Source organism: Macrosteles quadrilineatus, unplaced genomic scaffold (assembly GCF_028750875.1).
Source record: "Macrosteles quadrilineatus isolate MER2022 unplaced genomic scaffold, UCM_ALF_1.0 Scaffold_8__2_contigs__length_117827958, whole genome shotgun sequence".
NCBI lineage: Eukaryota > Metazoa > Arthropoda > Insecta > Hemiptera > Cicadellidae > Macrosteles > Macrosteles quadrilineatus.
This window is the reverse complement of record NW_026542601.1, coordinates 54,889,818-55,178,175: the sequence shown is the minus strand read 5'-3', so window position 1 is coordinate 55,178,175 and position 288,358 is coordinate 54,889,818. Positions and strand designations below refer to the sequence as shown.

The following is a 288,358-nucleotide window of genomic DNA, read 5'->3' as shown; positions in this document are numbered from 1 at the left end:
TTACATTTGTATACAAATAATGAACAAAAGATAACAGCTACAACGAAAGTTAACTGAACATGATTGTAGGAAATTTTATAACAAAGACAATAAAACTAATTGCAATTCAATATGTCGTTTAACAATCGAGAAAAACGTGATTTACGAAACCCTTACACTTAATATGTTTAGGGGGGCACAGGGGGGGAAGCAAGAGGGGTAGGGGCGGGGACTTTTGGCTGAACACTTGTCTAGATGGTAATAGTCGATGGGCCAAAAATCAGCCTTTCACTAATTACTTCCGACACAATCCCTTTATTGACTGGGCTAATACATTTTATCTGTATTCTAATCCATATCATTCCACTTCACATTTAGCTGCCCAGCTCAGTTTTTCCTAGACCACCTGGTAGCCTAGGGCGTAGAGTATTTTTATGGGGATAGTTTCACGGGTACAAATCCCATTTCCCCAGGAGCATGTCGGGCCGTGTGGGTGGGCCGGGCTGGAATCGGAACAAACGATCGACACGACCTTCAACTTCAAGGTCACCCGCATGGAATCCTGGAATATCCACTAAAACCCTTTTAGGGAAACAAGTGTTCACCAGTTCAATAATTATAGAGATAAAATCCGCTTTTTAAAGACATAAAAAAGTTAAGAAAGGGAGGATGTTGGTAAAATGACTTTATTTCAAATAGTCTTTACTTGCTTTTGTCAGCTGATTATTTATTTAAATGATTTAAATTAATCTTCTGCCAATGTTTTGGTTTAGTTTCTATATACACAATTCTTGTTCAGCTCATGAAATAAAATTAAGTTAGAAGTGTTTGTTAATCTGTGAGTTTATCTTAAATTAAGCATCTAACATAGCTTATTTGGGGTAGGACATGAATTATTTTGTAAGTGTTACATAAAGCAATTCTATTAAGTAAAAATTATGTTTCGGAATAATTTTCATCCATTAGTATGAATGAATTTCTAAGTCATAGAAGATACATATTTCCGTAAATAATAATTTATGGTTGTTTGGATTGAAATCAAGAGGAATCGGTTAGAACCTTTAACCTGAGAAAAGTCAGTAGTTTATGTCAGTATTATATCTTAAGATGATTATGTTGAATTACCCTACGGTAAAATCTTCTATACAAATTTGTAATACAAATTCAAAACTGCAAAATCTTAATTAATGTAAACATGAAAATTAATTTACAACCCAAGAAGAGATGTATTGGATAAGTAAAGCAAAAAAGGTAAAATAATTTAAATTATAAAAGTTAAAAAGGTTGTAAGAAATAAGTAATTTTGAAGAGTTGTTTTGGAATGAACGGTTCGGGACTCTTGAGAAGAAAAAGTTCAAGGACTTTTCCAGGAGTGATCGTTTCTACCTCTCGAAAAACTTTCAATTTTGATTAAATAGAGATTCGTCGAAAAGGTTAACAAGTGTCTTAAGGCTACAACGTTGATGGCGAAACCTTTTCACAAAATTTAACTCATAAATCAAAACTGTACCATTCTGAAACACATTTCTATATTACTCTATTTGTTGATAAATAGTTTTAATAGGATTCGATTATTACTGCCACACTTCAAAATAATATGTAATTTTCAAAAACGTTTTTAATTTTATAAAATTCCCCCAGGAAAATACAGTTATTGTCAAGAATTCATTTCAATTTAAATACAATTTTCACCAAAGCTAAATAAGTGATAAGATGAAAAAAACATCAAAAGGGAAGTGTCTTTCGACAAAATTATAGTTTTAAACTACTAGTCAAAAAGTCAAGCAAAAGTCTCAAGGCTAAGTTGATAGCGAAACCTTTTTTACATAAATTTAACTCATAAATGTAGAGATGAAACTATTCCTCGGAGACATTTCTAAGGATGAGATTATTTTAAGCTAACCAATTTAGCAGAATCATTGTAAATACAGGTTTTAATCATAAGTCTTATTCCTTACATTTCTGATTAGTAATTGGCGAATAATTCTAAAAAAATATACAGGAAAATGTATTTACGAACTAATTCTAGTAAAGATACATTTTCCCTAGAGCCTAACAAGTAGTACAATAAAAACTCATTATATGACTATTGTGCATGCAAAAGTAATAATAAACTGAAGACTGCATATAAATGTCGAGCTTGTGTAAAGGGAAGATTTAGAGAGATGAAGTTGCACTAAAAGATATTTACTGGAGGTTATAAATAGTGAATGTTGTAGTAGAGGATAATTAATGAAAGTAGCACCTCCGGGGAACTGGTAGCTACTAAGTGAATATTAGAGACGGGCTATTGTGTTGTAAATCTGCAGTAGGTCTTGCAGATAAAATGTACATAATGGTAAACCATTTTATACAGTGCTTGAATGTCAATGGGATTTTTTACGTTATGGGAACGGTCCCAACCATAAAGTGATAATGATTGGATAGTGGTTTCAGGTACAAAGTTTCTACAGAAAATTTGAATTTTTCTGTTAATGGTTTTGTACAGTAGTTTTGTATATACGTATCATATCACAAAATAAAATCCAATATAGACATAAGCGTTCACTTTGAATAGTGCAAGTAGACGTTTCATCTTCATACAAAATCAAAAGCCTGTTTAGTTGCATTGTTTAGTTGTTGTTCGTTGGATGAAAGGAAGAACCTCTTGTTGGTCAATGTTTAGCGTGCATATAGGATCATATTGCATTTCGAGAAAATGAGCAAATATTTACTATTATTTTGTATTTCACGTTGGCAACGTGCAAATACTTAAACATTTTTAGATAACAAATACCTGAAATCAATTGAAGATGGATTCAATTAAATCCAAAAGTTAGAAATAGTACATTTCATTACTTACTTTGATGACACGAAATAAATTTATGTGCCAACGTGAAGAAATGCCAATATCAATGAATCAAACAATAAAGAAACCCTAGTAGACACGATCTATTATTAAACTTAGGTAATAGGAGACTGCATATTCAATAAACCCGTGGCTTGGTGATGAGCACAACCCATTAGTTATGTAGAGGAAACTGATTCCAAACTGGCGGGAATGCGGGTTATCAGACGACAGAAAGCGCGGGAAGCATTCCTATGTCACATCACTTACTACTGTCGTTCCTTACTTGTCGCCTCTAGACTTGAAAACAGTTTATTTATCTTGGGGTGTTTGTAACAGTTCAATAAATAGGAGTGATTTTATTTTTAAACAAGTCTTTACTGTATTTTACAACCTATTGCTATTATGTATCCGCTTCTGAATTTCTCATTTTTGAAATGGAAGGATGTACGGAGTTACTGTTGCCAACGATAGAATTACGCAATTTAAGAGTAATAGTTATTTATAGTATGAAACTTAGTGTATAGATTAATACCAATTTTTTTGTTTCAACCGCTTGATTTCAAAAAGGTTGGAATACGGTAATAATTTTGATTTGAAATAAAATTGGTGTAAAATTATTAAAATTACTTACATAACGTCGTGCAAAAGATACAGTTTTTGTCAAAAGAACGATTTTAATCGAATAAATTCAGATTTCAGTATTTGCCATTCTTTCAGTACAAGAGTATCCAATAGTACTAGTTTGAACTGAAATAATGTTGTTAAATTTAAAACTATTAAGGATACCAAAACTTGTACGAAACTGATTTTTGCTTTGTCTAACTAGCTTAATGCGAAATTTATTATCAGCAATTTGTTTATACCACACAATTATTTCTATAATTTTACATTTATTTCAAAATAATAAACAATTAGCAACAATAACATGTCACTGTTATTTTAAAATCCCGGCTTGTACAAAAATTTGCAAACTTTCGCCAATTCACCTTTGCAATTACATGTAATAAACGGCCTACCTAATAATAAATCCCTGATAATAGTCCCGTAGATGGCACGGCCGCGGCGCTGTTGGAAATTAAAAGCTACAATCACTGTAAGTAGTGGACAGAACTGTCATTGTGGAGAATTAACCTAACTGTTCCCTCATCTGAGGAATGACAATCGGCGCTTCTCCGGGCTCTGGGCAGTAACGTAGTGCCCGGCTAGAGTTGGTGGCCATCAAAAACGGAATAAAGACCGAGTACTTCCTCAGCACGTTAACTTATACCCTGTTACTGAAAGAGTAGGAATATAACTTTTCGTATACCATATAAAAACGGTGAAAGGAAGAACCTCGTGGGTAGTCAATGTTTTTACGTCCATATAGGACCGTGTTGCATTTTGAGAAAATTAGCAAATATTTACTAGTTCAACCTTTGTGCAGTTTACTCTATTGTTTTTTCTCTATGTTTTTAGTGTGTGAGAATGTATTTTCTCTTTTTACCATTTCAGGACTTCCTGCCGTTTGTATTGCATCTGGCTTGCATGTATACGAATGAGACAATGGTTGACGTATCCTATTGCAAATTGATTATCTTAATGGAATAACAAAATTTTGACTTTTTGATTGCAATTCCATAATACATTTTTTAGGAAGTCAGTTGGTATTGGGCATTTCAAATTTATGAACTCAGGTAAATTATTTCTTTATGGTATGTTTTTACCTTATTATCCAGGTTTTTAAAGATTTTAAGGGTGTACGAACTTAAGTAGCCAAAAGGAAAATCATAACAGATTTCTTACTTGGGAATAAAGTTCATAGATGTGAAAATTTGGTAGTCTATAAGGACTTTTGTAGAAACCAGTAGGCCTAGTTAGGACTACTTTTAGTAGACTAATGAATTATTAAGGTATGCATTATTGTTCTTTTAAATTTTAACATAAAATGCTTAGTTTGCATGGACAAATAGATTTCAAAGCAATAAAATAATAACTTTATGCAAAAATTGGCACAATGCAACACAGTTGAACAATACTATACAAATGCTGCGAAACAAGATTTTTCATTTTCTTGCAAAAGTAAATCTTTTCACGCAATTCAGAATAAATTACTTTTGCTTTAAATGTAGATTTTAGGAATAAAGCTGGAAACTTAACCACCCTTCCAAAGTATTTTGTTCAGCGAGCCATTGTCATCCGAAATGTCTGTGAGTGACATCCAAGAAGCTTCTAAACCATTGTTGACTACCTTTGTGGACAGTGGCTAAATTGTGTATATTTTGTTAATAAAATAAGATTTATAATATTTAAGTTTGAACGGTGTATAATATGTTATCGTATGTCCATTTCCTGATAAAACTGTTATGATAAACCGTACAACATCAATCATGCACGGCATTAATTATGCAGTTAAGCATGGCATGGTTTTGGATTTTACATATTTTATATATAGTCCAGGCACGAGATTGCGTATTTAAGAAGAAGGTGAGTAAGAAATTAATGAAGTAATAGATTGTTTACTCAAATCGGTGGTTTCTTAACCCATAACCATTTATTCAAAGCCCAATGATCAAGAATAGCTAAGAACAGCTTCGAACTATCAGAAACCTACCGACCTTTTGTTTCGCAGCATTTGTATAGTAGCATAGATAAAAGGAGTGCCTATACTCCTTTTATCTATGATAGTAGGCCTACTGTCTAGATCGACCTGGCAATCCCAGATATTTGGAGAACGATTTAAACGATTTACATCCAACAATACAACTTAGCTACGTTAGACTTCTGGCAAAGAGCACAAGGAGATAAGGCGAAGGGCTTGAGAGGGGAGATTTGAGTTAAGACTTCGATATAAAATTACAGGTTCTTCTGATCCTTACTTAGATCTGCCAAAATCAAACACACCGCTCCACCTATCTGTCAGGACCTCAGGCCAAACCTTTGTGTTATTATATCAAACCACCGAAACCACCATTTAGTTGAGTCTTCAGTGATGAATTTGACAGATATTGGCTCCAGGTTATTCCCAGTCTTGTCAAGATTGTTTTCTTTCAGTGAAATCAATTATGATATAGATTTTTTACAATGGTTGATCATATACTCCTGGTTATTTGTTGTATCGTGTTGTTTAGCTATGAATTGATTTAGTTAATGTATGTTACTATCTGTTTCATTGAGACAATGACACTACGATATGTATTGTGAGGTCGTGTAGCTTTGTTACCAACTAAGATATGACGTTAAATAGCCAAAACTATTTATCAAAAGCCGTTTATTAAGGGCGACCAGATCCACTTTAAAATCATGACAATTTAAAAAAAACCATTCTAACATCGTTCAAGATTTGCCCGGCCTCAGTGAGTACTAAATCCGCTCTACATTTTAGAGGAACGTTCGGATTTTGTTCCTTCAAAAATGCAAAACTGACGCTGAAGTTGTATTTGTATTTCACGTACAGCGTACACGATTCGAACAAATGATTTTCTAAAGTTTTCTAAGTCCTTACATTCATAAATTTCCCAGTCAGTTTGGAACTAATCATTTACACGTCCTATTTCGTTCGTGGGATGAAATATAACGTTTATTTTTTTTACCAAAAGCTGTCCATATGTATATTGGATCAGCGCTTTGTATGCATGTCTTTTCTATAGTCGTTTTGGCAAGACCCCTAAGGTTGAAATACGTATAAAAGATAATCCCAATATAATATCAAAAGATTTTACAAATGATTTTTTTGAAACTAACAAAATTTTCTACATTTAAAGAAAGAAATCACAAACCAACCAAAACCCACCTGACAGTTCAAGTAGAGTAGGAGGAGTAGGCCATCAAGTTCCCCATATAAGTAATGTTACGTAAGTTGTTTGACCTTGAATACGGCCAAGGTCATCGTGCACCGGTCATACTTGTAGAGATAGATGCGTTATACAGCTTGTAAACAAGATCTTGGAGTGAGATAAAGTAACATAAATAAAATTAAACTGTTACTACAACCCTCTGAAGAGTTTTTATACACAGGATTGGTGGAGACGATTTACGAGGAATTTAACTTAAATGTAAATGTAAGATCAATATTGAGATGTAAATAGCTAGGCGTGTAAGGTATGTAAGTGTATCAGGTATGTAATGTGAGAATGTAATCATAAAGCTACTAACTGTTCTCAGGACTTCGAGAAACTGCAAATCTTTAGATAATTAGATTAGAACTATAACCACTTAGCTACCCAGGTAATAATATCCAATAATAGTATAGCTATGGTAATAATTTTGTAATGGCGATAATGGGTTACGGAGCTAATACAGTGAGTATCAGTGTACTTTAGTATTCACGAGCTGTACCTCACAGATGTGTTCCCCCATTAGAAATAAGTTTTCGAAAATTCTATTTTCCCAAACAATTGCTTTAGCCGAATATTAATATCTCCTTAATGCATTTTAAAAGTGATATGGTACATCAGCTAATACTATTCTTTCATTTAATGGTTTAAGTATATAAAGTATTTGTGAAACAAAACAACCTTTTATTAAATCATGGTTTAGATAGAGAAATTGATGTTTACCTCACTTTTTAAAGAGATAATATCTAACCAGGTATTATCTCTTTAAAAAGTGAGGTAAACATCAATTGCCTCTTTTATATCATACCATTTCCTGAAATATTAAGAAAAAATCCTCAAACGAAGGATAAGAATTTAATTTTACAACCATACATACAATTCTGTAGGCATCTTTGCACTTATACAGGGTGACAAAAAAGTCTGGAAACGGAAACTGCTTGATATCTTTTAAACTAAATTTGTTAGAAAATTCTAACCTTTTTACATCAACTTATATGAATGAAAACTACTTTTTGCAAGCATTACCATTTTTTTCACTTCATTAGGGGACGGCCCACGAGGAGTAGGTACATAATCTTTAATGTAAGCATAGGTTGATATGCACATCATTTTAAAGGTCTGGCCGAGTGGAGTTCATTGCCGTAATTCGCGTCAAAAAAGGTTCATTCGTTACAAAATGGCAGCAGTCCAAAGTTCTTGCGGAAAATAACTGCACAGGTAAAATACTCATAGTCAACATTAGCCGGGAAATCTGAAAACCGGTTAAATTAGTTTTGAAGATTGAATAAACTTAGTCTGTGAGCTAGTTGACTTTAAAATACAATTTCAGCTCTCAAGGTAATGTTTAGTACGAGTATTTACCAATACTAAGGCCTGTGAAGGTATTTTCCGCAAGAACTTTGGACTGCCGCCATTTTCTAACGGATGGACCTTTTTTGACGCGGTTTACGGCAATGAACTCCACTTGACCAGACCTTTAAAATGATGTGCATATCAACCTATGCTTACATTAAAGATTATGTACCTACTCCTCGTGGGCCGTCCCCTGGTGAAGGTAAAAATATGGTAATGCTTGCAAACAGTAGTTTTCATATAGGTATGTAAGTTTATGTAAAAGTTTTGAAATTTCTAACGGATTTAGTTAAAACGATATAAAGCCATTTCCAGACTTTTTTGTCATCCTGTATAAAGAGCTGAACAAAGTACCTAAGAGCTGACCAGGCAGTCAATAAAACATACAAATTGCTTCATTTACACAACACTCTAGGCGTTCCTCTCTTATTATCCGTTTAAACAGACAACGCTGAAACGCCGGGACAAACGGTGTTTAGAACCACTTAACTGGTAAGTCAGTCCTTTTGTTTTGCCCTGACCCGTGTACATTGTGTAGATTAGGTGTAGACAGGGCAGGATAAGGTGGAGTAGGTCGTCGGTCACGACCAAGCATGTGTGTTTGTGTGCGTGCGTGTGTGTGTTACAGTTAACAAGGTGTTCACTTGTCTGTCAACAGGTCCTTGCCCTCGAGGACTAATGCCTCACTTTACATAGATTACCGTAACTTTACAAACTAGGCAGGACTCTACTTCTCCATCTCTTCACATCTCAGGTTTTGAAGTAAGGAATTCCAAGCACATTCCATTTTTTAAGCTAATTACAACCTCAAACACAATTTAAAACTACCTTCAAACAATTGACTCTTTTATTGGGATGTAAGATATGCACAGTAAATACTTTGCATCGATCGACAATGCTTTATTTGAAGTGTTTGTGTGCTTTTACGATATTATTTTCACTTTGGTACGAGTTGGATACATAGGAGATAGGGATGAAGCTTACAAGTCTACAGTAATATTTTTGGGTAGGGTCAATTTTCAAGTACAACTAGTGTACATGTTGCTCGAATTCGAGCAATTGCAAAGTATTACAGGAGTTATTTAAAACGAATAACAGTCATATTTACAATGAGTTTAAAAGAGTCAACTCAAGATTACCGGTGTGTAGCTCAGACCATTTTTCTCTTCGTTATTGATAAACCTAAAGCATTCCTGCCGGTTTTCTCCTTCTCAAAATGCCTCACTGTACAGGCAACACAGGTCATTGATAAAGGGCCAATAATTGAGAACGTAAAGTCGTTTTGGGGTAGTGTTAGGGCGCAGTTGTAACCTAATAGTTGAGGTGCTGACTGTGATCAAGCCTATTACGCGCCACTGTTCTGTAGCTGCGGTTGTTATCACGATTACGCCTCCTGTCTATGTTTCGTTGTCGTCACGTCGGAGGCATTTAAAAGAAGAAAAAAACAACAAATAAACAAATTATAGCTACACAAAACAACGATAAATGCACAAATTTAAGTTACAATCATACTAACACGATCCTTCATAGCGATACAAAACAACGATAAATACCGGTACACAACTTTAAGATACAACCATACTAACACGATCCGTCTTGGTGGTTATGTTTACACAAACTCAAATAGTAAATAAATGTACTCAATGCGTTTCATTGAATTGAAAAATAACAGCAATTAAATTATACAGCTGATCAAAATGTAAACAATTATGTTCTCCATAAGGATTACATGGGAACTTTCAAAGCCACTAGGGCAGAGCCCAAGGGACTTTTTCAAAAATGTAAGGCCAATTTGCAAATCTACGCGACACGCTCTTTCCAATGAGACGTCAATGGATAAAATCTGTTAAGAAATGGCGGAGGAGTTCAACCGACAAAGTTTCATGTAGCGTATTAATTATATAGATTTCCATTACGGCGAATGCCTCTGAATTAAGAATCAGATAAAAAGTCCTACTGTTTATATGACTCCTAGATCTTTAATATTAACAAATTTGCATACATAAAAAAAAATCAATATATTACTTTCAATCTTTCCAAATATTGAAGGGAAGGTCAGTCTTCTGCAATTCTGACGTGACCTAGTTCAAAATCTTTACATAGCTTCTTAGATAAAAAAAAGGCCTTAGGTTAATAATTTTCAAATCTAACACAAAATATTGCAATGTGTAAACAAAATACAGCAACAAAGTAACAACAACCTCACCATAATCCGTGAGGTGGGTTCTGACATATCATACGTTGTCTGCAGTTGTCTGTTTGTTTGACCTTGGCTGCGCTGAGAGTTTGACCTCTGGGCCGATAGACAAGGTCATGCAGAACGACTGATTGTTGGTCCAACAGTCGTCCATTGTTGTAGACTGAATCCGTTTCCTTGTTTACGTCACGAGTATGATTTATTAAAGTGATACGATTCAGGATAGAGATTATTGAAACGACTGATATAGGGTCTAGAGCCCAACGTTTAGGATAAATTGCCATCCTCACGGCAAGAAATAATTCAACTAAAGTCGAAGGTGAGTCCAACCTGTTAAATCACAATACTGGTAGACGCATTGTAAAATTGTAAATTTGTAAAGAGATTCAATTATATATTACTCACTGAACTTGAGTACCTAAATCACTAGCCTTAATAAACCCGTATTCATTACAGATTTATGGAATAAGCCCGAAAAAGCAAATAAAACCCTTTATTGACACCTAATACTCCATACAAAAGTTCTTTGTAAAAAACTACCAGTACCAGTAAAAAAGATGCAGTTGGATTAAATCAAGTCGGTAGTTTTGTTGGTCTTCGACTTTTGTGACTGTTTTAAGTAAACGTTAAGTAAGTTACGATTGCTGATTAGGAAGTTATTTAACATGTTGTGAATAGTGATTGCTCTCAATTGTAATGAGAAATAAAAACGGCAATATTTACATTCACAATACTGCAGATTAACAAATTTTGTTTACATTTCGATCAATTAACTAGGTTAGGTTATCCTGGCACTTAGCAGGATAAATTAAATTGAAAAGAATGCTGTCTTTAACTTGTTACAGTTGAGTTTTCTCAGTAATGGTGGGTTTGTGTTTGTACCAATTTTACAAAATATTGAAAGAACTACAAAAAACTTAAACTGCAAGTAGCCATTATGATAGTGATTGTGATTAAAATACAAGGAAGTGCGGCAATTTGATAAAATCCACATAGATGATCCAGGCTAGGGTTTAATGCTGTAACAAAATGTTAGAGATAGGCGGTCTCGAATCTTTGGTTTTCTGTGCCAAAAGGCAGTACCTTTTGAGTGATAATTGGTAGCACATCTCTATAACTTTGAAGTAATACATATGATAACGATTTTACTTCGATTATGAACGTTTTTAATCGATACCAAATCATCAATAATTTGTGATTGCACGAGACATAGTGATCGTTCTTTAAAACCTAACTGGCAGTGTTCCACTTGTGCAAACTCAAGGCTACTTTGGCAGACTAATGTGCAAAACACATGGCCGTGACGTCACTATTATACAGAAACCAGCTGTGGTGTCGAGTCAAGTGGCATGTGATCAAGCGTAATAGCATGTTTGTCTTCTGTGAAACTAAGAATAGCTGCTGATTGAATACGAACGCGTAGGAGATGAAGCTGATGGTAGATGATCACCATAGATTAAACATCGTCCCTGTCTAGAATTATAAACTAATTGGTTTACAATTTCATATAGCTGATACTCGAAATCTAGTATAAATAGGCATACTTTTCTCACACCTATAGTGCACTATGAAGACAATCTTTTTGTTGACATTTAATGGCAATGATGCAAAAATATTATCATAGTAATCACAAGCTATATATATATATATCTAGTATATTGAATGCCAGTACTTATCAGAATCTAAAACTACCAACAATCAAAATTGAGATATCATAGAGGAAAATATTCTTGGTACCCGTGCATTAGTTTCGTAACAAACAATTAAATTCAGCCACTAATAATAAATGATCTGTGAACAGTGAGCGAGCTAAAGCTACAAATATGATTTAGTGTTGCTTTGCGAAAATGTGACGTCTTCAAAGCACTGAGGATTTTAACATTTTCTATGCAAAACCTCTCTCTTTGGGACCTACCAAAAGACGAAGTGATCAGCAAGATGGGATTGCTCCGATGTCAGGGTAGTCAGCAGACATCATTAACTCGGCCTTATAATAGTCAAGGAATGATCAAAAGAATAAACAGGTGACTTAACTTTTACTGCAGAGCTCAGATTTTGATTGCTGTCTGTTCTTTGTGAAAATGACGTCTCTTTCGACAAGTTCACACTGATTGAAATTTTACCCCTGGGAAATTACTATGTACGATTGGACGAGTTTATTTCTTAGAAATTAAATCATTTGAATTAGACATGGCTTAAGCTATGCATTTTATTTTTCACTTCAAACACTTTTGGCACTTAGGCTAATAAAGCGTATTAATTTAAGGGATTTAAGTAATCTGATCTCCATACTTCGAATAACTAACAAAATTATTTATAATTATAGAAACAAACGATTATGTTGTCTTTAAGTTTTCTTGCATTATTTTAATATATATATAACACCATTAAATGGGAAAAACACCAATCAGAGCTTGTATTCATACTAAATTTAAAATAACAACCTAGGCGAAGTTCCCATAGCAATTCTTCTCAAAATTTGAAAGTTTCTGTGATGCGGATAGTCGTAAGTCATTCTAACTTTATATAGATTGGAAAAGTTACATTCAGAAATACGTCGTGTATCCTTAAACTTATATCAAACTCTTAAGCATGATTATATTCGGAGCTCACTCATGGGAGAAGTTATTGTTGAGACGTTAAGCACAATACGATGCAATCTTGCCGATTCGGATACATCGTTGATCCGCTTCCAAAAATTACCTCAGGTTAACTTCTTGTATAGCTTCGAAATTTCTGTGATATTACAAAAACCATCCACCAGTGTAAAATATTTTACCTGAATGCTACCATTCAACAATAAGCCTAGACATGTATTTTATTTTTTGATTCTCAAAAACAATACAATTTCTAAATACAAATACTCACACAACATGAAGCCAAAGGTACCTGAAACAAATTGTATTTGTTATTACACCAATTAGTGTTTTTTGATAAAACAAGTACATCTAAGGTCTGTAAAAATATTCTAGTAAGAATCAACATATCCCGAACATATTTTTAATTTGGATACCTAGATAAGGATAATTTGAAGCAAACAACGTTTAAGTAAATAATAAGAAAGGATCTATGAGAATATATTTGAATTATTAATTTGATTATTTCAACAATCTAGATCCGTCGGTAATTTGCCTTAAAACTGTCGCATTTCAAACAAATTTTGAGCAGGTGCAAAACATTATCAAACTCTACGTTAGTCTCTTTATATTCTACAACCATAACGTATGGACACATTTAATCTTTCCAAATACCCCTATAAATAGTTTCCCTTTTTTCACAACATTTAGTATTTAATTTAACTGTGGTAGCTGTTTCAAGTTCAATAACATGCATAACCGAGAACAAAATTACGCCTAATTAAGTCACTAATGCAGTTTAGCCGGGATTGTTATAATCGAACAATAAAATAGAGTGACCGGTCAATGAGGACATGACTGCAGCAAAACCGGGATGAGACATCAATTATTCAGTTTGCTCTCATATCAATATTGCGATCTCTCGGGTCAATAAGTGTTTTAGCGAAAACATTTGGCTCAGGTTATGGAAATGTTAGTTTCTTTATTAGCTGTACACCAAGAAGATTTGACGAAAAAGTAAAAGGTAGCTTCCATTTCTTTTCACATACAACACACGTAGTTCCCCCATTGCAAGAATGGACAACACTATGGATTCAACATTTTAAAATCTTTCTTTATTGACTAGTGATATATTTTTTTAAGGAAACTATTAGATAAAGACATCTATCAGTTTATCTAACTACAGCTTAGAGTACATCTATAAAAGATACACCAACTTTAGTTTCGCCCATCTCCTTGACCTCCTGTATAAACGGATGTTTTGCACATGTGTAGACACACCCTATATGTTTCTTTGAGCACAAAGAGGTATATTTATTTGGCAGTATAAATACGTTATTATAAGAACCCGAGGCTAAACGGCGTGTGCTTTGCATCGTGTTGCAATACCTTGGAACTTGATGGCTGTTTACACTCCATTTGACGAAGACAAGATCCAGAACTCTTTGACTCAACATGGCCAGATGTCTCTAAGCTACATCGGGAGAGTTGGCTTGCTTCTATGTCTAGTTTTATGTTAAAACTATAAAATAAATTTAGATATAACCAATTCATTGCAATACAACTTCTAATACAAAAACTACATCTTTTTAACCGTTTAATAATACAATATAATCTTTGATGGTCTGTTAATGTTGTTATTTTATTTATGTTATGAGTTTTTGAAAAAGAACAAAACCAGTCCAGTCTAAAAGAATGTTACTACAATAAACCCGGAATAGGACATTAATAATTTAGTTTGTTGATTATATAAATATTGTTATTTACTATATTGACGTTCTATAAAAGTTCAGACTTAGATCATCAAAAGTTCGTTTGGTTAATGTTTAGATGTGAACCAAATTTTAAAACTGCTTGATTTATTAAAAAAATTGATTGCTCTTAGAATCTCCATGGTTCGTGTTGTTGATATAGTTTAAACGAAGGCATTACGAACAAATAAGTTTCTAATAAAAATATACCTACCATATTATACTTGGTATGATGAAACGTGTTCTTATCCTTTTGCCTAAGTTATTTTGTATGAATATTTTATATTAACTGGAACACAATGTATCCATACATTATTTAGTAAAGTTGGAGGAGATCTGATTATAAGTTTGCTACAAATACTCACTATTACCAATACTCACTACTAATACCAAGTATTTTGCCAACAAATCGTATTTTCCACAATCCGACTGAAGCCTAAAATAATAGTGAAACATGAAGTTCTCATAAACAAGGCTCGTTAGAAACATGACTGTGTTCAGATTAATCTTTTTTTACTTTAATCCAATGAAAACAGAGCTGATATAGAGTCCGGCTATAATTAATTGCATTAATCGAACCATTAAGTTTAGCATGGTTTGTTTTCTTATCTTTTGTTATGCAATTTCGGTGAAAAAAGGAGATTTGATCTATCTAAGTTGTTGGTAGTAGTAAATTTACTTTCTGGCCCTATTTAATTTTATCCAGGGAATTATATTGATTTATTTAACGCCTATTTACCTTTGTATCTATGCTAGAACGGCATTTCGAATCTCCTAGTGGTCTAGATACCTTTTTGTCAGATGGTAATCGATAGTACTTTATCACATTTTACACGCATTTACCAACTTGTAAATGCTTCCAGCATAAGTGTAAATATATCGGGTGTTGTTTTATGACATATTTTATGATTCCCGTACAAAATAGAGTTCTCAGTTTATTTCAATAACCTCAGAAGTCAACGGACGCTCCAAACATCTGATCAGCAATTTCATCCTGATCGTTAAACCCAACTTGACGAATAGCTGGATGGCTGCGCCGGATGCTGACGACATCATCGAGAAAACATCTGTTTGGTCGGTCAATGTCCGAGTATTCAATCAGTTCGATGTTTGTTATTCATACGATGTAATGAGGTGTAATTCAATTTACAACCTAATAATACAGAGGTGGTGTTTGTATGTCTGAATGTTTGTTGAAGGTGAACAGAAAAACGACTAAACCGACTGGTCTAAAACTGTACACGCATGTTTTGATCGTGAAACCGGCCAATACATGCATTCACATGAGTTTATATCCTCTACATCCACGCCCCATACATTATAAACTTCGAGGTGGTTCTATTTGTATACGAATAGTTGAATTATAAAGAAGAATTTGGTTAAACTGAGAGGTACAGTTAAGTTTTGATTTTATGATTAAAGGTGGATGTATAACTCTTAACTACAATGGGTTTAGATAATCAAGCATTGTGATATGATTCCTAAGAGAAAAGAGGAAAGAAACAAAACAATTACAGAATAAATTAAATATATACCTACACCTTATTCTTTTCATATCCTGTCCATTTTTATGTCTCTAGACCAAATCTATTCTTATTTTGAAATATTATATCATCCGTTTAAAAGTGCATGGTTTATCCAAAACAATGGAGTTTTTTTTTATTCCATAAAAATATGATTGGTAATTTAACAGTAGTACAAACAATGTTTTTGAATTTGTTAACAGTTGTGCCGATAGTCTATTTAATTAGAGACTAAAATTTAGTGAAGTATAATATTCAGACTCGTTAATTGACAGAAGTGGTCAGATATCACAACCTCTAAGAAACCCATAATTGTTGACCTAGTGTATTTTATATTTCCTCTTATTATAAATTCATCAAATTTCGCTCCATTGTTAAAAGAATAATGTGCCAATTTGTAGGCTGAAATAGACACACAAACAGAGAATGGATGTCTGAAAGGCATCAAATGTCGGCATAATTGAAACATTTAGATTGTATACAACAATCTGTACAATATAATGAGCTAAAGCATAAATAAAGTATTTGGAATTTGTCGGTTCTTTTATTATACTGAACAGAACCCCAGAAGTATTAAATGAAAGTAGTGAACGTAGTATACAAATACTTGATATTGCATTACGTTTATACACTTTTCTTACTGAAATGAATTACAACTAAATACAATACTGTATTTTATTAGGTCAAAAATAATACTTGGTATGTTAATTATTTGAGTCTAAGGTTAAAGACTACGAAACTTTCATGTTATTTTGGCTCTTCTTCATTTAATTAAATCCGTTATTTTTTTAAACCCTGAAATAATGTTACAATAACTACATATGTATTGATCTTTTTGTAGTCATATAAATTAAAACATAAATCGTTACTATTTTTATCTCTCTATAAACCGAAATTCAGGTAAATCCATCATAAAACCTTTAAAAATACTACGAAGGTTCCCTTGTATTTGGTTCACCGCTAACGTAAACATTTTAAGATGTTTTCCAACTAGTGTTGACAAACTTACATGTTTGGAAAGGTCTTAACCAAGATGAGTTTTTCTGCGACCCTCGTTCGATGAAGTCGGTAACTCCTTGGCATACAAAGGATTTAGTCAGCCCAAAAAGTTTCCTCCTCCCTTTTTCTGAAAATTCAGTAAAAACCACCACTAATTTAAATCCCAAACAAAATATGTGGCCAATAAATTGACAAAAAGTTTTATTAAAATATTCTTTATATTATAAAATGAAATTTTTTCATACATGAACAAAGGTAGCTTTTTGGTAAACCTACTGAAAATATTTTATGAATAGTAAAATTGCATTTAAAATGTTCACGAGATACTCTTTAAAAGAATGTTTAATAATCACTTATTGCCATAAAGACAAATCGCTCACTTGGGGTCATATTTATCATTGGATACAAAATCATAGTGACTATACAATGTTATTGAGACAACCAGTGTAGCATTGTTACTACGATCAGCTGTTTCTCTAACCAGAGTAGTTTGTTAAAACCCCAATGATAAAAGGTAGCTGAGCCCAGTATCGGATTCCAAAAAGCTACTAAACTGGCCTTTCTCAGAATCGAAACAGGGACTTTTTGGTTTCCAGGCGAGTTCTGTCCACTACGCTACATAGCCAAACTACTAATTTATAGATTCAGTTATTACTTGTTACTTTATTGGCTTATTAATTACCGGTGATATAAAATATAATAATGTAAGTAGGAATAAAATACTACGAAACAAAAGTTGCACTACGTCAATATGTAGAAGATTGTAACTAAATTCATAATGTCAAACTATATGTATATTTTATAAAAGTTAAAGTTTACGTATTATTTTACCATTAAGAGTTTTTGAAATGAAAACCAAATTTGTGAAATTATGAAATAATATTTAATTTGTGTTGGCGTATTAATTATATAGATATGGATAAATAATACCATCAGCGACTAGCATTCTCAAGAAAAGGCGAAAGAGTTTGGACTGAAGCCAGGCAGTTGGTTTTTAAACCATTGATTTTCGTATCCGTTGCCTTTATTACCCATTTATATTGCTGAGTAAGAACAAATTCCGAATATTCCTTATCTCCTAGGAAACTATTATAACAAATTCACGATCACGTGTATGAGTATTTGTTGACAAGCTTACTTTATCTAACATTGTTTATGGTTCGAAATTAAACCAAAATTAAACAGTAATACTGTCAGAATTCATCCAGTTTACACATAGTCAATCATTGTTTTAAAATATGTTTTTTTCCTTCTGACTTGAATGTTTGGCAAAAGTGTACGCATACGCTTGGATAGGATTATGATTGTAAAGAATATTCAGCTGAATTTAAACGTAAATTCTAAATCGCCTTTAGAATGTTTATATCTAAACTAGCTGTGTACCCGTTCTACGCACGGGGATCTTATAATATTCAGTTGAAACCTTCTTATATAAAGAACAGCAGTTGGTTTGCATATTTTAAGATATGCTGGCCAAACTATTATACATAGCTTCATTTTATGTTGTTTTTTGTTGTTCCGGATCGGTATGACAATCAATAAAAGGTTAAATTACCTCTGTGTCTGCCGGTCGATCCTATAACGGTAGGCTTACTTTTATTTTTACTATCTGATCTCGTTTGCATGGCTCAATCACGTCCTGGTTGAAGTTCGTTCGCTACGCTCACTCACCTGTATGTTGGAGCTCGTTCGCTGCGCTCACTTTCCTTCAGGTTAGCTCGTTCGCTACGCTCACTTGCCTTCAGGTTAGCTCGTTCGCTACGCTCACTCGCCTCCAGGTTGCAAATTAGCTGTTGTCATAAATGTAAAAGAAATAATAGTGCTAGTGCTGCACCCTGTTGGTAATCCTTGTAACTTTAATGCTATTGAACATCACAGAACAGAACCAACTTGTTTAATTGAAACAGCTGTTAAGATTCAATAATTTCATTTCTCATAAGGTTAACATGGGCTTCCAGAAATTCCACGTCAAAAATCGACAAAAACTTGATTTTCAAGGGTTTACTGTTAAATATCTAACTGTCTCATATTCGATGAAATACGTCTAAAACCATCTCATATATGTATAGTATTTGGAAAATAAGTTTCAGGCGGGACAGTGCTATAGTTATTGAGGAGTAGTTGTAATAAAGTGCGTATTTTAGCGTTACCAAGAGAATGACAGATAGACAGACAGACAGATAGACAGACAGACAGACAGAAATTGAGATAAGGTTTGATTCGGTTTCTCTGACCTATGAAATGTAAAAATAACCAAAAAGTTCATTATTCTAAGCAATGTACAGACAAAACTCTAATTTTATTTATATAGATGTTGAATATAGTTTTAAGTCTCTTGATTAGGTACAAGTTATTCAAAAAATATTGAGATTTAATTTAAGAGTCAGAATTTATTGCGATGAAAAAAGTTGGAATTTATGGCATTTTTACAATTTTGATTTGAGAAACGTTACACAAGTATATACCAAATGTGTTCTTGGATTAGTAGCTACAAATTCAGTAGGATAATGATACAGCTCAAAGAAGCTCACTTTACCTGTGTACTGTATGTTGAGCGTGTTTTGCAATATAGAGCTGAGTTGGACAACGGATGAGAAAATGTGAGCAAATGTGAAAAAAAGAACTCTAAAAGAACAAAGACACAGAGAACAAGTCTGGCACATATCTGATGTATTGTTTTATTGTTGTGCTGTGGCGCCGGTGTTTTGTTTGGATGTTATTTGAACAAATAGAAACGGTTTTCTGCCTTTAAAATTAATCATTTGCAATAAATGCGTATGAATTCATTGTAATTAGCTGAATAATAAAAAAAGGTATTTGAATATGCATTTAAAAGCTTTAATTGATATAATATAAATTTGTTAAATTTATCGTAACATAAATAAAATGCTCGAGTTATCCTGTCTTTAATTGATTGTTTACAGAAGAGTAAAATTGACAATATTTAAAGGTTAAGAGTCTTAGAGTAAAGGCAGTGATGCTTGAAAACTTACTCCCTGGCAATTAATATTAGTGTAAACTAAAATTTCAAATATTTCTAAACCAGAAACAAACCCACTCCAATGAGGAAATGGGTGGATTGCATGGAGCAGCTTGGACAGACGAATTATAATTTCGTTAATTATTACAAAATCAAGATAAAAACTGATAGCCATCAATTCTGGTCTTATGAATACGGTACCAACATATGCAAATTCATTATTTTAAATGTATTTTTGGTTAGTGTTGTTGTACAGTATTTAAAAGAATGATACAATGAACATTTTAGAAGATGGTTTGAATTGGTTGATAAATTGAGATCAGTGTCATTTTCATCGGTGTCTGACAGTTATAAGCCTAACGATAGCACTGACAATAGTTGAGGTTTCATGGAATAATTTGATTCAATGTTTCTTCAAGAATCACGTCGTTGGTCACCAGTGTGGTTATTGAGGTTGTACAGTGATTAAAAGAACAATATAATGAACATTTTAGAAGATTTATTACATTTATAAAAGTACAACACCATTAGAAAAAAGGTAAACAATAATTGCTAACATATGTTTTAAAATAAAATTCAATTGAATAGTGACAGGTGGTTAGCACACACACCTTGCAATCCTAAAGAGGTCCAATGCCAATGTTGTTTTCATGCCGCACTAATGCCATGAATATATTTATACAAATTTAAACCATATACGTTATCATTTATTTGCGAATCTTCCTAATTACTCTTACAAAATTTTCTCCCTTCTCCATAATATTTCATATTTTAACTGCACTGTACCCAATATTATCCTAACTGACTATAGAAGTTTGGTACCATGTTTATGGGAACAATTATTTCGGATTACCTATACTTATTTATATATTTTGCTGGTTTACTATAAACATTAGTTCAAAATAAATAGTAATGTATAAAATAATTAATAAATGTCCTTATTACACAAATAAAAGTTAAATTGATAAAAACAAATTAAATAATATATAATAATCACTCAGTATATTTATAATAATTTAGTGATCCGATTAGCCTCGACAGCTAACGTTTCCTAGCAATCCCACACGTTGAATATGCTATGTCTGAGCTAGGTTTTTGCGTTTAGTTTTTTCATCTTAGCGTGTGGCAGTGTTTGGCAGCATCCGTTGCACTTGCCAATACTATTCTTGAAATTTATATCAGACAAACAATGATTTTTAAAATATAAAATAGTTTCGGACTGGGATCACATTTAAATTAGATAAATATAAACATATTTCGAAAAGTCTATCCATTATTACTTATCTTTGAAACATTAAATCTTAATACAAATAAGTTGGTTACATGTTTGCCTTACCTTATTCAGAGCAATAAATTGTACTTTTGTTTGTCATTGACACTTTAAAGAACCAACAAAATATTGCTACAATATAATTGAGAAAACACATCAAGCTATAGCCTCAAAAAAAAACATACACTTTACAAACATTATTTGTGTTACAAATCGGTTTTGTTGAGTACTGTACAAAAGCTTTTCCGACAAATACGTTACACAAATTCAATCACCCCCTCCCACGCAGTACGTAGCGTTCAGCGTAACGCGCCAACGTCACGTACGCTGGTAGCTAACCCTGTAACTACGCTATTGTTTCAACAGCACCAGCTGAGCACACGTACACATGTTTGTTTTTATTTGCGTAGATCTCCAAACAGCGGAACCGCACAAACCCTACCTACCACTTGTGTTTGAGCTCAAGAGATGTACAATTTGCTTCACGATGCGAACGCTACAAGAATTGACACGTCTTTCTTGGAGTTGATGTTTAAAATGGGAATAAAGATGTGACGTATTACTACGCGGATCCTTTAGTTGTAATCTAAATCGTTGCTGGAAAAATCTTTGATTCCAGTCTTTAAACTAAAATTTGTTTGATAAAAAAAATCTTTGGTGAGATGTTTAAACGTTTTCGAGAAGTTTCTTAGTTTTAGTTTATCCATAGGTATAAAAGTGGATGTTGGTTTGTATATTTGTATATATATTTGGCAGTGATAAACTCAGACACTGCTGATTTGGTACATACATGTAGCATTTCATGGAGTAGATTTAGGCTATACACCACCAATTTCGTGATATTACCTAGCAGCATTATTTAGCTAATCCTAGCATAATCCTATCACAGTCACCAGCCATCTAATATTTCCTATCACAGGGGAACTGTTTGGGAGGATTTTTAAGACGATTAAGAAGCTTTCCAATATTTTCTGGCGGACGGTGGTATTTAGCTGTCCTATTTTCTATTCTATATCTCATGGCTGCCCCAATATTTCCTTTTACAGATCCTAGCTATCCAATATATGGTCGCCATTTCATTGAACAGTAACAGTAACAGTAGGCCTAATATATATCCTTACACCCTACAACTAACACTTCCTCGCACCTTGTTCTCGTCCAATACCCCGAGACGCTCCTGATGGTGTCAGGTACTACGGATATCCTGCGGTTTGATTGAACTGCGACCTCAAGTCTCGGGTGTCAAAGGGGTGAACGTCTTTGAGGCGTCGAGAGATTGTTTAAGATCAAACTTCTATTAAGCTGTTGTCAAGTTAGAAGTGAAATAAACTTATTCCAGATGAAGTCAAATTTAGTTTACCAAGTATTCAACTATAGCTGATTATGGTTATAATATGTTTTGGACACGACGTAATTCAGATAATTGTGTATTGATTGAAGATGTAGGATTATCTCCTTGCTCTTCGACAAAAAGTCTTATGTTTTAATCAGTCACTCACAGTATGTTTTTTTCAAAATGCAAGAACAATCAATGCGCCAAGTATTTATGTCCCAATTTTACCTAGGAAATACGTACAATTGTTATACACAGACATATTATCTGTAGTTGATTTATACTACAGTATAATATAATTCGTATTTTGAATTAGATCAAGAATCGTCGAGTTCAAATATTAATCTACCATTTTAGCCTCTGGATTGCATTGTGCAGTGCACCATAGCTTTTTGTTGCTGCTTAGTTCACAACCATTAGCTGTCATAAATTCAAACAAAATATTAGTAGTGCTGCACTCTGTCAGTAAACCTTGTAAATCTATATCTACTAGTATGACTGGCTTTTGTTTTTTAATAAATTAAACGTGTTGAATATGAGATCAATTTTTGAAACAAACAAACGTTTTCGACCTACTTTCACTCCACGGCTGACAACGACGAGTGGACATTCTATTTCGTTGCCAGCAATCCATCTGAGTTCAGGTCGAGCTGTTTATCTTGCTATTGTTCCCATGTTTCAATGCTACACCGTCCATCAATGTCGGAGGTTAAGCTTAAAAATAAATCCTCCTACTTTAGACAGCCGTGGTTTTGAAAGTGTTGTGTTCCGCTACAACAAAACCCGTGTTTCTGTTCCATCACGTTGGTGGAAATCGTTTAGGTTTTAGATTGCTGAGTGTTTAAATTTTGTAGAGTTTTGGGTCTAAAAGTAGTATTTATGAGGGTAAATCATGCGTATTTCGGCCTGTATGTTATTTATAGTATACCAAACCATTCTTCTGATTGCAACCAATGTTTTAGAATTCTCCATTTTATGCCTGCGAGTACTGTAGCATTATCGTCTTCTACACATTTCGACATCATTCTAAAACTCGGTAGGATACGCTTAATAGTCTGATGAGAATGATTTTACTTGTTGATTTCAATGGAAATTGCAAGGAAAAGGTGTATGGTTTTGGTTTGTATGATAGCAGTTGTAAAGGAATTTCTTTAGAATTTTATGCTCTGAACGTTACAAAGCACGAGTACAGTTACTAATTTGTTATCTCAACGGAATGCCTAATTTCTAAGTTACATTGACAAACAAACGAGGAACGCTCAGTAAATTTATATAATAGACGCTTTCAGTTGATCACGAATGTCTAAAGGATAGCCTTAATTGAAACGAGCAGTAATTAACAACGTGATAATGTGCCAGGTTTAACTGTAGGGAATTAATCAAATTATCTGAAGTGGAAAAGACTTAACTGAAAACCTTAACTAAGACTACATTATACCTGTGAGTTGTAAAAAATTAACAGTAGTTTTCTTTGTACCGCAGCAAAATGACTGTCTTTAATACATGTGATGGAGTGTTACCCTAAGTTTATCTCTTAGTTTAGGATACAGAAGGATCAGATTGTAGTCTATGTATTGTATATGTATTGCATATGTATATGTATTGAGTCTAATGTATGATGATGGAGCTGTATGTTTCTCCAGATTTTACTTCGTTCGTTGATTTTCACGCAGAACATCATAATTAATTGGTAAATAGCATTAGTCAAACTTGAATAAAATCATGAAAATTACCCTCAAATAGTTTTTTTATCATCTTACAGTTCATCAACTTTATATTTGTGAGTTAGTATGTAAACATACTTATTTCACCTCTGATGTATTAACAATTTACACAGGTCTATTTAAATACGATAGTGGTATGTTAACCTGATCTATTTTTTTATACAGTATTAGCCAAAATAAACAGTACTGAAATGGTAACAGCTGATTCAGTTTCAGTACTGTTTATTTTGGCTAATACTGTATTTACCTTGTCGAAAAATTTATTTTTGTTTAAGTAGGCTAATTTTACTTCAGTTACGAACTCATAGTAACAATTCAATTGATGTCTTTATAATTTATATAAAGATAATATTGTCTCCTTTTTATATTGTTTCCAACAATATCCTTGAATAATATTGCTGATGCTTGATTGTGTTACATCATTGAACATTGAATACTGAAGTATACATCACATCTATGATCAGCTGTTGCCAACTCTTTATTACGAAAGAATACAGTTGTCTGAACCAGTCACAGAATGCGACTTTTTTGTTACTGACATGGGCCGTAACAGTTGCTATAACTCATAATAAGTCATTCCATTAGTTTAACTAGGTATAACAGTTGGTGTATTCGACATAAATGAGTAATTTAGATCAGCGCAATCTGTCGGTGGCTCACATCAACTACATAAATTTGTATTAAAAAAAAACCAGGTGACAACTCTAACATAAGGTTAATTTTGGATATGGAATGTCTAGTCATTTCAATAGTCAAAGGTTATTTTTATGTAATAAAAAAATTACGTTGAACAGTTGGATGTAAGCATGGTGAAATTTAGGGTTAGGTTTAAGTTATGTATGGAAAACCTAATTCATCCAGAAACAGACATTTTTGTTGTCTTAATAACTGTCACAATATAATATAGTTCTAACAAATGTATTAATTGTTTTTGTTTGCTTATATTGACCTTTTTTGAAAGCATGAACTACAGTATCATCTTCTTACAAGAAGTGTTATTTAATTAGTAATTTAATACAATAACGGAACATAAAAACTGCCAAAGAAAACTGTTGTGATGTCAAACTGCTACAGATTTGTACTAATAATTCAAATAATAATTAAACTAGAAACATAAGTTACAGTATAAATAATCAATTTATAAATACATATATATTATAAGATGTGATTTTAACAACGTTTCGCCTTGTATGAAATACACTTCCTTATTATTTGTCAACATTATAGATAATCGTCAGTTTCATGATAACAGAAATAACTATATTGTTATTCTTATAGCTATTTCAATTCCTATCTGTTTTCAACTAAGCCGCCACCGGGTTCAGGGTTACCATCAAAGATGCAGGTAAAAGGGGTCGCTGGGAATAATTAAACGAAAGTCGGTTTAAGAGCTTCATTCTTGTTTCCCACTTGGTTCTAAACTTCTAAACTTTCATGTACTCTTTTGTCTATAAAATTAAGCTGTTGTAAGCGCTAAGCAAACTTAACCAGAGTTTTACAAGTTTTAAGTCGATTCACGAGAGTTTTAGAAGCTTTATCCCTTATGTATATACTCACTTATTTATTCATCATCTTTATAGATTAGCTAAAAATATTTATGTATAGTTTTATCAGTTATATTTAGAGGTAGCTTTGTAATTTAGGATTAGATTATTTTATTTTTAAACGTTTAACGACCTGTTAGTAATCAAATGCGTGTAATCTAGTATTACAATTATAGAGTAAAAAAAAAAACATAAAATCGATAGAGCTTATAGATATTAAATCTAAGAAATTATCATTTTATTTTAATTATTGGACTATACAAATTTATTTCTAAATATGAACATTAACTATCAAAGAATATAAGTAAGGTTATGTTATTCTTATACACAGATTATTCAACTTATAGAGGCCACCCTATTATTTGATACATTTCATTAGTAAGTTATTATTAACTTACTAAATCATTGTAATAATCAATTGTATTGTAATATACCTGATTGATGAATTCCCCGTTAAGAAATCCTAAAATGTAAAACTTCAAAGATAAAATGTATTTTCTGTAACGTAAAGCGAACCTAACGAAATCTTCTGAATCTACAGGAACCTATTAAAGTAACAAATGGTTTTGTTTGTCGCGCTGATAAAGGGAATAAATCAAAGGAGTTGTCACTTAAATCGCTTAGAGGAATGCCCATGTATCTACATCAAAATCTTTGGAGCCGGTAAGTAAATATTTCAAGGGAGCGTTTTGTTAGTGATACCATCTAGAGGCACAACAATGACTTCTGGATAAAATATTCACCTTCTTAAGCCGGCAGAGAAAAATAGTTTAAAACAGGGATGGGATATAGAAATTATAATCGAAAAGTGTTTGAATAACACTACATGATATTTATGGGGAATTTTATATCTGTCTCTGCCATGACATACCAAAAGCTGATCGATGAAGAAATAATGTATAAGGATGAGATGATATCTACTAGCAATGACTTAAAAATATTTAGTAGAAGTAGACATCCCATCGATAGTAAAGGAATTGTATTGTCAAGAAGAACATAATTAAATGATAATCTCATAGAGCGTGTTACTACTTGAGTTTTTTCAGTTTCTAATACTAAAAGAATTGATCGAAGATTTGCATATAAAAGATACCTAGTTTACAATATTACCCTCCTAGTTTTGCTTGGTAGAAAGTATGTTTAAGAGAGAAAACGTCAATTTTTGTCAGCTCGTTCTATTAGTGGCTCAATTATATTAAATTCATTTTATTCAGAAAATAGTTATTATTTAAATGAGGAAAATCCTACTTTACCACACTTTTACTATAGTACCAAACTATATGAATCTAAAGTTTTGTATTTTCTATACATCTTTTGAACTGAAATCAACCTCAAATCTACTACCTATATCAGTAAAACAAACTATTTTAAAAACTTAACTAAAATTATAAATATTTAAATATAAACTATCATCGTCAGATATTAGATTGAGAATAAAGACGTTTAATTCTGGGTTTGAATTAATGAATTCAACTACAGCTCCAACCAGGCGCCTTATACATATTCAACACCTTCCCAACGTAAATAAATAACAGCTTATAATAAAGAACGATGCCAAGATTTGAGTTCTCAAGTTAACAGTGAAATTGTTAATTAAAACAAAGCCACTACTACTTTGTTAATTCTGATGAGTATTATTATATATCATGCTAATATTTTGTTCTAATTTTACATTTTTTTAGTCCTTTTTTGTGTTTAGAGTTCAGTCCTGAGACAAATGAATTTTGAGTGGATAAATTGTCCACGTCTATACAATATAAAGTAAACTAAACAACAGAAGTATTACCAAAGTTTGTATATGTTTAAGGGGGTTTTAGTGACCTTAGGCATTACCCCTAACCCTCCCCTCTAGTGAGAGATTAGGAGGATGAAAATTGTCCTTTTGAGATGTGATTTTCGTAAGATTTTAAATACTTTGGAAACAATGTCACTTAGATTTAAGATGCATGAGGTGTGTAGACAGTCAATCCTTTAAAAAATGTTTAACCCTACTCTGAATACATTATCTGAGCCTAACACTCAATGGCCTAACCAAAGTAATACTTCTTTACTTAACCATAATGGAAACAAAATTACGAAAAATCATCATACTTTAGTACCGTAATAATGCGCGTAAAAAGAGTTATCAACCTTAATTACCTAAGGGCAGGAATACAAAAGGGGGCTTAAATCTCTACAAAACCATGGTAAAATAATAATCAACAAACACACATTGCTGTAAAAAACAAATCATACTTAATACCGTAAACAGATAACAGTTTAAACAAAAACTATTAAGCACCTAATTTCCTAAAGGGTGGGTGCAGAAGGCCCAGATATGACGTCATGAAGGTCACGTGGTATCGACTAGTGGGTGGGTCAGCTGGGCCGGGGTATGGGTGGGGGGTGACAGGGAATAGGTGTATTCTACCAGCTATCATAGGTAATGCATAGGTAAATGCTTCTTTGGTGTAGCATAGATAAACTTCAATTCCTAAAGCTTTTAGAAAATATCACTATTAGAATTACCAGATCGGGACGCAGCGCAACTGACGAATTGCAACCCAAATATCAATATAGAGTGATGTATAATAGAGTGGATGATCTGTTCAGGTCTGTTCCTGACTGAGACCAAATGTTACATTAGTCAGGCCTATTTATCCAAAGCCCAGAAGTTAAGGAGTGCTGGGTTCAATTTCGAACTATCGAAAGAAAACTGCTGTCTTCTTATTTAGTTTGAAATGTGCTTACAATACCAATGAATATAGTCGTGTATTGTATAAGGTAATTGAATGAATAGGTAAGGCATTGCTGTAATTTGCAAGTACTGTACATTAATAATTAATACCATCAGTAAGACAGGTACGTTCTTTGTGAACTTATTTGATACTGAATATGAACGCAGGGTGGGTGTATCATGGAGAGGATGAACAGCTTTGTTATGGTTATAGACTAACAACAGTTTGTTTAGCCAATTTTTTTTTGTATTCAGCTAAGACCATTGACTTGTCTCAGGATTGGACCCGCGACCTTCTGATTGGCAGGCGAGCAGTGAAACCATCAGCTACGCAGCTAAGAACGAGTATTTTTACATTACAGATTTATATCTAATTGTAAATAATATACTTTATATATAACGATCTGGAAATATATTAGCTCGTACTAATGATTCAAATAATGGCGAGATACCACGAATGTGGAATTCAAACTAATTATTGTATGTAGCCTTCACGTTTTTTTCGGAAAGTGCATCATGTACAATGATTACTAGTTACAAAATGTATGTAATACTGTAGATTAAAGGAGTAGACCAAAGATTCAAGAGTAGGAGTAGTTTCAACTATGTAATGAAATTTATGCAACAATAGACAATAATAATTGTTTAAATTTAACCAAAATTATTAAGAAATTTGTTTGAGCTTAACGGACCACAGACTCGTTATTCACTACTTATAGATCGATTATACATGTGCATAACTCTGACATATTTCAATTTCAGTAGTGTTAAATGTTCACTACTGAAATTCGGCGGAAAGAGATTTAAATAAGGGTAATTTACTTACATTGTACACTATACTCGGAAGTCATACCTGTAACAAAAATTTCCATTAGTTATGGGTTGTGTAGTACCATTTTCAATGTACGCTATCAATACCTACAAGGGGGTAGTTGTATCAATTCAATAAATTGAATTTTTAAGGCAGGGTGTTTCAAAACGATTAACATTCTAAGTATGACTCCTGGGTTGTATTCAAGTACAAATTTATTATTAATGTTTTTTAGAAACATTCAAGGTCTTCCTAGAATTCATTTGGCATTCTACCCATACATTAATTTATCTCCTATTAATTTTTCAATAGTTTTAAAATATAGCATAATTAATTGCATAACCAGAATTATTTTAAGGGAAATATTAGACGAGTTCTAATTTAATAGTAGAAAATTGATATTTTAGTGTTTTTAATACCAGAAATAACTATTTTGAGTAAAATCGTTACAAATTTATCACAATAAATTAAATAACTTTTAGTGTTAGATTGCTTATATTAAATATAATACTCGTTTACAGGTCTTAATAAGCTAAGCTTGACATCTTACCCAGAATGAATGCTGAAGTTGAAATTGATTATCGTTGAAGATGAAGTTTTCACTTGATATAGTACTAGGAAATTTTTGTCAATTTCAGATTGCGAAGGTGAGAAAAATACTATTATTATGTAAAAAGTATGATCCCATTATTTTAAATCCACCCACAAAAAAACGAAACCACCACAGTGATCAAAGAAAAGGCCAATCAGGTAAGAAACCTCATTTACTCAAAAATAATAATGAATGTGAAATAAATTTTCTTACAAACAACACAAGCACATTCCTTGTGTTCGGTAGCGTGAGGGATCTTATAATGGAAGGATTATCACCAGCAGCGAAGGAAGGTCTGAAGATTAAAAACACGCAGAAAAACAGAGTGATTCGTTAAAGGCGAGAAGCCTTCAGGTGTAAAAACCATAATCCTCTGACAAGCCGTGGGAGCGTTATGGATACGAGGATGATGAGTCGTTGGTTCGCGTCAGAGATTATAAATACACATTAATAACTTGTTCGCTTTGTTTAGAATAAAACTGCATTTTATTAACACAAATTATTTATAGTTACAATTTCACAAATTTATAATCTAAGAAAAACACTAGTATTTTCTCATTCAAAACATTAACCGTGGTGACAGACAAGGAGGTACATCGAATTACAAGAAAATAATAGTTCAATTTAATTTACAATCTATGAAAGATACAGGGATAGTCGTACTAAGTGACGAGGAAGTTAAATCTTAATTCATGATTGAATCGCAATAGTATATTACGTTACTAGTCCTGAAAATAAGTGTTTACCGGACGAGTGTGGTCGTTCCCGTGCGAGACGAAGTCGAGTACGGGATTACCATACGAGTCCGGTACACACATTTTGGACGAGCTACGTACGATAGTTTACGCCATACTACTTAATTCGTACGAATCCTTATATATTTCAACCAACTAAAGGACTAAACATCACCAGTCATAACCTCTAAGAGAGGTTATATTTTTGTTTATAACCAATCATTGCCACGCAAATACAATATAATCAGCTGATTGGTGTCCGGTAAAACTCATTGCAGAACAGTATTACGCAATGAAACCCCATTTGAATAAGCTGGCGGCAAACAGCTGTTTTCTGGACTAAATCCTTGCGTGGGAAGTTCGTCAAAATAATGTAGTGTGGCGTAAAAATATTTGTGTAGGAATAACTGTTTAAAACCAACCACATGGAATAATGTACAAGAATCTCCATAAAATAGTTTTGTCATAATAATTCTCGTACAACACCTTTGTAACTCAACTAACGAGGAATATAATAATTGAAATCATTGGTATCATTTGGCTTTACAAAGGTTTTTTAACAATGTAGGAAATAGCTTCGTCTTAAGTCGTTGCTATCTCACGTCGTACGAACTTTTGTGTTTGAAGTAACAAATAACACAATTTAAATCTTGGGAACTCATTTTCTACGTTTTAAACTATCTCTATTAATGCAGAAGAGTGCCTCTTGTATTTTTCTTGTATGGCGTAATTTAAGATCAGAAACCCATATTTTATACAGAGTACTCAATTTGATCCCTTAGCAAAGCACCTTATTAAGTTCTGAATCAGTTTGTGCCGAAAGAGGGTCAATTGTGAGTTTACTCATATGAAGTCCTGACCAAGTATACCATCTCATTTCATTTTTGTGGTTAGTCCTAGAGCTGATTGCTTGAATCACTGATTTATATGAAATGCGAGAGAACATTCTGTTATTTTTCCAAACGACTTCTTGAAACTATCTACCTTACGTGAATATACTCTTCCCCTACTTCTAACTGTAATTGTTCATCAACTTCCCTCTTTCCCTCTGCCTCTACCTTAAACTTTCCTTATGTCTCTGCCTTCATCTTTCTTTCTGCCTGTACCTTCATTTTTCCTTCTGCATCTACCTTTATCTTACCTTCTGCCTCTACCTAGACCATTCCTTCTGCCTCTATCTTCATCTTTTCTTCTGTCTCTACCTTCACCATTCCTTCTGCCTCTACCTTAATCTTTTCTTAAGTATCTGCCTTCATCTTTCCTTCTGCCTCTACCTTCACCATTCATTCTGCCTCTACCTTCATCTTTCCTTCTGCCTCTACCTTCATCTTTCCTTCTGCCTCTACCTTCACCATTCATTCTGCCTCTACCTTTATCTTACCTTCTGCCTCTACCTAGACCATTCCTTCTGCCTATATCTTCATCTTTTTTATGTATCTGCCTTCATCTATTCTTCTTTCTCTACATTCACCTTTCCTTCTGATTCTACCTTCGCCATTCCTTCTGCCTCTACCTTCACCATTCCTTCTGCCTCTACCTTCATCTTTCTTTCTGCCTTTACCTTCATCTTTTCTTCTGCCACTACCTTCACCTTTCCTTCTGCCTCTACCTTCGCCATTCCTTCTGCCTCTACCTTCACCATTCCTTCTGCCTCTACCTTCATCTTTTCTTATGTCTCTGCCTTCATCTTTCCTTCTGCCTCTACCTTCACCATTCCTTCTGCCTCTACCTTCATCTTTTCTTATGTCTCTGCCTTCATCTTTCCTTCTGCCTCTACCTTCGCCATTCCTTCTGCCTCTACCTTCACCATTCCTTCTGCCTCTACCTTCATCTTTTCTTATGTCTCTGCCTTCATCTTTCCTTCTGCCTCTACCTTCACCTTCCCTTCTGCCTCTACCTTCATCTTACCTTCTGCCTCTACCTTCATATTTCCTCCTGCCACTACCTTCACCTTTCCTTCTGCCTCTACCTTCGCCATTCCTTCTGCCTCTACCTTCACCATTCCTTCTGCCTCTACCTTCACCATTCCTTCTGCCACTACCTTCATCTTTCCTTCTGCCTCTACCTTCACCATTCCTTCTGCCTCTACCTTCATCTTTTCTTAAGTCTGTGCCTTTATCTTTCCTTCTGCCTCTACCTTCACCATTCCTTCTGCCTCTACCTTAATCTTTTCTTATGTCTCTACCTTCATCTTTCCTTCTGCCTCTACCTTCAACATTCCTTCTGCCTCTACCTTCATCTTTTCTTCTGCCTCTACCTTCATCTTACCTTCTGCCTCTACCTTCATATTTCCTCCTGCCACTACCTCCATCTTTCCTCCTACCTCTACCTCCATCTTTCGTTCTACCTCAACCTCCATCTTGACCCTCACCTCTACCTCTACCTAACTAGGTCATCAACCTTCACCTCTACCTCTTCACCATGTGTCTACCCTAGACTCTAGCACGGTCCACCCACTATTACCAGATTCCTCAAACCGGAAGTGAGTTTCGACCGTGTCCTTGCCTCGTGTAGGGTGCGCGACGCCTGTATCACAATGATTAGCCGCATCACATAGTGACATCTGTCCGCCTCGCACAGTCTACTGCGCAGGTAAAATGCAGCCTATTACAGCTCCACACTCCAGTGCGCACACGCACTACCGCCGCCGCTGTCTTCGGCGCTTTGAATCATTCATGGTGCGACCCTCGGATGAAATATGTCCTGTGGGCGGATGTACTGGGAGGTATTCCTCCGTGGCGACTCAAATGTTCTGAACATGTCCTCGTGAACAATTTTTATCTTAGATTGTGATACGGTAGCTTTGTTATAGACGAAATCATTCAAATCCAATGTCTTATTTATTTACGGAGTGTATGTTTATAGCATTATTATTCAATTATTATTATCGATTATCAAGGGGACTAGTTCGTACTACACACTTTTTCCCCTACCTTCATTTTTGTAAATACAGGGTGAGTTTCTACTGACCGTGTTAACTTCGCCAGTGGGTTCTAATCACTAAAAGGAACAAAAAAGTTCCTTTAAACCCATGTCCGATTTTCGACCGTTTGGCTGTTTTGGGGGATTTTGTGTTTTTCTTATTTTATTAGACTTTGCTCCACAATTTATGTAATAAAAACATAACCAATTACTTTAGAGAGTTATAGTTAAAATCATTGAAAAGAACATTAAATTTGCTATAAATCAAAGGTTTCATTCAACAATTATACCATTACATAGTCCACGATATAACCAAAATAAAGTAAAAATGTCATTAAATTAATTAATTACGATAATTTTCATGGGCCTCCTTTGATACATAAACCTGCATTTATGCAATGTTGAAATGCATAAAAAACTTGGCATTTTAATAATCTTTCAAATGATATGCTATTCAATACTATTATTGATATAAACCAGTGAGAAATTACTAATAAACTACAATAAAACACGGTTTACAGATTTTGTTTTTGCACAGTTTTACTGTTAATTATAATTACTGAATACTCCATGATGTATTTAATTGAACTATCTGATAAAATTTGTACATTATTTTAACTTTTAAATAGGCCTATTTATTAAAATTATCTGAATTAATAAAATGTATAAACTCAAGGTTTTTCACATTTTCAAAGATGTAGTGTGTTTGATTCTTAAATGCTGTGTAATTAGTTTTACCTTGTGCTTGATTAAGTCAGCTTTTATTGATTTGTCATCTATAGCTAGATAACTCAGCTGCTTGAACATACCTTGTTGAGTAATTTGCTGTTTTAACTTTATATTTCCAAGTCAATTAAGAGTTTTTCAACATTTATTAAAATATGGAGCCTTTTACCAATCAAGATTATGCCAACATGATGAATACAGTAATTATTATTAACAGTAAAACTGTGCAAAAACAAAATCTGTAAACCGTGTTTTATTGTAGTTTATTAGTAATTTCTCACTGGTTTATATCAATAATAGTATTGAATAGCATATCATTTGAAAGATTATTAAAATGCCAAGTTTTTTATGCATTTCAACATTGCATAAATGCAGGTTTATGTATCAAAGGAGGCCCATGAAAATTATCGTAATTAATTAATTTAATGACATTTTTACTTTATTTTGGTTATATCGTGGACTATGTAATGGTATAATTGTTGAATGAAACCTTTGATTTATAGCAAATTTAATGTTCTTTTCAATGATTTTAACTATAACTCTCTAAAGTAATTGGTTATGTTTTTATTACATAAATTGTGGAGCAAAGTCTAATAAAATAAGAAAAACACAAAATCCCCCAAAACAGCCAAACGGTCGAAAATCGGACATGGGTTTATAGGAACTTTTTTGTTCCTTTTAGTGAGTAGAACCCACTGGCGAAGTTAACACGGTCAGTAGAAACTCACCCTGTATATTCAAGGCAAACCTTGACCCTAGCACCCTTACTTACTTTGACTCTTGAAATTATACGAATAGTTTCAGGATAAGTTATTAGAAAAGTTAGTTTATTTACACATGTATTTTGGAAAGGATAATCAACACTCGAACGTAAAAATAATGAAAATTATCCTTACACGACCCTACTTAAGCTTGTTCGAGTTTGGGAGCAGCTAACTAAAATATCAAATCCTTTCGCATTTAGTACACATTAAGTACGCAAAAATGTACGATTTCTGTGAAAAATTTTCCAAAAACTTGATGTAAAATGAATTAACTCTCCATATGTCTGAGAGGGGGAGAGTCGTACGGACAAAGATCAAAGTATGCTTTTAGGAACCATTGCACAGACCTATGTGCTAATTGAGTACTAAGTGTAGCCTATTAGAAAGGTATATATTGACCTGTGAAAGGGAAATCATAGTATGCATCTGATTCATTAATCGGAAAAGATAAGTAAAATTAAAGGAAAAATTAATCCCTAATTCCTTATTTTTCTTCACCATATAATTAAGAAATAAAAAAATAAATAACAATTTAATTAATTGACACAATACTGTATAAATAAATAAACAAAAATTAATAAATTATATCTGTAAATTATCCTCTCAAAACAAGGTTTGTCATAAAATGTCGACTAAAAAAACGTAAAAGTAGACTACGTTGAATGGTTTAATATTATATTACATTCCTCAGTGTAATATTCTTTAGATGGAATATCTCAAATTTAAAATAAAAATGTTAAGTAAGAAGTGAACAACTTCATTTTTAGCGTTTAATCTCTAAAACATTTGTAAGGACAATCAGATATTCTGAGATTGGTTCTTTGAATTCCAATCTTTATGGTATCAAGAGAAATCTCCAAAACAAACTCTCTTGTCTTTGCTATTCCCTACGCTTTAGATAAGAACATTGTCAGAGAATTCTTTTTCTTAAGGCGTTGTTTGTTTAATATACAGTTTACATTGTAAAAATTATAGTTACTTATAATTCTACATATCACAAAAGGATTAATCGAGTCATAGTGAAACCTCAATATGAAGACCCTACGATATAAAATGGCCCTTGAAAACAAGTGTCATTTAGAAATACCATTGAATTTATATTTACAATTAACTACATATCATTGCGTACCTCGATAAGGTGTTAACATTAGTTTAAAATCATATTTTATCGTCTCCATAAGAGACTTGTTATCAAGGGACTACAATGAAAAAGCTAGTTGTAAATCAAAAAGAGCGTCTTCTTAATATTAAATCCGGCATATCCGGAGCAATATTGAAAATCCAAACTTTCCTTTACTCTTTGCTACAACATTGGGAGAGTTTATTATTCATAAAGTCTAAGCTATTGGTTTAGGAAAAGCAATATAGCTTTATAAAATGGATGCCATTTTTCAGCATCCGTTAAATGATTTAATCTTTTAGCATTACTAGTTAAATAACCGCCTGAGTGACCAAGTGGTTATGGTGTTCGATATTTATTTGAGAACCCACTATGTTCGAGGATTGCATTATTTATACTGTCTTAGAGCTATCGATCTTACCTAACAAAATTTGACGATAGTGTAACAACAACTAGCTGTAACCCGCGGGCTTTGCCCCGTTTAACTTCTTAATTTTCAAGATTATCTCGTTCGCATGGCTCAATCACGTCCTGGTTGAAGTTTGTTCGCTACGCTCACTCACCTTTAGGTTGGAGCTCGTTCGCTACGCTCACTCACCTTTGGGTTGGAGCTTGTTCGCTACGCTAACTCGCCTCCAGGTTGAAGTTCGTTCGCTACGCTCACCCACCTTTTGGTTGCAAATTAGCTGTTGTCATAAATGTAAAAGAAATAATAGTGCTGCACCCTGTTGGTAATTTTTGTAACTTTAATGCTATTGAACATCACAGAACAGAACCAACTTGTTTAATTGAAACAGCTGTTAAGATTCAATAATTTCATTTCTCATAAGGTTAACATGGGAAACTCCAGAGCCACTGGGGCGGAGCCCGAAAGGATTTTTGAAATAAGAATATGCCTATATGTTAATCGGGAATGTGAGCTATCATCATGCCAAATTTCAGCCCAATCCGACCAGTATTTTTCGCGTTCACTTGTCACAAACATACATCCATACATCCATACATCCAAACTTTCTCATTTATAATATTAGTAGGACAATTCTTAAAGAATCGTAAAAGTATCAAAGGAGTAGAAAACACTAATAAGTTATTTTTAACCTTTCAGCAATCCCTATTTTATTTGTATTTCCATTTGGTTTATCCCAAACTTCTGATCAATATTAAAAATTGTTTTTGGTAGAAAATGAATCTTCGCCAAAATGTGGCTCAGATGTAAAACAGGGTAACATTATAACTAAGTTATGCCGATAAAAATAATAATAATGGAAATAATCACATTGCCACACCTGTAAACAGTATGCAAAATAGCTCATTTCCGCTCTAAATCACTAAATCAGCTGATTTCATTGTGTGTGTTTCTATAAAACACTAAAAGTCCGTAAGCAATTAACATAAACATGAACTAAATTACATTTGATTTACAATAAAAAAGGTGTCCGTGTGTCATATATTAAAATCGTTTGTACTTCTTGCTTTTATGAAAAAACCTTGTTTAAATCTTTTTCAAATCTTTGGTCTAATTCAATTGGCTGTGTTATACAGCAAAATTACTAATTGCATTGAACTGTAGCAGAGTAAATGTAAACATAACTATCAGATATGTGTTACCACGGTGGCCATCAAAATCATCAACAAACTGCCAAACTCTTCAGTGGCTAAGAGGAGAAGACTGGTCACACATTTTAGGAATAGAACATTTTTATATCTAGCTGTACTTTTTATTTATTTCTTTTGGATCAAACGGTTTTTTTTACATACACAGTCAAGTTTTTAAATGTATGTTATTTAACTTTATGTGATTCTTACAAATTGTTTTTTACACTATCAATCCCGAATTGGGAGGATGGATAACTGCTTAGAAATTAATCGCTAAGGTAAAATCGTGTGTTGTAAGTTTGTTCTCATGAAGACCAATCAATATGTTCTTTTTAAAATATCTTGAATCTTTGGACATACACAAGGCGTAACCGATGATATTGCAGAGACATATATGACCTATGTATTTACCAAATTCCTTCACCTTCGTAAAGGATTTCAGCCCTGTCAGTTCAGTAGCTTTGGCGTTCATCCAGAACAAACAAAAAGACCAACATACAAAAACCACCTCTTCTAGACACCTAAAGCACTACTCGAATCATAAACTAGGCCAGTTAATCCAATGATAACATTCAGCCTACTCCAAGTCAGTGTTACACCATATGTGTAATCGCGAACTCCAGCTGTTAGCACGTTTCGCACATTCCACATCAAGTAACAGCTGACTCAAAAGTGTTAAGTGCGAGTGTGTTAACACGACATGAACGTTTATCTACGTTGACACTGTCGACACGGCGTCTGTCTCGTGCTTAACCGTGGCTGCGAGTCTGCGAATTAACATAGGTTGTTGTACATTCACACGTGGCTTGTTGAATATAGTTTTTAGAATATCTTGCCATTGAACAGCTAGGTTTTATAAAAAGAATAAAATGGAATAATATTATTCCATTATATTTTTGTCAGGAAATAGCAAAGTTAAGTGCCAATTAGGGATGAATTAATTGAAGAATATTAAGCCCCATTTTTGTAACCACTTTTTTTATGTTAGCGCAATAAACTCCATACTAAATTCCATCAAACGTCAATCGATTGGAAACGAGTTAAGTTAGAAACTTCCAAACGGGTTTAATTACAGAAAGTCGCTTTGTTACAAAACAGAATTACAATTCATGAAAAAAAATATTTAAATCTAGAAAGAAAATCATTTGAACACGGTCGATAAAAATAAAGCGGAATTTACGTTGATTTCTATGTGTTATAAATATTTGGTCATTAAAACTACAAAACCTTTCCAGGTTCGATGAGATTTGTACTCAATACTCGAATTCTAACTGTAACATTGTTTTGAAAAGAAAAATAAAAAAAAACTTAATTTATTTTTAAAACATACAATTTTTAATTTTAAAACCTTTCGTCTGAATGAGACGGTGGCTGATGCAGTCCATAACCTATGACGGACGTGTAACTTTCACCTCATTGTTTAAGCGGCTGTCTCAGTTTGATGGACCATTTGTCAGTGATGGATTGATGTGACTAGTCAATGAATACAAGCGACAAAGAACAAAGGCCATGGACCTACGGAGAGTTGCGTCCAGTGGCGGCGGAAAGCTAGAGAAATGGAGGGAACAGAAGTCAGCTGTAGATGTTTATCCATCGATGACGTCATAAGGATAATAGGGAGTGGTTTAATAATAGCAAAGAATAAAGATGTGTTTATTCTGTGATCCCATTCTTATGTTGATGCTCTAGCAAATGTCATAATTAAAAATAACGTACATAGTTGAAATATTGTTTTTAACCGCGTACGCAAACTTTGTTACCGAGCCAAATTGTAGGTATCAGTGATTGTAAAGATCAGCATTTTCATGTCACACAAAACATTACAGTACCAAAATTTATAGAGAAAATCAAATTGTAATATGTGTGCGTTTTGTGGGGGATTATATTTAAATCTATTTTAATTTGTTTAATAGTCTACAACTAGTCCCTGTTGGTGTAATGTCTTTAAAATCTAAAAGTTAATAATACAATGTTTAGGTTGACTTTTGCATAGATTCTCTTTTCTTGAGGTTTTTGATAATGAAGATAGAATTCAGCTAGGTTGACCGAATTAGATCTTGAGTTATCTGTACATTGTATGCAAATCTTGTTTACAATAGCCAAAGATATTATTTTGCTGTGTTATTATTTTTTTTCCAACTTTTTTCGAACTCTATTTTTCGAAGTTAATTCCAAATATTTTACCAGGCAAAGCTAAACAGTCTACAAGGAGAATCTTTGATAAATGGCAATGGGAAAATAGTACAATTGGTTTTTAATTATTTTATGGGTTTTAAAATATAAAAACATTTAAATCTCTCGTTTTTGTAACTACGTACAAAACGTTTCTCAATAAATATACAAAAATAACATTGTGACCAACTTTTTATAAGTAAGTATTTAAGTATTTTTTCGTTTGAAGATAGTTAAAAAGTGCATAAGGTTCGTGTTACATCTTTAAATTTAAGGGTTTAAAACATTTACATTGGTTACCTTCAACTTGGTTGATACTCTTTCGCTATAATGAGAAAATAAAATCTGATAAACTAATTAAATGCTAAACCAAATCTCATCAATTTATTTTCAAACAGAATAACAACATTTAAAATGTCAATTCTTACAAAAGACACCCCTTAAATCGGGCAAGAAAACTTTAATCTACCAGTCTTTGTGTTTACTGGTTTGTAAACGGGGGAAACCTAGCGTGTGAAGAGTAAAAACCTCCCCTTGGCTTTTAACCCTCTTTTTTCTGCCTCTTTTAATTCTTTCTTTTCCAGCCTTCTAATCCATCTGTCGTAATCCACGAGGTTGGTTCTTTCAACACGTAGTGTCATGTGGTGTCGAGGATCATAATACAGTAGTGTTTAAATCTAGACATCCAGTCAAGCCTTTTTTTAGCGGGGTGTAAAGGTATGGTTAATGATTTAAATTATAAAACTTTAATGGTTTTATACTATACTAGCTGTACCCGCGGGCTTTACTCATCACGCATCTCACCAAAATACTGTAATATGTTGAAACGCCGAATTACTTTAAAACAAAAGAGTCTGTGGAATAACTCATTGCTATGTAAAAGCCAACAAGGCCCCGAACACCACTAACACGGAAAATCTATTAACACAAGATAAATTCCAAATAAACATGTCTACATTCTACGCTGCTAATAGAGGATGTACCAATGATAGATCAACCTCTGAATACTGATGACTCGGAGAAAGCTGCCAAGATGAAAACCACTGAATAACGTAAACTATCAGAACACGCGGACATTCCAGGATACGGCGTCTAGGAGTGCGTGGAATATCAACACGGTAAACTGGGATATCTTACTGCCTAGAGATGACGTTGTAGCAAACATTGTGTCTTGGACAAGGAGACGGTGGCTACTGCAATCACAATCCTTGGAGAACATGTTTCGCTGTTAGAACATTTAACATTTTAGAAACAGTAAACATCCCTTTCCTATGTTTAAGTAGGCTAGTTGCCAATTGTAGAAAAAATTATGTAGATGAAATGAGCTACCGACAGAGTGTTCTGGTGGCAATGACCAATTTATGCAGTTTACGCCAACTTTTTGTCCAACCAAAGCCAACTTGCTGTAAACGTAATATCTTCCATGTCACATCAACTAGGTAGCTGATTAGTGCTCACCTAAAAATCAAAAGGTTGCTAGATGGCTGGATCAATCCTGAGAAAAGTCAGAAGCTTTTTGATAGTTCGAAACTGGACCCAGCTGTCTCGGGTCGGGCTTTAAATAAATGATCCTGACTAATGAAACAGCTGGTCCTTTAGTCAGTAAGAAAGTTCCACAAATCATCTCACTCCATTCTACACTCTTCCTTCACTCATTTGTGGATTAAAATACGCACCTAGGTGTACACATCTCAATTGATAAGCATAGTGATAACATCTACTAGAGTAAAAAAAACATCTTATATTGTACCCGTTTTTCACTCCATCTGTAGCTTATTCTACTATCTGATTTGTTTATTAACTGTTTGCTACAGCTGGTCTATTAAAATGGACCAGAGGTCGTCCAGTGGTCGAAAACTCGACCAAAAATATCCAATGTACAGACTTCTCTATCTTCACCCCACGCTGTAAATAAAACATGTGATTGGAATTTCTTCCATTTATTTTTACTTTCTGTTTATATTTTGTTGTTATTTCGTCACCATATGTTTGTTGTTTGTTGCTATTTCGGCAACCCATATGTCTCATGTAATTTTTTTTATTTTAAATTCTTTTTTTGTGCTTATTTTTGAGCCTATTTTAATTTATAAAGGGATTCTGCTAAAGAAGAGGTTATTTCTGTGCGTTCACTCCTGGAGAATGTGAAACTACTTAACTGACTGGACTAATATGTGCCAAAAAGGTGGATTAGGAACCGATCATCACGTATCGATGTTCTTAAAATCCCCTCAGACTCCACCCCGTTGACAACGAAAGTACCACGGTGGTAAGTATTTCGGTAATAAATATTGAATAATCTCCATCACAATAAAAATTGACCATTAGATAAAATATATCTCTTTAGAATAATTTTATATTTGCAACAATTACTGGTTTAAAAGTAAAGCGAGAGAGACTTGTGCAGGAATAATTGGTTTAGCCAGATCCAGGCATATATGATGGCTAATACGATACTGACATTTGAAAATATGACATTAACACATAATTCTAAAACACGATTTAAAGATACTGAAACAACCGTCTCCCAAATTAAATATTTCACGTCTCAACAAATGTGCAAAGAATAATCTCATCGTCCAGGACAAACGAAAACGTCACTACATTTTTTATCAGTGAACGTCCACAAAGCGAGAAACAAAAGCTGTCAAACTTGTTCTTCGGAATACTTCATCACCATTGTCTCGAAACGTCATTTATTTTTCCTACCTTTGTTACTTTGTATCTTTATTAATGCAGGTCTTGTAAAGTTTCAACAAAAGGTAAATCGAAATCTACATCATAGTTGGGAACTATTGATGTAGAAAGTTGAGTTACAAGCGTACCCAACTACGGTGGCCTGGAGGCGAGCTATATACAGTGTTATAGTAACTTTACATTCTCGTTAGTGGACAACTCGGCCATTATACGGTCAAAATTTACATAGAAACTATGTTTAAATGAGTCGTAGGAGTGGGCATTGTTGGAGATAACGGCACATATGTTACACAAGATGAAAGAACAAGTCTCAAGACAAAACGATTACTCATTTGAAATTCGGAATGTTTTCTTAGAGCATAATACTGTTATATTTTTCCAAAAAATTGCAGATATCACCGTGATATGGAAATTTTCTTTGTACTATAGAGTGCCATTGAGAAATTTACATGTATTCCACATACGATGTTTCTTTATGTTTATTTTGTTCAATACAATTCACTAAAACTATTTTATGTTACTTTGGAAGATTTTGCGAATTTTTATCTCAATAGTTTGATTTTATGGCAAAAATGGGCATAAACGTGAATACAATTCTGTACACTGCCAAGTACGATACGTATTCGTCAAACTTGAATATAATGATTGGCATCGGCATGCGTAAAAAATCAACCTAGACCATAGTAAACAATAATGAAAACGTAAGATTTCTCGAAAATACGTGTATTTGTTGTCAAAATTGTATTGTTGAGGTTTTTTTATGAAATCCACTTCCTTAAGGAGAATTGGCAATCTTGTGGCTTATCCAACTGTGAAACCAATGCAGATATGTCATAAATGCACGTTCCTGTGCAGCAATCTTTTTTGTATTAGAATTTATTTTACAATCTGTTCAGAAGGATATAAGAAAAATAAGTAAAATATTTCACACAAAAAATTGCAGGAATCAAGCACTTCATCAACGAGTTTTGCTAAAACCGTGCAGCAAATAAAATATATTTCTTAGTGCCGTCCATTATTATCATAGTACAGAATCATTTCTTGGTCCGTTTTATACGTTTCACACACAGACCTATGAGGCCAAGTTGGACGGCCAAACTTGAAACAGAAACAATAATTCTCCTATCCGTGCTTAAGGTTAAGGAGGCCAAATTAAACAGTTGTAAGAGCCAAATTTTTAATCCCAAACATTTTCCTGGATTGTGGAGTGAGTAATATGACTATCAATAGACAGTTCCATGCAATCTCAATTGCGCATTTTACATCCAGAATTATACACACTCTTTTTCTAATTTGAATCGTGAAACCCGACATAAATGCAATTGCACGGTAGGCTTGGCTTCAATGGATCGTCGGATGGCTGACGTACGGTTGGCTGAAGGAATGTCCGAGGTAGACGGTAGACAATGACTTGTTGAAGTATCTCAGATCGTGACTTGGTGACATTCTCAATACAGACAGAGAGTCATCAGCAAAGATGTGAGAATACTGGCTACAGGTAATCTAGAAATATGATGTAATGACCAATTGTAAAATCAACTATAACCATTTGTTAGAAAATGTACACGATTGAAAAGGTCAGTGCAGAATGACGAAATACTATGTTCATTTGTGTTAAAATTGTCATGAGTTAAAATTGTCTCTTCCGATCATGATCATTTTAAAATTGAGTTCGTGTCGAGAAGTGCCACTTGGGCAAGTACAAAAAATATATAAGTGATAGCTCATTTTTGTAAAGTAACTGAGCAATGCATATCTTATCAGCTCGCAAGAATCTTATGTATGTGATAGTACTACTATAGCTAATAGTGTAACATCTTGTTTAAATTATTTCGCAGTTGGTTTATCAGTAGAGCCCTTACAAGTGCTTGTTGTTAAATTCAGAATATTTATATAAACTAACTTAAAGCTCCCAACAAAAAAAAAATATGTTCATCCAAAAAAACGTTTAGTATATCAGTAAAAATTTTGTCAAAGCATATAATCTTGACAATGCTGATGAGATCCAAACTTCCAAAACAGCTCCATTGTGATCTACCTCAAAAATATACATTTCACACGTAAAATATTCAAGTTAAAGTCCTAAAAATCCATTGACTGTGTTTCAGAACACGCGGCACCTGACTAAGGTCCAAAATCATCCAATTTTGTAAAGGATACCCTAGAACTCTGTGGACACATCCATCACCCACGGAAACGTCATGATCACGTAGCATAACATTATAAAACTTTAAACTTTACACGATTCATCATACTTCCTTTCGCCTGTCAATGTTCTTCTTCTATCGAAGGCTGAAGAAGACTAAATTTGACTTTGACAGCCCCAATCAACTTCAAGCGTATATCCTGAACAAAGCTGGAGAGGACCAAAACTATAGAATAGCCTCTCTCGACTTATCATATACTAAAATTTCACAATCACTTAACGAAAAAAAAGCAAAACATAACATTCTTTTTCAAAAATTCTTCAAAGTCCATTGCCTGTGTCTTGCTTCCAGACCCGCCAGCAACTCAAGGTCACGGTCTCCGGGACAAGACACGACTGGCTTGTTTAATATAGGTAATTAAAGAGTAATTAGAGACCGATCGTAGTTACAAACCGAGCACGACCTGGCGGGACGTACAGAAACTGCGGACAGGAACACGACAACTGGAGAGGGAATGCGGGAAATGGACCATGGGGAAACAGTGGAAATGCGAAACACAAATTTGTAAAGTTGGAAATATTAAAGTGCCTGCTCACTTTTCTACAAGTAATTAAAAAAATTTTATTTTATGTTGTCTTAAAATTACTGAAAACACGTCAATGGCAGAGAGGTAACGTAAAATCGAATAGGAAATGGAAATAGACCGTGGAGAAACACAGATAATACGTCACATATTTGAAATTAAACCCTCAGTCATTGAAAAACATTATCTGCTCATACAAAACACATTTGAATTCCCATTTGTTATCACAAGAAGTTTAGTTTTTATTTTATATTGAAAATATTAATAAAGCGAGATGCTTAATAAAACTGTTCTTTCTTTGTCCTACTTACAAGTAGAATTTCAAATTCACAAACATTTAACATCCATCACTGTAAATAAACCAAACATCCTGTATTTGTTTATCCTATGATTTCAAACGATATCTATCTATAGGTATACCATAGGCCTATTTTCTATTTTTTAATTTATATGTTACAGTTACATATTCTGATTAATTTATTATTCAACCATACTATTGTTAGTCACCAGGCTAAAAAATCTCAATCAGGCTAAACTCCTCGAATAAATGTTTGATGAATTGATCTCCAGCGGATTCGCGTTTTACGTAAACTGGCAATCCAACTACATTGTCGGGATATTATTTATGACTTCACAGATGTGTTTTATTTGGGTTGGCAATATTCGCTTGTCGTGTTTAACTGTCAGAAATCATTGAAATATAAAGTTTTCCGTTAAAAAATATTTTAACTCCAACTCAAAATTAACATACTAATGCTCACATTACCATTATCAAATATTTAAATAACATTTAAACCCTAAATGTTGAACACGGACAAAAGAATCCATAAAACAAAGATGTAGGATTTAATTTACATGTAGATTTACATAAATCTATGTACATTTATAGATTTATATATTACTGGTTTGTATAATAAAGTTCTCATATATATTTGTTGTTAGTTAATTCTTGTTTGTATAGCGAATGGAGTTCGTCTTATTTGGGGGTATAACTAGCTAGACACTGTGTAGTAACAAATGTAGAACAATGAATAAAGCAATTACCGCCAATAGATGGTAATGTTAAATGTTGTGTTTTTAGAATATGAGAAAACATTTATCCTCTCGTAACTCTCTTATGAAATGCCACTGGCGTAGAAAAAAAATCATTAGAATAAAAAAAACAAATAAATGTCATTGCGGTTAGATTAGCCTACTATATGAAAACATAAATTTTCGACGTACAAGATTTCCCTATATGAGAACAAAATTTCCATGGAAAATTTCAATAGTAAATATACGCATAAATATTTTTTGGGGCATAAATAATTGTAATTTGGTAAAACAAAAATTTATGCTGACAAAGATGAATATAATCAATTTAACTATTATTTTATCACTAGCTGGGTGCTTGTAACAATAAAAACTTTAATTATGCTTAAAAACTTTCATTTTCATGGAAAACTGATTTTCAATTCTAATTGTTTAGGAGGAAATTTTTATCCAGGATTTTTTGTACGCCGATATTGATAACTTATATCTATACTACATACATAACATATTATCAATATTTTGTATCAGATTCCGACATCAATAAAACGTAACTAACTCCTGTAAATGTTTTGAATAAAAATATACTGAAACAACACAATTGTCAACAATATATTAATTCATATACCGTAAATGTTATGAATAAAATATACTGAAGCAACATAATAATTGTGAACAATATATTAATTCGTAAACCGTAAATGTTATGAATAAAAATATAATGAAGCAACACAATTGTCAACAATATATTAAATCGTATGCCTTAAATGTTATGAATAAAAATATACTGAAGCAACACAATTGTCAACAATATATTAATTCGTATAACCTAAATGTTATGAATAAAAATATACTGAAGCAACACAATTGTCAACAATATATTAATTCGTATACCGTAAATGTTATGAATAAAAATTTACTGAAGCAACACAATTGCCAAATATATTTTAGTTCGTATATCTACTTAGAACAAATTTCGCCGCTACATTTTGCAATCCGTCATCCGAAATGTAGGCATATACAAAAGCTGTTAAAATGCAATAAAGGAAAATGCTTCATACTTACAAAATCTAGAGGAAAATAATACCTGAAACAAATTAAGTTGAAATTAGATTCTTTGTCGTAAGAATATTGGATTTGGTCCAAGGAAAGATATTTAGAATGGATTTAATAACAAGCTTCTGTTGGGACTCAAATGAAAAAATGGGCGGAATTATGAATCGCTTTATAAGATTTTAAAGTCTCAGCCAAAGTGTTAATATCATAATGTTTAGATAATAGTATTCTTTTCTCTTTTTGATCATGCGTGCAAAAAAATATGATATTGGCGGAAAAGCAATATTTTTATATTTTGAGCTAATCTCGGGTCAAAAATAAACTTCTTTTGTAAGGTGAACTATAATTCTCGTCATACAGCATTATTTTCAAATTTAAATAATTTACAGAACAAAGATTTAATGTAATATATAGTTTATAATTAATTGTAAGTTAGCTCCTAAAACTGTTTCTACCTGGTTTCACTAAATGAACAAACAAACATTTGTAAACAGATAATATAACTACTGTATTTGGATAACCAGAGATTTACTCAATTAGCCTTATAAAAACCCAAGTTACTGAATTATTGTTTTATTTCAATATGACCACATATCACATTGCTAAGGGAGTTTGTATCGTTGTAAAGTATATACAAACCTAAGAAGACGATACATAAAAATAAAATCGAATAGTGATGGGCCTATGATGATAAATATTTTATGGACCTATTTTCTTCCACACAAAGTGTATTCTTTTTTCACCCTTAATACAAAAATGACTACCCTCACAGTTAATCTATTTAAAACATCGGTTTATCCTGCATTATAACGAAAGTTTGGTGAGATATCTTAATTTATTATGACTAGAGGTCGTTCATTGGTCAAAAACTCAACCAAAAATATGTAATCTACAGACTTCTCTATTTTCACCCCACACTGTAAATAAAACTGGAATTTATTTCATTTGTTTTGATTTTATATTTATATTTCATTGTTATTTTGTCAGGAAACCCATAAAGCCCATGTATTCTTAAAAAATGTAATTCATTTAATGTGCTTTTTTAACCCATTTTAATTTATAATGGTATTCTGCACATCTACAGGAAAATATCTTTCTAATAGTATGTGCATATTTCCCCTGCGATGCACACGAGCTGAGTAAAAAAGAAACATGCTTGCCTATTAATATATAGATGCAATGAATATAAAAAAATAATTTCATAGTAATATCATTGATTAAACTTAGTTTAATTACTAACCAATCAGCAATTATATTCGAAGCTACACAACTCGTTTACTACCAAGTTTGGAAAGCTTTGATGTTAACAATAAAGCCACAACTTCAACTTCACATTTCACAACAATCAGAACATCAGACTTTGGATCAAAACTATCAATAGTTAGCCTCCCTTGCAGTCAAACAGCTGTGGTACAGTCTAATTGTTAAGTATAAAACAAGATTACGTTCAATGAAAAGACCCAAATAAAACCATTGAGATAAGTTGTCAAGTACGGTATAATAACTTACTATGGCATCGTAAAGCAACACAAGTTAAACTAGGTATTTCAAAGTATTGTTTTCTTTTTTTTCTACGCCAGTGGCATTTCAAAACAATGTGTGTTTAGTAACATTTAAAAAATAATGTTTTGTGGATGTTCCGGGAATTGAACCCTTCCTTTCCGCATCGAAGTCCAAGATGTTAGCTACTATAAAAAAAATAGGCTGGCACACACCCAATACTGTAGTATTCACTGATAACATGTTTATAGCAGCACAAGTAGGAGGCGGCAACGGCAGCCTAAAACAAAGCAATAAGTAAGGCAATTGCCACCAATAGATGGACTGGTGCTATGTTCTGCTGTGATGGAGCAAACTACCGGCCTAGTAGAGTGGAGTTCGTCTTATTTGGGGGTATAACTAGCTAGACACTGTTTAGTAACAAGTGTAGAACAATGAATAAAGCTATTACCACCAATAGATGGACTAGTGCTATGTTCTGCTGTCATGGAGCAAGCTACTGGCCCTACAGTGAAGTTATTCTTACATGGGGGTCTAACTAGCTAGACACTGTGTAGTAACAAATGTAGAACAATGAATAAAGCAATTACCGCCAATAGAATATGGACTAGTGCTATGTTCTGCTGTCATGGAGCAAGCTACTGACCATACAGTGAAGTTATTCTTGCATGGGGGTCTAACTAGCTAGACACTGTGTAGTAACAAATGTAGAACAATGAATAAAGCAATTACCGCCAATAGATGGACTAGTGCTATATTCTGCTGTGATGGAGCAAACTACCGGCCTAGTAGAGTGGAGTTCGTCTTATTTGGGGGTCTAACTAGCTAGACACTGTGTAGTAACAAATGTAGAACAATGAATAAAGCAATTACCACCAATAGATGGACTGGTGCTATGTTCTGCTGTGATGGAGCAAACTACCGGCCTAGTAGAGTGGAGTTCGTCTTATTTGGGGGTCTAACTAGCTAGACACTGTGTAGTAACAAATGTAGAACAATGAATAAAGCAATTACCGCCAATAGATGGACTGGTGCTATGTTCTGCTGTGATGGAGCAAACTACCGGCCTAGTAGAGTGGAGTTCGTCTTATTTGGGGGTCTAACTAGCTAGACACTGTGTAGTAACAAATGTAGAACAATGAATAAAGCAATTACCGCCAATAGATGGACTAGTGCTATATTCTGCTGTGATGGAGCAAACTACCGGCCTAGTAGAGTGGAGTTCGTCTTATTTGGGGGTCTAACTAGCTAGACACTGTGTAGTAACAAATGTAGAACAATGAATAAAGCAATTACCACCAATAGATGGACTGGTGCTATGTTCTGCTGTGATGGAGAAAACTACCGGCCTAGTAGAGTGGAGTTCGTCTTATTTGGGGGTCTAACTAGCTAGACACTGTGTAGTAACAAATGTAGAACAATGAATAAAGCAATTACCACCAATAGATGGACTGGTGCTATGTTCTGCTGTGATGGAGCAAACTACCGGCCTAGTAGAGTGGAGTTCGTCTTATTTGGGGGTCTAACTAGCTAGACACTGTGTAGTAACAAATGTAGAACAATGAATAAAGCAATTACCGCCAATAGATGGACTAGTGCTATATTCTGCTGTGATGGAGCAAACTACCGGCCTAGTAGAGTGGAGTTCGTCTTATTTGGGGGTCTAACTAGCTAGACACTGTGTAGTAACAAATGTAGAACAATGAATAAAGCAATTACCGCCAATAGATGGACTAGTGCTTTGTTCTGCTGTGATGGAGCAATCTACCGGCCTAGTAGAGTGGAGTTCGTCTTATTGGGGGTATAACTAGCTAGACACTGTGTAGTAACAAATGCAGAACAATGAATAAAGCAATTACCGCCAATAGAAGGACTAGTGCTATGTTCTGCTGTCATGGAGCAAGCTACTAGCCCTACAGTGAAGTTATTCTTACATGGGGGTCTAACTAGCTAGAAACTGTGAGGTGACAAATGTAGAACAATGAGTAAGGCAATTACACCCAATAGCTGTACTGGAATTATAATCCGCAGTGATGTAGCAAGCTACTGACCCTACAGTGAAGTTATTCTTACATGGGGGTCTAACTAGCTAGAAACTGTGAGGTGACAAATGTAGAACAATGAGTAAGGCAATTACCACCAATAGCTGTACTGGAATTATATTCCGCCGTGATGTAGCAAGCTACTGGACTTGGGGATATAACTAGCTCGACATTGTAAAGAAACAAATGTAGAACAATAAGTGAGGCAATTACTAACAAAAGATGGACTATTACGATCTGCTGTGATGGAACAAACTACCGGTCCTACAGTGGGATTGGTCTTACCTGGGGATATGTCTATAAGATTTGAATATTGGCAAACATTTGTTTAAGCAGTATTTAACAAAGTTTAATCCGCTAAGGTATGCATTTTGTGTAGGTAAAATATTAAAACTTAAACTGAAAGAATTTCTATGACAATTTATAATAATTGACATTTTTACGATTGTTTGCAAGCAACCTAGAAATAGGAGTAAACTATACAATATAAGTCTGATCTTTCTCCAACAGTAAAAGTAGGACGTGTTACTTATTTTCAATTCTAATAAGAACATTTGAATTAAGTATCTATACATTAAAGTCTAAAACTAACTGCAAATAGATAAGACTGTTAACTCTTTGTTTGAACAAAAAATATAAAGTTGGAACAAACACTGAAATGTTCTTTCGTCCGATTCACAGCAAGTCTCATGGCAGCTTTGTTGAATCCCTGTTTACTGCCAGCTGTTTGGGAACAAAAAACACAACCGTTACTCAGGATTATTTTGTCAACAGTGATTCTGCTTCCATTGTTACTTTCAACGTGTTATTGAAAATCACAGTTCATTGTTGTCCTGAATAAATACGAGAGTTGGAATTACCGTATTCAAGTGAGATTTAAGTCCATTATAATAGAAGACAGTATTTATTCGTTTCGTTCAGACAGAAATTGTATTCTTTCAGTGTGTTAAATTTATAGCAATGTTTTCAAATTAGTATATAAGAGTTTTAATTAACATAAACACATATTAGTCTGCGGTTACACATCTAACTTAGGTTGTAAATAATTGTGTATTACTAAAATAGTGTTTTAGAAAACGGTGACATTTTCATTAGAATCGGAATTCACTTCATGTTTGTTTTATTTTTTGGGGAGGTATAGTTAAAAAAAACAGCTTAGCGACAAACAGAAAAAATAAATGTCTTAATAAAGTGCACTATGTTTGTAAATGCTTTATTATTTTTTCTGTAATATAATTCAGTGAATTGAGACATTTTTGCATTGCTGGTTCAGAATTGCCTGAAAATTGAGATTATGAATATATATTTATTTTATTCACCCTAAATGGACTATAAGCCTGGACTATAAATTGATTATACGCCAATGATCATGGATTCAAAACAGAATAAAGAAATATTTACGTTAATGCATGTTTTTGTATCGAATAATTACGATGCATTTTCTATAATAGTGTGATAATAAAATATATTTGATTAGTGGACATATTATAATAATACACATTTTTATTCTTTACTGTTTATGTTGGTGAAATGAACATTATAGTATTTAAAATATTTATAAAATAGTGACTATTGGCTATACTCTATACATCGAATTTTGCCTGAACATATATTTAAATCTATGTCAGATGCAGAATTAAACTGTATAAACTAAATTACAGTACTAATTAGGCAATATTATTACAGTTTGAGACACTGACGAAACACACTTAACATTTTACTACTAAACAAAATTTTAATGAGCAAGCTTTTATGTTGATGGACGTCTGCAGAGGTTTTGTTTAATTATGTCGCATGAAGACCTACAAAACAAAAAGCTTTTACTGTCAACAACACACGATGCGGGTATATTATCTCTTAAATATATTTAATGACGTGTAATTTACTAAACGATAAACAATAATGGTGTCACAATTCGGCTGACAGAGTCAATATAGATCAAAATGTGCATGAGAAAACATTCAAAATGATGTTTTCCTTTAAACCCTATGTATAAATCTTTTTTCAGATGTCTATCCCGGTTAGCCTTCTTAAGGAAAATTAAAAGACCGTTTAAAAAATATTTGTATTTTATTCCTATTATTGTTTTATTCTAGAATAGCGCATAAAAAAAGGTTTCGACAAATTAAACTCAACTTGTACTTAGGTCAGCTTGTTTATCAATTATACATGTTGTTAAAAACCATAAAAGAAAACTCTGAAGTGATGGTACTTTCGTATAAGTTGATAATAGTAAGTAATTTCAGATGGACTGTTCAAAAATATCAGAATAAATAACTTATACACCATAATACTACGTATAAATGTATATACGGAAGGTAAACAAAATATTTATATTTACACACCGAATTAGAATAACAAGTAGTTACCTTCTTGTAGGACGGTTTAGGTGATTTTGTATCACTTTCTCCTCTTCATGAATGGCTAACATATTTCGTATTCAATCTAATTTAATTTTTGTATATGATACAGCTGTTGACATACTGTATAATCTTCTGTATTATGCACGTTTGATGCATCGCAGGTATTACATTATCAATTTTCGTATTTTTATTTAAAAAGTCTACAAGTGAGTTGTTGATGTATAAACGTCAGCAGATTTCTAGAAAGTGTAATTAATATATTACTTGAAATCGTATGGATATCTTTGGATGCGATAGAGAGCGTTAAATCTACTCGTCTACCTTGATAATCTACACATTCTTAAAAAAAAAAATTCCAAAATAAAACAATCCAGCATAAGTATGTTCTAAGATCAAACCCGGGGTATTAACTTCCTACCAAGGTTGAATTGCATGACTATTCTAATCAGACGGTAAATGACGCAACATTGAATGAACGCGTTTCGTTTAAGAAGTGTCATAGATTGAGTGATGCGTTTAAGCCGCGCCTCAATGCGGTCGGGCGACTCACTAGCGCTTTAATATTTAAATGCCCGAGCACACCTAATCATATTCATCATACGCGCTCGTATTAAACGAATATTTAACGAAGATGAGTCTTCATAGATTAATCTCTTGGTTTAAATCTTTATCACAATATTTTGAATAACCCATCTGTCCAACGGTCCTATAATACGTAGACGATTAAATGACTTTAACTAATTGAACCCGTGTGTGTCTACAACGAAATGAATAATCTCTGAAATAAAACTAATAATCATTTCGTTGTAGACACACACGTGTAATAGGATTTTATTTTGAAACATCTTTCTCGAGGACTGTGAAGGATATATTTTTAATGTTTTCCTGAACATGCCATTATCAGGGTTGTTGTCTGGAAAACAAGTGGGAAAACAACTTTGACTTTGACAGTAATAAAGTCATTCGAACTTTTTATGAACGTGAAGGTAAACTTAAAATAACAATATTGTTAATTGTCAGTGACTAATAACAGAAGCATTTTGATTAACTAAAATTCGTATAAAATGTGATATTAATTTTTTAAGGCCTACTAAAAAATGTTCAACGACTATAATTTATAATCATCGCTATAAAAAAATGGGGGGAAATGTTTGCGTTATCCTAAGTATTAACATCAATATACCTACTTACTTTGTGTGAAATTTGTTGACAAATTATAAAATTTCTTTTATGTTTTGTTTGTCATTGTTTGAGTAATTGTGTATACTGAGCTGTTTCCAACTAAGCTTCAAACATGTTTAGGGTTACCATACAAAATGCATGGCAAAGGGATCACTGGGAATAATTAAACGAAATTCGGCTTCAAAGCTTCACTTTTGTTTCCTGCTCGGCATCAAACTTCTAAACTTTCATGTACTCTTTTGTCTACCGTATTAAGCTGCTGTAAGCGTCATTCAAACTTAACTAGAGTTTTATAAGTTTTAAGTCGATTCTCAAGAGCTTAGTTAGATTTATCCCTTCTGTTCAAGGTATACATCGTTTAACATGTACAGAGGGGAATATATTTATGAAAGCATTTTTATATATAACTATGATATCCATTACACTAGTGTATTATTAACCATTATACTGTATCATTATTACATAATAATACTGAGACGGCGAAACAATGCTGCTTATTCTGTTTTGTGGACCACAACTTTGTTTGATAAACACAAACAATATTCTATTTGTGTATTATGTTTTATTGAATAGATATTTTCTCAGCGAAAGCTAATACAGATCGTGGTCGTTGGGTAAAATTAAATAAATTGCCACGTAAGCAATTCCTTTAAAATATGGGCTATCAAAGAAATATTGAAATCCTTAAAATAGCTAGAAAAGATCAAAAAGCAATGTAAAAAACTATCGGGTTGAAAAATATTCCAGTCCAATTCAGAGCAGTGAGAGACGTTTTAACTTCAACAGTGAAAAACGCTCCAACGACAAGAATTGAGTTTTTATGAAAATTCCGACTCTACTGTAAAAGTTAATTGGTCCTAGAGTAAAAACGAAGATTGCTAAGATCCACGGTAGAACTACATTCTTTACAAAAACCTCAGGAAGAAGTAAACATAACGGTAACATTTAACTACCGGTATGTCACGATTTCTCTAACTGCACATCAGTATTGTATTTTCTTATTTGATAGCTTAGTTTCCTCATTAATAATAAAAATATTCATTGTAAATAATTACTGCAAGGGAATTTTAAGGATTAATGGGATCTGCCTTGTTTCAGTTGGTTCTTAACATTATACACAACGGTAGTAGACGTTCATAGTGCACAGTTGGTCATAAACCCTGCCAAAACAAAGATTTGATAATATCAGTCATTAGTAGGTCCTAAAGTGATTTTTTTCCAAAAAAACTAGTTGAAAAAAAAGAAAGTGCCAAAATGTTTAGTCATACAGCTTTTTTTTTTTTTTTTTTTTTTTTTTTTTTTTTTTTTTTTTTTTAGAAAAACAGTTCATTACGTAAGTTTTAGGGGGGTTCCCTTTATAGATTAGTTCTTGAAAAAGTTTCCATCTAGTTATGGTAAAACGAGAATGATTAACAATTTTTTGTACTTTTACGTATTATGTACATTATCGCCAAAACAAAAATACTTTCAATTCCCAAAAACTGGATTTTTATTCATTTTAATCGAAAAGTAAATAACGGAGTATGTTGTGATAAATTACAGAGTGTGACATTTTAAACAATACGAAATTAATTATTAAACTTGTTTAATCATACTTAAATTGATCTGGAACATTTCATTTGCAAAAACGGCGAAAAACCAAAAAAAAACGTACAGCTGTGGTCATCAACTTCACTTCAGTATGTTATTATTTTTGCCTTAAGAATAAAAAGTCCTTAGCATTACAACGTACCATTGACTACTAAAAACAGTATGACGAACACTTTTGTTTATTATTTCGTAATATACGAATTTAACAGTTACACTATCTAACAGCACGAGCAACAAGCCAGTGTTTAAATGCTGTTATCAGTTATCAACAGAGTAAATACACTTCCATATCGCAGGTAAATACAATATCAACAGTGTTGTGTACATTCACCCACTCGCAACCGAGGTTTCAAATGTTTGCTCATTTCATTGCCTTCGCATTTCTACTACATTTTATTGGTTTTACAAAGTAAAATAATTGTGTTTTACCAAGGATACACGCTTAGGGAGCTAGTGTTTAGTGTGTTGTGTGTTTAGTGTTTAGAAACTATTTTGAAATTTTGAGTACGAGTACATACATAGGGGTGCAAAAGTAGTTTATACGGTCGTAGTTGATTGGTCAATACATTTACGTTTTAATGCAGAAAATATTCTGCTGAAGTCATCACTGTAAATTTTTATCTCTTTGAAATAACCAGTGGTTTTGCAGGAGAAAATAGGCTGGTGAATAGTTTTGTTAATTTCATAGCATGGTAATTGTTTTCTAAATTGTGTTTATCTTTATGTTATACTGTATATTCCGCCTTATATTACAGTTTTTTTTTATAATTGTAATAACACACAAGGGCCTAAATGGTCTATTCGACATTGCTTCTCCATCCAATTTATTTTTAATTTCGTATTCATTTTTTTATTCTTTTCTACATTGGATTCGCTGCATTCGATACGTGTATTCAAACTGAGCGAATAGCCTAATAAACTTTAAAGATATTTTTTACAAATAAGAAAACGTAAAGTTGAGAACCAATTTTACTATGCCCTAACATAGAAAACCAAATAATCAAAGGTTACTAAAAGCCAAAATTAAATTAAGTTTTTAAACATTCTTAGTCTTTTAAAAATTGCTTACACAATTGTAGAACCAATATAAATTTTAAAATAATACAATTTAAAGACTATAATCTCCAAAATTTATTTAGATTCACATTTTCCCGTAGCAATTATCCCAATACATCTCCTAATTGATAACAGAGAAGTCATCAAGCCACGAGATACGTATTAGGATTATTACAGAGGACAGCATGCTAAGCCCAGGGCGGTGAGTGGTACATTAAACTGGGAGAGAAAGATAGAGAACCAGTTAGAACCAGACGTGAGCCCGTTTTTTGACCGGTCTTCTTCTAATTGTTTTACATTCCCCTAGTAGAGCACTGTGTCTTTTGTCCGATACTTCATTCACCCAAACTAGATAGAATTGCGGATGGGGCAAAATTCCACCTTTCATCAAAGTTCTTTTTTAATTGTCTGCATTGATTAAACTAGTAGAACGTAGAATGCTTTAGTGAGAGACAATAAATTGCTAAGGACTTAAAACCGGGAGTTTTAAAACAGCTTTGATGACTACATTTTGCCAAAATCATATTAAAATGGTACTGCTGTACTAGTATGTGGCGTTAAACATCATAAAATAAGTAGCCTACTTGTTGAGTGGGTGGTTCAGTCGGTAACAGTCGTAAACACGGTCAGGGAAGTCTTGGGTTCGAACCCTGGTCCCTGCCACTACTTTTTATCATTACATTATATTTACATTGCACCCTTGTACTGCACCGGCTCGCCCCTTACTTTGCTGGATACGTTCCACGCAATGCAAGGTGACAAGAACCCACCATCCTATTAAAAACAAAGTAGTTGACAAACATTTTCAATGCCGTTTTCTTTAGTATATAGTCATTGTTGCCTTGCAATAGACAAAGGTCCTGATACCTTACAGGTCTGATGAGAAACTAAACTAGAGAAGTAGGCAATTTAAATTACTATTCAATATTCAATGCGATCAGAAAGATGGCAAAAAGAGTGGGATGACTTGAATAATGTATTCTAAGAGATTACGTAATTTTACCTTATTATAATACTCTACAACGAGCGTGCGGAAGGGCATTAGCATGCAGGAAAATTATGAATTATATTTCCATGCCCAATCATTTATGAAGAAACTGTATCTAAAATTTATTAAATTACCAACATACTAAGACTAGTATAGTGCATAGCTCGATTGAAAATCATTCAATACACAAACTTCCACAACTCGTCAATCTTCATAGCTTGATAAAGGATAAATAGATTGAAATAAGGGTCCAAAAGCATACAGGAAACGGGAAACAATACAATAACAGGATGCATGCATGAACATAAGAAATCATAATTCCTAGCAAAGAATTAACTGCAACTATATCATCTAGTTTATAAAAGAAATAAGATAATTAATGCGTGAAAACTAATTTAATTTCTAATAATAAGAAAAAAAATGTAACTCAATACAAACAATTCCAAAACTTTTGAACATTCGTAAATTATAATTAGAAATAAATCTAAAATTCGGGATGGGAAAACAGAAAAAAATACTTTGTATTCCAAATTAACACAAAAATATTTAAGTATCGCTACCTTAGGGGAGACGGGTGGTTCAACGTTGCCAGAAGGAAGATCTCCCTAAAATACAAAATCTAGTTAGCTTAGTTAGATATGTGTGTCAAATCTACATACAAGAAGAAGAAACATTTCACAACATTATTCATTTAGCTGCACGACGTCGTTGACAAAACTGACCAGTCAGTAGGAGCAGCAAAGAGGTCAAGAGGACTTTAATATTAATGGCTGTCAACTGAAGAACCGAGGACCTGCGCAATCGTACTCTCGACGACGAAAAAGGATGAATGAGTCTGGTTTTTCAAGTGTTTGGTTCACACGAAGGACTGTCTTCTGTGTGTGTTAGTGAGTGTATGTGTGTGTGTGAGTGCGAATGAATGAGCGAACCGAGTTCACACGACACCGGCTTATCCGGATTGTTCAAGGTCAGATTATCGAGTGATAGTATAACCAGTTTTCCAACACGATCACCAAGATGTGCAGCATATAGCTGGTACCTATATGGGGCTCAAATACAGTATTAACTTGTTTCAAGTATTGCTGCAGAGTAACTTCAGTGTAGTAAAGTCAGTGTTTGCAATGTTGACAGAGCAGATTTATCTCAAGTGCGAGTGCCTGAAGATTGGGAAATGGGTGTGTTACGGTGTGTAGCTTTTTTACTAACTACAACATAAAGTCAATGCTACTACTGCTTCAGCAGCCATTAATCCAACATGCTATGTCAGATGAACATAGTACCTCCTCTGCTTATACTAAAAAACCATCAGCCGTTTCTTTAGCTAAGCTAATTGATTATTAAAAGTCCTATGATCAAGGGCAGCTGCCGACCGATCATACCGAACCATACCCGCGTTAAGACACGCGTATCGGGACCCTCTGAAGTTCCACAAAGACGGCAACTCCTTGACATCCGGAGTCTTGGATGGATCACGCGACCAGACGGTTCCTGGAACACTGCAGTGATCGGACAATGGTCAGAGAGCGTTATTTGTAGCCAGACCAACAATGGAACAGCGGGAGGCTATATCAGCATCGACGCATCTGCGACTCTCGTTTGGTTAAGGATCTCAGATCGTATCTGACGAAGATAAGTTTGGCCGGATTTGATGTAGAAACCGCTTCAAGATCGTTGTGCATTGTGGGAACTAAGGATTTTCGAATGGCGGATTTGATCTTTCATAATTGTGAAATATTCGTTTGGATAGGATACGGAACCTATGGTGGGAAAAGTACTTGGCTAGTTTGACAGCTTGGTTTATGTTGGGGTTTTTATCTGATTTTGTAAGTTTAAGGCGATGAGGGGATTGTAAATAGGTATTTTGTAGGTAATAAATTTAATTTTTGTAAAGTCATTTTCAAATCGAAGTACTAATTTTACTGGGAGATTATACAGATTCAATAGTAAATATTAACAAGAAAAGATAATACCATCTTGCCTTTATGACAATACATTCCAGGTTTTAATTTATTCTTAAGCTCGTTTGGACATGAGAGGAAATAGCTCTTTACCGTTACAGGAGTATATTTTGAATATGAGAACGTTCTAGTTGTATTACGTATAGTGTGATTTTAGCTAAATGTTAAGTGTAAATTAAAAAGTGGGAAAATAAGAATTAAATTTCATGTCACCTAATGGCCTTGGATCTTATCAGAGATGAGTTTGGTTAGATTTGTAATCTTATTTGAGAAAAGAAAACTCATTGTACAAACAGTTTTGCTAGTCTAAACTGTCTCACCACTTATTTATGTTGTTTGCATTCAATATCGAGTAAATATTGGTTTGGTTGGCTAATAGTGAAAATATTAGAACTAAAAACGTTAGGCCTATCTAATAGATTTTGTTTTAACTAGTATAAGATTAGACTGTAGCAAAATTTACACTTCCTCCATTTGTTTAATTACGATTCAAAATTAGTATTACACCCTCTAATCTTTCCGATACAATCCATCATCACCAACCTATGGGAGGGAAGTCCCATAGGACCACCATAAATCTGGGGGAGAAAGAGGTGTGTAATAAACCTGTTAACTATGCATAGTAACGAGGGACCGGCCTTTGCCTCAGTTATTAAGTGGCGTTTAAAGAAAATTAAGCGAATGAAAGATACTTTATGGCTGAAGACCGCCTTCCATTTGTAGGCTGAATTATAGTCGGGAGGATCACCCGGGCCGTTTCAGAGGAATTCCGAATGCATAGGAAATGTAATATTCTGGACGAAGCTCCTCTACAACTTCACATGGAATTAAAGTGTCTAGATTTTGTTTACAGTGATGCTTATAATGGGGCATATAAGCTTATATGCGTTTACACGAGCTTATATTTGACTCTTTAAACATTAGCAAACAGAGCACTGACATGAAAGATAATGACATAAAATACATTATACGCATACCTAATCTTGTTTGGAAGACGTTGAAAATACTTAGGACCAGAAGAATGCACACAGAATTGTCCGTATAATACCTAATCACCTGTTAAGCATTTTTGTAAGATAATTTTTTTTTTTAAACATCATTTAATGCCCAATTGACAATATCTTACATTATTACAGAAAAGGAAATTGTAGTCCTAATTAACAAAATAAAAGTTAGGGGTTTTACTACTATATTCGGTTGCATGTAGGGTTAAAAAGTAAAATTTTGTGTTTTCATAAAACTTAAAAAAATAAGTTTGATAATTTGTAAGGATAAATTCTATTCATTTACAGTAGGGTGAAAATCCACATACAAATGTTGAAAAGAGTATTAAATGCAACAGACTCCGACCAAAGATGTTTAATTTGTGCCTACTAAACCAACTTAAACTAAAACTATTTCATTTAATTGAGTTCTGAACCTTAAATTACTAAGGTACAATCGAAAGGCTGACTGATATAAATATAGGCAAAAAACCCGGGACAATGTCGGTGTAAAATAGCGGGTAACTAGAGAGAAGATGTGGTTTCACTTCTTTTGTCCCGCCGCGCCGCTGTCGCTGTCGCTCTCTCTACTGATGTTATTTGTAAGTCTATCGTGTGGTTTGTCACAATTTCTAACTGGCTTGACCTATTAACCGGGAAATGGTAATCATTAACTGAAGGCAAGTTAAACTAGTGACAACCTTATGAGTAAATTTTACTGATTGAACACTGTAACTACCTATTGAATCGGCGTCTTTGTGTTTAACTCTGGTAAATATTAATGAATGATTTTGTTATGGTTACAAATGTAGTAGCTAGTTGGAAATGAACTGAAGTAACATTTTAACAGCCTATTAAAACATCATATTGACCTGTTGAAACGATAAATTATAATCATAGCCTGCGAGTTCTCAACTAGATAGAGATCTGCAAGTGATGTGCAGAAAGCAACAAATAGATAGTTCTGTTCTGTGCTCTTTGTCAATGTGTCATCTTTGAACACTTAGACAAAACTATAACAAATTGTTCCATGTAAAAAATGTGTTTTAGTAAAATGTGTTTTAATTATGGCTGTTTAAAAAAGAAATGTTCTAACAATAAACTCCTGTTCAGACAATCATTACGTAATAACAAATTTTGAAAACCATACTATAAAAAATAAACCAGTCAAAAATATCTGTTAAAAATTTTTCCAGAAGAGGTTTTATACAATGTACAAAATATAAAGATTTATCTGCACGCACTCTTGAGGCATCAGTAAAAAGAAATAGATCAAACACTTTAAGGGCAGAAAACGAACAGTTTTGTACCAAATACGAAACATTTCAACTTACCTAAAACACAAACAATTACCTCTACATTCACAACACCACAGAGGCCATCGCCCGTAAAATACAATGTGAACACGTTCACGTGTCGAGAACACAAACAATTGTACATTTTATGGGTCAGAGCTACCAAAACATTGTACAATATTCCTATAAATAAGCCACGGAACCGGTTCATTACTGATTTCATCTCGGGATCTCCAGCCTAATATTATACGACGGACTGGTTCCTTGCCTAGTTTTAACGCCTACCCATCGAATAAACATAGGCATTTTGGTAGCTTGCCTAAATCGTTAAACGCAGTCCGGAAAGATTTGAAAGCGCGAAAAGAAACACCAGAGATATTTGGGTTTACACCAAGGTGTTTTTGAAACGTTTTCAGAATAACTTGTCAATATTATGTTAGTTTACTTACGGCAACGGGTTGTAGACATTGTCGTGACCCTCTGTGGTGCACGCGTATTTGATAAGTTGATAATTGACAGAGGTTGATACATTTGAAAAGATTTTTTTACAAGATATAATTTATTAATATAAAGGTGAGTAACTGTTGTTGATACTGAATTGAAGACTGATTGTTAACAATTAACATATGGCAGATGTTTGGATTTAACTTATTGCCAACATAGAAAATTTAAATTATGAATATAAAACATATGGTTGAGGTACTATAGACGTGATAAAGGCTATGTTTATTTTACTAATCCTTCTAATCCTAAATAATATTTTTATAGACATTTTCCTTCTACTGATTTTCCGTTGGCTTATCACCACCAATACTTATACTGTACTAAGGATAAGTAAATTTTATAGTTGTTAAGATAATCAAAAGTCTGTGGTATAATTTGATTAAAAGTCGAATGGCTTAGCAAGATTTACCTTTTTAAGAAAGTGATGAGGATAAACTTTAAACAATAACTAAAGAATTCTTTGATACCTACAAACGCAGAACTAACGCTACAGGACTATGCAGGATAGTCACATAGTGAATATGTAAAAGAAGGTAAAGGTAATATAGTAGAGTTTGTTGTAGTAATATAGGAGCAGACAAAGCTGAAGCATTGACCATGGAACAAAGTGTAGTTGGTTTTCACCGGAAATTGAAATAGAAACAGGGATTTGGGTGGTAACCCACAAAACTAGCATTGTATTTTTTATTAGTTACTGTGACAAAAACAAAGAATGTAATGGACTTTCTCATAGTTAACTTTTGTCTTTCCCGGACATAGTAGTCATGTTATTTGAACCTATTTAGTTTTTTGAGCAGCCTACCTACAAATTTGTTTAAACAATATGTTGGTTCAGTAAAATATATCAATAAAATTATTAGTAACCATCATTCGGCACTATCATTGACCAACATTGCCAGAATAGTCGAATGAATACTCTCCATTTTGGACTCGACTTAAATGTCATACAATTCCTTGAACGAACTCTGTTTTGTAGAGTATATCCATAGAATCGTTAGATTAAATTTAACTATGTACTGTTTGTACAATATGATCTTAATTATTCTTGGTATCATGTTCATAGGATAATTTGATTCTATAAATATTTCTTACTTTAGCAATGCACACACACACTCAATCATTTATTTTATGGAGCATCATACAATAACTGCACCCATTTGATTTTACTATTGCTTGAATATACCTAATTTATCCTAGTTATATACTATCGATACCACTCAGCAAAACTATTTTCATTGAAGTACACAGTAGTTTCATAACTTCTTCTCAACAGGTAAACAGATTTGATTTTATTCAAGCGGAACACACTAGAAGCAAGCAGTTCTGGATTCTTTATGTATGAAATTAAACACTACGTAATACCTTCAAACGATGAAACCATGTTTTATAACTCTTTCTCTCTAAATTTAGCTACGGTTTCTATTAAATGTCAGGTATAAGTGGCTAATCGTCAATTTTTAAACCGATTATGCAATAAATAGTTAGTTATAAGTTACAATAAGATTAAAATATAAAAGTTTCTGCAATTTTCCAAACCCGCTTCAAACTTTGATATTATAAATCTACTTAAGATAGCTGAGAGGCTTAAGTCTATAAAAACTAAATTAAAACTAGGCCTATTCTACATACGCAGGTACAGTTTTCCAATGGCTGCAGATAATATAAATCCTTTTTTCAAATCACCTCCGAGGTTTCCCTAATCTTATCTGCAAACAACACGCATATATTTCACGGAACTCTTTTGCATAGCCATCAAAGCATTATGAGTCCCATGATCTTTTATCACATGATTTGCATACGATTCAGCAATAATATTCGAGTGTTATGTTAGCCAAACCGCAAAGTCAATATGTATGTAAATGTGTGAGATAGGGAGTATGTACAAAACAAACCTTTTCCATACTTCTATTATTCCCAATCTATATAACGTTGAAAGGTTCGTGAAAATTAAAATAAAGCATTACGTGAACCTTCATATGAATTATTATAATTAGCTGTGGACAAATTGTTGGCTTAGCCTATTATTCTGTACAGAGAAAAGCGTTAAAAAATAAAAGAAACAATATTATAACAATATTATTGCCAGAATAACAGTGGAATCTTGATAACAAGTCCTCCTTGATAACGAATCCTCCTTGACAACAAATCCTCCTTGATAACAAGCCCTCCTTGATAACAAATCCTCCTTGATAACAAATCCTCCTTGATAACAAGCCCTCCTTGATAACAAATCCTCCTTGATAACAAGTCCTCCTTGATAACAAATCCTCCTTGATAACAAGCCCTCCTTGATAACAAGCCCTCCTTGATAACAAGCCCTCCTTGATAACAAGCCCTCCTTGATAGCAAGCTCTCCTTGATGACAAGCCCTCCTTGATAACAAGCCCTCCTTGATAGCAAGCCCTCCTTGATAACAAGCCCTCCTTGATAACAAATCCTCCTTGATAACAAGCCCTCCTTGATAGCAAGCCCTCCTTGATGACAAGCCCTCCTTGATAACAAGTCCTCCTTGATAACAAGCCCTCCTTGATAACAAGCCCTCCTTGATAAAAAGCCCTCCTTGATAGCAAGCCCTCCTTGATGACAAGCCCTCCTTGATGACAAGCCCTCCTTGATGACAAGCCCTCCTTGATGACAAGCCCTCCTTGATAACAAGCCCTCCTTGATAACAAACCCTCCTTGATAACAAGCCCTCCTTGATAACAAGCCCTCCTTGATAACAAGTTCACCTGGATAACAAGCCCTCCTTGATAACAACTGTCATCTTAAAAATCCCCATGAATTTATTTAACACTCAACCACATGTTATTGCAAAACTATAAGAACTAACCTATATAGTAGTCTTATTTAATAATCTTCACGAGAGTCTCATTAGCCAGGTTCTACTATATGTACCTACCTGTTTATCACCATGTGTAAATTCTAAAAAGAATCGTGGTAGAAAAAGTATACCTCTATTGGAACAAAATCTAAAATGATTTCCTCACCGGTACCACATTTTATATCCCTAAAAGGTTTTACACTAACTCACACAAATAGTACGGAGCACAAAGATAATTGAATTTAATTGGTCAAAAAGTTAAGTGTATAAAATCAAATGACTGTTGTAGCAGAGTAGAAGTACAATGGTAATTTTAATAAAAGGTAAAAGGAGTATTCATAAAAGGTATTTTCTAATAATTCGTAACCCTATAAAATATTCACGCATAACGTATGTAACACAATAATCACCATTTCCATAATAGTGACAGTATAAATGGAAGTGTAAAGAGTTTTAAAGGATTATAACTATCATCTTTTGGCTTCATAAAAACCTTCTTGACGCATCTCCACATAATAATCCCGAAATCCTCTATCATACTAATCCATTTAAACACTAAATTCATCCAATCAATTAAAGGTACCGTAATGAAAATTGTGGCGGGAAGGCTGGCGGGGCGGAAGCGATCTTTCAATCAAGGGTATAAATATTGACCGAAGCTAATGGACGGAGCGGGGGTCGTGGGCACGAGCGCACTTTTTCAAAAAAGATACGTTTTGTCTGGGACAAACAAACGGTGGGACCACCCAGGGAAGCCATTCAAGCAGTCGTGGGTGAGTTTTACCCGTCATGCGGCGGCTATTCATCATTTGCAGACTGTAGACGTAGTGGCCTTCCTCAACGTTCTTTATGCAAAGATCGCAACAGTTCCCAAGCCGAGGGTCAATGTTTGAAGCGGACTCCTAGAGAAAGGGTTAGGACACCTGTATTGTCAGGGAAGATCCGTAAGGTTTGCTGATCCTTTGCAGACAAGGAATTTGCCAATCAAAGTTCATAGCAGATTACTCGAGAAAATACTACAGTACTGTAATAAGAACGAACTGGTCAGCATCCAACTGTAATGTTTAGGAAGTTCGGAGTCGCAGAAGTTTACCATGTATCCGAAAGATAAAGTTCTACATTAATTTACAGACTAAGTGTCCTTCGTCTTCTGCATTATTAGCGCAAATATGGGAGTAGCCCGATTACACCGATGGTCAGGCATCCCATCCCACAGTATATGATTGCAACGACAGCCCTTTTTGGGGATCACCCGATTGCAACGATGGTCAGTTATATATTTTCCCCTAATATGTTTAGTGAATAATCTGAGGCCCTTGTAAACAAAGTAGGGAAGAGTCCGGGTGTGAGTCGACTGAATGAATAGATTTCAAATTGACTAGCAAGTGAAAAGTGTTAAGGTTCTCAGAACACAATATGACTACATTATGCAAACTCACTCGTAACTTCGGTAAACCGTGATCGCATCGCCTGAAGATCCATCAATAAAACGCATCCTCGCTTTTTACAACCAAAAACCCACAAACAATTTTCGCGGCATTCTCGTGTTCCAGTCAAGCGTGTTATTAAAGGGTATAAATATCACAGAACACCTGGAGGTGAGATATTCGGAATTTGGCGGGAGGCGGCTAATTTAGGAGGGAACGGAACAGTTGGCAGCACTGGTAAAAACAGCTGTGCCAGTGTTGCCACTAGGGACGATGATTAACATCGTTGAATATGTAGCAGATGTAAGTTCGCACTTTGTAAACAAATCGCCAGTTGACTGGTTTACTGTTTTAGTTGACTACTTCAAGATTTCCGCACTCTTGGCAACGTAAATATCTGGGTCGGCGTTGCCACTACAGCGTTTTAACTTTACGTTAAATAGTTGATGACATTTCCTCAACATACAAAGCTTTAATTACTGTTATAGCTAAAGTGTCGTAAAACCGTGTAATAGTAATAGTTTCTATCTGGCATAGTTTGACGTAATTAGAGGATATTCGTAGAAATACAACATTCAGATAAACCCTAAAGTAAAATAGTGGAACAACTATTGCACAATAAATATACTCTTCATTTACCCAAATAGCAAATTGTTGTTAAAACCAAGACATAATGAACTCTTTTGTATTATAGGCTACCCTTAGTAACTTGAGGAGTATTAAAACGAAGTATATTATTTCAACTTCTAGGCTATTTAACAACAATATACAATGACCTATACAACAATATACACAATACACAATATAAATGGTCTATTTACAATGACGGCTCTAAGAAGCATTTTACAGATAAATCAGAATAGCACTAATATATAATTCTCCAGAATATTACACATTGCTATCAAATCCCATTTTAATTGATTTGTACAGAATCTTAAAAGATATTTTCATACTGATACTTAAGGCCACTCGAAGTGTTACAGAAACGTAGAAATAAAATTCTTTACTGAAATGCCAATCGCAAAACCACCTCACCGATTTCAACTATGAGTAAATGGCCCCACTTTTTCCACTTTTCCACCCCAAGTGATTTCGCATGTTCCACCGATCTTGTCGTATCTTTGGCATCTTCGGTACGGCCGGAACGTGGTCGGTCTAGTGGTGACTTCGAGGAACTGTCACGCGTCTAGTTAGTGTTAGTGGCACAAAGCTTGAATGGCGACACTTTCTTGACCAGCCTCCAGCCGCAGCCCGATTACGTGCTCGTTCAGCGCGTGCTCGTACAGCGCACCAAAAAATGGCGGAATATCGTGCTCGTACAGCGCAGTCTACTTGGAACGCCCGTCTGTCTATCTGTCTGGCTACCTGCTCTGTATTTCAATGAACTAGCGGTACGAGCTTTGGACTTTGTCTAATTTGTGAATGGCTGTTTAAGTCCTGATTAAAACAACCACCACCAAAATCGTAGTTTTTGAGGATGAGGATCCAGATTTGCACTTTATGTCCAAGGCCGCTTGTGAGAGTCAATAATTTGAAGCTATGTCTTTGTTACTTTTTAAAATATTTAACTGGCCCAAGACTTTTTTCAACCCTGTATATACAGTACATGTATGTATATAATATAGAGTGAGAGAGAGAAAGAGTGACCGGATATAACATGTCATATTAACTCCCGTGATCTTTGTACTTAATTGTATTATTGGTCATTATTATCCAATACTTATTCTTTTGTTTTGAGTTAAGATTGTATTCCCATGTTCGGTTATTACATGATATTCTTCAACCAAGCCCATACAAACAAAAGATCAAATTGTCATTATTATTAAAAAAACAGCATTTGCACCAAAACCGTTTACAACGACTAATCGAACGATTAGTGTTTTGACAGGAGACATGGTATAGTTATAATCAATTATATAAAGAAATCCTACTAATATTATAAATGAGAAAGTTTGGATGTATGGATGTATGTTTGTGACAAGTAAACGCATTAACCACTGGACGGATTTTGCTGAAATTTTGTATGATGATAGCTCACATTCCCGATTAACATATAGGCATATTCTTATCTCAAAAATCCTTTCGGGCTCCGTCCCAGTGGCTCTATAGTTCCCCATGCCATCCTTATGAGTATTTATCTATCTATATATTAATTACGTAAGCCGATTCTTTGCGTCAAAATTGTGGGCGACTGGGAAGTCGTAGAACGACGGGAGAGGGCTCAAATTAAAGGTCTCGATCCTGTGACGGCTGGAAAAATAGTGAAATTCCCTAAATTTTAACACAAAATTGGATATAACGTAAAATGTTCTCCATAAGAAATGCATTAGAAGCCATTTACTGCTGATTTTTGTTTACTTCAATACAGCTGCTCGTGATAAATCTTCAAACCAGTAAGCAATATTACATTTGGATTACTTATTTGCCAGTCAATTCTGCAATGTACTGTATACTATATAAATAGGTATAACTTTAGGCATACCTTTAATAATAAATATTTTTAGTTACGTCTTAGAATGTTGAAATCAATTATTTTACTGTGCAATTGGCAAACTTGTGTATTTTTAAGTAAATTAGTTAAGCGTATGATAAGTAGTATAATCATAGGAGATGGCTCAAATCAAAGGAATTAAACATGATTAAACTTATAATGGCTGCAAAAAAATTATGAATTTTTTTCTTCTAACTTAACGGTTATTGTTGTGTTGAAGGAAAGTTCAACATGAAATAAGTACATTGACTAAATAATAATCGATTCAAGATTGTTGAAAACTTCTGCTTTGTTTTGATTTCAAAACATTTGTTAAAGATTTATTCTACACTTTTTTGTATACTTACTAACATTTTTAATTTGAGATTTATTGTAGTGTTTACAAAAGGAGCATGCACTTAGAAATAATAACTGGGTCGGGGTGCTAATTTAACGGTTTTAACTAAGAACTAAGCTTATCTCAACACACCTTTATTTGCCTTTTCATATATGACGAAGACAATTTCCAATATTTTAATCAGGAAAGCCTTTTTATTATCAAAAGACCAAAGCTACCTTAGTATACTAATATTTATTCACAAACATGTGTGCTGCCTTTAGCAGAGTTAAACTTTTGAAGTAATTTAAATTATTTATTAAAAATAACATCAACAAAAGCAAACAAAGACAAACAACAAACAATTTTGTTACACAAAAGATATCTTGTACTGGGATATATATCGGATATATGTATTAGATTTATTTAAGTTTGTTTATACTGTATTACAATAGTTTGTTTTATATTTGAGCTTTTCAGGGACTTATGTCCCTTCAAGCCACTAGTTCATATTAAAAGGGAATTAAAGAATTTAGTCAGCTGTTTCAACTAAAAAGTTGGTTCTATTTATGCAAATTATGCAAAAGCATTAAAAACTTACAAGGACAGAAAGTACAAGTTTTAGAAACTTTCCAACAGGGTGCAGCACTATTATTTTTTAGCGAATTTCCCTATAGGGAAGTAGCTATTACCGTATGTGGCACGGTAAGACCTAGACCCGGGACCGATTTACTTTTTGATTTTGATGTCCCCAGAGGCCAAAAACACCATTCGTTCTAATTTTTATAATTGTGTGTATATATATATATATATATATCTATCTAAATATATAAAAGGCAAAGCCCTCACTGACTGACTCACTCACTCACTCACTCACTCATCACTAATTCTCCCACTTCCCATTTACCTAGGAGGCCGAAATTCGGTACACTGATTCTTTGGGCATTAAATATGAAAACTAAGTGGTTTTTATTCTGATCGGGCTTTCGGGCTCCGCCCCAGTGGCTCTGGAGTTTCCCATGTTAACCTTATGATTTTTCATATTTAAAAGGAATTAATGAATCTTAACAGCTGTTTCAATTAAACAAGTTGGTTCTGTTCTATGATGTTCAATAGCATTAAAGTTACAAGGATTACCAACAGGGTGCAGCACTATTATTATTTTTTTAAATTTATGACAATATCTAATTTGCAACCAAAAGGTGAATTAGCGTAGCGAACTTCAAACTGGAGGCGAGTTAGCGTAGTGAACGAGCTAACTTGAAGGCAAGTGAGCGCAGCGAACGAGCTCTCACCTAAAGGTGAGTGAGCGTAACGAACGAACTTCAACCAGGACGTGATTGAGCCATCCGAATACTTATGAAGTTAAATGAGGCAAAGCCCGCGGGTACAGCTCCGCCCAGGGGCTTTGGAGTTTCCCATGTTAACCTTATGATTTTTCATATTTAAAAGGAATTAATGAATCTTAACAGCTGTTTCAATTAAACAAGTTGGTTCTGTTCTATGATGTTCAATAGCATTAAAGTTACAAGGATTACCAACAGGGTGCAGCACTATTATTATTTTTTAAATTTATGACAACATCTAATTTGCAACCAAAAGGTGAATTAGCGTAGCGAACTTCAAACTGGAGGCGAGTTAGCGTAGCGAACGAGCTAACCTGAAGGCAAGTGAGCGCAGCGAACGAGCTCCAACCTAAAGGTGAGTGAGCGTAGCGAACGAACTTCAACCAGGACGTGATTGAGCCATGCGAACGAGCTCATTTATGAAGTAAAACGGGGCAAAGCCCGCGGGTACAGCTGAGTGAGCGTAGCGAACGAACTTCAACCTGGAGGCGAGTTAGCGTAACGAACGAACTTCAACCAGGACGTGATTGAGCCATGCGAACGAGCTCACTTATGAAGTAAAACGGGGCAAAGCCCGCGGGTACAGCTAGTAGTTTATATTTTAGGTTAAATTTTATTAAGTTTTTAAACAATAACATTTCTCTGCGCTCTGAAAAACAAGCAAATAATATTCTGCGAAATTATTTTTAAGCACATCTAAAGAGATGAGTGGAATATTATACATTTCGCAGTGGCATTTGATTTTCCCCTTGCATATTTTTTCACTCATATTTAACTTATACCTTATTGTAACTAATGGAAGGTTAAGAAAACTCAACCCCAAATACTAAGAATTGAACTTTATTGAAATCATAGAAGTACCTACCAGAGAAATTATTCACTAAGGGTCAAATAAAGTCAATTAATAAAGGTCTAAATACTATAGCCTAAAACTAAATGTATACTGTAATAACGTAAGCCATCAGAAAAGTGTGGTCTTTAGACATTATCAAATTGTGATTAAAATTAGACAAATTATACATAGCAGTATACAGAAATATGTAGTTAGATTGTATAACATTTTCAGAATATCTAATGTATTTACTGTTTGGTATTCAATTAATGAAAATTATTACACCTGAATAACGCATTTTTTAATGTACCGTACGTGCTTAATATGACTTAGAAGAAAATGTTTTGTTTAAATAACGTTAGAATTTTAAGTAATCTCTTTGACTATAAAAACAACTTCAGTATCCATTAATAGTCAATGGTAATATTTATCAAAAGATAGCATAATTTTAATTTTATAATATACTTTTAATATATTTATTTTAAATTACAAACAAATTTGCTTTAAAAAATAGGGTTTTCTTTTCCGAGTTTGTTTGGCTCTTCTATGCGACCGACTCTCATGATTCAGGTCTTATTTTAAATTGAAGTTATGCACTCAGACACCACATCAAGCATCAGCATATATGCGATTTACTGTATTACTCGATCAAAACACATAAATTTGATTTATTTTCGAATTCTTACTTTAATTTAAGGTGCATTTCACCAGTTATAATTATAAAATCCTACATATTATGGTCTAAGAATCTCCAGTGAAATACCAGCTATCAATTGAGCTATTAGTTATTCAAATTGGACGAGTTTCAAGCAAACGCAAAGTAAACAATTAACATAATTTTTTTTATAAGGTTTTTCTATGATTGAACATCAATACCTCCAGTATTGTTTAGGTATTTTTATATATTTCGACTCAAAATAATCAGTAAATTATAGGCAATCATTTAAGCCATTAATCGTTTGAATCCGTTAATTCCAAGATACTGTATTATTCAATCAAAATCATAGATTTGAATATTTCTCGGATATTACATTACATTTATTTTAACGCTGCGGTGCAGCATGGGTAATCTAGTTTAGTTTTTATTTTAATCAGTAGAATAATAAGTACTGCACAACTGCTACCTTAACGGCTAATGAAGTTCTATTTGGTATCAACCATACAAAATCAACACACAATATTCGTCCAGCAACTAGTGACACTGGGAAGGTGCATCGACTGCTTTGCTACTCTCCTGCAGGTAATCGGGGTTGAGATATTCGGACTTCAAAATATTAGCTATAAAACATGATCTAGGGGTTGCATTTGGACGGGTCAGTGTTAGGTCTTTCGTGGAAATTAGACGGGTGAATGATTGGTCCTTCCTGGAATTAGGGACACCAAGATAACTGCGCTGTATGAGCACTGCGCTGTACGAGCACGCGCTGAAACAGCACGACACCCCGCAGCCCGCCACACCTGCGAAGACGTGATCAATGGACACTACCTGCCGGGGTGACCTCGAAACGTCATTGGCTCTTTAAACTTTAAACACCTTTCAAGAAGAAGAAGAAGAGGCGAGTCTTAGAACTACGTAAGTGACCATATAATCTACTGAATTATTACGATGTCACGTAAACAGGTTTTTGGAGAACATTTGTTAATGACATGTCAATGACATTAACAAATATTGGCTTCTGCTTGACTTTTTAAAACTTTAATACTTTCTTATTGAATGGCGACCATACAAAGTAGGTATTTTAAGCCAAAGTATGAATGGAGATAAGTGAAGGATGAGTGGCGCGATCTTGTAGTCTTGTTAGTGACTAAGAATATCATATATTACGTATGAACATATGGAGAGAGAATGAATGGAAATGCTTACGAATGTGAAGTTTGAGAAAGGAAGGCAAAAGCAGATGATAAGAAGGTGAGATGAAGCAAAAACTACAGAACATCGTGGTTAGTAAATTTGTTAATGGAGACTGTAGACGGCGTTGATTGAAAAACATCTTCAGACATTAGCTCAGGTACATCAAGGATTATTGAAACTTCATTACAAAGAAAACTTCTGTTTTTAACATTTTAAATAACACTGTACCTTAAGCAATAGATGCAGAGGAGCGCTCACTACAGGCCTGGCTTTCTTCTTGGAGCCACTTCCACATCGTCCGAGCCACGGCATGGTGTCGGCTAGCCACCCAGCTACAGGCTAGCCTCCAGGCTAGAGCCGAGTTTTCATCTGGCTAGCTATATAGCTTGGCTATAATTGGCTGGGAGCTTCCATGCTCACACTGCACTACCTGTGACCACCAAATCTATTGTAGGCCAGCTAAGTTTTTCTATTCAAAATAGTTTTATCCCAAATGTTCGTTCGTTCATGAAGTTAATTGGATTGTAGGTAAATTTGCAATGGCTTTTACACGGGCAGAAAAATTGCTATACATTATCAAATTGTCATGAGTGAATGTAAACAAAAAATAATAAACTTAACAAATCCTAAATCCATAAAAAAATATTGTAACGATAAAAAATTAACTAATTGTACATCATATTTACTCATCGTATGGATGTATAACTTTATACATTCCTCCGATGTTTTACAAACATTGTTTGTAAAACAACTTTGAAGAGTAATTTGTCAACAGCTTATGGCCGTTTATTTGATACTAGTTACGTTTCCACTTTTTTATTTATTTTTATAACAAAAGATAATTTATTAGTCAATTTATAGTGAAACATTGAGGCGGTAATTTTTTTATAGTTTGTAAAATGTTAATGGCCAAATGTATGTTCACAGCTTTTTTATTATTAATCAACATAATAAGATCTAGTATGTGATCGATAACTGTAAACTCTGCATACATAGTAACTTAAAGTATGAAGTTACATGGTAAGAAATGAAATGTGAATGTTTCGATCTAAATTATACCTGTAGACTTATATTTAACACAATAATTTTAGTTAGCGGCGACGGTGAGGCAACAAAATTGTACACAACCAAATCACAGTCAGGGTTGAATAGTGGGAAGAGGATTACAGAGTATTTAGGACGGACGAGGAATGTGTGTAAAAACTCGGGTCAGAAGGAACCCGGCAACCTTTAATCAGAAAACAAAGTCACAAAAAACTATCACCCAAATACACGGATTACTTTTTTTGTTTCAAAATTAACTCATTCCTTCGGTCGTAACAACTTCATTTTCTTGGTAAGTTTTCTAGTAAGTATACAAGATAAAAGAGTTTTTTTTCTTTTTCATTGCGGAAGATCAGGAAGATTAATTGACTTTTGGATTTTAGATTAGACACATTGGTTAACTAAATGAATTTTTCTCTGAAATTACCTATTAGGGTTTGTTGTGTTTTAATATCAAACTGTGTGCGAAAAAAATGTGTTTATAAGCCATGAAGAGGCTCAAAAGTCAATACGTTAGTTGTATAAACACATTGTATTGACATAGGCACCACTGTTATTGCATACTGATTATATTGACTGTTGCTTTGCTATTGTTTATACCCGTAATCCTTGCATACAATACGTTACGTTTACTGTTGGTAAATAAACATTACGTATAAACTGTTAATGTAAGCGAATTTGCCAAAATAGTATCATTGACTGTAACTAAAGTAAAAGCCGTTTCACCATACTGTAAAATCTGAATCAGATTTTTATTTGTGTCAAAGGGACTCTAGAGTTAAAATGAATTACAGGCATTTTCTTATTCTGAGGTGTTGTTTGTCTTTTGTGGATTAATAGTAAGATTAATAGTGTAGATTAATAACCCTAAAATACAGTTTAATTTGGATGAATAATTTTGAGTTAGACTCAAAAGCGATAAACGAAAAGTGCACAACAAAGTCTCTTTAGGTTATACCGGATGGGCCTAAGCTCCAGTTGTCTCACCTGCAATTATTATGTTTAACCCTGGTACAATGTTTAAACCTGGTTATTATGTTAACCTGGTACAATTGGATCATAATGCACCTAACAATTTCAACACCATATATATTTTAACTATTTACTTTGTTTTCAATATGCGGAAGATCAGATAAGTTAGTTCTTGTAATAGTGAGTACCGCCTGAGGAGTAGAGATCTGTTAAAAATAAACACTGTTTTCGTAACTTTCTATAATAGAACGGTCTAACAACATCCCCGTCTATGGAGAAGTATTATTGGCCACTTTAATAACTTAGTTTGGTTTGTTTACAAAAGTGCAATTATTGAAGCTTCAAAAACAAAGATTTCTCAATTAATAGTATTTCAAAGAGTATCTTTTACAGTATTAGACTAGGTATATAAGGTTAGCAAGGATTAAATCATCAATTTAAATGTAGAGGGGATTTAACAGCATCAATCAAGCCACAATTAACACAAACTTAGTTATTAGCCTTTAATTGTTATCAACGGAGCAAACTTTCTACGGATCTTGCCAACTTCGTCGAGAACTTCCTAACTATAGAACCGGGGCTGACGGTTGGGAATTTCATCCACAATCCAATGGAGAAATATATCTTGCCTTACCCTAGAGAATATTGCAACAAGATGATTTAGATCTTCTATCAAATTGAATTTTCCATTCATTATGAGTTAAGAAACGGGTTTTTATAAACATTTTAATTTATATTTTATATACACTGTATAGGTTTAAAGTATTTTTAGTGAAATGTACGTGTGTATGTCGATGAAATAATTGACTTTTAGATTTTAGATTAGACACATTGATTGACTAAATAATTTCTTGTCTGAAGTTACCTATTAGGGTTTGTTGTACTTTCAAACTGTATGGTAATGTGTGAAAATAAATATTTGCACAACAGGTACAAGTTCTTTTCCATGCACCCTCATTGAAAAAAACTTGCACCTGTAGTGCGAATATTTAGTGTAGTTTAAATATTTAAACTGAGTAATACAAATATGCCAACGTTAGCTTAGGTGTTAGGTAAATATTTAAAGGGTTTTCACTGCATGGCGACTTGGGTTTTGCATACCAGAAAGACGTTTTCGGTGTCTTTTTTTAATATCGTACGAGTGTCTTTTTGACCACCTACCACTATAACCACTCAGCTATCCGTCTAGACGGATGAGGTAAGCACATCTCGGTCAAAAAATATTTGCTGTCCCATTAAGCGGGTCACCGCGTCTCAAATTTGAATTTTAAATCACCCAGTCTAAATCTAACTATGACATAAAAACATTTCATATTCGAGACCGGTTAGCTTGCATTTCCAATTTGCCCTGGGGCTGGCTGTAGACGGTTTGTAGACCGTGTAGAACTGTACAAATTATCGTCCATCAACCAAGTAATTTGAGTGATTTTGAACTAATCGGGTCCAATTTATTATTGCTTGATAATTGGTTATGATCAAATGAATTTCGCAATTTTATTGAACAGAAACGAAAACTTTTATCAGCGCACTGATATGATTTCTCGCAGCTTGATAAACGATTTTATTATATTGTAGTATGCCTATGGAAATACACCAGTGAAAATAACACAATAAAAGTGATTTTAGCTGTGATTAACATCTTACACACGAGGCAGAGTAAGTGATTTAAGTATTTATTTCTTTTGTTCTATAAATATAAAAATACAAATTAAAAAAAGAAAATTGCAGTAGTCTTATAACAACAGTTAATATTGTAGATTAAAAATTAAAATTTACTAAACGAATTTCATTGGGTTATAAATGTTGGATGGGAGTCACTTATTGACATAATCACGTATCAGTGGAGTTCTATGAGTCAGATTAAAATGTAAATTGAATTGATGGAATGATTATTAATAATTTATGTAACATAAATAAGCTACATTTACTTTTCAACTTTCAGCTTTTCAAATAAGCTATGCTTATTTTATTAATCTTAACATCTTATTTTATGACTGTTAAATCGTATGATTTACAGTGAAAGAGTAAGTTCTAGTTTGAGGTTTTCATTTCATAGTTGACAAAGCTTATGTTGAATGGACAATGGACCACTGAGTCACTACATTATCAGAAGGCTAAACAGCATTGACGATTTTCCGCATTATAAACTAGTCCTCCGGTTCAGAAATCCCACGCATATGCCATTTATGCAAGTTAATTTAAAGGCAACACCTAGATCTATCAATACGAGAAAACTTGTTATATTTTGCATGTGTAATCTACAGAATATTACATTAACGCTTACTAATTCAATTCTGTTTTTTTCTTTATTACAAAAAAATTCCAACTGTATTTCAAAAATGTTGTTGTTGCTATAACGCAACTGAATAACAGTAATCACCCTTGTTAAAGAAAACTCTATTTAGACAGCTCTCCACATCCAGAGTATTTTCTAACACAAAACCAAACACATACATTCATGAGTTAACGAAGAGGAATTCCAAGGGCTAAGTGTGACGGGTAACGACGTCAATATTATGATACTGGCCTCTAAAGATACAATCCAGAAGCCTAACACGACGCTAATCAGCTGTTTGAGTATCTCAGCTGACAGATTAGCTCAACTATTCTCAGCTGTGACTATCAATGCTACCAACCTAACAGAATTGGGTCGGGAAGATGAAAGCTCTTGCAAAACGGATAAAGCAGTCATTCGTCTTGTCTTATCTCGGATTGGGCAATCCTCTCGACCCATGATGCAACTGTGCGAAACTATTATTATAAATGTATTGAGCTTGTGTAGTGTTTTTATTTATTTTTATAAAATGTTGTCCAATCAAGTACGCTATCCAAAACAAATTACAAAGAAATGAAAAGATTCAATCTGTGCTTTAGATATTAAAACAATAAGATTATTTATTTGAGAAATTATATGAGTCTTTACAGTAAATTAAAAACGTTGTGTAAAAGCGTTGCAAAAGTTAAGAAAATTCTTAAATCATGTTTTAAATGGTTTGTTTATTTATCCGTAAAGTGTATACGTATGTTACAGAATGTTAGGTAACCTATTCGCAATTAAGATAGCTAAATTTGTAAATCTGCATATAAGACATTGAATCATATCGATAATATTTATGATTTACAAAAAGCTTATTCAATATTAAATATGAGGATTTTTGCTCACCCAAGAGGTTACATCTAATAATTTACTTTTATAATAATTTGCTAGTTTCATCTAAGTCAAAGTAGATACCGCAGCCTTAATGCCATTGATTATAGGGTATTTGAATAAATCATGGTGTTTAAAAATGTTAGTATGTAGCACATAATATCTATCGACGTTAGATAGTAAAGAGACCTGCGTCTGGATAGTTCCTGTCAAAAAAGGTAAAAATGCCCAATCCATAAATATCCTCCCAATAAAAGAAAAACTTATAGCATAATGTAATGATATTTGGGGACAACATCTGACGCTAAATGCATTTAGAAATTTTCTTAGTTTAAAGGCTGGGCAGTGGGCATCGACTGTTTTGGTCAATAAAACAATAAATTGTTTTTTTAGTTGGGAATTTTATTTTTATTTTTTATATATGACAATAATAATTGTGTTGTTTTAGGAGTAAATGCCTAGTAGGTACTACCTTAGGTCAACCCCCTCGACAGTACAATACAACGCAATACAAATACACAAACAGTAGCGACAATACAATGGGTATTTACGTACAACCATCACTGCTTGCCTACTACAATACTAGATGTTTACTGAGGATACGAGACTTCCTCATGACTTCCTTCCACAAACATTGGAGCGATTTTTAGTTTCAACTTAACCACGCCATAACAGCGATTGCGCCTTTAAGAAACAAATATCTGGCTTTATAATTGTTGTTGGAATAATTTAGAGAACTAATGTATTGCTATTTTATATTTAAATTATATTATATTATATATTTATATTATATTATAAAGATATATATATTATATATATATATATATATTATATTTATATTATATTATTATTTATATTATATATTTTTATTATAAATTGATTAGTAAGAGGATAAAAAGAAAATCTGTGGTGGTTGTGTGTGCAACATTGCGTGTATTAAATATATACAGATTAAAAGAATAATAAAACCAATGTTACCTATTTGTTTTAAAATATTTTTAAATGTAAAACCTTCAGCTCTTTTCCACCGATGTCTGCTAAATCAGCCAACCATTAGAAGTTGACATAATGTAACTGATTTTAATAGTCGTGTGAATAAAACATTGTACTAGACATGTAATGATGTAATGTTTTAGAAATTTCAGGTTACCCAAATTAACCATCTATCATCACATTCATTTAATTGAGGTACAGTAAGATTTGTATTGAAAAGGCAAAACCATACTATATTATGTCCTCTATAATACAATATATAAATATATATATATATAAATATATATATAAATACTATATACAATGCCAATTAAGTATTTTACATAAGTAGATTTTTAGATATTTTGATTTAATACATTCTAAGATCATCTGCTGTATTTGGAATCGGCAAAAGATAGGAATTTATAATTTTATACGTAGTTTTAATATAGGCTACATAGTAATAATACAAAGTTTCAAGTTTGCCGTTAATGGAAGTTTGTCTACTTAAATCACGAAGAAACAGATAAATTGATAAATACAAACTTCCAGTCCTTTTTTATAGGTTGCCTAATGTGAAATATTTTGAATTTATACCTGAATTTAAGAACAAATTTACAGAAGGTTTAAATAGTTCCAGTTCTGAATCACTTTGTAGGCTATTAAAGGTTGGATTAGAGTTGTCCAAAAGGCATCGGGTTGTAAAGTTAAATTATGAATTATGCCATGATTACTATTGAAAAGAACTCAATCACATTTGTAATTAAGGACCTACAAAAAAATGTTATGGAAAATATAGAAATCCTCTTTCATAACCTCACCATCGCCAACAATTAAGTTTAAATAAAACAGGTCTCGTTGTAATACAAGCTTATTTAGGGTAGGAAGAATGAATTGATAATTTGATTTGGCAATGTTATACTGTAATGTAATTGGGACAATAATCTTTGCATCAGTACTTAAGCTACATTAAGCTTGTAATACAAAATGTAATGCTACCGGATTATCTTAACACTCAATTTGCAAGTTGATAACTATAGAGATGTTCCCTAGGTTAACTGTAATGTTTTACTGATTTCGGTTTTATATTGATTTAGTTTTTGTCTCACTAATTTGTACTACCCATTAATTTGTTTACTAAATATGTGTTTAAAATCGTTTATTGTGTTTTCATTGGGCCAATAAGAATATAGTAATGACAATATATAAAACATATAAAGATTTATTACTTGTTTTGATTCAAATAATTGTTTTTACTTTCCATCCTTCAGATAAATGAGTGGTTTCGAAAGTCTAAATATTTAAGTTCCCAATCAATTAGTAGTTAGCCTAGTTACTATGTTATGAATTTCAAATTGTTTATCCACCTTTTGAATCAAGGAGTTAATCAAAGCTTGAAAAGCTTAGGCGACTTTATGACGTCTAGGTGAGCAATAAGGCAATTTAAGTAAATTCTTTAGGTTTTCTTTTGTTCACAAGATTTAACTTAACAAACATTTTGTACTTGTCATCCTAAATGTAAATATTGTTTATTATATTTTTAACAAATTGAATTTTTAGTGACTTAAAGTGCGTTTTTGTTATCATCATAAAACATTTTCTAGTATTTTATAAACGGTTTGGCCTATTTTTTGCGAATGAATGTATAAAGTGTAAAATATTAGGGTAACTGTAACTTATAAGCTATAAGTCATGTATTTAATAAATAACTATAATAGATTATTTTTTGATTTTCTAATCCATTCTACTCAGAAAGTGTAATATTCCTAATGTCTTCTTGATAACAAATGCAATCTATATTTCACGACTTTACCTATAATTCAAACATATTTTTTGTTTTTAACGTTAAATATATTTGTCATTGTGAGTAAAATGTTCAATAGCCTACAAGTAATTTAAAATAGCTTAGGCCTACTTTTGAACGAACGAATACCAAAATAAAAAAAAATTAAAAAAACTTAGCTGGCCTTTAAAACTTACACAAAATTTCAACTAGCCACTGTAATCCAAGGTATGAATAACAACACTGTCAATTCGAAGCGAACTCCACTACTAAACTTCGACTTAGGTATGGACCGAACCGGCGCACACTGACGACTGACTGATGTTGCCGACGAAGCGTCCCTTCCCCCACTCCATTCCCCTCCACCACCCGCAACAATGCCGGCCGGCGCACGTGGATCAGCTGTTCAACAATGACCTTGCAACTGCCTTCTTGATCTTCTGTAATTGATGCAAAGTAACTCTGTACTCATCAAGTCGCAAATTAACTGCGCTAAACGATTATGTACAAATTATTTGAATTGAATGAGCTTTATGAAATTCGCAAAGTAGAACCAACTAACTATACAACGTAGTATAGTTCGTTAAGTAGTACATGTCTAAAATCATAATGATTTCGTTTAGCAATTTTACTTTGAAAATCAGGTGCTATGCAATGAGGTAAATTTACAATGTAGATTATAAACATCTTTAGCCTATTTATTAACCTAAATTTAGTATCTTAACCCCTTTTCCAATATTTTATCTATCAACATATTCTTAATGTTATTTGTTACCTACATTTATTAATTTAATAATAGTATTGTTTAAAACCAGAGTTAAGTGTAGTTTGAAGTATTATTGGGGGCACTTCAAGTGCCTTATAACTTTTTTTTATATATGCGACATTCCCATGATGACAAATCGTTTATCAGTTGAAAACAATGTTAGGGACAGTAGTCTGGAGAAAGAGTTTTATTAATAAGATATAGATTTAAATAAATTGCTAACGTGTTTCAAAATATGTTGGTGCAATAATTTTACAATTTCTTAAACCGGTAAAAAGGTTTCCTAAACATCCTGTTAATTTTTATACCATTCCCTGATTGATTTAATACAAATAAATAAGGTAGTGTTAGTTGTTCACAGAAAAAATGTAAGACTTAAGCTATCCTACTAAAATATTTAACTACAAGTGTCTATATATATATATTTACACATACATAACTGATAACAGGTTGTTCATTATAAGTCATTATAATTGTATTGTTAATCGTTAATGCATTTTATATATGTACTGAAATCACTTAATTATCTCCACTTGACAAAATCTTTGTTTGAAAATGTAATCTAAAATTATTTAATAGCAAATTATTTTTCTAGCCCAGATTAATTACAATTTAAAAAATGCATTTTCATAGTTTGTTTGTTTTTGGGTTACTAAGCCAAGTTAATGAAAATTATGAAATGTTGATTGCTTAAAGAAATAGGCCTATTTAAATGCGTAAGATTATCATCTTAACACCAATAATCATGTACAGCTTACTATAATTTTAAAAGACAATTTTTAACAAACCAACCCTTAAACTGACTATCGATCATAATGAATATAGTTTATAAAACCAAGTAAAATAGTCACACCACTCAGTCTCTGAGGTGAACGACCACCGCCCCGGCCGTATGGTGTGTATGGTATTGTATGGTAAGTAGATCACGGTTCTATGGTGTATGCATATCACGTGTGATGACGTCACACGTTCGCACTTCCTCCTCACTTCCGGTTCCGCTGATATTCGCACGTCGTAGATATAGACCAGCTGCTGCTAAGATTGAGGGGTGTGTTTTGTGAAGTATCAGGATGCGACCTAGTTCTGAGCTGGATCAATTCTTCACTGTGCTTAGGGGTGGAGATGAAAAAATGAAATATTGAGCCTTGTTGTTGGATTATGTTTCTTGGAAATAAAAAGCTTTCTTTTTGGTAGATGTTTTTAGCGGATTCAGTTGGAAGGTGGGATTAAAGCAACTACTGCTATTAACTCAATAATCGGTTCTTTAGTTTTGACAGGCTATTCTTGCTAAACATAAGTTGGTCATGTTGTTGGTCATTGTCAAATTTACTGTTACTGGCTACCAAAAATCTTGCAAATTTTTTTTATGTAAACTACGCGGTCTTAATAATAAATTCGTATTTGCAAGCCATGATGCATACTACAATTCAACTTAACCAATGAAAAAATATATCAATCAAAATACAATGTGATTTTTTAAACATCGTGAATATTAAATAAGGTTGAAACAATATTCAACTGGAAATAGACGCGGAGGGAAATTAAAGCTGTCCTATTTAACAAATAAAATAGCACGAAGATAACCTGGGAGACCTCTTAATTTGAGTTAATCAGTAAATCCTTCAGACGGAGACCATTCAAATAATCCCACTTGATAAACAAGCGCAGGATTATAGTCCGAGCTTCCATTAGATTAAATTTGATAGAAGTAATCACAATTTTTGTTGTGACAAAGAAATACTATAATTGCTTGACACAAGCGTGAAGGAAATTTAATTGGATAAACGCTTAAGATTAACCTTAATCCTTTTAAACGCAGTTACATTTGTTTAATCATATTTGCACAATGATTTCTCCCTCTTCTATTTACACCAAATTTACATTATTTTAAACGTGTTTTGGTAAATACAAACCAAAAGTAAGGTCCAGAAAAATGTGAGGAACAAATAACTGAAAGAGAAAATCCCGTACAGTCGATTTCTACTCATGTTTCTTAAGAAGATAACATTCTATTGAAACAAAGCATCACCACGATGTGGTAGATTGGTGTTTGTGTTCAGAGATGGAATTTGAATTCAGTAGTGTAGATGATAAGCTCCTTAAACTATGGAACATATTGCGAGCCTTTATTATATTAAATCTTGAAACGGAGACTCAATGCTGCATATTAATTATAACCAAGATAAGAATGAAGGGTTAGTTGAGAATGAAGTGAAATTCTCTGTGTAGCTTTATCACTGACTATGGCCATCTGTTTCTCAGATTAATCACCAAAGCTTGGTCCAGTTTCGAACCAACAAAAATCGTCTACAACTGCACTTGCGTGGCTTTTCCTTGGCGATAGGTTGGTTTGGCAACACAAGAAAAGGAGAACTTAATTTAATCGTCTTACATTTTAGCTGGGTAAATAATATAATGTTTTTATATATTAATGTTCATGACTTAATCCTCGATGACTAAAGCTCAATTAACGCTCCCTCACTGTACATATTATGCATGCATTAATTAGTTCTAATAGATACGAGGCATAGCTAACAAAACCATACGATATACTAGTTCTATGATATATTTGATTACCTATAACTGTAAAATAGTACCGTTTAATCTCATTACAATACAGACTTAACACCGTATATCACGATCTACTGCACATCCCAGTTCCTCCATTACACCAGCATCAGACCACATAAACATGAATGAGCCAATAAAAGAACAATAACTCAGTATTTTCAGTTTCCAGTGAATGGGAAGCGTGCTGGAGACTGTGCGTGCAGACCGTCCAATTATCTTACCTTTGAGACACGCACACGCACACACACAAACACACGCACACGGCAACACTCAAGTGTTAATGGCCCCTTTGAGATCCACCGCCTAATGTCCCCTTATTTACATAGAAACAGTTCATTGTCTGATTACCTGTAATGGTTTGCAGCTTCTGATAGTGATAGAGGCTGACCTTGTCCTGACCTACCCCACACGAACATGAGTGTTGTTCGGGGTTATCAGACCACCCTTGTATGGACCGGCTACTGGTGTCGTGAGAAAACCAGACAAAGAACAGTTTGCTAACATGCTTGTAAATACTATAATGCGTGAGAACATTTTGGAAAGCCTTCATACGTATATAACTTGAAAGATAACATAAGTTGAAAACCTTTAATACGAGTTTGATTGGATTAGGTTAGGTTCGATTATGATGGTATTTATGAAAGGTTTGTCAGGATTAAATACTTTTCCACCATGACAGTTTTCACGCCAACAATAAGAAATCCAAAATTGTCAGTAGTTATAAATAAATTGGAATAGAAACATTCGAATTTACTTTCAACCCAGCCGCCTTTTACAAGATGTGACAAGGTCGTCATTATATAGCACACTTTAAATCTGTCGGAGTTTAATCAGAAGATGAGCGTTCTTGTTGTTATAAACGAACTGCGGCCGTTCCAGCCAATCAGTGATGACATAGTTCCTTTGACTGTTTATCAGTTTGTTCATCGTTCTATTGTCAGATGAGGAGGACATTTGGGACATTGGACTGATAACACTTATATTAGAGAAGTAGGGGCGTGGCGTGATGCAATCAGGCAATGACAACTTGGCTTTGGCTAAGATGCTGATTCATCAGGCAATCATCCCTTCTTGACGTAGGTCAGTAAATGACTTAAGTGTGATTTCAATAAAAAAATCTCCAATAGTTAATGGATTAGTCTCCCCTTATTACAAATGTAATAAGGTCCCATCGACTTAGAAGAAATGGCATCTGAATGAATTGTTTATGAAAATACTTCATCTCAACCTGCAAATAAAGGGGTACATAACCTAGTCTTGCACTTATACTGTTTATATAATACAAAAACAGTATTTATATGTATAAAATATTGCTAAAATTGTACATTGATTCACTCTCTCAGTTAAAAAAAGCAAGCGCAAAAAGACCCCTGTTTACACCATCGATATACTAATACAGTACTTACATTATACTGTCCTAGTGAAATTAATTTGAGTGACCCCAAACCCGGGGACACTCGAATCATTTTCAAGGAATGAGCGAGATTGTTTATGGGGTAGTTACAACACAAGCCTGTCGTACTCTTACTTTAAGTTAAAGAATCCAAGCAAAGTTTCGTCAGGTTTTGTATTTAAACAGAAAGGATTTGTAGTGAAGAAAAAGTTTACTGAAGAAAAAGTGTTGATCGTAAATAAATACTATATGTCCTGAAAAATATTTCCGGAATTCACATTGTATAAATTAGTGCAATGTACCTCTTGGATTTGCATGTTAATAAATATCTCATTGCATTAGAATTATACATTAAAGAATTTCTTCATTCTCCCAAGAGTATTGAAGTAGTCCATATTTTATTTATTTCATAATTTTTAGATTACAATTGTATTTTATGTTACACTTACATTTTCCCTTATCTGCTCATCACTGTTTACAGCAACAATTATTTAATTAGGTTCAAAGTATAATTGCAATTGTTTTAAATCCCCAAATCACTAGTACCCAGTACCTATCACAAGTGCCATAAACTAATAAATAAGGACAATGCTATGTTGATAACTCAAAACTCATCCAATGAACCAAAATTACGACCTGTTAACTAACCCCAGAAATGCAAAGGTGTTCCAAAACCGTGGGAATGATGGGTTCCGAACTAATTTGGACTATTGTCAAGAACCAGGATTCTCAGGGATATTTTACATCTCAGATAGGTTTCCGTGTTATTTATGTGTTCCAGTTGGCTCTAGTTTACGGTGTCCCATGACTCGGTGGGGGGCTTATTGGGCTTTTATTGACCAGTTACAGGGTTCGAACCGCCCACCACGCGGCAACTCTTTGAACATTCTCATTTCCTTAACCCCTGTCCTCGAGTGGGTGTATAAAACAGCTGGACTTTCTGTCGTAATTTACGGAGGTTACAAAACTGTCAACAAGGAAATGTCCTGATTATATTAGCTAAGAATAAACAGTAACATACTTTCTTATGGATTCATCATCAATTGGTCAGCTGGAGAGTACTGTAGAATATGGTTCGTTCTGACCAGTTTGTTGGAGTCGATTTTTTTGTTTACTTTTTACTTTCTCCCCCTATACATAGTATATAAAGAAAGTATTGTTTTCATCAATATTTTCGAGTCTGAGTTTTGAGTGGGTATATCCGTTTTGGGTCCCCCTGATCCCAAAAAAGTGCTTTTCGAAGTGATATCTGTGTGTGGATGTGTACGGACACAGACAATATAATACTTTAATGTTTAATATAATAATTTAATGGTTTATTCCATTGTCTGTGGTACGGAGCTACAGACCACACCTGAAGTCTGATTTTGAAGAAATTTGGTATGTAGGTACTAATCTATGGCATCTCCAGGACTTTTTTCATTATTTCGAAATTTTTTAACGGTTTTTTTTTTTTTTTTTTTTATTAAATAACGGAAAAATCTGATTTTCTCAAAAATGGCCTGAACGATTCTGATACAAATTTTATATGTTATAGTCCTCAACATTCTAAGAAATTGTATAAATCCCATTTCCGTAAGAATTACGGTTTAAAAGTTATTGTAACTTATATAATTTTACCAAAAAAACCCCATAAAATAAGAAAAAAAGGAATTTAAGAAAAAAGTTGGTTTTGATTAAAATTAATTTGTCATGGTCCTTATAACTCTAAACAAATACGTGCAATTCCTCATTGCTGTTCAACAACAACAATTACGGTTCAAAAGTTATTGCTACTTTTGTTTTCTTCCCTATAAGATATCATAGTTACTCCCACCTATTGTCCATGAAAAAGCTTGCCGATAAGCTTATGGGAGAAAGTATGTGTCAGATTGCTGATACCGTTTATTGCTTATTTTTGATTTACCAAAGTATATTTTAGTTACAGTGTTTTGTCTAAATGTAGAAATGCATTTTAAAACTATTGCTTGTGCCCAGGTATTATAATCACATAGAAAAGCAATAACTTTAAATGTATACAAAACTGAGGGAAATCATTTAAAGTACCCCATGTCTCAACCTAAGTTGAGGCAGACTTCTTGACCAAAATGGTTACTTTTTCTATCCTAAAATATTGACACACTCAAATGTCCCGCCTAAAGGCAAACTAAATCTATCTATTCTTACTGAACATTTAGGATTTAATGGTAGTGTTGAAGTCAAAAAATAATAAAAAAACTCCAAATTTAGAATTTTATAAAATAAATGTTTTTTAGTAATCAAAGTAATTTTTCTTTGAGTGAGTGTGTGATTTAGAATGTTTTTAATTGGGTATTTGAGTCACATTTGGGTTGGGTTACCACCCGAAACACTTTTTACACTATAAGACCACCCTTTATATGTATATAAATCCCTTTAAATGAAAATGTGAACTAATTACTAATATCGAAAACAATTCCTCGTTAATAGATCGTTTAGCCAATTTTAGCCAATCTATACTGGGATCAACTTAATGGCATATTTCGCTAATTATTAATGTTTTTATAAATAACAGGAAACTATCTGTTCCCCTATGACACCCGCATGAGCCTTATGAAGTAAATTGAACTTAGGTAATGGCATTTGATTAGAGAGGGGTTGATGATCAATCACTCTGACCCCCTGGCACCTTATCACACACGCGAGCTGCTGATAATGGAGGCTAACAATGAGGGAGCTGACAACAATGGAGAAATGACAGACCTCTAACGAAATTGGCCTCTATTTCAAAGAATTTTGACAAACTATAATTTAAAAAAAATATTAGTTAAGGTAAGTAGATAACACCGGATGCCACCAATCCTTAATAATCATTTTTTTAGCCACCACCAATTTTTTTGTAATCAAAAGTTGATATCGCCATTTACAAATTAAAATTATTGATTAGAAATAAAAAAAAAATTGATTGTTGTTGAGAATATATAAATTTTTTATGTTGATTTTGTGTGTATCGATATTCTAGCCAATTCCAAGACCAATACGTGTTGGGTTCTGAAGTAGAGTACCCGTGATTTATACTAAGATATGTATTGATTAAACGTGCTCTATTGATTAAACAAGTAATGAATCATTTTATTAAACTTTAGGGAAAAGATTGTTAAGGGGCATGACTATTTATATACTCGTAGACTAGGTGTTTAAAATACTGTAGAATGTTAGTTAAGGGTTGGCTCTGTTACTACACATGATAATGAATTTTACTTTTCCTAATAATATATTGACGGATTAGTCAGACGACCTGCTAACACTCACATAGTTTGTGAAAAATAGAGACTAGAGGAGTAAAGAATTCATCATCTTTATTTGAACGGCTACAAATGGTTGGAAAGGAGAACCACACATGAGCATAAAATAAACATACGTTAAGGGTAGTTTAATTGTTTGTTCCCCCTAAATCCACGAAACACTTTCCACTCATAATCCTCTTATTCGTCTACGGTACACAGCTTACCCAATAACCATACTTGACCAGTTCTCTGTACTCTATTTTGTAACAACCTGTACCGACCAATTTTGTAATGTTATTCGGAATCACCCACTAATTCAGCCTCAACTTATTTTGCATCCATTTCACATTCCGCGGGAACGTAATTCCCGCCATTATTGGAAGTGGCGGCGCGCCCGCGCCTTACAAGGGTAACCGCACATGCGCCGACAATTGGAGCATTAGCGCTGCGGAGCACCGACCATCGTCTAATAAGCCACCTCGTAAAAACGTCATAAAAATTGCCAACTGCCGCGGGCTGTGGTCGTGGGTGTGTTGCAGAGGAACACATGTTGGTGTATATACATGTGCACACACATACATGTTTTAAACCTGTTCTTTAAACAACTAAGTGTTTTGCTCATTGTGTAGTGATCAATGTCTAAAGAATCTATTGCTAGAGTTGTTCTGCCTATTCAGTGGTCATTATTTTAGTGATATGTTGATACTTAAGACACTAGTATCATAATACTAGTTCTTGAGAAAGCAGGCCTATTTTTACCGAAAACCTACGTTAGTCGGTATCAACAGAGCACTTCTATTTGCTGCACGGCCTGACGGTGACGACTACCATCGATTCGATGTTTATGACTACACGCTCCGGCATCCAGTGAATTGTGGGTGCGGCGATCGTCAATTCGTTCTTGAACCCTGAATGCCAAGTTTCTTGTATCTACTTATACATTAGCAATGAGTCAAAACCGAAACTCTAAACCACCGAAAAACTATAAAAGCAATCGCTTCATAGTTGAGCAAATTACCGACGGCGACATAGTACTGTAGTTCTCTCCTGCGATCGCGGCACAATCCGTTATCATCCTGTGCGATCGCAATTTTACTTAGACTTTAAAAGAGAACCTGTAATGTCGGCAGTGAATGGATCTTCGGTCAGTAAGGTGATTGATTAGGCGAGCGGGTTGACCACCGTTCACTAACGGTCACTACTTGAGTGTGTTGAGTCCATGATGACCACTTCATGGCCACTCATCTACTGCTCACCACACAGTTAAAAACTTCATCATTGTTGTTTGTAACAACCTAATCTTAGAGGATGTAATCTACAGACTTACATAATAAAGTACTAAATAAAGTAAATAAAATAGCAATTTGTATTTAACAACATATTAATATTATATTCTTGAGGTACCCGTAAATTGGATATTGATTCTAGATTTCTAGTCAGCCCCAGTAAAGTTAAAACAATATTGTATTTTAAGAAAACTAAATGTGTGACTCTATAATAGCTCACGACTTCTGCCCAAAAACAAAACTTATTGTTGTGGGTTTTCCACGGGGAGAAATACATAAATAAATTTAAAACTCTTACCAAAGAATATGGAAGTCAAGACGAATTCCGTAAAGCATGCGGACAAACAAATGGGATAGCTCTGCTTTTAACATATCTGTCATGAAGTCAGAAGTCTATCGTAGCATAGAGGTTTTCAAGAGGAAACATAAGGTTTTTATTTAAAAACTTTCAAATACAACCCGGCATAGTAATCACTTTGTATTTATTCATTAGTACAATCCTGTACAGACTAGTTGCTTATGCCTAACAGTTTACATGAATCCATATTAAAAAAATTACTTTTGTTATTATTCTGCCATTGAAGGTAGCAATTACAGTTACCGTAGCAATATATATCTACCATAACTGATTATAGTTAATGCAATCAGGAATGATATATAGCTCCAACGTAACCTAATCTTATCTGACGTCACCAATACCATTTGTACCCTATTCTAACTTAATTTCCTAACGTAGCAAAGTCAGACCTAACATAACGTTACCTTACCTAGTCAAACCTATCCTAGGTTAACCTAATCTAACCCAAACAAACCTAACACACACAATGCACAGAAAACAAGAAAAAGAACTAGTTGTTCAGCAATTCCATAAATTGAAGCCAAAATCCCCGATTAAACAAAAAACCTTACATATCGTATAAGATCAAGGCCTAGCTATGAAAAACACCACTATCTTAAAACTGTACAAAACTCGCCTAATGCAGCCTGTAATGTGTCGTTTTAACCTGTAGCTTTCGATTCTAACCTCCATGGTACACCAAAACCTTTCCCAAAACCATCGACGTCAAAACCTTTTAGAAACTTTCCACAGTGGATGAATCAGAATAACAGCTGAATTAGTGATTTCGTCCTTGGAAGCATTTAGAGACTGTCATGTTATGTGGGCAATTATCTCCTAGACTCAGGCTCCGGGTTTGATGGATATTTATGGTCAATTTCCGTCACTTGTCTTTCCGCCACCCTACACTTGCGGTCGCATTGGTGATACACACTGTAGGAATGAACGGTTGATTGTCATTTTTTTTTTTTTTTTGTTCTTACTATACGATATAATGTAGGCCTAAGGGTTTTTTGTTCTATGGAGGTGCAGGCTTAAATTTATGGAACCGCTACCCAACTATATTTCAGTTTACTGTACCATAACTAGTGGTGTATTTGGAGATATGTTTTTGATAATGAACCAAACGAAATGTAAGCTGATCAAAACATGGATTGAGCATATTCTCCTATTTATCATCAATATGGTAAATTCGGTTTTTGTTCCAAGGTATTTGTTGTATGAAGTTTACCTGATTTTTTTTCGTTTCTTCCTATTCAACTTTAAAAACATATTGACAAAATAAAACGGTCTACTTTATTTATAAACCATTATTTTGCTATTATAGCCCTACACTAAAGCACAAAAAATCTACCATAAAAGAAGAAAAAAACCTTTCGTCAGCAATGGCGGTCAAACGTATCCAACACGAAACAGACATAAAAACTTTCTTCAGACCTTTTAATAGCATGAGAGGTTAACTGTCTATTCAAAGTCAATCTTAGAAGATTGCCAGTTAGATTCTAAGAAAAGTCATTAGCCATTTTATCGCTTGCATCTCAGCTGTTTTATCATCATCGGATGAAAAATAATCAGGTTTACAGCTGATCGTGGTCAGTTTCACTTTTTCAGGTTGAAATGCGTAGCAGTACATTTCTGTCTCAATAATGACAGTTGTTGACGCTGTTGATGAAATAGTGTTAGTAGTCAATTCTAAAAGCAAATTTTCAAACCACACATGAGCAAATTTATGGCAAAATAATTGCATTTTCACGTTTTAAAAACGAAACTACCGAATAATCTCCAATGAACCATTTTGAATCACAGTTTCAGCATCCCGCACCTCCACCATCCACCTCTAGGCGTGACCAAAAAACTGATTCACCAATAGAGGAAACATTAAAACCAAATTGCAACAACATTTCCTGTTTGTTTTGGTGACATAAAGCCCCCAACTAATGGCAGCGGCTGTAACAGACGCCATTTCCTGTGTCATTACATTAGTATTAGTGTCGGACAACGGAAGTACAAGTGTCTGTACTTGGAACAGGTAATCATCAACTGCAGAGCGGTACTTTAGACGAGCGCTTGAAAATAAATTCGAAAAAATGGGTGTTTCGTGATGGTGTTTCATAAGTAAAACATGTAAATAAATGGTAATGATGTGTAAGAACAAACGTTTTCACCTTATAGCTAGGTGCTTTTGCTGAATTTTCGTCTAACAATAACATCACATGTTCGAATATGAGTAAAATATTGACTTTTAGATAGTTTTGAATGTATTTGATTATTGGCTTTAAAATAAATATTCTTGGATGAATAAACAGCTGATAAATCACCTAAGGTGGCGATGATCATTCAAGCTCATTGCTTAAAGCTGAAGAAGATTTAACGTATACACCATTTCACCCATTTTATATTCGTACTAAGTTACACCCTAAACAGGCATTCTCAGATTGATATGAACAGGAATTCTCTAGTTCGTTTATATACGATTTTCGTAAGAATGTCCTAACTTTTTACCAACACTTATATAAAGTTTTATTCGAGAAACAGCAATTTCGTGTCCCATCAGTTAATACTTAGTTCGTGCGTTTTCGTCCTCTGGAGAAAATGTAAATCAGTCCCGTGTCTTGCCATAAAACCTATGGTAATAGCTTATTCCCCATGGGAAATTTGCAAAATATTAATTGAATAAATAATTCAATACATTAAAGTGTTGCTGTACTAAGAAGACAAAAAAAACAAATTGCACGAATGCAAATTCCTAAGTTGTTCTTGGGGAGAACAGGTAAACTGTTGTATTTTGCTTCTTAATGAATATGTTATAATCAAATTTGGAAAATCTAATTATTTCATTCTAAGCTATTAAATTTTCACACAAAACACACAATTTACGATAGTGCAATAATTTAACAGGAAATACTTTAATTGCAAATCCAATTCGGCAAATGGAGATTTGCTTCTGCGGGGGTATTTTGAACAATAGTTTTTATTCTATAAGGTTACTAAAGTTTGTCGCTGAAATATTAGAAGCCCCAAGGATAAGCCGAGGGTTAACAGTCACTTTAGTTAACGAGGGCAGAAAATGTAATTTATTGTGAACCCCTTTCTCAAGTGTACTTTCCGTAATGTCATGCATAGAGTTCCATCTATAACACTTAGGCTTAGCCAGCTATTCATAAAAAGCAATGAGTGAGAAATAGACGTTTTAGTTTTTAACGCGACTTTATCTATTATAATTATAATATTACTTCATCTAATTATTTATCGCTGTGTCACTGCAACATACCTGAGTAAAATTCAAATTTAGCTTTGTGTTGGATAACGTTCTCATTTCTACATCTGCAATCAATTACTTAAGATCCTTTTTTACCATGTGTCGGTGTGCATTTACTCATTTACAAAATGAGGTCAATATTTTAACATGTATATACCATAAAAACAAGATTCTTGTAGTCTTTGATGTTTAGGTAAAATTTTTTAATGTTTAATGTGCATTTGAATAGTGCGAGTTTATGAACGCAGCATTTCTTCATCATTGATATTTTGATACTGTAAATATGGTCCTAAAAAAAAACAAAAAAACTGTTGATCTTAGTCAGTCCCAAAGCACACAGATGATACTCTGAAAATCCCTGTCCAATGAATTGACTTATTGAATTATGTACTGTATATGTAATAGTATATTTCATAACAAGAGTAGAATGTGAGTCATTACACATTTCAGACCACGTTTGAAGTGCGAGATTTATCGAGAATATGTGTAGACCCACTTTTACTCGTGTTTTGAACGTTACTTTTCGCTACACTACAAAGAATAATTATTAATTTCTTCATTACAAAATTCATAGCATTTTTAGGTTATGTTTTCAATTTAAAGTTATTTCCTTTATTTGTTAAAAATTGAAACAGTTGATTAAACAATAACAAATAATAGTTTTTTACGTCGGAAAAATAATTATTTTTGCCAAAAAACTAAATTATTAATCTGTTAAAAACCCAAAAAGGAAGGTTTGCAAAGCCTTTAAGGATCTGATCTGAGTATAGAATTGAAATAAGATCAATAATATCAGATTTTAATATCCTAATGTTGAACAAAATTGTATATTTTTATTTTTATTGGCTGCATTACGCTTAGCTCTGCAATATCGAGTGTGAAACAATCAATTGTATCAAGAGCTGAAGCCTTTAGTGAAGTCTTAGCGACTAAATTAACTCTCAATGAAGCAAGTAAGTGACTTTACCACGTCACTGAGTTCCAACAAAAGCCTTTTGAAGCGCTTCTTTCTACCACTATATTTTTATTACGGTTCAAAAATTCAAAAGGCTATTTAATAATAATTTTCGTCTACTAAATCTAATGTTTGGTAGATATGATGTTGGCATGTCTATTGTAAATTGTTTCTCTAACTGTAACATTTAATATATTGTCGGAGTCAGATCATCAATAAGTCTAATTGTACAAAAAAAAAAAAAAAAAAAAAAAAAAAACACTATCCTAAGAATTCTAGCTTCTCCACATTAACAATTAAAATAACTACTATCGCAAAATCAAGACTTTAGCTCTGAGGAAATAGCAATAAATTTTTCCTTTGGTCAGTTAATACATCACATTTTTTATTGGCACCTAGATGATTCCAAAAAAATAAGTAAAATCTTGCAAAGGTCTGCTGTACATTTGGAACCAAGTTTTCATGCTAAAATGCATTACCATCTCATTTAGTTTGGTTAATTTTGGAACAACGTATTTCTAGCTTTCAAATAAAATTGAAACAAGCACTAAAAAAATAATAGTATTTTGTTTATTTAACAAATTGCTAAAAAACATAAATGCTTCAGAACCAATGAAAAATAAGGCCAACCTGAGTAGGTGGTATTGTACTTATTCGATTAAACTGGTACATCAGAATGACACTTGGCAAACTGTAAATTCACTGGACTGTTGTAGGCCTGGATATTATTTTATACTAAAACGTGCGTGGACAACGTAACAAATGGAAGATTCCTATGGTTCAAGGGATTGTCTCCAGCCCAAGATAAGAACTCTTGAGGAGCGAAGCACTCCGAGGCATTAACTAGTGTAAATTATCTAAAGTGGATCCCTGGGGCTTGCCTCCCCCTGCTGTTCTCACCCCCCCCCCCCCTACCGTCAAATACATTTACTGACGTTGTTTGTTGGTTCTTACATTTCTAGACTAAATTCAATAGTACACATGTTATTTTTATGAAATTCTCTAGTTTGATATATATATATCTAATATATAAAATTCTCGTGTCACAGTGTTTGTCTGCAAACTCCTCCGGAACGACTTCACCGATCGTTATGAAATTTGGTGTGTAAATTCTGTAGGTATGCGAATCGGACGTAAACTATTTCCCGTTTCGAAATTCTTAAAAGGGCTCCGCTCCAGTGGCTCTGGAGTTTCCCATGTTAACCTTATGAGAAATGGAATTAATGAATCTTAACAGCTGTTTCAATTAAACAAGTTGGTTCTGTTCTATGATGTTCAATAGCATTAAAGTTACAAGGATTACCAACAGAGTGCAGCACTATTATTTCTTTTACATTTATGACAATAGCTAATTTGCAACCAAAAGGTGAGTGAGCGTAGCGAACGAACTTCAACCTGGAGGCGAGTTAGCGTAGCGAACGAGCTAACCTGAAGGCAAGTGAGCGCAGCGAACGAGCTCCAACCTAAAGGTGAGTGAGCGTAGCGAACGAGCTCCAACCTAAAGGTGAGTGAGCGTAGCGAACGAGCTCCAACCCAAAGGTGAGTGAGCGTAGCGAACGAACTTCAACCAGGACGTGATTGAGCGATGCGAACGAGATCATCTTGAAAATTAAACGTAACGGTACTTTCTTTCCATCGGTCTGTCTTAGGGGAAACCCATAACTTAGGCGATACGAAGTTCGCCGGGTCAGCTAGTATATATATACATTTTTGTTTGTTTGTTTGTCCTTTATGTACTCCAAAACCGCCCGACAGATTGTAATGAAACTTTTAGGCATTATTAAGCATTATTTAAGGATGATTTGTGTGAAGTTTGGTGCAGATCCGTCAAAAGGGCCCCGCCCCAGTGGCTCTGGAGTTTCCCATGTTAACCTTATGAGTACTTATATTTAAATGGAATTAAAGAGCTTAACAGCTGGTTCAACTAAACAATTTGATTCTGTGATGTTCAATAGCATTAAAAAGTGAATAGGTTTACCAACAGGGTGCAGCACTATTACTTTTTTTAATTTATGACAACAGCTAATTTGCCACCAAAAGGTGAGTGAGCGTAGCGAACGAACTTCAACCAGGACGTGATTGAGCCATGCGAACGAGCTCATCTTGAAAATGAACGAGTATTTGACATAAAACCACATTAGGGCAGGACGACGTCTGTCGAGCCAGCTAGTAATAATTATAAAAATAACACGGGATACAATCACAACATGTATTGAAATTTTATCAGCCAATTGGACATGAGATACCTCGTTGGCACGACGGACGGGTCTAAAATACTTAAACCTTCCGATAAACTCCACCATGACGTGGTGTGGTTACAAAAAATGTACACTCTGAGCTGAGGATGAACTCCATTCGCGCAACAGGCGTACTTAAATGACATGACGGATCGTTCAGACTAGTACAAGGGAACCTAAACGTTTATTTATGAATTATAGCGATCCAAAGGAATGCATAGAGACGATACACTGCATTCGAGTTAGTACATGAATAGTACCAAAAACGCAATTTTGCTTTGAACTTTACTGTTAAATTATATTTCTTAACCCGTAACAGTTCTTCGCCCGGCTTGGGCGATTAAACTAGTAAAAATTGCATGACGAAGATTAGGTTGATACGGATAACTACGATGAAGGCTTAACTGTGTGGTCATCGCTAAGATAGCTTGACCGTAGGTGGTCATCATTGACTCATCGCACTCTAGTATTGACCATTAGTAACAGTGGTCAAACTGCTTTAGTGACTACAGTCTCTCGAGTCATTATAGATGCTCACTACTGAATTGAACTAGAGCCAATAGAATCTCTAATAGTCGCAACACTAACTGACCAGACTCACCATGGGGGTCACCATAAGTAACCAATCACTTATAAAGTCACAAGAAGTAGTTAGTACTGTTACAATAATGCTATGATTCATTGGAAAGTACCACATTATTTTGAAAACGTAAGAGTGAAAATAACATGCATGGTTTAACACATCTTGTTTAGCTACCTGAAACGACGAACTTCATTAGGCTATCAAAATTAAAAACTGAGCTAAGAAACAACTAGTGAATGTTCCATTTTAACTTACATTAGAAGATTAGAGCATGTGATCTAATCGATTTCTCAAAAGCTAAGCCATAACTGAGCGTCGAGCTGATTCAAACTAAATCTGAGTTTAATTAAGCAAATTAGAAATTTACCTGATTTGATCATTATGCAGGCATTTGAATCACTGCACATTCGTTCGTGCGATATCCCTAGAATTCTAATTACTTCGCTGTTTTCAAGTAACATAATTTAAATCCTGGTGCAGCTGATTGTTTTGCAAAAAGAATAGCTTTAAGATTGTAGACACGAAATAGTGTTTGATATGAATAAACAGAAATTTTAATTTCAACCTAAATATTGTAGTAGTTATTTCTTTGTGATCCACTATAAAAATACTTTTTTTCTGTTTACTATATTTATAAAAATGCCTCAGAATATGCTTTTAAAGGAGGTTTTTTCCACTCTTGCGCTGGTCAAATTAATTGTATAACATATCTAAACGTCATGCATAAAATTAATATTGTTGGCATTTCAAAACGGAGAAAGGTTTTTGAAATAATCATTAATTAACTCATTTGTATGATAAATTTTAAATTCACACTGCAAAAAATGTCTGTTTAATAGTAAAAATAATTTTATTTTCGACATAAAAGGGTTTCGGCTTGGTTAATCTTATGGCTTCCAACCCAGTGAAAATACAACGTTATGCTGTTTTGAAACATCTATCTTTTTTCTGTCCTTTCTGAATTTGCCGCAAATTGAGATTTGAAACAACTGCTCCCACCGCTATCACCAGGCTTAATTAAAGGCAGAACTAACGATTCACAGCTCAAGCAGCATTGGTTAAAGAAAAGCTTATCGCCTGATAGATCTGCAGTTTCTAGATTAGCTGATATACAGCTTAAGATGAACCCTAAAATATCAGGTCATATAATTATTTACAGATGCCTAAAACTCATCAGTGATTGGACTTAAACCTCGGATATTGCAGTGACCACTCCTACCTCGCACTTCAGAGAAATTTATAAGTGAAAGGTGGCAAATTTGATAATTTGTACCCTAACGTAATTACCCGCTAAAACTTATGAGGTGGTGAACATACGTTACCAAAGGAGGAGGGGGAGGGGGACGTTTGGTGAGTTCCGAATCAAGTTATTACGCTCACAGCGTGCAATTTAGTTGGGCGATCATTAGTGTCATAAAACCTAACGAGATAAACACATATCTAGTACACGATGGAGGTTATAATATAATATTAATACCAATCAACACCTCCGTTTTGAAGGTGTAGTGAAGACTGTAATGTGTGCAATATATGAGAAATAAGATTGAAGCGGTATGAATGAAATTTTTCGGCAAATTTTTAAGTAATTTGTAGACAGAGAAGAGCTACATGTCCGCCGGGTTGATTTAAAAGGTAGTTTTGGCAATTGTAAAAGAAAGCAAAGTGCTAAATAAAAGGTTATTATCTGCCGAACGGGGGTGTTAAGATACACAATGTTTTAAAATATTCAATTTTTATTTTGAAGGATTGTAAATGCTCAAAAAAATTGTATGACGAATTGCAATATTAATAATATACCCGGATTATAAAAAAATATGATTAAGTTTTGATAAAATATGATATTTGTAATAGCAAGGGTGTCGGTATAAACACTTGATGAGATGTAAGAACTTAGACTAAAACCTCAACTTAACCGTGATTTACGGCAAGTACTTGAGTGTAAAGCCGCAGTGAAATGGTTATTTATGCAAATGTATTACTCCCTTTGCGGCTAGTTTCGTACAGTTTATTTGAAAAATGAAAATATACATTTAAAAATAATTTTCAATATTAACTAATGTTTATGGTGAAATATTTGGGCTTATCTTTCATATTAGATATTACAAATTTAATGTATTGCTAATTTATAAATATAATTTTAGCATACATAGTAAAACTTAAAAGCAATTTCATTTCGGGGTGGGGAGCAGAAAAGAGAAGTGTGTATTTTAAAATCTACTGTTGAAAAAAGTCACACACCCATCCAACACTTCATTACAATTCTATATATTGACTATGGAAATCAAATTGTTACTCTTAATTTATAAGGTCCTTTTCATTCAATGCAAACAACTGTGTGGCAGAGTAAATTAACAAATTTATGAAACCACAACGTTCGCATGTGCGTAGTTTTAAACCATTTACAGATTCACAATGAATTATTAATCAATCGTACAGCTTGGTTAAAAAAAATACAGAAACTAAAATACAAACACAACTGATCCGACTAGTTTGAAATTAGACACTAAATGTAAAGTCGATGTTGATAGGTATATCTTGTTGTCCTTTTTCATTTACTTCTCAAGCAGAGGTTAACCATCAAGTACAGAATTTTACTGTAGTAATCCTGACAAAGCCACAGACTACGAAGCACGATATTAAAAATCATCTAAAATTAGATATACAATGTCCTTCCAAGGACGACGGATCCTTCGGAATCCTCTTAACCAGACCCCTACAGTCACTGCGGCTATTTCCATAATCCTACCACCAGACTTGTATTATAGGCAGCCTGGACACAGTTGGCCTACTACGGGGATTTATAAATTTAATGCAAATAAGGGACTGGCAGTAATGTTCCTAGTGAATTTGCAATTGTTATTGTTTGCAATGTTACATGTCATTTATAGACCATTCACTACATTCATTCTTTTAGTTATATAATTTTACTCCTTTGATTATACAAAAATTTGCCATATAGCCTATTTAACTAAATTGTCAGAAAATTTATTGTAAATTTAAATTATATTATCCTTTAATCACCCCTCAGAAACCATCATCACATTTTAAAATATATTGTATATATTCAACCAATATTATTGTTAATAAAAACCTGTAACCTGAAATTAAGTCCATAGTTGCAATAACACTGTTATCCAAAATTATTAATATAGTATAAATTATTTCTAAAACCCCAACATTGAATTATTATCCAAAAGCCTGATTATTAGTGCATGTGCAAGTGACGAAGAAAGAAGACAGCTGGCTTAAACAATGAACTTTAATCATCCTGTATGAAATCCAAAAATTACTCCTTCTCATTTTAGATATGGCAGCTTTAACACCTCAAACTTAAGCAGTGAGAGAAAATCCCTAAATAAAGTGAAAGTGATTAAAAGTAATTAGCACTAACAACAGAAGAGTCTCAGTCTTTATATCTATTTCATATTCTAAATTTATAACTTACTGCCACATCAAGATCCATTATATTAAATTAATTTTCCACTGTGACTGTGAAGAACCAACCTGGTAAGAACTCTCCATTTTGTGGATATTAGACTTAGCCTACTTCAAGAAATTTAACATTCCAATCTGATCAAACCTAATTTGAATTCAAAAACTATAACTTTATTTTCATCAAGAATAATTCCAGAAAAACAATTTGAACAAGAGAACTAAATTCAACCTTGATTAATTTTTTTACCCATTCTATTCATTGTTGGACTACTTAAGTTACAGTACCTAGGCTACCTATCCAAGCCTAAGGGCAATATCAATTAACTATCCCAATTTTTCATAATTTACATATTTTATTTAATAAATTAAAATATTTGAAGATCTTTTGAGTCAGCCGAGTTCCCCTCCCTGAGAATATATGTAATTAAACTTATTAACTTATTTGTGCACTTATTTTTCTGATTTACTGAGCTAGGCTAACCAAGATGGTGACCCTGTATTTGTTTATTTAAATATCAAACTCCATTCATCATTGTAATATCCTAACTTATTCTTAGTTCATTAAATTTGAATTGTAAAAAATATCATTTGTCTTTCTATAAGTATATTTAATCTAGGCTTAACTTAGCTTAATAAATAGTAAGAATAGGTACAAACCTGAACCAAGTTTTATTAGTCCAAATTACAATCACTACCAATAACAAATTTTGTAAAACACATTTATTTATTTATTGATTTGTTTATTCATACGGTAAACACCATTTTTACAATCGAATACATGAGTGGCAAGTTATGAACCAATTGGGTACACGTACGTAAATGTGTGATTTGGGAATCTTAGCCGTACGTACGGTTGAGTTGTAATTGATTTAAATTGGTTATGTACGTGTTGGTTATGCGCAGTTATTTTATCATGTACATACTATTTATCAATAACTGTGATCATGGCCTAAGAGCCGAAACATGTTAGTTATTCAATAAATTAATAATTTAAAGGGTACTAAATGTTCAATTATTTATTTTATTTACGTATATTAGACACGTTTTATTTACGTATATATACATATATATATATAGTTCGGTTTGAGGTTTTTTTCTCTAAGTACACATTATTGACTCTATGAATAAAACACAATGACTTTCAAAAATACAGCAGTGGTGAGATAAAATTAAACATCATGAAAGCTTTTGATTTTGGTCCAATGGGTGCGGCAAAAGTCAGCGTACAGAGAGTGTAGCTAAACTATAGCTAGTAAATCACTATAACAGTATTATTGTAAAGGTACGTGTTAGAGAAGCTGCTCAATGTGACCACCTCCATTGTCTATAGACATGTAGCACCTTTTCAAATCTGATTTGCAAAGTCTTTTACATAGTTGTGGTGTGAATAGAACATCAAAATGTTCCGATATCAATTCTTGTTCTAAATTTTGAGGTTTCTCCGAAAACACATTTAGGAGGTTGTGTTACAGGAAACTGTTGTTCGTAGCTGCAAGAACATCCGTATAATCACGATCAAATTTCCACCAATTTATCAAAAGAAATACTCGTTGGTCTATACGAACACTTTATAAAAGATAAAGACACACTATATAAAAAGAGATTGGTGGAATACTGATAAAACAAAAAATCCTCGATAAAGAATAAACTAAGGAAAAATCAAACATAACTTGGCGTTAGATTAGATAAGAAGTTAAAGTAAGAGATAAAAATAGCGCGAGAGATAAACAATGACGCTCACCGGTCTGCAGCGATCCGCTGACTTTTGCCGCACCCAATAGCCTATATCGTCAATATAAAAAAATGAGGTTATCAAAGTTTCGCCTGAAATTAGATTATAATCTCAGATAACATCATAACTTCTGGGCCAATTTTTCGTAAGAAAATGTTTTTCATTTACACTATTGAAATTAATCAATTTGCTTGAAATAATAAAGACAATTTTAACCTAATTTCTGTAACTAATATTTAATTCATATCCAAATCAAATCTCACCGCCACATTCTGTAATTTTACAGAAATATATTATCTCCTGTAGTTTGTCGCGAACTGTCTGTATATTATTGTGTGTTTTTCTATTGTGATTGTTTTGTTTGTTGTGTGTGTTTGCGCTTTGTGTTATGTCGGCAAGTGTTTGTACTCAGTTGATTGATGCGGAAGCTGGGAACTGTGAACAAGTTTGGAATGTTTACGCCCTGTCGTCAGTAACACTAACACTAGCATTCTCTCCACATATACAGTTATACACTCAGAATGCCTTTTTGGTCAACATCAACCTTAAACATAAGCAGACCAATCGTTTTATTCGGATTGGAAAACATACAGGACAATGTGTTCTTCCTCTAGTACTCCTATTACACACGAAACCGATCTACTTTTGAGCTTATGTGTTTGATTTATAACCTTAACTAAAAACAATCAGAATATAAGTTCGCTATTATGAATACGTATTTAATAATAGTCGTTTAATCTTTAACATTAATTAATTATCAAAAATTAAAAAGATTGAACAAGATGAACATTTTGCCAAAACATCTTATTCAAATAGTCAAATTAAAGATACGAAAAAAACACCAGTTGTTACAATAAATCTTAGTGATGGTTGTTTAATAGACGGGTAAGCAAGGTAGCAGCCTCGCCTAGTAAAGGTAAACGGAAGCTATTACTTCTAGCGTGGTAGTCAGTATTAGCAAACAATAGAGGACTTCTATGGCCGTAATATTAGGATTATAATCTTGAGATCGACCTTTACACTAAGCTAGAGATGCTCAGGATGAAACCGAGTCCAAAGGAACACTGCTTGAATTTTACATTTGAATTAAAATTAATTATAACAAAAATATAGCTGATCAGCAACTACTTCAAATGTGTAACAATTTATTTGATTTTTGTCCTAAAGTGAAGTAACCCGTGAAGAGATAACTGTTCTTGGGTAGAATTCAACTATTCAAAATATTAATCTACGTGTTGACATAAGCACATTTCTTCTGCATTTCTACCATATCTCATCTTTTCGGCAGAATACAATTATCCATTTTTTCTATGGTCTTACCCGACTTTTGGCTATGAAAGTTGTAAGAACAGCTTTACTATAGTCGTAATAGATCATACTCCCATTATGACCATCAAGCATTATAAGGAGATTTTTTATCAGATTTTAGTCGATAATCATCAGCAAATTATATACCAACTAGCCTGGTGATATAAAAAAGTACCAGTAAGTGAAGTCTTGATGGCCATAGTCAATATGTCTAGAAGCAAAAGACATTCGTATAATCAGCGAACTCCATATGACTAGAGTCCTCACCACAGATATCATTTTTAAAGAAACTATGTTACGTCACCCTCGTCAAACATTTGCTACACGAGTATGTCTGTCGGCGCGCTGTGGCTGAGATCACAGAGGTAATGTTCCTTCACGGAGGTAATGTCTGTGATCAGAGGTGCGAGTGTGAAAACACCTCCATATCGGTTCTGGACCATCTCCTGGAGAGATTGGTGGTCTCGAGACCTCCAGGGCAGTACGATTGGTACTTCAGTTTAATTTATTCCCCTCTCGAGCTAGTAGTTATGAAGGCACTCGATTGTCTTTCTTTCGATTGTCTCTAGCACAGTACCTGTTATTTATATCGATCGTATTGGATTAGAATTTTTATCTGTTGAGTTCTTAGAACATGATTATAAATAGCTGAGGTTTAATTTAGCCTCTTTTTCTATTGAACTATCAAATGCATATGTAATTAGTTAAACAATTTTCTTGTCCTTTGCCCTAACAAGAAAGGTTATTTATTTAAGAGTTATCCTTCGTAATTTCCTCAATAACGAAGTTTAAGAAGATGTAAGAAGTGTCAGAGGAGAAGGAGAATGGAAAATCTTTTAATCTTCTAAGTTTTATTCTTAAGCACCATCTCTTGGATGTTTCTTATAAATTGTATTAACAGAATGACTGTTCGCAAATATCGTTTGTCAACAGAAATTATTTTAAGCCGAATACTAGAAACATTTATTCATCAGAAACCTGAAGCTAAGCTATACATTTTTGAAGAATCAACGAATTTTTGCATTTATTTAAATACATTTACCTACCCTATGTTTTCACCCTCAAGGAAAATAACTTTGCTAATACATTTCTTATCGTAATTGGCTTAATAAGGAGGACGGAGAAACATTAGGAAAAGGAGGGGGAAGAAAAAGGAAAATACTGTTTTAATATTCTAAATTTATTCAAGCCACTGTATTTTACTTAGCATTTATGTTTGTTGAAACTACTGCCATTTTTCACATTACAAACCGCAGTTTTTTCTTCTGAACGGCCACGTGCCATATGGTCGGCTTACACCACCACAATACCGCCTTGGGTTCTTCTGGACATCTTAATATTATCATGGCGAGGTCGTCACGGTTCGCTCTCGGTTCTGTTTTGTGTACCTTCCTGCGGCACTCACGACGTCCACTTCGGATATTTGGGTTTACCTGTGATCTTCTATCCTTAAGTATAGAGATTCTGGAAAATAACCCCACGTGCAATAACTGTAGAATGTTGTGCTAAGCTATTTTTCTCTGTTAAGCGTAAGGAATTTCCGATGTTAAGATCTGTTCTTAGAGAGGGTGAAAAGTACTGAGTGAAGTTTCCATACTTGGTATTTTCAAATAACCGTCTCAGGAACTTAAAAGTTTATTTTATATTATGTGATCAGTCATCAGTTTGAAGTTATTATTAGAAAAGTCAGTAGATTATCTGTAAATTAAAGCTGGAACTAGCTGTTCTTGATCATTTGGTGTACTTTCAATAACATTGGCTAGCAAATCAGCTAGTTCTAGTTAGTCTAACTATCTACAAGAGTACATAATCCTTCTTATTCAATTCTACAGTTATTCTGCATTCATATTCGGTTTAAAATACACCATTTTGTGTCTTAAGTCTGTAATTGTAATTGAACATGTATTTAAGCCATTCATCATCAAATTTGTCGAAATGCTGTAAAAGTTCAAATAAATGTGTACAGTAAAGTGAGTTCGTTCCTGAGTTATGGCCACTCAAAAAGCAAATGACAAATAGTTCCGAGTGCTCGAGAGCTTCATCCATCATCTGAATCCATTTCTTCGCTGCCTGATGGTTTGTTACTTACCATCAAGTTTCAAGTTTGAAGTTTTAAAGAAGATCCAGCATTTACAAATTAAAAAAAAACAAAAATTCTATATTGAAAAAACGTTTATGGTTATGTTAAATTTAGTACATTTAACAAATTAAAATGCTACTAAAAATATACTAAAATGCTTACTGGATTAGGATTGGTTGCAATTTTTCTGAACTAAGGTTGTATGCTATCAGTCTATTAACCCACATTATAGACCACCCAAAAACAGTTACAGCTTCTTAACTCAGTTAAAGAAGAAGAATGGTATATTTTTTACTAGGATTGTTATGTATTTTGAGTAACAAGTGTATCAGCACTATCTAAATACTTTAATATTTTTCACAAAATATAACCGTCTCTGAAAAATTACATCTCATCACTGGTGAGAAAGACTGTGATGAAATATTTCCTTAACAAGGATTCTCAAACATTTGGAACAACAAGTGTATTATGCATATTAGGCCTTAATAGTTCTTCCATATTGATTTAATCTAATTGCCGGCTCATTTTTAAGTTTTAAATGTTATTTAGAACACCGTGATGCATTTGAACATTTAAAAAACATGTTTGGGCTTAGTAAATAAATTTTTTCAGCACTATCACAAAAGTGTGATCCCTTTTGCAAAATAAAACTATATGTGTCCAAAAATCTATGCTCAAAGGAGGATTGTGATATTATGAAGTAATAGGAGAACTAGTTCTCTTTAACCAGCTTGAAAAAGAACACAGAAGACTACCGTATTAGCAAAAGTATACGTTATCAACTGTAATATTTCTTAATTTCCTAAAGCAGCGTTATCATTTATCATTTGCAAAAGGTACATTAGCACTGCCAAAATAAAATGATATTTTTCCATACCTTCGATTGAGGCAGTAATTGTAAGTCTCATACATCAGCTTATTTCCTGGACAATGTTTATAATGTATTTGGAGCAACAGCTAATAAACTATCAAACCAGGCTGATCTTCGTCACAGGATACACTCTTCTCAGACAAATGACTCCTTACCATTTTTTTGAAGAGTAATGAGTTGGGATTTGGTCTAAAGTAGGATTGCGAATATTATAGAACTATTAACTTACTAATGTTACCGAAACTAACAATATCTTTGTCACAGAATATTTTCCTCACTTAGGCTTCTTTGGACCATCGACGCCCAATCATCCGGCAGACCACATGACCACATGGTCCGGGACCTGTCGTTACCTTATCCCTAGGCCTCACGCATCATATCCTCCATGGAATCCTATCATTTACCATACTTGTGTAAGTGTGTTAGAACTTAATAAAACATTTCACGAAATATAAAACAGCAGCATATATTGATTAACAGTTTACAAACTCATTTTTTGAGGTGCATAATTTGTTAAAATCAATTCAATTCAGTAATTCAGCAATTCAGTACACGTCATCCTGACCTGAGTGCTTGTAGTCTTCGAGAGTTTCGAGGGAGAGTTTTTAATGAGATTTCTTTATCCAAGGTAACATCTTATGTCTAGGGCAAGATACATTTTGATAGATATTTTCTTAAACGTATAACTTATACATTTATAAAAGAGGTCAGGAAGCTGTTTCACATAAAGATAGTGAATAATTTAACGATTGGATTTGTCACTTTTATAAACCAGACCCCTTCATTTCTTCTATAAAACACAATGAATAAGAGTTTTGTGGTGACGAATTTCTTGAAATATGCCATAATGATTAAATTTCATCAAATTCAAGTTACTTATTCACTGTGTTTATCATTCCACGTAAATTGAACAAAATTACCCCCCACCTTCTTACAAAGATTATAAATCAGAGGTAAACCCTGAGGCAAAGACTAATAGCTTTGACTATCAACAAATGCTAAAAGTAAGAAATAGCTAACAGTTTTAAATCCCTGAAATTAAGATTATAATAAGATTTTTACCATATCCTTCTGCTATTTTGGTTTTCCATACGGTATAGTTCATCTCCGGGATTGTCATCATTAGGCCTTAATAGTTTCTTCCATATTTATTATTTAATCTAATTACCGTCTCATATACAAATACCCATAATCATATATTCTAGTTATCATAGTTTCTAGTATTCGTCTCATATATTGTTAGTGGTACTTCTGAAATCAATTTACACTTGTTGCATGAGATTTCATTGTTCTTTAAAACACCGTGAGACAGTTCAACATTTGAAAAAATGTTTGGGCTTAGAAAATAAATTTGAATCAAGCAGAGAAGAGCGTATATGAATATGAGACAAATGTTTACCGTTTCTTTAAACGACAGCGTAGCTGGAATCATTTCTTTCTGTCACAAGATTGTAACTGATACAACGTTTCCTTGACTCATCTCACAATCTTGTCTATATTCATTGCCATGCTTTGTATTTTGTATATTTACAAGAACATCAATTTCCTTTTCATTTCCATGCATTACCACCAAAACGCGAAAGACATTCAATGAGGCACGGGCTATTGATTTGTTGCCACTACATTCCTAATTGTTAAAGTAGCTTTGACTAGTAAATATTCATTTTGAAATACCTTTTTGATTTTTGAGAATCCAAAATAAATCTGCAACAGCTTCAGCATGAAGTATTATGCAAATAAAATGCATTTCTATGTCGCTCTGATTATAACCAACCCCCCCCCCCCCCCCAATAAGTAAAGGAACATTTAGCATCACACAAGGTAATTATTGATAAAGTTCAACATTTCTAGTTGTCACTAAAGATTCTCTTTCTTTAGGGAGTATTTGAGAGCAATTGAATGATATGGTATTGAAAGATTGCTAAAAGCAGAAAACAACGGACCATATTACCCACGAGACTTAAGTCACTCAACACCGAACAATCATTCAAAACTTGGCGACGTCGTGACCTTACACGCGTGTGACGTTTCTCGTATAGTAATCATTGTAATATAATCGATTACCTACTCCTCCACCTCATAAGCGGATTTTTTCACCCAGGGTTGCTCACCAAAGATTCCCTCCCGTTTGTGGTTATTAAAGATTAGTTGATTGCTGTAGCGACAGTTCAACGTAAGTAAATTCTCAAACCATATGTAAAGTTTCCATGAAGGTGTGATTCTCCAGTCCAGCTGTTTGGCAACCCCCTGGAGCGTCCTGTGCAGATGTCCAGTTGCACAACATATAGAAATCCACCACATGTGGTCAATATGGTCTATATATACCACTCCTCTGACCACGCCGCGCTGCCTCTAGGTAACCACACAGCCTCTCACTGTAGCCCACCTCCCACATCATAGACAACGCAAATGCCTCTGAACTTGAGAGAATGGAAGAATGTGTTTGAACGAAATCCAAATATCAGCGGTTTTGGTCGTTAATATCGTCACTGTATGACTTGATAACCATTATTTCATTATTTATACCGATTTATAATTACAATCGATTGGATTCACTTAATTTCTTTAAGTTAATGAACCAATTTAAATATGATGAAAATATTGGAAACAACTGGTTAATGTAGATTGGAATTAACTACACTCCAGTAACGAAAGTGAGTAGTTGCACTTGAATCGTCCCAACCAATCATTGACCCATTTAATTATTTTTTTGTACAACAAAAAAAGCAATTAAATTGCACCAAGGCGATTTTATTGTTTACTGATTTTTACTCATTACTCGGTATATTTACCAGAATTTGATTGTTGACAATTTTAAAATCATTCATCCTCAAATTACTGCAACGTATAACGTTTGAGTCCCCTTTTCCCATACGATCTCATGGGGACACTAGTCAGTGAGCAACAGCTACCAGACGTGCAAAGTAATCCATGGGGATCTCCTGACATATGGTGAAGGGATCTGCCTCACCACTGAAGCCATTACTGCCCACAACAGATGTTTGTGAGCGGACAACAATGTGCTGTGTTATATATAAGCCAATGTTACTCTGGTGTTATGTCTGTATTAGAACTCATTACACTACAAATACAATGATGGCTAAGTGGTGCAAAGAAAAATATTCCATCATCGAATTTTTTGGCACAATTTAAACAAATTGAACACATATGTTCAGTAGGTTTAATAATTCCTAACATGATTGTAATTTCATAAAAGTACAGATGGATAAGTTCAATTTTAAATGGGATTGAATTCTTCGGTTTTAACGGAACTATCAAAGATTTGACATTCTACACAAAATGTAATCTTTGTAACATACTTTTCCGTATCATATTTGGAATTATTTAACTATTCTTAACAAATTTCTAGATTTAATTTAAATTTTAATACATTTACTGAAAAAATATGTTATTATATATGAAAAGAAAAGTTGACTCCATTCAATTTCATGATTATTATTTACACAATTATACACTGAGACTAAAAATTTATATATCTATCTAAATTTTAAATTATGCGTGGAACAACTGGAAGTTAAAAACACAATAGTCTTACATAAGAACAAAACATTAACTAATCCCGAACAACAATATCCATTTGCAGCTACGAGCACATGTTGAGATCAACGTCACGAAGTATCCGAAACTATCTCATCTCATAGCAAGTGTTATTACCTAGATTACAGTGTTGGGTTGATTGAAGAATAAATCCGAGGATAATTTGATCAGTTATTGAGCGCAATTCATTAAAAATAGATCACCAAATGCGTCTACGTGATATTACGGTCATAGATTCGATGATCGTTGATCTAATTGTTTATGAAAGTCAATTGAATCAAATAATCATTGATGTAATGATATACAGTTACAGAAATGACTAGTTTTCGTTTTATAATGCAGAGGGATAAATTTTTGTGGGGATACTGGTTGATGAAGAGGTATTTGTTTGTTTTCATGACCAAATTAAGTTTTAATAATTATATTTTTTTCCTACAGTTACCTAACAATGTACATGTTCTCTCACTGATTTGAGAAAGCAAAGTGGCCAATTCGCTCATCAGTGAGACAATGTTAACATTGTCTCACTCTAATTACTTTGTCTCACTCCAGATTTTCAACGTGAAGGCACGAAATAGTGAGCGCGTAACATGCAGGCAACGCCGTATGCGCGCGAAATACGTTGGCAGCACTGGCTGTAAATCAGCTGGTCAGCTGTTGTACTGTTGTATTTGTCACTTCACATTAAATGTTATATTAAAAGTTCACTTCTGTGAAAAAATAGGTTATGTTTCTTCACCAATTTATTTGTTTTATGATAACTGTAGGAAAAGTATAATGTGCAACTCGAGTTCAAAGTACAATTGCCTCACTCGAGAAACCATTCCTCACTCGCCTACGGCTCGTGAGTAAGGATTTCTCTCGAGTGAGTCAATTGCTCACTTTTCTCACTAGTTGCACAAATAACTATTGCATGTTTTTTTTTCTACTTATAGAGGTTTTACTTTTATTGTTAGAGGAAGGTCAAAACCTGGGCTTGCTAACGTCGGCCTTATGCAGTTGGTAATAATGACAAATAACATCTATGTATGGAGTAGATCATGGAAGGGTTCGAACCAGCAAACATCAGGCTAGAAGGTACGTGCTGTAATCAATCGTTTACCCATCGTAGTTCTAAGAATAACTATTTATGATAGTTTTCTTGAACTCTTTTATATAGAGCTAGAGTTTAAAGATTTTATACTCATTTGGTGGTAGTTTTAAGTATCGCCTAACTATGACCGTGTGAAAACCAATCCCTACTTAGTGTCCACGAACACACTAGTCAACTGCATTTTGGTGTTTTAAAACATACGAATGTAATATTACAACGCAACATGTAAAAATATTGATAACAATGTATATTTCGTTCCTAGGGCCGAAAATGAGGTTTTGCCGGCTAGAGATAGTTTTTAAGTTGTCCAACTGACCTCAAATCATTAAACCTTTCTAGGTTTAAATGGGCGTTGAAAGATGTATATTTTATGCCAGTAGTAATTAGCCAGTTGTTGATCCAGTATTTTCTCATCGTCATTTGGGGACCGAGCAGGATTTTACATCCCTAGGGCCGCAAAATCAGCTGCCCGCTTCATTTCTTAAAACATGAATGCATATTAAATATGCAATCAGTATCCATAGCATTGCAATGGAAATGTATTATTGTCACCGTTGCCTAGCAAATATCTATTATTTTTTTCGCTGATTCCTCAAATTATTTCTTCACATTTGTAGTTGTGTTGACTATCAGTGTGCATTATTATTGTGGTGAATAGTGGTAATAGGATATAGATCAACTGGTATAGATGGGTGAAAAATAGCGTTCGTACCACGGACCGAAGTGGTTTTGCAGCTCTCGATCGTTTTAAGTTCGAGACGAAGTCGAGAACTTAAAATATCTCGAGCCGGCAAAACCTCATTTTCAGCCCTAGGTACGAAATATACTATAAGGAATCAGCAAAAATAGTAATAAATAGTTGCTAGGCAGGAGTGACAACAAAATAATCCTATTGCAATGCTATGGATACTGATTGTGAATTTAATATACATAGTACATTCATGTTTTAAGAAAGTAAGCGGGCAGCTGATTTTGCTGCCCTAGGAATGTAAAAACCTGCTAGGTCCCCAAATGACGATGGCATGGCCAGCAAAACGTAACTTCCAGCTACCAATTACCGTATGTAAAACAGCTAAAAACATCATAGTGTGGTTTTGATATTAGGTGAATTACGTAGACTTATGACGCTTTAAAACAAGACTTGGGAAAATGCAGTTTTAACCTAAATAAATAGTAAATTAAATATAGGTATGGCTACTTTCTTACAACAAAAATATATAATTAGCTAATGAATACTAATAAAGAGAGATATTAGAGAAATTTAAAAAAAATCATGTAACACTTAATAAAATATGTATTTCCCCAGAGAACCGTTTGAAGTAGAATGGATATAAAATGAGAAATATTTTTAAGAGCTCCCAAAACAGATTCCGTCTGCCAAATAACCACACGCTAACATGTTTATAACAGAAAGTGGTCTGAAACTTCAAAGGCTTCAGTAACCGGCCACAAGATTAGAGTCAATTTATCTTACAAAGAAAGATTTTATTGAGAAACCATACGATTTAAGCCTATTTTCTGTAAAAGCTACTTCTTTTTCGCTCATTATAATGTAAGTTTTTCAAAACGTCTAATTGACTTTTATTATAATATTCATATTCATTAAATAATTTAATAAATTTAATTTAATAAATTTTAATAATATTCATTAATCGTTTTAATAAAAAAGTGTATTAATGTTAAACATATTATTTGTCGTTGTATTAAGAACAATTAGAAACGCTAAGATAAAGTAGTGACAATAAAATCATGGAAACCAGATCTGGAAATTTAATATAGCCAAGACAAAGAATGGTTTTAATAAAAAAAAGTTAGCAATAAAATAAGGTAAAATGTCATTTTTGTATAATCTAAGAAGTTAGGCCAGCTGTATGTTTGTCTTTATTAAATGGGTTGCATATTCATGAAAAGAATTCGTTTAAATAAACAGAGGGTGGTTGGAGTTTATTATTACTTATATTGGATATTAGTGATTTTTCGTTCACCCAAACGATTTAAGCACATTAATTGTATCACGTAAAAACTGAAGTTAAATTGTAAGTAGAATTATTCAGTAAAATTCCCTCGTTGTATCATATTCCCCTTGTTTTCCCTTGTTGATTTTGTTTTATATTTCTACTTGTATAAAAATCTTTATTCGAAGATATCAGAACGCATCACAACACAAATGAGTAATTATAATCTATAACAAATATTATTGTTATGGAAATATAAGTCTATACAATTTGTTAGTCACAAGTTAAACGGACAGGAAAATACTTCATGATACATGGTTATGAGCAGAATTTTGAACACAACAACACAAATATCAAGAATAAAAAGCTTCTACGTTCCAACATTGAGAGAAAATTCCTAAAGACAATCTTAACTTTTAGAAACTATACGACTTGACCTTCTCTGCTGGTAAGCCACCTTAGCTGAGAACTTTTACCTAACCGTGAGCAGTAAACAGCTGCAGTCATTTTAACTACACAGCATACAGTATTTTGATTGTAAATTAAACTTTTTTTAATTTTAACCAAGCAGAAGCTGTCTTGTTAAACAATATAAGAAAATTGTTTACAAACAGCTGAAAATAATTAATGTTTTGACATCATAATTTTTTACAACAATTTCTTATCAAGCCTAATTCTAAACATTCATTTTCGATCTTTCAATTTCAAATACTGAGCCGTAAGCAAAATATCTTATAATGGATTTGTTTGTCATCAAACATATTTCTTACTAACTACCACTAGAAGAAATAATATAATTGTGTTATTAATTTCAGTTATATTAGACACAAATATTAAAAGAAACCTCTTACACGTTATATAGCGATCACCGTAATGTATTATAAGAGGTTCTTAGCTTAATCGACAGTGAAATGAAGCGAGTAGAAGTGCTCGAGCAAAAAATTGCCTGTATAATGTGATTTATGTAGAACACTGGGTGTGCTCATCGCTTGCTGGATGGCCCACTGTGTTAAATCTAAATACAAGAAGAAACCGCGTGGTTTGAGAAAAATTTTTAAAAGCATCTTAATTATTATTCATGTTTTATCAGACAAATTATGGACTGTTTTACACATTAACTCGTGTTAGGCTTTGGCCGTGTTCTATTATACTGGGATGTTCAGGGGAATTAATCATGAGGAAAGCTATTCAGAAACGGGGATTCTCTGTGACTTCCTCAGCTACCAAGGCTACAGTTTGCTACGAAAATACCTTGTCCGTGTCCGGAATTCTCCGATCATTAATTTAAGAAATGTATGCATCTCACAATCCACCACCCCACCAACCTTCCAGTATGGATCCAGCAGGTCCAGAGCAGGACTTCGATCCCCGAGGCCCTTGGTCCAAATCCTGTCAACTGATTTCATCTAGGAATATGGAGCGACCCTCTTGGCCAGTCTCATCTAATACGTCAAATTCCCAATGGCTAGAGCCTATTGTCCTAGGTTGTGAATGTGGGGTGTAAAAAAAACCAACCTGCTAAACTAATCCAATCATAAACCATTACATACAAATATATACACCTACAAACATTGAACATATTTTCCGTGTATTTTAATGCCAACGTTATTTTTAAGTGTTTTGTAGTCCCTTAAGTGTAACATAGCTCAAGACAGAGTTTTACTGGGTAATATTTGTATATTGCAGAACTAGCTTTTAGTACAGTTACAAGAATCAATTTTTATTTGTACAACTCAACACGGATACAAATATTAAAGTGAAAACTATTTACCTCCAATTTACTGCAAATACTGTAGATTAAAAAATAAATAATTATAACAATAATTTAAATAACTGGAAATAAATGCGTGCAAGGGCAATTACTTGTTAAGTTAAACATACCATTGGTGAGGAAAGTAGCAAAGTACCTGTAAACTGGTTAAATATCACGAATTCAAACATACATTCTTACTCAGCATATCACCGAATTGGAAACAATATAGCGAGTTGAAACAGTGAAGCGAGCGCAGTGAAGTTTTACAATTAAACAGATTACACTTTGAAACGTTGTAACCGACATCGTTGAGTCAATAATGTTTGCCTCGCTCGTTGTAAACAATTTTATACTGCTGTAAAGTTGTTTAAATTATAATATTATGTTTGCTCCTCGTCTTTTGTAATTTTACATAGGAAATGCCTGTTTATTGGCATATTGTGCAGTAAAAAAACCTTAGATATAGTAGTTTTTACCTCTCTTGAAAGAAACGATTTTCTTTTATCTCTCACTTTCACATAATATGACGCTAGGTTTTAGCATTAGTTCTACCCCAGAACGGGTTTACACGTTACTTCAGGCTAGTCCTATAGGGTCCCGGCTTTATCACATGGATGAAATTCATCGGTGATTGGTATGGCATGAACCCGGGACCTCGAGCTCCGAAGCCTGAGCTCTACCACTATACACCACTCGTTCCCCAAAACAAAGAAACAATTTGAATGTGTTACCTGAAACAAAACTACACTTTTCGAATAATATTGCTTGAGCAAAAAGTTGCTGTATAAACAAACAGCCAATTCATCATCAAACTAAAATTTGAACGCCAATTCCGAATCATCTTTACTACTGTACTCAAACAGTTCAGTGGTAGTTGTGTTCCAGCGATGTATACGGCCTAACTATATACGTCGATGTTCAGTTTGTAATATTGTTGTACCATTATGTATACACTCAATGCTACTACTAGCAATACTATTATTGGTGGATGACCTTGGCAATGACCTTGGGAAACAACTAAGGACGGACAGGTTACGTCAGGCAGGATATGCAGAACATGTTTACTCATGCGATAAACATAAACACTAGTACATTGTGTCGGATGTGTACTACGTACTGAACTGAGTAGGCTAATGCATGTAAATGCAGCTATTGTAGGACGTGTTCACTAGTGGCGTTAAATTTGTTTTAACTTTATGGTTAATTTGTATATCATAGAGTGGTTGAGGTTTTTATGCATGTCTGTGTTTCGGATAAATCCCAAAACTACTTATCTGACCAGCCCGGAGTTGTGTACGGTAAGGCATGAACGAAGCTGGACGTATACGCCATAAACGTGTACATTAACTTTAAAATACATTTGGGCTCTTATTTGCCGCACAGATTATTTAATTGCATCAAATATGATCAAAATAAAAGCTGAACCACTGAGTTTTGTTTCTATAATCACTTGTGGGTGTGCATCTTATACGACAATGGATTTACTCTGTTCTCTTCAGTTAGAATTTCTTATCACGATATATACTACAGTATAATTTAACCCTATATAACTGTGGGGGGAGGGGTTATAATAGTGCTTGAGTGGTAATAAAAGGGTCGCTGGGTTTACACTGAGAACATTCAGTAGTCTTTTGATGGTTCAGATTTGGATCCAGCATCCCTTCTGTAATTATAAAGCTACACATAACATTTTACTCCATTTTACTAACCCTGCTTTCAAATTCAGCTTAAGCTACACAGTCTAACATTTACGACACAATATAAATAAAATAATGATTGGTTGATTTATTATATTAAATTTTTTTAGCTTGAACATATCTGAAACCAGACTAAAATAGGGGTGAAACAGATTACAGACATTGTGGTTTTACCATTATCTGAATGTGTCTCGCTAAACGCAAGTTTAGTTTCAGTTTGGGAGCTTTGTTTAATTTCCTGTAAGGTAGTTGAACCTCCAAACTTGAGACATTACCATTACTTGATTCAATGCTTACCAACTTGATTGAGCAATCAGGAACTTGCACCAGTGTGCCTTGATTCAATTACGTGGTCTCAATATGAAACTTGACTCTTGATAATGTATCAAGACCACCGCTGAGTCTACCATAATCAGCTTTTCACACGATTCCAATCCGGTAAAGGGTGATCAAACTCAAGCGACCTAAAATTGTAAATCATTTACAAAGCTATGCATCAAAATTAAATAGATTCAACAAGAACGGGTATATTTCAACATCAATCCTAGATTAGTAAACTTCGTTTTCATTCTTTCAACGTCTACGGTCTACAGGACTACTAAAGTAGTCCGAAGCATTTTTGAGGTAATTCTTAAGCTATCATAATTTGTTTCAGACCATTGTCCTTTTTAAGAGCAATTTTTTAGAAATTCGGATATTTTACCGTCCTGGGGTGCCTTTTGAGTCACTGGGACATTCGTAAAACCGGTGACAGTCCCGGAAATTCAGGACTTGTACCAATCAAATTTACGATGCATCCTTATGACAAGCAGAGTTTATTGTACAAAATGATCCTACAGTATAGCCTGAGGTGTTACTGAGCGTTTACTGTTCCTGTCTGCACGTTTGTCTCATTACCTGATCCTTAAATCCTTAATCCGCCTCTCCCCTGAGGTGGTGATTTGGCTGGCGCGTGGCCAACTAAATAACTTCAGCACGATTCCCACATAAATGATAACTAACCATCGTTTATAGTCAAATGCTTGTCGGGAAACATTTGAGCCATCAAGCAGTCACTAAGCCGTCAAATAAAAAATGTAGGATGAATCTGTAAACTAATGGAATACAGGTACAATTATTAAGTACCTAGACAGTGCAAATTCTCATCCTGTTTTAATAATCAATAATGTATTTTCTATGTACTACAGTGCAGTATAAATAATGTTGGAGTGCGTTGAAGTGAAATAATGTGTTTATTGTTTTAGGTAGAATTTACAAAAAATGACGCTTTACTCTTTGATAGAAGACAAGCAACGTTTTGCTAATTTGGTCTTGAGTCAAGCTAAGAAATATTCATCGTTGGTTAGAGAATAAAACTCGTGTAACTACCTACATAAAACTTTAAACGAATGACACATACAAGGGATAAGCTATTATGTTAGCACAATAGTTAGGGTAAAAGTCATCCAATTTGGATGAAATTCTGTATAAACGTGTAAACCTACATTTTATTGGAACGATTTTGAGAACCAGCATGATCGGACTATGGTAACGGGGTTTTATAGGGTTTTTTTCTCATTTTTGGCCCCCAAAAATTTTGCAATTGATCTCCAAACTGTTTTGTAGAACTTATTAACAAATAATTTTGTGTAATGAAGCGTTGTTGTATGCATAGTAAGGAACAAGAAAAAAAATATATTTTCAATTTCTATGTTGGTGTTATGCAGAATAAATGAGCTGATGTAGTTTACTGCATTAGGGGTGTATTTTTATAACATTTGGCAAATTTCTTTACTTCACTTTAAGCTATTATAGTCCAATAAAACACCCTTTATAACCTTACTTGTAGAACGAAAATTAATTAGTCAACTCGTTAAAATTGTGGCTATTTACATAGAAAACAAATTTGAAATTTTGAAGGGAAATTTTTGGTAGAAATCCAACCAAGTAAATAAAACTTAACTTATTACCCTATGTAGATTTGCTGTGGGGGGGGATTTAGTTTTATGATCAAATAATCTTGGATAGTAAACTTTGTATACGTAGTGTATTTACAAAGTTACGAATTTGAAAAATGCATTTTTTTATCCTCCTCCAGTCATGTTTACCCAACTGATAACGTCAAAATGTCAGAAGGGTGAACTCCTTTATTAAACATCAGACTCTGCCGCTTATTGAGGCAAAAACGATTGATACAGTATAAGGTTCCAGATAAAATAAAAAATAATCCTTACTAAATAGTGTCAACAATTTGGTCCTAGATAAATCTAAATCAGGCGAATGGTTACAACAGAAAGCCTTAATTAACTCGAGAAAACTTCTGTTTCGCCGTAAATAACTTTGTTTAGTTTATAAAAAAATCAAGAAGAAAACTACCGAAGGACTTAAATCTGCAATGAAGTATTCGAATTACAAAAATAATTTGACATAATCCTGGTGCAGAATAAACTACGCTTTCGTGATCTATGTTGAAACTTCAACGGGATTGTCGCATAAACCAAATGTTTAAAACTTAGTGTGCTAAATTAAGTTCATACCATTTAACTTCGGTGAAAACTGTTCTCATTTCGTGTGTTCTAACATGAATTCCAGATTAATTTAAACTTCTAGGTGTGGTTGAGTGGTTGAAAAGTTGCTTGTATATTGTTTTACACTTATGTTACAGCATTGGATACAAAAGATTGTTATGTAGTAATGTAGTACAAGATTAATTATGTTTTAGATTTTAATTGTTTGTTTTGAGTTACTTAATAAAACTGTATTACCGCAAGCCTAGTTGAGTGACAAAATTTCCATTCATGAAATAGACACGAGAGTACATTAGTTTCTAATAAATTCCGGTTTTTCGCTTTAGTGTTCTTGTCATCTAGAAAGATTAATGATGGATCAACGTGACTGGCAGAGTTACATGGAAACACTGTAATAGATTATTTCATAACAATGGATTTAAACTTTATGGTAAGCCTCCACGGTCAAAGTTGCGTTGAATCGTAACTTGGCCAGTAAGATAGGTGGCTACAACGTATCCAAAACGTCAGCCATTGTTATGGCGAAGATACCAACATTTGAAAAAAAAACTACTTGAGTAAATATCGCTGCACTTGTCATAAGATACACACTAAGTTATTACTATCACTAAAAACGACGAAACTTGCATCAAAGTACATACATAGCATGTTGTTTAGGTCGATTGAATCATAACATGAAAGTCAAATGTAATTTGAAACTGAAATCTATTACCGTCTAGAGTTAATTAAATGAAATGGAAATAACTTTAAGTACTCTTACTTGCCATGGCTATGGCTACAAAACTAAATTAACTTTCAAGACTTAAAATATAAACTTATCAATAAACATTGAACTATATTTTACTTCTAGCTTTAACTCACGTGGGTAGAATTAGCTATTGTATTTTAAAATGGGAATTGACTTGGAAACGATTCGTCATTGAGGTGTGGAGATTCAGATTATGAACATCTTAGTCAATGATTGCCTTTTAATGGCTCTCCTAGTGGATTGCCCATTAATCTACATAGAATGGGCAAAGTTGGCTACAGTCAAATGACTTATCCTATCAGATTTAGAGTTGTGATTGAGATCTTATTGTGCCATTTCAAATTTGGTCTTATAATACAAATGTGACTTTGTACTAAAGGGTTTTCAATTTTATTTCCTTGCAATATTGGTGAAAATATCCAATTATAGAGTAACTAGTAATTTCACGGAGCTGTTATTGTTATAGTTCATGGTAATGTACCAATTTATGTAACCCTTGCGGTAGGAACCTGCAATATACCTTCATATTGCTCCGTCACGCAAGCCAACAGCTTGGGACTGAACTAACGACTTGGGACTGAACGGAAGGGATGTTTGTAACTAGACTGTTTTATACAACCCTGGATGGGCAAAATTTTACGTTACTAAAGCGAACTCTCCCATAAGCAAATAAATGCATTTCAAAAAACTTCTGTGTTTTCGTACACTGGCTTAATATTTTAAAACCCCAGTTACTTTACCAATTTATTTCGCATCACATCGGGATGAAGACGCTGACTTCTGATTCCTGAAGTATGTACGTCAGCTGCTATTAGTAGAATACGTACTGAAGTTACAACTTAGTTCTTCTGGAATGGCATTTATAGCTGCGTAGCAGACCAAATATTTTAATAGATATAAATGTAGATAGTGCAAATGTTAATATAATGATTTTCTGTCTGTTGCCACGCATGTTGTCATGTCGTTGCCATATATTTATTCAAGTAATTACTCAGATGAGCAGCTGGAAATCTACTTTGTATGTCGCCATTTCATTGAAAAGTATTAAAGTATTAAGAAATATAACACCTTCAAATGTTTGGTATATCATATGTAGCCTATGCATATCGAGGCTTATGGATCTTAAATTCTATTCGAAACTTATTTTATACTTAGATAAATAAAAATATAGTTACCAACATAAATTAAAACTTGTCCAAATAACAACCGCATATTGAATTACTCAACACAAAAAAGACAAAACGGTTCCAAAATCATTTTCCCACGCACGTTCAACACTATGACATACTCCATTGATACTTCAGTCACCAACCACTATCATTAGCATATGATTGTCTACAATGACAGGTGTATAAAGCAGTGTTGCCAAAATAACGGGACTAAAGACGTGGCAGGAGTGCCAACTGTCAGTTACTAAGTTTGGAGTCGTCGTGATATCCTGTTGGTTGCGCTGAAGAAATACTGGCATTGAAGATGGTTCGTGTTCAGTTAGGTTAGGCTAGGTCGAATTTAAATTCCCACTTGAAAGTTTATTTTTTATAGTGTGAGTTGATGTAAATTAAATATTACTGCGGCTATTCAAATTCACGATTAGTAGTTTCTTTCACCAATTGTCAATAATTTTCCCTCTCGTAAATTTTCGAGTGGGTAGGGGGTTGAAGTTAGGATTCGTTACTTTATAATGTTTTATTTCAGGTTATTTGTGTTTTTGTTTTACTACTATACATTTTGCTGTATGAATTGTATTTGTGATACTTTAGATTTGGCTGTAATTGGGTTCTAATTTTGCCACGTTTAGGTAATTTTTCTACTGAAGACAGGATCATATTCAAAATCTCGAAACGTCGAGGCAACATATTGGTTTTTTTTAATAAATGGTGCTGGAAAGGTTTGCAATAATCTCTGAAATAAATTTTTAGGATGATTAGTAATTTGCTTGGTAATATTGGGTCTGGATTGGATTGTTTATATTATGGTGGGCTAGATTATTCAGTTATTGCGGTGCACCTATCAACATAGCCTCTAAGGTTGCAAACATTGAAACATTATCCATTTATAATTTACAACATAAACTAATGGTCAATTGCACCATTTTGTTTTTCGCTATTGCTTAAACGCACTCGAAATAATAATGTACAGTATTTAGTTTCATACCCCCAGCCAGTTTTTCTTTTCTAAGGAAATACAAACTCTAACAATAAAATAATCAATCCAAGCCTATGTGTGTAAATGTTTGCATTAAATGTATTACGTTTTTTTAGAAAATGTGGTTAAATGGATACCTATAACAAAGTTTTTTTTTTTAGTTGGACACTTAAATGCATATTTTTTCAACTGTAAAGGGCTTTAAAAATCTGAAAATAGAACATTGTATATGTGCTGTTATATATTTAGTCCAACTTTATGTATTCAATAAATTAGCAGTTGGTTATTTCTTCCTTTGTCTGTTCAAAAAACAACCATTTCTTGTTGCTCCAGAGTTTGAAGGGTTGTAATAATAATACAGGATACTGGATGAAAATAGTTCTTTACCATATTTTATCATAATATTGAAATTCTCTTTAACACTCTGCAATGCAGGTTGAAACATGTCATGATCAATGTTCAGCTATTCTCTCTGTAACACTCCACGATGAGAAAGCATCTGCCCTTTGTTTAAGTTGGCAGTCCAATGAGTCATATGGACATACCTGAACACAGTACGATGGTCAATGAACAAGTTTTAACTACAGTTAATTATTAAATTAATATTTTTATTATTGACATTTTGTTTCATTCTATGGTAATAACTCGTATTTAATTGCCAGGGGGTTAAACATATATTTATGTAGTTATTAACATTTGGGGATTGAATTTGATTGTTAATCAAAAGATTACTAATTTATGATAAAATATTAGTGTTCGTAAAAGATAGGTAAACTAATAGTGTCAACTTAAATTCTGATATGGTGATAATATTTACAAACCATTTAATACGTAAGAGCTATGGCCCTATTTCAATGAAATTTAATTGTCAAAATCAGTAGAGGTGTGTAAAACCTGCATCAATAACTGAAAATATATATTTGAGAGAGATAGTATTTTCACACGTTTTCTTGAAAGTGCAGCAAATGATAAACTACTTTTCTTTGAAAATTTATTAAAGTAATGTGTTGGAATTACTATTTTACTATTAAATTTTTAAGATTTGCGTAAGTCCGCATTATTTAAATAAGGCCTTTACTGATATACTCATCGTCAAAATATAAATTGACCAAATAATAAGAAAAATACCCCCACCGCAGCAAACCTGCCGTCCAAGCGAATTTCCATTTGGCCGAATTGATTTTCAATTGATCTATTTAAATAACATTATTAGGTTTAACGAGTACCTAGGTTTGCTGCTACAAGGAAACTAATAAAGTAGTGTGTTTTTAGTAAAATATTGATAGCTTACTATAAAATAAATAAATTTGCCAAGTTTGATCAAAATATATCCATAAACAAGCAAACTACAACATTTTACAATATTCTCCATAAGAATAACATGGGAATTTTAAATTTACCATTTTTTTAGTTTTCTCCGTAACCAATAACCGTACAAAAACACTTTGATATACTGAATTGTTTGTTTTTTCAAGCTCTTTAAGAAGGTTTAGAGAAAAATTGGGAAATTTTGTGTTTTGAGGGTAAGAAGTGAGAAAACCCAATTTTTACCCCATAAAACCCCCCATAAAACCCTGTTCCCATGGTCCGATCATGCTGGATCGCAAACTCATTCAAGTTTATCCCGCCTTACACCTTCAAACCAAATTTCATCAAAATCGGATACAAATGACTCAAGTTATCGTGTTCACGGACACATATATATATATAAATCTATATATATATATATATATATATATATACATATATAAAAATTTTAACGAATGGTGTTTTTGGCCTCTGGGGACATTAAAATGAAAAAGTAGATCGGTCCCGGGCCTAAGTCTTACCATGAGACCTACGGTAATAGCTACTTCCCTATAGGGAAATTCGCTAAAACAAATAACCTCATACATTTTTATTTGTGTATAAACAATATTTCTTGAACAATACATACACTTATCTCCTTAAACACGAACTCTTTTAAATAATTAATGATTTGTGATCCAGCTTTTCACAACACATACAAAAAAAGTTTAAATCACTTTAAAACTATTAACACAGACAAATAGTACTAATGCATCCATTAATATAAACTCGAATTGAAATAGTATTAGCTAATTAAAAGTTTCCCCTATAAACATTCCACTTAACGTTTAATTGCAGATGAAAGGGTTAGGTTCAGCTTGCCCTACTCAAACTAGTTTGCGGCTTGTTGCTGCTCAAAGCCAAACGCTGCATACTAAAAGGCAAGCTCAACAGTCAACATCTTTGGTTGTTTTTCCCTACGATATTGTTCACACCATTTGTTCTAGTTGTTTAGTATACACTTCAACTGAAGGTTATTTTTAATTGTGCATTACATAGGTCAACATTTAAAAAATTATAAAACAGTTCTTAACATAATTTTCAATTGTGTTTTTACAAATTTGTTGGGGGAAATTGGACGCTATCTTTATGTTTATTTTTTAGAAATATACAAGAATCTCCTGCTTAAGGTACTTTTAGACCCACCGGGTTTCATATCATCTGAACATGTGGGCTGATCACTACAATCACAAACCACTAAAATGCTAACCAGCACAGTTAAAATTAATGAATACATATTAAATAGGCCTACGACCTTACAGAAAATATTGTAAAATATTACATACTTCCACAAAAATGAGTTTCGTTAAACATTTATTAATTATTACCACTTATTACCACATTTTAGCTAATAGATAAATTAATAAGGTTGGTTACATTAATATTTTTTTATTATTTTTAAATGTCGTTGAAAATTACAAACAGGACAATAAAACTATTTAATTTGTGCTGAGGATCAATACAAATATTCAATTTGTGATATTTTATGACTAGGAATAAACTGATGATTTAAACAAATTCGACAAAATTCTTAAGTCCGTGATATTGGTTCAATTTGATTCAGTGCAAAATTAGTCAACTTCACAAAAAGCATGGCCTCATGGCCTTAAAATTGTCTTTTCTGATTCCCCATGAAGCAATAAAAATTAATATAATTGATAATTTTGGTATTTTTATAAAAAGTAAATATACAATTAATTGTTACTTTATACACTTTATGTAAGTATGCTGTTTAATTTCTTCCATTTGACGCGTTATTTTGCAATGTTATTAATATGGTAGGCTATTTCATGATCACATTCACAATTCCGATACGTGAGTAGGCAGGTAAGGCCAATGATTGTAAATGAAATTAAATAAACATACTTATTTTTTATGAATGTTGGACTTTTTTGCCCTTTCTTAAAGTCAACCTCTATAGCAGACCGAGCAGCATATATAATCACGAGTCAAGTGTCAAATTGAGACTACGTAGTTTAACCAAGGCACACTGGTGCAAGTTCCTGATAGCTCAATCAAGTTGGTAAGCATTGAATCAAGTAATGGTAATGTCTCAAGTTTGGAGGTTCAACTACCTCACAGGAAATTAAACAAAGCTCCCAAACTGAAACTGAACTTGCGTTTAGCGAGACACCTTCAGATAATGGTAAACCCACTCGTGTACGTAGTCTTATAAATATTTAATTTCAATATTTTTCATACAAATGGGAATTTTGAATAAATCACTATATTTATAGCAAAGTGATTGCTAGGTTGCGTATTTCTAGCTGGATATATTTAAAATAATATTTAAGCCAAGTACAAATGGAAATTAGTGTAGGATGAGTGGCGCGATTTTGTAGTCTTGTTAGTGACTATGGCCGACATATTCCTTAGACACAGCTGTTAATAGCCCATACAACCAATAAACTAAGGGACCTACAGTTTTTAGTGGAATCCGAACCACATATTTGCCTTGTAATTAACGAATTGGTCTAATTATTACAGGATAGTACTGCGGATAGTCGGATCACTCACTAGTGCGGACGTTAATCCACACCAGGGAGTATCGCATCCACAGTGCATGCCTATAAATATCTACAATTCGTGACCTACAAGTAGCTGCAGAGGATGAGTACAGAATGGCGTTATATTTCTGCAGCGCTGCAGCGTTGTTCCTGACTAAAACCAGCTGTTTTTGTAAGTAAGTTCATTAATTAAAAGACCAATGGATCAAGGGATTTCGTATTCAAATAGGAACAATATAAATGTTTATATCTGTTTATTGGGGATCAAACCGGAGACCTTTTTCTAGCTAGCACCATGTTCATGTGGTTGAGCTGCAGTATTTTACCTATCTATATTTTTAGCAACGTCAAAGAACCAAACTTTGGTGATAATAAGCTATGTATTACTTGATAAAGTTTGTTTTGTTGTACCACGATGATGAATTAAATACACCATAGTGTAAGTCATAATATAAGTATGGTGTTCATTTACAAAAATATGTTTTTTTAGCTTTAGAACCATTTTTACCTTTGAATAACTGTACAATGTTTCATGCACTATCTTAAATAATAACTAAAGTCAGCTTTTGCATAACCAGTCACACCCCACCGTCAAATATGTAACAATTTTAAATACAACACACATAATAAATCAATAGACTTGGACAGATATAGTTAATTATGTGTCAAGCTAACATTTAGCATACAAATAAACAGTTTTTTCAATCCTTCAATAGAATTTGTTTGGAATTTTTAAATGAATACTTTGATCTCGAATTTCACAAAAGTTTGCTTCAATTTTATTTAACTCATTCAAGTATAACGCTATGGTGTCTGTAAAGTATATTTAAAACATTTTTACTTACAAATTCTAGTTAAAGTATGCAACTTTGATCTTTGGTTGCGTTGCTTTTTTTAACTATGATGAATTCCTTAAATCAGCATTTTGACAATTTGTTACAAATTGAAAAAAGGTTGGGTTTCTGTTGTATTTTGCTTTATTAGACTATTATTGTCAAATTCAATAACATTATTTCTCCATTGGCTTAACCTAATCAATCATGGTTTAAATTTCATTTTAGTTACAGTTATTGAGTATTCCCCTACTAAAAAAGTAGGTAATGATGAAACATCGATTCTTCGGAAAAATATTTCCTCCAAACAATTTTCCTCCGAAATAGCTCCGGAGTAGAGAGATCTTTATTGAAGCCTTATGTCGTATACCGTATGTAAACCCCATCGCAGTTTCATGTATTCTAGCAAAGCCTTCCTAAGAATACGTTTGTTGTCAAATCGTCTATACCTTGCAGCTCTTAGATAATATTTTGTCTCATTTTCAGCTAGTAAAAAAATAGTTTTATTGATAATTCTCTGCACCTACATAATAAGTACGTATACTTAAACCAACATTAAAACACCGTTTAATGCGAGATAACGCGGATTATAAGCGTTAAAACAAGAAATAAAAATAAATCCCCAGAATTACACCTAATTACTTTATATGGACGTACTCATATTTCAATCTAAAAACTTACAGCATGGTAAATGTAGAATTGTCTGGATGTTCTGTATATGTTTGTTTGCGACTGTTGTCAATAGTTTTTAGAAAGGAGCATTTACTAAAAGTAACATGACCAAAGACAATTTGATTTAGTTTCAAACCAAGCTACTGTTTATATCTCAGTATCGAACCGGCGCCCTTCGGTTGTAAAGAGAGCCTGAAACCCAATTATCTATCTAAATAGTTTGTAACATAAAAATAAAAAAATCCCATTTTTGGTTTACTTGAATATGGATCCTTTTCAGCATCTTATACATACACAATTATGTGCTAAGATGCAACTACCGAATAACTTCCATAAAATGGCAGTAGACTAATGCTTAAAAATCAGTGCTTCTTTAACATTCAGACAGTCATGGTCAAAAACAGAGGAAAGTACAACTGTTTATTATCTTGGATCAAACTATGGGACAAAACCACCCGACTCATCGCTGTTAAGGGTGTCACAGAAATGCTTTCTCATTCCGAAATATTTTTTACAGCTCAATGAATTCATCCACCAGTTTTACTTGTCTTGATTAGTTTAATCGTACAACTACCATTTTTAGTAAACCCCTTCCTTAGGACCTTCGTTGTTATCATAGTATAGCTACTTTAGTATCGATAATGTCTAGACATAGTTGTTAAATGTTTTAATTTACCTGCCCGTACATAATTCTACTGTCGTCTTATCTATGGTGGCCGGTTTCGAAGATAAAATCTCATCATCAGGCTACTTTAGTTGTAATATAATTTACAAATTAAATGTGTATATAATAATTTTTTTAAGATTGAACACACATATGATAAAAGCATGGTTTAAAACCCAAAGCAATGGATATACAGGGTGTTTCTAAATTGTTTGGACATATTTTGTGGACTTGTTCCTTGGGATAAGACAAACATAAAATTAAATTCCATAATAATGTTTCGTTCGTACGTGTCAAATGTATGTACAGTTTTGTGTTTATTTGTAAATTTCTACAATTTGACGAGTCCAATTCGGATATTATAATGTTTCAAGTCTCAATGTTTCTGTGTAAACCACTTGAAAATGCCAACATGGCGAAACATGTAGTGGATTGAAAAAGACACTATTTATTTGAACTGCAAGACGAGGTATGTTTTAATTTAGTTTAAACATAAAATGCCATACAAGTATGGGTCTAAAATTAATAGATTTCTGTTTGTCGGTCTGTTTGTGATTTTCAGAATTCTTTTATATCTTGGACATTTTCCAAGATAGAAATCTCAAAATTTGTATAAATGTGTATTTTAGTAGGTAAAAAGAGCTTACAAAGTTTCGTTCTAATATCTCCAGCCGTATCAATATGGCGGCCATTTAATATCTGTAATCCCAAATTTCATGAAAACCCTAAATATTAAGAAAATTATTTTCAGACCAAAAAGATAGAGAATTAAAATCCAAATCAAACCTTTTTGTTAAAATCGGACGAAAAACAACCGAGTTATCAGTTTTCTTCTTAATTCGGTTATGCAATTTTTTCTATGTTGAAAAATGCCTAAGATATAAAATAATTTTTAAAAACATACAGACCGAACAGAAATATAGGCATTTTAGACCCATACTTATATGGCATTTTATGTTTGTCTAATCCCTAGGAACAAGTTCACAAAATATGTCCAGACAATTTGGAAACACCCTGTATGTTAATAAATGCATAATAAGTTAAATATATGTTTTATTTTTTTTCTATCTTAATTTTATAAATGCATAATAAGTTAAATATATGTTTTATTTTTTGCTATCTTAATTTTATTAAAGCACGTAAAAATTACTTTTAGTGAAATATCTAATTACACAAAATAAATTGGTAAGCGAGTTCTACAAAATTAATATACTTATTTCTAGAATTCTAAATCCCAAATTCTTCCCAAAGATTATAAGTCTGAACACGTACACCCTTGATGTGATATTCTTCTGTGACGTAATAGTATTTTGAGCGTAGAATCCTCCTAGGGGATGTCCAGTTTGTCGCCCCTTGAATAATACATTCCCCTGTCCAGAACACCCCTACATGTCTCATAGTCTGTCTAATTCTCTCTCCCCCTCTCTCTTCCTCGTGTCCTTCTTTCTATGCAGTTTATATGTTACCTAGAAAGCAAGCCCTATGTAATAAAATTAATTGTTTGGTGTTATCATAACATTATGTCCGTAAATGAACGTCTCAGTCCTTTACTATATCTACTGCTATTCTAACCCCACCCTTATGTGTAATTTGCCTCGGCATAGTGGCCGAATACTATGGGGAAATACTTTCAAAAACATTAACTTAATAAACAAATACGTTAACGTAGAAACTCCTTTGTCCTAGCACACTGGTAACTGAACTAAAAACATTGAAACTGTATATTTTTGGCGTATTACGTATTCTGCGTTTATGAAGCGAGATCCATATGCCAAAAACTGATTACATTTATCTTAGTGATGATTCTTTTGCACCATAATCAAAAGAAGATGTGTTATTGGGTTCGATCCCCAATAAACAGATATAAAGATTTATATTGTTCCTATTTGAATACGAAATCCCTTGATCCATTGGTCTTTTGATGAGTGCTGCCATTTAGTTTGAAGCCACCTATATCTTAACGTTGACCTATCTACTAAAACTATAGTTTTCTTATGAGGGGAGAACTATATTTCAGATACCCCTCCACGAAATAAAGCAATACGATTGTTTATTGCACTATTGTGCAAATATGCATGACGTTATTGACAAGTATATCAAACAAAAATGTAAATGTTGAAAGTACAAACGCATTAGTGGTATAATTACACTCATGCGGTGAAGCTTAACGGAAAATCAATTGAACGTTTGCTGTTTCCAACATAGACCAGGGCGTGACAATGTTAACTGTTGCATTCCCAGTAATTAGTTATTTTAAATGGACAATGTTTTAGTAATATAATTTATCCCAGTCGGCCTAATTTTTTTTTCAAGAGGTTGGTAACCTCTTGAAATTGTCGTAAGGTGGTACATTTTAATTTAAAATAATTTAAAAATCTTAAAATAGTGTGCATTTTAAATTTGTAATATAGGCCTATTCGTAATGGACGTAATATACTTTTGGGTAATAAAAACCACTTAAAAATTACTTCTTTGAGTTCGTAAAAATTTATTAATACTGCCTAAATTAATAATTTTAAGGATACTTTATGTGTTATGCTTTTAAAAATTCAAAGGAATTTTACAGATTACTTTTACGCATCCGTTTTTAAAATACATGAACTCATAACTATACACAATTGATAAAATGTAAAAAACTTGAAATCTGAAACCATACCAAATACCACAAACCACTAACGGCATTGACACAATATACTTTAACATTTAAAACTAAAAACTAATAATTATATAACACTGAACAGGAAAGATTGTATAGCTAATAAATAACCATACAATATGCATTATACTGTATAACTCATACATTATAATATTATAATAAATAATAATTCATTGTTGAACAAAAACTAAAATACAAAGAATACATATCTACTGCATATTTTTCAGACTAATAATATAATAATAATATACTACGGTTATAAGGTCGAAAAATTTGTTATAATATATGCACATACGATATGGGGCATGAGCAATAATATATAATACATCATTGTATGTTATTGAACACGAACTATAAGATAACAAATAATAGATAACTACGTATTAAGAAACAGAAGCAAAAATATAAATACATAGTAGGCCTGTATTAGTTAGGTAATTTATCAGATAAGGTAAGGAAAGGATTTTTAATTATCATCCTACCTGTTATTCTGTTACGAAAATGTCATCCAAGATTTATTTTGGATAAGATAAGTAAGAGGAAGTTTGAAATTATTGGAAAACTCCAAGAGTAAGAGGCTTTGGAGGGAGGACGATTTGTTCAGAAATTGTTTTTATCTTACAACTAAAACTTGTTAAAAATTAACGTTTGTAAGCACTTCGGAAAAACTATTTTCTGTAATAATATAATAAATTATCCCTAGATTATGAATACTTTGTACTTTTTCAAAGTTTTTTTCATCTTTGTCCTGCATAGTAAAAAAATTAGTGAACAACTTTTGCTTTTTTTCAAATCTGTAACGATGTGAAATCGTCAATGCAATTCTAAGTGTTTATATTCCTCATTACTATTCTTACTGTTTTTTAAACTATTGAAAATGTTAAAATAATCTTCTGTGAAAATAGAAAAAAGTTCTCGAAACCATCCATACTTTCTTATTATCATCCCATTTGGAAGCTCTACGTCAACAATAAAAATATCTATAATAGTAAAAAATACACATTTTTTAAGAATGTGTTTCCCCATATTCTGATTGTCTGTTGCATTTCGTACGAATTTGCTAGAGCTTTGAAAAGAAAGTGACTGCTTGAATATTTGTGGATTTGCTGGGGTTGAACCCTGTCATATTGAGTCCATGATGCTACCCTGTAGACTAGCAAAACCTAAAACATGAAGTTACTATATATTTCAGAATACACATAGTACCAGTTCTAAAATAAGCATGTCACAAGTGTGACCAAAAATGCAGGTAATTTAGCCTAACTATAACTAAATACTGATATAACTACTATAATCCTGGTGAAATCGCAATATTGAACCTTTTACCTACTAAACCCCATCCTCCATATTGGAGGAACTTCGCCAACATTGGCTCTCATGTATTATTCAAGACGCATCACCCTGGAGTATTCTCCCTAGATTCACATTGTTTTAAAAAGTTATATATTTCCGGTGTGCAAACGAGAAAGTACTTCCCAGCTTTGTTCACGTTTGAATACGTTTTACACTGGGGTTTGAACTGTCAATTCAACGAAATGACCTCTACTTTAAACGATTGGATTTAACTAGACTAGACTTTCGTAGTGTCTGTGCTTGTGACATTATGTACAAAACAAGTTTCCCTATTTTCCTGTTAAATAAATAATCGAAATAGCAAAACCCGTGTAAGATCATTAAAGATTTATGATGAAGGGCTTGTAATCAAGGGATTAGAAAGATGCATGTACTAATAAAAAAATACAATAATAAATACAAAAATACAAAATACAAAAATACAAAAATACAAAAATACAAAAATACAAAAATACAAAAAATACAAAAATACAAAAATACAAAAATACAAAATACAAAATACTAATACTAATACAAAAATACAATAATTGTGTAGCTATGGTTGTGTAGCTAGTTCAATTATAAATGAAAATGTGAACAAGAAAATTCCGTTGACTAAAACTCTTCTATTTTGTATTTTGGCCTGATAATGATCGGTGGTATTGCCAATGTAAAATATGTTTGAGCGGAGCGAGCGAAGCGAGCGAAGCTCTTATACGTCGACTCTTATGCATTTCGTAATACGCAAACTCCTCCTAGACGGCTGAATCAATCGTTTTCAAATTTTGCATGGTGATAAAGACCATATCGGTGAGTGCCAACATCTATATGGCGTTAAAAAAGTCTCTCAGGAATCCGCCCCACTGGGTCTCAAAGATTCAATGTAATCCTTATGGAAGCAGTATTTGACACATAAACAAATACATATGATCAGCTGTTGACTTTTAAATGCAGTAGATAAAGAAATAGCCGATAGCATTATTCCACAGATATTAGAACAGAAACGGTATGGATCATAAATATAATCAAATGACGACACTAGCTTGAGGTCGGTGACGTAGGAAGTGGTGAAGGAAGTAGTAAAGGTGAGCAGTCTGGAGTGTGGAAACTGTTTATGACGATTAGATTTAGGTACCTGCATTCCTAAAATTCTATGGGAAGGGGGGAAAAGGGGTCCGCGACGTAGGAAGTGGTGAAGGAAGTAGTCAAGGCGAGCTGTCCAGAATGTAGGAACTGTTTATGACGATTAGATTAGGGTATCTGCATTCCTAAAATGCTATTGGAAGGGAAGGAAACAGGTCCACGACGTAGGAAACGGTGAAGGGAGTAGTGAAGGCGAGCTGTTCGGGGTATGGGATTTGTTTATGACAATTAGATTAAGGTATCTACAATCCTAAAATGCTATGGGAAGGGAGGAAAACAGATCCGCGATGTAGGAAATGGTGAAGTAAGTAGTCAAGGCGAACTGTCCGGAGTGTGGGAACTGTTTATGACGATTAGATTAAGGTATCTGCAATCCTAAAATGCTATGGAAAGGGATGGAAACAGGTCTGTGACGTAGGAAGTGGTGAAAGAAGTAGTAAAGGCAAGCTGTCCGGAGTGTGGATTTTGTTTATGACCAATAGATTAAGGTATTTGCAATCCAATAATGCTAAAGGAAGGAGAAAAACAGGTCCGCGACGTAGGAAGTGGTGAAGGAAGTAGACAAGGTGAGCTGTCCGGAGTGTGGAAACTGTTTATGACGATTAGATTAAGGTATCTACAATCATAAAATGCTATGGGAAGGGAGGAAAACAGGTCCGCGATGTAGGAAGTGGTGAAGGAAGTACTCAAGGCGAGCCGTCCGGAGCGTGGGAACTGTTTATGACGATTAGATTAGGGTATCTGCAATTTTAAAATGCTATGGAAAGGGAGGGAAACAGGTCCGTGACGTAGGAAGTGGTGAAGGAAGTAGTAAAGGCGAGTTGTCCGGAGTGTGGGATTTGTGTATGACCAATAGATTAAGGTATTTGCAATCCAATAATGCTAAGGGAAGGGGGGAAACAGGTCCGCGACGTAGGAAGTGGTGAAGGAAGTAGTCAAGGCGAGCTGTCCGGAGTGTGGAAACTGTTTATGACGATTGGATTAAGGTATCTACAATCCTAAAATGCTATGGGAAGGAAGGAAAACAGGTCCGCGATGTAGAAAGTGGTAAAGGAAGTAGTCAAGGCGAGCTGTGCGGAGTGTGGGAACTGTTTATTATGATTAGATTAAGGTATCTGCAATCCGAAAATGCTATGGAAAGGTAGGGACACTAGTCCGTGACGTAGGAAGTGTTGAAGGAATAGTAAAAGCAAGCAGTCTTGAGTGTGGGAACTCTAATGACGATTAGATTAAGGTATCTGCAATCCTAAAATGCTGTGGAAAGGGAGGGAAACAGGTATGTGACGCAGGAAGTGGTGAAGGAAGTAGTAAAGGCGAGCTGTCCGGAGTGTGGGAACTGTTTATGACGATTAGATTAAGGTATCTGCAATCCTAAATTGCTATGGAAAGGGAGGGAAACAGGTATGTGACGTAGGAAGTGGTGAAGGAATTAGTAAAGGCGAGTTGTTAGGAGTGTGGGATCTATTAATGACCAATAGATTAAGGTATTTGCAATCCAATAATGCTAAGGGAAGGGAGGGAAACAGGTCCGAGACGTAGGAAGTGGTGAAGGAAGTAGTCAAGGTGAGCTGTCCGGAGTGTGGGAACTGTATATGACGATTAGATTAAGGTATCTACAATCTTAAAATTCCATGGGAAGAGAGGGAAACAGGTCCGCGACGTTAGAAGAGGTGAAGGAAGTAGTAAGGTGAGTAGTGTGGAGTGTGGGAACTAGAAACCGTTTTTAGCAGTTAGATTAATGTATCTGCAATGCTGAAATGCTATGAGAAGGGATGAAAGCATGCCCACGACATACAAAATGGTGAAAGAAGTAGTTTAGGCTAGCTGTGTGGAGGAGTGTGGGCAATGTTTATGGCAATTAGATTAACGTATCTAAAATACTAAAATGCTATGGAACGTGAAGAAAATAGGTCCACGATGTAGGAAGTGGCTTAGGAAGTAGTTAAGTACCTATGAGCATAGTGTGAGAACCGTCTGGGCCGAGTTAGATTAATATATCTTCAATCCTAAAATGCTATGAGATGGGAAGGAAACAGGTCTATGACGTAGGAAATGGTGAAGAAAGTTAGTAGTAAGGCTTGCAGTGCAGAGTGTGGGAACTGTCTTTGGCAATTACATCAATATATGTATCTGCAATCCTAAAATTCTATGGGAAGAGAGGGAAACAGGTCCACGACGTTGGGTGTGGTGAAGGAAGTAGTAAAGGTGAGCAGTGTTGAGTGTGGGAATAGATTAATGTATCTGCAATGCTAAAATGCTATGGGAAGGGACTGTAGACCGTAGGTTAAAATGATTACGAAACACGAATCGATACATATTCCGATACATACAACCGTTTACAAAATAAATTTACAACTGAGTTGACAACAGCTGATTTTTACTCCATAGAGGCTAAAAACGATTTTTACTCCCTAAAGAGTAAAAATGCTACTTTAGACCCGCAACGCATGAACTAAAAAGGACTATTTTTCTTGCAGCACGACAAAAACAATATACTATAAACCCTTGATGACTCCGCTCAATTTTGTGGATGCCTCTGCAAACGCCACCTAGTAACAATTATCGTCTTGTACAATTGTATAATATAAGTAGAGAATCTATTTTAAGTGTTGGCGTACTTATTTTATTCTCTCCGGATAATGTTATCTACTAGTACGTAATCTACAAGTTATTAAATCAGATTTATGTTGAAACAAGAAATACTTTTAAACATTTTGTACTTTGGCTAACAATAAACTTGTCCCAAAGAGTGCCAAATTTTAGTTATATTTATTAATAGCAATAGCAGCTCTTACCAGTGAACCAGATATATATTTTACAAATTTCAAACTTTGCAAATTTCCATCCCATACATACTCAGGGAACACATAACCGACTTGGATATGGGGAACATGTGTGCCGAATAGCTTAAGTAGACTCGTATACTAGATGGAATTACTCTTACGTTCATAGCGTTGAATATGTATAGAAAAACAAAAAAACCGTTTTAATATTGTCACCGGGGACAGATTGATATAAAGGTTTATTTTATAGCCTATAAATATTCATGATCACATTTATGATCATCACATTTTCATCTAATTTTATTTGAACGGTTTGAAATATATAATTATTTATATAGTAGGTTTAGTTTGAGACTATTAATTAATTACTTATTTAATATTTTACTTCCCCATTGAGAAATAAAATGACAGAATTTATAAAATTATGCTTTAAACTTATGCTTTTGGTAAAAACGGTATAATATTGAAGCATAAAAAAATGGAAAAGTTTATCTTCTCTTGAACAGTTTTATTTTAGCGAATTTCCCATATAGGGAATAAGCTATTACCGTAGTACTCATGGTAAGACCTGGACGCGGGACCGATTTTTTTTTTCGTTTTGAGGTCCCTAGAGGCCAAAAACACCATCCGTTCAAATTCATATATATATATATATATATATTTATATATATATATATATATATATATATATATGTGTCCGTCAGCACGATAACTCAAGCAAAAATGATCCGATTTTGATGAAATTTGGTACAAACGTGTAAACCTACGTTTATTCGAACGAGTTCGCGATCCAGCATGATCGGACCATGGGAACGGGTGTTTACAAGGGGTTTTATGGGGTAAAAATAGGTTTTTCCCATTTTTGACCCAAAAAACTTAAAATTTTGCAATTTATTTCCAAACCATTTTGTAGAGCTTAAAAAAACAAATAATTTAGTATATTGAAGCGTTATTATGCGCCTAACGGTTACGGAGAAAATTCAAAAAAATTGTAAATTTAAAATTCCCATGTTATTCTTATGGAGAATAAGTAAACTGTTGTAGTTTGCTTGTTTATGAACATATTTTGATCAAATTTGGAAAATTTTTTTATTTCTTACTAACTATTAACATTTTCCAAAAAAAAAACAATTTTACCCTCCCTGATGCAGCAAACCTAAGTACTTGTTAAACTAATTCTATTTAAAGTGGGAATAAATGTTATATTTTTAAGTAGACATTTCAGTGTAAATCCAATCAGTCAAATGGAAATTCGCTTAGTCTGCAGGTTTGCTGCGGCGGGGGTATTTTTTTTTATTTTCTTCAGCAAATTTACTAGGGACCCTAAAACAGTTATACCTTATCAAGGAATTTTTTCATTCCAGAGAAAACTGTTACTATTACTAAGTGGGTCGTCTTATGATGATTCAAGAAATAATAAACGATCTTAATATTCAACGACGACCGGCTAAAACAATTGAGGTACTCTTTGAAGTAAAAGGTTTTCCAGGTAAATATCAGTTGATTAGCCAATTTTTTACGTGCTACTCCAAACATATATTCATTAATATTTCTTTATACATACGTATCATACTAAACTGAACGGATATATCAAGGCACTCTCTCTCTAGCTCGGCCACACTACGCTTTTCTCTTCACCGACCAACCGTTTATAATAAATCATTTGCAGTACCAGCATGCTGCACATGGGACTGCGTACCTTATCCTTTTAAATCCATGGAAAACCGTTCCCGTCTGACGGTGGCGCTGAAAGAATATTTCCTTAAAAGGATGTTCGTGGCCTGGCAATATGGCGTGTATCAGGCCTAGATGCAGCACAGAGTGTATGTCTGTGAGACAGAACGTTAGTAGAGAACAAATAATATTTATAGTTTCATAATTTTTTTATTGTAAGTTATTACTTGTCTACGCTGATGACATTTTTTAGAGGGTTTGCAGTGGCTCAAACGCTTTTTGGGAAAGTAGTCCAAAACCCACATACTTTGTGGACGTGCCGGGAATTGAACCCACCTTTCCCCGCACCGCAGTCCGAGTCATCTACCACTAGGGCAGCAACACTCATTTCTTTTTGGTCAATTTTTTTACCAGTTTTGTAAGGGAACAGTCCAAAACCTGGCCATGTTACTATCTCACGTCGACCTTTGGTTAGTTGGTGTCATTAATTGATACCCCAATGAGAAATGGCATCTGATACCTGTAACGATCTCAGCTGGAATCGGACCAGCTACCTTCAGACTTGAAAGTGAGCGCTTTAAAAATTTGGCAATTTTGTTAATGATTCGTATTTCTTAAGAGGTGAAACGTAAGAGGGCCACGATGTTCTACGTACATCTCAGTAAAGACATATTTTCATTCGATACGTTCTTTTATATTTACTACTATTTATTTTAAAATATGATATTTTAATTTACGGTCAGAAATAAACAAGGATATGAAATGTAATACAGGATTATTTTATTACCCCTTTTTAAAGTTTTATTTTTTCCAAATGATTCAATCATATGTAACATTGATTTATCTCACAATCGTACTCTTATTTGAGATATCCACATATACAGTATCAGCATCAAAAACAAGTTGTCACTACATTGGCAACGAGTAATAATTAACCAGTTGTCGATCACGGATTTCGTTATATTGTATCTTATGATTTATATTTCATATAATCCATTTTGTTGACATCAAGTGTTGTAAACAGCTGGCTTTGTTTGGTTTACATTATTATCATTGATATTTAGTTCTGCTACCAAGAATTACTTAGAATCTAGTAAAAGCTTTGTGATAGCTATTTTATACCGTTGTTTAGTTATTTCACCAAATATTGATGTATACTTATTTTTAAGCATATAAGAATTTTATTGAGTTATAGAACCAACATTTGGTGCAGTTTTTACCATTCAGCATTTTAAGCTCACTACATTCTACAATATACTTTTAAGGTCTAATTTTAATTACGCCTCGGAATCACTAACTGAAGACCGTGGCGCATTTAAGCTGCTTATGAATACAGGGTGTGTTGAATGGAGTGGGGTGACTTGTGTTGGTCTTACTGACTCTCGTGATTATGTATCTAAAGACAAAGTTTGTATTACTACTAGTGACTTCGTCCTAACTGACGGGTTCTGTATCACATTCGAAGCATCTGAACATATTTGAATCTCTAGTATCAATCGCTTAATGCACCATGAAATGTATTTCCCCTTGTTACTTCCAACTAAAATAAAGGTTATATCACTTCTCATAACTTTATAATCAATGCTTAGTAGGTCGCAGGACCACTTCCATGTAAGGCGACGGCGCTTGACACATGAAGGAGTGGTTGACGAGTTTCAAACATTCTGATGATAACATGATGCAATTGAGAAGGCTGGTCGACTCAGGTTTAAGGGGTTCGAAGATAAAGAAAAAGAAATATGACGATAGAATAAGATCAACACGATAACATGTTTTATGAGGTGTTTCAGGAAAATTCTTTGATAGAGATAGCAGTCGATGTGTGTTGGTGCCTGATTACATAAATCTACTTTTTACAAAAGATTTCAATAGCAGAGTTTCTTCTCCTTAACTAGAATCATCTACATGTAAGTAAAATAAGACAGTTCGGTCTGTATTCCTCCTCTGCAAGAAACGATCATGCAAAGAATCTTCTGCTCATCGTCTGTTTTGAAGTTTCCATTCCCGTCTATTTTTAGAACCCTTTTGCTTCGTCAATGAATATGTTTAACTGCCCACACCTCAGCATACAATTCCCATATGCTTGGTGATTCGTCGAATTTTTTTATGCCACCTCTTTTGTAATGGCGTGGAACCTTTTCACTGACTGTTCAACGACAAATATTACAAAATTATAATTTTGTTAGTTTTGTATATGACACTAAGTTTGATATTTGACTGTGCAATAGCTGAGTAGATCGCAATACAAACAAGAAACATCGGTTAAAATCTGAGTGTGAGTAAGTAACTTTCTATGGTTAAAAACTTTAGCCCCCTTGCCTTATTCATTGTGTCATAGCTGTCCTAATACAGTATGGATATGGAACATATATTTCAATAAATTCAGTTTACTCACCACAAAGCTTTATAAATCATCCATTTCAATATACACCCGACTACTCTTATTACCTTTAGAAACTATACAAAATACAGTCTTAAAAAGTGATTATGTTTTTTTTTTAGTTTTTGTTATGAAGTACTTGTGACTGATGATATAATTGAACAAGATTACAAATTTCTAAATATCCTGCTGGCCAGTATTAGAAGAGAGCGGGAAGCAAGATGCCTCCTAAAGTAGGCTGCATCAATCATGCTCATGTCGCCAGAGTTTGAAATTGATCCATCCATCGTTCTTCACTCCAGCTCTCATTTGCTTCACAACTATAGTGTGATTCAAATGTAAAATAAAATGTTTAAAATCATTTTTTTACTCCGTATTTTTTTAGATTTTACTCCCACCATCAAGAGTAATCTTTAAAAATTAGCAACAGGTGAAACCTGAATGATGAAAAAACTAAGTGCAGTATTTGAGTTTTTAACCCTTTAAGTTTAATCCACCAGTTTATACCATACATAACAATATAAAGAGAGTGTCAACTTCTAAGTAATCCAGCTGTGGTTTTTTTGGTCTTTACCCCAGAGAATAACATTCATTTACGGGAGGTGCATAACTGTAAAGGCTAGCACAGCTACTCTTTGGAAATATATAAGTTTTTCTGGGAAAACGGGACGTTTCCGAGAAAAATAACAGTCATTTTTAGAATCGGCGTGAAATTTAGATAATTTTGAAATAAAATAATTTCGGGCGAGGCACGGAGATTAGGTCAGTAGGGATATAGTTACAACAACAAAAAATCCATGGAAACTTATTTGGCCCTATCAAACGACACACAGTTTAAAAAAAGATCAATTGTTAAATATCTGTAAAATCACGATTTTTAGTGTTTAGTAAAATAATACAAATAAGGTGCAACCTGACTACTTTAGACTTATTCTACCTCTTTTTACAACTAAAATTCGATATTTTTCAGCCGTTTTATTAAATATTTTTGAACCTGTTCTCGTTCTAAGGGAAGTTTTAAGCGCAAACTTTCCCTGACAATTTTTATAAAATCAGTTATAAAAACGATTTTACTATAAACATTAAAATTTACACCATTTTGAAGTTTTGATTTGCACCAAATTGTTTTTTAATGATATTGATCCACCAAATTTCACAAAGTTTGTTTGGAACCATTCTAAAATAAAAATGATTATGTAAAAAAGTCAAAAGTTATTTTGGAAAAATCGATCCTTGTTTTTTATTTTGATTTTTACCCATAAAATAATTTCCTTTGGTATAGCTGTTTACTTCCGGCCCCTCTTTGTACAAAGCTATAAACAAATGTTATCCTATAAATTAAAACGATAACTTATAACGTCAATAATATTGATGTTCAATTAAAAATTAATCTTTTAAGATACTACCATATACTCCTTTTATCTATGATACTACTCAACAAAATCTATACTATTATATAAAAATCTAATGGTGTCTGTCTGTATGTGTGTTACTAATAGGTGCAAAAACTACTGAACAAACTGGGCTAAAATTTTACAAAAAATATAGTTACCACACCAAGGACCATTATAGGACTATTCACGTTTCGATACTGACCGTAGGCTTTGCCTCTTTGGCTTTAAAAGTTGTGAGGTGAAGATTTTAAAAGTAAATATTGATTGGTCTCCATGGCTGCGATGAGAACACTAACAATGTTTGTTTACATTTGCTTTGACATTTAAATGTAAACAAGAAGAACTGCTAAACTGAATATTTCACAATTTCAGACAGCTGATACAAAGAAAATATACTATTTTCCATAACTATGAAGGAGGTTTATTTTAAATCTAACCTTTTATCATGGATTATATATTCGAAAACTATGTCAATGATTATAAAAAAAAGATTCTATAACCGTTGCTGTATCAACTCTGGCTCTGCTTTGGATTTTTTAAAGCGTCTAAGTTATGAAAATAATGTCATTGATATGTTTTCATGGAAACAGTATGAAAATTACAATGTATAGATGTTTTGTATGAATTTGGAGGCTACTTTAAATAAATTCCAACTGCTTAACATGTGTTGGATTAACTTAACTCTTAAACATAACTTGCACATCACATTGTTTTTTATATGTATATTTAGGTAAATTAAGTTATTGTGTTTTGCTAAACCTATGCTTAAATTCAACTAAAGAATGTTGTTGATTTTTGTTTTCTAAAATCTGTTGTATATGTGTAACTATATTTAATTATCAAATGGTAATACAAAAAACTCTTATTTTATCTTAACATAGCTTTCAGTTCACATTTACTTTATTTGATACATTTATTATTTGTTTTGCCACACCACTGATTTACTGATTAAATTAAACCAAGGAAAATATCATACAACTAAGCAGTACACATAGTGTTCTTTTGTTTCTAAAATCAATGAAATATCTGTTACTATGTTTACTTAATGGTATGTGTGAAAATGTAAAGGCAATGGACGATAGAACTGATTAAAAGAACTGGTTTGAATATTGAGTTGTTTGTTAAAATTTTTGTAGAGTAGAATCAGAGATGCAATGAAACATATACTGTATTTGCTATTACAGTTTTTAGTGTTTGATGCTTTGATTATCATATTAGTTTTGTCTGCTGTCTTTAATGCTAAATTATTTGTTCAAATTTTTTTTATAGTAGGTACCTATAGATATAGTTTCTTTAATATTTCAAAAGACTGTGATAAGGCACAGCAATATTTCTAAAGTTTATAACAGCTGACTTAGTTTTGCTAATGATTTATTGTGAGTGAAGAAACTAAAGATGGAAGGATTTGTGATTTAATATAAAAAAGAGTGAAATAAAACAATGTTTATTTAAATTTAATATTTAGTATTTTTGCTACTTCAAAATTGAAATTTAAAATGTCAATAATAAATTAAAAGATATGTAAAGGGAGAATAAGGTAAATCATGTAGGCCTATGTCAAAGTTTTATTCGAAGATTTGGTTAGTTTTTCTCATATCAGCCTACACAAGATTTAAAATTAATCAAAACCAAAATGGTGGTAGCCTATCCACTACTTACCAGATTTAAAAGTCATAACTTAAACGTTTCTATTACGGCTATAAAAGTTGAATTTTTTTCCTAAAAGCGTTGGCGGATCTGTACCGGTAACTATTATGCAACAGATGTAAAGAATGTTTCTATTTTGTGTCCTCTTCCCGTTGCAAAGCACGGGTACAACAGCTAGTAGTGTATATTTTTTATTCGCAGTAAATATAAATTGTAAAGGTTATTCCGTATAGTGAAACAGGATCCCTAGTTAATTAGTTTCAACTGCGTGTTTAATTTATTCAACGAGTAAAATATCACGCAACCTATCAGATGGTGCACACTATTGCTGTACCATGATAAATACTTGGTATACATGTCAGTAAACAAATAAAAAGCCTTTTCAAATCAATTCATCTTAGTGGTGTTCGTTTGGATTTTTCATCAACACACAATCATATTTCTTGAAATATAGTTGATCTTTTAGTACCTAATATTATATTCTCTAGAAAATTGTCTCCAAGCCATACAGTAAAAACTCCAGTGTGTGACGTCAAAATCTGTTAACTCTTCTCGAAATCGAACCGTTGACCTTGACTATTTTTGGAGAGTACTTTAACCCCTAACACGGCCAACTTTTACATAGGTTTTAATTAATTAATTAATTAAATACGAACGCACTGTATGAATTGGGAACGCCACTAAGGCATATTTTTATTCACAAATGATCAAAAGATTATTGTAAGGAGCCTTGTCACTAAAATCAGCAGTTTTATAGTCAGGACTTTTTAACAACCCAAAGATCAAGAACAGCTGGGTCCGGCTTATTCAATTGACTTTTTCTCAGGATCGATCTACCTCTAGCTCTAAACTGTTTGACGATAACTATAACAACTCTGCCACCGAGCTTTAAATACTGTAGTATGTTTTATTGAAACATATGTTTGATAACAAGACGCTCGATAAAATATCTAAAATCTCAGAATATAATACAATTATTTTAACACAACATTTGAAACTGCACTACAAGAAACACGTTTTGCATTTTAGGATATCGTATTCAATAAATCATTGGCCAAGTTCCAGTACCCTACGGCCGTATACAACGGTAATGCAGCTTTTGGGAACTGGCCAAAATCAACATAGGTTTGCATCATGGGAGGAAATTATAGTAAAATGTTTCTAAGTACAAGGAAATTCAAGTAATTTACATCGTAAAAATGTTACCATTCAGTTACCGTTGTAATCCTTAACATGTTATCTAGCTTTTAACATTATTGTAACAAACTACAGTTTATAAAATCTTATCATACGATCTGAGCCCAGATAATGTCAAATATGTACATTAGATCATAAATAAAACACAATAAAAATTATAATAATACGTGCCTCAGTTAAACATCTAAAGTTGTGTCTATTTATTGCACTTTAAACGAAACCTATTAAACCTTTGCAATTTTACCAAAACGTACATTTCGAATCAACAAATTACTTAAACTATGTTTGTAAAATAACATAATATTACCATAAGTACACAATTACAGCATTTCATTAAAATAAGCTTCGTACTACAGTAATAATATTGGCTCAAACAAAATTATTAACGAAAAGATGTTTTGACTTATGTAGGTAACTGTTTGAGAAAAAGAGATTATGGATTCATCATAAAGAGGGGCTTAAAATAAATGTACATAGTTTTGCTTGTTAAATACAGATTTAACTTTTCAAAAACAAACCTATTTTTATATTATTACTAGAGGACCATGATGCTCCGCAGCGTTAAAATAAATATAATATCCCAGAAATAATCAAATTTATGATTTTGTTTGAACAATACAGTCTCTTAATCGCTTAAATAAAAGACGACATTTCACTGAAAGTTCTTAGACCAAAAATATATAGGATTATATAATTATAACTGGTGAAATACATCTTTAATTGATGTAAGAATTCTAAAATAATCACATTATGTTTTTCGGTCAAATAATACAGTAGGTTACAGTAGGTTTTTGTATATATGTCGATGCTTGATGTGAAATATTTGCGTGCATGGCATAAATTTGTGACCTAAATCATGAAAATCGGTCAGGTAGAAGAGCCAAACGAACTCGGAAAAGAGAAACCAAATCCAACTCCCATAAGAAATACATGGGGAGCGATTTCGTTTAGGCCTACGTATAAGCCAAGTGATAGTGATGGGAAATCTGTGCGTGCATACCTTCAATTTGAGACCTCAATCATGTTAATCGGTCGGGTAGAAGAACCAAACAAACTCGGCAAAGAGAAACCAAATTTAAATCCCATAAGAAATACATAAGAAGCAAATTTCATTTGCGTATAAGCCGAGTTATACTATGGATAATTATATGCCGATGCTTGATGACAAATCTGTGCGTACATACCTTCAATTTGAGACCTCAATCATGAAAATCGGTGGGGGAGAAGAGCTAAACGTAGTCGGAAAAGAAAAACCGATTTTTTTTAAAATATATAAGATACTTTGACAATTATATGAATTTCAAAAGTCATGACAGTTTATAAATTAATATTTATTGTTTCCGAAACTTTTAACGTGTGTTTCTGCTGGAATATATTTAACTATTCATATACCAAACTTTCAACACTTTTATCTGCTTTAATTTAATAACATCTAATCTGTTGTTGTTTCCGTTCATGATATTCTTTTAGACTCGTTATTCAAATCTGAATTTGAAAGCACAAAGAACGATATATAGAAACTGCATTGTTCAGTAAATCTTATATTTTATCACCAAATCACGTTATTAAGTGATCGAGATCCTTAATTTAACCAAAAATCTGTAGTTTGCGCAAGTGTATTTAGGTCAGGCCGGGGTACTGTACATAGATCGATGGACAAACACAACTAAAGTGTGTAGTTTGGCCAAATTAACTCGCTTACATGCACTTTATAGCCTACATTTCGTTGCCAGCAAAGTGAAGTTTAATTGCATACTGTTAAAGTAATTGAACAGGTTTTACTTTAACCAATGTTACGTGTTGCTGAAATGTATGTGAGGGATATTCTTTTTTTGATTTGGTAATAATTCAAAGTAAATACTGTAAGACTGTAATTTAGTACGTTATTTTATAGTATCAAGTTGAAATAAATCTGTGTCTTTGTGATTTTACGAAAAAAGAAATATTTCTGTTGGGTGTTGTCTTCTAAATCCAAATTATCGAATTTACCATCACCAAAGTAAATAATCTGAGGAGATTTAGGAGTTGGAAGAATAGAAAAATATCACAAATATGGGTGATATTAAAAAAAAATCCCATTGTAGTTAAAATTTATACAAACATAAATAATCACAAATAAAAAGATAATTTTTACATTAGAACACATCTCGATAAAATTGCCATATAAAACAACATTGCATGGTCTTCATATTACTGTGTTGTTATTGCTGGATTAACGAAATTATACTTAACCATATTTTGATCAGATCTGCTGGCTTAGCGTGAAACACTTAATGTGTTTCAATACTGAAAACTCCCCTAATATCTAAAATACGTACGTTTACATCGTTGGATGAAACTCCTTTTGTCTCAGGGTGATAGGTCAAAGACAAATGTTTGTACTGAGAAAAAATATAAATAATTTATTAATTTGCCAGGAAACTCATAATCGTATGAATGGTGTTATATGATGGTTAAATAGTTATTGGTAGAACTCTTTACTAGGCGTAAACATATTCCACGAAATATTGACAGGACATTTGCAAATGATAAACATACGCAGTTGTGATTAATACATTGCAAAATTTTATCGATTTCGACCGAGACAAAACTCCTTCCATTACACAACCTGTCCGGTGAAACGTGTTCGGAATAACAAACAGAACATCGCCCGTAACACTGGTTTGATGCCTCTCGTGCATTTGTTGACCCAATTCGGTTTGCCACTCAAGGATAATCCAGCAAGTGGATTGTAATGATTTTTTTTACATATTGGAAATTTGGGTAATATTATTATGAACATCTGGTGAACAGTTCCGATCATAAAATAATTTGCAATAATTTATACCGCTGAATCTGTTTCAAATTATATAAATGATTAAAAAAATTAAATCGAGGATCCAATTTTTACTCCTTACTAAAAACATCCTAACTATTCATTTTTATAATAAGTTTTTTTATGTTATAGCATAGAAAAAATGTTTGGAGATTTTATTAGATACCATTTTATTTTACTTTCTATTATCTGGAACCATTTACTGTCCCGAGAATCCTGACCAGGACACATTAGTCGAAAGCCTCTGACCTCACAAAATCGGCCTGAGAATGTAATAATAATCTACTACTTTAGGTTAATTTGACATTATCATAACAGTGGATCTTAAAAACATTATTAATATAAATGTTTATTCTTAAACTACTAATTGTTATATTACAATTATGGAGCTTTTTTGTCCTAAATCCGTTGAGCTACCAAATGTAAACCTTAAATCAATTGGCTGATAAAATAAAAACCACAGAAAAATCTCTAATCTAGAAAAGAATTCTAGTCCAAAACAGCTTTCTAGATGTTAAATGCATGTTAAATGCAACCATATTCTTTCTTTAAAATCATCTGGAAAGTTATTTAAATTTATTTTTTCCTATGTTACACTTCAATTATTCGGACGATGCTGAAATAAATTTACTGTATGATTTAAGGCAAATACAAAGCTTTTTGAGATTTTTTTGGGTTACAAAATTCTAAAACTTTTAGGTTCTAAAAAAATCTTGTTCCTAATGAGTTTTAGCTACGCCTAAATTAATATACCTTACCAATTATTTATGCAATAGAACTAATTATTACAAAAGTAAATGTAATTTACTGTCTAGCTTAATAAATATTAAAACAAAATTATAGTAATTAAAATATGTAATATTTTTGTAATTTGTGTGTTTTAGAAGAGTATTTTGTTATTGAGAAAAGTACCTATGTAGTGCTGTTTTTGCAAACCTCTTTGTATTCTGGATTAAGCATATAGTAGCCAAAGTAAGGGTTTGGAAAGCAAAAAGCGCAACCAGCGACGGGTGGAATCGATACGGAAGGTGACAAAATTTGACTAATAGTCAGGTGTTTTATTGCCCTATCTATCACGGAGAGAATAACTTTATGAATCTAAATATGACCAAACCAAGATTATTTGACTAATACGTACGAATGTGTTGTAGCATTGACTATATAACACTACTAGTGTTATATAGTCAATGGTAGTAGACTTTTTCTATTTATGGTCATTGTTTCACTCATATTCTTAGGTGTAGTTATAAATGTAGCTTTAATTCGTTTTTCTTACAGGTATATAGAAGAGTTGCCAAATAAAGCTAATAATCACTATTTTATTACCTAATATAATTTTTTTTATTTCATTTTTTGGATCAGATTTCTCAAATTTAACGTCTTAACCAATTTAATTAATAATCTTAGACTTGGTCAAATTATGCAGTAGAAAGTAAATATTAGAGTTTAACAACTGTACCAGTACATATTTAAAATTGTCTATGTAAAATGTCTAGAATATCTGGTACTTCACAGCATTAACACCACAAGTATTCTAACTATAGTTGTAAAGATCAGGTATTGAATTGAAAAAATAATTAGTTGGTACGAACTAAAATTCAAAAAAATAGATGGATAAGGGATGAATTTAAAAATCGTGAACGCATTTAAATATGATTGATTTAAAAGTACATGCCATTTTTGCTGGTCATTAAAAATATATTTCCGGTGTTGTAGTAAACCGAACAAGAAATTTTTGCGACTTTTCGTCTTTTTATCGTTGAATCATAAAATAAACAGGGAGACATTTTATGGACCTTCGAAAGACCCAATAAAGGGATCTTTTGTTATTTTATAGTTGAATCGTGTTTCAATAACAGTGAATACGATTACTCTCAAAGTTACTTGATTTTAGTGAAACATGTACTAAAAACATTGTTTTCTAGATTACAATTAATATATCAGTAACCAAATACTGATATATTTAACAGTGTCTGATTTGTATGTAGGTGAACATTAAAATCAACTATATAAAATTATTTTGCGTTTTCAGAAAATAAATTTGCATCATGGTGGCTCATTCAAGGGGGTATATCTTTTATTACATGTCAAAATTAATAAAACGCATACATACATTTACGCTTATATATTAATAATGTATGAAGGAAGTAATTTTGTGATTATTGAAAAGTTTGAGACAAATTAAGTTAGTAACCCATTTCTTCGTACTTTTAGAACCAGCTTTGGAACTAACAGAATTTTGAATCATTAAAATATGCGTGCATACTGTTTTATTCAGATTACAATAAAATCGGATACTCTTTAAGCACAAAAGTCCCGCACCTATCACCACTTCCCTGTGAGAAAATTATCCTAACTTCAGTGTAGCTAACCGAAACTACACTAAGTAACTAATCAGTCTACTGATTATAATCTCTTTGGTACACGACTGCAACCAGCCAACGTTTAGAACAGCATGTTTTGCATGTTACTAATCTGTTTTGGATATTGAACGCGTTAATTAGCGTACAGTAATCAGCAGTTGTACCTAGGTCACATACTAGCTCGAGGTCATAAACTAATCACCAAAATCCTTCGCAATTGATATGTGACAAAAATGCCTATTCGGTGTTTTGATTTAGCGTCTGAAGCGTAAACTCTATAAATCAGAAACAGAATAAAATGTTATGACTGCGAACGCACGTCATATTCTCTACGCCATAAACTCTGATCATATGATTTGCAATTAAATCTCGCAGTGATAGAGACGTAAACCCCAATTTTAAATACATCCTTTTTATTTTTTAAATGTTATTAAGGTTTCTAAAACATCATGCCGACTGATTGGTTAATTTTCATTTTGTACATAAAATTTCACAATTAACTGTATTTAACAATATAATTCATGTGCTGTAGATCATTTAAACGAAACAAAATACAGATTGACCAAAAGTTCAACAACTTTTAATAGGCTACTATGTAGTTTTTGCTTTATCTTTGATTAAAGTATTCTTATTTCAGCGGCGAAAATGCTGGATTGACACATTATGTGAAATCTTGTAGCCTATACCTTATACATTACATTGTTACATTGTTAAGATAAGCGGTACGATGTGGCCTCATTAATTTACCTCAAATAAAAAATGAGATTCTCCCATATTATGACACTCCTCACATTCACAATCTATATTTGTTACGAAAACTGTTTTGGGAACAATTATTCTGCTGTATATGTTAAAATAAAATGTTCTTTTAGTTGGGCTTTGGTTAAAAAGTTGACGTATTTGACATGAATATCAGACATGGAGTAGAGTACTTTTTCGGAATTTGAATTCTATAGTTCCATTTTAATTCTAAGCCTAGCTACAACTTTTATAATAAGGAAATGTATATGTAAAGTCCGCGGTTTTAATTGAAAGTAAATCAGCTAAAAGCCCTTATTAAGATATATTTTGCTAATGCTAATTAACACTGAAGTACACATCCTATCTAGAAGGACCAGAAAACACTTATTTTTATTAAAAAAAAAAAAAGTTAAATGAGCCATTCACATACTATAACTGTAGAAATGTATTTTTCCTCCCTTAATTTTTGTTACTGTAATTTTTGACTAGACATTAGAGGTGCTATCGCTTACAATACATCGTCCTATCAGTTTCTTTATTTAGTAGTTTGCTCAACGATCTAGTAAATACTATTTACGCAAGTTGCGTACACCACTTTACCTACGACAGTTTTTTTTAATAGCCAGCAATCACTACACGTAAATTTCAAGAGAGGTTATGTTTTCGTTTAAAACCTCTCATTGCAACTGATGCAAGTGATGCGAAGAATCTTGTACCATACATGCACCGTTCATTAAAAATTAAATTGGTCTAAACAGCTGATTAGTTGACGTTCGAAGCATTACAATTTTACTTCTTCTCTCGTAATCCTTGACCCTCATTGGTTTGGAGTTGGTAAAACAACAATGCTGTTAAGTAAGTAAACAATACAAATCGGTCATAGGTAAAATTAGGTAACGTCGATAGAAATCAGTAGAAATAATTTACGCGCACTTTGCCAGTGGCTCCATTCAACTACGTCCATTTTCAATGTAAACATTCGATAATATTAAAATTAGGGATGGGGTTCTATCAATATTTTATGATTATACGCGCAAAGTTAACATCCATCCTAAACCTATTATACTATGACTTACCTTCAAAAGCAGGTGTATCGGCGCACTGATGGAAGGCCTAGTCCGAGGAGGCGGAGTACACAGACAGGACTTGATAAGGGCCATCATGACACCTCATGTCACCCAGTGATAACCGCGATAGAGATCACAGGACAAACACACAAAGCCACGACGACGCACATCACAAGGCACATCAACTGCACAAGAGGAATCCGGTTAGAAAAGGTACTGCTTGGTTGGTTATATATTGTAAAGAGACTGCAGTAAATGTATAAAACATGGAGAGCGTGTAAAAAAAACTGTACTATGCAATAAATGCAATGCACGGTGGGGGTTCAGTAGTAAACACACTGTACAATGTGTATTTTATCACAACGGTAACTACTAAATTATTACCTACTGTGTTCAGTTATACGGATACTGTACACTGGGCATTTGATTAAAAATTGCTGTGCAATATGTATTCCGTTATACTATGTACTACATAATGAATAGGCTTATTCTTTGGGAACAGGTATTGCACGATAGGTATTCAGCATTCTGAAGGGTACTGGGCAATGGGTATTGAGTTATAAATGTAACTGGTCAATAGGTACCCCGTTAGGAAAAATACCGCATAGTGGTTATTCGATTATAGAATATACTGGATAACTAGTAATGCCTAATTAGGCTATAACTTATTGTAACAGTGTATATGATTATTTTTTATAATCACACATTTTAGAGCAAGAAGGCAACCCGCTCTTAAATACTACTTTCGGTATACGTTTATAAGATGTACGTAATAATATATGTTTTATTGTTGTTATACATTTCATATTCTAGTTTATTTTACGAACTGTATGTAACATGGCTAATATACTACTATATATAAATGGGCTTGCGTAAATGAATGCATAAAAGTATACCTTAGAATCAGTTATGTACAAAGTTTACATGGCTAATATACTTGTATATAATAATGATCTTCCTTAAAAAAATACATAATTGTTACCTTACAATAAGCTACGTACAAACTGATCATATATTATTGAATTTTTCTGTTACAAAAACTGCATACTGCGTTGGAGCAATCCACTAATGAGGCAAAACTGCTATTTCATCCTTTTAAATAGAGCAACTGAATGAAAAGGTACACGTTGATGCATTCATTAGAATGCTAAATGGAGAAATGGGCGAAGAAATTGTTTGAAAAGTTGTGCTTTGGGAACGTCAAGTAATGTGTTATTAATGAGAGACGCTTGGCTAAGCGATTTAAAATTGCCCCGAGTTAAAGATGTTACTCGGCTAAGTTTTGCTCGCTTTAATTCCGATCCAATACAACAAAAGTTTTGTTTGATAATTCTCACCTCAAATATGTAAATTACACTGAAAATTTTGTTTCAAGCAAGAACAAATTTTCCATTTAAAAAAATATAAGATTTTTTTTATTTTCCTATACATTTGTTTACCTCCCATTTAAATTAACTTTTTCGCAACTCGAGTCTACGCACATGTGACAGGTACACTGGCTATGTAGACCTTTTCCTTTGTTATAGAAGGTATTTTTTTACATTTTTGTTTGCTTCAATCCTACAGTATATAATTTTTGTTTTGTTATCTAGATAGCAATGTTAGCTGTATTATAAAAAAAATACAATGTACTGATGTATATAGTATTTGATTAATGGAAAAATAAAAAATATTTTCATTTCATTTCACTTTAACCATTTTACAATATGTACCGTGGTCACAATAGAATCAATTTGAATTTGTAATACTTTTTTGTTGATTTACATATTACCTACATTGCATTATACCCACGGAACATTAAGTAAAAAATTGTGCAGGCTGACGTTAAAAATACATTTACTGAATAAGTAAACATAATTGTTTTGGATTTAGAATAAGGCTTTGCAATGTGTACATTTCGGTATACATATGGCATAACTATTTAAAAAGGTCAGCACAAACAATACTTAGACAATAATGAAAAAGCAGTATACATTGTTTTAGTTCACCCCTTAACAAAGTTCACAAAAACAACAAAATACATTTTTTTTTTTACATCGCTTACAAGCTTGAAAACTAATTTGATGAGTCTACACTATTTAAAAAATTCTAATAAGTCTAAAGAGATCATTAAACTAATAAAATGAGTAGCGCAAAATGACAAAATTTAGGCCTACCGAAGAAAAAGGTTAGGGTGGGTCTAGGACGGCACAAAGAACACCAGATACCGAAGCCAGCGGCAACAACGGACAAACTGACACTAGTTATCAGCTGTTAGTGGCGCAAGCGTACACTGTAACACTGTCGATACACCCTCACACCCCACTGTCACAACCCCACTGTCACACCCCCACTGTCACACCCCCACTGTCACATCCCCACTGTCCGCACCCCCATCTGTCACATCCCCACTGTCACATCCCCACTGTCACACCCCCACTGGTCGCATCCCCACTGTCACATCCCCACTGTCACATCCCCACTGTCACATCCCCACTGTCACACCCCCACTGGTCGCACCCCCATCTGTCACATCCCCACTGTCACATCCCCACTGTCACATCCCCACTGTCACACCCCCACTGGTCGCACCCCCATCTGTCACATCCCCACTGTCACATCCCCACTGTCACATCCCCACTGTCACATCCCCACTGTCACACCCCCACTGGTCGCACCCCCATCTGTCACATCCCCACTGTCACATCCCCACTGTCCGCACCCCCATCTGTCACATCCCCACTGTCACATCCCCACTGTCACACCCCCACTGGTCGCATCCCCACTGTCACATCCCCACTGTCACATCCCCACTGTCACATCCCCACTGTCACACCCCCACTGGTCGCATCCCCACTGTCACACCCCCACTGTCACATCCCCAATGTCACATCCCCACTGTCTCATTTCAATAATTAGCCTATTCTTTATGCTGTAGCTTAAAAGTCTATTTTCCTAATTCGGATATAACTTACAGTAAGTGGAAACTCAAGATTAAACGACCATTCGCTGATGCTATCACTATATTTTATTGCAATTAAAAAGTAGGTAACACACAAACTACAAGGCCTTTAGACTGGATTCACCATATTTCTAGTAGTACTAACTGTTGTACCCGTGCTTGGCAACGGGAAGAGTTTCACATCAAAATCTTACATTCAAGTATGCGGTTGATAGGTGTGTGCGGGTTATGGTTTTCTCATAGGTTCTTAATCCTTATTAGCTGTTTAGCTCGTATTCTTTCTTACTACAGTACAGTGGAACCTTGATAAGAAGACCCTCGATAACAAGTCGCCCTTGATAACAATGTTATTTTCAAAACTCAATTATTTTACCCCTAATCACATGTTATTACAAACCTCGATAAGAAGTCAACCTTGATAACAAGTCTTATTTTACAATCCCCATGAGAGTCTTGTTATCAAGGTTCTACTGTATTTATATACAGACACTATTGATTATATAAATTACGTTTTAATCCGTCGTCGTCAAGATAATATTACAGTTCTTTGTTTTAGAGAGGTTCCAAAAAACTACTTTTTCTTTGTTTGAGCCCCTGTAAAGCAATTGGCAATGCTGCTAACTATGAAATAATTATCAGATAACATATTGCATTAAGTGTATTGGAGAGGAGAAGTTTAAGTGTAACTGTCCTTTATCTGTTGAAAGTTAGCTTCCAGGACTGATTATCACTCTCCAACGCGCAACGTTGACAAAGTTTTGCCATTACGGAAATCTCCCTGTCCTTTGCTAAAAAATTATCGTTGGATATTACTACCCTTAAACTTCTTTAGCTATACAGAGGTTAGTGGTGGTCATTAAATGCATTAGGTTATAAATTATAAGAAAGCCTAAAAAATAAATGGTTTGAGTTGTGAGTAGGTGTTAGGAAATGCCCACAAAATTGTTCATTGCTTGTGGGTACAAATATTTAAACAATACTGACTTACTTGAATACTTAATCGCGCTATGGGCTGAAACAGTATTCCTAAAAGGTAGTAGTATGTTCGAGTTGCCTGATATTAAGACACTATTTTAATAATACGTTAGCTAAGGCGGATGTTTAGCTTAAGTGTATTGGCAGTTAAACGCATTTTATATTTAAAGAAGCAAATTATATACAATGAATTCTTTATGAATATTTGTTGTTAATTGTTTGTATCTGTTTATAGTTTGAATTTCCTAATTTGTAATTTTTACTACAGAATATTATGTAAGCAAATCAGTTTCAGTGACTAAAGACACTTTTCACATAAGTTTTATATTACCTTTATTAGGTCTATGATTGTTATCATGTAACCAAATAATCTTACTTCAGTTGTCACAAAAGTTATTAAAACCTTAATTCAAGGCAACTGTGTTAAAAACAAACAATCGAAAATAGTTTGATGTCTAAACCACATTGTTTCTGAATTAGGTCTAAAAATAAATTGATGAAAACTGTATTGCATTAGTCAATAACTGTTCCTCTACTGGTAGGTCTAAAATTTGTTTTGTCCAGTTGACATTTGGAGTGAGAAAAGTAAGAAAGTAGGCACCTAGTTTAGAAATTAGTTGCCTTGTAAACTAATTTAAGCGAGCAAAATGTCCTTTTTATGACAAGCACCAGCAATCAGGTTTTATCAATTTGCTGTGTATTTTGTTAATAATCGACGGCCTTACGCTGTTAAATTTTTAAAATTGTCATGAACTGATTAAAATTAGTAGATAATGCACCAAAATACATGGGAAAGATACGTGTTTAATAAATTGCAACATTGCAACCAAAATATTAAAAGTTTATAAACAAACCTTATTTTAAAAGCAGCCTTGCCTCATTTTTTGTAAACAAAATATATTACAGTGTCGATGAATTTTCGAATGATGGTACTGTTTCAATTAGTTAATATTAAGTTTTTTAAAATAACGCAAAAATTATTTCTAACAAAATTTGTGTATTTTCAGTATCTTAGGTTAGTATGATTATGTAATCTGGAAAACATTATTGGACAAATATTTATTTATTTACTTAAAAATGAACCATATTAAAACCAAAAAGTACAGTAATTGCCTTAGATTATTATTGATTATTATTTATAATTATTTCTGATAAAAACTCACATATTTAATGTTTTCACACACTGTCTACAATGTGGTATAACTCTTAGGTTAAATTTAATAAGTTTTGGTAAAGGTATTAACAAAATAACGTCACTGCTATATTATTTAACTGTAATACTATCTCCCAGCAAAGCTCAGCCACCGTGTAGCTACTTTAAGGATCAGAGTCGCATGTCTTGCTGTTAAGTACATACATAACCATGAGCCTTGATCCTCATAAGAAGTAGACCTTGAGTTCACTGTGGTCTAGACTGTTGGACTTCTTGTGGTACATAAGACGATTATAAGTATCACATCTCCACCTGATCTCCCCCGTCTTAATAAACATCCAAGCAGATGACTTAGAAAATCTCATCACTTGTTGTAACATATATTTTGCATATTCAACATAGGCTAGTTAAGAAGACACAAAAGTGTTATTTTTCGTTCCTACGAAAAATAACACTTTAATCCTTTTAAGTTACGGTTATTAGCGAATTTGCCTAAATGGACTATTCCTTAGATTTCATCATTTGTAGGGCTGGATACACACGAATTAGTTCGCGAACCAGCAAGATCAGGTCATGGAAACGGTGTGTTAAAGAGTTTTGGAATATTTCAAAAATCGGGTTTTAAATGTTTACTCTTAAACATAAAATGACCCAATTTTCATTGAGTCATAAACTGAAGAAAATGTTAAATTCCGACAAAATATAAATTTGCTTAGTCTGCTGGTTTACGGTGGCGGGATATTTTTTTTTACATAGGGTGATGTTTACATAGGATTTTTGACATAGGGTGAATATAATATGAGAAGTAATCATGTTCTCTTGTATTCTAAAGAAATGTAGATACTTTGACGTTAATTTTGTGTGATGGCAAGTGTGTTACTGAGATAATTCATTAATTAGCTATTTGTAATGTTAAAGCTTTGGTTGGGGTTGTGCAATGCTCTTTTTATGTTATAGGTGTTTCTCGCCTACAGACAGATCCCCGAGATCAGATTCCACATGTCTAACCGTCGTGATAACTCTTATTTAGATATACAAATTAACTAACGAAGTTTTAAGGGAAATTTTCTGAGCACTAACATATTTTTAGCCCCCAATTTTGTTTACTCATTTAAGGAATTTATTAACAACAATAATTTGCGATGGATCGACGGGAAAGAATCGATGAGAGGAATAAATAGACCATCCTGATCCACCACGAACGAATCCCTAATGCGAATAATTGAGCCATTTGTGCCTTCTTAAAAAAAATAGTAAGAAGATTTTGATATGAAAATCCAATAAAAAAGATTCTAGGAACAAAAAACTGCGGAAAAGCAGATTACTAAAGATTAAAGTGGCCCAGCGCAAGAGTGTTCTAATGTAGTTTGGATTCCGATTATCGCTAAACAGGTTTTATTACAACAAAAAAGTTTTCCTGGGTTAGATTTTTGCTCAATTTTCTAGTTGTTAAAGACTTATATCGTCAATATCGTTTTTCTCGTTTATTTTAACTATATTTGTAAAGCTCAACGCTATGTAAAAAAGATGAGTTTTGATATTTACTATCTCAAATTTGTTTAGCATTAATTAAATGTGATTCCTACATGATTTCTACATTTAGTGAAATTCCTACATGGGGAATAAGCTATTTAATTACCGTATGTCTAACGGTAAGACCTGGACCCTGGAGTGATTAACTTTCTCGTGTTTTTCCCCAGATGTCAAAAACACCATCCGTTCAAATGCATTTACAGGGTTAACAACCTATTAATTATTTAAGATAATAAATGTGGGTTTATTAAAGTAATCTTATTGTCATATTACGAAACTATCAAAATTTTAAATATTCATGCAATGGTGATGAATAATATTTAGCTGATTATCTATTTTTAATTGGTTTTTTTTACCATCACAAAACATTTTCTATGGTTATGAACCCTGTGCATAAAGTTGAGCTATTTTGACTTAGCACAGTTAGACAAAATTAGACAGCAAACAACAAGGAAAACTAATTGAGAACAAACAACTTCAATCGCTGCAGTCATAATTATATCCAGTAGTTATTTATATTTGCAACTCAATAAAACGAGAATTTTTAGATTGATCGATTTAGTGATTCCAAGAAACGGTATCAGAAAGCTGGGTATGGAGTTCAAATTTGCATGGCCGAGCCAATAAAACTCGTGGTATTTGAGACTTTACTGTCGCAGCAATAAAACCAACGATTTGTTGGAATTTCTCCGCCCACTCCTCAAGACCGCACCCACGGGTGTAAGAAGAGTTCAGGAGAGGAAGGTGTGTGGTTTCGTGACCCATGTTCCGTTAGAGAGGAATCATAGATTCCAGCTAAAACTTGCCTTATACTTAGGCTAGATGCTTCAAGGTTCATGAAATATCAATTTGAATAGTATACGATGGAATAACGAAATATACTGACTGTCATTATGATGAACACAAAAACAAGCAAAATACATGCATTAATTTACTCCATTAGGATTATCAGGCAAGGCCGTTTGTTGCCTGCCGATTAAGTTTAGCACCTTTAATATGTGGGACATCTAGGTAGTAAAAAAACTTACAAATTCTTACGATTAATCCTTTTAGTTAAATAAAATAGTCATCAACAATTTTACCTTTTACTGTTGGTGCAAAATGCTTTAAAAAAATGTCAGGAGTATAAGTTACCTTTCCAAACACAGACTAAACCCATTGTTTACTCATAAGTTTTACTTTGTTATTGAACAATAAATCTATGACTACAGTATGTTTACAACGACTCCCCGTAACATAGGTTATATGTATACCAAGTACTCAATTATGTTTCAATTATTTTTGTACATGTGACAGCCCTGTCTTATAGAATAGACGCACTTTCGCCATCAACAAGTCTACTGATTGCAGAGCCTTAACACCTCTAGTTTAATATATTATTATCATAATCGCATTATCAAACGTTGCACAAGTATGCATAAATCCGTTTTCCCCCCTAATATTGATTGATTGATTAGTTTTAGTTTGATTTAATAACATTATTTTATCCTATTACCATTTAACTAACACAAATTGCACACAAACTGTGTGGTTAAGTTTAGTTTAAAAAAATTGACTTTCTAAATTCAACCGTTAGAATGTATTATTTCCTACTTCAGTGATATTTGAAGCTTTCAAAGTATACAGTGTTTACATTCGGTAACGGAACTTTTCGAATCCTATCCAACTCGCAGTATTGGCGGATGGTAGTTATGATAACTAATGTCTGTAGTCTGTAGTTACCGTACCTATGATCAGATAGCTGGTGAAGCTGTGCTGCTTTATGATGGTGTATCAAATAATGTGGTTGTTAGTCTTGTCTAGCTTTTCTCTTCTTGGATAAACTCAGTTTGGATACGTACAGTGTAGATAGTACAAGATGGATGAAAAATGTCCGTATAACTCTACACAAATACAAGCTAATGACCAAGAAGTTACTATACTTTAGGAGTTACTGAGAAAAGTGTCTGTGGTATACAGTACTGACAAAAATAGTATTGGACCTTGAACCCTCCTTGTGACTTGGGTTGAACTTGAACCATGTTGTTTGGCCTATGTAAGATGCTTACAGAATGTGCCTATGTAAGATGTACATTACAGATGACAATCTGTAACGTAGACAGGGTAACGTAGACGCTAATTCTAGTTAACTTAAGTTCAACCAAAGTTAAAAGTTATTATATTATAGATTTACTCAACGATAACACAATAGGGTGAGTTTGCAATTGATACAAATATCAGTGTTGAAAGAGTGCGGTGACACAGCTTTGTTACTGAGTAAGGTCAGCTGTTCCTTTTGGACTATCTATCTATATACACGAGAGGTCGTCCAGTGGTCGAAACTCGACCAAAGTGATGTAATGTACTCACTTCTCTATTTTCACCCCACACTGTAAATAAAACATGTGATTGGAGTTTCTTCCATTTGTTTTGATTTCCTGTTTATATTTCGTTGTTATTTCGTCACCAGCATGGCAACGCATAAGATCCATGTTAATTCTTTCAAATCTTTAAACTCATTTTTTGTGCTTATCTTTGAGCCTATTTAAATTTCTAAAGGGATTCTGCACACCTACAGGAAAATAGCTTTCTAACGGTATGCGTAGATTTTCCCTACGATGCACACGAGCTGAGAAAAAAGGTTTTAAAGAAACATGCTCGCCTATTAATATATAGATAGATAATACGCTAAGCCGATTTTTGTGAACAGAACTCCTCCCACATTTTTGGACCGATTTTGATGATTAAAGTGCCAAAAAAATTGCCCTTATCTGTAGTTTTGCAAAGTGCTTTTCGTTTTTTGATATCTTTATTAGTTTCGGCAGGATCTTCCTCCAAAAGTTGGGTTTTCTCCAATAAGATTAACATGGGGGAATCTAAATATTTAATTGGAAACTTTGTCTCCACTAATTTGAGAGAACGGCTGGGCGTAGAAACTTGGTAGAGGTGTCCAAGCCAAGGTCTTGGTCTGTAGATGAGTTATGAAAAGAAACACGAAGTAAAGTCCCTTAGGGCTCTGCCCCAGAAGCCTTTAAAGATCCCTCTACAGATTTGTTTACATTTTGGCCATGTGGATAATACTTTTTAATGAAACAGCTGTTAATTTTAAATTGTATTTTAAACAACACACATTTATTGAGAGTTACTGAATTGTCCAAAAGAAGTATTTGCAATGTTATTTTCTGATTTTAAAATTGATTTTCTTCTGCATCATGTCATGTGTTATTGCGATATAAAGTTCATTACGAAATCAGTGGAAAATCCTTTTATCAAAATAACTCTTAAAATTATTTCTTATTGAACTATCTTATATCTATTTTACGGGTTGTTGTCTCCCTTTTTCACACCTTTTCCCTACATTTTATCATATTATTCTAGACAGATCATCATAGGTTCATGGGATTATTGTCATACATGCTTTCAATCATTACAAACATCTTCGATTGTGTAATACAATACAAAAAAATTCAAGTGCAGGAGGGCACGGTGCCCATTTCAGCCGTTTCCATATTTTGTTAAATTAATAGTGGTTTACAGCAACTGGATAAAACATTTTATAATATTTATGTAGACATATGTGGATGATTTAGAAAGTCATTAAGCGGGAAAAATACAATATACTGCAGACTTTTCAGAGAGGTTACGTCGTTGTATTCATTCAGCTTAGTGAAAACATAATATAGATATGTATACAAATAAGAACTTGAACTCTTAGAGAGCCTTTGAATGTTATTAGACTAACGAAAAGGGTTGTGCATGTTTACTAGCGCTACTCAGTAACAAAAAACATTTAATTTATCTCTAAAATATATTCTTAAAGTGCACTGAGCAGCAGGGCAGCTGCCTAATAAATCTATGTAACTTACCCATATAATATAGTTACAAAATGCTCAAACTCACATTGTGACATTTACAATTCGGCTTATATTTCTCCAAAAGAAAATTCTTCTGCAGGAGAATTTTATTGTGGTATTACCGTTTCTAATAACATCCAAATACAGAAACCTTGCCTAAAATGGTACCTACCTTGACAAATTATTTGCAGTGACCTATATTACGGACCGTGGCCCACTGGGTTGGTAACATTATTGAAAATAACACGACATTTTGGCTGTAAAAATGGCCCAATTAGTAAGTACTAACTAAGCAGCTACTGTCATGACAGAAAGGTCATATCATATAACCCTTTATAAGATACGTTGATTAACAATGCATGTAAACGTCAATATTTACGTAACAGCCAATTTACACTATTTTTTGCTTTTTGGAAATGCCACATTACTATGTCATTTGCATTATTATTTGTTGCCAATGAAGCTGCACGACCATATAAATGAGGAGGTCCTTAACAGTTCACGAATAAAAGCCAACTTCACTTCAAGTATATTTCACTACACCTAACATTCGGTAGAGAGATTATATTGACAACTTGATGTAACTGATAAGGCTGAGACAACTTACTGACATCCTCCATGTCAAGGAATTCCAGCTTTAATAGTAACCCCACAACCAATTTCTCAAAACTTTGCTAGAGGGTTATTCATTGGCACAGAAGTACGATATGAACTGACGCGACGTGACGAAGGAAAAATCACACTGTAACGGATATACCTCCCTTTGAAGTTAGAACGTGTCTTCCCAACGAACAGATTGTTTTCATATCAAAATCAAATCATAGATTAATCTGCATTACACTGATTAAATCACGGAAGTGTTAATATTAATTAATATCATTATTGTTTTTACACTTATTAATCTTTAAAAAATGCTTTAAATATGTATAATTTCACTCAATTTATCGCAGTTAGATGAATTAGCGTACGGTAAGCCTTGAAAGTAACCGTCGATTTCGACGGGTTTCACCTAGTTAAATTAAAAGTCCCAAAAAATTAAGGACTGTGAGGACCAGTTTCGAGCTATCGAATAACTACTGACTTTTCTCAGGATCGAACCAGCAGCCTTATGGTAACCAGGCAAGCATTATGCAATAAAATGTCCGGCAAGTATAATTTAGAACCACAAAACCAAATTCTCCATTTCGAAATAATGGAAAAAGATTTGTTTAAAAACAAGGGTTCCACGTTTCACGATACTGTAATCATGCTGCTGGTTAAAACATTACAGAAGATTAAATAAACAAAGCACACCTCAAAGGATAACCATCCAGAAGCCAGACTAATAAATCAGGTTAGTTAATCACCTTCTCTTGACCACCCTTATAAATTACAGCCGTAGTTCTAAAGCCGGACGTTCACCATACGTCATTTAGGGGCTGTGTTTGCGTGTGACAAGTATAATTATAGGACTAGAGGGTAAGTTCTCTTAGTGGACCTTTTTACCTTGTAATTTATTTCCATCCATTTTTCCTATGCGTCTCTGGCTTGATTCATTTTCACTTTCTCCCCCTATACCAATGTATATGGAGAAAGTATTGTTTTCGTCAAAATTTTCGAGTTTGAGTTTTGAGTGGATATATTCGTTTTGGGACCCCCTGGACCCAAAAAAGTGGTTTTCGAAGTGATGTCTGTGTGAGTGTGTGTGTGTAGGTTACACTTCCGTTCAAAGTTGTGATCGAAATGAACAGCTCGTCTAGTCATGTTAAAACTGAGGTAGTTTGTTTAACTTTGTTATATGGATGAAATTTAATAGTATTAAGTAGGCATTTTGTATTGCTTCAGTTGGTGGGTAGGAAGTTTCTGTTTTTTTCTTTCTGTAAATTAGGCTATTTTTGTGTTTAAAAGTTTGAAGCTCTTAAAGGTAGTTGTTCCTATTTTTTTCAGTGTGGCCTGTATTGGTTTTAATTTTACGTTATTCAAATCAGTAAAGCTATTAAATTTCTAATTATTATCTTGAAGGTGCTTATCTTAAATGACCGGCTATTATTCTGGTATAGGGAATACTCCGGGGTTTGTTCAATAGTTACTATTCTAGATAGGCTGACCTAAAGCTTTAAAGCCGACTTAAATATTTTGGTGGAAAAAACCTGCAGATCACGACATTATGAAGTCATTAGTGATTTTTAAATCTCATTTTAGACCTCCAGACAGAAGTGGCCACTAGACCAGTGCTTCAGTATAAGGTTGTACGTTAAAATACAAATTTAAAGATTTAGAGTCGTTTGTAATAATAACCATTTAAAGCATTAAATTTGAGAAACTTAGGCAATTTCATCCCTTGTAAGCATAAATAATGCAATTTACATGTTGTAACTTCACTTAAGTTACACTTCTGCAACTCAAGGAAGTATATTCCCACTTATGTATACCAAATGTACATACATAGCCAAGCTAATTTATTTACTAAGTGCTGTATAATATTTAAGTTTTGTGAATTTGGTTGCTTAAAAACGGCGCAGTTATGCTAAAAACATAGTTAATCCATGCCAAAGCTCAAATCAATCTTGTGTCAAAATATTCAGACATTAGATTATAGTGAGAAATACAGTAGCCTACTATTGCCCAAACACGATTTTATATTTGTTTACCAAATCCACCAATTTCTTCCACAATCAATAACTGCGCAGGTAAAGAAGATGCGCAACGGCTTGCACACGCTTCGTGCACTGATCATGCGCAGACAGCCATTAACAATGCAAATGGTCAGTTGTAGATATCAGATAGCATCTCGCAGTAGGTGGTCAACTGGTCAACTGGTACCAGCGACTGCGACCTTTCACCGCCCGTCGCTGTACTACTGCTTTAATTATTGTCAACAGAGCTTGTTTGTGGAAAATATTGAAGCCTGTAGGATCTAATTGAAATTGCTGTAAAAATGGGTTAGAGAAGGATATGAGTAACTTTTGGGGTAAAATGTAAGTCTTCCATTGTTGAAATTGAACAGTCGGATCTCTGTTTTTTTATAGTTGAATTGTAGCTTGCCCTGAAGAAACTTAGCCAGTTCAAAGATGCGGCCATAATTTGATCACTTCACTGGTGCTGTGACTTTGCACCTGATTGTCGTTGTACTACTGCTTTGACTGATGTGAACAGAACTTGTTTTGTGAAACATACAAAAAATAATGGGATTAGAAAGAGGACAAAGCCGAAAAAACAACGTCCAAAAAAATGTCATTCCACTCAACACTCGTCAACCTCTCATCTTTGCCTTTCTATTAACACCCTGGTACCCCTGTGACGTATAAATCTTATCTAATCTAATCAAATAAATTATACGATTGCATTGAACCCCCCAGAAGTAACGTACAATAAAACATGACATTTCAAAAGAATTGTCTCCTTCCAATATGGGTTTCCTCTCAAAATCCAGTGATATCTTTATCTGCGTATTGTGCAAAGTTTGATGATCCTATTATATACGAGCAGCTGTCTGAGTCTGCCCACCAGTGACCCTAGGTGAGGTTAAAGGGCAGCTGGCGGTTCACTCTACTTTAGTTGGATCCGATGGATCCGATCACCCAAGTATGAGATGGGACAGTGGGGAAATTTCAAAAGATTAGCATATAATAGCCTTTGAATAGTGCAAGTAGACTTATTTAATTAATTGTACAGCTTGAAGGCTGTTTATATGTGTTTCCTTTTGTAGTCTTTTAAGTTTACTAATAAGTCTACTATTATCACTCTATTAGAGTGGTAACTACGGTTTGCGTACCGCTCTTTGGTAGAAAGAACTATAAATAGTATAAAGTATTTGGTAAAACGACATTAAACAACAAAACTTTTCTTGATAAACCGGACGGAAATAATCTGAAAAAAGTGCCTTCAGGAAATCTGCAAGGATGACAAATCTGTAAGGAATATAGTTTTATTTTGTTTTCTAATATACGTATTTTAATCTTTGGTTCTGGGTGAAACTTAAATTCTTCTCGAATTAAATAGAAATATAATTGTTGCAATGCAGATAACATATTCTATTGTAATGGGTAGTTAAATGAAGTTTTAAGTTATAAATTCCTAAATTAGGTTCTAAGAAAGGTTATGTGAAGAATTTTAAATAATAGTATGAAGAAGATAACTCGAGTAATTTTTAAATTAGATCTCACTTTATAATTTGTCCGTGATAATGTTTATGTGGTGAACTCCACAATGGTGAGGGAGAGTTTTTCTAAGTACTTTCTAAAAACAGCTTTTTTGGATCCAAACAAAACATAAATTAAAGAAATATGATGAATTAAAATAACATCGTGAGCTTCCTTTGAAAATGGAAAATATGTAGTAAAACAATTAATGTACAAATATGGCAAAGCATAATAAACTCATAAATAAGCTTTTAGACCCATATTTTATCTTAGTCGTAGTGGGACATGGGATCGGCTGGCATTTCCTTCTATTTTAATATTAAAATCATAAGCTCTTCTGTCATAAGCTCTGAGAGGAAGTAAAACCTACTATTTTAAAAGTCTAGAAAACAAATTCCCCAAACCCCCTTTTTTTAATTTCATTCTCCCTCTTTAAAGTATACTTTTGTCACCTGAAATAACGTTAAGTCAGAATATTTAGGAAAAATTAATTAAGTATTCTTGTTTACAAATAATTTTTAAGCGTAATGCATTGGTCTTAATTTCTGGAACTAGAATTATAACAGTTTCTTTCCTTATTCGTTTTATTCAGTTGTAGCTTTCTTAATCACTCTATCTCTTGCCATGTACCTATTACGCATATTACGGCAGTAATAATAAAATCTTATTCTAAATCACCATTGTAAACGTTACTGAAAAAAACACACACATTGTGCAAAACACACACATAAACGCATATAATGTGTTTGATTACCAGATAAAAATATCGTCAATAGTTCACCAGTTAACACAAACAGGTTTGAGCAAGTTGTGTGACACGTTATATTTTAATTAATAATCGCAACATTTTAATCCAATTATATTTTAGATTTACTGGTGTTTAACAAATTCAGTTTTTCGTAAATCTAAAAAGCTGAGAAAATTTTCTAATTATTACAAAGATATTATTTTTAAAGTAAAAGCAAAAGTACTTATCTGAAGAGATAACGGAACTACATCACTCGATTTATTTGCATTTTGAAAGGGCTCGACCGTTACTGTAGGTATTTAATGTTGGTGTTGATTACATAAAATCTGATGCTGAACTGTGCAAAACCCAAATATTGGGTGTCAACAGCTTACGCATCGAAACCTCATTTCATAATCAAAACCAGTATGCCTACTTAGGTCAAACTAAAATATTGCTTATTAATTTTATAAAATTATTAAAATGTATATAAGTAGGTATGTAATTAAAGCAATTTCTCCTGCCGTGTGCAATTTTTCAGTTTTTTTGTATTGTGCTACTATTTATTTTCTTTCCATACACTACAGGCTACCATTAAATCTTGTTTCTATTTTGTTCTGTAAAAATAAAAACAGCCCTTTTTACTAACTTTTGTTTTACGAGTAATTTTAGAATTTAAAATAAATCTACTAAAAATATGTAAGACAATGAATGAATGAATGAAATAATATGTTTATTTCCACATAATATATACAGAAAACAAGTACATACTTTTGAATATAAAATATATAATTACAAAATATAAACTAAAACTAACAATAAAATAGGACATTTGTGTATTAATTAGTTTGATTAAATTTATGAAATCAGCAGACATAGGTAAGTGCTGCCTGTGCGTCTGCTCGACGTTGGACGGATTTCCACAATTTAAACAACGCCTCCAATTTCTTCCCACCGCATGCAAGCTGTACTGTACTAATGCTGTGCGTGCAGAGTCAGTACAAATGAAGGAAAACATTGTACATTTAAAGCCTGTCTTAGAAACTAACTAACAACGATAGACTCTACAAATATAACGATTACTTTTCAAGAATTATCACTTTGCACAGAAGCTATAAGTTTTAAGATTATTTATAAATTAAATTTCACGCCATAAAAAGATAAATATATTTTTAAAACTACTTAACTGCAATTAAAAATAATAGATGATTCGATAGTTTTTGTGAGTTCAATGGTATAAATAACAAATTAAAATAAAAAATACCTTTTAAACGGTATTTACTAAAAGAAATAATTTAGCTACATATTTATTATTTTTTTTAAATATATTATACAATCTGGTCAGAGCTTTAATTTTAGTTTTTTTTTTACTGGAGTGAATTTTAAAATTCCCTGTCGTAACAAACCTTCATAACCTTCTGAAGAACTGAGTTTTAGATGGTTGGTTGTTATTAACAAATATGTAAAATGCAATTTCAAGGCCAATGGGCAGTAAATAATATTATAATAAACTGTAATATAATATTTAAAAATTTAAAAACTGACAAAAAACTGATAAAGCATAAAACAAATCTTTTACAATCTTTAATTTGCAGCCCTTTTTATGGATATATGTAATATGCTACAATCATTGGTATATTTTTATAATTGAAATGCATAGAAACATAGAAACTATCCGTCTTAGTCTTTAGGCACTATTCAGCCTTCCAATAAATCTTAAAACATTAGGTACACTAAATTATTTTTTATTTAAAATAGCACGTCTTTAACAGCCAATATGGATCGAGCAACAGTGTAAATGGGAGGTTGTTTACGATAATGAGGGCTTGAAACAATTATCCTACGGTTATGGACAGTTAATTGCGTGATTATCTTCTAATTGCGACAGACACACGAGTATTGTGGGTTTGAGTTTTAGCTCTATTGTTGGAATTGTTTATTGGTGTCCAAAATAAGGTACACATAGGCACATATTTTTTTATATTTGTATTGAATTGCGAACATAATATAATCAAAATAGGCTTAGTATTCATCCAGATAATCATAGGCCTACCAATTTGTAATGCACATGGTAGTTCACGGTTTAACAGTCTATAGATAGCTGCATCATAAGGCTTTCATACAAAAACCATTGTCGGTTAGTTTTAATGCAGCTTGAAGGATTTTTCAGTAAAAACTATAGGTTTTTTGCACTCTTGGCATTCCCTATACTGAAAATAAATAACACTGAAACCATTCAAGTCTCGATTGTGAGAAACTACAATCTATATAACTATCTTGAACATGTAGCAGAATCCGAAACCAATTCAGCTATGAATGTCATAGAATGTATAAGACGAACCCTTTTCATGAACATTATCACTGATTAAACCTAAACGTACTCCATTACAGAAGACAACTATATGAGCTGAAGACAATTAATGTTAGTTCTGTCGAAGTTGTGTGGATGCTGTTTTATTGTTTGATATTTCCTGCAATTTAGCCAGCTTTGAAAGTTTTTAAAATGGATATTATAATCTAGTTTTACACTATTAATATATCCCCTGGTATTGTAATCAAAAAATAATCTGTTATAAAATATCTTTCATAAAAATTATACAGAAATATTTACGGTAGTTTTTATTAGAACACAACACACGTCATATCAAACCCGGCTTTAGATTTTACATTTGCACGAGAGGTCTACTTATTTGCAGTAATGACATCATGGTTTAATGTTGAAATATTTTTCTGAATATTAACATGGTCTAATTTCAACCATAAAATAAAGAGGAAAAAAAACAACTGCGAGGGTATTTTTTTACATTTTGTAATATCTAATTATATATCTAATACCTGTAAAATATTTGATTGCTAACTTCTAAAAGAGTCGTGTTATCAATGCATTACGTATCAAGGATTACACAAAACAGTTTTGTAGTTATGATAACCAAGAGCTTTAGTTGGGATTAGTTGTGGAATACCTCCAAATAGGTTTGATAACATGCCAAACCGTTAACTACTTTTTTTTAATAGTTTCTGTTAATACCTTTTTTTACAAATTGACAAATTACTACTGGTTATGGCTTTTGAAAATATAGGATTCACAAACATCAAAAAATTGTTAACTAAAAGAAAAACGAACCATTAAGAAACTTTTTTTAGAACTTAAGAAAGAGTTTGTACCATTTCACTAAAGTATAGAACCAGGCACATTTTTTTAAATTAGGTTAAACAACATAAATCAATAAAGACGTTACCATGTTTCTTTTCGTTTTGATAAACTCAAATTACCTATTCGTATGGTGGTATCACTGAATAATAAAGTTATAAACACACACAGTTACACACAGTTACAGTGAACACAATCAAATAAATGTTTGTGTGCAACTAATTCAATCCTAACTTCAATCAATCAGTAATATATATTATTCAGTGATTTCTTCCATGTCGTAATATATTATTTACAAAAGATTGAGTGAAATGTGTATTTGCCCCTAAATTTTATGTAATTACTCTAGGGACATAAGCCTATGTTAACACAATTAGCCTGTAGCAGGGAGAAACAACATCCATATAGATTGCTCTGTGCCTATAGGGTTCACAATGTTTTGAAAGTTGACCATTTACTAAATGGAATAGGATCATTATCTGTTGTTATCAACAGCTGACTCCCAAGCACTACTTATTGTCACAGGATCTATATTGTTGTGGTGGGGGAAGAAGCTCTAGTTAGTAGTTAAGTTAGTGTATCTTTGTACTTCGATCTGACTGGACATAGGTAACGATGGGAGACCACGGTATAGGGCTAAGTGTAAGTAATTATTATTTGTACAATATTTATTAGGTCCTTATAACCACATTGACCTAGTGGTCAACGAGCATTTTTTTCATAGAAGATTGTCACCTATATTCATAAAAGAATGCATTCCTATTTTTACAACCAAGCCTTAATGCTGATTTGTTATGAATGATATTTTTAGTCAATAGGATGAAATTGTATGTTAAACAAACTTCCTTATATTCAGAGATCACTTGAATACAAATTTAAGTTTGGTTACAATAAAGTGTATTGGCTTAAATAGCAAAAAATATTGAAATAAACACACCACACCCTCTATCTGAATTGGAATAAACTAACCTTAAAATAGTCTTTAGATGATTTACATGGATGATTAATCTACTATTGAGTGAATTTTATGTGTGATTTGTTTTTAGTACAAATAGAAAATAAAAATAAATGTTAAAATAATGAAAACAGTGCCATAGATTTTAAACTGCTATTCTGAATCACTATTTTTCTTGTTTATGTCTTACAAATTAAGTAGAAGAAAATATTCTATATAATTTTATATAACATTTTACCCATTAAAAAAAGACTTGGAGGTAAATTTGAGTTGATGAATCATGGTTTAAAATGGTTACAAACGGTAAGTAAGAGTGTTTTTTTTTTTAGAAGTGCCGGTATTGGTATGTATATCTTCTGAACCAGTATGGATTTTATAGTGAACAAATTATATATTAAATGAACAAATAGCTGTAGAAAATGTCAACTGCTACCCCTGAAATGGTCAAATGTGTCAAAAGTTGAAAATGTTTTATAGGGAACCTTTTTTTAAGGATATATTTTCTAATCCGTCCACCAAAGTAATGTTTAGGTTTTGAATAGTTTGAACGAAATATTTTATCTTGACTTTCAAATTTATGGTTAACATTGATTGCAAATTGTTTCCATATATTGTCTTTGTAAAGGTTTGGAACTTGGAACTATGACCCGATCAAGGTAATTCTAGAGATATTCTATGGCATTGTCTGTATAATAACGTTTTTATGGCAGATAAGTAAGATCTTACAAAACACTTTACAATGGATTATTTAAGGTTGATAACATATCAGGTGAAACAAGCCTTTAATCTCTAAAATTTCTTGAGGTTCCGGTTGGTCGGAACACATTTGGAAATAATGTTGTCTTACAAAATAATTATATTTATACATACGTTTTTTAAAGACTAAAATAATCAGTAGGCCCTTGATGGATTGAAACTCAAACAACGCTGAAAACAAAATCACTCGACAAAGACGACAAAGTGTGAACTTAGAATTTGATTGTTTTGTAGCCTATTTAATGCTGCAATACAACATCAGCTACATTGCTTTTGTGGATTTGTTTATGTTAAGATTCATAACCTGATTAATTTTAATACTTACAGTCGAAGAACACATACCAGTAATAAGGAATAAATGGAATTTTCTTAAGTTAAAGGTTGAATTAAATAAAATCTTCAATGGTTTAGTACGGTATCTGATTTTGCTATAGTTTTTCTCTATGTTTATTTGTTTATTTAATCAATACGAATATTGCAGGCAGTGAACCTGATTGAGGGAGATATAAATGGGCACTCTAAAATGCAGCAGAATATTGAAGAAGAAAAGTATGAGTGCGAAATCACCTACGGTATAGACGATGTCCCGCCATGGTACCTGTGTATTTTTATGGCCCTCCAGGTATTTGAGTTAAATTTAAGTTCATGATCTGTCAGAATGTGTGTATATACTTAAATCCATTATAATACTAACAAGTTTTCCTCTTTATTTCGCAAAAGTTGTGTTAAGTTTCTATCTCAGTCATGTTATACAACTAACACAACTTTCTTTTTCATATCGGTCAGGTAATATGCCATGCCCCACCTGATCTTTGTTGTGTTAGATTTATAATATTAGATTTCTTTTTTACTTTCTCCTCCTATATACCATACAGGTAGGTATGGAGAAAGTACTGTTTTAGTCAAAAGTTTGGAGTTTGAGTTTTGAGTGGATTATTTGTTTTGGGTCCCCTTAGACCTCAAAAAGTGGTTTTTGATATATATATATATATATACTAGCTGTGTGCCCGTTCTACGCACGGGGATCTTATTGTAGTCAGTTATTGAAACCTTTTTATTAAGAACAGAATTTGGTTTGCATATTTTCAGATATGCTGGCAAAACTATTATACAGTATATAAACCTTCGCAAATACAGTATCTGACAGTTTCAAGCCAAAACAAATGCTTCGAAATTAAATGTAACCTGGGTCGTGTTGGTCCATATGTTAAATCCAATGATTAAACTAAAAAATGCTTTATAGATCTATGAGGCATAGCCCTAATGTAGGCCTATAATTGAAAGTTACCTTCCACAATGGTTAAAAGTATTTAAGGTACTACTTCAACCTCCCAATTTAACACTTTATTCGTGTTGACATTTTCATTATAAAGGTACTTTTGTCCTTTCCGTGAAACACTGAGAAATAAGGACATTAATGCTTTACTAACAGACATACACACAAAAATACAGAACTTAATTAGGGGGTTTGCTACGCTTTAAGCATAACAAAGTACTTGTAAAATTAGTATCTAAAATATTTTGTTAATGTCATCATAACAATGTATATTTGCTTGGACCGATGATGACCCGAAATGACGGCTTACTATATGAAATGAAGACGACTGGTCCAGGGTGGTCAGCCACCCTGGTATAGACGATTGGTAATTTATAGTAAATATTACCAAAATAGGCCACGAACTATTGATACATAAACAACGTAAAGCGTTTAAACAATTCATTATGGTTAGCTGAATAAATTTTTTACTAAAGTGCGTTATCGTTTTCTTAGCATAAACTAACATTTTGGAATCAAGAAAGAAAAAGCAAAAATTTTACAGTTAAGACATCAATTAAATTTAATACGCCTGTAATAATAAATAAGGTGCAACACCAACGATAACTAATTTGTAAAGTACAGTGATGTGTTGGTACTTAAAAATGATTCTTGCTACTACCAACAGTAACAACGGTTCTAAGGAATAGAACCGGTACCAAAAACCAACGTTCACAGTTGAGAACTATAGTACAGCCGACCAATTATATGAGTTAATCAAGTCCCGAGGTTATTGATCTCTTGGTTTTTGATTTTCTCGTAAAACGTTTTAAAACGGCAATCAAAGTTATTTCCCAATCATTGCTTTATTTGTAAACAACTTTTAATGTAAACTTATCGGTGTCAGTTTTTAAAAAAAAACAACCTCATACAAACAACTTTTTGTTATTTAATAGATTAGGCCCTACGTACCTATTCTCTAAACAATGATTGGTAAAGGCTATCTTAGAAGGAAATGTGACAAAAATCACACAACGTTGGGTTTTTGGACGTTTGTAATTTTATTTCTTAAGTAGGTAGGCCGTGTATTCTAGGGAAAAGTACCGGTATCAAGGATCGTCGTCGAACAGTTTGTTATGAATAATTGGGTAGGCGTACGTACCCAAGAGCATGGCTGTATGGTCCAGCGATTGCATCACACGGTGAGTAGGTACTATTGACTATATATATATATATATAGTCAATGGTAGGAACAGAAAATAACACATTAGAAAAAAAGCGAGTTTAGCATCATCCGTAAACCTCTGTTACAATCAACCACTGCAGTTGTGATTTTTTACTTACCACTTTACACAACCGCCATTGAAGCGCCGTGTCAATGAGTGGAAACCATATTTCTAAGCCATTGGCGACGATCATTATTAAATTTAGTTTCCCAGCCGTATACAACACTGATTCAAGGCCTTCTTTCTGGTTATCAAAACTCAAGAACAATTTATACACAAAGAATCTCTGGTTCCTGAACTGGATGATGCCTAGTTATTTAATTTCATTTACACGGTTACACTATTACACTATATTATTGCACTTTCGATTAATTAAATCCGTTATGTAAGAAAAACGTTTTTAATCACTTGGGATTTACATTTAAAACGTGATTGAAAAAGGTTGCGGTATTTTTAAACAACATTTGTAAACATATCAGTGACAGCTAGGAAAAATAATCTTGATCCGAACAGCTGTTCGTTATTTCATAGATGATTATGCAATAAAAATTGGACGAAAACTTGACATAAATCGCACAAAACTACATTTTTGAACGTTCGTAATATTATTTACAAAGTAGTGAGGCCATATTTTAATGGCTAAAGACAATCTCGCCAATCCAGTGAATACATTAAAATGACTTGGATCTTGATAGGTACTCTCGTTTTCCAGGAGAAGATAGCGTAAAATGCCATCTTGAGTGTTACAGACAAAGGGAAAGACAGACAGACAGACAGACAGACAGACAGACAGAAATTGAGATAAGACTCGTTTCTGCTTATTTAATGTATAAGACGTAAAAATAACCTAAAAATATATAATTCTGAGCAATGTACAGACAAAACTCTAATTTTATTTATATAGATACCCCTTTCAGCAGGATATCTACTGAGGGAGCAGGGAGCTAAACAGTTTTCAACCCACAAAAAGCACTATTCACCCTGAGGCATGGGACTTTGTTAGTGTTGGAGGTTAAAACACCATGATATTTTTTTCCTTCACTTATCTAGACTTTTTTAGCACTACTTGACCATGATTGGGGCCATAGTCAGCATCCCCTTCATATTGACACCAGCCCTGTGTATGAAGGAAGATGACCCTGCCAGGGGTCACATTATCTCCACTATGATCTTTGTCACTGGCTTGGTAACTTGGTTCCAAGTCACTTTTGGTTGTAGGTTGGTAGATTAGTTTATTATTTTTTATTATTCCTTGTCGTAAGAAAATGTTCAAACTGTTTAGGAATAATATCAGAGTTTTACTTTGCACAACATTACAAGAAGTTTAAATTTAATTTAGTTAGTTATCCTAAGTGACTTTTTGTTTTCTACATTTAAACAATTCTTTTCCGGAAGTGGTAAGTCTTTTCATGTTGTCAAGCTTTATAAGAGATATGTTGACAATGTTTGAATTATTTCAAATATATTTTGTTCTGATGTTTAGGTACATTATTTAATTCATTAAGAAAAACTGTGTCCTCTATTCTTAAAATGCAAGAGTTTGTAATTTTTTTAAAGTAGTCTATGGATCTTGAACGTAGGAGAACTCTAGCTAGTTACCTAGATCAAAGTATATTACCGTACTAAAAGAGAAATACATTTCTATACTATTTTTAAGAATGATTTTTTGTAAACCAATCGATGTTTAACTAAATTACCGCAGGGATCCAACTAGACTCCTACAGATTTTCTAGAAACTAAAGTAAACTACTAACAGAAGTTTGTTAACAAAACAATCTACTCTGAAAAATATCATTGGATTACAAACTCCGATCTAAAATTTAATCATCAAAACTTAATCATAGTTAACTATATTTTGCACAGACTGCCGATTGTCCAGGGAGGGACGATATCCTTCCTGGTGCCGACCCTAGCCATCCTCAGTCTGCCCCGGTGGCAATGTCCTCCTCAGGATGTTCTAGACCAGATGTCCCCGGACAACCGCACGGAGGTGTGGCAGGTCCGCATGCGGGAGTTGTCAGGCGCTATAGCAGTCTCCTCTCTGGTGCAGGTGTTCATCGGCTACTTCGGTAGGTACTAATGTCGATATTGTTATTTTACAAAAATCATTAGAACGGTTACTAATTGATTATTTACCAAACTTAATACATTTGACTGCAGAACACCAAACAACCAGTAAGTGATCAAGAGGTAATGCTGTTGATAAACAATTTACTTGCTCACTTTCAATGACTTTAGTACCTATGGAACAAAAGGATTCAGATTCTTATAAAAAAAATTTGGACAAATGAGCCTCTCATAAAGTGTACTGTTAAAGTTCCATATTCTCTTTTAGTTATACACTGTGAAAACTGCAGGGGATATAAAAAGTGATATAGCTTACAAAAAATTGACCTTTTAATTTAGTGTGGTTAAAAAGTTGGATCACAAGAAAGAATACGATATATTATGCAGTGCACTACGGTGTGTCAGAGGCTCAATTCAAGCTAGGATTCAAGTTGAAACGTTCAGTACGGAGCCAGTGGAAGAGTTTTGTGAGAGAGGGGGGTAGGTCTACCTAGAATAAACAGTGGATACTAGGGTGGAAGTTGACGGGATAGGTGAATCATTTGGGAAGTACACCTTACATCAGAAAAATTTTGCTAATTATTACTCTTCCTTTATTGTAAAAACTTGTGTTCACATTTTTTTGTTCATAAGGTTATGGAAAATTATTTTCCTACCTAATGGACATAGTTAAATCAATGCAGTTTATAAATACTTTTATTTGCTATATTTAAAACTTAAACACACATTTCTAGTATGTGTGCAGAGTGAAAGTGGTGTATTGTGTATTGTTTTCCCGTAGCAAGGGTATCCTACTCAAGTTTGTGCTGGGTACTCGAGTATTGTGTTTTGCTTTCCCATTGCAGCGTGATGGGTATCCTACTTAAGTTTGTGCAGAATACTGTTGTCTATTGCTTTCCCATTACAAGCATGATGGGTATCCTACTTAAGTTTGTGCAGAGTACTGTTGTCTAGTCTATTGCTTTCCCATTACAAGCTTGATGGGTACCCTTCTTAAGTTTGTGCAGAGTACTGTTGTCTATTGCTTTCCCATTGCAAGCGTGATGGGTATACTACTTAAGTTTGTGCAGAGTAGGCCTACTGTTGTCTATTGCTTTCCCATTACTAGCATGATGGGTATCCTACTTAAGTTTGTGCAGAGTAGGCCTACTGTTGTCTATTGCTTTCCCATTACTAGCATGATGGGTACCCTTCTTAAGTTTGTGCAGAGTACTGTTGTCTATTGCTTTCCCATTGCAAGCGTGATGGGTATACTACTTAAGTTTGTGCAGAGTAGGCCTACTGTTGTCTATTGCTTTCCCATTACAAGCTTGATGGGTACCCTTCTTAAGTTTGTGCAGAATACTGTTGTCTATTGCTTTCCCATTACAAGCATGATGGGTATCCTACTTAAGTTTGTGCAGAGTACTGTTGTCTATTGCTTTCCCATTACAAGCATGATGGGTATCCTACTTAAGTTTGTGCAGAGTACTGTTGTCTATTGCTTTTCCATTGCAAGCGTGATGGGTATCCTACTTAAGTTTGTGCAGAGTACTGTTGTCTATTGCTTTTCCATTGCAAGCGTGATGGGTATCCTACTTAAGTTTGTGCAGAGTACTGTTGTCTATTGCTTTCCCATTACAAGCTTGATGGGTATCCTACTTAAGTTTGTGCAGAGTACTGTTGTCTATTGCTTTCCCATTACAAGCTTGATGGGTATCCTACTTAAGTTTGTGCAGAGTACTGTTGTCTATTGCTTTCCCATTACAAGCTTGATGGGTATCCTACTTAAGTTTGTGCAGAGTACTGTTGTCTATTGCTTTTCCATTGCAAGCATGATGGGTATCCTACTTAAGTTTGTGCAGAGTACTGTTGTCTATTGCTTTCCCATTACAAGCTTGATGGGTATCCTACTTAAGTTTGTGCAGAGTACTGTTGTCTATTGCTTTTCCATTGCAAGCGTGATGGGTATCCTACTTAAGTTTGTGCAGAGTACTGTTGTCTATTGCTTTCCCATTACAAGCTTGATGGGTACCCTACTTAAGTTTGTGCAGAGTACTGTTGTCTATTGCTTTCCCATTGCAAGCGTGATGGGTAGGTCCTACTTAAATTTGTGCAGGAGTACTGTTGTGTTTTATTTTCCCATTGCAAGCTTGATGGGTAGGTATCCTACTTAAATTTGTGCAGGAGTACTGTTGTGTTTTACTTTCCCATTGCAAGCGTGATGGTTAGGTATCCTACTTAAGTTTGTGCAGGAGTACTGTTGTGTTTTACTTTCCCATTGCAAGCGTGATGGGTAGGTATCCTACTTAAGTTTGTGCAGGAGTACTGTTGTTTTTTACTTTCCCATTGCAAGCGTGATGGGTAGGTATCCTACTTAAGTTTGTGCAGAGTACTGTTGTGTTTTACTTTCCCATTGCAAGCGTGATGGGTAGGTATCCTACTTAAGTTTGAGCAGAGTACTGTTGTGTTTTACTTTCCCATTGCAAGCTTGATGGGTATCCACTCATGTTTGTGCAGAGCACTGTTGCTGTTGTGTTTTGCTTTCCCATTGCAGGGGTGATGGGTATCCTACACAAGTTTGTGCAGAGTACTATATGTGATGTGGAAAGGGAATAGGGACCTCTTGTCGGGAATTTTTTATTTTGAGTTATATACATATTTGAATTCCTTATTAAATTCTGAATCACTTGGTGGAAGTCCCATGCATCTGCGATTTTCTTTGTTAAAGTTATAGGACTTTGAAATTTTGTTATTGAAAAGGGTCATTTTGAGAAAACCCCTTTTGAACATTTCAAGTACGTATTAAAACAGTTTTTTTAGCGAATTTCCCATATAGGGAATAAGCTATTACCGTAGTACTCATGGTAAGACCTGGACCCGGGACCGATTTTTTTTGTTTGTTTTGATGTCCCTAGAGGCCAAAAACACCATCCGTTCAAATTCATATATATATATATTTATATAAATATATATATTTTTATTATTTTCTTGCATTTATATATATATATATATATATGTATATATATATATGTGTGTCCGTTAGCGCGATAACTCAAGCAAAAATGATCCGATTTTGATGAAATTTGGTACAAACGTGTAAACCTACGTTTATTCGAACGAGTTCGCGAACCAGCATGATCGGACCATGGGAACAGGGGTTTATGGGGGCTTTTATGGGGTAAAAATGAGTTTTTCCTATTTTTGACCCAAAAAAACATAAAATTTTGAAATTTCTTTCCAAACTATTTTGTAGAGCTTAAAAAAAAAAATAATTTAGTATATTGAAGCGTTATAATGCACCTAATGGTTACGGAGAAAATTCCAAAAAATTGTTAATTTAAAATTCCCATGTTATTCTTATGGAGAATAAGTAAACCGTTGTAGTGTGCTTGTTTATTAACATATTTTGCCCAAATTTGGAAAATGTTTTTATTTCTTACTAACTATTAACATTTTACATAAAAAAACACTTTTACCCTCCCTGTTGCAGCAAACCTAAGTATGTGTTAAACTGATTCTATTTAAATAGGGAATAAATATGATATTTTTAAGGAGACATTTTAGTCTAAATCCAATCAGGCAAATGGAAATTCGCTTAGTCTGCAGGTTTGCTGCGGCAAGGGTATTTTTTATTTAAGAAGAGATTTTGGTATCAAAAGAAAGCTTATAATGTCCTCTTTGGAGGCAAAACCAATTTTTGTCCTAACTCTCGGTAGTTTTCATTTAAATAATTGTTTTATAGAAGCATTTTGTAAAAATCGCATTTCAGAAAAGGGACCTCTTGTCGGTCGTATGTTATTTCTCCATAAGATAAGAAAAGGTACCTCTTGTCGGGACCGCAAAATTTGTGAGATATTTTGTTCTCCGTACACTGAACTTTGTTGAAGTTCTCTAAATTTCCTCTAGAATTCAGGACAATTAATTTTTTGGACTAAAATCTGTTTATTAAGTGAATATTAGTAATGGGACCTCTTGTCGTTATGGCGAAATAACATTGAGCGACAAGAGGTACCTTTTCTCAGACCGTGCAGAGGCTAACAAAATGATTTATTTCGACCTTTTATGTCTTCAATTCGGTATTGTAACCAATACTGTCCTGTTCTATGATAAATGAGGTATAACAATCGATAAAAACCGGAAATTTAGTTATTTTCACCCTTAATTACTTATAGGTATCGGCCGTACTGAAAATTTTGCACCGCCGACAAGAGATCCCTTTTCGCTTTCCACATCACATATCGTGTTTTGCTTTCCCATTGCAGGGGTGATGGGCATCCTACTCAAGTTTGTGCAGAGTACTATATCATGTTTTTCTTTTCCATTGCAGGGGTGATGGGTATCCTACTCAAGTTTGTGACTCCCCTCACCATAGTGCCAACAGTTTCTTTGGTGGGACTGTCATTGTTTGAACAAGCAGGAGATGCCGCGTCCAAGCAATGGGCTATATCTGGCTGGTAAGCAGTAATGTATAACATTAACATTGATGTATATAATTATATAAACCCTACGTAAAGTTATTTCTAAAATCTTTTACTAATTCCCTAATGTACAGAATTAGATGGTGCCAATGGTAGGGTTCCTCAAACACTTTTATACTCTTTAAGTTAGTCGGCTGTACCCTGATCTCCTATACCCCTTATTTACAAAGTCCACTTATTAAAACAGACAAATGACAAAAAAATTGATTTAATACGTTCTAGAGTCTGCACAGTTTCCCATCTTGAACTATGCTGACACCTTATAGAGGCAATTACATGCACGTTTAAAAAATTGCCGCTTGTATCGTATTTGTATAGCCACCACCGCCACTTACGTATTGTTAAGGTTGCCGCTCGCAACCTGCTGCTCGCCGCTCATATCGTACCTAAGACCTAAGTTACCTTCAAGTTTTTTGTTAGGATAACAGGCTTAAGCCTGAATGAAAAAGAGACACAGAGGCACATATAATAATAAGACCAAACAAATTCCATTATAACAATTATTATAACAGTTCTATGCTATTAACAGCATTTTAAACCAACTCCACACTCCCCTCTAGGTTGAAAATTCTGTGTAATTTTTATAATTGTTATAACATGTTTGTGTTTCTGGTGCCAGAAGCCTCTTTCCAGGTATGCCTGCAACAAACTTCATTACAGCGTAGATCAAGATCATTTTACTCAATCGAGGACTGTCCACAACGGTGTCGGCAGAGGTGAAATAGCTTTTAATGTTATTTTCATGAGAGTGTTCACAATGGCGTATTAATACCCAAGCGACAGAAGCGACCTTGCTGCCACTACGCCGGCTAAAGCTACAGTTGGAGTGTGGAGCTGGCGGGGCGGTAGAGGGGGCAATAGTTGTGGTGATTCAAGGGCTGCGTAGCCAGACGTAGCTTTGGTATGAAGTGAACAGTGCCCAGGTGATGTATTAATACATCAAAGACATAGTAAGAAGTCTAGCGCCCATAGTGTGAACAGGCCTTAACATCGTAAATCTTAAGAATTGTTGACCTTAAAACAATCCTTTAATACCTAAGTTAATTGCATAGGACAGAAAAATGTTGTAGACACACCCAGATTTAGGATCAGGAACACCATGGGTTGCACAGCTTTTACCCCCCCCCCCCCCCCCCCCCCCCCCCCCCCCACCCTTGATGGAAGTATCTTAAAAGCAGTTTAAACACTATTTTGAGGTAAAATAATATACTTTAATAATACTTTTTATTGAAATAGCTACCATACAAATATTTTAAACCAAGTATGAATGGAGATGAGTGTAGGATGAGTGGCTAGATCTTGTAGTCTTGTTAGTGACTAAGGCCAACATATTCCTTAGATACAGCTGGTAATTAATAGCCCATACAGCTAATGGCAACTAAGGGACCTATGGTTTATAGGGAAATCCAAAACCACATTTTCCCTTAACAAATTGGTCTAATTATCAGGATAGTACTGCGGTTAGTCATAGTACTCACTAGTGCGGGCGTTAATCCACACCAGGGAGTATCGCATCCACAGTGCATGCCTATAAATATCCACAACTCGTGGCCTCCTATTAGCTGGATTACAGGACGACGCCACCTTACCAGTCTTTATTATTAATGGTAAAAAATAGGGTGTTTTGTATGTTCTTTTTGGCAAATTAATCAAAAGAATAGAAAAAAAAACTTAGAGGGAAAATTCTCCCCCTCCCCTCCTATACATTTGGCTCTTTGAGCTATAGCCGAGTCAGCCCATAGCCCATAGTCAGCCCAATCAAAGTGAGACCTGGATATATTCATCAATAAATCAGTGATTATCAATCTTATACTTGTAGCTTTTCTCTGTTGTCTCCAGCACCATAGTGATGCTGACAGTGTTCTCCCAGCTTCTGACAGAAGTAAAGGTTCCAGGCATCAGCTACAAGAGAGGAGAAGGGCTCAGAATCATCTGGTTCAACCTCTTCAAACTTTTTCCTGTAAGAAACTTTAAATTTACTGAACAATTAATAAATACAACACTTAGCCTATAGGTAATCTCCTACTGTGAAAATACCATCGAAGTATATAACACAGAAAAGACTTGAAGTCTAAAGTAGACATTCTACGCAATGTTTGTTTTAGAGAAAAGAACCCTAATTTAGATTAAAGCCATAGACAGAGTGTGCAAAATATACATCTTTGAGCCACTTATGGTATTTAAACCCCTTTTTATGTCATTGGCATTTTAAAAACGTTTTTGAAATAGAATAGTCCAAACCCGATGGTCTTGTTATTACCATTCTATTTAACCCTGATATTTTGTTAGATAAAAGCCCAATGACAAATGGTTCTGTGTCCAGTTAACATTTTGCTCAGAATCAAACCCGCGACCTCACTTGGATTTGTACATCAATGTTCAATCATAACAATCTGAAAAAGGAATATTTTCATCTACAACCACTAACACTATCACTGTACTATAAATATTATGAGATGAGGGCACAACTAAGGCGTATTGCAAGCCGCACTTGTCACACCTTTTCCAAAGGATGCTAATACAACTAACCTTCAGTTTGAAGGCCACACAATATATTTGTACTGCTTATAATTAATAATATTACATCATTCATGATCAATTCATATATTCTTCTTACTTGCCCCCTGCTGTTACCTGAAGTCATTACTTCAGAATGTGTGAAGGCTTGGCAAGCTGTCAATCTCCCTGATTATCAGCAATTAGTAAGACAAAAGATCAATAATTGATTAACTTGTTGTAGCACTGTGTAGTATTTGTATACTGTATGTGAATAAAGACAGATGAGTGACAAACCCAACTGGGTGGGTTTTTATAATATTACAGTTATTTTTACGATTGGTCATATCATGTTTCGATCAATTCCCACTCACACACTGTATTAGCTTATACAAAATGTATAAATGTATTTAAATTAAAAGTGTTGTTACGTTAAAAATGTTTTATTAGTATGGTGCATTTATTTTTACTATCGACTTTTTTCTCAATATGGTTCTATACATGAAATATGCTTTATGTTAGAGTTATCAATGATTGGTTTTTACATTCATCATTAATCAGGTTTATGCCAAGACTAGCCGACCTGTGCAAACCATAAACTGAATCCTTCTCAAACCCCCCTTATTGAAGTACCGGTACACAACATCCAGTTAATATTGCATAGTAAGTGCATCATTGAATTAAGTGTGAATTACTTCAGGAATATATGTGGGTTTACATGGATAATTAACCTTTCCAAATATAATGTAAAGCTATTTACATATTTTTACATGTTTACAAGACCTCTTTGAACACTATGTTTGAAGTAATTAATATGGCCTTTCATGATTTTTGTGTTGATGGCGTTGTTTTTACACAGCCTTAGTAAAATCCCACCCTTGGCTTTAATAAACACTGCACCAGCTGATCGATTTAGCAGTGTTATCAAGTAGTTTTAAAGCATACCCGTATTACGTGTCTAATACAAACACAATATTGTGTTGTGTGGTTGAAAGTATTATAATGCGAGAAAGTAAAATGATTGCAAGCAAGTGAAATGAGTGCGGGACAAGTAAGTAAAGGCAGGAATCACAGCTATTTTGCGTGCTATAAATCAAGAAGCCTACTATGTCAGGTAACTGTAGGAAAAAGCATATTGTTTCAGGTTTCACTAAATAACTCATTCGGTAAATCTTTGTTCTTTGTACGCATGCCTATAAGTCCAGAGTTTCGTTAATAAACTTAATTAAAAGGAGCGGCCACCTTATACTTTATGAATAAGCAGATGATGAGTTATGTACTCTTGTTGTCTTGTTAAACCTTTATCTTAAGTAGACAGGTGCAGGTGGTTTACATAAACCAGTTGAAGAAATGTTAAGAGACTGCCAACTTCTGATAGCTGAGCAAATTCAAGTTCATGTTGTTGACACGTACTGAGCGCAAGTCATGGTGCTCTATGGCGCTAGTGTGTACAGAAAATTGTTTCTATTATTTTAAGGTTAATTTCATGATTAGTGCTCTACTGCTTGGTTATTGAACTAGGGGACAAGTTATTCCTTATGAATAGATCGTTTTAATTGGTTTCAAATAATTGAAATAACAGGAAACAAATTGTAAACAAAAACACAACTTTAGCGACACCAGATCAACACTGTCTGTTATACGTACTAATAATAAAATTCATTCAGCTGAGACAAGGATGACAAATCTACTGAGGGAGTAAGTTTTATATATGGTAATAACTTTTCTTTCACAGGTGCTTCTGACTATAGGAATCATGTGGGGCATCTGTGGTATCCTGACTTGGCAAGAATTTTTTCCTGAAGGACACCCGGCCCGGACTGACGTCAAGATTAAGATTCTTGAGGACTCTGATTGGTTCAGAGTTCCATACCCAGGTAAACTTTTACTTCATTTTATTATATTTTACTTGAAGTTTTTTTAATTAGGACTCAGGACTTCGGAAAACACTTTAACTAAATTTATGTAGAAAAGCTTTAAGACCCCTGGTTGTTCTAGACAAATGAAATAAGTACATTTGGGAGGGATATCACAAAAACGTACGATAACCGATAGGTTAAAAACGATAGGTTTGTATGGATATTCAGGAACATGCTTAACGACTTGTCTAAGGTACTATTAAAGAGATATACACAACTAAAGTGTATTTGAACAATTATGAATGGGAGTTGTTTTTGTGGTTTTTTTACTAAGATTAGCTGTTTCTTTAGTCGAGACCATGGAAAGCTATGGATTCAGTTGGAAATATTATCAAAAAGCTACTGACCTTTTTATGGCTCTGGCTCTACTACTACAAAAACTAGTTTTTTAGATGTTTATTAATATTAGGGATACTCAAAATGTATTCAAGTACCTATTATCAATTATCAGAGCTCCAGAGTAAAAGTTTTAAATTAAAGGTTTTGATAACTTTGACATTTGCCCACAGGACAATGGGGCATGCCTACCATAACCCTGTCTGGAGTGCTGGGCATGCTAGCTGGGGTGTTGGCTTGTACTGTGGAGTCAGTCAGCTACTACCCGACTGTGGCCAAGATGTGTGGTAGGTTTTGTTTGCAAAAACTCTAAATCTTACAAAATCCTCTTTTTTAGTTGGCAATAATTGATTTGGAAAAGTGACTGTAAACTTTTGATCCCCTGAAACCTATTCTGCTATGTGTTTTATGTTAGTTCAGTTTCACTACGCTGATGTTTTTGTTTTTCTGTAAAAAATATTTTGAGCTAATCCATAAGGATAAAATATAAGTGAATATAATTTTAAGTTTTATTCATTACAATATTTACATCGGATCGGTCCAGACAGAATTATTCTGTCCTTGTGTTTGAAGAGATATTGAGTTCCAACCTTCTAAAACAAAAGCTGTTCATCAGTGAAAATATGTTTTCTGTTGAAATTGTGATTGCAGAATCTGCCTCAGGCACAAGCGAAACAGGTGCGGCTACACATATGGTTCCACGCCTCAGAGAGAATTTTTGCACCTTTGTGCAAAAAAAAAAAAAATAATAATCTGTGAATATTACTTTAACTATTACAATTATTAAGAAAAAGAAAAAGGGGGAGTATAAATACTAATATTACTCATTGGGATTTTTGTTATCCATTATTGTTTTGGAATTATTTCTTTTTTAGTAGTTAAGGATTGCTCTGATTGTTTGCACTCTCCAAAGCCAGCTCTGTGTGATTAATAAATTAAATCACTGCTGGACACTCAGCTTTCTAAATTGTGATGATCTCAACCACAGATAATTAATATCTTATGGATAATGATTTGGAAAGGTTTGAAGTCTCTCTTAAACTAGACAGTAAGAATCTGTCTACAGAGAAATTTCATTGCAGTAATACAATTTGGTTGTACACCTTCAGTGTCTCAGTAATTCACTCTTTCTTAAATTCAGAATATACTATTCAAGGGTATTCCTGTGAATGGAGTTTCATATACAGGGTGTTTCAGTAAAGCGTAGCGGGCTATAGAGATTCAGATTCTACATGCAAAAATAAGTCGAAAATGAAGAATAACTTTTTTTCGATTTCGGCTTAGTTTGGCCGTAATCCGCCATTTTGTATTTTTTTGAAAATAATTAATTACTCAAAACCCCTTTGGAGATATTTTTATGAAACTTGGTATAAACCTTAAGTCTACAGGTATAAACATTCTCTGAAAATATCTTTGATCAGGCTCATCAAATTTCAAAAAAGCGGCCATTTAAATTTTTTTAAGTAAAACTCAATGAAAAGCGGCCATTACAAAAAAAAATTTAAATGGTCGCCGTTTTGAAACTAGATGAGCCTGATCGAAGATATTTTTGGAGAATGTTTATACCTGTAGACTTAAAGTTTATACCAAGTTTCATAAAAATATCTCCAAGGGTTTTTGAGTAATTAATTATTTTCAAAAAAATACAAAATGGCAGATTACGGCCAAACTAAGCCGAAATCGAAAAAAAAAAAATTCTTAATTTTCGACTTATTTTTGCATGTAGAATCTGAATCTGCATAGCTCGCTACGCTTTACTGAAACACCCTGTATAAACCCAGAGAAGAATGGATCATATCTAAAGCTTAATACCAATGGTCGTAAAAAAATCTATGGTTGATTTTAAGTTGTTTTTATTTATTTATTTATTTATTTATTTATTTATTTATTTATTTATTTTACATTCCAACCATTTTGATATTTAGTACAATTTAGTGCAATACAAACAAGACTTACTTAAAGCTAGTTATACAATAATCGTTGAGTGAAAAACAAAGAATAAGAATCAATTGATAATAACAAAAGAAAGAAACGGCAACAAGATGGCAAAAAGTCAGCGGTTGCAACAAAACAAGTGAAAATAAACAAAACAGTTACAACAAAACAAATCAATAAAAGCGTTACAATGAATAACAATAATAAATTTGATTTGAGTAGATTTTTTTTGTTTTTTTTTGGGAGAGGAGGGAAAATGCTTTTACGCACACAGGTAGCCAGCCTGTAGTGTGAGACTCCTGAAACTATCACAGACTACTCACTAAAAAACCCCCTCTACTCTGTTGGACACAGACCTGGAATTGTTTGTCACATTACTTCAACTTCAAGTCAGGCCAACATGTGACCTAAGCCCTCAGGGCTCTCACCGTTTTTGGCATTTAGATACTTTATGACCTACACCGCATCCCAGGCAAGGTCGAGCTTCTTGGCGCGGAGAATACCCTGGATGTAATGTGACACACAGGTCCAATTGTCCTCACCCTCCGTCATCATTGGTATGACCGTGTCCACTGACAGCAGTCCTACTAACTGTTGAGCCTCCAGGCGGGGCCTTTCCCAACGCTGGCAGTGGAAAAAGGTGTGTTCCACGTCGTTGGAATGCCTGGGCAATATATGCAATCGGGTGACACGGCTTTGCCCATCCTGAACAGGTACGACCGGAAAAAGCCGTGACCCATCAGAAATTGGGTGAAGTAGAAGTCCACCTCTTCGCACCGCCGATTAACCCAAGGTTGGACTTGCTGTATCAGTCACCCCGAGTCTCCTGTTCCCAGCTCTTCTGCCACAGCTGGTAGGTGCGGGTGCGTTCCTCTGTTCGTGCCTGGTCCTCCCCACGGCGCTGATAAATTGCCTTTCTCTCCGCCGCCAAAAGTTTTACGGGATGACTCCAGCAACCACCAGGACAGCGGGTTCGGACACTGTTCGGTAGGCGGATGCAACTCTTAGTGCTGCCTGACGCTGCACTCGGGCAAGCCGCATCCTATATACCTCCTTATTAAGAGCGTCTGCCCACACCTCAGCACCGTACAAGAGTACGGACTGGACAGAAGACATTAACAGCCTTCTACGGCTGGACCGAGGACCTCCGATATTGGCCATCAGCCGGCTAAGAGAGGAGACCACCTTAGCGGCCTTGTCCGCCGTACGGAAAATCTGATCCCGCCAGCTAAGCTTGCTGTCCACCATAACCCCAAGGTACTTGGCAGAACGAACGGTCTGAACTTCGACGGCCCCTACTCTCAACGGCACGATGGTGTCAATCCGTTTTTTTGTTAATATCACGATCTCAGTTTTGCTCAAAGCAAGCGAGAAACCGTGGTCTGTCATCCATGCGTTTATGGTATGCATATCTCGGTTCAGCTTTAGCTGAGCCAGCTCAACGCTACGTGCAGCTATCAAAACTGCAACGTCGTCTGCGTACCCAACCAAAGCAGTTTCCTCAGGCATTTCAGACCTCAGGAGGCTGTCATACATGACATTCCAGAGGTCTGGGCCGAGTATGGAACCTTGGGCAGCACCGGAAGTGACACTCATCGTCCGTGGGCCCTCTGTAGTTTCATACATGAGGAGGCGGAACCGGAGATAATCCTCCATGATACGCATGAGGTATGCCGGAACATGGAAGGTGTTCTCCAGAGCATCCAGCATATCGCACCACCTCGCGGAATTAAATGCGTTTCGCACATCGAGAGTTACGAGTAGCACAACCCTACGAGAGTAGTGGTTAAAATCTTCCGCTCTCATCACGGCCTGCTTCACCTCCTCAACAGCGTCAACCGTAGATCGCCCCATCCTGAATCCATACTGGCGAGGGCACAGGTCCCCCGCAGCGACCACAGCTGAATTCAGTCGGGAACGGATCAACTTCTCGAGAACTTTGCCAGCCGTATCCAACATACACAGAGGTCTGTAAGAGGATGGCAGGTCTGGGTCCCCCTTCCCCTTCCCAACAAGCACAAGCCTAGCAGTTTTCCAGCACGAGGGGAAAACTCCTTCGACTAGGCAGGTGTTGTACATGCGCAAAAGGATCAAGGGGTTAATAGTCAAAACCTTCTTGAGGACTTCGCCGGGTACCCCATCGGGTCCAGGAGCCTTATTGTTCTTCAGGGATAGGACGGCCGCCTCCATCTCTCCAAAACTGAAAAGTGGTACGTGGTCCACCCTTCCGAAATCCCTCAGTGGGCGCAACGTGTGAGCCGGGAAAAGGGACTCGACTATCCTCTCCATAGTGGCCCCATCCATGACGGAAGGTGGAGAGCGGGTGCCAAGTTTCTTGGTTACAAGTTTGTAACCCAGGCCCCACGGATTGGAATCGACGTCGTCCCTTAATGTCTCCCAGCAACTGCGTTTACTCCGGTTGATGGCCCGACGAAGAGACCTCCTAGCCACTCTGTAAGCATCCGACTTACGACGTCTGTCTACAGGTTCTCTGGCCCTGGTAGCAAGTCTTCTGGCTCTCAATGCTAACCGACGGAATTCCCCAATCTCGGCAGTCCACCAGTACACAGGTCGCTTATTGCACTGGGATCTGCGAGGCATAGACTCATCGCAAGCCGAGACGATCAGTCCCATCATGGATGTAACTACCGCCTCTGCGTGAGCCATGTCAGATGCGGGAGGAACCACCGGCGTTCCTCGTAAGATGGCTTCATTGAATTTTGCCATGTCCAATTTTTTTAAATTCCATCGAACGGGCTCTTGACGAAACGCGGCTACTCGTCCCTGATGACCATCCAGGACATCAAAAATTATGTACTGGTGGTCACTGGCCGTGTAATCCTCCAGGACTCTCCAGGCTCTGATCCTTGGCAAAAGAGACTCAGATGCAAGGGTAATGTCTGGGATCGTTCCCCGCATCCCAGGGCGCCGGAAAGTTGGCGTGTTGCCCTCGTTGACGACAACGAGTCCGGCTCTGGCAGCAAAGTCCAGAATGTACTTGCCCTTGGAATTTGTGAGGGTCATTCCCCACTCGACAGCCCTAGCATTAAAATCCCCACCCACGACGACGTGTCCTGTGGTATTGCGCACGCTCTCTTCCAGGCGGTCTATCTTCTCACGAAAGTCACGGATGGCCTCGTTGGGAGTGAGGTAGACACTAAAGTAAGTGACATCCCGGCACCGAACCCAAACGAAACCTCGGCCCTTCGCGTGACCCCGTACTTGTACTTTAGCTGCATTACGCGCCCAGAATGCAGCAGTACCAAGACTATCAGGGAACCAAAAAGCAGGGTCCCTATCACGGTACTGGTACTGTTCCCTGACTAAGAGCATCGTGTTCTAGGGCAAGCTGACATAGAAGTGCGTCAGCCGTCCTGGATCGCTCAAGATTGCACTGAAGGATTCTTATCTTCAATTCAATTCAAAACTTCTTTATTCATCTCTTGTACAAAATACATTTAATAGTGTCCACAGTTCAGCTGCAAGTAGGCATAATATTTATTAAATACATTTCTAACCTAAGAATATAAAAACAAAATTTCACAAACTTACATTTTTTTTTTATAAATTGTAAAAAAAATACTTATCCTGAATTAGTTTTTAACCTCAAAGACTATCCAACTCTTCAAAAGAAAAAATTGCCTTAATGATGAGAAATCTTTTTAATTTATTTTTAAATATTGTTTTGGAAGTCTCTGATTTAATTTCGATTGGGAGATTATTATAAAATTTTTGATCCCGCATATATGGGTTTTTTCTCAAACAGTTTTAGACTATGGTGGCCAATTGCAAGGTTTTCCCGATTTCTGGTGAAATAATTATGACTATCCCCAACTCGTTCCAAATCATGAAGTCTGTCCTTTACTGATAAAATTGTTTCAAAAACGTACATTCCGTAAATTGTCATTATATTTTCTGATTTAAAATGTTCTTTAGTAACAGAAGTTCGTGGGAGGGCTTTCGCTTGTTGTAGTGCAGATTTAAATACACTACACTGTCCAGACCCAGCTATATGCTTCAAGTGTTTGTCATTGAGCCCATTTTCTTTGCAAAGGAAACAGGACTCAACTTGGCAGTCCTTACGGATGTGACCGCCCTCCCCGCACCGAAGGCAGTTCTTGCTTCGGTCGGGTCCCTTGCAGTTTCGGGAGGAATGGCCGAAACAGAGGCATTTAAAACACCTCTTTACTTCCACTCTCCCTCTGATCCTGCAGTTGACCCAGCCGACTCTCAGATGCTGGAGTGCCAGCACCTTATTGGCATGTGCCTCTGCCATCTCGGCGACCGCCATCCGCTGCTGACTCCTATTCGATTTTGTGAGCCACACCTTAAGAAAAGCCGTTTGCCCGCCAAGCTCAGGGATAGCTTTCTTCAGGGCTTCAACAACATCAACCTCCGTCGACAAACAATCAATGTCCCGAACCTCGACTGATGTCTTTGGCTCAAGAGCACGGACGGTGCCCTGGCCTTCAATAGCTGCCTTCAGTTCGGCAGTAAAGGCTGCTTTGTCTTTCGACCTACCCAGTTCAAGGAGAACGTCCCCGTCCCGGGTTCGTCTAATCGACCGTACAACTGTATCGGTCTGCTCTTGCTTAGCCTGTGCCTTAATTGCACCCAGGACCTCAGCGAAAGATCTCCCCCCTGAGGGTTTGACCAGGATTGCCTCCGTCCTGGGCTTTTTTGGCCGGAACTTTTTCGGAGCAGAGACCGAGCCGGGCCCAGTTTGGGCCACGCCGGTCGGCTGTGCCTTCACTGCCACATTCTTTATAGAGGCGACCTCCGTCCGCCTCAATTGCCTCTTCTCCTTTCAGGAACGGCGTTTTTCCCATGCAGCCTCAGGTGTCTCCACAACTGATCCCTTTCGGGAACTTCCCTGAGGAGGGGTCGTAGGTAGCTGTGGCTGTTGGTTCTTCACAGAAGCTGCAGCTATGGCCGAAAAGGATCTGGGCACAGCAGGCAATAGGTCCGTCTGAGTCGCCTTGGCCTTTTCCGTGGTCCTTTTGGTCTGGACGCCTTCTTCTCTTTTTTGAGGACTGTTTGACCACTTGGTTTACGGCTCTCTGGGTCCGGAAGGTGTCCAGCATAGCCTTTATCGTAACTTCCATGTCTTGGAGCCGGGTTTCAATGTCACTCTCTGCGTCAAGATATTCCTGACGCAGAAGCACCATCTCAGAGCCTTCCGACCTCGACGTTGCTGTGGAAGGCTCCTCCGGCATTCCAACAGCAGAACTTGCTGGCAACGCCAGCTCGACGCCTGTAACTTCAACGTTTTCCACACCGCCCCCAGCTTCATTTGCCGAAGGAGATCTTAAAGGGGGGAACTCCTTAGTGCATTTGAAAGGTGCAGGTGGCGGAGATGTCCTCACGTTTTTTGGTGGTGGCGATCTCTGAACCTTGGAGCTACGAACAAAAGGGTTCCGCTCCACTTCCAACTTCTTTTCCTGCTCATTTGAGCTCTTGATCGAAAATGTGTTTATGGGGGTATTAAAAGCCATCGTGTTTATTCTGTATATTATTGATTTGAGTAGATAACAATAATAGTTATCAAAAAATAAAGTTAAAAACCATTAACAAGAAATAACAATAAATTAACAAAGAAAAGCGGTGTAGAGTTAACAAAGAAATAAAAGTTTAAAACAAAGATAACAATACTGTATGAAGATAACAATGATAAACTGAAACAATGTAACTGTGTTGTAGACTATGAAAAGACAATAATTTATTTTTGTAAAAAAATACAACCGACTTCAAACGCTCTAAAAAGAATGAAATAATTTCAATAAAGTTAACTTTTGTATTAGGCAAGCTCACGTATTTCAATTCGGCGCGGCTCTATGATGATTTTTGATACAAAATTGAAAGAGGGTGTCCATATTGCAGGTGACTATCTATAACTAAAGGTGTTAATCTGCATGTCTTTTTCATAGTTATGCGTTAAGTGTTATTTTATTACCGTAATCAGAGATCGGCATTATAGTGGTATTAACGAGTATCTTTAAAAAGATTATAACGCATTTAAATGTTTCTAACTTGGAAATGTAACGTTTTAATACTAAACTAGCTTCTTTTCCCTATCATAATATCAAACTAAATTATTTTCCTATTCATATAGAACATTTGTGTGTGTTATTTTCATAATGCATTTATTCTGAAGTAAACATAAAATACAAGAAAATATTTCCTTTAATATATAAACAAAACAGTTCAGTATGTTTTTTATATATTTATGTTATCCAGCTACAATTTATTGATTTTCAAAATACAAACACAATATTTAATTTCAATCATATTTGCAGTTTGAACCGCGCCGACTTGAAATATGTGAGTTTGCCTAATACAAAAGTTAACTTTATTTAAATTATTTCATTCTTTTTAGAGCGTTTGAAGTCGGTTGTATTTTTTTACAAAAATAAATTATTTCATGATTTTTAGTGACTGTATAATTTTTTATGTATTAATTACTTGAGGTTTTTTGATAAGCAAAACTGTTTGAAACAATCAAAAGTTCCACAGAACAATCATTATTTTAAAACTGCTTGAGTCACCTGTTCAGGTTACATAATCAATGGGTATGAAAATAAACATATTTAGATATTAAGAAAGAAAGAGTTGTCCATTACATTAGGCCTAATGAAAAACTAATTGTCTTTTCTAGATACATTGAAATGTCAGACATCATCGTTTCTTTGCAATCGGTGTACTTCTACATTATAAAAAGAAATACAGTAACGTCTCAAGCCTTTTGGAACAAAATAAAGTTATTCCTCAGCTACCAGCACTAAAAAATCTCTCAAAAGTGGAAAATTGGTTGTTAACACCATAGAACCTTTCGTATAGTACCTTTGGAAAATATTATATGAAAGATTGGTTCAGCTAAAAGTGGTGTAAGTCATGTAGGGGGTTTTGTTTGCTCAAGATATAGCCTAGTTGAAATTGCAAATCATCTTCCTCTAGGACTTTCCGAAGCAGGCATAAAATAGTATTGATATGTTATAGTAACTGGGTAGAGAATATCAATAAACATTCCACATCTGCAAATGCATGTTTAGTAATTAAAATATTCAACACTTTTAAGACAATTGACGATTATGCACTGTCACACTTCTTAGGTCGTGTAAGGAATAATTGCATTTGATTTATATTTATACCTGTTTTACGAATGCTGTGGTTTTCACAATACACCTTTATTTGTCATTATCATACAGCTATTCACTGAAAAATGTATGTTTTTGTAAGTCAGAATATTCAATACTAAAAACATAATTACTGTATACACAAATCAGGTAAAACGTTAAAATACATTTTTTATAGTAACCAAAACAAAATGCATTTTTCTCAATGTAATTAATTTAGGCTTCATGGCAAGAAATAGTTTATTGATCAATATGAAGCAACTGTTTCATGAAGAAATTGTCTGTGTCTTTTAAATGGTTTCAACTAACAGCTGTAGGAATGTTATTATTATTTATTGCCTTCTCTGCACAAATGTAAACAGTGTGCACAAATGTAAACAAAATGAATGTTGAATATTTAAGGTTTTCAGAATTTTTCACCGAAACAAATATTATACTTAAACATAATATATAAGGTACCAAATAGAAACTCTCCTGGTTATTTTGGTGGTGGAACCACACTGATCGGTAAGAGAATCACAGAGAAATTGGTGAACATACATAGAAAAAAAAAACATCGCCACAGACAAATTGAGAACCTCCTCCTTTTGTTGGTAGTGGGGAAGTCGGTTAAAAATGAAAGGAATGGAATACAAAAACATTCTTCTAATCCATTGCTTGAATGAGGCAACACCGTCCAGGAAGAAGTCAACACCATCAGACACGCTGTGCCTGCTCGTTGCATGCGTGCCACAGCCCTATTTGCCTCGTAGTCTGTGCGGTGGTGTAGTCTCGCAAAGAAGTCTCTTGAACGGGTGCACGAAGGAGATTTTAGCTGGATCTGACGCAGGATTTCAGGACAGTTAATACTACCATTTAGTATTTTATGAGGGACTGTCAGATCAGCGAAAGTCCTATGATCCTCCAGAGGCTGAAGGCCAAGGTCCCGGGGTTTAGTACCCTTCAACAGTAATCAGCTGTTCCATAGTTGTAGGCACGTTTGAATTTCCAAAACATACAGTTGCAATTATGGAGGTGCAGTTGACAGCACAGCGTCTTGAATGGTTGATAGAGACAAAATCTGTTATGTGATTTTTTTGTCTGGGGGTTCTATGATATATCAAGTGTATCGCTTGCCGATTTCGAACATAGATAAACTAAAAACAAAGATAAAGCAAAAGGATGGTTTTGAAAAAATATCTAATGATGTGCGCCACAATGTGTGGTCAGAGCTGAAACGACGACTTGTTCTTCTTCGAGCAAATAACGGAGGACATGGATAGGTAGACGTTAGGGGGTGAAACCATGGTAGGAAAACTTAGGAAGTTAAGGAAGAAATTGTATTAGGTAGCTTTTTATCTTTAATAATAAAGTGTTAATGCCAGTTTACTTTTGATCCATTCTTTTTTTGAAACCTGGTATTTAAGAATAATTTACCTGTATCCTTGAATATTCCTGTTTCCACCATTTTAAGTTAGTAAAATTTTCGTTATGGTGAATAAAACACACAGAGAGTGTTTTTGAGTTTAATCTATATCAATCTCACTTATGATTTTATGTTTTCACTTTTCCAATAATGTATCTTTGTAAAGCTGCCCCTCCTCCGCCCGTGTCCGCCATCAACAGAGGCATAGGCACCGAGGGTCTTGGAACATTCCTCGCTGGTATCTGGGGGAGTGGCAATGGCACAAACACCTTTGGGGAGAATGTTGGTGCAATAGGAGTCACCAAGGTAGTATCTGAAATGTTTATCAAGAAATGTTTGAGAGAATAATTTGGATGACCATAATTTAGCAAAATAAGTATTTTAGTCATTAATCAGAATTTTTTTTATGTGTTGCAGATTTAAATTATTTTCTTTCCATCCTATAAGGGCAAGAAGAGTCAGCTAAAGTCTAAGAGCCTAACGAATTAGGTCTAACGATCTGCTGGTTTTGCTGAAGAAAATAGTTCTGATTGGCTGACAGTGTGTTAAAACTCTTGTGATCAGTTTTGTCAGTGGATCAGTTGGATTGGATTATAAATTTAAGCCAGCTATTAAGTATGGGATCGCGCCCTGGAGCCCACCACTAAATTTGATCAGTTCTCACCCCTTACTTTACTTGATATAATCCATGGACAGGTAAAGGATCCAGTGAAGGCCTACGCCTATGCAGCTCTTCTACTAAACTTGGAGTGATAAATAAGTTTGGTGCCTTTTTCATCATCCAAGGGGTGGAGAGGATTTGTAATGTATGAATAATAATCCATTTGATCACTGCAGGTTCCCATGTAGCACAGATGGTTGGGCCAACGTTGGTAAATTGTGGAGCCACACAGTTGGCCAACGGTAGAAATGTCACCTCTTTAAACTGTTTTCCAGCCAACCTTTGTCCAACAATGGCCCAACCAAAATTATTTCACACAAAATAATAAAGATTTAGTACGAAAAGCATAATTATTAGTTGAGTAAATTGATTAAATAGTTCATAAAAACAATTTTTGAAAAAAAGCTGGAACAAAATTTTTTGGCCCAGACGGGTCTCGAACCCGGGTCCTTCGACTTATGAGCCTCTTACCTTACCACTGAGCTATCTGTGATTGTTGATACAGAGAGTTTTCAAGTGGTGAAAGAGTAGCCGACAGTTGCAATGGTCGCAATACTTCAAACATTTTTGATACTACACAGTATAATATGATTCTGTTAATCTGTTAAGGCATCATAAGTAGTTATTTTTTTTTGGAGTTAGAGAGGATACTGGTATTTGAATATAGATTAATTAATTACCGTTAGATTATTAATGCTATTATAATTGACTGTTATATGATTAATTACTCTTTCCCCTTAAATTGTTGCAAATAAGTTAAAGAATATTAATTTAAAAAATATTTGCATTATTATAATTATTAAAATTCATTGTTGTAGCCCCGGAACTGTAATATATAAAATATCTGGTTTTACAATACCTTTATCAGTTCCAAAAACTTTTGGAAACTTTTGGAACTGATAAAGGTATTGTAAAACCAGATATTTTATTATAATTATGTTGTGAAAGCTAGACCCAGAGAATGAAAGTCGTGTAAACTCAACTATGGACCATCGTTGGTCCAACAAAAGTATCTTTTGTTGGTCCAACGGAGTGAAAAACGGTTGGACAACGGTTGGCTTGATGTATGATACCCAACAATGCATATTAATGTATTTCGTTAACAATGAACCGATGTTGGTCCACAGTTGTAAATATTGGTTGGCCCAACTACGAGATATACAGTTGGACAACGGTTGGTTGGTTGTGGAAGCTCCAACCAACCATCGACCAACTGTCCCACAGTTGGCCAACGTTGGCCCAACCATCTGTGCTACATGGGTTGGCAGTAGATTGATCTAATCGTGTTCTGTGTTGATCGCAATCGCAAAGCCGTCCTTATGCGGTGCAAAAGGTGCAGGTGCGCTTGGTATAAAATTCTTGAAAATTGTAAAAATTCTACAAATTTTATGTAAGTCAATTATTTAAAAAGAATAAGGAGATAAATAAATACAGTATCACACATTGCAATTAAATATTAATTTGTATTTTAGGGATACCTACAACATTTATTGTAGTAAGGGGCCCACCTCTGTATGTTTTGCACTGGGCCCCGCAACACCCAAGCCAGCTCTGTGTTGACGCTTCTACAAGGAGTGATAAATAAGTTTAGTCTTTGACTATTGATACAACTAGACACTCCATCCCCATGTTGTCATCAGATGTTGTCATGATGTTATCAAAGTCGTGAACAACTAATGTAAATTACTAATTTCTGTTGAATACAAGAAACTTTTTTACCAAGTCAAAAACTGATGGAATAGTATATTTCATTACTAGGACCGAAAGTGGCATTTTCCGTTGCGCGCTCAAGTTTTTGTTTGAGGCGAAGCCGAACACAGGGAACCCCAATTTCACGTGCGAGGCGAAGCCGAGTATGTGAGAGCTATTTTCACGTACGAGGCGAAGCCGAGGACGGAAATAATGGAGCAAGTGCCGGATAATAACTTTCGGTACGAGTTATGAACGATACTTTTCATCACGACGCAAAAATACACAAACACAGAATAGCAGACCTCAGTAATATTAAAACAATTTGATTTCTCAATTAATTTGATTGAACATCAAAATAAAATAAAATCTTCTAAAAAGGAACCTACGTATATTTCTCAATAAATTTGGTTTAAACATCAAAATAAAAGAATAAAACAACTTTTAAAAATACATACAGCTGATTCAAATTATTAAATTAAACCGTAACAAAACACTAGCGCGCGTAGTGAATAAATGGAGAACTAATTGAGAGCGAGGGAAAGTAGATTTAGAGGGAGGTAAAATCAGCTGATCGATTTTCCCTCGCCCTAAATTAGAGCTTGGGAAACGACTACTTTCATTGATGTCAGCTGTTATCGAAAATAGTTACTTTCGTTAAGGAGTGATGAAAAACTTATTGTACGCTCTAGCAACTGTTATGGCTCATCAACTATGTTACAAAAAAATAAAGTAGGAAATAGAATTTTATAAACACTATTACATTCTGTGACTGCCTCAGTGAGTGCCTCATACAGCTATGTTTTATTATTTAAAGAAAATTCTCGACAGCTGTGCAAATAGATGGGATTTCTAATTCAGTGTCCAATAGTCAACGGTTTGGTGTTTCCATTATCATCTAATGGATGGAGAGGATGTATAGGCCTAATATTTCTATGTTTAATCACTGCAGGTTGGCAGTAGAAGAGTGATTCAGTACGCCTGTGTATTGATGCTTCTACAAGGAGTGATCAATAAGTTTGGTGCCTTCTTCATCATCATACCGGAGCCTGTAGTAGGGGGGATCTTCTGTGTTATGTTTGGCATGATCACAGCATTCGGTAAAGCTTAAATTTTGAAGATTATATTTCAAATTTGTTACTCAGGTGTATTTTATAATTTACTAGCTTTAAATGTGGTTTATTTATGTCAATGCTTGTCTATTTTCAAGATGAGCTTGTTTGCATGGCTCAACCATGTCCTGGTTGAAGTTCGTTTGCTACGCTTACTCAGTTTGGAGCCTTTTGAAGGATCTTCACCAAACACCACACAAACCAAACCATCCTTGAATAATGCTTAATAATGCCTGAAAGTTTCATCACAATTTGTCGACCGGTTTCGGAGTCCATAAAGGACAAACAAACATACATTGGATTTTATATATATAGATGAGGTCATTTCAGCACATCTGTTATATTATTAAGGTGATGGGTGATACAGTCAAATTTGTGGTTATGGCTTAAGACCAAATAAATATTTTAGCATAGGCCTATGGCACATCAAAATGAATCTCAGAGTGTGTAGATTTACCAAAAATCATTGGTATTAGCATTTTCTCTGTTAGGCTCTGCCTAACAGGGTGTTATCCAAACGGTCCTACACGCTTTCAAAGCTATTTAATTAATTAAATTAATAACGGCAAGACCTTTGCTGGTCTAAAGGTTAGTAAAGGTTTAGTTCAGTTTTGCTCATAGCTTGCCATTTCAAGGAATTCTTTGATCAAAATTGTTAAGCAAGATGAAAATTCAAATTATAATCCATGTATATGACACTATTGTATTTCATAAAGAAATCTCAATAAAGAAAATTGATTGATTAATTGATCTTTATTTGTAAATTTTGTATAACAGGTAAAGGGGTTTGACTAAAATTGGAGAAATAGGGTAAAATAACTTTTTTGTACCATATCCAAAATATAAAGTAATAGATGTTATCGTTATATGTTATGTTGTCAGATTATAAATTGATCTATATTGAATTCAAATATAAGTAGAAGAGTTGAAAGTAAGTAGATCAACACTTCAAAATAAGTTAATCTTTTCAAATTAAATTAAATTGTTATTGTATTTAAACACGCACGAATTTAAGTTGTGACTTATGTATACTATAAGGTATGATACAAAAAAGGTATGATATATAATCTGTATATAAAGAAAAGAATTTTACTACAAGAAGTGATTGATATAAGTATTTGTTTTTTAAGTAAATATTAGATGTCTAGCTATATCATACAGCTTTGTATCTGCACAGATCTCCCCCATATATATACACGTACTACCGCCATTAATTGCTAAGCAAGGGTATGGTAGTTTGTAACATAATGTCATACTATTCTCTGCATTCTTCTTTATACTATAGGTTATTTTGACTAATTTTAAATACTTAGATAATTTCAAATATGCAAATGCGGCGATTACCTATGATTCTTAATTATTTAATTTTTTAACTTTCCAAAACACTGAATTCGGCATCTATGTTCTAGGACTATCCGCTTTGCAGTATGTCGAACTGAATTCTTCCAGAAACTTGTACATCATTGGCTTCTCAATGTTCTTTTCTTTGGTAAGGAAACAAAGTAAAAATACCAATACGTAATAATTTTATATACAGTAATGCAACAAAACAAAAATATTAGGTCAGTTAATTGCTAACTTATGTTAACTGTACAATATAGATGCAGTTAGATTATTCATTTCCATTAATCTACATGGAATAAAAACCTGTCACCTCATTGAGATTTTTGGTAGAACTGCTGGAAATATACCATTTAATTGAACTTACTGCTCAGTAGTTCCGTGTAAACATGATTTACTAGCAGAGTACCGGTACCCGCCTTTCATATGAGGTTGGCATATAAGTAGAAAATGCTTTTTGCAGTTATGGGGGAGGAGGAGGATAGTGTATAGCACATATAGGTACCATAGCCATAATGGGGAAAGAGCTGGTCTAGTGGTTAGAGCGCTGGACTTCGGTTCCAGAGGTCCTGGGTTCAAATCCCGCCAAATCACCAATGGTTTTTATCTATGTGATAATGCCGCAACCCTTAGGTCTAGCCTGAAGTAATGTGAAAAACAATTCCGGGCTCGTACCTAGCGTCTTAGGACAAAAAAAAAACCATAGCCATAATGTTCTACCACTGCACCTAAACCATAGAAATATGTAAAGTTTTCATTGTGTACCACATATTTTTGTTGCTAGTTGGTTCATTAGCTGTTATCATAAATGCAAAAAATATAGTGCTGCACCTAATTGCTATTTAATATCATAGAACCAACTTGTGCAGTTGAAACAACTGACAGAATTCTTTAATTCCTTTTAAACATGAACGAGCTGGTGGCCCGTCCTACTTACAGGAATCGAGTTGTCAACTAAAACGGAATAATTCAGAACATCTAGTTTACACGCATAGACACAAATTCTGGCAGTTTTAATGGGCAAGATCACCTCATAAACAAATGTAATGTGACCACCTATTTATTCCATTCGAATATAGACCTAAAATATGGCGATATGCCGTACCTTATCTTACCTCCGTGACCACTGAAACTTTTATGAGGATTCTCTTCTATCACCTGCCTCTTCAAAATTTAGATTCCAGTCTGAGGATGCATTATATAACTTGATATTTCCCGCCTATCGTGTGGTACTCCTTGGAATACTTTTTAAAAGTTTATGCAGAGCCTGTCCATCCAAGCTTTACCTACTTCTGGAAAGCATCCCTATATTTGGGTGTTGACACATTTCTCTTAGCTCTCTGTTCTTTTTTATTTCGACCTCCGGGCCGTTATCTTGAACTGGTCTGTATATTTTCTTTGCACTTTATTATCTAACCCAGCATTAAGGTTTTTCGGTTCTGTGATAATATTTTTATACATATGAACTGTTATTCCTTATTGTATTTATGAATTTCTTTAATGTCTCACAGTTGTTCTTTGTTTACTATTTACATTTTGTATTTGTATGTTACAAATCTTTACTTGACTTCAGAGTTTATTAAAACCTATCCTTTTTAGCACTATTGACCTTAAGAGTGCTTACCATCAAATACAAATTGAAAAATGAAATAGTAACTGCAACTAAAGCCCCAATCCAAAATGACATACCATTTACAGTTGAGACCGATGCATCTGAGTTTTCAATCGGCTAAACCTTGTCACAAGCAGGACGTCCAGTAGCTTTTTATTCTAAAACATTATCAAAATCTGAAAAGAACCATTCTTCTGTTGAAAAAGAAGCTCAAGCAATCGTAGAATCTCTTAAGAAGTGGAGACACTATCTTATTGGCCGGCCATTCCTACTAATTACAGACCAAAGATCAGTTTCTTTCATGTTTGACAATAAAAGATTTGGAAAAATAAAGAATGAAAAGGTACAACGTTGGCGTTTAGAACTGTCTTGTTTCAGTTTCAAGTATGATATCGTATATCGACCAGGCAAGGAAAATGGAGTTGCAGACACAATGTCACGATTGTGTGGAACGATTTGTGGTCGTCCAAACTTAAATGATATCCACACGAGCCTGTGTCACCCGGGAGTGACAAGATTTTACCACTGGATTAGATCGAAAAACTTACCTTTTTCACTGGAAGAAGTTCGTCGTACTATAGCTCAATGTCGAATTTGTGCTGAACTTAAGCCTAGGTTTTGTAAATATGAAGGTACGTTAATCAAAGCTACAGCACCTTTTGAGCGACTAAACTTAGACTTTAAAGGACCAATTAATTCCAAGTGCTACACAAAATAAATACATATTAACTGTTGTAGACGAGTATTCACGATATCCATTTGCTTTCCCCTGTAGAGACATGACTTCCAGTACCGTGATTGAGAAACTGAAAGAAATGTTTACAATTTTTGGTATGCCTTCATTCATTCATTCAGACCGAGGAACGTCATTAATGTCAAACGAATTAAAGTCTTTCTTACAAACTCATGGTGTTGCGTCAAGCCACTCTTCTGCTTATAATCCTAGAGGGAATGGCCAAGTAGAGAGATTCAATGGCACTATATGGAAGACTGTTATGCTTGCTCTCAGAACCCAAGACCTATCCGTAAAGTATTGGGAATCAGTTCTTCCTGAAGCACTTCACTCAATAAGATCATTATTATGTACATCAACCAATACAACACCTCATGAACTGATGTTTAAGCACCCCAGAATATCGTATTATGGAGGTTCAGTTCCAAGCTGGCTGCCACAACCCGGCCCAGTACTGTTGAGAAGGCACAACAGATCCAGCAAGTATGACTCACTTGTAGAAGAGGTAGAACTTATTCAAGCAAATCCAGGTTATGCTCATGTGAAACTCCCAAATGGACAAGAGAAGACAGTATCCATAAGAGATCTGGCCCCAGCACTTGGACAATCATCTTTAGAAACAGACTACCAATTGCCAGAAACAGATGGAAATGAACAAGTTATTCAAGAACCGGAGGTTTCATTTGATCAAGAACAAGACGAAAATGATTCTAGTGGGACATTAAGTGACACGAATGTACCAGTTGGACATGCAAACAGTTCTTGCAAAGACTCAAGTTCAGTGCCTTCCAAAACGCATCCACAGCGTATACGGCAAAGACCTTACTATCTAAAAGACTACGTCTCGTTTTAGGGTGGGAAGAATGTGATAATATTTTTATACATATGAACTGTTATTATTCCTTATTGTACAGGGTGTTTATAAAAAAACTTTACAACTTTAACATTCTCCCATTCATGATCCATGGGACATAAACGTTTCCTATTGACACCACATGAAAGGGCTGCTCAAAAAGTTTTAATCAGCTGGCAGTTCAATCAGCTGATGGCCTTACATTGTTGTTTGGTAAACAAAAACAAATAATTGAAAAGTCTCATTAGCATCGCAATGGAAGCACGAATCAAAGCGCAGTGTGTGGAGTGGTTCATTGAAACGAAATCTGATGTTGTTGTTCAACGGAGATTTCGGACAAGATATAATAGGAATCCTCCTTCAAGACCCACAATGAGGGCTCCCCCGCACTGGAAGAGGTTTGTTCGGGATTGTTTGGATCAAAAATTCCCAAATCGTTGGATTGGCCGTGGTGGGCCAACACCTTGGCCTCCTAGGTCACCAGATATAACTCCATGTGACTTTTTTGTTTGGGGTTTTGTTAAGAATCGTGTCTACGCTAGTAAAGTGGACAACAAAGAAGAACTAAGAGAAAGGATCAGGAGAGCGTTTGATGAAATAGATCATTCAATTTTGCGTCGTGTTTGGTCAGAACTGGAATGTCGACTTGATTTTTTGCGAGCAAACAACGGGAAACACATTGAAGTTAGGTAAACTTCTTATCATGTAAATAAAACTTGAGAAAATTTCCTAAATTTTAATTTTTGTTTCATAGCTGTAAGTGAAAAAATAAAGGTTTTATGATTGTTTAAAGTTGTAAAGTTTTTTTATAAACACCCTGTATTTATGAATTTCTTTATTGTCTCACAGTTGTTCTTTGTTTACTATTTACATTTTGTATTTGTATGTTCCAAATCTTTACTTGACTTCAGAGTTTATTAAAACCTATCCTTAGGTCAATTCATAATGAGTTTTATTTGCACTTCAGGTTCTTTGGTCAGTGTCCAAGTTTCTGAATCATCACTACTACGGGGATAGTGGTATGGTTTCTTCAACTTTGTTTTATAGAGACCTACTACACCGATTGACGCTTTCATTACTAACCAAAATTTTTTTATGTCAACATACTCACATTGAAACATACAGAAAAAGAAGTATCAACACGTAAACCACTTATATCTTAAACAATTAAGCGATAAGCTGCTGAAAAAATATTTCCCAAATATGAGTTGAAATTTGCAATGCATAAACTAAATACTTACACAGATTACATTTATGACAAAACTTGATTAAACGCAAGTGTTTGAGATGTTTAGTTCAAAATAACACATTTCGTGATAACGCAGATCCTTCACGGTAGGGGAAAACTACCTACATTTTAAAGTGAAATAGTATGTAGGCAAACAACAATATTTTTTTAAACAAACAACTTGTAACATAAACATTTCAATGACAGTTATAAACCAGCTGTTAGTTAAACCAGCATTGAAAATACTTTAAATTGCTAGCGTCGGCTGCTAGACTTAAAAAAAAATAAAACTTAATTTCTAAAAAACTGAAATCCTAAACCAAAATTATGGCTTCGACATTCCCTAGTTCTCAAAATTATCTTTCTTTTAACACAAAAATCATGAAAATCCGTCAAGTGGTTGATTTAGAATCGTGAAATAAAAAAACCCTGTTTCGTTTTAATATTATAGATACTCATAAGGTTAGGGGAAACTCTAGAGCCCCTGGGGTGGAGCAGGTAAGGATTTTTTAGATAAGAATATGTCTTTAGGTTAATTGGGAGTGTGAGCTATCATCATACCAAATTTCAACCCTGCCAGTTTAGTATGTTTTACGTTTACTTGCCATAAACATCCATCCATCCATCCATACATCCAAACTTTGAGACTTATAATATTAGTAGGATTTACAAGATTACCAATACCATAACAGCTTATATAATATGTTTTGATTCCAAGATACCTGATAACTGATACTGTTTTTAAGTATAATGAATATACCGGTACCCACCAATTTCATAATCTTATACTCATGCTAGGCCTATATAATGAAACTCTTGGTTTGTTCTGCAGGTTTTGCCCAAATGGATGGTTGCCAATCCAGGAGCCATCCAGACAGGCAATGAGATCCTGGACAGTGTCCTGACAGTCCTGCTCAGTACAAGTATCCTTGTAGGAGGACTCATTGGCTGCTTCCTGGATAATGTGATTCCTGGTAACTTCTAAAATCTTTAAAATATTATTAGTGCACTTTATAGTATGCATCCAGTTTTTTCCAAACAAGTTAAGATTTTGCTTTTTAGAATACATACTCTCTTAATATGTCCCTTAGTAAATCAAAATAGCAAAGTCAAATTTCAAAAATATTTTACTATTTGTAAAGTAAACTGTATCAGATGTTTATTTTAACACTTGATCACCTAAGGTCTTGTGTAAATCACAGCTGGAAAATTTCAAACAAAAATCTTACTGTTAGAGGTAAATTTTGGAGTCGATAAAAAAGTGTTATGTCGGGGCTTAAAAGCAGACTTATTTCTCATGGAGCATTTTGTATTGCCCTAGACTTATCGTATTGCATTTTGTTAATCAAAGGAGGATTCAAAAATCTTTATACAAAAGCATTACATTTATTGAGAACTAGCTGTACCCGCGGGCTTTGCCCCGTTTAACTTCTTAATTTTCAAGATAAGCTCGTTCGCATGGTTCAATCACGTCCTGGTTGAACTCGTTAGGTCGTTAGGTTGGAGCTCGTTCGCTGCGCTCACTTTACTTCAGGTTAGCTCGTTCGCTACGCTAACTCGCCTCCAGGTTGAAGTTCGTTCGCTACGCTCACTCACCTTTTGGTTACAAATTAGCTGTCATAAATAAAAAAAAAATAATAGTGCTGCACCCTGTTGGTAATCCTCGTAACTTTAATGCTATTGCACATTATAGAACAGAACCAACTTGTTTAATTGAAACAGCTGTTAAGATTCATTAATTCCATTTAAATATGAGTACTTAAAAGGTTAACATGGGAAACTCCAGAGCCACTGGGGCGGAGCCCGAGAGTCCGATCAGAATAAAAACTATTTAGTTTTCCTATTTAATGCCTAAAGAATCAATGTACCAAATTTCAGCCTCCTAGGTAAATGGGAAGTGGGAGAATTAGTGATGAGTGAGTGAGTGAGTCAGTCAGTCAGTGAGGGCTTTGCCTTTTATATATATAGATTATTATAACAAGATCATGTGATTACATGTGTTACTATACAACAGCTGTAGCAGGGTGCTAAGGTGCTCCCCTGACAACTATCAGGAGGTTTGTGTGTAATCCTGGTATCATATAGGGAATATTACCGTAGGTATCATGTTAAGACTTTAGACCCGGGACCGATTTTAATTTTTCATTTTGATGTCCCTAGAAGCCAAAAACACCATCCGTTCAAATTCATATACAGGGTGTCACAAAAAAGTGTGATGGGCTATACAGGACCTGATTCTACATGCAAAAATAAGTCAAAAATGAAGAATAAAAGTTTTTAGATTTCGGCTTAGTTTAGCCGTGATCCGCCATTTTGTTTTTTGGGGAAAATATTTATTATTTCAAAATCCCTTTGAGATATTTTTACGAAACTTGGCAAAATTGTTTAAACTATAGTAAGTAACATTTATAAAAAAAATTATTATTTTAACTTTCCAAATTTCAAAATGGCGGAGGTTTGAATTTTTTAATGCCAAATTTCATGAAAACCGGTACCTAAATCAAAGTCTTGTAAGACACAAAAGTTTTAGTATTTACTATAACAAATCCAACAAAACAAAAATGAATAAAATCGGTTCATAAATAAAGAAGCTGTGTTTATTTTAGTAATTTAGACTGTAATTACTTAATACGTTACATAAACTATTACATTACATTTAATACATTTTAATATTAATAATTTAATTTCAGTCTAAATTACTAAAATAAACACGGCTTCTTTATTTATGAACCGATTTTATTCATTTTTGTTTTGTTGGATTTGTCATAATAAATACTAAAACTTTTGTGTCTTACAAAATTTTGATTTAGGTACCGGTTTTCATGAAATTTGGCATTAAAAAATTCAAACGGCCACCATTTTGAAATTTGGAAAGTTAAAATAATAATTTTTTATAAATGTTACTTACTATAGTTTAAACAATTTTGCCAAGTTTCGTAAAAATATCTATAAGGGATTTTGAAATAATAAATATTTTCCCCAAAAAACAAAATGGCGGATTACGGCTAAACTAAGCCGAAAAAATTTTATTCTTCATTTTTGACTTATTTTTGCATGCAGAATTAGGTCCTGTATAGCCCTAGCCCATCACACTTTTTTGTGACACCCTGTATAAATATATTGTATACCGGGTGTCCAAAACCACCCGTACACCCCTTTAAAAATGAAGGAAACCTTTTCTTACAAACAACTAATAACACAGAACTAGATAAATTGGGCACGGTCGACCAAATGGTGATATTTTCAAATTCAAAATCACACCGGAAGTGGCTTTTTGAGACCGGAAGTTGACTTTTTTTAAATATAAACTACCAATTTTTATTAAAGAATCGGATTCTACGTTAAAAAATACATAGCTTTTATCTAAAACAGTTTTTGAAAAAACTTGTTTTCTACCTCTAATCCCCAAATTAAAGTCAATAATTTTGAGTCATTGTCTGTCAAAGTTACTCAAAACAATAATAGAGAAAAACAAATAACAAAGATTACATAAAGACATATGAAGAATAGAATCAGCTGTTTATTGTAAACACCTTAGTAATTGAGTAACAGCTGGTCTACACATTGCTTAATTTAATTTTTGTTTAAATCATTTGTTTTTACATTTGTACATTTTAATTTAAAAATAAATGATTTTTTAAATAAAATGATACTAAGCAATGTGTAGACCAGCTGTTACTCAATTAATATAATGTTTACAATGAACAGCTGATTCTATTTATCACAGGTCTTTATGTAATCTTTATTATTTGTTTTTCTCTATTATTGTTTCAAGCAACTTTGGCAGATGAATGACCCAAAATTATTGACTTTAATAGGAGAATAGAGGTAGAAAACTAGTTGTTTTCAAAAAATGTTTTATACAAAAGTTATGTATTTTTCAACGTAGAATCCGATTCTGTAATCAAAATTGGTAGCTTACATTTCAAAAAGTCAACTTCCGGTCTGAAAAAGCCACTTCCGGTGTGATTTTGGATTTGAAATTATCACCATTTCGTGGACCGTACCCAATGTAGCTAGTTCTGTATTATTTTTGGTTTCTAAGAAAATGTTTCCATCGTTTTGAAAGGGGTGTACGGGTGGTTTTGGACACCCAGTATACAGGGTGATTGATATAAGTGTGCCAGCCGTTTTATTCGCAAACTATAAGAGATATCAAAAAAAGTTAAATGGTAAGTGCCTTGGATTTTCTATTTAAAAACTTGTAGTTAAGTCAAAAAAATTATTTTAGCCGCCATTTTTCCAATATGGCCGCCAACTTTGATTTTTCTTATAGAACATCCTGTAAATTTATTTTATGATGTATTCTGGTAGAAAATGTGATTTTAAGACGATTTTATTCTTGTGATTTTTTTCATAAACTTAACCGTTTCAAAGATAATAATGGATAAAGTTTTGAAATTTTTGCATGAGAAAGAGTTTCGATACAGGCCTAAGCAAGCATGCCAGCTGTTTTATTCGAAAACCATTCAAAATTTCACAACAAACCATTATTATCTTTGAAACGGTTAGGTTTATGAAAAAATCACAAGAATAAAATCGTCTTAAAATTACATTTTCTACCAGAATACATCATAAAATACAGGGTGTTCCATAAGAAAAATCAAAGTTGTCGGCCATATTGGAAAAATGGCGGCTAAAATAATTTTTTCGACTTTACTACAATTTTTTAATAAAAAAGTCCAAGGCACTTACCATTTAACTTTTTTTGATATCTCTTATGGTTTTCGAATAAAACGGCTGGCACACTTATATCAATCACCCTGTATATTATACAGGGATCACCCTGTACATATACAGGGTGTTTCAGAATTAGTGTCGGATATTTTAGGGTATTATTCCTGGGTAAGAAACATATCCAAATATCATATTTAAACAGTCCGGAAGTCTTTATTTACTCAAACAGCCGCCATTTTGTTTTTTCCCTTTAATATTTTTTTTTAAGAGAATGGTAAAACATACGGAATTGAAATCTTGCACAAACATTTCTGACTACTAGGCAAAGCTACAAAACAATTATGAAAATTTTCCAAATACATAAAACAAAATGGCGGACATTTAACATTTTGTTTCTTAAATAACTCAAAAACCGTTGATTTTATGACAATTTTACAAGTATAACTTTTTTTAGGTAATTTTATTACAAATTGATTGACACCTTAATTTTTACAATTGGACATATATTAACTGAGATATAGCAGTTTTAGTGATACGTGACCACTGGAGGTTAGTTGTAGTGCATGCGGCGCCATGCAGCTAAAGTCTGCCACAACGTATGGCTCCGCATGCACTACAACTAACCTCCAGTGGTCACGTATCACTAAAACTGCTATATCTCAGTTAATATATGTCCAATTGTAAAAATTAAGGTGTCAATCGATTTGTAATAAAATTACCTAAAAAAAGTTATCCTTGTAAAACTGTCATAAAATCAACGGTTTTTGAGTTATTTAAGAAACAAAATGTTAAATGTCCGCCATTTTGTTTTATGTATTTGGAAAATTTTCATAATTTTTTTGTAGCTTTGCCTAGTAGTTAGAAATGTTTGTGCAAGATTTCAATTCCGTATGTTTTACCATTCTCTTTAAAAAAAATATTAAAGGGAAAAAACAAAATGGCGGCTGTTTGAGTAAATAAAGACTTCCGGACTGTTTAAATATGATATTTGGATATGTTTCTTACCCAGGAATAATACCCTAAAATATCCGACACTAATTCTGAAACACCCTGTATATACGAGGCATGTTTTTTTAAGTAAGTTCCGTTTTTAAATTTCTCCGTTCCAGCGCTGCGATTGGCATTTTGGACATTTGCGCTGTGAATGTGCATCTATTGGCAAGCCTGCACAGGAAATTTGGCAAAAATCAGCCGTGTTTACATCCGGTTTTGAGCATTCAAAATGGTGCCGCCAATTGAGACTGCCGCCGTGAATTGCGTGCTGTAATTAGATTTTTAACTGCTTAAGGTGTGAAAGCCATTCAAAAAATTATCGAAAATTTATTTATTGAAATTCATCGAAAAATTATTGAAGTGTATTGCGAGAACATTTAAGAGTGACGGAATGGTACACAAGTGGGTAAGGGTAAGGGCATTTAAAGACGGCCCCACTAACGTTCATGATAAGCAACGCACTGGGTGGCGTCATTACTGTCACTAGTACTCAGTGTGTTGCATAGCAGAACTGGCAAATATTATTCATCTCACCAAGTGAATGTGTATCTGGATGAGTATCTGTTAGAACAGACCTCTCTTTCTCTACTCTCCTTATACGCATAAGATATCTTATTATTAATTGTCCCCTCCTCCCGTTTTCAATATTTCTTCTTTGAGCTTGAGGCATTTTCTGTTCTTCCAACAAAACTGATAAACTGTTTAACTTGGTCTTAACCTACTGAATATTACAAACATTAGTATTTACACCAAACAAGCTAATGAGTTTCTTTTTATAAACTCTGTTTTTGTTTTTAAATTTGTTCTATGTATTTCTTATGGGGAAAACCCGATCTTTGAGAGGGTCTCACACCCTTAAGAGTAGAAATTTTAAAATTCTAAAACCTTATTGCAAAACTTCATATTGAGACGAATCTTTTGACACCTTAATTAAACGTTGAAATTGGTCCACAAATAAGGGAGGAGTCGCGTTAACAAAAAACGGCTTACAGTATAGATTTTTTGTTTCTGGAAGGGCGTGACATAAAAGACACTGAAACTCTCATGATAAATCATCCTATATCGATTTGACTTTTGGTTAAAAAGTCTGCATATGCGACGAATTCAGTAATTTATATCAGTTTCAATATGTTTGTGGCTCATTTCAACTGTCTATTTTCAAAACAAAAATATTCATATGATGACAACTTTAACACATGGATGCGGAATGTCTATATCAATAGTTAAAGATTCTACTGTGTGAAGTAGGATGTATTGTAAACATTTTGGTTGGCTTTTTGTGCGTACAAGAAATCTCTTAAACAAAAATATTATAATTTTTGAGTTTCCTATATAGGTACGCCCAAAGAGAGGGGATTGACTGCATGGGCTGAACAGATGAAGTTGGAGACATCTAGTGGAGAGCATGAATCCAGTACTTATGACTTCCCTGTGGGCATGGGGCTTGTCAAGAGGTGATTGGAATATCTGTTTTGAGAATTTTACACATAATAGCTGGAAGAACTTAAAGTATATCTAAGTTACATTATAGTTGTTTGTTATTCCCCACAAACAAGTCTCATGAGAAATACTTTGAAACTGTCAAGTTATGGTTGGTTTTTAACACAGAATGAAAATTCCCGGACAACATCATGTCTCATCATGTGCCGGGATCATTTCTCATTATGTCTACTATTAAAAGGCCTCGGTCGGGCATTGAGCCAAAGGCGAGTATAACAGTATGAACCAGTATGTTGGTTGTTTATTGATGTTTTTTTTACATTGATAACATTAGTGTCTCAAATAACAATAGTAAAATGTTTCATTAAAGAAAGTTTGTGTCGAACCAGATTTTGCTGAATATCTGTGTGTGTGTGAAAATGTTTAAAATCATTCTACAAAATATCTCAACCCTCCCGCTAGTTGTTAGCTAATAAGTTAGCTATCAAAATGCTTATTAATTTGCTACTATTAACAAACAGCTATTACTGGATGTATTCAACTACTACAGTAGACGGTTCAAGGACAGTTATGGATATAGCATAGAAATTACTTGATCTACCGGTACTTAGATAGAACGCAATAAAGATAAAATTTCAATTACTGAAATATTTCTCACTTTACAGGTGCAAGTGGATGTCATATCTACCATTCATGCCAACCTACAAGTCTGGCCAGTGGTGCAGTTAGTTACATTGTTTACATTGTGCTTTTGCTCTTATGTCTGCCCACGTGAAAGAAACAGGACATTTAAGCTTTTACCTACCCGCCATGTTAAACTTCCCTATCCCAAGCGTGATGTATACAACTTCCTTACTTCTCGAGTGATGTAAAGTTGAAAAAACTCACTCGGTGATGTAATGAAACCCATTTAAATAACATTGAGTGCTTAACTTAAAAAATATACCTCTATGGAGCCAACGACGTTCAACGCTAGAAATCAGCTGTGCGCTTGAATGGTATTGTTATGCTTTTAAGTATTTTCCTAACCTAGCTTTTGTTTGTAAAAGAAGGTTACTGTTACCGTAGACGATGAGGGAAATGAATAATGAAAAATATCGTACGTAACCCCATGTATATTGTCGGGTCAGGTAAAATCTTGTACGTTACACGTTACGCAAGAGCGTGTTTACATCTCTTAGGTGAATTATGCAACTCGCTTCCGCTCGTTGCACAACATTCACCTGCGTGATGTAAAAACGCTCTTACTACTCTTGTAATGTAAATAGCTATTACGTTTGATATGCTGTAAATGATTTCCTTGAGCTATGTATATAAGTATGTTATTATATATATGTTAAACTCAATGTTTAGTGAACATAAAAAAAATTGTGTGTTGAATTGTAAACTGTTAAACCAAGCAACCAATGAGAAAGGCCAAGTGTATGACATACGTGGTAAACCACTAGAGGAAAAATCTAAGTACAGGCCAAAATACTTTAGATACTTCCGACACAAAAAGTTAATTTTCTTTACAATATTTGTGTGCAAAAGAACTTACCGACTACGGTATTACCATTTCAGTCCCTAATTTAAATCAATTCTCAGCCTCGGTAACTATCTAACTAATATAAGTCTATAGTCTAAGTCTACTCTTTATAAGCTCAGGAATTTTTGTAATAAGAGGTCTGTCTAAGTTTACCGATTCCTGTGTGACCTTGAGTGCATATTATGGACTGGTATATCCATTCTTGTCGTATCTACTGGCAGTCTTGGGCTGTGAGAGCTTTCAAACAAAATTGGTCTTCTGTCTTAAAAAAAAAAAAAAAAAAAAAAAACTAAGAGCCGCCTTCAAAATATCCTGTCACACTTCTTGCAAGCCTATCTTTTAAGGAAAACAGTAAGTACAATATGGCAATTTAAAGTCACTTTGAGGGTTTCTCCCATGAAAAAAACATAGAATATAAGAATATTTATTTTCTTAAACATGGTGGGTTTTTTATCCACTTTCTAAAAAATCCTACCCACGGCCTATACACCCCTATATAAATGTTCTATACTATTGTCCAACTCCATAAACATTAGAAATCCCCAAATTCATTCCCTTGTATATTTTCAAAATAGTGCGAGGTTTGCACGAGAACACGGGCGCGATCCCGGCCACGGGCATGCTCTTGCTCCTCACTTCTTGCTTCTCGCTTTTCGTCTCTAATGGTGACGCGGTGAAATGGCAACATCCTTTGCAGAAATCCATGAGTTCCCAGACAGCACATGACATCGATTAGACGTCTAGATCAAGTATACTAAGTTAATATAATGTCCACGTATATATATATATATCTACGTCTATTAGATCTCTGCGTTAAAATGTCAAATGAACATTCAGACGCAGACATCGTATATACATCCATTATATGTTGATATATGTATACATGATGTGTGCGACATAACAGCTAATAGATGTTGTAAAGATGTCATCAAATAATTGTGTTTTACATTCGATGACATCTTTACAACGTCTATTAGCTGTTATGTCGCACACGTCATGTATACATCTATCAACATATAATGGATGTATATACGATGTCTGCGTCTGAATGTTCATTTGACATTTTAACGCAGACATCTAATAGACGTAGATATATATACATCAGATTAGTTTAGTGATCTAAACACAATTAATTTAACTAGCAAACAAAATTATAACCAAACATAGCATTAATTATTGATAAAGAGTTCTCAATTATGTCTATACTTATATTATTTAGTATGCTTACAAAAATATATAATTTAGAATGTATTTTTATATCATTTTATCAACAAAGACGAGTAGTATTAACAAACAATACAGTTTTTCATCTATAAATAATATGCCAGAGGCGTACGTAATTACGCTGCCCCCTCCCCCCTTAATGTAAACATTTGATAATTCTTGAGGTATATATAGGCTACACTATACACTGTACCCAAGTAGCACACATTGATGGCCCAACGTTAGGAAATGGTCAGCACAGTGTTGGGAAATGGTTGGCGGAAATTTTAATGCCTTGCCAACGTAGGCCCTACGGTAACTTGTATTCGTTGGCCCTACAAAGGAAAAAATTGCGATTGGGCGTTTGTTAGATTTAAGTATAAAACATTCTAAAACACATTTTAACATATAAAAATTTATTTATAAGAACACAAATGCTATGGCATTAGAATATAAGACGTTTGGAGAAAACTGGATCTATAATAAATGTAATCAGATGATGTTGTGATACTAGATTTTTAATAGTTGAACAATTGAAGGGGAAAGATTAATTAATCATATAACAATCAATTATAATAACATTACTAATCTAATGGTAATTAAATAATCTATATTCAAATACCGGTATCCTCTCTAACTCCTAGAAAAACAATTCAACTACTTGATGCCTAAACAGATTAACAGAATCATATTATTATATAGGCCTACTGTAGGGCCCTACTGTAGTTTCAAAAATGTTTTAAGTTTTGCGGCCATTGCAACTGTCGGCTACTCTTTGATCAATTGAACGTTGAAAACTCTCAATATCAACAATCACAGATAGCTCAGGGGTAAGGTAAGAGGCTCATAAGTCAAGGGTATCGGGTTCGAGACCCGTCTGGGCAAAAAAAATTCGGTCTGGTTTTTTTTTTCAAAATTTGTTTTTATGAACTATTTAATCAATTTACTCAACTAATAATTATGCTTATCATACTAAATCTTTATTATTTTGTGTTTTTATGTTTATTTTAGGCCCCATGGGAAGGTTTATGCTATCTTTATACATAGATGTCTAATAGACGTATAATTAATGTCTAGGTCAGAATAATAACATCTAATAGACGTCTACACTAAACATAACACACATCTATTAAACGTGGTGACATATAAACGTTGATGAGGTTTATTAGATGTTGAAGTCCAAAGTGATAATATCTAATAGATATCGGCATTAGACATGAGAAACGTCTAATGAACATCTATTATAATTATACAGGACTGTGCTGTATGGGTTCTGGCTATACTTGAGAACCCAAGCCATTTGACATACAACAAAATCACCCTTCCTCCTAATCCCCTTCTCTACCAAAAACATGTCTTTATACTTGCGGTCTTTAACAACTCCTCTGTATAGAACCCTCCCCTGATTATATTGCCATTTTCATCTTTCAAAATATAAGTCACAGGCTTTGTATTCTTAACTTCTGATATTGTAAATAGCTCCCCTGTCCAATTTGGTCTTTTATCCTAATTTATATATCCTTTACTAAACACCCATGTTTATACTTGGAAATCATCACGCTATCACCTACCTAATATCTTGGCTTTTTAACTTGCCTGTTAGAAGTCAACCTCTCGTGCACATATTTACTATTCTTAACACTCACTGGTTAGGCTTCATTCCTATAGACCTATGCACCTTATTATTATATTTTCTAATTAACTTTGGAAGTAAATCCAACCATTTATAACTCCCCTGAGCACTAAATTCCCTATATAACAAATTCTTTACAGTTCTCTGGAACCTTTCCACAATTGCAGCCTTAGTTGTAGTTGGACAATAGTATAGAACATTTATATAGGGGTGCATAGGCCGTGGGTAGGATTTTTATAAGTGGATAAAAAAAACCACCATGTTTTTTTCAAACTATCACCTTTTTCAACGGCAATATCACCCAATGCAATACACTCGCAGGCACAGAAACAATATTCAGCTACCTAAACACAGGACGTGAACCCCAACCTGAACCCCTTAAAGTGGAGGAAGACGAAAATTTAGGAGAGCGTTCAAACGCCTACTAGTAGAGCGAGCTCCCTATCCTCTATCAAAGATTTTGCAAGTTGCCGAACAAATTAGGGCATTCTGTTTGGTTGGTTTTAGTATTTTTTTAGAGCTTAGTTTTAATTGTATTATCATGTTTTATAAACCTTGTGACGCTATATACAGATTTTCTGTGCGAAATAAATAAATTTTGATTTGATTATTTTATCTTTATTGTGCTGTAATATTACAGACAGTCAAGATTTCCTTTTGTCTTTGCTAGTACTTATTATTTATTATAGTACTTATTATTGCCACTCATTCTACACTCATCTCCATTCATACTTGGCTTAAAATACCTACTTTGTATGGTCGCCATTTGATTGAAAAGTATAAAGTAAAGTAAAGTATTTAAAAGTGGGTTTTTTAAGCAGTTTAAATAGTAGTCTGAGGCTAAAATAAAACAAACATCTCAATCTTTTTTCAATTACCGGCATATTTTATTGAGGTAAGGAATGAAATTACTTGTTAATTTCTAAGATTTTTTTTCAGTTACCACCCCCACTTTCAATTTCAACTCCGCTTCCCTTAACTGATTTAACGTGGATTGCCACAACTCCGTCATCAGCAGAATTGTATGGATCGAACTTTGAAATTTTTATCTCTGCTTCTCCTCTTTCATTGACTTTTATTATGTTGCCAGAGCACCCAGTGGATGTGACTGATCCAGAAATTATGTCACAATATTCTCCTTTTGGCAGACATGTCTGAAAGCGATATCAATATTAATTAACATGACAGTATTACCCTATAATACTAGGATGTGGCTGAATTTACAGGCAGTGCAATGATACTGTATCGTTTGGTATACCGTTAAAACCTGCCTTGGTGAGTTAAATACTTTTGCCAGACATACTAGCATCAAATATACTTGGAAAGTGTATTTTACCCATACATAAAACCACAACACTAATTAATGTACACTATTTTAACACAAAATGTAAAAGGAATTTAAACTTGGTTTCAAGGTAAAATTCTGAGCGCTTTAATATTAATTTTGGGAAAGTGCAGTGTGCCTGTCCAAACCTGTTTCATATTCCATCTGTAGTTTCACTGAGAGCCACTGAAGAAACTCATATTAGAGGTACTGTATGTAAACTCTTATGAAAGAACAGGGTTTTGTAAGAGTGCTCTAAATTTTTACAAAACACTTTATTCTGTAAAAAAACTTTCTGGGCTACAAATAGAGCGAAAATCAACTGATTACCGTAGGCTTACTGACTGTGTATTGCGGTGAAAACACTACTGTAGCTTCGCACTATAAAATGTAATGTTTAATATACTGAAAGAATAATAATTAATGTATGTGCATTACTCCTGGAATTCTAGTGGTCTACATGACACAAGCGAAAGTGGTTTTACTCGTAGGATTTAGATCTAAAATGAAGGACTTTTATTTTTTTGAATTAATTGGATTTGATTTTTCATAGCTTTAACCTTAACCTTTAACTTTAACTATAGACCTTAACTTTCGTTAAACATTATCAATGCAAAATTGTGTGTGTACAAAGCATATGTATGTATATTTTACAAGATATATATGCTAAAATCATATATGGTTTGTGTGCAACAACATATGCTGTCAAAGAAATTATAAAATTGCAGTCTTGGGGTGTGTTCACAAAGAAAGCTGGTTACAAGTAACTTACTTTCAGCGTTTGTCCCAAGAGCTTGAGAATTAATGCTGTTGTATGTTCACAACAAACGCTTGCATTTTAAGCTCAGTGTAGTCTCAGCTCTGGTTGAGTCATTATCTTCCTCAACTGATGAAGATGAGTTCTTCATTAAAAATGTAGAATTAAAAATTCTTAGAGGGAAAGTAGGTGTTCATGCAATGAACCGCGGTAGGGATAGGTTCGGGAAATAACACCATCTATTTTCTCAATTGGAATTGGCAAAGTGAGGTTTTTTTTCTTATAAGAGAATGGAGTTAACCACGTTTAATTACATCCTCAAGAGAATTGAAAGTGTTTTAGTAAAGTTTTGGGTGAATTGGCATAAAGCAACCTATCCATGCACCGATGCACCAGAATGAATTTCTGACCAATAATAAAACCTAAAAAATACTCAAAGGGAATTTTTAACACCCTGATGTAGCTGATTAATTATAACTAGTGGTCGTCCTGTGGTCGAAACTCGACCAAAAATAATTAATTTACAGACTTCTCTATTTTCTCCCCACACTGTAAAAAAAAAACATGTGATTGGAATTTCTTCCATTTGTTTTGATTTTCTGTTTACATTTTGTTGTTATTTCGTCACCATCATGGCAACCCATATGGTCTTTGTTAATTTTTTGAAGTTTTCAAATTCATTTTTTGTTCTTATTTGTTAGCCTATTTTAATTTTTAAAAGCATTCTGCACATCTACAGGAAAATATCTTTCCAACAGTATGCGTAGATTTTCCCTGCGATGCACACGAGCTGAGAAAAAAGGTTTTAAAGAAACATGCTTGCCTATTAATATATAGATAGATGCTAATAATATTATGAGATATATTCAATTTTAATTTTCTTGGTAAATCAAGTAAAAGTATGCTTAAGTAAGTAAAAGTTTTATCTAAAATATCCATAAGAATTAATTAATATTGAATTAAATGTGTTGGTCTATCAAATTAATACATATATGTTATATTTGTCCTATTGGTTACGTTATTGAACATTCCAGGAAAAAACCACAATACGTAGGTAAAATATTTTTTTTGGAAATTGGAAGCGCTTGCTAGCCGGTACAAGCTTTGTCTGTGAACGCACAGGCTTGATACTAAAGACGGTGACACACTATCGATCTTTTCCCCGAACAAGACCCCGAACCGAGCAGGGAGAAGGGAGAAGGGAGGTCGAAGGGAGGATGTTCGATAGTGTGTCACGGGTCCGTACACCGATCAAGACGCCGAACAAGACATCAGGCCGAGCAGGGAGACGAGCGCTCTGGAGGCGGTTTTTTGGCGAAAGATCAAAGAAAAGATCGGTCCGATGTACGGTCCGATGTACGATAGTGTGTCACGGTACATTTTTGCCCCGTACATCGTCGCGAGCGCCTCACCGAGCGGCCGCCTGCGCTAGCATTGATAGTTCTGATTTAATATGGCAATTAAACTCTTTAATTGGTAAAATAAATAAATGTTGGGTAATATGTTGCCATTATATATTATAACCATTTAAGATGTAATGTTTGTGGTTTGTTTGGTCAAGGTTTAAAGTGTAGAAACCGTTAAATCAATTATATCAATAATATTAAGGTTGAATAAGTAATTGATGTTGACTTAAATTCTTTCAAAAATAATATAAACATTAATATTATTAAAGGCAATTAAAATGATCATTCTGTAACGTTATTTCAATTAATAAAACCAATAGAAATCAATAGATATAACTAAGCATCCTTTCTAGAATATTTTATTTTTGCGACAAGTTTTCAAAATGCGACTTTTAACAATAATTTTTATGTTATAGAAACTTGTTGTTATAGAAACCTCCGCGCTCTCACTCGCACACACTCTCTATCTCTCTCCAAACTTCCTTTTGCCGCGCTCGGTAGAATTCGTCTAGTCTTGGTCATGTTCGGGGAAATGTTCGGAGTAAAATTTTGCTGATATTTATCTCCCTTCTCCCTTCTCCCTGCTCGGTTCGGGGTCTTGATCGGGGAAAAGATCGATAGTGTGTCACCGCCTTAAAGACGGTGACACACTATCGATCTTTTCCCCGAACAAGACCCCGAACCGAGCAGGGAGAAGGGAGAAGGGAGGTCGAAGGGAGGATGTTCGATAGTGTGTCACGGGTCCGTACACCGATCAAGACGCCGAACAAGACATCAGGCCGAGCAGGGAGACGAGCGCTCTGGAGGCGGTTTTTTGGCGAAAGATCAAAGAAAAGATCGGTCCGATGTACGGTCCGATGTACGATAGTGTGTCACGGTACATTTTTGCCCCGTACATCGTCGCGAGCGCCTCACCGAGCGGCCGCCTGCGCTAGCATTGATAGTTCTGATTTAATATGGCAATTAAACTCTTTAATTGGTAAAATAAATAAATGTTGGGTAATATGTTGCCATTATATATTATAACCATTTAAGATGTAATGTTTGTGGTTTGTTTGGTCAAGGTTTAAAGTGTAGAAACCGTTAAATCAATTATATCAATAATATTAAGGTTGAATAAGTAATTGATGTTGACTTAAATTCTTTCAAAAATAATATAAACATTAATATTATTAAAGGCAATTAAAATGATCATTCTGTAACGTTATTTCAATTAATAAAACCAATAGAAATCAATAGATATAACTAAGCATCCTTTCTAGAATATTTTATTTTTGCGACAAGTTTTCAAAATGCGACTTTTAACAATAATTTTTATGTTATAGAAACTTGTTGTTATAGAAACCTCCGCGCTCTCACTCGCACACACTCTCTATCTCTCTCCAAACTTCCTTTTGCCGCGCTCGGTAGAATTCGTCTAGTCTTGGTCATGTTCGGGGAAATGTTCGGAGTAAAATTTTGCTGATATTTATCTCCCTTCTCCCTTCTCCCTGCTCGGTTCGGGGTCTTGATCGGGGAAAAGATCGATAGTGTGTCACCGCCTTAAAGACGGTGACACACTATCGATCTTTTCCCCGAACAAGACCCCGAACCGAGCAGGGAGAAGGGAGAAGGGAGGTCGAAGGGAGGATGTTCGATAGTGTGTCACGGGTCCGTACACCGATCAAGACGCCGAACAAGACATCAGGCCGAGCAGGGAGACGAGCGCTCTGGAGGCGGTTTTTTGGCGAAAGATCAAAGAAAAGATCGGTCCGATGTACGGTCCGATGTACGATAGTGTGTCACGGTACATTTTTGCCCCGTACATCGTCGCGAGCGCCTCACCGAGCGGCCGCCTGCGCTAGCATTGATAGTTCTGATTTAATATGGCAATTAAACTCTTTAATTGGTAAAATAAATAAATGTTGGGTAATATGTTGCCATTATATATTATAACCATTTAAGATGTAATGTTTGTGGTTTGTTTGGTCAAGGTTTAAAGTGTAGAAACCGTTAAATCAATTATATCAATAATATTAAGGTTGAATAAGTAATTGATGTTGACTTAAATTCTTTCAAAAATAATATAAACATTAATATTATTAAAGGCAATTAAAATGATCATTCTGTAACGTTATTTCAATTAATAAAACCAATAGAAATCAATAGATATAACTAAGCATCCTTTCTAGAATATTTTATTTTTGCGACAAGTTTTCAAAATGCGACTTTTAACAATAATTTTTATGTTATAGAAACTTGTTGTTATAGAAACCTCCGCGCTCTCACTCGCACACACTCTCTATCTCTCTCCAAACTTCCTTTTGCCGCGCTCGGTAGAATTCGTCTAGTCTTGGTCATGTTCGGGGAAATGTTCGGAGTAAAATTTTGCTGATATTTATCTCCCTTCTCCCTTCTCCCTGCTCGGTTCGGGGTCTTGATCGGGGAAAAGATCGATAGTGTGTCACCGCCTTAGATGACTTTTCTCACGCCGGTTTGAGCTTGCAAGCGCTTACCAACAAGCGCTTGTAACCAGCTTTCTTTGTGAACGCACCCTCAAATGAAGACACTTTACTTACTAAAAACCATAAAAAATAAATAGAACCCACAATATTTGTAAATATAGGGTGGGGTGAAGAACTGCTTATTTCAGTGGGAAATTCTGAAGGCTTCAGTTACTAGGGTTGGGGTTAGATAACCTGAAAGGACGTGATTTAAATTTATCCCACTCGGATCATTTGCCATCATGCTGTGGACGAATATTCAACTCACATCGCAATAGAGATGATGTATTTTTAAAATGGCCATTATAATGGTATCAATGTTGGTTCTTGATTGTGAGGCTATTTTCAATCTTTTGGGACCAATAGCTAAGTAAAACATGCGTTATTGTAGCCTACAAACCCCAGACGACGTATTGGTGTGGATAAAGCTAGGCGCCCACCGGGCAACTCAGCGGGTGACGCGGCGCGGCGCGGCGCGGCGCGACGCCGTGGAAAAAAGTTGCCACGTATCCGTGCCATGTTATCTTATGGACTGACGCCCACCTAGCAACCCAGCGGGTGGCGCAACGCGGCGCGGAAAAAACACTTCTTCTCGAATCCGGCAGTGAGAATTCGGTGGAGAATTTCTTCCTCTCGTGTTGCGGCGCCTCCGTTGAGTTGCCTGGTGGGCGCGGGGTAGAGGCACGGAAACGGCGTCTGCCCCTCGTCTGCCGCTCATTCGGGTGTTTTCGGAAAGTATCGTGAGCCCTTCGGGAGTGTTCGGTCCGAATCGAAGTGCACTGTGCATCCCCTCCAAAAGAATAATTCTCAGCGCTGCCCCGCGCTTCCGCTAGAGTTGCTTGGTGGGCGCGAACCCTGGAGAAGCGGACGGAAGTTTTTCTCCGCGTCGCGCCGTGCCGCGCCGCGCCGCGTCACCCGCTGAGTTGCCCGGTGGGCGCCTAGCTTTAGTGTGGTTTCAGCAGGACAGCGCCACGGAATACGTGGAGTGTTTTGCGGGAATACTTTCCAGGGTGGCCACATCACCTAGTGAGGCAATCTGCATTGGTCGGTTGCCTAAAGCTAGGCGCCCACCGGGCAACTCAGCGGGTGACGCGGCGCGGCGCGGCACGGCGCGACGCGGAGAAAAACTTCCGTCCGCTTCTCCAGGGTTCGCGCCCACCAAGCAACTCTAGCGGAAGCGCGGGGCAGCGCTGAGAATTATTCTTTTGGAGGGGATGCACAGTGCACTTCGATTCGGACCCGAACACTCCCGAAGGGCTCACGATACTTTCCGAAAACACCCGAATGAGCGGCAGACGAGGGGCAGACGCCGTTTCCGTGCCTCTACCCCGCGCCCACCAGGCAACTCAACGGAGGCGCCGCAACACGAGAGGAAGAAATTCTCCACCGAATTCTCACTGCCGGATTCGAGAAGAAGTTTTTTTTCCGCGCCGCGTTGCGCCACCCGCTGGGTTGCTAGGTGGGCGTCAGTCCATAAGATAACATGGCACGGATACGTGGCAACTTTTTTCCACGGCGTCGCGCCGCGCCGCGCCGCGCCGCGTCACCCGCTGAGTTGCCCGGTGGGCGCCTAGCTTAATTTTGCCTAATTTTACTCCTATGACTAATTTCTGTGGGGTCATTGGCCTTTGTGTTAAAAAAATATGATTATTTAGAGACTTTTCAATAGCATTAGTATACTAAATATTTGTACTCTAGTATACTATATTTCGTATACTAATTTATTGTGCTGACATAATCATGTTCAATGTTAGACTTCAACACCGCTAAACACCGTTCAACATTCTCCATACAATTTGGATTTAACATAATGTAATACAATTTTTTAAGTTTGGATCTAATTATTTTACCGGTTTTTACCTGGATGGTCTGCTTCATATCGTAGTCCTCAAAGTTGAAAGCCACAAATCCTTGATCTCCTCGACAAAAAGCGATTTGGTTTTTGCCATTGTCCCACCACTGGCGTTTAGTTCCTGCAGAAAGAAAAAAACGAATGAAACGGAGCGATTAAGATAAATGATCAATTCAGTATTTTTTCATGGAGATAGATCACTGATATAGGGAAAACTCTCTTTGCCTAAGAGTGAAAGAGACCCAACTATTTGCAGTTTTTTGATAAGTGATCTACTGCCATAACTGTCATTAACTGTTCATGTAAATATATCAGTGACAGATTTAAGAAAGAATCTTTATTCAAACGATTTTTAGTCACACTGCAGCAAAAACAGCCGTGTTACAATCATGCTTTGGAGGTATAAAAGTAGCTCTTTAACTCCCTAGGATGTAAACAGCCCTGTAGTGGGGTTGTATGGGGTAAAAATTGATTTTTCTAATTTTTGACACTCAAAACATAAATTTCCCTATTTCTTTTCAAACCAATATGAAGAGCTTAAAAAACAAAGCATTATTGTTGTATTGTTGTTTTTGTTCAATAGATAACAAAGTATATTGAAGTGGTTTTGTGCGGTTATTGGTGACGGTACGGAACAAATTTAACATTTTATGAATTTGAGTTCACCATATATTTAAATATTTATCCTTAGCTATGTACGTTCATAGTATGAACCTCATACGTTCATGCCAGACACCTTTCTCTTACCCATCATATTATATTCTTACAGAATATATTCTTATATTATCATTCTTGCAATGTGTGAATTTCATTGTTAACTTAACAAACTCTAGCCGTAATCGGTCATGTGCCTACACCCAAATGAAAAAGTAAATTGATCCTGGGTCTAGGTCCTACCATGAGAGCTACGATGATACAGTATAGCTTATTCCCTATTTGGGGCATTCTCTGATGTGTCTCCATGACTTATCTATAGTTAATTATAGGATTTTCACTGACCTCTGACGACGTTGTGGAATTCCACTCCATTGTATATTTGACGCCACCGATGCTGACACAACCAGCCGTTGTAACAGAGATTCTCGCGGCTAGGGCTCGGTGGCAGTGTGGGAGGGCCTTGGTCAAAATTGTCGAACTTGTAGCTGGAAAGTATCTTGGGAGTGTAATCATTTATAGCTAGCATGAACATCACTGCCATCTGAAAATGAACAAATTACGTCTTACGGTATTGGCTTTACAACGTTTAAAAAAAGTGAGCAATTCCCACTTTGCTCACTAATTTAGTTGCACAAACAGCCATTAGTCACTGCAAAAAGGAAATAAAGGACCATGCGGGTACAAAGGACATAGTTTGTGGCAGATAATTATAATTAATGAACATTAAGTGCACTAGGCTAGAGTGAATTTCAATGATAAAATTACAAACTAAACTTAACTTATTGTAGCCCAGGCACTTTAGGTAAAAAAATAGAACAAATTAATAACTAGCTGATTTTTGGTGTGGTGTTAGTATGTCATTAGGTAAGTATTTTCTGAAAATTCCCCTCACTTCCTCCGCTTGCTTCACCCAGTAAAGGGCTAGAAAGGGTCTAAGTGACGTAAAAATACAAAAATATTTATTGAGTGACACCAGTGTCACCGATTTTAGTGGTTTTAGTCTTGAATCATCCAGAATGAAAGTGGTCATGCTAAAGAATTGCCGCAACAATAATTCGTAGCACTTTAAGGCCTTTTATTTGATACCTATATTTTATTTTTTGTAAAAAAAATATATACAAAAATAAATAAAACTCTTGCATCATTTGTAAGATATGTTATATTGGAATTTCTTTACCTTATTTTTTTTTTAATCTTATATACAACTAATACTCACATATCAACAAATAAAAAAAATAGCTAAGATAAGTTGGTAATTTTTCCTGCACATTTCAGAAAAAAGTACGGATCAGTTTCTTGGGGTGAATTTCAACCCGTCCAAAATAAAGCATATTCTTTACCTACATTCAATATTTCTTGTAACTACAATCCCGCATCAACATCTTCATCATCCTACAGAGATGTGGGAGGTCCATTGGCGCAGCCTCCAAAACAGCGGCTACCCATTGCAGAACAAGTTGAGTTTAGATGCCTCATCTCTTCCCTAATAATCTGGGCAGCCTCTTCAACTATTTTCTTCTATTTTTGGTCTCCAAATCCGTCATTCTATCAGCGTTCCATGACGCCCGTAATAATTTGTGAGAAGTATCACTCAACGTTACAACTGTTACCGAAAATGTAATTTTCTCTCCAAAATGCTCGGACAGCTTCCTAACTAAGTATTATGAACTGTAAATTTCCTTTCCTGGTAAAAATTCTTCCATTTTTTCTAGGTAGCTCATCAGTGACGCTAAACTGGGATTCGTCGTTATTTTCAATGTAACCACATAATTTTAAAAATGCATCTCTTGTAGTGACGTTTTTCAGTCTACCTACACCTTTTTCTGATGGGTTTCAAAAAAATGTTGAATAACAGTCACGGCAATACTTTGCTTGGGCGGCTACTAAGTCTCCAACACCGGCTATTCGGGGTAAGACGGAGTTAAATATTGGTAGGGTAAAACCTTTCTATATTTTTGTGGGAGTTTTGTACTGGCACAGTTCAAGGCATATTTGCCACAAAACAAACAGTGAACTTTAATGTCAAACACCGAATCAATGCTTGAACGAGAGAGAGAGAGACGACTAGGGCCCTCCTCTAGGTCCAAACAGGACGAATCAGATGACTGACGCTGCGACGCAATTAGCTGCAGCAATGGACGATGGTCGTGTATACTAAGTTTGACACTTTTCATGGACCTTTAAGGATGTTTTACCTTCCTAAATATGTCGAACGTTGTCCCCACGCTCTTCACTGGCATGTAAAATAGCAGAAATACCTCGGCTGACGACATTTTGTCAGGTTCCCTGCTTCAGGAAGGCTCTCTCCACACTCCAGCTTTCCATGACACCAAGCGAAAAATGCGTAGCTTCAAAACTGTATTTTAATTCAAGTCCATTTATTATGAAGTTTGTGTGAAAAAATAGACTTAAGTGATGATTTACGCCATTTTCCACTTGTCAACAATCACAACACCTATATAAAACAAAATTGTTCTATTACTTATTCACATCACATATTGTAAATGAACAATTCTACCACGAGTCTTCTAAAACAACTTCAAACATAATTACGTTTTTAACGAATTTCCCCTATAGGGAATAAGCTATTACCGTAGTACTCATGGTAAGCAACTCGGTTTTCCCATTTTGACCCTAAAAACTTAAAATTTAGCATTTTTCTTTCTAAAACATTTTGTAGAGCTTAAAATAACAAATAATTTAGTATATTGAAGCGTTATTATGCGCCTAATGGTTACGGAGAAAATTCTAAAAAACTATAAATTTAAAATTCCCATGTTATTCATATGGAGAATAAGTAAACTGTGTTAGTTTGCTTGTTTATGAATATATTTGATAAAATTTAGAAAATGGATTCATTTCATACTAAACTATTAACATTTTACAAAAAAACACCTTTTTACCCTCCCTGATGCAGCAAACCTAAGTACCATTTAATTTAAATAAGGAATAATTGTGATATTTTTAAGGACACATTTTAGTGTAAATCCAAATCAGGCAAATGGAAATTTGCTTAGTCTGCAGGTTTGCTTCGGCCGGGGTATTATACGTATAAAGCTGTGTACGTACATTATAACAGGTGTGAAAGCATTGTTGGGCAAACATTTTTTTTTCAGAGCTGCCAACCTAAAATATCCAAACTTAAATTTCTCAACACCCTGTAGTTTTTATGATTTATTTTTTCGTATCCATGGATATGAGGGTTTTTAATATTATTATTTACTAGCATTCTTTATGTGAGTTTATTTATTAATTAGACCATTTTGAGTTAATAAATGAGAAATTAAATGGTAAAAAATGTGCGAAGGATTCATACGCTGCGGTTCGGTGCTCTTAACTTTATATCTATATTTCGGTCTAACTTTGCCAATCCAAAATCACGAATGATTTATATATTTGTTTCATTGATTTTAAAATTTTCTTGGATATATTTTTTGACAAAAATAACAAATAATAAGTTGGGGGTAGTAGCTGTCAAAAACTGAAATTCTCAGCAAAAACGCTTTAAATAACCTAAAATTTACTATAAAAATTTAAATATATAAAATAAAACGCCCTAAAGTGCTATGAAGTATTGTTGTGATGATTATTTAGCATGACTACTTTCATTCTGAATGATTTAAGACTAAAACCACTAAAATCGGTGACACTGGTGTCACTCAATAAATATTTATGTATTTTTACATCACTTAGACCCTTTCTAGCCCTTTACTGGGTGAAGCAAGCGGAGGAAGTGAGGGGAACTTTCAGAAAATACTTACCTAATGACATACTAACACCACACAAAAAATCAGCTAGTTATTAATTTGTTCTATTTTAGGGCATTATTTTGTCTAAAATTCCTGGGCTATTGGTGCAATTGTATTGATTTAAAACGTTGTATTCAGCAAATTTTATCAAGGCTTACAATGTTATTTAGAAAATAATTCTTATTCACCGACTGTCAGTCATGCTTGGTATGCCAAAGTCGTTCTTCGCCTTTCATGCAGAGTAATTACTTATCCTGTTTTTTTTTTTTTTTTTTTTTTTAATATAAGCTATAGGTTTTTAAATCCAGTGTTAATCCTGGGATTTCAACCATGCCGGGATACTGGGACTGAGACTCCCAATTGAGATGCTAAAACTGTAATACAGTGTGATTGAAAATTTCCGGAACCGTGTAATATATTTTTTACCATTATGGATGAAGTGATGAGACTTGGTATATCAATAATAGCCATAATTGTTTACTCTTTTAAGCTATTATTATGTATTTATTTATCCCCCAAGGAAGACGGCCCACGAGGAGTCAGAAGAAAACAGCATAGGTTGTTTTAAATTTAAAGGTCTTGGCTATTAGAAAACAATGCCGTAAATTTGAAATCAAACTGACATCCGAGTAAAAAAAAACAAACAGTTGTTCAAAGATAAATTGAATTTGCAATGCTACGCTACGTCCTCAAAGGGGGCGCCCTCTAGAATTCAGTAGAAAATTATAAACGTACACATAGATCGATATGCACATCAAATTAAAGGTGTACTAGTAGAATAGGCTACAATGCCGCAAATTTAAGCTTAAAAGAACAACCGTGTCAAAAATGGCAGCCGTTCAAAGATTGAAAATGGCAGATTCAAGAAATCTTTGAACAGCTGCCAATTTCGACTCGGTCATTCATTTGCAGCATTGTATTCTACTAGTAATGGCCTTTAATTTGATACTAAACTTGACCTATGCTGCTATTTAAGAATTTTGTCTGACTCCTCGTGGCCCGCCCACTTCAGGGATAAAAAAGTAAAAATAGCTTAAAAGAGTAGACATTTGTGGATTTTATTGATATACTATGTCTCATTACTTTATCTATAATGGCATAAAATATATTACGCCGTTACGGGACTTTTCAATCACACTGTATATTAATATTGTGTTAATAAATCATGTATAACTTATATGTGTGTTCCTTCATTAGGTACCAGACTACAACGCTGGTGATAGTCTGTTTGGGGGGGGGGGAGATGGATCAGAGGATGTCTGTGCGTTGTCATTGACTTTATCTATTAGGCCAAACGCGTAGGCTTATGATGATTATCTATATTCTGTTTATTGTTGTAAATGAAAGAAAAATTAAGCCATAGTCTTACTCGTATTTTAGTAAATTTGGCTCTTACAGTTTGATCATCGTCCTATATACAGGGTGTTTTTAAAAGAATGCCGGGATTTCAAACGGTCGTTGCTCGGGGACTATTCAAGATAATTAAACGATTTAAACGTCAAATTGATGGGAAAAGAATACAGTTTTTTCTCATTCTTTCATACAATTCGGAATGATTGATTAAAATTAAAATTTTAATCAATCTTATATGAGCGTAAAACTGGCAATGTCTGTACGCTGAAGGCGATCGGCGGGTTTATCTGATGTCTTAACTGAATCTTTTTCGGCACAAAGACTCTATATTTTATAGATAACATCATAAAGTGGCCAATTTAGGTTCGTTAAACTGAAGACTTTGTCGGGCAATCGATTTTTTCGGGCTTCTGATGCAGAATTGTCGGATTTCTTCGACTATGGCATCGATTTTTTTAGCCGGCCAGGTGAATGTCTTTTCAAAACATTTTGGTGCCACGAAACTCATTAAACCAGCTTCAAGTTTCTTTATAATCAAGTAGATTTAAATTTAGTTTAAATTTAGTTAAATTTAGTCGCACTGGCGACTGGCGTCAGGCGTATGAGTCACAAAAGCGGTCTAGCACCACGCACCTGTTTTACGCATACCAAGGACAAAGTTTCCTCCCTTGCTACACGGGAAACAAAACTTAGTTATTTTAGCTTCAGTTTGACGTATAAAACGTTTAGTTACCTTGAATAGTATCCAAGCAATTACCATTTAAAATCCCGGCATTCTTTTAAAAACACCCTGTATATACTACCTGATCATCGGTGGCAACGCTCTACCTTCCTTACATTAAAATTAAAATTTTATATTTTATTTTTCAAATTGACTAGGGGGTAATCAAAGAATGTGAAATAAAATGATTATAAGAGATGTACTGAATGTAAATTAAATATATGAATACAATTAATCCATATAATTCTACTTGTCTCCTGCATTTAAATATATATTTTTTTTATAAACTAGGGTACAATAAAACATTTTCAAAATAATATGAACGTGAGAGATGGATTAAATATTTATCAAAAACAGTAATGTCATTGAAATAGATGTTTTCTCCTATTTATGGAGAAAATAAATACATTTATAGGCCTAAATATGTTTACAAGCATCATAGATTATGTACGGTATTTTAATTCATTAATCTATTGGAAGGATGATAATAAAATATGGCATTGCTTTGACACAACAAACCATGTTTATTTATTAGTTCATAAAACATGTAATAATTAAATAGTAGCTGTTACCTTATAAGCTCTTGAGTGTCTATAAGTAAGAGTGTTAGTCAATTCGCCCTTGTCATTGTGTTCACGCTCCGTGTCATGATTCTCAATAAACACAACACTTTTTTCTTTGGGCACGAGACTCCAATCAGTATCTGGTTAAAAACAAGATTATGAACAACATTTTCAATAAAATTGATAGATTGATAGTTGTTTTTTTTTCACTTTATAGTCTAAATCAGATCTTGAATTAAAAAAAAAAAACTAAATATGAAAATAAATATGAAAGTAAAATGACTATTATGGATTTTTTTATTCTAAGTTTTAATATATAGGCCTAATGAAAACAAGTAAATTACACGGTAGAAACTGTTTGATAGTCACTTTTTTAAATGGGTTTTTAATAAGTTCCGAGAAGTCAATTGACTAATTTAATAAATCGTTACTTAATAAATCAAATAGACCGGTATTTACCAAACCATAGGTCGGAACCTACTAGTGAGTAGTTAGGGGAGGTATCTTGAGTCTAACATGGGCTCTTATGGGGAATAGATTTACAGCCACCTAACGTAAATAACTGTTTTTTTTTGTACCTGAGTAAATTTGTATTTAATAACAGTATACTGACACTGCGTATTAAATGTGAAGGTGTAACTGTATAAGCCATAATCTAATTTTTAATGTTTATATCTTTTAACTAATGTATACAATATCTATACAACATCTAGATACAGAGAGTAAGAGCGGCGACCCTGTAGGGGACCAATCAGAACGCTCCATTTCAATCAAGTGACACCTCTAGGTAAATTATTAATTGATAAATCAGCTGATCAGCACAGCTGTTCCCGCCATAACCTTACTTTACGTACTGTGTACGTAGGTTGTCTGCTTTCCCACCATAACCTTGTTTGTATATTCTGGTCGGGGTAATTGAGCGGAGCGAGCGAAGCTCTTATACATCGACTCGTATGAATTTCGTAATACGCAAAATCCTCCTAGACGGCTGAAGCAATCGTTTTCAAATTTTGCATGGCGATAAAGACCATATCGGTGAGTGCCAATATCTATATGGCGTCAAACAAATCTCTTAGGAATCCGCCCCACAGCCCCTCAAGGTTTCAATGTAATCCTTATGGAAGCAGTATTTGACACATAAACAAAGGCATAACAACAAAGGCTGGTGACTTTTGAATTAAGTAGATCAAGAAATAGCTGATAGCATTATTCCACGGATATTAGAACAGAAACGGTACAGATCATAAATAATATAGTCAAATGACGACACTAGCCTGAATCGTATACTAATAGCATAGATAAAACGAGGAGTATGTTTTATCTATGCTAATAGCCTTAACATCTCGTTTGGACGTTTATTGACAGTTCCATTTTGAATAATAAAAAAACATGTTTGCTTTGAGTCCATCCAACTAAATTAACAGTTGAAGTTGAAGTTGTGTTTGGAGGCTTGTTCTAGGCTTACTTGGGGAAGCCTTATGTAATATTTTTTAGTAACCCCTCTATTAGCGATGAATTGGTTTGTGAATTATCTTATAATTTAAATAGTTTAGGTTTTCTTTTCCGAATTCGTTTGGCTCTTCTACCCGACCGATTTTAATGATTGATGACTCAAATTGATGGTATGCACGCACAGATTTCCCATCAAGCATCGGCATATATATATCTACAGTTGAACGAGAATGCCATAGGTACCAAAACCATTATGAAAATAAACATAAGTCATATTTTATATTTTATGGTTTTTTACAAAAAAAAAAACAAAATCTCTACAACCCAACAGTTGTGTTTTAGAGTTTATAAATCTTAATGTTAAAAAACCTAGTTCCAAGCTTATTTTAATTTTATTGGTATTGATACGTAGGCTAATTGAAAACAGAAAATGTTATGTATATAAGTAAATATACATTACAACTATATACACATGAATGAGCAACGTTTACTACTTCAACAATTCAAAACCACGCTATACGTCTCTAATGAGGTGGCTAAATCGTGGCAAAAAACAAAAGATTTTAAAATTCAAATTAGTTTGTTTTTGTATTATTAGAAAAATAGTTTTAGACCAAAATAAAATAATCACACCTATATTGTAGTAATATTGAAAAATCATACAAATCGACGGCGATAATCGATAATTTAAATACATAATAACAAAAATATGTCAATACTTCTAATCCAAATATATTATGGTAGCCTACCATGCTACCATACCAAATATGCCTTCACTGGTACTACAAAGCAATTGAAACATTTGGTCAGAGTTTGAATAGTTGATAGTGAATGCAAGAGATTAGGTTTCAAACATTTTTATTTTTTGTGTATAAAATTAAAAGATGCTGCATACAAAAATATGTTAAAATAGTTATATTTTAAGAACGATTTTTGATATAGAACTTATTGCTCATTTTGCCTTAAATTGCTCTATTTGAAGCCTAAATTTAGAAGTTTTTCCCGGTATTCCATACCCCCCAAACCCCCCGGAGGACCCCCCCCCCAAACTGAAATCCTAGGGCCCCATTGGAAAATTTGCCCGGGGCCCCTGAAGTCCTAAGTCCAGCCCTGTACAGTCCCACTCGGCTTATACGTGAACGAAATTCGCTCCCCATGTATTTCTTATGGGAGTAAAATTTGGTTTCTATTTTCCGAGTTTGTTTGGCTCTTCTACCCAACCAATTTTCATGATTGAGGTCTCAAATTGAAGGTATGCACGCACAGATTTCCCATCAAGCATCGGCATATATTTTTATACCGTCCCACTGAGCTTATACGTAAACGAAATTTGCTCCCCCTTATGGGAGTAAAATTTTGTTTTTCTTTTCCGAGTTAGTTTGGCTCTTCTGCCCAACCGATTTTCATCATAGAGGTCTCAAATTGAAGGTATGCACGCAAAGATTTCACATCAAGTATCGGCATATATTTATCCTTATATATAATACGTGAAGGCGATTTATACGAAACACTACTCCTCCGTTAATAATGGACGGATATTTACAAACGACGTGTCAAAATAAAGTATTTTTTGTGTAGACGTCTCCTTTCACTAATTCCTGTAATAAAAATCCTTGGGCTTTGCCCCACAGGCCATCAAAGTTGGAGTTTCTCCCATAAGATTAACATGGGGGTTTATGCTCGACGGTAAAGTTCCGCTTAAGCCCTCTTTCAGCTGTTTTTAACATTGGATACATGAACTATCATTTGTTTCGCATTTGTTATGGACGACAACATATAGGATATGTATAAAATAAAAATATAGCCTAATGTTTTTTTTTCTATGTATATTACGCACCCTGTATATGTAAATTGAGGTTGTCAATTTCCACTATAAACACTGTACCTGTAACTGTCGTCCGTCACCTAGGAGGCCCGGGTTCGATACCCGGTCGAGGCATGTACGCTTTTTATCCACAAAAATTGTTTAATCTATACTTATTTAATACGCAAGCAGGTTTTTTGTGACAATTACTCCTCCCCATAAGAGCCTATGTTAGACCAGACCCAAGGTACCTCCCTTAACTACTCTATTGAACTCGTCATGTATACATTTTTAGTTTTAAGAGAAGTGTGCTAGTAAAATGAGACCTACAAACATTGTCTTTATATAATAGTATTGTTAAGAGCCAATTAAATTTAAACCCACACATTTGTGAGATAAGGCTTAATCAACTTTTGATCATTACAAATTAAAGATAAAAAACAAACTTCAGCTTCACAAGTCTCATTAATTTAGAAGTCTCTTAAACAAATGGTTGTGTTGGTCTTCTTATCAAATATTCTTGATTTTTATTTTTAGTACATGTTTTACGTGATAATAATAATAGACTAGTAAAAATAGTAATATTAGTAATTTATTATGTAATATGTGTAGAAAAAAAAATCTACGATGAAGGAATCGCTACTAAAAACAAAATCAATAGAAGATTTAAACAAAACAAACCAAATGTCTTCAGGTATGTGAGCAGGTTGTTTTCCCCTTTTTCATTTTTATGGAAACAACTCCTCAACTCTTTGCCCACTCTGAGGTCTGTGACTAATCCATATGGAGTATAGTCTTCGTAATGTACTCCCTCCTGTCCTATAAACATGAATAATAACACTTATAACATTTTATACACATTTTATTCAAAGTTTGTATTCTATTAACAGAGGTAAAAACACATAAATAACAATAACTTGGTAACTGACACCGATATAATTACATGGTGTCAGTTACTAAGTTATTATTATTTGGATCTCTCTCTCTCTCTCTCTCTCTCTCTCTCTCTCACCCTCTCTCTCTCTCTCTCTCTCTCCCTCTCCCTCTCTCTCTTTGTTCCGGCCTGGCGAGTTGGCGAACGCATGGCCCGGCTCCTAGGAGTCGCAATAGCCCAAACCTTTTCTCCCCTAAGGAGATTAGGCTGTATTTTACAAGCCAAGTTTAAGGGACGTTGGATGGATTTGTACTATCAACCATAGATTGTTGATAGCTAGGCTGACATCCCGGGTCTTGACCTAAAAATCCCAGGTTTTGACCTGACGTGTGAAACAAAAAAATAAAATATAAAAAAAATTAAAAATAAAAAATACAACAAAGCAAAAACAAAAACTCACAAAACGTTTGACACGAGTCCCGACCATCACTGCCAGAACGTGCCTGCCTACCCCTGGCTTTGAAGTGGAATCAAGGGAAATCAAGTGGCGGTCTGTTGAACAGAGGCGGTGTGTGAGGGGTCTTTAAAAAACACGAAGGCGGATTGGGTGTCCGGGGACGTCATGGCTTGCCCATGGCAAACGGCCCTAAATCTGAGCTGGTCACCATTTGTGAACCAGACCTCCCCTTGCATTCTGGTCGGGGTAATGGGGGACGCTAGTGGAGATACCTTCACATGCCAACTCCAGACCTAAGCTTGATGGCAGCCACTGCTGTGAAATTGACAACAGTGGGGGCCACCGTTAGTAAGCAGCCTCGCCACGCTGAAAGCGGTGCTTCAAAATTGTCAGAAATCAGCTCAAGAACCATGGGCATATGCGGGTGCCTGCGACTGTGATAGGTGGGCATCGGTGTCCGAGGAGGTTTGGCCTGATTGGTGAAATGTAGGGCCTCGGTCGATGGACGGCGCAGGAGTGATTGGCAATACTCCTATGAACCGGGGAACCCAAAAAAACCATCACTAATGAATTGTATGTAGTTTTTCAGGTTTCAGTTTGACCTACACCAAAGAGAAGCTTTTGAAAAGATTTTTATATTTTACATTAATTGCAAATCAAGATGACGGCTGATCAATTGAGAACATTGAAGGAGGATGAGGCTAGGAGAGAAGAAGCCAGAAAAGCTGAAGAGGACAGGATAGCGGCGGAAAAGGAGTTCCTGGAAAAACATGAGAAGGAGAGGAGGTTGAGTAGCTCCAGGGGGTCCGCGTCTGCGTTGGGAGGAGGCTATCGATCGGGGACCAGCAGTATGGCGGAGTCGGAGTCCGAGGCGGAGAAGCAAAAGAAGAGGAATAGAAGCCCTGAGGAAAAGGATAAAGAGAAAAGGAGGAAAGCCAGGAAGACTGAGGATTTGGAATCGGATGAGGAAGAAAAGGTCGAGGATGAAGACGACCCGTTAGTTTGCTTGAGTTTGGTACTGGATAAGATGAAGGGATGGTTCAAAAAGCCAACCGTCATAAAAATGGTGACTAAGCCTCAGACAGAGAAGTTTGGAAGGTACTTGAACCGGTTCCAGGAAGAGCTGATTAGGGCAAGAGAGGATAGAGTCCGGATTGAAACGAGGTTGGAAGAACGAAGAGAGTTTTTAAAGATCGTGAGCTCCACCGTGCGACATGAAATGGACAATCTGAAGGGCAAGGTTGTTCCAGGCGCGGCTGGAGTGAGCTACTCAGCAGTGCTGAAGAAAGATACCCCAATGGTTCCAAGGGTAACTGGAATGAAAGGACCCGTAGTCCAAGCACCGAAACAAATTATAGTGCGGCATGACACCTTGGAGACTGAAGAAGTGACTAAAACCTTGAAAAAGTTAGTAAGGCCTTCTGAAATCGGCTTGAAAGTTAAGAGGCTAATAAATATCAAGAATGGTGTGATTATTGAAGCAGAAAATGAGGATGGAGTGCAAAATCTCATGAAGCAAGAGACGTTGAAAGAGGCAGGGTTGAAAGTAGAGCGTCCGGAGAAGAAAAAACCTTTCATCATGATTTATGATGTTAGTGCTAAACTGACGGAAGATGAGATCAAGGAGGAGATTTTCTCCCGAAACATGGGGGAGAGCCAAATTGTTGAGGCGGATTTCAAGCAGGAGTTTGCGGTAAGACATAGGTATAAGGATTTAAGATCGACAGGGAAAAGGTGTCATGTTGTGGTGGAATGTTCTGTACGGGTGAGGAACTGGATAAGAAGGAAAGAGCGGATCTTCGTAGAATGGCAAAGTTGTCGGGTGAAAGACTATGTGGATGTTGCTAGGTGTTTTAAGTGTCAGAAGTTTGGACATGTGGCAAAGCACTGTAAGAGTGAAACCCCTGCTTGCTCCCACTGTGCTGGGGAGCACGACTATAAGGACTGCCCCAACAAGGGTAAGAAGGAAAAGGTTAGATGTATAAACTGCGTAAGAGATAAGAAGGAAAATAGCAAGCATGAAGCTGGGTCAAGGAAGTGTTCGGCCTATGAGAAGGCAGTCAGACGGCAAAATGAAAAAATATATTATGGATTGTAGAATTTTGCAATGGAATCTAGGGAGAGGTAAAGTTGCTACAGATGAAGCACTCAGAAGATGTATAGAAGAAAAATTAGATGTCCTTCTTGTCCAAGAGCCATACGCGGTAGGGAGAAAGGTGAAGATAGCTGGTTGCAGAGTATTTCATGACAGGAGCGGAAGAGAAGATATTTGGAGTGCAGTTATTGTGATGAATGATACCATTGGCGCCATAATGGTTGCTCAGGAAACAAGTGGAACGTGTGTTAGTGTTAGGTTAGAGCAGAATGGAAAGTCAATGCACGTGATCAGTCTTTATTGTAGGCCGTCGGAACCCATTGAAGGTCACTTGGCATGGTTAGCTGATATAATAAGGAAGAAAGGAAATAAAGAAGTTGTTTGCGGAGGGGATTTAAATGCAAAATCGGGACTGTGGCTCAGTGGTTCAACGGATGAGAGAGGGTCGAAGGTGGAAGATGTTGTAATTGCTTGGGATCTGCACGTGGTGAACAAATTTAGTAGATGGACGACTTTTGAGAACACGCAGGGAGGAAAATCGAACATTGACATGACGATTACGACGAGGGATCTTACAGGAAGAATAGAGGATTGGATGGTTCATGAAGAGACGCTAAGTGATCATAGGCTTATAACAATGAAATTGCGAAGGGATCAAATTAATCGGAGACATGAGAATGAACAGAGACAAGGGTCATACTGCTTAAGGAATGTAAATTGGGCAAGATTTGATGAAGCCTTACAAAGAGGTATACAAGCGATGGATGTTGAAATGGCTACAGCGGAAGTTCATGCGGAAAAGATTACGGAAATGACGTGCAAGCTGCTGGAGGAGCAGTTTCCAAAAGCGAAAGTAGGAACAAAGAAGGTGTACTGGTGGACAGAGGAGCTAAATGAATTACGAGTGAAGATGAGAAGGAAAAGTAAGATCTGGAATAGGACAGGAAGGGAAGATGATAGGAGAGCGTTTGTTAGGTCAAGAACAGATTACGTTTGGGGAATCAGGAAGCAAAAGAAGAAGATGTGGGAAAAGCTAATTGCGGAGGAAGAGGGCGACCCGTGGGGAAAGGTCTATAAGATTGCTGCAGAGAAGCTGAAAAAGGATACTGTGCTGGTTAGCCTGGAAAAAGAAGACGGCACAATGACGGAGACAGTGCAAGAGACCCTAGAGATAATGATACAAGGATTGCTGCCAGATGATAGGGAAGAGGAGGATACAGAGGAACAATCAAGAATCAGAAGTAAGATGACTGATGAAAGCACTGGAACAGATGAGGAAGATTTCACTGAAGGAGAGCTAAATGCATGCGTTGCACTGCTGAAGGATAGGAAAGCGCCGGGAATGGATGGAATAAAGAACGAAGTAGTAAAGAGAATGTTTGGAAGGATCAAGGGGACGCTGTTGAACCTGTACAACAAGATGCTGAGAGAAGGCAGGTATCCTGATGTGTGGAAAAAAGGAATCGTGAAAGTTTTTCTAAAGAGCGAGGAAAAGGACCCAAGTAAGGTAAAATCGTACAGGCCAGTAACCCTCTTACCTGTCTTAGGAAAGTTAGGCGAAAGATTAATAGTGAAAAGGATGAAAGAATGGATGGATAGGGAAAATAGGGCAAATCCACTGCAATATGGATTCACGGAAAGTGTTGGAACTGTAGACGCACGTCTGGATATGAGAAGAGAAGAAGAAGAGACAGATGAAAAGTACGTAGTAGGCTTGTTCCTGGATATTTCTGGAGCCTTCGACTCCACCTGGTGGCCAGAGATTCTGAGAGTTTTGAGGAGATGGAGATGTCCGAACAACATCTACCGATTGGTAAGGGACTACTTCCGAGGCAGAACCGTGACACTAAGAGCTGGCAACGGAGAGGTGAACAAGAACATCACTAAAGGATGCCCCCAAGGGTCTGTGGTGGGCCCTCTGTTGTGGAACATCCTGTTCGATGGGTTTTTGCGGCTACCTTTCGAGGAAGGTATCTCCGCGAGAGCCTATGCGGATGACGGACTGCTTTTGGTGAAGTTGAACACAAGCCCTGATCTCATGAGGAAGGCATCAAGAGCCTTGGAACTGGTCACTAGGTGGGGGGAAGACAGGAAGATGACGTTTTCGAGGGAAAAGACAGTGATGGTGCTCCTGAAAGGAAGGTTGGTTGAAAGATTCATCCGTGTCGACATGGGAGACGTGACAATTCGGTGTTCAAATGAGACAAAGTACTTAGGAGTTGCAGTAAGAAGTGGATTGAAATTTGCAGGACATCGGTGCGCTTGAACCAATGATGCTGTACGGCTGCGAGATGTGGGGCCAACGAATGAGGGGACGAGGTGAGAAGTCTAAGTTGATGAGTCTGCAGAGAAAACTGTTGTTGGGTGTGATCAAGGGCTACAGCACGATATCCCACGAAGCTGTCCGAGTGATTGCCGGGGTCATCCCGCTTGACTTGATGGTTGAAGAAAGGATTAAGAGAAGAAGGGACAAAGAAGAAGGTATCGACATCAAGGATAGCATGAGGATCCGAAGAGAAGAAACACTTGTTGACTGGCAGAGACGGTGGGAGTCTAGCACAAAAGGAAGGGAAACCTTTGCGTTCGTTCCGGATGTGAGGTTCAGAAAGAAAGTCCATTGGGAAACCGATCACTACACGACACAGTTCGTCAGCGGACACGGCAACTTCAAGGCAAAGCTGAACATTTCAACCTCGTCGATGACGATCATTGCACTCATTGCGGAGAGCTGGAGACATCGCAGCACGTACTGATGGAGTGCCCATTCTATGAAGAAGAAAGAAGCGACATGAGGGAATTCCTCCAACAAAAGACATGGGATTGGGTGAAGATCAACTTCTTGAGAACCAAAGAATCTGCGCTGGAGTTTGCCAGAATGTGCCGAAGGATAGGGAAGAAAAAGCATGAATTTGAAAATGCAGGAAGACAGGCTGGAATTTGAAAAGAAAAATGTTAGGAAAGAAAGATAAATTTAAGAAGATTGGAAAGAAAGAAGAAAAAAATCCGATGACCCTAGTACAGAGGGTACTAGGTGAGGGGAGAGGTGTTGGTTAGGCACAGAATGTGCCTGGAAGGACATGGATTGAAGCTGACAGCAGGAAGAGGAATCCGAAGATATTTCAGGAAAGCGGCCTGGTGAATAAGTCTCTGACTTAAACCAGGGGTGGTGGAGGGACCGCTGGGCTTCGGCCAAACACCTCTCTCTCTTTGTGAAAAGGATGGAAGAATGGATGGTTAGGGAAAATTGGGCAAATCCACTGCAATATGGATTCACGGAAAGTGTTGGAAAGGTAGACGCACTTCTGGATATGAGAAGAGAAGTTAAGGAGACAGAAGAAAAATACGTAGTAGGATTGTTCCTGGATATTTCTGGAGCCTTCGCCTCCGCCTGGTGGCCAGAGATTCTGAGAGTTTTGAGAAGATAGCGATGTCCTAACAACATCTACCGATTGGTAAGGGATTATTTCCGAGGCAGAATTGTGACACTTGGGCAGGAGATTTGAATATCAATGTTTTACCAAGCACAAATCCAGATGAAAAAAATAAGTTAATGTTAGAAAATATGCTAAAAATTCATGCCATGAAATATCTAGTTGATTTTCCAACCAGAGTGAGTTTTGAAACAGACTCAGCTATAGATAATATATTAGTTAATAAATCACACGTTAATATCATGTCAGTTACTGGTGTTGTCACACTTCTCTCTGATCATGATGGTCAGATGTTGGAATTTGCCTGTTCTGCTGAACTTCCTAAATAAACAAGTACACTTTTCAAGAATGCCGCAATTTTTCAGAAGCAAATTTGTTGTTATTTGTAATCAACTTATTAAACATGAATCTTGGCTAGATGTTTATTTTGCCCAAGTTCATGACAAGTATAATTTTTTTTTTTTACATTCTATAATATTACTTTGATCAAGCGTTTCCAAAAAAAGTAGTAAAAAAAGAATACAATTGCACATAGTTGGGTAACGCAGACATTAAAAGATGAGAAAAAAATGTTATAAAAAGCAAAAAAGGTATGAAAAAAACAAATCAATTATAAATAAGATAAGTTATAAATATCAATTGTTAAGATATAACCAAAATATTAAGCAAGCAAAGAAAACTGCTTTTGAAAATAATATTAAAAAATCATCCAATATTCCTAAAACTGTATGGAAAATAATAAACTCGGAAGTAGGAAATAAAAGAAAGGTAGGAATAGAAAATTTTGTAATTAAGTACGAAGACAATAATTAATCTGACCCAAAAATAGTTATTAATATATTTAATAATTATTTTGTTAGCATTGTACAGGATATAGACAGATTTAATGATGTTGCAACACATGAAACTGGTGGAGATGAGCTTACCAGTACCTCTGTAATTATAAAACCGCAATTTTATCTAAAACCTGTTGATGAGTTGGAGGTCAGTCGTGTCATCGACTCTCTCAAAAGTAAATTTTCAAGTGGGCTGGATGAAATTCCTACTTCTGTATTAAAAAACTCCAAAAAATACCTTTGCCCAGTTTTAACTCACCTCATCAATTCTTCTTTCATATCAGGATTATTTCCAAATAAATTAAAAATCTCAAAAGTCATCCCAATTTTTAAAAAGAAAGGTGATAAAGATAATATAATTAACTATCGACCAATCTCACTGTTATCAAATATATAAAAAGTTTATGAAAAAATTGTATGTAATCAGTTGACAGAATTTTTAGATAACAATAAACTTCTAGATGATATTCAACATGGCTTTCGAAGGAACCGGTCAGTGACAACAGCAGCAGCAGATTTTGTTAGTGCCATAATTGAGTCAGTGGATAAAGGGGAACACACATTAGGGATATTTATGGATTTATCAAAGGCCTTTGATAGTGTTAGATATTCAACCTTAATTAAAAAACTAAAATCATTGGGAATGTCTAATAAGTCTTTGGAATGGTTTACTTCATATCTAAACAATAGATTTCAATGTGTGGAAATAGGCTTAACTAAATCACATAATTTAAAACAAACTACAAACCATCTTTGTCTATGACTTCCTGGTATATCAAAGGTTTAGTTTTTTCTTCGAAACCATGTTCTGTGTTCAGATAGTTCAACCTTTCGTAGATTATTTTCAAATCATCAGGGTGCATGTGTTTAGCTGCATCTATCCTGGAAAATGTATCGAGGGTTACAATATGAACTGGTGGAATGTTAACAACAATTACATGTTTTATTCATACACTAGTGTGTTAACAACAATTACATGTTTTATTCATACATCTTCCAAAAGGTTCAGTTTACACTAACAGTTATGATTACAATTTTGACATAGGTTAGGAAACATAAATGTTGAGAAAACACATCAATATGACCCACAGTCAGTCAGTACCTATGTGTTATGTTCTTTCACATACTTTTTATCGTAATGCCAGAACATAGTGTAACAATTTTATGAATTTAAAAATTTTGTCATTTAGTAAAGCAGTAAACTTATTAGTTTTGTCAAAACGTGATGTAAGCCTGCAACCACTGTTGAGAGACAATTGAAAAACGTAAAATCTTGTGATGGTCTCGAAGCTAGAGAACTTTTAAATTTTGTTAAAGTCATGCTGAAACTTAAAAAAGAATCCGAGCTATCAGACTTCCAAATATTAGATGTAATACTAGGCTACACAATAGGACCGCTGTTCAGTAAAATTGTAGAATCTAAGCAGTTAGGCCACTCAATTGAAGAAGTACATAATCTATTGTTGAACTATTTTGTACCTCTAGGGTTAAGAGAAAACCTGAAACGAGAGCTAGTAAATAGACCTCAAAAGCATAACGAGTCTCTAAGTTGTTACATTATAGAAATCAGAGAAAATTCTAAACTGTTTAATTGTTTGTATTCTGAAATTGACATTGTCAAATTGATTATAATTGGTTTGAATCAATCGACTAGAAGCCGTCTTGCATTAACAGAAACTCCCACTAGTTTTAAGGAACTAGAGTTATTGTGTGTACATGAGCAGAATGTTGCCTATGAGGATACGCGAAGAGGCAGTTTAAGGTCTAGTCCAGGTAATCATGGTAAACCGGTTTGGACACATAATACTAATGCTAATAGAAAGTGTTACTATTGTGGTATTTATGGTCACATGGCGAGGTAGTCTAGGAAACGCATTAATAACCCATCACGCACTCAAGGTCAAAATACTCATTCAAATCAAATTCACTACGGTATTCCAAAAATGGTCCGCCAAAAAAACGCGTGATGAGGGATGGGCCCGTTAAGGCTCCTATCAGGGCTCAATCCCATGGAAACATTCTCACCGGGAACAGTAATAAAAAGATCGGTAGAAGTTTGAACTTACTTGAAAGACGCAAGTTTAAGAAACAATCTAAATTTAAAGCAAATCAATATGAGCTAAACAATAATGATTGGTTAAACTTAAAGATTGACACTAACTGTAGTAATGGGTTACCTACACTAAAGCACGTAATATGTTTTCTGTGACTAAAGGCTGAATTTTCTTATAACTGTATAGAAAATGCTTTGAGTGATACGGGTAGTAGTATTAACTTAATAAGTGACAGAATGCTTAGTAACTTACAATCAAAAGGGTTAGTTAAAAGCGAGTTTACAATTCTGAAGTCGAGTGCAGGTTAGCTAATAACACAAATGTAAATATTCTGAGTTATTGTGAAGTAAAGACAAGAATACACAGATATTCTTAGAATGTAAAATTCTTTGTAGGTCAAAATCTAACTTGGAATGTAATACTAGGGAGTGAGTTTATCAAGAAGTCTGGTATGATTATAGATCTAAACAATGATTGCTGTCATTTTTAGTTTGATAATGAGTGTAAAGTCGAGTTTGTTTGTAATTCAAACAAAGTTGTGTGTAATATCAATGAAAATGTACAAGTAGGGTTGTATGCTAAGGAGGATGTAGCTAAGCTAATTGCTAAATATCCTAATGTATTTACAAACAAGATTGGAGAAGGTTTAGACTTTGAATTCAAGCTTATGCTTAAAGATGATGTACCAGTATCCCTGAAAACTTATCCATTATCCCCTCCTCGTATGATTGCTATGAAAGAAATCCTAGATGACCTACTTTCCCAAAACATGATAAGACCTTCACTATCTCCCTATGCAAGTCCTACCTTCTTAGTAAAAAAGCCTAATTCTGAGAAATTTAGACTTGTAATTAACTGCAGTCAGTTAAATAACAAAATAGAAAGAGTCAACTATCCTATTGGAGATTGTAATCAGATATTTCAGTATTTACAGGGTTGTACCATTGATTAAACATACTCTGTTTAATCTATGGTTGTACGTATTTTACAGTACTTGATTTATGTAATAGCTTTCATCAGATCAAGTTGTGTGAAGAGAGTAAGCATATAACTGCATTCACAACACCTTTCTCAAGCTATGAATGGAACAGAATCCCTTATGGATTACATTTAGGGTCTGGTTTATTGAGTTCATATCTGAACAAAGTTTTTGATGGAATTCAGTACTCTTATGTTTTTAATTTTGTAGATGATGTCATTGTGTTTTCTAAAACATATGAGGAACATATCAAACACTTAGACGAAGTTTTGTCTAGGCTTAGTAAACACAATCTAACTGTCAACCCACAGAAAGTAAAGTTTGTATTTAAGGAGATTAAGTATTTAGGATTTTTAATCTCTAAGGATACTATGTCGATTGATCCAGATAGAACGCAAGCAATTAGAGATTGTCCTGCTCCTAAAGATGCTAAAGAAGTTTCTAGGTTTATTGGAATGGTATCTTACTTTTAATCTTTTATACCTAATTTTTCTGAGATTGCAAGTCCACTTAATGAATTAAGAAAGAAAAACAAACAGTTCATATGGTCTGACGAATGTGATGCTAGTTTTCATAAGCTTAAAGATAGTGTTGCAAATCCACCTGTATTAGGTATACCTGATTATTTAAGCCTTTCACTCTACATTGTGACGCAAGCGATAAAGCCTGTGGACAGGGCCTGATTACCCATTAGGCTAATTAGGCTGGAGCCTAGGGCACCAGTCAGCCAAGTGTTTTAGGGGGGCGCCAGACAGGTAAGACTTAAAGTTGGGACCGGGGGCGTAAAAAATGTTTTATAAAAAAAAAGGATTCGTGCAGATAGAAAATGAGGCGGGGAAGGGTGCGTTCGGCATATATATATATCCATATATAAAGCCCAAAGTACCCATGAACTTTTGAGAAAACTACAAGTCACACCCCCATAAACCATAGGCCTATATACTTAAAATGTTCATCATGACAAGAAACATTGCGCAAAACTATCCATTATTTCATAAATTGCCCTTTAAGGTCGTAATTCCTTTCTAAAGGGAACTTTCCATATACCTAATGTTAAAAATACCTCAGCTGAACTTATTTGTTTATTTCAGCTTAACTTAACCAATCAATAGTTTTATTTATGAAGTCAAACGGGATGAAGCCCGTGGGTTACAGCTAGTTTATAGTAATAATTGATTTGTAAAAACATTTAACGATACTTTTTGTTGCAGATAAATGCTGTAATTCCATCTAAAGGTCCTAATAAAATTGTTTTAGGCCTAGGTGATTAACAGAGTTAATTTAGAAAGTAGGTGCCTACGTATATTATTGTTTGGTTTTTTGATATTTTAGGTTGGGTCTACTTTTGATTTAATACAATCATATGTTTAATAAAATGTAAAATAAATACATTATCTATAATATTAAAACGAAACAGTGTTTTTTTATTTCACGATTCTGAATCAACCACTCAACGGATTTTCATGATTTTTGTGTTGAAAGAAAGATAATTTTGAGAACTAGGGAATGTCGAAGCCATAATTTTAGTTTAGGGTCCCAGTTATTCAGAAATTAAGTTTTAATTTTTGAAAAGTCTAGCAGCCGACGCTAAGATTCTAAACTAGCTTTTGGTATAATATAATTTGTTTAACATAACAGCTGTAAACATTCAGCGTTTGTAACACAAATTCAGCATTTGGATAAAATTAAAATACATACTAAGGGTTGACTTATTTATACTATGTGTAATGCTAATCATTTATACGTTCAATCCTTCGATAAGAGGATGACAGATTATTTAAATATACATAATAAAATACTAGGATGTTCAAAGGATTTTTTTAAATAAATCTTTGTAATCTTCGGTTTGTTTTAGTTCAATATAATTTTCTTTTAACTAACAGCTGGTTAAATACAAATGCTCAATAGAACTATGAGGTTATTTTATTTACTCTGATTTTGTCATTGATTATAGGAAATAAGTAAGATTAGTAGACCACCGAGATAAGTAACACCATCGATGTAAACAAGTCGAGGCTCTGTACAAGAGTCTTAAAAAAAGGATATGCACATTATTTTACTGCTCAACTTTTTTTGGAAAGGGTAGGAAAATCAATTTTTTACAAGTTTTAATTCATCTTGGTAGCTTTTTGTTTACAATTAATGTTTTTGAATGCTTAAACTTTGTTTGAATTAGGCCCGGAAATATTGATGTCATAAAGATGGAGATCAAGAATCCTCAGGAATACGATTTTAAATTACCACCACAACCTCAGACGGGTGTATCCAAAGATATACAGATGAATGACATAGATTGAGCACAACGTCATCATTGACCTAGGATACTGCAATTAGACAACCCATCCTTTTATGAGATCTAAAAAGTTGTTTGGCGTGTGTTTAGTTGTTTTTATGTTTGGAGGCTCTGAATATTTTATAGTTTAAATAAATGAATATGGGGAATTACGGTGTACATTGATTCAATTAGGGTGGTTTAATTATTAAGGATATTAGAACTGATAACGGAATGGATAATAAACATAGCCAATTAATTACGTCACTAGCTTTACAAGCGTGTTTACGGTTTAAATTCCTTCAACATGTGACCAGTTCTTTTGTTCAAATGAATATTATTTTATTTTTGACTCAGCTGTTTACCAAAACAAACTATATGTTGTTGTTTTTACTTTTCTTTTTTTACACTTATTTATTTAGCAATTGATGCAGTGAAATTGATATAAAGAATATGTGTGGACGATTCGTTTAATGATGCCAGGACACCAACGTTATAATTATGTGTCCTACTGTGAATTTGATTGGATGTTTTAGTTTTATTTTTGGGAGTTTCTATTCAGGCCTACTGGAAATTGTGTATAGTATGAGTAATTGCATTGTCGTGATATTTATTATGGAAGAGGCAGGTATGCGATGGAATTGGAAGGTGATATCGTTGACTAGGCCTATACACTTCTCAATAATTGAAAATTACTCTTTCTACTGTAGGCTGCAATAAAAATTGTCTTTGTACGTGTAAGCTGTTCTGAATTATTCACAGTTTTAACTGACTACTCCCGTACGTAGGACGGGCTAACACCTCGTTTTAAATAAAAAAGTTTTACATTCCTTGAACAACCGATTAGTTACTATTTTAAAAGTTTGATTAGGGGTAGTGGTAGAGAGGAGGGGGGCGCGAAAAAACGTCAGCCTACTGGCGACTCCTGCCTGTGGAGCCTGTTTGCTTCAAAACTTTGGTGATAAAATGAAACCTATAGCTTACTATTCAAAAAAGTTTAATGATGCAGAGAGATGTTTATCTGTATACGAGAAAGAAGCTTTATCGGTTGTGTGTGCGATTAATAAGTTTAGATCTTATCTAGAAATTCAGCCTTTTACTCTGAAAACAGATAATAGCGCTTTAGCATGGGTATTGTCAAACTTTAGGAAACTAGGAAAAATCGGGCGTTGGTGTGAAGTAATGCTTAGTCTTCCTTTTACTATAGAACATATCAAGGGTAAAGATAACGCCATAGCAGATTATTTATCGAGAATCTTTAGTACTGTCAATGAGTCTGAGAAAGTTGAGTTTAGTAGTGTTGTAAATAATGATTCTAGGCTAAAGAAACCTGTAAATAAGCGTAATGAGAGTAATGAGAGTTCAATCAGAGACTAAGGCATTATAAAGTCAATAAATACTATAAGTGACTTCCCAGTAGCCTATACCGACTTTAAAGTGTACCAAGAAGCAGACTGTGAACTTAAACAAATAATTGAGAGCATTGAAAAGGGTGAAAACAAACTGTGTTTTTATTTAAACAAAGGAGTTTTAATGTATAAAAAGAGGGAATTTAATTCACCAAAAGTTTATTTGCCTAAAACTCGAATAGACATGGTGTTTAAATATTCCCATAACTCTTTAGCAGGAAGCCACATGGGTAGCTTAAAAACTATTCAACGAGTTACTCAGTATTTTTACAGACCGAATTTGGTTAAAGAAATACGACAACGAGTTGCAGATTGTGACAAGTGTTACCAAGGTAAACCAGCTCAGAAGGTTTACAATGGACCATTGATCTCCAGCTTCTCTAAAGGTGTAATGGACAGGTTGTACATTGATGTGTTCGGACCTCTTGTTAGAGGTAAGGCAATGAATAAAAATGTGCTCATAATTGTTGATGACTTCAGTAAGTATGTGTGGATTGTACCCATTAGAGATGCAACATCCTCAACTATTATAAACGCATTAGAAAATTTTGTTTTCAAAAACTTTTCTTTGTGCAAGGAAATAGTGACGGACAATGCTAAGTACTTTACTAGTAATCAAATCAAAAACTATTTATTTAATAAGGGTATATTGCAAAAAACAATTACGCCTTATGTACCTAGGAGCAACAAATCAGAAAGGTACTTGAGAAATTTAAAATCAATTTTTCAAATCTATTTTCATGATAGACAGAGTAGTTGGGATAGAAATCTTTCTGAAATACAATTAGCAGTTAATTCAGCTGTTAATGAGTCTACAAACTGTACACCTTTTGAGATTATGTTCAACAGGCCTCCTAATTTAACACTAACTAACATGTGGAAGTTAAACGATTTGATTGCTGACAAACAAATCAAATCTAATGACATTGCTACCAAGCTTACAAAAGTAGTAGATAATCTTAAAAAGTCTGTAAATAAAAATCTTGCTCGTGAAATGTATAATGATAAGAATTCACAACATCCTTTTAAAAAGGGCAGTATTGTATTTGTCAAAACCTATCATTTAAGTGACAAAGGTAAAAACTTCATGCAGAAAATGGCTTTAAGGTTTGATGGACCGTATAGAATAATATATTGTACTTCATAACCGAAGTTACTTGTTTGGTTCAAAAGCTCAATGATTTAAGTATTGTTAAGAGGTGTCATATTTCACAGTTGAAGTTAAAAAAATGAAGTTTGCAGGGATGAGTAAATCAATTATCAAAAGCTATGTTTGTTATTGTATAGATGAGTTTGTAAATAGTATGTAAATATGTAAATATGTTAGTATAAGATTTTTATTAAAACTTGTTAGACTTAAGAAATGAAATTCATGATTTCATATGCTAGCATTTATGTATATTTTCAGAATGTTGCAACTAATCCTTTCTAGGTACAGGTTGTTAAATAATTGCTTAACCGTAATAAACCTGAAGTTAAAAGGATTTATGAATGATGTCCGATGAAAAAAAATATTTTTAATATGTATAATAAACGACAAGAGGTGTAATTCGTAAGTATGATGGTAATGAAAAAAAAGATTATGGTAATCAATTTTAATTGAAATTGATGATTGACTTTGGGTCTGATTATATCTTTTGAAATGGTTATTTTGTTTTGTTAAAGTAAAACAAATGGTTTGTATTTTGTTTAATGGAGTAATTTTGCTGTCAAGAAAGCTGCAATTCATTATTTATATTTAAAGCTTTGAATAATGTGTTTTATTTTACGTTACAGAGCAAAGTTTTAATATTTTACTGTAAAATTTTAAAGTAACGATGTGAGAATGTTGGTTTGCAATAAAACAAGAAAAAGTAAGATCATTGAAAAGAGATAATGAGATTTTATTTGGTCAAAGAATGTTTTAAGATAACAATCACCTGCTTAAATTGAGTAATACCTTGTTATGGATATCCAAATACTAAACAACACTTTACACTGCACTTTGACACTTTGCACTTCACTAACACTTCACACTTCACTTGCACTTACTTTACTTTTTACGAGACTTTTTCACTAGAACGTAACTCAATGCGCGCACGACTTTCACTACAAACTTTTGACAAAAAAAAACACAGAAATTTGGGTATCCTGATTTGTCTTGCAGCTGTTATCTATATTTATATTACTGGACCTCATTATTAAAAAATGTTTGGAATTTTGTTGCATGTACTTCCAATAAGTTGACCTGGGTCAGGGTTTTCAAGGACCGTTCCAGCTCTCCCTAATCTTGACCGCTTATCTCTGTTATCGCCAAGAGTAAAGACTGCACACTGAAGGATGATCCCGTGTCCTAAGCCAAGTCTGGCGAAGAATGAGCAATTGTTCACATTGTTATTGTTAACATTTTATTACTTATGATGTAAAAGTTTTTTTGATTTATTTTGATATGTAATTTAATTTCTTGGTATGTGAGTTTGAATTTGAAATGTAAAACTTGTAAAGAAATGCCAAAATTTTGTTTTTTGGGGGGAAATTTGTAAAAATTTTATGAATTTTAAAATTTTGTCATTTAGTAAAGCAGTAAACTTATTAGTTTTGTCAAAACGTGATGTAAGCCTGCAACCACCGTGAGCTCTCTGATTGGCTGTTCATGGTTCGATCCTATGTAAAGATAGTCAGAGTGCCTACGTCACAACCGAGCTTAAAAGGGGTCGGACCACGTGGCCTGGTCTCATTTGGTCAGTGTAGTAGTTATGTATAATGTGAATTGCTTAGTGCACATAGTCCCCTTTGTGGGTAAGTTTTAGCTTTATTTTTTTTACAATATTATTGTATTTATTGTTGTGAGTACGAAGGGTGCAGGCAGGCAGTGTTATTTTTATTTAATAATTTTCAGCTTCATGTAAGAATTTATCTTGGCCCTTCAGGCAATTAAAAATATTTTTTTTTTTTAGGGTTGAACTACCAGAGAGGAAAAATTCAATAAATGGGAATTTAAACTAAAAGACTATTAATTATTTACAAGAACCAAAAACTGCATAGTTAAATATCTGTGTGAATACAACTATCCAAGAACACTAAAAAATTTGTACTGGTTTAAAAGACATTTTAAGTAAAACGGTACAATAGGTTATGTCCACCAGTTTTCTTTCGTTGTTGATGTGTTCAACATCTTATAAGTTTCTCATGCTAAAAATTATACTAGGCCTACTAAGTAATAAGTATTTTTGGGCTGTTATAGTACCGGTAGCTTACGCAACGATTGCGTAAAGGCTTGTACCTTAAATTTTATACTGTACCTACTCATGTCTTTAACACTATTTACGTGAGTTGAGTACAGTACTTTACCTACGACAATGTTTTAATTACTAATAATCATTACTTAGAGAGGTTATATTTCCGTTTATAACCTCGCATTGCCACTTATCGTGATGCATCGGAACATTGTACCAAACACTAATTGCACCACTCAACAATTAAGTTGGCCTGAACAACTGATTGGTTGAAGTTCGAATCATTACAATTTTACTACTTCTCTCTCAATCCTTGAACCTCATTGGTCCGTTACCCGTGTTCTTATGAGTAAAACCATAGACAAAAAAATCTTTTTGTCCATGGTAAAACTATGGGGTCGCCGGAATTTTATCCCCTGGAATTATACCCCCTGGGAAAAGCTGAAGTCACTATAACGTAGTAACCTGAGCGCCCAAAAGTTTGTTCGCGGGCGGAATTTTACCCCCGCGGATTTGGAAGACTAATGAAAATAGACAGAGCGTGATTAATTAGATTAGCAATAAAAACAGGAATTTTACCCCCTGTCCATATAACTAGCGTTTAGACATCTTAAGATATACGGGCCGAATTTTTACCCCCGGAATTTACCCCCGGATTTTTACCCCCCGGAATTTTACCCCCGGATTTTTACCCCCTGGCCGGATACAGAAATTATTAAGAATGATTGATTATCTTATTTCTATTTTATTTAACTGTCAACATTTTATTATTATGTAGCCTATCTTTATTTATTTATTTTGTAATCTCAACCAAGTAATCAAAATTCACTGTTTAATTTTTATCATACTAACCAACAGACGGCTTCAATGATCAAATCCTGATACTCGAATCTCAAAATTAAAATTTAAAAACTGTTTCATTAGTTGATGTTACAAATAAATTAAGATAGGCTACTTAACAATAAAATGTTTACTATTCAATTAAAACTGAATGAAGAGAATTAACCATTCTCACTAAAATGTATATATTTTGCCAGGGGGTAAAATTCCGGGGTAAAAATCCGGGCCGTACATTTTGAGCCACCTCATGAAGGGGGTTGAAGTCCGGGGGTAAAATTCCGGCCCGTACACTCTAGGTTTTTATAATTTGATGTGTTCTGATTAAATTCACAACCGTGAAAATAAACGTTTAATTCCGCGTTTAATCCATCGAAATGATGTCGCAAAACTCAACTCAAAAGTTCGTGGCCGGAATTTTACCCCCTGGTTTGTGACGTCACGTTTGCTCAGGGGGTAAAATTCCAAGGGGGATAAAAATCAGCTACCCCAAACTATGCTGTTATGACAGTAAACAATGCTGTTCTGTGAAACTTTTCATAGGAATGAAATGAACGTAGGTAATATATGTTTACATGTCTTTGGTATGAGTAAAATAGTGATGTTCTTCAATTGAAGAAAGTGATAAGTAACGGCTGTGATAATGCAGAACATCATGATATCTCCCTTGGTTTTGGCTGCAACGGGCCAGCGATCACATAGTACAAATATATGTTTGTACAGTAGGGCTACTATGTGGTCGCTGGATCGGGCATTCATCACAGATACATTCAATGATTGGGTGTCAGTATGGCAACATTCCCTTCCCCCAAAAATGCTTAAACTGTCAAAATCCTGCCTTATACATGTCAATAAAGAATTTCAAATTTTTTCTTCAACATCTAGTTTTAAAACAAGAATTGTTCTTTACCACAAATAAATGGTGAATAATGTACAGTATATCAATAAATTCCAACAATTCAACTCGATTGCTCCTATATTTGGGAAAATAACCCCCGTACACCATGGGATCCCTACTTTTGAACACGCTGGATTACATACACAACCTTTACTGATTTTATTCATCACTAGCTGGCCCGACAGACGTCGTCCTGACCTAATTTGGTTTTATGTCTGTTTAGTTTTTATTAATTAGTTTTAAATAAAGGAGACATTTTTTAGTAACAGTAAAAGTTTCTATTCTCAAAAACATAATAACAACTTATTTGTAAACAGATGTAAGATAAACATGAAGAATCATATGTTATTTTAAAAGCATAGAATATTAAATATCTAAACATCTTCCCCTTTGAAAAATTCAATTTTTCTTTTTCTTATGAAAAATGAGTTTCTTCTGAATTGTTTTCCATTTTTATATTGCACTACGTATGATCTTGGAGTTTCACCAACTTTTACTATGATAGCTGGCTCCCAGTTCTTGGTCCGAACATCTTGTACATAAATGGGATCCTTTTCATTATATACTGTTTCTTGTTTTGTCGTCTTATCATAATAAGATTTTTGATTGATTCTTTTTGTCTGAATTTGATCTGCTACATCTTGATGAATTATCTTTGGCTCTAATCTGTGATTTGGAAGAGGTAATTTTGATCTTAATACCCTCCCCATTAGTAAATGAGCTGGAGAATAATCAAGTCCTGCAACAACACTGTTTCTGTAGTTAAGTAGGCTCAAATTTAGATCTGATCCTGATTCTGAGGACGTTTTTATAAGTTTTTTTAGCAATACCTACAGCTTTTTCTGCTAAGCCATTGGCTTGAGGATAGTTAGGACTTGTAGTTTGTATTTTAAAATTCCACTCCTTTGCGAACTCTCTTAGTTCGTAAGAATCAAAAGGCATGTTGTCAGCTATCATAATCTGTGGAATCCCAAATCTTCCAAATATTTGGACTAAAGCATTCTTCACGGATAAACTGTTTTTACTATTCACTTTGACCACCTCTAACCATCTGGAGTAAAAGTCAACAAGTATCAAGTATATCTTCCCATCACATTCAGCAATGTCTGCGGCAACTTTCAAGAAAGGAACATTAGGTATCTCGTGGCAAATGAGTGGATCTTTGATGTTTGATCTTCTATATTTCTGACAAATATTACATCTGTCAACAATGTTCTTCAAAACTGCTCTTACTCCGGGCCAGTAATAGAAATTTGAGACAATTGAATTCATTTTCCTTTCCCCAAGATGGGTCTCATGCAGTCGATTGATAATTATGGGTCTCAGTTTCTTCGGAATTATTATACGGTTTTTTAAATACAGTAAGACATCATTCAACTCAATGTCAGATCTGATATTAAAATAATGTGCCAGATCTCCACCACAAGGCAATGATGTAGGCCATCCATTTACATAATACTTCACAACTTGTCCCAAAACGTCATCACTTGCAGTTTCTTTTTTGAACTCTTCAAGTCGTTCATCTGAAAAATTTACAATTCCTGTTTCGGTTACACAGTGTACCATATCTAGCATGGTGAGGTCAACTGGCTCATTTGTTTTTACGCCACATCGTGACAAGAAATCAGCTATATACATGTACTTTCCAGCCAAGTACTGTATTTTGAAATTGTAGGGCAATAACTTTAGCCTAAGTCTTTTTAATCTTTTATTCTGTATTTTATTGATAGGTTTTTGCATTAGTGACACAAGGGGCATATGATCACAAGGGGCGTGTAGTTTTGAACAGGAGAAATATACTGCTAACAATTCCTTCTCAACTTGGGCATAACCGACCTCAGCTGAGTTAAGAGACCTAGACGCCATGTAAACAGGTTTGTTGTTTTGTAGCAAACAGCACCCAAGAGCATCTTGAGATGCATCACACTGTATGATTATAGGAGCTGTCATATCAAAGGGAGCAATAATCTGGTCACTAGAGATTAGTTGTTTAATATTATCAATAGCTCTTGAGTGTAGAACAGTCCACTGCCAATGAACATTCTTCTTTAGGAGCTCCCTAAGTGGCGAAGTTATTTGTGATAAGTTAGGGATGAAAGATCGAAGGAAGTTTACCATACCCAATAAACTTTGCAGTTCTTTCTTATTAGAAGGGTTCTTTAGAGCTTTTATAACTTCAACTTTCTCTGGATCGGGACGCATACCATTTTTGCTAAAAATAACACCTAAATATTTAATTTCAGGTAGACAGTATTGGAACTTGTTTATATTGAATTTAATATTCAGACTTCTGGCTCGCTCTAGGACTTTCTTGAGTATTTCATCATTTTCTTCTTTAGAGTTAGAAGCTATGCATAAATCATCAAAGTAGACCGTTACTCCTGGAATATCCTCAAAATATCTTGCTACACACTTATGAAATAGTTCAGGCAAATTACTTAAACCAAATGGGCAACGTAAAAATCTATAAGTTCCAAATATTGTGCTGAAGTTACAAAGTTGACTAGATTTTTCGTCTAGTCTGATGTGATAGAAGCCATCTTTTATATCTAAGATGCTATAAAATTGTTTATTACCCAATTTTGGAAATATCTCATCAATAGTGGGAATCGTGTATCTCTCTCTAACGATGTACTTATTCAAATTTTGTGGGTCAATGCATATTCTCAATGAGCCATCAGGTTTTTCAACTATCACATTTGACACCCATTCTACAGGCTCATTGACTCGTTCAATTATACCTCTATTTATGAGATCATCAAGCTTGTCTTTAAATTTTTTGGTGATTTTCACAGGGATACGCCTAGCTGAATTGGCTTGAGGTACTGCATTATTTGTCAACTTAATAGAACATTGGTCAGGAAAACAGCCCAAACCACTAAATACATCTTTGTAAATATCACATATGTTTTGTTTGCCATTACAAGCACTCGTATTCAAGTTTACTTTACCTAGGTCATCGATTCTTTGTATCAACCCTAATCTAGTGCATGCTTTAAGCCCTAAGATAGGTGTGGAACTGCCTTTTACTACAATACAATCCATTATATCTAATTTCTCATTCGTTTCTACTTGAACAGTAATCTCTCCCAAAGGTATTATCTTAAAGCCACCATATGCTTCTAGTCGTACCTTACTTTTTCTTAGTTTATATGATAAGCCAGAGTTCTTAATGATATCATAAGGTATTACATTTACCTCAGCACCCGTATCAAGTTTGAAATTGACACGTAAGGTATTGTCTATCAGTAAGTTTTTGAACCATACCTTTTGTTTGACGGCGTTTACCAAGTGTACAGAGTTAATCAATTCAGCCTCGTTTTCTTCAGTCTCTTGTTGTTTTTCATCAATATTATACAAAGGTTAAGGTTTGTCTTTGTTCTGCCTTGTTGCTGGAGCACGTTTCTTCAAACAGACGTTGCTGAAATTGTTTGGCTTCTTGCACCAATTACAAAATTTGCCTAATGCAGGACAGGTCTGGTTATAGTCGTGATTCCTTCCACATTTCCTACATTGGTGTTCGGAAATGTTATATGATTTTGGCTTTATCTGGTCAGTACTGAAAAAAGGAACCCGGTTGTTTTCTTTGTTTATAATCTTCAGATTATTTTCAGCAAGCAAATTTGAAAACGTCCATAATTTAATTCTTTTTTGGCAAACAATAATTTCCCAGAACATCCATGATGGATTCTATACTTTCATCAGTGACATCTGTAACTAAAAAATCGTACAGCTGTAAAGCTTCTTTACCCATCAAATTCTTCAATTGTGCCACTTTTACAGGATTGGGTTTCTTCATTGTCTCTGTGGCTATAAAGTAGTTCTCAACGTCTTCCTTGAACTGCTTGAAATTTTCTGGCATATTGCCTATTAATGATAACTTATCTGGTTTATTGAATTTCATTTTTGAGCAGTCACAAACAAAATATAAATACACTCAAATGCACGACTGCGCCATGTTTAGTTTTTATTAATTAGTTTTAAATAAAGGAGACATTTTTTAGTAACAGTAAAAGTTTCTATTCTCAAAAACATAATAACAACTTATTTGTAAACAGATGTAAGATAAACATGAAGAATCATATGTTATTTTAAAAGCATAGAATATTAAATATCTAAACAATGTCAAATGCTCGTTCATTTTCAAGATGAGTTCGTTCGTATGGCTCAATCACGTCCTGATAGAAGTTCGTTCGCTACGCTCACTTACCTTTAGGTTGGAGCTTGTTCGCTGCGCTCACTTGCCTTCAGGTTAGCTCGTTCGCTACGCTAACTCGCCTCCAGGTTGAAGTTCGTTCGCTACGCTCACTCACCTTTTGGTTGAGAATTAGCTGTTGTCATGAATTAAACAAAATAATAGTGCTGCATCCTGTTGGTAAACCAATTAACTTTTTAATGCTATTGAACGTCACAGAAGCAAATTGTTTAGTTGAACCAGCTGTTAAGATTCTTGAATTCCATTTAAATATGAGTACTCATAAGGTTAACATGGGAAACTCCAGAGCCACTGGGGCGGAGCCCTTTTGACGAATCTGCACCAAACTTCACACAAAACATCCTTGAATAATGCTTAATAATGCCTGAAAGTTTCATTACAACCTGTAGAGCGGTTTCGGAGTCCATAAAGGACAAACATACATACATTGGATTTTATATACCGATACAGTATATAGACTAGCTGGCCCGTAATGTGGTTTTATGTCAATGCTCGTTCATTTTCAAGATGAGCTCGTTCGCATGGCTCAATCACGTCCTGGTTGAAAAACGTTTGCTACGCTTAACTCACCTTTAGGTTGGAGCTCGTTCGCTGCGCTCACTTGCCTTCAGGTTAGCTCGTTCGCTACGCTAACTCGCCTCCAGGTTGAAGTTCGTTCGCTACGCTCACTCACCTTTTGGTTGCAAATTAGTTGTTGTCATAAATTTAAAAAAAAAAAAAAACTAATAGTGGGACTTTTTTGCGCAAGAGTTTCATCTGTAAAAGCTTTACTTTTCTTCTCAGCATTTTTTTCGTTAGTGTACTTAGAAATGAAGTTTGAGTTTGGCGATTCATGCTTTTCAAAGTGGTGATAATTTTCGTGCTCTCTTTGTTGTTCTTTAGCTCCAAACCAGCGGTTTGGCTTGGAGCTTCAATGTTCTTGTGATGCGACACAGTAGAATGGATTGGAGCTTCAATGTTCTTGTGATGCGACACAGTAGTTTGGATTGGAGCTTCAACGTTTTTGGGCTGCGACACAGTAGTTTGGCTTGGAGCTTCAAAGATTTTGGTCTGTGACACAGTAGTTTGGCTAGAAGCTTCAAAGTTTTTGTGCTGTGACACAGTAGTTCGATTTGGAGCTTCAATGATTTTGGGCTGCGACACAGTAGTTTGGTTTGGAGCTTCAAAGTTTTTGTGTTGTGACACAGTAGTTTGGTTTGAAAGTTTCAAAGTTTTTGTGCTGTGACACAGTAGTTCGATTTGGAGCTTCAATGATTTTGGGCTGCGACACAGTAGTTTGGTTTGGAGCTTCAAAGTTTTTGTGTTGCGACACAGTAGTTTGGTTTGAAGTTTCAAAGTTTTTGTGCTGTGACACAGTAGTTCGATTTGGAGCTTCAATGATTTTGGGCTGCGACACAGTAGTTTGGTTTGGAGGTTCAAAGTTTTTGTGCTGTGACACAGTAGTTTGGTTTGAAGTTTCAAAGTTTTTGTGCTGTGACACAGTAGTTTGGTTTGGAGCTTCAAAGTTTTTGTGTTGTGACACAGTAGTTTGGTTTGAAGTTTCAAAGTTTTTGTGCTGTGACACCGTAGTTCGACTTGGAGCTTCAATGTTTTTGTGCTGCGACACAGTAGTTTGCCATTTCAAAATATTACCATTGAAAGTAGGAAGAGAAAATTTAGGTAATATCATTGATGTAGTTTTGGGCATAGATACAGGTAAGGGAAAGTTCAGTGGACTCACCTGAATTAAATCCGTTTGTTCATTACGTTCAGTGACAGTCTGAAGAGGTCCCTTCTCCGAAAACGCGATGCTCACCTTAAGTTTCTCGCTGATTTCATCAAAGTCGAGCATCAGGAAAATGTTGTCTTCAGTTACCTTTTCGTTTTCATCTTTTTCTTCAATAGGCAAATCATGTAGGTCCATTATTGATTTCGTCATTTCCTCAACTCGTCTCGCGTAAGTTGAAAGTACATTTAAGGTCGTTACTAGTCTCTTTGAAGAAATGGTAGTCTCATCGGCAGCTATCAAGTCGTTGGCTTCGGCAATTGCAGTCTTCAATCTTTTGCTTGCCTCGATGTAGTTCTTTCATAGCCGTTGAGAAGACATTTCTGAGTTTTTACTATACCCTTGCCTGGGGGATCTCCAACCACGGAAAAAGTCCGTCAACGCTCTGCTACCATGACGCGAAATTTGGATTGAGGATTGAGTTATGTCTTGCCCAATAAGTTGTTTTAATGTGGAAGCGTATTTATAAATTTAGTTGAGTAAAGTTTAGTAGTTTAGTTTCAAGATTCTTTGGTAATTACTAAATATAAGTTAGGAATGTGATTAGTTCTATGGATTGAACTTAGTTTAAGTTACACGAAAAATGAACACTTATTTCATCCAGTTTAGTTTTCATTCCAAAAGTTGTTAGTTTATTTACAATCACCAACAAAATATCATCTGTGTTATAAAGCATATGAAAATAAAAACATTTGTTATGTACAGTCTTATGGTATAGCCACAGGGGCACCCTGTTGTTAAACCTACCAACTCGGTACTTTCCTGTTAAAGGGAACATTCATTATTATCGATGATTTTTCTCTCGATATATCGATATTTTTGTTTTCCGATCCATTACAAATTGACAACTGATCTTGTTTAGGCTAAAATAGTCTATTATATGGATTAATAAATGAAAACGTTCTAAGCTAACCTAACATAACCAACCGAACTTGCTGTACTATTTAAAAATTCCTTTTGATAACAGAAAAACAAGTTAAACACAGAATTTTTATATGTTACACAGCAAGTTTGGTTAGTTATGTTAGGTTATTTTTTTTAGAACAGTTTCATTTCATTATTGTTTGTTGATACTGAACAAAATTTATCGTAGTTGTCAGCTGATATGTTTCAATTGGTTAATATCGATATATCGAGAGAAAAATCATCGATAATAATGAATGTTCCCTTTAACAGGAAAGTACCTAACTCTTTAATGCTAATGAACATCACAGAATCAAATTGTTTAGTTGAACCAGCTGGTAAGATTCTTTAATTACATTTAAATATGAGTACTCATAAGGTTAACATGGGAAACTCCAGAGCCACTTGGGCAGAGCCCTTTTGACGGATCTGCACCAAACTTCACACAAACCATCCTTGAATTGAAAGTTTCATTACAATCTGTCAAGCGGTTTCGGAGTCCGTAAAGGACAAACAAACAAACATACATACTTTATATATATATATATATATATATATAATTATTTTATATATATAGATTAACATAAAAATGAACGTACAATAATATCAATACTGGGATGCCAAATCGTCTTTCACTATATAACATACATCCCTAGAAGCACAAATATGTATTTTATAAATATTTAATATATTCAAAGTTTTATATGATAGAACATCAAATAAATATATAAATAATATATTTTTAATTATAGTTTGATATATTCAAATATATATTTAAAATATTATCAAATAGCAATGCAAAATAAAAATTAAATATAAGTTTTGAATACATAAAATAGACTCATTATATATATTGATAAAATAAGTATAGTATCTATAATATACATATTTTGTATGTATATTTTTCCTATTAAATATGTGTTGAGAACATTTTAAATATATATACATATAATATTTTTGAAACTATATTATATATATCATGTATTTAGAAATATATTTGAGATATATATTTTGAAACACGTCAGATGTTTTTGTTAATAAAATAATAGTATATTTGTAGAATATATATTAGAATCTATTATAGTTGGCAAATAAATTAATAGCATCTTTTTTGTATAGTGTCTATCAATTTGTACCTGCATTTGCGTTTTTTGTTTTAAAATTGCTATTGTGAAAGCGTTAAAATTGAGTAAATAATAATACATACTCTGTATGGAGTCACTCTATCGTGCAGGAAATAAAAAAATATTCATATAGTTAAGGGGGTTAATAGGGTTAATAGGGGGATATGATACATGTGGGTCAAACGAAGAAAGTGGGTTTTATTCTTTTACTAGCAATATGTGACAATTAATGTGATCATGGAAATCTCGAATGATTGGCTACAAAGCAAAGGGAGCTAGCTAGTGACTGGTGACCTTTTAAGAAACGAATTACGGTTGTATATGACGTTCTAAAATAATTTATTTGATTTACTTATGTCATAAATTACATAATATTTGTTATACTGTAGTATTGAAACTAATTTTTGTAGTTTACTGTATTTGTATTCGTGGGCACTACTCACTATTCACTACAGCACTATTCAACTCAACTACTTGATGCCTAAACAGATTAACAGAATCATATTATACTGTAGTATTAAAAATATTGTAAGTATTGCAACCATTGCAACTGTCGGCTACTCTTTCACCATTTGAAAACTAAGACTATCAACAATCACGGATAGCTCAAGTGTAAGGCAAAAGGCTCATAAGTTGAAAGAATCAGGTTCGAGACCCATCTGGGCAAAAAAAAAATCGTTTTTTCAAAATTTGTTTTTATGAACTTTAATTAATTTACCCAACTGATAATTGTGCTTTTCATACTAAATCTTTATTATTTTGTGTTTTTATGTTTAGGCCCTATGGGATGGTTGGAAGTGATATTATATACATTTCTTATTTAAATATTATTCACATAAAATATATTATTGGAACATATTTTTTTATTTAATAAATTCAAATACATATTTTTTGTATATTTAATATATTTTAAAAGTTATATAATTTATTTTTGTAAAAAAATACAACCTACTTCAAACGCTCTAAAAAGAATGAAATAATTTCAATAAAGTAAAAACTTTTGTATTAGGCAAGCTCACGTATTTTAAGTCAGCGCGGCTCTATGATGATTTTTGATGCAAAATTGAAAGAGGGTGTCCATATTGCAGGTGACTATCTATAACTAAAGGTGTTAATCTGCATGTCTTTTTCATAGTTATGCGTTAAGTGTTATTTTATTACCGTAATCAGAGATCGGTATTATAGTGGTATTAACGAGTATCTTTAAAAGTTTTATAACGCATTTAAATGTTTCTAACTTGGAAAAGTAACGTTTTAATACTAAACTAGCTTCTTTTCCCTATCATAATATCAAACTAAATTATTTTCCTATTCATATAGAACATTTGTGTGTGTTATTTTCATAATGCATTTATTCTGAAGTAAACATAAAATACAAGAAAATATTTCCTTTAATATAGGTATAAACAATAAAACAGTTCAGTATGTTTTTTATATATTTATGTTATCCAGCTACAATTTATTGATTTTCAAAATACACACACATCAATCATATTTGCAGTTTGAGCCGCGCCGACTTGAAATACGTGAGCTTGCCTAATACAAAAGTTTTTACTTTATTGAAATTATTTCATTCTTTTTAGAGCGTTTGAAGTAGGTTGTATTTTTTTACAAAAAAAAATTATTTTATGATTTTTAGTGACTGTATATTTTTTTATATATTAATTACTTGTGGATTTTCGATAAGCAAAACTGTTTGATACAATCAAAAGTTCCACAGAACAATCATTATTTTAAAACTGCTTGAGTCACCTGTTCAGGTTACATAATCAATGGGTATGGAAATAAACATCTTTACATATTCCTTAAGAAAGAAAGAGTTGTCCATTACATTAGGCCTAATGAAAAACTAATTGTCTTTTCTAGATACATTGAAATGTCAGACATCATCGTTTCCTACAATCGGTGTACTTCTACATTTTAAAAAGAAATACAGTAACGTCTCAAGCCTTTTGGAACAATATGAAAGTTATTCCTCAGCTACCAGCACTAAAAAATCTCTCAAAAGTGGAAAATTGGTCGTTAACACTATAGTACCTTTGGAAAATATTATATGAAAGATTGGTTCAACTAAAAGTGGTGTAAGTCATGTAGGGGGTTTTGTTTGCTCAAGATATAGCCTAGTCGAAATTGCAAATCATCTTCCTCTAGGACTTTCCGAAGCAGGCATAATAGTATTGATATGATATAGTAACTGGGTAGAGAATATCAATAAACATTCCACATCTGCAAATGCATGTTTAGTAATTAAAATATTTAACACTTTTAAGACAATTGACGATTATGCACTGTCACACTTCTTAGGTCGTGTAAGGAATAATTGCATTTGATTTATATTTAGACCTGTTTTACGAATGCTTTGGTTTTCACAATACACCTTTATTTGTCAACAATATCATACAGCTATTCACTGAAACATATATGTTTTTGTAAGTCAGAATATTCAATACTAAAAACAGAATTACTGTATACACAAATCAGGTAAAACGTTAAAATACATTTTTTATAGTAACCAAAACAAAATGCATTTTTCTCAATGTAATTCATTTAGGCAATAGTTTATTGGTCAATATGAAGCAACTGTTTCATGAAGAATTGTCTGTAGCTTCATTTAAATGGTTTTAACTAACAGCTGTAGGAATGTTATTATTATTTATTGCCTTCTCTGCACAAATGTAAACAAAATAAATGTTGAATATTTAAGGTTTTCAGAATTTTTCACCGAAACAAATATTATACTTAAACATAATATATAAGGTACCAAATAGAAACTCTCCTGGTTATTTTGGTGGTGGAACCACACTGTTCGGTAAAAGAATCACAGAGAAATTGGTGAACATACATAAAAAAAAAAAAACATCGCCGCAAACAAATTGAGAACCTCCTCCTTTTGTTGGTAGTGGGGAAGTCGGTTAATAAAAGGGTCATTAATACGCAATTACGATGTATAAAATAGATTGTAAATATTTTAATTCACATGCATTTAATAATATATTTTGTGCTACTAGGGATATTACAACTTAATAACTAAAAGTAAATTGTATATGTCTTACCTAAATCCGGCGACACCAAACTCTATTAATTTGTTTAAAAGTTCCACTATCGGTTTTCTGACTGACTCAAGAGCCTGGTTCAAGTCATGCAGGCCATCAAGTTCACATTCTCTTACCTGAAAAAGCAATAATAAAATTACACTGCTGTAAAATTGTAATAAACAATTTGTAAATTCCATAATTTTTCAAAAGTGCCATTTTTTTATATTTTATAATAATTTACAAATAAAAAAAAACTTTTTTAAAATACCACGTTTTCAAACGCCCTAAAAAGTAGAAAATAATTCATTAATATGTGGAGGGAATAATACTTGTAAAATTTTAAATAAAAAACGTAGGGGGCTTGCAATAGCTAATTTACGATTATCATAACCTATTGAATTATTATTATCTATTGCATGCGCCCCACGTTTTTCGTTTTAAATCTTACAAGTATTTATTCTCTCCACATATTTATGAATTATTTTCTACTTTTTAGTTCGTTTAAAAACGTGGTATTTTAAAAGGTTTTTATTTATAAATTATTTTATACGTACTTTTTAGTCTTTAATGTGTAAAAATGTTAAAAATAGATTTTATGGCTTATAAATACACAACCAAACCTTTCTGTAATCACATGTTTTTGCTACTATTCTCATTATCATAAAACTTTAGAATCTCTTGGGAGCATAACCTGTACCTCTTAACATCTGCTCTTTGAACAAACTGTCAAATTTACAGCTGACTTTAATTGATATATTTACATTCATCCAAAATGTAAACATACAAAATTTGGAAGCGCAAGGGAAATATGAATATAAAATGATTTAATATTGCATTGTCATCCATTTGTTAGCTATATTTCAAGTTTCAAGATCCTAGCTCATCGGGAAGTTGTTTTAAAATCGATGGCAAAATTTGTACCTAACAGACAAGAAAGCGAGGTAATAAAAACGTTTTAAAATAAGCCTCCAGCACCCCTACATTTGGCCGTGGTTGCTATCTAATGATTATACACTTACTGCACATAACACATACCTGTCCTGCATCTTTGTAGTCTATGGGGTTACAATATCGATCGTGGAAGTCTTTAGATGAGTAGGGGACCCCTGGGTAAGATTTGTCTCTAGGGTAACACAATGACCCTCCAAAACCACGACAGTTGTCTCTATCAGCTGTCATATGGTTGAAAACTACATCAGCAAACACCCTGTAAAAGCAATATAGTCCAGTAAATATGGCAGAAAATACGGGGTTGCTGTGAAAAAGATCGGGTAGTTATGATTTTGGTGAATTTTCCATATAGGGAATATAGTGTAGTCATTTTAAATCAAAATTTCCCCATTACCTAAAAAAAAACTCTTATAAGTGTAAAACGTGGTACATATACTGAACTTTACTTCTGGAATAACATACTAAATGTCCTCGAAAAAACTTGTGCTACGGCCGCCATCTTGGAAAATGGCGTCCAAAAACCAGTTTTCCCCAATTACTCAAAAACTATTCATCCTATAAACATTAAATATAAAGAATGTTCGCTAAAGAAAGAGCTACAACTTGTAGAAAGAGCTACAATGTTCATTTATAGAATATGTCGATATAACTAACCGTTTATCCATAAAATGCAATATTTGGAAAATAAATTAGAAAATTCGTAAAAAAACATAAATTGCTATTAAAAAAGGATAAACTATTTAAAAAATTATTTGATTATTTTTATTTAAAAATTGGAATTTTCTGAACAGTTTCATACCTTTAACATAACTTTTCCTTTTCATTTATATTTGCTGTGACATTTTAAATGGTACACTGCTGATGCACTACTGGTACCATAATAATCCCATACTGAGTTCATTATGGTACAAGGATGGGATTTGATATGTATGTTTTATTTAGCTACTGAAATTATGAAAGTAATGTCTTTGATCGTGTTCTAGTAATTAACCAAAAACTCCAATTAGTCCAGCATCTATAGGGGGTTGAGTATGCACTGAAAGTGTAACTCTTTTTGACTTTTGATTGTTGTTGGGGGCATCTTGGAGATGACAAAAACCGATGTTGTCGCCCTCCCAGCAGGTGCACAACTTGGGGGGGAGGGGGGGAAGGTGCTCTGAGACGCGTTCTAGAAAATCGCTTATATCTCGTGAACTAGACACGATGGAAACAAGCTCTAAACGGCATTGTATTACCAACCTCATCTGCTTTAAAAACGTATCCAGGAAAAGTCCGGTATTAATGATATTAGTTGAGTTATTTAACAATTTATTTAAAATTTTGAATAAAAACCCCTAAAAAACGTTAAATTATCCATTAAAACCCCTTTAAACGACAAAAAGTACAGTTTTTCATCGTGCATAATATGTTTTACACGCTTAAGAGACTTTATATGGTAATTATATTGAAATATTACAAGGTTATGCTAGGTCTCCGATGAAGCGGCACGGTGACGCAGGTGACGCCGCTGCGCGGCAGGAATCAACGTGAAGTACAGACTTGTAAAAAATGGGTATGTACCGAAAGTGTAACACATTTTGACTTATGATTGTTGTTGGGGGCACCTTGGAGATGACAAAAACCAATGTTGTCGCCATTCCATCAGGTGCACAACTTGGTGGGAGGGGGGGAAGTAGCGCTGAGGCGCGTTCTAGAACATCACTCATATCTCGTGAACTAGACACGATAGAAACGTGTTTTAAACGGCATTGTATTATAAACCGCATCTGCTTTAAATATTTTACAATCAAATATCCTATATCAATGATAAAAATTGAGTTATTTAACATTTTACTTGAAATTACGAATTTAAAGTCAAAATACCGTTGCGATTGCTATATAGCGGCTGTCATTGCAGGTGCATCCTTTTCTTCTTAATCCTGCAGCTCCTACTGCCAATGTTTTAATAATTGTAAAAATCCTTATCATTAAAACAAGATGACTAAAAAAATATCCATTGTTTTTTATGTGTAGTTTACATGGTAGTAAGTTTTAAAATGAAGTACAACATTTCCAAGTATATTTTACAGGGTGTCCACAGAAATTTTTTCATTAATTTCCCTGACTTTCCATGACCATTAACCATTGATATCCATGACTCACGAACTTTACTCAAAAATTATAATATACTGTAAACACACAAATAATACTGCCTAGACAGAAAATATTGAAATACGTATTAACAGATAACAATGGCGTACAACAGGTACAACAATGAACCAAATACAAACTCAAAACCCATAAACTAAGACAACTGTATAAATTGAATTGTCGTATATTTGTGAAAAATTCTGAAAAATGCTACAATAGTTGGGGTTACGGCTGACTAGATCATTGAAAGGACCCCTGAAATACATCCATCATTGGTGATTTCCATGACTTTCCATGACTTTTTGCCTATTTCCATGACTTTCAATGACCAGAATTTTTTTCCATGAGTTTCCATGACTATCTCTGACTTTCCAGAATGTGGACACCCTGTTTTAATATTATTTTAATAAAAACTGTATACATTTCAAACTTAAGCATTTTCTTTGGTAGTTGTACCTAGATTTTTGTTTAAATTTTATATTTAAAATAGACTAGTGTTAAAAACAGCTTATAATTATTCCCTCGCAATTAAACTCGAGAACACTGTACATATTATTTTGAGGAAAGTACAGTACACTTAATTTTTTTGTAATTCGTGTGTTGAACATAAAATAAACTCCAAACACAGTACTATTCATTGTTTTATAAGAGTTATATAGGTAGATAAACGGTATTTTGACTTTAAATTCGAAATTTCAAATAAAATGTTAAATAACTCAATTTTTATCATTGATATGGGATTTTTCGTTGTAAAATATTTAAAGCAGATGCGGTTTATAATACAATGCCGTTTAAAACACGTTTCTATCGTGTCTAGTTCACGAGATAATGAGCGATGTTCTAGAACGCACCTCAGCGCTACTTCCCCCCCTCCCGCCAAGTTGTGCACCTGATGGAATGGCGACAACATCGGTTTTTGTCATCGCCAAGGTCCAACAACAATCAAAAGTCAAAATGCGTTACACTTTCGGTACATACCCAATTTTTATAAGTCTGTACTACACGTTGATTTTTGCCGCGCAGCGGCGTCCCCCGCGTCACCGTGCCGCTTCATCGGAAACCTCGCATAACTTTGTAATATTTCGATATAATTACCATATAAAGTCTTTTTAGTGTGTAAAACATATTATGCACGATGAAAAAACTGTACTTTTTGTTGTTTTAAATGGGTTTTAATGGATAATTTAACGTTTTTTAGGGGTTTTTATTCAAAATTTTAAATAAATTGTTAAATAACTCAACTAATCATAGCTACTGGACTTTTCCTGGATACGTTATTAAAGCAGATGAAATTGGTAATACAATGCTGTTTAGAGCTTGTTTCTATCGTGTCTAGTTCACGAGATATACGCGATTTTCTAGAACGCGTCTCAGAGCACCTTCCCCCCCTCCCCCCCAAGTTGTGCACCTGCTGGGAGGGCGACAACATCGGTTTTTGTCATCTCCAAGATGCCCCCAACAACAATCAAAAGTCAAAAAGAGTTACACTTTCAGTGCATACTCAACCCCCTATAGATGCTGGACTAAATTGCCCATATAAAACTCATGTTAAACGCACAGTATCATGGGAATAGTGTATCTGCATCCACTAATCTTCAGTACTGCACGTTTAGCATGTGTTTTATATGGGCAATTGGAGTTTTTGGTTAATTACTAGAACACGATCAAAGATAGATGGTAGGTTTAAATTTAAAAGTTGTTTGTTTTTACAAGACCTTAAAAATGTTACACAATTTTACATATGTTGCCATTTAAAAATTTCCCATTTACAAGGCTACCAACTAAAAAAAAATTAAAATCATAGAAAAAATATTTAGTTTTTTAAATGTTGACTTGTTGTATATAAAATTAAAGCTGAACCTACGAGGATTACGAATTTTCAAACAGAACGAAAATAAGTTTAGTGGTTTTCAAGATACAGGGTATACTGTAAGTATCAATATTTTCTATAAAAATGGCCACCATTTTGAAACGGACAAAGATCAATGAGTTCTGTTTTCACTAAATTATTTGTCTAGTCTAGAGCTTTAAAATGATGCATAATATGACATATATTTACATTTGAAAACTCTGAGATTCGAACCCATGACCCCCAATTTCTTGAACACTCTGTATTTTAAAAATGGTAAAACTATTTTTAAGTTATTCGTTGGGTATGAGTTAGTGGGGAAAAGTTTTGTTTCATCCCTGTATGTCAAGCCATTCGTCTGTAATCTGTTTAGGGCAGCTTAGAAGATTCACCCTGTATATATATATATATTTATATTACTAAGCAAATCAAAATACCACAGTACCCTAAAAACATTTTATTTTATATTACTTACATAATACAAAAAAGAACAAATCCGATACCCAACCCACCAAATGTATATAAGAAATCAGGAATTTACAAATTATCATATAACAACTTTGAAAAATACTATATTAGTCAAACAGGTCGAACATTTGAAGTCAGATACAAAGAGCATATACAGGCAATCAGATCAAACAATATGACAACACAAAAATCCTCATACGCCGAACATATACTTTAAACCGACCATACATACTCAGAAATGAATAAAAATATGCACATTCTGGATATTGAAAATAAAGGTGAAAAAATGAATACAAAGGAAGACTTTTATATTTATACTCATCATATTAATGACAAAGACAATTTACTAAACTTGACACAAATTCATAATCAAAACGTAATATTCAATGAAATTATACATCTTAAAGTCCTTCCCTTAATATAAAAATTATCACCTGTTCTTTAATAAGAAATATCTAATAATGTTTGTAAATAAAAGAAACTACTAGGTTATATACTATACTGTGATCATGGCATTAATGTCCGAAACATGTAAGTAATATAAAATAAAATGTTTTTAGGGTACTGTGGTATTTTGATTTGCTTAGTAACATTTAAAGTAGCCCTCATTGATGTATACAATAACAAAATATATTTATATATATAAAAACATTATTAAAAACTAAGTACCCTTTTTTTAATTAATTTTATTTAACAACGACTAGTTTCGACGATTATGCCATAGTCATGTTGTTTTTATATCTTAACAAATACAATAAACATTTTATCTAAATAATAAATACAATCATATGATTTCATAGGTTTTGATGACTTTAGATTTCTTCTGTTTTAAATGGTCTTTATACTATATATAATAATTTTCTCTCTTAATTTAACTGCAGGATTTTTTCAAATATTGGATTGCATTTGTTGATGTTCATTGTGTTTAGTAAATTTTCTGGTTGTTGTTTATAGTTTTTGTAAATGTAAAAATCTTCTTTAACATGTAATTTTGATTTGTCTTTTTCATATTCAAGGATTTTTAAATTTTCGTGGATGCTTTTGTATTCATGGTCTGTTTGTATTAAATGTTCTGCAAAATTAGATTTCATTGTTGTGCGGTTTCCTGATCTAAATGCTTGAATATGTTCTTTGAACCGTTTTTCAAAAGTTCGACTGTCAGTATTTTATAAGTTTTTTTGTAATATTTTTGTTGTTCTTTAGCTCCAAACCAGTGGTTTGGCTTGGAGCTTCAATGTTCTTGTGATGCGACACATTAGAATGGATTGTGAATCTATCTGAAAATCTTTGTCCAAATTACGTCCAAATTCATACAAAAAGTAAATCACAAGCTGCAATTCGAACAATTGATACGACAAAAAAGATTTGGGTAAAAGAAGAAATCAACTTTCTATACAGCAAACTAAACAAAATTGAAAATCAAATGACAAACAAACTAAACGAGATTAAGACTAAATTACATTGTGAAACAATAGAAGAAATACTTGAATATATACGAAATTGGATCGAACCTATCATGAACAAAAAGAAGACCACACAAAAAATAAACTTAATAAGCTACGCAAAAACCAGGTAAGCTACACATTAGAAATAGAAAATGAAATACAACATGAATTCAGTACAAAATTTAAAAACCTGACAGATATTGTGTTCACAGAAAATGAAGAAGAATTTTTAGGTAATTCAATCAAATATAATTTAAACCTAGACCACCACAAACATAATCTGAAAGAAGATCTTCTTAACTTAGAAATGTCCATAAGAAAACAAAAAGATGACGTACAAGATCCAATAAGACACAACATTATACATGAAATGAGCAAATTGAAGTTACCAAATACACGTCCAAATACCACTAGAAAATCAAGAGAAGAACTATCCTTAATTAATAATATAACTGGAAAATTAAATGAATGTGACGCAATAATAACCAAAGCGGATAAAGGAAATTCAGTCGTTGTCATGAAAAAGAATGATTATGAAGAAAAAGTCAATACATTTCTTGAAAAAGGAAAGTTTAAACTGTTAACAAAAGATCCAACAGAAGAATTTACAAAAATAGTCAACTCCACTATTACAAATTGCAAAAGTATTACACAAAAAGAAAAATCTTCATTGAAAGTACCAAATCCAAAGTCACCTACATTACGAGCACAACCGAAAACACACAAACAAGATATTCCGATTAGACCAATGGTAAATTTCCGTCAAGCACCTACATACAATCTATGTAAGTATTTACATAACAAAATAAAACAGAACATAAACATGAATAATGATATAAATGTAACCAATACATATGAATTAATTGACAAAATCAAAGATATTCACATACCACAAAATTCTTTATTTCTTTCATTTGATGCAAATGACATGTACACGAACATACCGATAGATGACACAATTAAAATAATGAAACAACAATTAATAGAACATGGAACACTCACAACAACTCAAATTAATGATTTAGTTAGACTAACCAAAATTACATTAAACCAAAATTATTTTCAATATAATCAGTCATTTTACATTCAAGAAGACGGTTTACCTATGGGTTCTCCTCTGTCTGGACTTCTAGCTGACATTTACATGAATAATTTAGAGAAAACCAAAGTTTTAATTGAAGGCAACCAAAATTACATTAAACCAAAATTATTTTCAATATAATCAGTCATTTTACATTCAAGAAGACGGTTTACCTATGGGTTCTCCTCTGTCTGGACTTCTAGCTGACATTTACATGAATAATTTAGAGAAAACCAAAGTTTTAATTGAAGGCAACCCAAAATTAAATTTACTAAACACAATGAACATCAACAAATGCAATCCAATATTTGAAAAAATCCTGCAGTTAACAAATCCAAAATTATATACTGGCACCGATATGTTGACGATATCCTTTGCCTTTTTGAAGGAACACAAACAGAAGCAAACAATTTACACGAACACATAAATTCAATCTCGACACAAATTAAATTCTCAAAAGAAATACAACATTCACACATTAACTTTCTAGATATAACCATTTCAAAAGAAAAACACATTCACAGATTTAAAATTTACCGAAAACCAACTACAACAAACAGTATCATACCTTCACATTCTAATCATCCATGGCAACATAAATTGGCAACATTTCATTCGTTAACACACAGACTTGTAAATATTCCTATGTCCACTGAAAACTTTAACAAAGAAAAAAATACTATTATATATTTGGCAGTGAAAAATGGATACAATCCATCTATAATTGAAAACATGATTAAGAAGAAATTTAAGAGAAAACTTCAAACACAAGGAACTACTTCAGGAACAGAAAACAAAAAGAGGAAAGAATTTATTTGTATACCGTACAATACCAAAATTAATAAAGCCCTAAGAAAAACTTTCAACCGTTCAAATGTAATAATCAGTTATAAAACAAAAAATAATGCTTTTCAAATGATCAATAACAAAATTTCAAAAGATAATATAGCTAACCAAAATCAAGACAATATGAGAAAATCAGGTATTTATGAAATCAAATGTTCTAATTGTGATAAATCCTACATTTGGCAAACAAGTCGAACTTTTGAAAAACGGTTCAAAGAACATATTCAAGCATTAAGATCAGGAAACCGCACAACAATGAAATCTAATTTTGCAGAACATTTAATACAAACAGACCATGAATACAAAAGCATCCACGAAAATTTAAAAATCCTTGAATATGAAAAAGACAAATCAAAATTACATGTTAAAGAAGATTTTTACATTTACAAAAACTATAAACAACACCCAGAAAATTTACTAAACACAATGAACATCAACAAATGCAATCCAATATTTGAAAAAATCCTGCAGTTAAATTAAGAGAGAAAATTATTATATATAGTATAAAGACCATTTAAAACAGAAGAAATCTAAAGTCATCAAAACCTATGAAATCATATGATTGTATTTATTATTTAGATAAAATGTTTATTGTATTTGTTAAGATATAAAAACAACATGACTATGGCATAATCGTCGAAACTAGTCGTTGTTAAATAAAATGAATTAAAAAAAGGGTACTTAGTTTTTAATAATGTTTTTATATATCAAAATAGTAGCCCTAATCACTACAGTTTTCTTAATTAATATGGCTAACAACCAACAAGTGATCCATCGATACAAATACCTCAACCTAAAGAAAGAAAAAATCATTGAAGACATCAAGTTTAACAAAATTTGTCTATCTGAAAATCTTTGTCCAAATTACGTCCAAATTCATACAAAAAGTAAATCACAAGCTGCAATTCGAACAATTGATACGGCAAAAAAGATTTGGGTAAAAGAAGAAATCAACTTTCTATACAGCAAACTAAACAAAATTGAAAATCAAATGACAAACAAACTAAACGAGATTAAGACTAAATTACATTGTGAAACAATAGAAGAAATACTTGAATATATACGAAATTGGATCGAACCTATCATGAACAAAAAGAAGACCACACAAAAAAATAAACTTAATAAGCTACGCAAAAACCAGGTAAGCTACACATTAGAAATAGAAAATGAAATACAACATGAATTCAGTCCAAAATTTAAAAACCTGACAGATATTGTGTTCACAGAAAATGAAGAAGAATTTTTAGGTAATTCAATCAAATATAATTTAAACCTAGACCACCACAAACATAATCTGAAAGAAGATCTTCTTAACTTAGAAATGTCCATAAGAAAACAAAAAGATGACGTACAAGATCCAATAAGACACAACATTATACATGAAATGAGCAAATTGAAGTTACCAAATACACGTCCAAATACCACTAGAAAATCAAGAGAAGAACTATCCTTAATTAATAATATAACTGGAAAATTAAATGAATGTGACGCCAATAATAACCAAAGCGGATAAAGGAAATTCAGTCGTTGTCATGAAAAAGAATGATTATGAAGAAAAAGTCAATACATTTCTTGAAAAAGGAAAGTTTAAACTGTTAACAAAAGATCCAACAGAAGAATTTACAAAAATAGTCAACTCCACTATTACAAATTGCAAAAGTATTACACAAAAAGAAAAATCTTCATTGAAAGTACCAAATCCAAAGTCACCTACATTACGAGCACAACCGAAAACACACAAACAAGATATTCCGATTAGACCAATTGTAAATTTCCGTCAAGCACCTACATACAATCTATGTAAGTATTTACATAACAAAATAAAACAGAACATAAACATGAATAATGATATAAATGTAACCAATACATATGAATTAATTGACAAAATCAAAGATATTCACATACCACAAAATTCTTTATTTCTTTCATTTGATGTAAATGACATGTACACGAACATACCGATAGATGACACAATTAAAATAATGAAACAACAATTAATAGAACATGGAACACTCACAACAACTCAAATTAATGATTTAGTTAGACTAACCAAAATTACATTAAACCAAAATTATTTTCAATATAATCAGTCATTTTACATTCAAGAAAACGGTTTACCTATGGGTTCTCCTCTGTCTGGACTTCTAGCTGACATTTACATGAATAATTTAGAGAAAACCAAAGTTTTAATTGAAGGCAACCCTTACAAATCCAAAATTATATACTGGCACCGATATGTTGACGATATCCTTTGCCTTTTTGAAGGAACACAAACAGAAGCAAACAATTTACACGAACACATAAATTCAATCTCGACACAAATTAAATTCTCAAAAGAAATACAACATTCACACATTAACTTTCTAGATATAACCATTTCAAAAGAAAAACACATTCACAGATTTAAAATTTACCGAAAACCAACTACAACAAACAGTATCATACCTTCACATTCTAATCATCCATGGCAACATAAATTGGCAACATTTCATTCGTTAACACACAGACTTGTAAATATTCCTATGTCCACTGAAAACTTTAACAAAGAAAAAAATACTATTATATATTTGGCAGTGAAAAATGGATACAATCCATCTATAATTGAAAACATGATTAAGAAGAAATTTAAGAGAAAACTTCAAACACAAGGAACTACTTCAGGAACAGAAAACAAAAAGAGGAAAGAATTTATTTGTATACCGTACAATACCAAAATTAATAAAGCCCTAAGAAAAACTTTCAACCGTTCAAATGTAATAATCAGTTATAAAACAAAAAATAATGCTTTTCAAATGATCAATAACAAAATTTCAAAAGATAATATAGCTAACCAAAATCAAGACAATATGAGAAAATCAGGTATTTATGAAATCAAATGTTCTAATTGTGATAAATCCTACATTGGGCAAACAAGTCGAACTTTTGAAAAACGGTTCAAAGAACATATTCAAGCATTAAGATCAGGAAACCGCACAACAATGAAATCTAATTTTGCAGAACATTTAATACAAACAGACCATGAATACAAAAGCATCCACGAAAATTTAAAAATCCTTGAATATGAAAAAGACAAATTAAAATTACATGTTAAAGAAGATTTTTACATTTACAAAAACTATAAACAACACCCAGAAAATTTACTAAACACAATGAACATCAACAAATGCAATCCAATATTTGAAAAAATCCTGCAGTTAAATTAAGAGAGAAAATTATTATATCTATATATATAAAATCCAATGTATGTTTGTATATTTGTATGTTTGTATATTTGTATGTTTGTCCTTTATGGACTCCAAAACCGCTCGACAGATTGTAATGAAACTTTCAGGCATTATTAAGCAATATTCAAGGATGGTTTGTGTGAAGTTTGGTGCAGATCCGTCAATAGGGCTCCGCCCCAGTGGCTCTGGAGTTTCCCATTTTAACCTTATGAGTACTCATATTTAAATGGAATTAAAGAATCTTAACAGCTGGTGCAACTAAACAGTTTGATTCTGTGATGTTCAATAGCATTAAAAAGTTAATAGGTTTACCAACAGGGTGCAGCACTATATTTATTTGCAATTTATGAGAACAGCTAATTTGCAACCAAAAGGTGAGTGAGCGTAGCGAACGAACTTCAACCTGGAGGCGAGTTAGCGTAGCGAACGAGCTAACCTGAAGGCAAGTGAGCGCAGCGAACGAGCTCCAACCTAAAGGTGAGTGAGCGTAGTGAACGAACTTCAACCAGGACGTGATTGAGCCATGCGAACGAGCTCATCTTGAAAATGAACTAGCATGTGACATAAAACCACATTAGGACAGGACGACGTCTGTCGGGCCAGCTAGTATAGTATAAAGACCATTTAAAACAGAAGAAATCTAAAGTCATCAAAACCTATGAAATCATATGATTGTATTTATTATTTAGATAAAATGTTTATTGTATTTGTTAAGATATAAAAACAACATGACTATGGCATAATCGTCGAAACTAGTCGTTGTTAAATAAAATGAATTAAAAAAAGGGTACTTAGTTTTTAATAATGTTTTTATATATCAAAATAGTAGCCCTAATCACTACAGTTTTCTTAATTAATATGGCTAACAACCAACAAGTGATCCATCGATACAAATACCTCAACCTAAAGAAAGAAAAAATCATTGAAGACATCAAGTTTAACAAAATTTGTCTATCTGAAAATCTTTGTCCAAATTACGTCCAAATTCATACAAAAAGTAAATCACAAGCTGCAATTCGAACAATTGATACGGCAAAAAAGATTTGGGTAAAAGAAGAAATCAACTTTCTATACAGCAAACTAAACAAAATTGAAAATCAAATGACAAACAAACTAAACGAGATTAAGACTAAATTACATTGTGAAACAATAGAAGAAATACTTGAATATATACGAAATTGGATCGAACCTATCATGAACAAAAAGAAGACCACACAAAAAAATAAACTTAATAAGCTACGCAAAAACCAGGTAAGCTACACATTAGAAATAGAAAATGAAATACAACATGAATTCAGTCCAAAATTTAAAAACCTGACAGATATTGTGTTCACAGAAAATGAAGAAGAATTTTTAGGTAATTCAATCAAATATAATTTAAACCTAGACCACCACAAACATAATCTGAAAGAAGATCTTCTTAACTTAGAAATGTCCATAAGAAAACAAAAAGATGACGTACAAGATCCAATAAGACACAACATTATACATGAAATGAGCAAATTGAAGTTACCAAATACACGTCCAAATACCACTAGAAAATCAAGAGAAGAACTATCCTTAATTAATAATATAACTGGAAAATTAAATGAATGTGACGCCAATAATAACCAAAGCGGATAAAGGAAATTCAGTCGTTGTCATGAAAAAGAATGATTATGAAGAAAAAGTCAATACATTTCTTGAAAAAGGAAAGTTTAAACTGTTAACAAAAGATCCAACAGAAGAATTTACAAAAATAGTCAACTCCACTATTACAAATTGCAAAAGTATTACACAAAAAGAAAAATCTTCATTGAAAGTACCAAATCCAAAGTCACCTACATTACGAGCACAACCGAAAACACACAAACAAGATATTCCGATTAGACCAATTGTAAATTTCCGTCAAGCACCTACATACAATCTATGTAAGTATTTACATAACAAAATAAAACAGAACATAAACATGAATAATGATATAAATGTAACCAATACATATGAATTAATTGACAAAATCAAAGATATTCACATACCACAAAATTCTTTATTTCTTTCATTTGATGTAAATGACATGTACACGAACATACCGATAGATGACACAATTAAAATAATGAAACAACAATTAATAGAACATGGAACACTCACAACAACTCAAATTAATGATTTAGTTAGACTAACCAAAATTACATTAAACCAAAATTATTTTCAATATAATCAGTCATTTTACATTCAAGAAAACGGTTTACCTATGGGTTCTCCTCTGTCTGGACTTCTAGCTGACATTTACATGAATAATTTAGAGAAAACCAAAGTTTTAATTGAAGGCAACCCTTACAAATCCAAAATTATATACTGGCACCGATATGTTGACGATATCCTTTGCCTTTTTGAAGGAACACAAACAGAAGCAAACAATTTACACGAACACATAAATTCAATCTCGACACAAATTAAATTCTCAAAAGAAATACAACATTCACACATTAACTTTCTAGATATAACCATTTCAAAAGAAAAACACATTCACAGATTTAAAATTTACCGAAAACCAACTACAACAAACAGTATCATACCTTCACATTCTAATCATCCATGGCAACATAAATTGGCAACATTTCATTCGTTAACACACAGACTTGTAAATATTCCTATGTCCACTGAAAACTTTAACAAAGAAAAAAATACTATTATATATTTGGCAGTGAAAAATGGATACAATCCATCTATAATTGAAAACATGATTAAGAAGAAATTTAAGAGAAAACTTCAAACACAAGGAACTACTTCAGGAACAGAAAACAAAAAGAGGAAAGAATTTATTTGTATACCGTACAATACCAAAATTAATAAAGCCCTAAGAAAAACTTTCAACCGTTCAAATGTAATAATCAGTTATAAAACAAAAAATAATGCTTTTCAAATGATCAATAACAAAATTTCAAAAGATAATATAGCTAACCAAAATCAAGACAATATGAGAAAATCAGGTATTTATGAAATCAAATGTTCTAATTGTGATAAATCCTACATTGGGCAAACAAGTCGAACTTTTGAAAAACGGTTCAAAGAACATATTCAAGCATTAAGATCAGGAAACCGCACAACAATGAAATCTAATTTTGCAGAACATTTAATACAAACAGACCATGAATACAAAAGCATCCACGAAAATTTAAAAATCCTTGAATATGAAAAAGACAATTTAGTATATTGAAGTGTTTTTGAATGTTCATTGACTACGGAGAAAATTTAAAAAAATGTTAAATTTAAAATTCCCATGTTATTCTTATGGAGAATAAATAAACTGTTTTAGTTTGCTTGTTTATGGATATATTTCAATCAAATTTGGCAATTTGGTTTTTTCATACTAAGCTATCAATATTTCAATTGAAAAAACACACCTCAACATCTTTCCCGTAGCAACAAACCTAACTACTCACTAAAATTAATGTTATTTAAATAGAAAATAAATCTGAAAATTTATAGGGAATATATTTTAGAAGAAATCAAGCCGGGTAAATGGAAATTCGCTTAGTATGCAGGTTTGCTGCGACGGGGGTATTTATACTACTAATCTTTTAACACGATATATTAGCTACACTTTTTACAATGGCTTAAGTCTTACGAAATTATGTTTTAAAGTAGAAATTAAGTTAAAACAAACTGTGTACAGTTATCTCTCTACAAACGTTACCTATTCCACGGTTGACTATCTTTAAATTTGATCGGAGTCAAACAAACCTATCTATTTTGAATAATTAAATTAAGACCTACCAAACCCCAGCACGGTTGCATCTTGTTATCATATTTCGAAGGTGTTCCTCGTCGCCTGAGCGGCTGACCAGATTATACGAGACCACTTGGTACCTCTCCCACCACTGGCCTTCCGCCACAATATGCTCTGTAGAAGGTGAAAGCTGTAAAGGGAAATCAAATACGGTAATTTCAGGCCCAAATAGGGATGATGTACATGGTGTCCCACTAACAGCTTTAAACGAGTTAAAAGCACCAAAAGCGTTCAAACTGCACACAAATTATAAGGTAGGCTTTGTAAATATTATGTAAACATTTCAACTTTCCAACATTTTTAGAAACAAAATTGCACCATATTGAAAGTTATACCAATTTGCTTCCTATAAACAGTACTTTCTTAAGTTATTGCATGATTTATATACTGTGTTACAGTTATGATACTTTGATAAACAGCTGTTTGATTGAAGAATATTGCTTGGTTTTCTGAATTCATATTATACTAAACTTCTTTTCACCACACTATCATGTTTTTGGCTGTATTACATACGTTAATTGGTGGCCGAAAGTTACGTTTTGCTGGCGATGCCAGCTGTCCATAATTTGGGGACCGAGCAGGTTTTTACAGGCCGGGGCCGCAAAATCAGCTGTCCGCTTACTTACTTAAAACATGAATGCATTTTAAATACATAATCAAAATCCATAGCATTTCAATAGAATTGTGTTATTGTCACCGTTGCCTAGCAACTATATATTTTTATTTTTGCTGATTCCTCAAATTATTTCTTCACATAACCTTAAAGTTGTAGTTGTGTTGACTATCAGTGTGCATTATTATTGTGGTGAATAGTGGTAATAGGGTATAGTGTGGTGAAAAATAGCGTTCGTACCACGGACCGAAATGGTTTTGCGGCTCTCGATCAATTTAAGTTCTCGACTTCGTCTCGAACTTAAAAACTATCTCGAGCCGGCAAAACCTCATTTTCGGCCCTAGGTACGAAATATACTATTTCGTCATACTGCAAAAAAAATATATTTGTAAAACATACGTTGTGGGTCTAAAAGAGCTAGTTTACTACCATTGGAGTAAAACGCCTTTTATTTCCTTAAGGAGTATAAGTCAGCTGTATTAAACAGTTATTAACGCCGACTGTAATCAATCGCATGTAGCCAAATTATTTATCGATTTGTTTAATCGGTTGTAGCTTATTATTGCATTCTTGTCGATAGCTTACTAAACAGCTGCTTATTTGCATTAACAAAATTGAAACAAAATTGGAAGTCCTTTTGAGAGGTCGTTTTTCCGCTCATTTCATATCGCTCATTTTCCGACATCGGCTTTGCTGCGGTCGTAAAACTGAGCTCGGGTCGAAAAGATTCACTTTAAACCCTAGCGATCAAGTACACTAAAACAATATTCTAATAGCCCGTTTTTGCAATTCAATTCGTTTATATATTCTTTTGTTTTGTCTAGTTATAAATTTCTATGTCACAGCTAATATGCAATTCTCCAAGGGTGTTAATCATTTACAGCGCTGTTTTTTTTTCTTAAATCGATCGAGAGCTGCAAAACCATTTCGGTCCGTGGTACGAACGCTATTTTTCACCACACTATACCACCCTATTACCACTATTCACCACTATAATAATGCACACCGATAGTCAACACAACTACAACTTTAAGGTTATGTGAAGAAATAGTTTGAGGAATCAGCAAAAATAAAAATAAATAGTTGCTAGGTAACGGTGACAATAACACAATTCTATTGCAATGCTATGGATTTTGATTGTGTATTTAAAATCTGGCGGTCATTTTATTCACCAGTGGCGGGTATATTTTGGCGCTTTTGTAGTGGTATCATATATTTTACCACAGAACATTTATTTGTGAATATAAGTACACATATATATATATTTTCTGTTTCAGCGATAAATTTAGAATATAATAATATAAAAATATTTTTTTCTTAGCAATGCGTTTAGGCGTAGTAGCAAAAGGTTTGCAAATTTTTGGATTATGCAAATTAGAAATTTCAAAAGCAGCCCACAAGAAAACTACAAAATATTTTTTTTACACATTTTATCTAAACGTAAAGGTTGTGTGAAATATGGTTCCCTACGTAGAAATACCAATATTTTTTAAATGCTCATAAAAATAAAATTATAAAAAAATAAATTCTACATACATATTTTATTTTTTGAAAAACTACCAAATTTCTTTTGGTCACGTAGGAAATAATAGAATTCATCAACAAAAAATGAAATGATACTGTACAATAGGTAATAAAAGATCTTTTTGAAAATATATAGTTATATTTAGTTGAATTCTAAAATTTCAGAGAAATTTACGTTGGAATGTAGAATTTTGAAGATTTTTTTACAAAAACATAGTTTTTATGACATTTTTAAAAACAAATAAAATTTGTACGATCAACCTTATAGAGTCAGAGGGAATTGTGGGGAATTTATTTTAGTTTCAGAATATGTACTAATATTGTATACAATTTAATTGACAATCACCAAAAACAGCTGTTTTTGTAGTCAGGTGACCAAAACTTTCCACCGCCAAAATCTATTTTGAACTCTCTAGTTTTTCGAAATATGTTTCTCGTTACATAATACTCACTCAATAATGTTTTATGCATGAAAACGAATCCTCAGAATCTCATCTTTCTAATGGTATAAATTTATTGTGTTTTAAAACGGCTTTCATATTTTAATAATAGAAAAACCCGACCCATGTCCTCTTGGTCTATAATAGACCAGCGCCACTGAGAACTCACGTTTTAGTGGTCGAAAATCGACCAGCGCCAGATAGAGGAAGTAAGCGGACAGCTGATTTTGCTGTCCCGGCCTTTAAAAACCTGTTCGGTCCCCAAATTATGATGACAGCTGGCATGGCCAGCAAAACGTAACTTTCAGCCACCAATTAACGTATGTAATACAGCCAAAGACATCATAGTGTGATGAAAAACATTTACCCTGATGGAATAGTGCTGGTTAAACACTATTCAATCTATGTCAGCTCTGAAAAAGGGGACTTAAAAATAAATGCATTTTAAGTTTGTGCCCCTGAGGAAATAAAATAATATCAATTTAAACTAACTTGGACGCCAGCAAATCCTCTCGGGCCCAAAAACTCCTCACATTCTCTTGCGATTTCTGAGTAAGGCCACTCAAACATATGTACGATCACTCCATTCTCCAAGTCCAGCGTCTTGTCGGCCAAGCATACTCCAACCAGTAGATAGACCACGCCCACTGCCGTCAGCATGGTCTGTGGAATTTGTGTTTTATTACAATTTATTCCCAATTGCAATAACATTAAATCTACTAGTGACTAAGAATTTCTCATCGCTTGATTTAAAAACATTCTTAAATGTTTTGATTTTGAAACTGAATTTTTTTATTCAACAAGCCCATGTATTATTCGTAGATTAAATACAACTACAGAATGTGATATTTTCTCTTGTTTTAGGAATCGGCCAAGAGTTTTCAATATTATTAAGAGTTTTCGGTAAATCTATGAATAAACAGTAACTAATGCATTTAAATTATACTAGCGTCAGAGCCCGTTGTGGTAAAATACAATGGTATGTAGTAAAATAATGATTATGAAATCCATACACCACTTTACTCACTAATATTAACGGTACAGATTAAGCACATAACTTTAGACACACACAAAACATAAGAACACACTTAAACCACAAATGCAAATTGTGATCAACAACTTGTAAACAAAGTGACAGAACAAATAGGACGATAGACCTATGCCGAAGGCTTCCTCAAAGATCTGTTGTACGAAGCCTAGAGAGAATGCCCTTTTTACTAAGATTCGTTACCCCACTATATTATTGGCTAAGCTTTAATATGATATCTAAATCGACAAAATCTCGTAAGTAGGGCGGGTGAAAAGGGGATTTTACAGAAAAAAACCTTTGTTGTATGTAGCAATTAGATAGATATTTGGGCTATGAGGGTATAAGTTAGAGCTTGTTATTTGCATATTATTAAATTAAAACTCACCGATGAAATGAGAAGTCGTGGCAATTCTAAAGCTAGAAGCATCAGTGTAAACCCAATCGTATTCTACCTCCAACTGAAATTATTTGCAAAACCAACTGGTATTTATACCTGTCACCTGCCAAATAACGACAGATCGTGTTCAAGGTTGAGTTTTTGCTCAATTTTACTTACATATATGTTTAAACTCAACAATTTTTATAAACAATCTTATTCCATTATTATTATAGCTTATTATAGTACCATTTTTATACGTCCTATATCCTATACTCTTATATGAGCAATGTTTGCTTGTTTGTATGAATTCTTGTATGCTTGCACAAAGATCTCGAAAACTTCTTCGACGATTTCCTTCAAATGTTAGAAAAAACTTGATATTCGGCCTAAAAACATGCAGTTAAAACTGTCATAAGAAATCTAATTACGAAAAAACATTGAAAAAGAATTGAAAGTCAACATTTTGTAACATTGGCCTTAAGCGTGTCCAAGTAACCATGTTGGTTAAAAAAATAACAACAAGGAATAAGTAAACAAAATACTTATAACATGTGTTTATAACAAGCGATGCACAGTCTACCCACGAATTGCAAAATACAGTACAAAGGGAAACATATCAGTTGTTACTATTGAGCAAAGATTATACTGAAGATTACTCGATATAGGTGAAAATAATTCCGATCAAATACTGATTATTTTACCCGACTCTCTCCTACCAAAACTTCCCCGAAGTACTGAGGATATTGTTTAGCAAATTACGGTTTTAACAGGGAAACAAATAATACTAATGTTAGAATGTTAAAGTGTGTGTGTTCGTTTGTTTGTTTGTTTGACGTTCAATCGCGAATTAACTACTGGTTGGATTGGGCTGAAACCTTGGCCTTATGATAAGCAAGCCAAATTATTACCAAATTAATTAAAGGTCTTTTTTAGTAGAATACAATACCGCAAACCGCACTTCATAAGATTGATCCTGCGCAAAATGACAGATGTTCAAAGATTCATTTAATTTACATTGCTATTATACGCTTTCTCCTCAGGGGGGCACAGCCCTAGGAATCGGGAAAAAATTGTTAACGTAAGAATAGGTCGATATGCACATCAAATTAAAGGTCTTCACTTGTAGATTACGATGCCGTAAATTCAAGCTCAAAAGAATTCCTGAGTAAAAAATTGCAGTCGTTCAAAGATTCAAAATGGCGGATTCAAGAAATCTTTCAACATCTGCCATTTTGCGCAGGATCAACCTTTTGAAGTGCGGTTTGCGGCATTGTATTCTACTAAAAAAAGACCTTTAATTTGATGTGCATATTGACCTATGCTTCCATTTAAGATTTTCTTCCGACTCCTTGTGGGCCGTCCCCCTGAAGAGTTATTGGATCACTGAATATGTGTTTAAATAGAGTTTTATGCCCTGTAACTTTGTACCAAGTATTGTAGCTCTATCTATATTATTTTTTAAAATATTGAACTGTCCTGGGACTTTTTTACCACCCTGTATAATGCACGTATAATGTACCGCGTTTCCGAAAAAGAACTGAAACATTTTAAAGGCAAATACTGATATCAAATACGAGACTATATTTAATGTTTTATATATGTATTTAAAGCTTAAATTCTCAAGTTTTATTAGAAGCTTAGTATAACTCGATATGATCACCATTTGGCCCGGTATAAATCAAAGTGAAATGTGACCTCTTCCCAGGTTTTGGTCAGTATTTCAGGGGATATAAACGGTGCCATTTAATGTGCCATTTTAGATGAGTATTTTTCCCATAGTTGGGTGACATTGAGATGGGGAATGGCCCTGTCTATTTTCAACAGGATAGAGTGCCACAGCACTACAGTTTGCCTGTGCGAGAAGTGCTGGATACTCTTTTCGACGATTGGTGAATTGGCCCCATCCATTAGCCTCCTAGGAGTCCAGATATGACTTCTCTGGACTTTTCTTTTGGGGGGCAGTAAAGCATGATGTTTACTCGGTGCAGATTCGGGATCTGAATTACCTCCAACAGAGAAGAGTCGCATGTGTTGGTGCAACACCCCCTGTAGTACGAGTAGTACTCACCAATACCTGGGAAGAGGTCTAATTTCGCTGAGATTTATGCCGGGCCACTAATAGTGCTCATATCGAGTTTTACTAAGTTTGTAATAAAACTTGAGAATTTAAGCTTTAAATATGTACATATTGTAATATTACATGTCATCCATTCATCATTAACATTAATTTCTCTATTATTTTGTATATTTTCTCCCATAATGTTTGTTAATGCCCCTGATA

At 34.1% G+C, this 288,358-nt stretch overlaps 3 protein-coding genes across 4 annotated transcripts in view; 1 reads left to right on the top strand and 2 right to left on the bottom strand.

Annotated features, from left to right (window-relative positions):
- LOC129001237 (tensin-1) overlaps positions 1–152,835 on the bottom strand; it is a 386,355-nt gene extending 233,520 nt beyond the window's left edge. The window contains exons 1-2 of the mRNA XM_054428467.1: positions 152,737–152,835; positions 58,815–58,859 (exon numbers count right to left, since the gene is read on the bottom strand). Of these exons, the coding sequence (XP_054284442.1) occupies positions 58,815–58,859; positions 152,737–152,823 (132 nt within the window). The 5' untranslated portion in view covers positions 152,824–152,835. The remainder of the gene's footprint in view (positions 1–58,814; positions 58,860–152,736) is intronic.
- Positions 152,836–164,879: 12,044 nt separating this feature from the next.
- LOC129001161 (solute carrier family 23 member 1) lies at positions 164,880–214,823 on the top strand. Of its 2 annotated transcripts, none has more exons than XM_054428372.1 (14): positions 164,880–164,917; positions 173,354–173,494; positions 176,414–176,571; positions 177,217–177,422; positions 181,730–181,856; positions 183,720–183,840; positions 186,112–186,253; positions 186,805–186,918; positions 197,271–197,410; positions 200,407–200,554; positions 201,976–202,055; positions 207,166–207,307; positions 213,340–213,457; positions 214,109–214,823. In XM_054428372.1, exons 1-14 carry the CDS (start codon positions 164,885–164,887, stop codon positions 214,170–214,172), a joined length of 1,734 nt encoding a protein of 577 aa, XP_054284347.1. In that variant the 5' UTR covers positions 164,880–164,884; the 3' UTR covers positions 214,173–214,823. The 2 variants fall into 2 exon arrangements, with proteins under 2 accessions (XP_054284347.1, XP_054284348.1); XM_054428373.1 differs by lacking the exon at positions 164,880–164,917 and adding an exon at positions 171,744–171,803.
- Positions 214,824–218,670: 3,847 nt separating this feature from the next.
- On the bottom strand, positions 218,671–286,197 carry LOC128999747 (alpha-amylase 4N-like). Its single transcript, XM_054426406.1, has 11 exons — positions 286,084–286,197; positions 285,161–285,331; positions 282,079–282,221; positions 267,364–267,535; positions 266,347–266,462; positions 244,370–244,503; positions 236,610–236,747; positions 232,682–232,812; positions 226,629–226,827; positions 225,638–225,750; positions 218,671–218,961 (listed from the first exon to the last, which is right to left on the bottom strand). Exons 1-11 carry the CDS (start codon positions 286,123–286,125, stop codon positions 218,743–218,745), a joined length of 1,578 nt encoding a protein of 525 aa, XP_054282381.1. The 5' UTR covers positions 286,126–286,197; the 3' UTR covers positions 218,671–218,742.
- Positions 286,198–288,358: the final 2,161 nt, after the last annotated feature.

Bases quoted from the DNA above. Each gene is read 5' to 3' on its own strand.
- LOC129001161 (XM_054428372.1), top strand. From the start codon at position 164,885: ATGAACAGCTCGTCTAGTCATGTTAAAACTGAG. The intron at 173,495-176,413 runs GTATTTGAGTTA...AGACTTTTTTAG, and splicing joins GTATTTTTATGGCCCTCCAG to CACTACTTGACCATGATTGG. The intron at 176,572-177,216 runs GTTGGTAGATTA...TATTTTGCACAG, and splicing joins CAAGTCACTTTTGGTTGTAG to ACTGCCGATTGTCCAGGGAG.
- LOC128999747 (XM_054426406.1), bottom strand. From the start codon at position 286,125: ATGCTTCTAGCTTTAGAATTGCCACGACTTCTCATTTCATCG. The intron at 285,332-286,083 runs GTGAGTTTTAAT...CAAATTCCACAG, and splicing joins CACGACTTCTCATTTCATCG to ACCATGCTGACGGCAGTGGG. The intron at 244,504-266,346 runs GTAAGACATATA...TACATTTTCCAG, and splicing joins TTTGGTGTCGCCGGATTTAG to GATAGATGCAGCTAAACACA.